At 43.4% G+C, this 277,500-nt stretch overlaps 3 protein-coding genes and 1 long non-coding RNA gene across 5 annotated transcripts; 2 read left to right on the top strand and 2 right to left on the bottom strand.

Annotated features, from left to right (window-relative positions):
- The first annotated feature begins 70,629 nt into the window (after nucleotides 1–70,629).
- Nucleotides 70,630–171,464, top strand: cttnbp2nlb (CTTNBP2 N-terminal like b). The gene is made up of 5 exons (XM_028796350.2): nucleotides 70,630–71,074; nucleotides 116,769–116,882; nucleotides 149,068–149,295; nucleotides 149,371–149,478; nucleotides 155,986–171,464. Exons 2-5 carry the CDS (start codon nucleotides 116,778–116,780, stop codon nucleotides 157,288–157,290), a joined length of 1,746 nt encoding a protein of 581 aa, XP_028652183.2. The 5' UTR covers nucleotides 70,630–71,074; nucleotides 116,769–116,777; the 3' UTR covers nucleotides 157,291–171,464.
- Nucleotides 84,951–225,571, bottom strand: LOC127527026 (uncharacterized). Its single transcript, XM_051924500.1, has 2 exons — nucleotides 225,030–225,571; nucleotides 84,951–85,289 (listed from the first exon to the last, which is right to left on the bottom strand). Exons 1-2 carry the CDS (start codon nucleotides 225,554–225,556, stop codon nucleotides 85,007–85,009), a joined length of 810 nt encoding a protein of 269 aa, XP_051780460.1. The 5' UTR covers nucleotides 225,557–225,571; the 3' UTR covers nucleotides 84,951–85,006.
- Nucleotides 178,573–231,653, bottom strand: LOC114647732 (CMRF35-like molecule 3). 2 transcript variants are annotated; one of them, XM_028796351.2, is made up of 6 exons: nucleotides 205,795–205,940; nucleotides 197,891–198,229; nucleotides 187,621–187,710; nucleotides 187,438–187,503; nucleotides 186,884–186,998; nucleotides 178,573–179,030 (listed from the first exon to the last, which is right to left on the bottom strand). In XM_028796351.2, the coding sequence occupies exons 1-6, from the start codon at nucleotides 205,832–205,834 to the stop codon at nucleotides 179,021–179,023; spliced, it is 660 nt and encodes a 219-aa protein (XP_028652184.1). In that variant the 5' UTR covers nucleotides 205,835–205,940; the 3' UTR covers nucleotides 178,573–179,020. The 2 variants fall into 2 exon arrangements, with proteins under 2 accessions (XP_028652184.1, XP_051780478.1); XM_051924518.1 differs by lacking the exon at nucleotides 205,795–205,940 and adding an exon at nucleotides 231,364–231,653 and having other exon boundaries at nucleotides 178,575–179,030.
- Nucleotides 215,559–218,014, top strand: LOC127527045 (uncharacterized). The gene is made up of 3 exons (XR_007934409.1): nucleotides 215,559–216,021; nucleotides 216,926–217,240; nucleotides 217,867–218,014. It is a non-coding gene; the product is annotated as an uncharacterized LOC127527045 (long non-coding RNA).
- Nucleotides 231,654–277,500: the final 45,847 nt, after the last annotated feature.

Below are 277,500 nucleotides of genomic sequence, written 5' to 3' on the forward strand. Positions count from 1 at the left end.
AGTACGCTGATTTTTCATTCTTATTTCAGACACTCACTATCATTAATTTTCCTCTCTTACCCATGACTGTGCTCTCATTTGGCACTACAGCTTACGTGCTGATGCCGTTTGTCCATAGAGGGCACAGTCTGACTGAACTCGTATATAGCAGTCAATGTGTCTTTTTGTAAAAACATCTGGATGGCTTTCTAGTTGATATATGACTTTAATTTAATAACATTAAATTGTCATTCATTTTGTTGTTTATTTTTTTTCTCTTTATATTTAGATGAATGTGGAAGCCAGAGAAGTCTTCAGTGAAGCTGACCAACTCTATCCATTATGATTAACTAAAATAAAGAAAGAAAGCATTCAAATCTGTCCTCTTTATTTCTTGAGTGATTGCATATCGGTTATGACGGAGTTGACTTTGTTTTCTGACTTTACCGGGCCGAGTTCTTCACACTGCTTATCCTCTCCTTACTTTTCTTCCCTGTTTAAGTGATGTCCAATTCTAAATGGCTCCCCTAACATTTCAACTTAGTATCTTGAAGCTCCACTCTGATTGATGTTTGGTCCATGTTGACCAGTGGAGTCACTCACATTTAATCCAATTACCTTCTGTCCTATAAGCTTGTGTGCCCCCTTTGAGGGGCCGACATTCCAAAATTGGGTTTCTTTCTTTTATCCAAAGCATCTGCGATAGGCTCAGGTTTCCATTGACCCTGTGAATTGAATAAGCAAGCTCAACAAATGGATGGAAGGATGGATGGATTGCATCGTCGAGATGTTTCACAGCACATACAAGGTCAAATGTGCTTGTGATGGTACGGGTCCGGATCCATATTCGGGAGCATCTTGAACCCAACAACGTCGATAATGTAACTGGATGAGTGTGGCACTCCAGGCAACAGGATGGTGCAAAGTGTTCAGGTGCTTTTATTAAATCAAACAAATCAAAAGTGTTCAAAAAGAAAGTGCAGTGCATCAAAAATTCATAAATAAATAATCCATTAAAACAGGTGATGAAAAACAAGGCTACAAATGACAATAAAAACCAACTAGCATGACTATCCATCCATTTTCCAACCCCACAGGGGTCTGCTGGAGCCAATCCCAGCCAACACAGGGCACAAACCAATCCCAGGCAGGGTGCCAACCCACTGTGGGACACACACAAACACACCCAGCACACACTAGGGCCAATTTAGAATCGCCAATCCACCTAACCTGCATGTCTTTGGACTGTGGGAGGAAACCCACGCAGACACAGGGAGAACATGCAAACTCCGCGCAGGGAGGACCCGGGAAGTGAACCCAGGTCCCCCAACTGCGAGGCACCAGCGCTACCCACTGTGCCACCGTGCCGCATAACTAGCATGACTAGTAGTTGTAAATCTTTTACTGCAATAAACATTTCTTTTTTAAAATGTTCACCATATTTTTTGATGACACCTTATAGATTGTGGCTTTTCTTCTCACTAGATATGCGTCTGATGAGCCTGGTCTCATCTGCAAAATTTTATTTGATAATGGAGCAGTGCTCATTGATCTGTCTCAGGTCACTTGTGAACAGAGTAACGGTGAGAAGACTCACCCTGTTTGAATGAATGACTTTTGAAAAAGCATCCTGTACCTTGACTGTCTGTGAACAATTTAAAAGAACGTCCTGAATCCATAATGTGATAAATGGGCTTACATTCACATTATTCAGTTTTCCAATCAGTATGTGAGGCTGGATGGTATTGAACACTGAAGAAAAATCCAAAAGTAGTGCTCTTATATATGTACCAGGCTGGTCAAGAAAAGTATAGATTTGATGTAAGATAACAAGCAGAGCATCTTCAACACTACTGGTGGCACAATAAGCTAATTGCTGGCTATCTTGAGAAGATTTTGACTCTGTCATTAAAATGTTTTTCACCAAATGTTCAAAGCATTTCATTGGAATAGATGTGAGTGCCACTGGTCTGTAGTCATTCAGACAGCTTGGCCTGGAAACCTTAGAAACTGGGGTCATGACTGATTGCTTCCACAGCTTAGGTACAATGCCACGGGTCAGAGACCGGTTACAAAGGCCAGAACCCTCATGGACCCCATGATCATCAGAGGTGACTGTGTGCAGATGGTGCAGACCTATAAATACCTGGGAGTGCAGCTGGATGATAAATTAGACTGGACTGCCAATACTGATGCTCTGTGCAAGAAAGAACAGAGCCGCTTATACTTCCTTAGAAGACTGGCGTCCTTCAACATCTGCAATAAGATGCTGCAGATGTTCTATCAGACGGTTGTGGCGAGTGCCCTCTTGTACGTGGTGGTGTGCTGGGGAGGCAGCATTAAGAAGAAAGACGCCTCACGCCTGGACAAACTGGTGAGGAAGGCAGGCTCTATTGTTGGCATGGAGCTGGACAGTTAGACATCTGTGGCAGAGAGACGGGCGCTGAGCAGACTTCTGTCAATCATGGAGAATCCACTGCATCCACTGAACAGGATCATCTCCAGACAGAGGAGCAGCTTCAGAGACAGACTGCTGTCACCGTCCTGCTCCACTGACAGACTGAGGAGATCGTTCCTCCACCAAACTATGCGATTCTTCAATTCCACCCAGGGGGGGTAAACGTTAACATTATACAAAGTTATTGTCTGTCTGTATACCTGCATTATCACTCTTTAATTTAATATTGTTTTTGTATCAGTATGCTGCTGCTGGAGAATGTGAATTTCCCCTTGGGATTAATAAAGTATCTATCTATCTATCTATCTATCTATCTATTATATAGTGCCTTTCATCTATCTATCTATCTATCTATCTATCTATCTATCTATCTATCTATCTATCTATCTATCTTATATAGTGCCTTTACTCTATCTATCTATCTATCTATCTATCTATCTCTCTCTCTCTCTCTCTCTCTCTCTCTCTCTCTCTCTCTCTCTCTCTCTCTTACTGTCTGTGTGTTGCTCGATTAGTGCTGCCTGGGGTGGGCGTGTTCGAGTCGTGGGAAGCCGACAGGCGTCGAGCTCTCTGTGTAAGTCTTTTACTTTTTCTCCTTTTTCTTTCTCTTAGTTGTTTTTTCTTAGAATTATTTTATTGATAGTTTTTACTGTTAAGACGCGGCTTTGGCGGGTATCGCCATGGCCGTGTCCAAAGGCAGGGCTCCTGGTTTGTTACCAAAGGCATTTGAAAATCTTTCACGCCGTCATGGCGCAAAGGTCCTGGTGGACCCCCAGGTTTCTGCCGAAGCATGTGTGGTGGGAGTAGGAAAAGTTGTCGGTTATAAAAATGTCCTATCCGCCTCCAGAATGAACAAGGCTGTGGTTGTTTTTTTAAACGACGAGTCTCTTGTAAATACACTCGTTGAAGAAGGGGTTGTTATCAATGGCGCATTAGTTCCTGTCCTGCCGTTATTAGCGCCTGCGAAGAAAGTTATTGTTTCTAATGTTCCACCTTTTTTTAAAAAATGATATTTTACTAAGGGAATTGAAACGTTATGGGCAGATAATGTCTGATATAGTATTGATCCCACTTGGCTGCAAGATGCAGGAATTAAAACATGTGGTCTCCTTTCGGAGACAAGTTTATATGATTTTAAATAACATGAATGAGGAAATAAACGTGGCGCTCAGGTTTAAGGTAGAGGGCGATGATTATGTAGTATTTGTCACTTCAGATACAATGAAATGCTTTAACTGTGGCAGAGCTGGACACAAGGCGGCACAGTGCAAACATGAACCTGGGGTGCTGCCGGGCGGCTCCGCTCCGATTAAGGAGAACAATGACGGGGTTAACGATGAAAACTGCGAGTCTGAGTATGAAAGTGAGGTGGACAATATGGAGGATGATGTGTCTGAGTGTAATGATCGGTTGGAGGGTGCGGGTGTTGTGTGTGATCGGCCTGCAAGTTTTCTGTCTGAAGACGCTCCAGAGAAGAGCGCGCTTCTTGTTGCCAATGAAATGCCGGCTGAAGCTAACAGTGCAGTGTGTAAAGTAAGCACAGAGCCTGAGACCAGTAGCAGTGAGGGGACGACATTGAACGCGCTTTCCGAGGGAGCTGCGCCAGTCGCCACTGCTGTGAACGAGTCTCAGGTAACCGATGAAGCTGCACAAGTTCAGGCCGCTGAGGACGCACTGCTGACGAAGCAGAGCTCGGCGCAAGTCGTGGAAAGGCAGCTGAGTGAGAGGCCGATGGACGAGGTGTGTGCCGTCGAGAGTGGGAGTGCAAGTGTGAGCGAGAGGGATGAGAGTTTCAAAGTGCCCCGTCATAAGCGAAAGAATAAATCGGAGAATACGAAGTCTGCAAAGAAAAGCCTCGTGTCCAGTGAGCCATCCAGTGAACGCAGCCACTTGTTTAAAAGTTACTGTGATGTGGGTGACAGGGAGGATGAGGGCAGTGACACTGACGCCTCCGTGAGAAGCGAGTCCTCATCAAGGTATACACTCGGAGGCGGATACAGCACCGCAAGTATTCGGTATTTCTTGGAATTTATTGAGGGCAAGAGAGGAGTTAAAGTGGAGGAGCACTTCCCAGATGTTCAGCTCTTCCTGGTGTCAGCACAGAGGGTGATGCGCAATGCCGTACAGCTTGGTATGGACCAGAAAGAGTCCGTGAGATTAAAGAATCTGATCAGTAGGGTTAGGAAATCACTGCTTTAATCATGATGGAGGTAGCTCTACGTTGCTTTTATTCGTTTGTGTTGTGTAATTTATTGGTCACTCCCTTGTGCTTTGTATTAATGGACTCTTTACATATTGGGAGTCTAAATGTAAATGGGTGTAGGGGAGATGCAAAAAGGGCTGCTGTTTTTGATTATTTAGGGCAAAAAGGCCTTCACATAGCACTACTTCAGGAAACACACACCGATATTAGGAATCAGTCGGACTGGCTACGTGAATGGGGGGGTCAGGCTGTGCTTAGTCACGGATCCCATGTCAGTGCTGGGGTAGCTGTGCTGATTTCCAAAACTGTAAATTTACAGATCACTAATATTAGTGAGGTGGTGGCTGGGCGCCTGCTGGTGGTGCAGATTAAAGATGGTGATCAGGACCTCGTGTTCATTAATTCCTATGCACCAACAAATGGGCGAGAGAGGATCTGTTTCTTTGATTCATTGAGAAAGGTGGTGGAATCGTTTATTAATGGGGAAATCCTTCTACTAGGAGGGGATTTTAATTGTACAGAAAATGCTCAACTGGATCGAAATGGTACTGAGCCTCATCCAGCTTCTGTCCGAGTATTACATACTTTATTACAGCAGTCAGATCTGGTGGATGTATGGCGGAATAATTTTCCTACAGATAGACAATACACCTGGGTAAAAGGGGGGGGAGGCCGCATTTCAATGGCACGATTAGACAGGTTTTACTGTTCACGGCATCTTTTGAATACAATCACCACCACTTATATCTGTCCTTTCGGTTTTTCTGATCACTCGCTAGTAGCATTAAAGCTCACCTTTTCTAAAAAACTTTTATTCAAGTCTTTCTGGCAATTCAATGTTTCCCTGTTGGATGATTCGAACTTCCTTCAGTGCTTTGAATTTTTCTGGCAGCAATGGACCCTCACTAAATCCAAATTCACTTCCCTCAAACAATGGTGGGATGTCTCAAAAGTACAGATCAAAGCTTTTTGCCAACAATACACCAAGCAAGTGACGAAGAGGAACGTGGACCATATGAAAAGCCTGGAGGAGGACATCACTGAACTACAGGCTACTCTTCAAAAAACTTTTGATAAGGATACCTTTGAAATTTTAACAGCAAAAAAACATTCACTGTCTCAGCTTCTGGAGTTGCAGGCTCAGGGGGCTTTAGTGAGGTCTCGCTTCCAGAATCTGAATCACCTGGACGCACCCACAAGGTTTTTTTTTAGTCTTGAAAAGAAGGAAGCACAGAGCAAGACAATCCATATGCTCCGTGACACCAACGGTCAAGAACTGTGTACTACAGAGGAGATAAGAGACTTTGCTGTATCGTTTTACAAGAATTTATTCAAGGAGGAAAGCATCGATGAGGCTGCAATGTCTGAGTTCTTGGAAGGTATGCCATCAATTTCGGAAAAGTTAAAATTACATCTGGACACCGAGATTAATCTGCAGGAACTGTCCGACTCGCTGTCTAATTTAAATGTTGGAAAGACTCCGGGGATTGACGGGATTCCAACAGAATTCTATAAGCAGTTTTGGCATCTGTTGGGACCAGACATGCTTACAGTGTTTCTGGAGAGTATTACGGTTGGTGAATTACCACTGAGCTGCAGAAGAGCCGTCATCGTTCTGCTACCAAAAACAGGGGACTTGTGTCAAATTAAAAAACTGGCGTCCCATGAGCCTATTGTGTACAGACTACAAGATCTTTTCAAGGGCCTTGGCCAGCCGCCTGAGGAATGTAATGGACTCCATAATTCACCCGTGTCAATCATACTGTGTGCCAGACCGGTCAATTCATGACAATATATTTGTATTGCGGGATGTTATCTCAGCCTGTAATCTGTGTGGGGTTGATTTGGGGATTCTGTCCCTAGACCAGGAAAAGGCTTTCGATCGAGTAGATCACCGATATTTGTTTAATACACTGAAAAGTTTTGGTTTTGGGGACAGTTTTATAAATATGATAAGGCTGTTATATACTAATATTTTTGGTGTTTTAAAAGTCAACGGTTCGTTGAGTGCCCCGTTCTCAGTAAAGAGAGGAATTCGACAGGGCTGTGCTTTATCTGGAATGCTATATGCTTTATCAATTGAACCATTTTTACGTCAGATAAGTCGCAGACTGCAGGGTGTGGGTTTTCCTATGTGCCCAACTGTTAATTTTAAATATTTGGCCTATGCTGATGATGTTGTCATCTTTGTCACATCAAACGATGACATTAAAATGTTAATTTCATGTCAACAAGTATTTGAGAAAATATCGTCAGCAAGAATCAACTGGGCCAAAAGTACAGCTTTTTTGATTGGCTCCTGGACAGCATGTTCACCACCAGATCTGCCCTTAGAAATGAGGTGGGACAGAAGGTGTTTTCGATATCTCGGGGTGGTGATGGGTGCTGAGGGGGTGGATAACAGTAATTGGGAAGGATTTTTAGATAAAGTAACTATGAGACTGAACAAATGGAAGTGGATTGTGTCTAAGCTGTCTTACAGGGGACGTGTGATTGTAATTAACAATTTGATAGCCTCTATGCTCTGGCACAAACTTGTGAGTGGGGACCCTCCTCCTGGGCTTTTACACAGAATCCAGAAACTTCTGGTTGATTTTTTTTGGGTGGGCCTACACTGTATTAAACAAAGTGTACTGTTTTTACCTTTGGAAGAGGGTGGTCAGGGGCTCATTGATGTTGTCTCTAAAGTTGCACAATTTCGACTTCAGGTTCTGCAGAAGGTTTTTTTTGTTTCTCACCCTCTGAGTTGGAGAGAGATGGCGATGGGTTTCTTCCGCCGAGTGGGAGGCTTTGGTTTTGATAGACAACTTCTAGTGCTGAACATTCACAAAATGGACCTGTCCAGCCTACCCCATTTTTACAAGGGAGTCTTATTAACGTGGCACTTTGTCTTTAAAAGAAACTTTGCTACATCTGGTTGGTTGGCTGATGAGCCTTTAGTTTTCAACTCTGTTTTTTCATGTCCTCTGTTGTTAAGTGATAGTTTTGTTAAAACACTCAGCACACATCAAATACTTACACTGTCCCAAATTTATGATGACAGCAAGAAGTCCTTTATTGACCCAGCAGTGCTATCTTCAATACTGGGGGTCAAGTCAGTCAGAATGCTTCAGAGTTTTTTATCATTCATGGCCAAAGATTATCATCGGCTGAACAACTCGATCAGAGCAGCGAACTCAGAGATGGAGGTCTGCCCTGCTGTTGATCTGTCCTCGCTCACCGATAATACGATCGTGTCATTCCATAAAGGGGAAGTCGTGAGTTTTAAGTCTCTGTCAAAGGGGGACCTTTATAAATATTGTGTTAAAACTGTACACTTTGCAGCACTAAAAACAGCATGTGACACACCATGGAGAGAATATCTGGGGGTGGAAGGTGGGAGTGCACCTGCTTGGAGGGAGATATATAAGCCCCCGAATAAGAAAAGAACAGCAGACTTACAATGGAGAATTCTGCATGGGATTGTTGCTACCAATTCCTTTTTAAAAATAATTGAGCAGAAAGAGGATGATACTTGTGTATTTTGTGGACAAAAAGAAACGATATTCCACTTATTCTTGCAATGTATGAGACTTAGTTTTTTTTTCATTTTTTTTAGTGAAATATGTAGTAGGTTAATGGGGAAATTTAACAATATCATGTTCATTTATGGAACAAAATATAATAAGGAAAATCGTCAAAATGTTCAGCTATTAAACTATTTATTGGGTGAAGCAAAATTAGCAATTTTAAAGAGTAGAAATAATAAACAATCTGGGACAGGGGCTACTGATGCTGTGATGATTTTCAAGATAAATGTACGCTCCAGAATAATAATGGAATATACGTATTATAAATTGATGAATACATTAGATTTATTTAAAAATGTGTGGGGGATTAAAGGGGTGCTTTGCTCCATTGATGATGGAGAACTAAAAATGATTGTATGAGACATTATTGAAGTTCACCTTTTTGTGTTTTCTTATAATGATGTAAAATAGATGAGCTAATCGAACGGTGTATCATCATAATATTTCTGTTGAAGTTATGATTTGGGACTTTTAAGTGCTTGTTTGCTACGGGCTCAGGGGGTTTAAATTGTAAATTAGAAGAATGGAAAAGTTTTTTTGGGTCATTTCAAATTAATATAAGAAATAGTATATCAAATACGGACTGCAAGGGAATTGTTTCTCAATTGATGCAGCAGCCTGTAAAATATTGGTTATATGTTACCTGTTATATATTTGATTTATTGCTATTTGATCAATAAAGGTCTTTTTAAAAAAAATATCTATCTATCTATCTATCTATCTATCTATCTATCTATCTATCTATCTATCTATCTATCTATCTATCTATCTATCTATCTATCTATCTATCTATCTATCTATCTATCTATCTATCTATCTATCTATCAAAGCAAATGAAGAACCGGATAGAGCTGCTTAAAGCAGGACTTTAAATATATGTAACAATTACTAATGACAAACTTTTGTAAAGTAAAGAGTTTTGGTGGTAGAATAACGGTTAATCTGAAATTTTTGTAAGGTTGATTTTGGCAGTAAGTCACAGCCCTGAATCAAATTAATAAATAATCAGTCTATGGGCTCACACACACCCTTGGCAGGCCAGTACCTGAAGCTTGTGATCACTGGGGCCAGAAAACTTTCAAATGGCCTCTTCGCTCAACTGAGCTAAAATGAAATGAAAAATAAAAGATGACCTCCGTCAAGGTGTGCAATTTCTGCTTCTAGAAATGGGAATGCCACTTAACTCGGTGTACAGATGCACAAGGGGAGTACTTTGAAGGCGACAGTAGCCACTAGTGTACAGTTCCATATGTATATTTTTTAAAGGTGAATTCTGGGAATTAAATTGTCACACCACGTATTTTCAGAACCACTCCATCTGGCATACAGACAACCACTAAACCTGCAGCAACTAATCAGCCGAAGCTCCCTGGGTGAACTAACAGATAAGATGCCTACAGAAAAGATATAAAACGTGTGGTGAAATTTATGATACAGATCGTGTAATTATAACACACTGCCGGCCAGAACATCCCATAAAGGGGTCATTTTCCTGCAGATCATCTAATGTGGTCTACCTAATTCTCTCTAATGCTGTGACACTGCCCTCTATGTGGGAGAAACTGGACAAACAACCCGACAAAGAAGGAACTTACACAAGTTCCACATTAAGCCTGGCAATAGGGATGTTCCTGTAGGAAGGTCACTTTAAGAGCCATGGACACTGTTAGAAGGACTTGCTTGTGGGCAACTTCAGAACACAGCAAGAGAGAAAAGAATGAAAAGTTAAACTCATTATCTCTATTCAAACCATGTTGTAATGTGTTAAGAGTTTTATAACAAGCTATGATGATTGCTTAAATCTCTCGGACTGACCCAGAAAACGTGAGTACAGATCCACATTGTATGGAAAAAAACTCATCAAAATCTTCAAAAGACTTTCAAAAGATCTTGACCAGACATTGTTCTCGTCTCTTGCTAAATGACTTTTAGCCTGGAGGGGTCTATTAATTGTTTACATCTCAGATGTCTCACTTTCCGGTTTTCCAATGCTGTACCTGTCCTAGTGTCTATATCAGGGGTTCCCAAGTCCAGTCCTGGAGGGCTAGAGTGGCTGCAGGTTTTCTTTCTAACACTTTTCTTAATTTGTGACCCATTTTTGCCCCTAATTAACTTCTTTTGACTTTGTTCCCCTGAATTGCTTCACAATTTGTCTGAATTGCTTCATTTCTTTCCTTAAATGGCACCTAAACAGAAATGAAATGTGAAGTGAGTGAGCCAAGAGAAGAACAACTAAGTCAGGGCCTCAAACTCCAACCAATTTCACTCCAACCAGTTGCTTAATGAGGCGCCGAGTCTTGTCGTTAATTAAACCCGTTCTATAATTCCATGGCTTGTTGCTGCTCTCACTGTAAAATAGCAGACATGTCCGATATTGTGGATTTTCTCTTTTCTAAGACCGCTGTTAAAATGTTTTGGGGACCTGAGCAGATCAACGTTTCTGTGACCTTCACCTTTCTTTATTTTCAGATACTGTGTGATGGACACCAGCTGTTTTGACTCATTTTGTATCTTTTCATTGTTTGGCAGCTAATTAAGGAAAAAGAAACAATTAAGGGGTCTGAGTGTTCAAGAGCAGATCAATTAAAATGAATTCAAAAGAAGTTAATTAGCAGCAAAAACAGGTCACTAATTAAGAAAAAGGTTAGAATGAAAACCTGCAGCCACTGCAGCCATCCATGACGGAACTGGGGACCCCTGATTTAGAGAATATCAAGCAGGTGATTTTTAATGGACAGCCCTGTTCAGATTTGCCTACTCACCACTTAAGCCTGTGCGCCAACATGTTGATAAATGAATGTGATAACTGAACATGGAATGTGACGACTGTAACGCGCAAAGTACGGTATAAGATGAGACAATAGAGTCGCAAAAAGGTTTGGGGCAGCCACCCGTATAATTTTCCTGCCTGCAAAAGAGTTAAATTGGGAGTACATTGTGTACAGATACGATTCCAAAACAGAAGTGATTTAACTCTTTCAGGGCGGATGTTGACTTTTGTCAGCTGGAGGGATGACGGCAATAATCAACCATAAACGGTGACAAACCTCGTTGTTCCATTTTTGTTCCAGTCTGTTTCGTAGAAGGAACGTTCACTGTGTTGCTTTGATCGAGATTCCCTGTGCTTGCGTGAGTAGCGAGGACTAAACAACGGAAAAAATGGCATCGACATCTGGCGAGAGATCGAAGCCAAGGTGTAAACAAAAATACTCCATGGACGATGTTTTGCATATTATCGCTGAATCTGACATGTTGGACCCCAATGTTGTTTCCAGTGATCGAAAGCAAATGTGAGGTAACGATATCGGCTGATTGATCTCCAGCTGACTTTGGTGCTGAACAGGTTTGTGTAGCTGATGTGTCTACGGCAATGTTCACCTGAGAGGACCGCCACTTCCAATGACAAGGGTTCAAACCAGACTGCATTGCACTGTGACTGGCGCTGCTAACGCCCCTACCACGTGAAGACAGCCTGGCAGCCAGCCTGCTACCTGTGAGTGGCTCAAGCCACATGTGCTGTTTTGGAAAATAATATTCAGCCCTCAAAGAGTTAAGGAGGCAAAGATGGCGGTTTTAAAGGAGAGCAGAGGAAGTGAGGTCATCAGCGCCGGAACCAGAAGTGACATCATTGGACCCAAGTGGAATTTCCCATAATCAGTCTGCAGTGGAAAGAGAGAAAGGGTCAGTACACTCCGCCACCCCCTGGTCTGTTGTGGAGTTACCCTCATTCAGGCCCTTTAGCTGCTTCCCATGCGCATGTGTGTGACAACAGTTATGAGTCGTTGTTGGCCGTTGGTGGTCATCAATGTCTGTGACTTTGATAAAGTGGCCCTTGGCCCAGAACAGCTTGAGAACCACTGACGTAGGTGAACCGAAATAACACACAGGGGAGCTTCCACTTCACCAGAGCTTCATCTTTAGAATGGGGAAGAAACTGGTGATTACTGACAAAACCAACACAGACGTGGAAAAAATTGCGCAAAACCTGGCAAAAGAGAACGTCATTGGTGTTAAAACAGAGAGACAACGCTGCAACACCGACGAAACAACAACCAGGATGGAGCTTAGAGGGAGAACCAAAGGGAGGTGGAACAATTAGAAAGTGAGGACCACAAAGGGAATGAAAGTGAGGAGAGGAGAAGGAGTTTGAAGAAATTGAAATCAAAGTCATGTCTTTCCAGATTGATCTGCCGACACCCCAACAAATTTAAAAAAGATAAGAGAACAGCCTTAGAAGATTTGATTTATTTTAGATAATCATTAAGGACAGAGTCTGTCAGCTTCATTGAAGGCTTCACTGTCTTTTCTGTCATCTAAATATGAAGACGGAGAGAAAAACAAACAATATGAACAATTTCTTCTAAATACAACAGACATCATTAAAATGAAGGTCATGTGTCAAATAGAAAAAAGGTGAAAAGAAGGCATTTTATAACAACAGTAATTCTCTTAACCCTTAAAATGCCACATACTTGGGGACTAATGCCAAATACTTTTTTACTGCACTTTTTAAGGAAACGTCACAATTCACCAAGAAAAAGTGAATTTTTAATGGAACACGTATTTTTTTCATGCAAAGAGCATCACAATTACTGCAACACTGATCAGTTTACCGGCACAGTGGCACAGTGGTAGCACTGCTACCTCGCAGTTAGGTGACCCGGATTTGCTTCCCGGGTCCACCCTGCGTGGAGTTTGCATGTTCTCCCCGTGTCTGTGTGGGTTTCCTCCGGGCGCTCCGTTTTCCGTCCAAAGACATGCAGGTTAGGTGGATTGGTGATTCTAAATTGGCCCTAGTGTGTGCTTGGTGTGTTTGTGTGTGTCCTGCAGTGGGTTGGCACCCTGCCCAGGATTGGTTCCTGCCTTGTGCCCAGTGATGGCTGGGATTGGCTCCAGCAGACCCCCGTGACCCTGTGTTCGGATTCAGCGGGTTGGAAAATGGTCGTTTATGAACTGTAAAAACTATAAAAAATCCCCTGCAACAATCTCTTATAATTATATTTACAAGGTGCAAGTGACTCCATTGATGAAATTTAGTAAATCACAGAGCCCACTGCACTTGAACTGGCTGCATGCAAGCACACACAGAGGCCAACGCTGATGCTGGCAGGCCAGTCTAGTGCAGCGGCTGAATGCCAGGGACAGTGGTGCTGATTTGCTAGGGGGGTGCCAGTGGTCACGAGCTGGCTGCTCAACGAACGTACGCCACGGACTGATCAGCTCCGACGTGCTGACAAATTGCACTGGGAACTGACTACAGAGGTTTAAGGGTTAATCAACTTATTTCATAGAGCTGCTCAAAATAAGATGGAGGTTCTCTAACTATTCCTCTTCTTTTTTCTTTGATCTTTAACTGAAATCAATCCTGATGACATGCCATGTGTCGCTTTCCTCTCCTCTTCCTTCTCGTCCACGTTGTGTCTTTGCTCGTTTTGTCTCATCACACAAAAACAAAGTTCCTGATGTATTTGTCACAATGCATACAAAGCTGAAGTGTCAGGACAGGCAAGGCAGGCAATTGCATGAGGTCCAAGTTTGGGAGGAAACTCCAAACACCAGACTCCTTCAGTTTATATAGGCCATGACTAATCTGAAGAAACCCCCTCTTCAAGGTAGGACATTGCATGGGGTCCCAGTTTGGGAAGAAACACCACCACCACCCCCCCCACCCAGTCCTTCAGTTTATATAGCGTGGAAAGAAAGCCTCTGGACACAGACAGACAGACACCAGAATGTCCAAAACACACACTTTTATTCTCTTCACAGTACCACAATGCCTTATCCCAACAACTATCTCTCTTCCTTTCTCTCTTTCTTTACCTTGGACCTCCACTCCCCTCCTCACAAGCTCTGTCTCCTTCCTCCCAATTCCAGCTCCTTTTATAATGACCCGGATGAGCTCCAGGTGCTCCGTCTGACAACACTTCCTGGTGTGCCGGAAGTGTCAGGAGAGCACTCCAGGTGCCCCTGGGATTTCTTCTGACAGCACTTCCAGGTGTGGCGGAGGTGCTGCCATCCAGGGTTCCATAACTGTCTGGGCGCCCCCTGGCAGTGGCCACATCCTCCCATAGGGATGAGCTTCCCAGACCCAGGTGGCTGCCCTGTTGTGGCCCAGGGGAGGTATCGTCCCTCTTGTGGACCGTTCAGGCATCCCGACTGGGTAGGGTCTCCAGCCATCTGCCACAATAGGCAATGACTAATCTGCAGAAAGCACCCCTTCAAGCTTAGTACCGACACACTACAACAACACTGTCTGGAAGGAAAAATTGGATTGACTCAGTTTGTTTAGATAATTCAGTCATTTCTGAGTGGGCTTCCATCTCTCCCCACTGCAAATCAGCAGCACCAATATAGCCAAAGGGTGGGTGGGCAACTGTGAGATGAGGAGCCCAAGAAGTCAAAATTTAGTCCCTCAGAAAGTGCTGTTACAATCACTGATTCAAGTTTCAACATATTGCAGCGTTCGGAGGTCTTTGGTACGGAAGCATAGAGAGGACGTGCAATATTGTTATTTTTTTAAATTGTCTCCTCGAGATAACAGAATAATTTTATTGAGATGTTGAGAAAACGATAATGGAATCATTTTATCGTGATCTCGAGAAAATGAAACTTAACCTTTGCTCCTGGCATCAGGCTCGCTTAGATTGCGATGCCTATACAGCTGAAGCCTTGCTAACCGTGTCCTTAAATGACGGACACTAACGTTATCCATCCTACTAACTGAAGGTTGTAAACCGGATATGGACGCAGGGCGCAGGGCGCTGGGCGCTAGGCACATCGAGGCGCACGCGCACTGCTGCACTGCACAGAAAACACAGAAACGAGAAGGTTGGAAACCGGATGTCACGCACGCGCGCCTACAACGCGCTTGCGAAAGGAGTCACGGATCAAACCAACTGTGACAAAGCGCGCGCCTACAACGCGCTTGCGAAAGGAGTCACGGATCAAACTAACTGTGACAACGCGCGCGCCTACAACGCGCTTGCGAAAGGAGTCGCGGCTCAAACCAAAGAAAACACAGAAATGAGACTATGACCTGTGAACTACACCTCAGGTAAAGCGTGCACGCCAGGTTGTACGGCCGCCAGGACGCGACCGCCCACACCACCGCATAATACCCTCCATGATATGTCTTCACGCAGCGGCTTCCCACCGAGGCGCATACTCCGCTGTGGCGCTCGCCCCACAGTCAGACGGCAGCGGCTTCCCAGAGTCAGTAGGTGGCCCCCAAACAACACAACCTGTTCAAGCGGTCGGTGTCAGCGAAGGCAACAGACTCACGTCTCCACAAAACGAAACCTCTTTAGTACAGATATGCCTATTGGATTAAATGACATTTCCCCAGACGCACCCGCCCTCCATGATATGTCATCCATCCACATATCGGACGGAACAGAAACTGATTGCCATTCTAAGATTTCCGATTCGCTAGCGAATCGCGGGGTTTACTTGTTATTTTCTAAACTAAGGCATAAACATATTTCAGCCTGCGTCAGCCCTTGATTGAACAAAAATGTGACGCGTTGATCAATACAGTTCTGCTCTTCTGCCATTTCAAACAGGACGTGGATTCAATAAGCTAAACCAGCGTTTCTTAACCTTTAATAATTCTTTGCATTTATATAGCGCTTTTCTCACTACTCAAAGCGCTCAGCAATTGCAGGTTAAGGGCCTTGCTGAAGGGCCCAACAGAGCAGAGTCTCCTTTGGCATTTATGGGATTCGAACCGGCAACCTTCCGATTGCCAGTGCATATCTCTAGCCTCAGAGCCACCGCTCCATCCTTTAAGTATTTGTGACCCGAGTTTTAATCGCGCCCCCCTGAGGTTTTTTTGAAAGGATCCCACTAATACCAATTTGTTCTTTTTTAATGAATGATATACCATAGATGCATATTTTATTATACCTACTTAACTTTTATCGACATTTATCTAACTCTATATTTATTTTTCTAGTATCAGAATGTAGTTTAAGTTCATTTGTTTTGGTTTCAGTAGATGTATTTTTCATATTTTCGATTTTTGTTTTCTTTTTTTCATATCTTCGCGCCCCCCCTTTTTGTTACTTCGCGCCCCCCTAGGGGGGCCCTCCCCACAGTTTGAGAACCACTGAACTAAACATTAAACGTTAGATACAATTATTTCCTAATTTCGAGAAAACAATTTTTCGTTTTCTCGACATCTCGATAAAATTAGTCCGTTATCTCGAGGAGACAATTTAAAAAAATAACAATATCGCACGTCCTCTCTTGTCTTCTGTACTTTGGACCAGAAATGGCTACATTTGCTGTAGCCGTAGCCCGCAGATTTCAATTTAGAAAGTTACAGTCATACCTTTTTGAGCCATTTTTTGCTCTTTTATTTTTTAATTTCTAATTTGTGCACTTTATAATTTTAATTTTTAAATATTATTAACTTTCTCATTTCTTTAGATTTTTAAAATTTAATTCTATTATTGGGGGCAGCACGGTGGCGCAGTGGTAGTGCTGCTGCCTCGCAGTTAGGTGACCTGGGTTCGCTTTCCGGGTCCTCCCTGCGTGGAGTTTGCATGTTCTCCCTGTGTATGTGTGGGTTTCTTCCGGGTGCTCCGGTTTCCTCCCAAAGACATGCAGGTTAGGCGGATTGGCGATTCTAAATTGGCCTGGGTGTGTTTGTGTGTGTCATGCAGTGGGTTGGCACCCTGCCTGGGATTGGTCCGTGTCCTGTATTGGCTGGGATTGGCTCCAGCAGACCCTGTGCTTGGATTCAGCAGGTTGGAAAATGGATGGAATTCTATTATTGGGTGGCCCAGAAGGGATCTCTTTACACAAAGATGGACTGTGGAACAAACTACTGAGCCATGGAGCAGCAGAAGCAGAAACCTTGAGAACCTTTTAGACAATCTGAATGAGATACAGAGACGGCTTAGCTATTAGATAAGCAAATGGGATTGATGGACTGAATGGCCTCCTCTTGTATGTCAAATTTCTTATGTTTTTATATTATTAATATACAGTATATCAGAATTCCAGTACTCTGGGAGTCGCGGTTTATGACTATCAATGTGCTGGGTAACAGAATATACCCATGGCTGAGACCACTGGGGCATTATAGTGGAAAACGAGGATTAAAAGCCACCATATGTATTGGAGCTGTCCCACTGTCACTCACTGTTGGCTTGTTGCTTCGGTAGGTTTAGCAGAATTTGTTAAGTAAGAAAGAGGACTTTGGAGGTCAGAGACATCAAACTCTGGAGTCCATCACACATTAGTAGTGCTGGTAGCCTTATATGGAGGTGAAAGCTGGACATTTAGCCAAGCAATTAACAGAAGAATGAATGTGTTTAGACGCTTGAGATGGATTATGGGAATGAGATGGCCAAGAACGATTAGTAACAAGAATTGTCAGATGGAACTCTCTAGCGCTAGAGAGTGAGGTAACTTCCTCGAGGCCACAAATTGGGATGTGAAGTGCGCCGGTGACCTCGTAGTTTGAAGTCTACTGTCTTAGCCGTTACACCGCAGTGCAATTACAGATGGTGTATTGTGAACTTGAAGGAACTGAAAAGCTTTATAGAGTGTAGAGGTCCAGATATTCCACACATGTTGAATGTCATTATTAACTCCTTAATTCTTGAGCACTTGTAGTATCAACGTTGGCACAGCTGCATGACTGAAGCACCACTGGAGCACCGGAGCATGTTACTGTCAGCCACTCATAGATACGGCAGATTCACAGGGTCTTCAGACCCCTTCACCTTTTCAGCATTTTGTCCTATTACAGCCATGTGCTAAAATTGTTTCAATTATTTTTTTCCAATGAAAAAATATCTATGGCATGGAAAATATATACTGCAACAGATAGTAGCATCGGCTGGTCCCTTTGCCATCCCTACAATGTGACCACTGCAATGGAATGACTTCAGAGCAATTTCTCCCCTGTTACGTTAAATGGCAGCATCCCTGGGCTTCAATACCCAATCAGATACCTGTGACGATGTGGGTTCGTGCATGCTCCCATCTTCTGTCCGAGAGCCCTTGAACCCGTCTCCATCGGTAATGCTACTGATGAGCTTAGATAGATAGATAGATAGATAGATAGATGTGAAAGGCACTATATAATAGATAGATATCTATCTATCTATCTATCTATCTATCTATCTATCTATCTATCTATCTATCTATTATATAGTGCCTTTCACTCTATCTATCTATCTATTATATAGTGCCTTTCATTCATTCATCTATCTATCTATCTATCTATCTATCTATCTATCTATCTATCTATCTATCTATCTATTATATAGTGCCTTTCATTCATTCATCTATCTATCTATCTATCTATCTATCTATCTATCTATCTATCTATCTATCTATCTATCTATCTATCTATGTAATAGATAGATAGATAGATATGAAAGGTGCTACATAATATAGATAGATAGATAGATAGATAGATGAATGAATGAAAGGCACTATATAATAGATAGATAGATAGAGTGAAAGGCACTATATAATAGATAGATAGATAGATAGATAGATAGATAGTGCCATTCATATCTATCTATCTATCTATCTATCTATCTATCTATCTATCTATCTATTTATCTATCTATCTATCTATTACATAGTGCCTTTCATTCATTCATCTATCTATCTATCTATCTATCTATCTATCTATCTATCTATCTATCTATCTATCTATCTATCTATCTATCTATCTATCTATCTATCTATTATGTAGCACCTTTCATATCTATCTATCTATCTGTCTATCTATCTATCTATCTATCTATCTATCTATCTATCTATCTATCTATCTATCTATCTATCTATTATATAGTGCCTTTCATTCATTCATCTATCTATCTATCTATCTATCTATCTATCTATCTATCTATCTATCTATCTATCTATCTATCTATCTATGTAATAGATAGATAGATAGATATGAAAGGTGCTACATAATAGATAGATGAATGAATGAAAGGCACTATATAATAGATAGATAGATAGAGTGAAAGGCACTATATGATAGATAGATAGATAGATAGATAGTGCCATTCATATCTATCTATCTATCTATCTATCTATCTATCTATCTATCTATCTATCTATCTATCTATCTATCTATCTATCTATCTATCTATCTATCTATTACATAGTGCCTTTCATTCATCTATCTATCTATCTATCTATCTATCTATCTATCTATCTATCTATCTATCTATCTATCTATCTATCTATCTATCTATTATATAGTGCCATTCATTCATTCATCTATCTATCTATCTATCTATCTATCTATCTATCTATCTATCTATCTATCTATCTATCTATCTATCTATCTATCTATCTATCTATCTATCTATCTATCTATTACATAGTGCCTTTCATTCATTCATCTATCTATCTATCTATCTATCTATCTATCTATCTATCTATCTATCTATCTATCTATCTATCTATCTATCTATCTATCTATCTATCTATCTATCTATCTATCTATCTATCTATCTATCTATCTATTATATAGTGCCATTCATTCATTCATCTATCTATCTATCTATCTATCTATCTATCTATCTATCTATCTATCTATCTATCTATCTATCTATCTATCTATCTATCTATCTATCTATCTATCTATCTATCTATCTATCTATCTATCTATCTATCTATCTATCTATCTATGTAATAGATAGATAGATAGATATATAGATAGATAGATAGATAGATATGAAAGGTGCTACATAATAGATAGATAGATAGATAGATAGATAGATAGATAGATAGATAGATGAATGAATGAAAGGCACTATATAATAGATAGATAGATGAATGAATGAAAGGCACTATATAATAGATAGATAGATAGATAGATATGAATGGCACTATGTAATAGATAGATAGATAGATAGATAGATAGATAGATAGATAGATAGATACTTTATTAATCCCAATGGGAAACTCACATTCTCCAGCAGCAGCATAATGATACAATAAATAATATTAAATTAAAGAATGATAATAATGCAGGTGAAAAACAGACAATAACTTTGTATAATGTTAAATGTTAACGTTTACACCCCCGGGTGGAATTGAAGAGGCACAGCAATAGAGCAAGTGGCTGGTGTATAAAAGTGCCAAGTGCCTTTATTAAAACAATAGAACAAAACAGTGTTCAATTTAAATAAAGTGCAGTGATTCAAAAAGAGTCATTAAATAAATAATCCATAAACAGTAGTGAAACGTGGAGGTTACAAACAATACAAAAAAGTCTTCTTAAAAACAACAAGGTTAAAATAACGCAGCAAGCATTCTTTTTAAAAAAACAACAACAACAAGCCCGGTGCCTTTTTACCTGGCGGCTCCCCTGCTTCTCAACAGGGGAGTCACCCCACTTGAAGCTGTCTTTCACTCAAGTCAAGTCAAGTCAAGTAGAGCTTTATTGTCATCCTAACAATATACTGTACTTACAGTACACAGTGGGACGAAATATCGTCCTCCAGAGTCAAAAGGTGCAGTACACAAGATATATATATATACATATACTGTATATATAACTAAAAAACACATACAGTATTAAGTAGTATTATGTAATCCAGAGAGTGTGTGGAGTAGAGAGTCCAGTGTGGAGGAGGGCAGCATGGTGTTCAGGAGCCGGACTGCTTGGGGAAAGAAACTATTGCACAATCTCGCAGACCTGCTCCTGATGCTGCAGAGTCATCTTCCAGATGGAAGAGGAGTAAACAGTTGGTGGGAGGGGTGGTGGGGGTCAGCCATGATGCTAGTGGCTTTATGAAGGCAGCGTGAGGTGTAGATCTCCTGCAGACTGTGTAGAGAGCTGCCAATGATGCACTCAGCAGTCCTCACAATCCTCTGAAGGGCTTTGCGGTCGGAGGCATGGCAGTTGCCATACCAGACTGTAATACAGCTGGTCAGGACGCTCTCTATGGTGCCTCTGTAGAAGGTGGTAAGTATGGGTTTAGGGTGGTGCACCTTCTTCAGTCGTCGCAGGAAGTGAAGATGCTGCTGGGCTCTTTTTGTAAGATAGTTGGTGTTTTTGGTCCAGGACAGGTCCTTTGTGATGTGAACACCGAGGAACTTGGTGCTCTTCACTCTCTCTACTGTGACGCCATCAATGTTGAGTGGGAGATGGACAGCCTTTGTCTTCCTGAAGTCAACAATCAACTCTTTTGTCTTTTCAACATTAAGAGACAAATTATTGTCTTTACACCAAAGTGCCAACCATTCCACCTCTTCTCTGTACGCCGCATCATCGTTGTTCTCAATGAGTCCCACTACTGTAGTGTCATCGGCGAACTTGATAATGTGGTTTGTATCAGAGTTGGAGGTGCAATCATGGGTCAACAGCGTGAAGAGTAGCGGGCTCAGCACACAACCCTGGGGGGCACCTGTGCTCAGTGTGATGGTGTTAGATCTTATATTCCCAATCTGTACTGTTTGAGGTCTTTCAGTGAAAAAGTCCAGAATCCAGTTGCAGGTGGAGGTGTTGAGTCTGAGCAGATCCAGCTTACTGATCAGCTGCCTGGGAATGATAGTATTGAATGCTGAGCTGAAATCAATGAACAGCATTCTTACATGTGCATTGCGGTGATCCAGATGTGACAGGATCAGGTGGAATACCGTTGAAATTGCATCGTCAGTTAATCGATTTGATTGATATGAAAACTGTAGAGGGTCCAGTTTGGGGGGCAGCTGATTCTTTATGTGACTCAAAACTAACCGCTCAAAGCACTTCATAATGATTGGAGTGAGTGCCACTGGGCGGTAGTCATTGAGTTCCGAGGCTGTAGCTGTCTTTGGGACAGGTCTGATGGTGGTGTTTTTAAAACATTGTGGCACATCAGCTTGGCTCAGGGAGATGTTGAAGATGTCCACTAGGACATCAGTCAGCTGGTCAGCACAAGCTCTGAGCACACGTCCAGGTATGTTATCTGGTCCAGCAGCTTGTGTGGGTTGACCCTGATGAGAGTCCTTCTCACACTAGCTGCAGACAGGGACAGAACTTGATTGTCTGACGAGGGGATGGTCTTCCATGCTGGTTTATTGTTCTGTGTCTCAAACCTGGCATAGAAGGTGTTAAGAGCATCTGGAACAGAGGTGTCGTTAACACACATATGCGGTGGGGCCTTATAATCCGTGATGGTTTGGATGCCCTGCCACATTCGACGAGAATCTCTTGAGCAGGCGAAGTGATCACTAATTTTCTTTGAGTACTCCCGCTTTGCTAACATAATGCCTCGAGACAGGTTGGTTCTAGTTGCTCTGAGTGCCACTTCGTCATTGGCTTTGTAGGCAGCATCCCTTGTTTTCAGCAGCTCGTGAACTTCTGCTGTGAACCATTGCTTCTGGTTAGCGCGTGTTGAGACAGATTTGATGACGGTGACATCTGTTCAGCTGTTCAGTTCGCCTCTCCGACCCCTGGCTCCGGTAGGCTCCTCCTGACAGCGACTTGGGTTCCACAGCGACCAGGGTGCCCACGCTGGGGAATACACACCCTAGGTCCCGACTCCTGCTGCCTTCTGCGGCCTTACGCAGAGAGCCATCCGCCTTCCGGTCACTCCCGCCCTTCATAATATCTATCTATCTATCTATCTATCTAATCAACTCTGTGGGAGCGACCACTACTGCTACTCCTTGGGTGTCAACCTAACACCCAAGCTACCTTTACAGCTGCTCTCCCAGCCGACTCACGCTTTTATATATCAAAAGGGCATGGCAGCTGTGGCAAATTAGCAGCCCCAGGAACAACTATGGATGCGGGCAGACTCTCACCTGTGCACGTAGGTGTGAAACACCCACATCGCGAATCGCCCGGAGAACTGCTTCAGCCACACAACCACCACACCCCTTTGTTAAGCCGCGAGCGTGGTGATTATTTATTTTAAAACGGGCCTTCTATGGGAGCTGTGGACCCGCTATACCACAATACCTTGCTGGGATTTGTGGGTAAGTCCAGGAGGAGCTGCAAGGATTGATCATTTCTATTTTAGGAGACCTCTGCATGACCCAGAAGTGCTTTCACTGGAACATGTCGTAGAACTGGAGTGATTCCTGGGTCTGAGATAAAAGGAGCCACACTGCCTCACCCAGTTTAGTTAGTGTCAGGAGTGGAGAGGTGAAGAGAGATGGAGAAAAGGAAGAAATGTTTTGTGCTTATGTTTAATAATATAAAACGGGCTTTTGTTTAAGCATTGATGTCTTTAATAAACCTTTTATTAAAACCGGGACTTATGTGGATGGTTACCTAGCAGGTAACACTTGTGTTTGGTCGGCCAGTTGGCCTCTAGTAGGACCTGTGCTCATACCTCATCACCGTGAAAATGATCAACGTACAGAGAGAGGGCTGAATTCAAAGACACCCCAAAAATCAAAGGGAACAAAATGATGCAGCAGCGGGCAGGAGACTCCACTAGGCTGAAATTTAATTGCAGCAACTCCAAATCGTACTAAATACTTAGTATGCCCAAACCCCCATGCTTCTATGAGTGCCTGACAATGTCCTAATGAGACGACAGATGGTGTCCTGTAGGATCTCCTCCCAGATCTGGACAAGGGCATCATTGAGCTCCTGGACATTCTGAGGTGCAACCTGGCGGCCTCGGATGGACCGAAACATAATGTCACACCCAGAAGGGTTCTATTGGATTTAGGTCAGGCAAGCAGAACACCTAATGGCAGTGAAGGTGCCATTGTCTAGCCTGTAGAGGTCTGTGCGTACCTCCATGGATATGCCTCCCCAGACCATCACTGACCCACCACCAAACCGGTCATGCTGAACGATGTTACAGGCAGCATAACGTTCTCCACGGCTTCTCCAGACCCTTTCACGTCTGTCACATGTGCTCAGGGTGAACCTGCTCTCATCTGTGAAAAGCACAGGGTGCCAGTGGTGGACCTGCCAATTCTGGTATGCTATGGCAAATGCCAATCGAGCTCCACGGTGTCCACTAGAGGATGTTGACCCTCATGAAGTCTGTTTCTGATTGTTTGGTCAGAGACATTCACACCAGTGGCTGGCCTGCCTGCTGGAGGTCATTTTGTAGGCTCTGGCAGTGCTCATCTTGTTACTCCTTGCCCAAAGGAATAGATACCGATGGGTCCTGCTGATGGGTTAAGGACCTTCTATGAGGGGCTCTGTCCAGCTTCCTAGAGGAACTGCCTGTCTGTCTCCTGGAATCTCCTCCATGCCCTTGAGACTGTGCTGGAAAACACAACAAACCTTCTAGCAATGATAGGCACATATTGATGTGCCATCCTGGAGAAGTTGGACTACCTGTGCCAGCTCTGTAGGATCCAGGTATGGCCTCATGCTACCAGTAGTGACACTGACCGTATGCTGCTGCTGCTGGAGTGTCTGTCTGTCTGTCTGTCTGTCTGTCTGTCTGTCTGTCTGTCTGTCAGACAGACAGACAGACAGACAGACAGACAGACAATCTATCTATCTATCTATCTATCTATCTATCTATCTATCTATCTATCTATCTATCTATCTATCTATCTATCTATCTATCTATCTATCTATCTATCTATCTATCTATCTATCTATCTATCTATCTATCTATCTATCTATCTATCTATCTATCTATCTATCTATCTGACCATAGCCAAAAAACAGAGGAGGAGGGAAAAATGTCACTGGCCTCCACCTGTTAAACCATTCATTCCTGTTTTGGGGGTCGTCTCATTGTTGCCCCTCTAGTGCACCAAAGCAGCTAACCCTAATCCCGTACCCCCGTACAGTCTGTTTGGCCCTCCAAACCCAGTGCTCCCTTCCTCATGTATTATTGGCCGGCCTTACACATTCGGCCATTCCACCCTTAACACTAGAATACCTGAAGCCTACAAAAAAACTTGTAATTCTGGCCCACCTTAAATTCCTTCACACTTCTCCATCAGCGTCTTTTGTTTTGTAAATGTATCGATCAGCACAAGCAGCAAGCAGACTGCTATCCAATCCCCTGCCTTGACGGAGCTCAACTCGGGTGAAAAGTGTTTATTTGATATTTGGTCTAAAGTCTTCACGCATTATACACTTAATGTCATTATTAGTATAACATGGAAATAGTTTCTGCTTTAGGTATGTCTTCAGCATTTCTTGCCTCGCAATTATTTCCTGTCATCCTACACTTACCCAGATCTTTGTAGACAGGGAACACAAATGACATGCATGTATTCCAAATAATGAAAATCTGTACTATTTACCCTGTACAACTCCAGGTACCTCACATGCAGATAATGAACCTTGGCTTGAGCCGGGAGAACATTTGGCCCGAGTTGAGATCTGTCAAGGGTGGGGGTCGGACAGCAGGCTGCTTGCTGCTTCTGCTGATCGATTCATTTAGAAAACAAAAGACGCTGATGGAGAAGTGCGAAGGAATTTAAGGTGGGCCGGGATTACGAGTTTTTTTATAGGCTTCACTGATTCTAATGTTAAGGGAGTGGAGCCAATTCCGGCAGGGAAGCCACCCCATGTGTGCTGTATATTCCAGAAGAAATTATTTTGTGGTGTCCCCTGTCATCTGTTCAGTCTGCCCCTCAGGATCCAGAAAGTGCTGCTGCAATGGAAAACATTCTGCATCGTTCCTGTTACAGTCAGGCGCCTCTTCACCTTATGACTACAGACCAGTGGCACTTACATTTCACATCACGAACAACAACATTTATTTCTATAGCACATTTTCATACAAATGATATAGCTCAAAGTGCTTTACAGGACAAAGAAAGAGAAAAAAGACAAAATATATAAAAATAAAATTAGGCAACACTGATTAACATAGAATAAAAGTAATGTCCAATGGCCGATGACACTGAGCAAGTCACTTCACCCGCCTGTGCTCCATTTGGAACAATCAAAGAAATGAAAAACATTATATCTCAAATGTTGTAAGTCACCATCCATAAAGGCATTGGCCAAATATTTCAGTATAATTTTAAACTGTGGAGCAGATGGACGAATGTATGGAATGTGTGGAAAATGTGTCTTTGTCCCAAACATTATGGAGAGCACTGCAGTTGCTGTTATTGCTTTTAATCAAAATAAATCTAATTAAAAAGTAAAAGATTAAAACTCAATGCCTTTGTCAAATTGTTATTCATGTCATTGTCCATACCTCTTCTACCTGAGGTCCCTTGGGGTCACTTGAGGATGCTCAGGTGAAAGACCCTTCACATTCCTTCATATCCCCCAATCAAAAAAGAACTTAAGAAGTCAGAGAGTCTCTCATGTTAGGTGGACTGAGAATACCGTTACACTGTCTGTTTGTTGAATTTCAAATCAAACTTTTTTAACAAAAACAAAAAAAGAACCTCATGTGTCAATCTGGATACGTATCAATTAAAAAACCAAAGAACAAAACAAAACTCCACAGTTTGAAATGAGCTTCACAGAAATGACAGAGAATGAGGAGTTTTGGTTAAAGTTTTCACTCAGCAGCAATTGTGGCGAGCAGAGCCAGGGTGGCCATGACCTGAACTGCAATGGCGGTGAATGTGCTGCTCAAGGAGGTGCACTGAGGTTTTAAAGATTATTCTTTTTTTATTCTGTAGATAGCAGCAAGATGCTGTGGCAGGTGGCCGGGTGTGGTCATCAGCCGTCTGCCTATTTAAGGGGCCGCCTCCCTTCAATCAAGGCTGGAGTCGGGTGAGGAGTTGGATGAGGTCGGAGAGGAGGCAGCAAGGAGGGGCCTGACGTGTGTGTGTGAAAGAGAGAAGAAGAAGAGGTGGCTTACTGAAGCCTGGACTTTGGGGAGACTGTGGGGGTTTGTTGGTGGTGGTGCACGTAAGACTTTTGTATATACTAGACAGTAAATAAACGTGTGGTGATGGCTGAAAACGTGTCCTCCTGTCTGTGTCCGGGCTGTACCCTTTCACAGTGGCGTAGCCGGCAGAATGCTCCACCTGGGTCAAGGTGGGGACCTGTTTTGTTAAAAATGTCTGTGGAAGGCCCGACTCAACCACGTGCTGCAGGAGCGGCGTGCACCCAACCCCACAGGGACAGTTTACTGCCCGGACCATTAGCGGTCCGCCCAAGGACTATGTTTTGCAGGGGTGGCTCAAGGACGCGGCTGCAGCAAGAGGAGCTGCCGAGAAGGAAGGGCTGCAGCTAGGACAGCCGCAGCAGCTGCGGAGTTGCCCAGGATCTCATCCCCGTGTGTGGAAGGAGGACGAGATGGCCGCTGACCGGAAGTCCCTCCTTGCGACAGGCACGGGGTTGGACAGCGTGTTCTGTGTGCCCACCAGTGATTGGATGGAGGCGGGACCAGGGAATGTCCATCCCGTGCCAGCCAGAAATCCGAATGGGCCAGAGGAAAGGGCCCATAGGAAGCAGTTGGCGAGTGGCGCTGATCGACAGGTAAGCACACCGTCGACTGACTTTCTCTCCGTGGCTGCGATCCTACAGCAGCTGGAGGAATGCCTTCTGCTGATCAGATTGCCGCCAGCCGAGTGATGTGCCCTCCGGGCGGAGACGCGAGGATCAGAGGGGACGGCGGGTACGCCAGCACAAGCGCCGCTGGCGAGAGAGGAACGGCGCAGCGCTGAAACTTCTGACTGGAGGAGCACAGCGGGGACGGTGAGTAGGACCGCCCCCGTAAAGTTACTAACGCTGGCGGGGCAGGGTCTGTCCTTTTCCTATAGGCAGAACCAAACCGCCACAGTGTCCCAGAGTAAGAGGAGGAGTCGGAGAAAGAAAGCTGGCTTCTCTGATATGGGAGGACGTGTTGCTGGGTGCACACGTCCCACGAAGGGCAGCCCTCTGCCGAGGCAGAGGGAAAACCCGCAGGCTGGGAGGCGAAACGAGAGTGTGCTCCAGTTGGCGGTCCCATGGTGGGGACCACGGAGATCTTGGATGGGGAGGCCGAGAATGAGAGCATCGGGGTGCCGGTCGGAGCGGAGAGCGTTAGACCACGCACAGAGAAAGCGCGCAGAGGCGCCGCATCAGGGCAACGTCTCCGCCCCTTGTTTTTCTTTTTATTATATAGGTCCGGGCCCTGGGATGAAATGTATCGACCTGCCGCCGAGGAAAATCTGTCCTTGCGGGATAGGCTGCTGGCCCCGTGGGGTCTCTGCGTGCGGAGGAGTATTGTGCCAGGTGGCCGGGTGTGGTCATCAGCCGCATGCCTATTTAAGGGGCTGCCTCCCTTCAATCAAGGCTGGAGTCGGGTGAGGAGGTGGACGAGGTTGGAGAGGAGGCAGCAAGGAGAGGCTTGACATGTGTGTGTGAAAGAGAGAAGAAGAAGAGGTGGCTTACTGAAGCCTGGACTTTGGGGAGACTGTGGGGGTTTGTTGGTGGTGGTGCACGTAAGACTTTTGTATATACTAGACAGTAAATAAATGTGTGGTGATGGCTGAAAACGTGTCCTCCTGTCTGTGTCCGGGCTGTACCCTTTCACAATGTGAAAAACGTCAAAAATGTGAGAGAAAGAATAAACTGCTGAATTTGCATTAGCTTTTGCTGTGGCCATTTCAGAGAACATTTATTTCAATATTGCTCATGTTCATTCTGTCATTAAAGACCTGAAGCGAGTTTTATGAAGCCGCACCTTTTTGTTTTTATTATTGTGCATTGGACTTGCAGCTTTATTCAGGATCAATGTCCTGGACTATTTACATCAATGTTTATAACTGCAGCTCTACAGAGTTAGCTGACCCCCTCGGGACCACAAACTGAAGTAAAGATGTGAAGTCGGTGGCCTTGTGGCTTAAAATGTTCTGTCTTAGCCACCACACCACAGAGCTCTTAAAGATGGAGTTTTGTAATCTGAAGGAATCAAAAACCTTCATACGGTGCAGACAACTGAATATTTTGTTTTTTATCTTCTTATTTGATATGCTTTATTAATCCCAGAGGGGAAATTGTGTTTTCGCATGACCTTTGGAGGTCAGAGCACAGGGTCAGCCTTTGTACAGCAGCCCTGGAGCAAACGGCAGGTGGCATTTTTAAAATGTTTGTGTTGATCTGCCATGGAAAGACCTGAGTGAAGAAGAGAACAGTGCTGACTCCGACCTCACTGCTGGTTGTGTAGAGACCCCCTCACAGTTCAAGCTTCAGGGCCCCAAAAATGTGGGTCTCCCACCAATCAAGTTTTCTTTTCCTTCATTTTTAAAATTTCTTCCTTTTCAGTAATTCTGGTGTGTGTTCAAACTACAGCGTGTGCATACTGTATATATACATATTGATTTATCTCTCTGTGTGTGTATTTATTAATTTAAATAACTTCTGTCAAACTGGGTACAAATCAAGTTCTATCTATCTATCTATCTATCTATCTATCTATCTATCTATCTATCTATCTATCTATCTATCTATCTATCTATCTATCTATCTATCTATCTATGTTATATAGTGCCTTTACTCTATCTATCTATCTATCTATCTATCTATCTATCTATCTATCTATCTATCTATCTATCTATCTATCTATCTATCTATCTATCTATCTATCTATCTATCTATGTTATATAGTGCCTTTACTCTATCTATCTATCTATCTATCTATCTATCTATCTATCTATCTATCTATCTATCTATCTATCTATCTATCTATCTATCTATCTATGTTATATAGTGCCTTTACTCTATCTATCTATCTATCTATCTATCTATCTATCTATCTATCTATCTATCTATCTATCTATCTATCTATCTATCTATCTATCTATCTATCTATCTATCTATCTATCTATCTATCTATGTTATATAGTGCCTTTACTCTATCTATCTATCTATCTATCTATCTATCTATCTATCTATCTATCTATCTATCTATCTATCTATCTATCTATCTATCTATCTATCTATCTATCTATCTATCTATCTATCTATCTATCTATCTATCTATCTATCTATCTGGCCATAGTCAAAAAACAGATGAGGAGGGAAAAATGTCAGTGGCCTCCACCTGTTAAACCATTCATTCCTGTTTTGGGGTCGTCTCATTGTTACCTCTCTAGTGCACCAAAGCAGCTGACATTGCCCCTCTGCTACTTCACTGACCAGATCAATAGCCCACAAGTTTCATTGACTTGATGCTGTACTCGTATTAAAAAGCGGTCCTTTCATTTTTTGAGCAGTATATATATATATACCCATTTTAAGAAACGGGGAGATTGATTTCACCTCAGCTATACCAACATGAAATCTCTAAATCAAAAACATATTTCACAAAAAAAAATCTGTAAGCAAACATTCACATTCATTTACCAGCTACACCACTTCATGCCAATATACAGAGGAGTTTTGAATAATTCTGTACAAGGTGCATCAGCGTGCTCTTATTTTTAAAGCGCTGTTGTCGCCTCCTTGTCCTATGATGGCCCTGTAAGTAAATGGAATTCCTCTGTTTGTCTCCCAAAATTGTAGATATTGTGACATCTGCTGGTCACCAATTGTCATTACAGTGCTACCATGGTAAAACATCAGGCAAAAAGGTAGAGGTGGTTCCTATTTTAAAAAAATAAAAAAGAGATGATAGACATGACATTTAGGCTGTTCAGCCATCATTGGGTGGGTCAGCATTCAAAATGTTGAAATTTTAAACCCTAGCCTTCACATTTTTTTTAGTGTAGAGATAACACTAGATAATTTTCACAGAGTTAGAAAAAGTTCAAACAAATACTATTCACTGCAGCACTCTACCAATCTAGGCTTGATGACATAGTGGTCAGATGCAGATGAAAGCCTATTTGTAAAATAAGCACCTAAAGGATTCTTCTCTAAATATATATATATATACAGTGTATATATATATATATATATATATATATATATATATATATATATTTTCATGGCATTCGTAGTCTGAATCACAATCTGATTGTATGGGTGGTTACCTACCAGGTAACGCTTGTTGTTGGTCAGCAAGTCGGCTGACATCCACCACAATGCCCTCAGTTGCGAGAAGCAGATCATAGAATGGTTGAAATAGTTTTACTGTCAAATAATGCAAAGAGTATGCAACATGTGTTTTGCCCTAATTCTGGGCTCATCAGGCGTACACACTCACTGCATCCTCTCTCGGATGTTAGCCAACTTGCTGGCCAACCATAAGCGTTACCTGATACGTAACCACCCATACAATCAGATTGTGATTCAGACTACGAATGCTGTGAATGTAATTACCCCGATCTACATGCTGTCAAATAAATGAACCACACGGCATAGCGCAGCGTTAGGGGCTTCGGTGCTGACGTTCAAGGTTCGATTCCCGAGAGGGGATGCAGTGAGTGTGTACGCCTGATGAGCCCAGAATTAGGGCGAAACACGTGTCGCGTACTCTTTGCATTATTTGACAGTAAAACTATTTCAACCATATATATATATATATATATATATATATATATATATATATATATATATATATATATACATATATATTTATATATATAAAATCCATCTGTCTGTCTGTATGTCTATTCTCTTTTCACAAGAGAACTGCTTAATGGATTTAAATCAGGTTTTTTACTATAATTTGCTGATCTTGCAACTTTTCTCATAGTTCAGTTGCGGCACCAATCTGAAAGATAGGCTGAGACAGGGGAAGGTGGAACCTCAGAAGTACGAAGCCTGATGTGGCCCTCTTCACTCACACGCCAGCCTCCATTCGAGTTAGTCTACCTCTCACCACGTGTTACCAGAGCATACCTTGTCACTGCTTAGCTAGCGATACCTATTTGTTCAGCAGACATTATCATCTAAAGATTGTTAAGGAGTAACGTTTGAGGTTTTTGAGAGAGAGATCACAGCTACGCGTGTTTTAGAGGGTAGCTGCTCATTGGCAGAGATATCACAGCCACATGGTTTTCTCCCCACACGGGGGACGCTGTCCCATCAGAGCTGAACACAATTAGATACAGTGGCAACATTTGATGTTGGAGTGTACCTACCTTCTACTTGTCCAGAGATACCTTGCCAACCTTTACATTTTTGACAAAGAGATCACAGCTACATTTTCACCCCTGATAGCAAAAGCAAAAATACTGTATATCAAGAGGCCTTCGGATACAAAAGCTATCAATTTAAATTCTTCTCAATACAAATAATTACATTTTTAAAAATTTATTATTAATTTTTAAAGTTTGTCCTGTTTCACTACTACACAGGCAGAGCCGCAGGGGACAGCTAGTAGGCTATAAGAAAGAAGATTCTCGGATCTTATACAATCAGGATTAAACTCTTTGGCCTCCATTCTTATAACTGGTGGACACCAAGGTTATTATAGTTTTGCCTTTTTTTATTAGTTTTTATTTCTATATTTTTTCTGACCTTACTTGGAAATTCAGTTTAGTTTTAGTTTTCCTTCATCGTGTATTTTTAGTTTTAGTTTAGTTTTTATTTCACAAAAACATTTCTATTTTATTTTTATATATATTAGTTTTAGTTTTAGTTTTAGTAATTATGGCATGGAGCGCCTAAGGAGTTAGTTTTGTGTCACAATCAGACAGAACTGTACACTTAACAGATTTGGATACGAGTTTAACGTTAGTGGAAGCTTACTGCACTGCCTGGTTTACTATCTGGTTTTGTTTTTGTCTGATAAAAACAAGCATAATCAAAAGTAGACACTGAATATGAACAATTTTACGCAATTTTATAATTTTTAAAATATTTTCTCATGAAAATCACAGGGGCTTAGGAAGAACAGGGCTCTTAGACTTGAATGAGTGTGCAGACCCCACCTAGCTGCACCTAGGAAACAAAGTACAACAAGCATGTAGTGTCAAGGTTAGGGGCAGTGAGTCTTGAATAGACCACCATAAAGGACAGTAAACCCATAATGAGCAGAGCAAGAGCAGGTAATAGGAGCACGGACAGGCATAAAACAACAGAGACAGCGTCTGAGATTAAGAACAACATATACATTATCTAAACCTGTTTATTCAGAGTAGGATCACAGGAAACCTGTAGCCTACCACAGCAGGTTTGGATGCAAAGCAGGAAAAATCCCCTGTATGCAATATGTATGATAAGGCTGATGAAAAGAATATGGTATTTCAACTATCTATTTAGAGAGAGAGAGAAAAACATTGAAAAAAGGCAGACAAATATTTTAAAATATAATTCTGCTAATGGATTACTTTCATAATATTAGGTATTTTGAGTTGTGAATATGAACTGAAAAAGATAAATTAATAAATATGGAATAAATACAAAAACCCATTAGTATGTTTAGTTTTTCATCACTTGTCAGACTCTCTACCTTTGTTTGTATCGCTTTGTTGTTAAACGATGTTTTCAAAGCAAAAGTGATTGGTCAACAACAATATGCTGATCTTGTATGATGACCTAGTCAGTCTCGATCAGTGCCGTTTTATTTTCAAAAACCGGGAGTGCTCTCCCCTCGACTTTCTTGTATACTCAGATATGGGGATGGATATTTGAGGAGTAAACCGCAAGACAATGATTATATTTTTAAATTATCAACATTAAGAAACCATCAACAACAAATCAAATGAATAACATATTGAGCAATTATTATAAAAATAAAGTTGAATAAATCGGACTTTGCAGCTGTATAAATAAAAAAAAAATCGAGTATGTGTTCAGGTGAAGTACCACTTCCGGGTGATCAATTTGGCCCAAAAGTTAATACAGATCTATAATTGTGGTGTAACAACCACATGCCGAATTTCATCCATCAATCTAGTTGTGTTTGAGTTATCGTGTTTACACAGAAACAGACACACACACGCGCGCGCACACACAATTCCAAAAAACAGTATTGTTGAACACTGGTTAGTCTATAACGTCAAGATTCATCAAAATATCGAGGTCGAATTTTTTCATGATTACTATACTTTAGTATATGAGAAAGTAAAAACGATTTCTCCTGTGCGAAGTGGCAGGTGAATTGCTGTCGACAAAAACCAGACACCTGAGAAATAAACTGAAACGTTACTCACTCGTGATTTTTCTGTCCATATGGTAAACGTTTTGATGACCAGCACAGTCTGATTTCAGCCATTTGAATTACATCTTGACAAGCACAAGGAAAGGTGGCACGCAAATCGCTTTCTATTTCCCACGCACTTATTTCTTTACGCACCTGCACTCAGCTTGCTCTGTCACCGCAAATGCTGTGTGAACAGTCGCCCTTCATCACCAGCCACCGTTCACTGGATGAAAATGTGCGGGCGGCTCGTGGTGGATGACTTTCTGTTTTAGAGTTAAAACTTACAAAGGCTAAAGACTAACGGCAAGAATATTCATTCAAAAACGAAAACTAAAAATATTTTAGTAAATTATTATTTTATTTCAGTTAGTCTTTCCAGCTACTTTAATAGTTTCGTTTAGTGTTAGTTTTTCATTTCAGTTTTGTTAATTATTTTATTTCAGTTTACGAAAATGTTTTTTTAATAATAGTTTCAGTTTTGATTTTAGTTTTCGTTAACTATAATAACCTTGGTGGACACCTCATCACATGTGCAGTACAATCCAGTAGTGAAACATGGGGGTGGCAGCATCATGTTGTGGGGCTGCGGTTCAGTGGCAGGGACTGTAGACTAGCTGGGACTGAGTACAGGCTGAGAGTACAGAGATGTCCTTCATAAAAACCTGCTGCAGATCGCTCTGGACTTAACAATGGGCAGAATATTCATCTTCTAGCAGGACAATGACTCTAAGCACAAAGCAATGTCGATACAGAAGTGGCTTAGGGACAGCTCTGTGAATATCCTTAAGTGGCCCAGCCCGAGCCCAGACTTAACTCAATCAAACATCTCTGGAGAGATCTGACCAAAGTTGTCCATCCAACCTGACAGAGCTTGAGAGGATCTGCTGAGAAGAATGGCAAAAAATACTCACATTCAGGTCTGCAAAGTTTTGTCACGTCCAACTTGACTTGAATTGACTTGATGAAACGGGCCTGTCAGAAATACTTTGTAAGGAGCTGCTTTTGATACTGGCAGCCATCTTTCAATTTTCTAAGGCGTTATTTCCCATTACTTTGTTAGGTTTAGCTTGTGGTGTTACCAGCAAGAGCCTTATAGGGGACAATATTCTGATATTTAACTACAGAGAAGAGTAGGAGGAAACAACCGCTGTATTAAATGTCCTGTGGCTGCAATTCCAATGTGATGCCCCGGTGTTTGTAGCCATGGCTACCTTCTCTTACCAATAGTCATGAACTGAGACCCCCAGTGTCCAAATCCCTTCACTGGGATCACACACACCTCATATGTCCCTCACCTTGCAGTTGTTATGAACTCAACAGCCCCATTGCACGAAAGTCCTAAAAAAATACTTGAAATGCTCAATAGAGGAGGAAATACAATCAAAAACCCCAGCTAATCACATAAAAGGCAACATGGAATCTCTAGAAATAAAAGTTTTATTTTGAGAAAAGTACGTGAAGCTCCAAAGAGCACAAAAGGCACAGCAGGTAATCCACGAAAAGGCAAAGGCAATCCAAGGCAAACAAATCCCAATCACAAATCCAAGGAATGGTCGAAAAACAGAGCCCAGAAGTCAAAACTTCAGTAAAAGCACAAGAATTAACACAAATCTAAGAAACTCACCACACCTTAAGTACATTTAATGAACCGCAAGGGACTGCGGGTTGTCCTTGCCTTTATAAGGCTAAAGGTAGTCCCGTAATGGTGATGGGCAGGTGGACCCCTTTCTTGGGAGATTACTTACAAAATACATTGGCAAAAAAGATAATCAGACATAGAGACTGTAAATGATCATCAATAAACAAACAAATGAACAAAATATACACAAAAGAGACATATGAACCCCAGCTAGGGTAGAATTCCTGGTTGAAATATACCTGCAGTTGTTCAGACACTAAATTGACCTCCTTTCTCTTCCCTGCGTTACCTTTTAAAGTCAAGTTTAGAGTATCGGACAACGGCTCCTCCTCACCCTCCAAAGAGACCCCCCACTTCACTCTAATCCAGCCACATTCAACTCCCACCGGCGCTACATACCTTAACAAGGAAACCATTTATGTCCAGCTGCCTGTAATTGATTTAATCACCATCATGCCATTCCTGTCTTGCTGTTCACCTGAATGCAGTGCTTCAATCGCCTGGATCACCACCCTGCCCGTGCCTGAGGCCCACAGTCTGTTCTCTCTAGCAGTTATCTCCTGCCACTCCTTACAATTCTTGCTGGAATACCACTCCCCTGTGCCCTCGCTCAGGCACCGGAAAGCTCCCTCACTCGTGTGTGTGCCTGCCTCAGTACCAACCTGTAGCACCCTCATCTCTCAATACTCACCAAGCTGGTTAAAATAAAGGATCCTGTAGCACCCCTTGCCACATCTGCCTTTTTAGATGCATTCGCATATAATGTACAAGGTAGCTACTGTAAAGGCCATGTCCATCTGTCTGTCCATATGAAACAACTTGTTGCCCAGTGGACCGATTTTGTTGAAATTTGACACACTTACTCTTTAAGGAAGCTTGTCAGAACATTAAAATTTTCCTTGAGAAATTCTGAATAGAGGGTGGCATGGTGGCGCTGCTGCCTCGCAGTTGGGAGACCTGGAGACCTGGGGACCTGGGTTCGCTTCCTGGGTCCTCCCTGCATGGAGTTTGCATGTTCTCCGCGTGGGTTTCCTCCAGGCACTCCAGTTTCCTCCCACAGTCCAAAGACATGCAGGTTAGGTGGATTGGCGATTCTAAATTGGCCTTAGTGTGTGCTTGGTGTGTGGGTGTGTTTGTGTGTGTCCTGTGGTGGGTTGGCACCCTGCCCGGGATTGGTTCCTGCCTTGTGCCCTGTGTTGGCTGGGATTGGCTCCAGCAGACCCCTGTGTTCAGATTCAGCGGGTTGGAAAATGGATGGATGGATATTCTGAATAGAGCACTATCCATATTTTTAAAGTTTCAGAATCTCCGATTGAGAAACATTGGCAGATTTGCAAACTCGTCTATCTTAAAGCAAGAAAACAATTCTGTGCTACAAATCATTTTATCGTTTCAGTTTAACCTTGGGAGTGATTCCTTCAATTTGTATGTTTTTGAATGTTTTTTTCTTTTACTTATTTGGCAGTCGCCCCTAATGACAAAACAGTGACACGCCTGCAGTTGTGCATGTTGAAGCAGGACACGGAATGGGGCGGGTTAAGGTGTAACGCCAGGTCAGATGTAGGTAATAATAATAATAATAATAAATAGGTTACATTTATTGAGCACCTTCCACAAACCCAAGGTCGCTTTACATACAGAGTAAAAAGAAAAAATTACACAGATGACAAAAGTTCGCAGAAGAGGAAAGTTTTCAGTTGCAATTTAAAAGTGCAGAAAGAGGAACAATCTTGGAGAGACTGAGGGAAAGAGTCCCAGAGTTGAGGTGCTATAGCACTGAAGGACCTGCCTGCCCTCCCAAGGTAGAGTCTGGTACATGGGACAGTAAGAAGATTACCGCTCGAGGACCTGAGGGAGCAACAAGGAGTGTAAGTAGCTAGTAACTGAATGAGGTAGAGGGGGGCAAAGGTTATGTAGGGCTTTGAAGGTGAGAAGCAGAATCTTGAATTTAATCCTTGATGGAACCGGTGACCAGTGAAGCTGGGAGAGAACAGGAGAGATGTGAGCAAAACGCTTTGTGTGGGTGAGGACTCTGGTTGCGGAGTTCTGAATATACTGTAGCTTCTGTTTAGATTTTGCAGGGAGGCCAATAAAGAGGGAATTACAGTAATCAATATGAGACATTATGAAACAATGAACCAGAGTTTGAGCATCAGACAAGGACAGAAATGGACGGAGGTGGGCAATGTTACGGAGATGATAGAATGAAATTTTGGAAAGAGACCTAATGTGTAACTCAAAGTTAAGTGATGAATCAAACAAAACACCAAGATATCTGACAACAGGAGCAGGTTTTGACAAGTGGACCATCAACAGAAATAGAGAAACTGAATGCCTTAGAAAGTTGGGATTTTGGACCTACCACTAACATTTCAGTTTTATTGGCATTAAGTTTGAGAAAGTGATTTTCCAACCATAGCTTAAGATCAGTGATGCATTCCATGAGTGTGCTGGGAGGTGAATCTGTAGGGGAGTCTATGCTAAGATATAACTGTATATCATCTGCATAACAGTGGAAGTTAAGGCCATGTCTGCGAACAATCTGATCCAAAGGAAGAATATAAAGTAGAAAAAGTAATGGCCCAAGGACTGAACCCTGAGGGACACCATGCGACACAGGTGAGGTGGAGGATTTCTATCGGCCGAGTGTGACAAACTGTTGCCTATTAGAAAGATAAGATGTGAGCCATTGAAGGGCTAAGCCAGAGATGCCTACAGCAGAGAGACGTGACAAGAGGATTTCATGGTTAACAGTGTCAAATGCTGCACTTAAGTCAAGAAAGAGGAGAATATTAAGGGAACCGCAATCTGCAGACTGGAGAAGATCATTGACTACACCGAGAAGAGCTGTCTCAGTGCTGTGCTGTGTACGAAAGCCAGACTGAAAAGGCTCATAGAGGGTATTATCTACCAGAAAAGCATGGACTTGTGTAGCAACCACGCGTTCCATCACCTTAGCCAAAAAACGCAGATGATAGACAGATAGATAGACAGACAGACAGACACAGACAGACAGACAGATACTTTATTAATCCCAAGGGGAAATTCACATACTCCAGCAGCACCTTACTGATACAAAAAACAATATTAAATTAAAGATTGATAATAATGCAGGTAAAAAACAGACAATAGCTTTATATAATGTTAACGTTTACCTCCCCGGGTGGAATTGAAGAGTTGCGTAGTTTGGGGGAGGAACGATCTCCTCAGTCTGTCAGTGGAGCAGGACGGTGACAGCAGTCTGTCGCTGAAGCTGCTCCTCTGTCTGGAGATGACACTGTTTAGTGGATGCAGTGGATTTTCCATAATTGATAGGAGCCTGCTGAGCGCCCGTCGCTCTGCCACAGATGTCAAACTGTCCAGCTCCATGCCTACAATAGAGCCTACCTTCCTCACCAGTTTGTCCAGGCGTGAGGCGTCTTTCTTCTTAATGCTGCCTCCCCTGCACACCACCGCGTAGAAGAGGATGCTCGCCACAACTGTCTGATAGAACATCTACAGCATCTTATTGCAGATGTTGAAGGACGCCAGCCTTCTAAGGAAGTATAACCGGCTCTGTCCTTTCTTACACAGAGCATCAGTATTGGCAGTCCAGTCTAATTTATCAACCATCTGCACTCCCAGGTATTTATAGGTCTGAACCATCTGCACACAGTCACCTCTGATGATCACGGGGTCCATGATGGGCCTGGGCCTACTAAAATCCACCACCAGCTCCTTGGTTTTGCTGGTGTTCAGGTGTAGGTGGTTTGATTCGCACCATAGGTTTGTACCTGGAGAGAGAAGGAGGATCCAGGTCAGGTTTTTTAAGAATTGGGGTAACTGCAGCAGTTTTAAGAGCAGTAGGGACAGAACCTGAACTGAAACATGAATTTACCAATGAGGCAATAGGAATACTAATTATGGATGAGCATGTCTTAAACAGAGAAGTGAGGCAGGATCAAGCTGACAGGAGGAGGCATTAGACTTATTAGTAAGTTCAGAGATGGCAAGAGAGTCAACAGGTGAGAAACAAGCGAGTCTTGATGATGGAGATGGCAGATCAGAATGAGTGAGTGACTATGGTGTGGAGGGGAAACTGTGATAGATTTGATCAATTTTGGTATTAAAGAAATGTAAGAAAGCCTGACACTGTTCAGCTGTATTGGGGCATCACGCTAGAGGAGGGGGTTGGAGGAATTTATTAACATGTCTAAAAAGAGTTCTAGGCCTAGACTTAGCACCATTTATGACAGAGGAATAATAGCTGGAGCGAGCCGTGTTAAGGACATCCCTATATTTAAGTTTGTGCTCAGTGTAAAGCTGTGAATGAACTATGAGGCCCGTTTTCTTATAAAGCCGTTCAAGATGCCGGCTTTCACAGTTCTGAGCTCACCGGTGTACCAGGAACAAGAGCGGGAGGATGGAACATGCCTAGTCCTTAAGCGAGCAAAGTTATCTAACAGTTGGGAAACACAGCTGTTATAAAGGGAAACCATGTTTTCAGGAGAGGGAAGACTATGCAATTCAGAAAGAGACACACACTGTATGAAAGGGGAACATATGAATATCCAAGGCCCCACCCGCACTAAAGTGTTTCAATTTAAAAATCCATACATTTGTCTGGTTTTCACCTTTAGTCCACACTTCTCCGACATTTTCCACCCTTGAAAGTTAAGACTTTTAAAAATACTCCTTAGAGCTGGACACTTTCGTATACACAGCATCGATTTTGTGGTGTGTACGTTGTCACGCACGCACGCATGGGGAGCCGCGGAAAGACCCGACGAGCAGTGTAACACATCGTGCCAGGGGATCAAGGCGGGGTACTAACCTTTCTTTCTCTTGTTCCCACAGAAAGATAGAAATAATGCCGCCATAACCCTCCCTGGACTCATTAAAACATGCGCTGCCACTTCCGCATTCCTACCCTTCCTCTGGTCCCACCTTGATGATGTCATGGCTCCCATACTACACCTCGGTTCCTCCCAGCATTCCTGTCACCAGTTTTCAGTCCCTCCTTATTTAAGTTCCCTCCATAACGTACGAGGGTATCTGTTGTAATGATTGACTGTCATAACATTGACCGTATTTTTTGTTTGAAAAATCTATTTTTTGTACAGTATACGGGGCCGGAAACCCCAAACCTTCATACATTTCTGACTCCTTATTACAACGTGTGAAAATACGGTTTTCCAAAACCTGTACTTTAATTTAACCCTGATTGTTCACCCTTATTTTGTAGCCCCTCCCTGATTGGATCCTACTAATTACAACATCTCATCTTCTGAATGGTCACCTTTCACAGCAGGAGAATATTATTCAATATAGCAGGCTTAAAGGAGTTGCTTTCCATGGTACTTCGGTGTGTTGCTTACCTGTAAGCATGTAAATTCATTTTGTAAAATCTTAATGCTGCATACTTGCATAAAAGGAAAATTACTTCAGGACTTCTACAGGACTTGAGAAGTGAGAGGATGCCTGAGGAGTGGAGAAGAAGTGTACTGGTGCCGATATTTAAGAATGAGGGGGATGTGCAGGACTGTAGTACCTACAGGGGGATAAAATTGATGAGCCACAGCATGAAGTTATGGGAATGAGTACTGAAATCTCAGTTAAGAAGTGAGGAGATGATTAGTGAGCAGCAGTATGGTTTCATGCCAAGAAAGAGCACCACAGATGTGATGTTTGCTCTGAGGATGTTGAAGGAGAAGTATAGAGAAGGCCAGAAGGAGTTGCATTGTGTCTTTGTGGACCTGGAGAAAGCATATGACAGGGTGCCTCAATAGGAGCTGTGGTATTGTATGAGGAAGTTGGGAGTGGCAGAGAAGTACGTAAGAGTTGTACAGGATATGTACGAGGGAAGTGTGACTGTGGTGAGGTCTGCGGTGGGAGTGACGGAGGTGGGATTACGTCAGGGATCGGCTCTGAGCCCTTTCTTATTTGCAAAGGTGATGGACAGGTTGACAGACGAGATTAGACAGGAGTCCCCGTGGACTGTGATGTTTGCTGATGACATTGTGAGGAGATCCAGGAGAGGTTGAGATATGCTCTGGAGAAGAGAGGAATGAAGGTCAGTAGGAACAAGACAGAATACGTGTGTGTGAATGAGAGGGAGGTCAGTGGAATGGTGAGGATGGAGGGAGTAGAGTTGGTGAAGGTGGATGAGTTTAAATACTTGGGATCAACAGTACAGAGTAACGGGGATTGTGGAAGAGAAGTGAAAAAGAGAGTGCAGGCAGGGTGGAATGGGTGGAGAAGATTGTCAGGAGTAATTTGTGACAGACGGGTATCAGCAAGAGTGAAAGGGAAGGTCTACAGGACAGTAGGGAGACCAGCTATGTTATATGGGTTGGAGACGGTGGCACATGAGACAGAGTTGGAGGTGGCAGAGTTAAAGATGCTAAGATTTGCACTGGGCATGATGAGGATGGACAGGATTAGAAATGAGGACATTAGAGGGTCAGCTCAAGTTGGAGGTTTGGGAGACATAGTCAGAAAGGCGAGATTGCATTGGTTTGGACATGTTCAGAGGAGAGATGAGGGGTATTTTGGGAGAAGGATGCTGAGGATAGATCTGTCAGGTAAGAGGAAAAGAGGAAGGCTATAGAGAAGGTTTATGGATGTGGTGAAAGAGGAGACATGCAGGTGATGGGTGTAACAGAACAAGATGCAGAGAACAGAAACATATGGAAAAAGATGATCCGTTGTTGCAACCCCTAACGGGAGCAGCCAAAAGAGGAAGAATTAATAAATAAAAGCAACTAAGTATTAAGAACTAGTTTAAAAAGGAGGGAAGTGTTCAGGGAAAAGATTTCAACAATAGTTACAGTTATTTGTGGCTTGATGTAATTATTATAAATACATACTGGGTCTCTAAAGACCCTAGGTATGTAATAGTGTTTGTTGAAACCCCCAGATATACAAGGGTGCCACACACGTGCGCATGGGAGGCAGCTAAAGGGCTTGAGTGACGGCAGTTCTGAGATATGCACTGACTCTTTTTCTCTCTTGCCTGCAAACCATTCCTGGGAGATTCCACCTGGCTCTCGCGACATAATTTCCGGGACCGAGCCAATGGAAGGAGTCCTTACTGGCTCCGGCCCCTCTGACGTCACGTCCGGGCCCGAACCAATGGAGAACGAACACGTCTCTGATCCTTATGACCTCACTTCCTGTCTCCCCCTTTAAAACCCTGCCCTTTGTCCTAATTCCTCAGTCTTGTTTTGGAGTCAGTTGTATGCACACCAGTGCTGTTTTTTTCTCATAAAACGACTTTTGCAGCCAGGTTTCCAGATTATATGGGTGGCTGCCCCAAACCTTTATTTGAGTATGTCTCGTCTTTGTGACAAGGGGTAACAAAGTGTGTGTGTGGGTGGGTGTAGAATGAAACCGATCTCACAATATTACTGGACAGAAACATGAAGCGCATTGCAGTAAAGCTAAGATATAGATGCACACACACATTTTTTATTTATTTTCTTTTCTGAGTTAGTTCTATCAATGTTGTTAAGGCAACTTGCACTTTGATTGCTGTGGATTGCTTATAATCAATCATCTCACAAATGAACATAGAGCTAAATACTTTTTTTAAGTGTTGTTTTAACATTTGGTTTTTTTTTTTTATTGAATGACAAGACGACCGTCACCAGTTCTGAACTTTGAATTGTAATCAGTGCATTGACGTGACACTACAGCACCTTAAACAATTTCTTATTCTATGCTGCAAACACAGGATTAGAGTCCTGCATGTGCTGATACTTTTAAAGGAATGTAATACACAAAGGAATCCAATTTTTCATGCAGCTGTGAATTTTTCATCACACAGACCCTTTCTCAGAGTCTGCCACTGATCTGTGCATGCCCAGTGGAGGTGAAGGTTTTCATCATATGTGGTTTTGGGTGTTTCAGTATTAATAGGCATCCTTTTGTAAATGATGTGAAAATTCCAGTGTGAAGATTGCTTTTGTTTAAATGGTTGTGTGGATGTAGTCCAATTGTTACCATATAAGAAAGGAACAATGTTAGATGTGAATTTATTTATCCATCCATCCATCCATTTTCCAACCCGCTGAATCCGAACACAGGGTCACGGGGGTCTGCTGGAGCCAATCCCAGCCAACACAGGGCACAAGGCAGGAAACCAATCCTGGGCAGGGTGCCAACCCAACCGCAGGACACACACAAACACACCCACACACCGAGCACACACTAGGGCCAATTTAGAATCGCCAATCCACCTAACCAGCATGTCTTGTGGACTGTGAGAGGAAACCGGAGTGCCCGGAGGAAACCCACGCAGACACGGGGAGAACATGCAAACTCCACACAGGGAAGGCCCGGGAAGTGAACCCGGGTCCCCAGATCTCCCAACTGCGAGGCAGCAGCGCTATCCACTGTGCCACCGTGCCGCCCAGAAATAACTTTGACTTGAAAAATACTGAACGTATCCTTTAATAAAAGGATAAGTGACTGTGTGTCTGTCTGGATGCTATGGCTCTGCCATTCCAATGGATGGCAGAAACATTTGTAGAAATAAAATGCATTGAATTTTTCATTCCAACAGGTGGTACATCACAAACATTACCAAAGCTTTTACTGTACGAATTCCATACCAAATGGCATATAACAGAGACATATGCATTGCATTTGTCATTCCAACACATGGCGCATCACAGATATTACCAATGCTTTTATGAATCCCGTACTAAATGGCATGTAGTAGAGACATATGCATTACATTTGTCAAGTCAATAGATGGCACATCACAAACATTTGTAGTAATGCATTTTATGACCACAAATGTTTCTGGTGCATCACCTGTTAGATTAACAAATGCAATACATTTTATTACAGCATGCATTACACAAATACATTCAAATAAATGGTGCATTGCAAATGTTAATGCTGAGGTCCTAGATTGATTATTATTGTTATTAGATTTCAACGGGTAGCACAGCTTGTTCCAATATAATAACATAATGATAATTTTCTATTATGAATTAATTAATAAGTAAGCTATGGATATAAACATTATTATAGTATTTCTCATCCCATTCATAACAACCAAAAATGTCTTTTCAGCAATTCTTAATACTTAAGTCATCTTTAAACAAGTCAGAAAATGAATGCCTGCCATAATGAATGCATTGTTCGCAAGGCAGGGTCTGAATTGTTTAATAAAAATGCTGCCCCAGGCAACTGTCTGGAGCTCCTAAGTGGTCGAGCCATCCCTGGGCGTAACATTCAGGTACATTCCAGGACTTAGTTAACTGCTTTTAAAGTAGGAGTGTTTTGTCAAAAATATACAATACCAACAATTGACGCTCTTCACTGAGTGTAGGCGCACAATATTGAGAACAAAATCTCAGGTAAAGTGCAAGTATGTATTATACTCATTACTAAATACAGAATTAATACACACAAAGGTAAAGATCTGTTAAAACACAAAGAAAACAAAGTAGAAACTAACACAAATGGAAACCAACAATATCTGTCTATTAATGATTTGATGAACTATGACCAGTTGACAATGGAGAAGATTAAAATTATTAAACACACAGTCGTACACAGTGACAGTGCTGGAGACCTCATCTTTAGTTAAGTTTAGTTGGCTGTCCAGTCGGTGACAGAATCTTTCCAACCGATGATTCCAATGCTTCCCGAATATTTGTGATAGTCCAGGTCACTTAAATCAGCGTTTCTCAACCTTTAAGTATTTGCGATCCGAGTTTTCATAACAGTTTTAATTGCGCCTCGCTAATGTTTTTTTGAAACCCTAATAAAATGTATTCCTATTTTTTTTGCTGCCGATACACCGCTACAAGTTTAAAATCTCCCTACGAATTGAGAAATGACGCTACGTATGCCAACATTCGAGCCCCCTTTTTTGTTACTTACACAGTTTACCCCACAGTTTGAGAACAGCTGACTTAAATGCTCACTGGTTGCTTCCAGGAGCCTCTTGAACACCAGAACCGTGGGATAGTCGTAAACTAAGCTGAGTCGGGCTGATGAGGACACAAACACAGTCAGCAAGGAGTTAGTGCAAAGTGCTTTTAAAAAAAAAAAAGAACAAAGAATAAAGAGCTCACAATTGGAGTACAAAGAAATCTTCCATAGATAAATTATCCAATAAAGTCGGCAAACAGTCAGTGAGTAAACAAAATCCATAAATAACCCAAGGACAAAACCAGCATAAAAATCCCCACTCATCTGAGTCCTTCATCTGTCCGCTCTCCTGTCTCCCCTGCTCACCCCATGGTTTGCTCAGCCAGCGAAGACACCGGCAGCAGCTGTGGTCCTCCATTTTGACCCCCTGTCTTGGCTGCCTCTGTGGCCATCTGCCAGGGGTGGACTGGCCATTAGGGCATTTGGGCAATGCTTGGTGGACCGTGGACTCTGGTCTGGTCACGGGCCGGCTGTTTCATGAAATAAATTTTATGTACTGGTTACTATTTGACATTAAAATTAATTTTCTAAACTACTAAACATTATCTGTCTGGTACTGTGATTTATATAGTCCAATATAATATACCGTATTATGTCATCAAGTTGTTTTAGTTGTCAGTACACAACGTTGCAGCGAATAATTTTGTCAAAACTGCCTTTTGCCGATTTCTGTTTCGATACCGCTACATTTCGGTTAGCATATACATTATTGCAATTTATTTTATCTCATATCTAGTAGTTAAATTCTTTGGTACTAATAATTAGTTTAGATTATGTATTATGCATTTTATTGTTGTCTGGTCGTCGGCGTGAGCGATAATTAGTGATTTTCAGCTGTGATTATTAGTATAATAAAATAAAGTTATAAAGCACAGGATAGGAATTTTTCATATTTGGACGGAACATTTACAGTTTATCGTTAAGTTAATGGAACATTTAAATAATGTGAATTTTTCAATATATACACTGAACAAATATCGAATTCAAGTGTACTACCAGGCAGCACGGTGGCACAGTGGTAGCGCTGCTGCCTCGCAGTTAGGAGACCCGGGTTCACTTCCCCAGTATGGAGTTTGCATGTTCTCCCCATGTCTGCGTGGGTTTCCTTCCAAAGACATGCAGGTTAGTTGGGTTGGTGATTATGTAATTAAGCTGTGTGTGTGTGTGCCCTAAGGTGAGCTGGTGCCCTGCCCGGGATTCGTTCCTGCCTTGCACCCTGTGTTCAGATTCAGCAGACTGGAAAATTGATGAATGGATGGAAGTGTACTACCAGAGAGTGGACACTATTGTGAGCAGTATTGAGTGATGATTTGACACATCAACAACATCTGCGTTGTATGCCGATCTGTCACTTTTTCACCCAAGGAACTTTGGTGAAGTTCCATTGGGAGCTATGGAAGAGATGCATAGACATTTGCTCACATTTTATCTTTCTAATAGGCAACAGTTTGTTACACTCGGCCGAAATAAATCCTCCACCTCACCTGTGTCGCATGGTGTCCATCAGGGTTCAGTCCTTGGGCCATTACTCTTTCTACTTTATATCCTTCCTTTGGGTCAGATTATTCGCAGACATGGCCTTAACTGCAACTGTTAAGCAGACAATAGATAGATAGATAGATAGATAGATAGTAGATAGATAGATAGATAGATAGATAGATAGATGATAGATAGATAGATAGATAGATAGATAGATAGATAGATAGATAGATAGATAGATAGATAGATAGATAGACACAAAAATGATTTAGTGAACACAAAATCAACATTTTGCCATAATCATCACAGTCCCATGACCTAAACCCCATTGAAAACCTGTGGGATGAGATAAAGAGGAGAGTCCATAAGCCTGGACCTTTAAATCAGAAGGATCCGGAGAGATTCTGAATGGAGGAATGGTCTCAGATCCCCAGCCAAGTGTTTCTCCAACTTCATTAAGCACTGCAGGAGAAGGCAAAGTGGGGGCTTGTGACGCATGTGTGCCCATGGATCACAGTTCAGGATCATCTGAGGGAGATACTACTTTGGGGGAGTTTTGGGGTTGTGTGGCACTTTATAAATATAGATAGATACAAGTTTTTCTCCTCTGAGGTCATTTTGATCAACTCTGTTCTAAATATGAAATTCATTCAACATATTTATGTTTTCTCTTTACAGCTTAGGAACTTCTTTATAAATAGAATTTCAAGGTGGCGCCAGAGAGTGGAGGGTCGCTTCTCTCTTTTGTGCGGATGATGTGGTCCTGCTGGCTTCACCGGGCGGTGACCTTAGACACACATTGGTTCAGATTGCAGCTGAGATGAGGGTCAATACTTTCAATTTCGAGGTCATGTGTTTTCTGCCAGAAAAGGGTGGAATGCCTGTGATGGTACGGGTTAGCTCCACACTCCCCACTGCTTGCAGGAGCCCCTTGATCCCACAACCATCAACAATATTACCAGGATGATCCCGGGCAAATGAGGTGTGAACATTCCAGCCCGGATTTACAGACAGACGCTAATGACACCAGTACCAAAGCATACATGACTTTTATTTTCAGTGTCCCCAACAGCCCAAACACACACTTTCTTTACTCTTTTTTATCTTCTTTGTCTTTCGCTCTCTTTTCTTTCTTTATCTCTCTGTCCTTCGTCCTCCTCCTCCTCCTGACTCTGGCTCTCAGAGTAGTGTCTGCTGGCCCCTTATACAGGGAACCCGAAAGTGCTCCTGGTGTCCGATGATGTGTTTCCAGCAGCACTTCGAGGGCTCAGCAGTAATTGTAGAACCCCATGGTGGCGCCTGTGGACCCCAACAGGGCTGTACCAAACTCCAACTCCCATGAAGCCCTGCGGGAGTCTGAGGCACAGCTGCAACCCATGGTGGGCTGCCATCTAACGTTCCAAGGGAGGTAATGCTCTGGCCACGTTTGCTCCCTCGGTGCTCCTAGCGTGGAGGCATCCTGGCCGGGCAAGGGTCCCACAGAGGATGTACATAGCAAGGAGTAGGTATAAAAGTGCCGCAATGCTTTTATTATACAACCAAAAAACAGAGTCCACAAGAGAAATATTCAAATGTTCAATAAAAAAATAAAAAAGTGAAATCCAGTTTTCAAACAAGAAACGAAAAACGGAACAACACAGCCACAATCCTTAGTAGACAGTCAGATAAGCCCGGCACAACTCCATCCCAGTCTCCCCAGCTCACCTATTTCTCGCTCTGCAGGTGAAGACATTAACAGCTGTGGTCTTCATCACCCAACCCTCATCTTAACTGCCTCACACGGCTCCGGCCAGACTGGCCAGGTTCAGTCATTCTCCCGTCATTCTTCACACTCCCGTAGTCATACCTCAGATCCCTGCTCACATCCACTCTACACAAATAATCAGTGGGGTGAACCTGTCCCTGGAACACCACTCCATCGTTCCTACGTGGGGCCCATGATCGCGCTGCCTTTTCCCCACTTGCTGTCTGGCCCGTGTCATCTCACCACCCGATGCTGCTCTCTCCACATACTGTTTCCGTTCTCTCTCCCCATTTTGTTTTCTTCATCTCCCTCTCTACTGTGCTGGCTCCTTTTAAATTGACACTCCCAATGGGGCCGTGGTGTGCACGGGCCGCTCCCTCCAAGGAAGTAACTAGGCACCTGACTGACACACGCACTCACATGTACCTTCTCAGTTCGGCAGGCAACCCCTATCAGTTCCTGGAGCAAAGCACATTCTTGCACCCACCCATGCCCGATTAGAACCAGCACTTTGTGTGGTGTGCTTATTTAAATTCAGCATATCACCACGGACTCCTCTTCACAGTGCCCTCTTCTGATTGGGCATGAGGTGTGTTGCCTCAAGCAGAGGAGGTTAAGTATGTTAGGGTCTTGTTCAGAGTGAAGAAGGGAATGGGAGATCCACAGACAGATTGGAGCAGCATCTGTAGTCATGCAGAACTCGTCCCACTTGGTCAAAGTGAAGAGAGCGCTAAACCAAAAGGCAAAGATCTTGAGTTACTGGCTGATCTACATTCTTACCCCCACCTATGGTCACAAGATGTGGGTATCGACTGAGAGAACTAGATCACAGATACAAGTGGCAGAAATGAATTTCCTTGATGGGGCATCTGGGTTCAGCCTTAAAGACAGAGTGCGGAGTTCAGACATTCAGGAAGAGCTCAAAGTGGAAATGTTGCTCCTCCACCTCTAATGGAGCCAGATGAGGTGTTCCATCCATAAGGTTAGGATGCCTCCTGCGTTGGTGGCTTGGGCATTTCCAACTGGTAGGAGACCTCAGGGGAGACCCAGGACAAGAAAGGGAGATTATATCCAGGTGGCTTGGGAATCCCTGCTTAGACAGCTGCCCCCGCAACCCAGACCTGGATAAGTGGCAGAAAATGGATGGATGGTTGAAGCTTAGTAATTTAGCAAAACAAGAATTTGCCTTTCATATTCCACCACCAATGTTCAGACTCTAAAGCATTTTAAGTAGCAGTAGAAGAACAGGTCAGGTCAGGTCAGGTTGGGGAGCATATTGCCACACCCACCACACGATGAAACAGCTTGGGATTCTGGTTGCCCCGAGGCAGACACACTGTCCAGTCCCACCCTCCAGAAATAACCATCTATCTGCCGTAGCCAGGTGTTATGTGGGCTTCCCCTTGGCCTTGTCCAGCTGCTTGGGCCCTTAACAATGAGGATCCTGTGAGTTGGATCACCCTTGGGGAATTACACCACATGGCCGTAGTGCTGTAGTGACGCACCCTAACAATGCAAGTAACGTGCCTCATTCGGGACTCCATGAGCAACACAAAGTCACCCCAGCGATACCCAAGGATTTTCCGGAGAGACACAGTACTGAAGGAGTCCAGTCCTTGTCTTACAACCATATAGCAAGATAGGACTCTAAAGACTTGGACCTTTGTCCTTTTGCACAGATATCAGGGGCGTCACACACCCCTTTCCAGCGACCTCATGACTCCCCGTACGCTCCCAGTCCGTCTACTGACTTCATAGCAAGAGTCACCAGAGACGTGAATGTTGCTGCCGAGGTAAGTAAACGTCTCAACAAGGTTGACGCTCTCTCCGCAGACAGATGGCTGTGCCCAAGAGGTCATTAAACGCCAGGAGACTCCTCACTCAGTCTCTCGAGAAGAGATCCCCAATCAGAACCTCCACTGACTCAGAGAAGATCACAGCATCATCAGTGACAGATGCCCCACACCTGCTGGACCCCACAACCCTACAACACCCAGTCCATGCAGACATTGAACAGAGCAGGAGCAAAATTGCTCCCCTGAAGAAGCACCAGGAGTCTAATGGGAAAAACGCAGAGGTGGCTCCTCCACTCTGCACAGCACTCACAGTACCAGTGTACAGGCCGGCCATTAAGCATGTATAACAAAGAATGTTCAATGTTTCTTAAAGGTTTTGAAGAATCAGTGTTCTAAGCTTACAGATCGTTTTTACATTTATTACAAATGCTTATTGTGTGGTGATTGGTTATGTGGAGAAAGCAAACGGAAGGACAGGAATTGGGGGTTAGTACATTTGACAGAGACAGTTCTTCTGCAATAAAGAAAGACCATTAGGAAGAACATCCATTAAATTCCAAACGACACCTTACCACAATATCTCTAAAAAGTGATTGCAAAAGCAGCTGTATGCTCAATGCCTTTTTACGTCGACTTTGATACGTGAACGCTTCATATTTATTTTTGGGCACTTTCTGAACTTGAACTTTTGAGTACCTTCTCCATGCTGTACCACTCCATCAATTTCCTTATATCGCTTATACCACAGCTTAAGCCTCCGAATGGTACGTTTTTCCTTGTCTCCACTTCACTGAGCAGGAAATCACATTCGCTGAAATTCTTATTTTTTACATGTAATTTGGCCGTTGCCTTTAAACAAAACACTGAAAAGAAGGGGCTATTTATATTGATTTGCATATTCAAATAGGCAAAATTCTGGGAGGAGTCGGGGTGGGGCTGTAGGCTTGTGCCTGTGCATCAAAATTCATGTTGGTTGGGATTTATAAGGGGAAAGTGCATTGAATTTTGCTTTACGCACAGTTTCATGCATCTGAATTTTTTTTGTGCACACGCACATTTCTAGTTTTATCTGTACATCTGTTTTAATGTGAACAACCAAGTGCATCCTAGGAGTTCAGGACATGTCCTACTGTGCAAGACTTCCATCCATCCATCCTCCAACCCGCTGAATCCAAACGCAGGGTCACGGGGGTCTGCCGGAGCCAATCCCAGCCAACACAGGGCACAAGGCAGGGAACCAATCCTGGGCAGGGTGCCAACCCACCGCAGGACACACACAAACACACCCACACACCAAGCACACACTAAGGCCAATTTAGAATCACCAATCCACCTAACCTGCATGTCTTTGGACTGTGGGAGGAAACCGGAGCGCACGGAGGAAACCCACGCAGACACGGGGAGAACATGCAAACTCCACGTAGGGAGGACCCGGGAAGGGAACCCGGGTCTCCTAACTGTGAGGCAGCAGCGCTACCACTGCGCCACCGTGCCGCCCACTGTGCAAGACTTTCAGACTTAAACCTGTTTAGCCTGAGAAGACTGCATGGGGACCTAATTCAGGTCTTCAAAATCCTCAAAGACATTGATGAAGTAGATCCAACAGAATTAATTCAGCTTAATGGTGAATCACATACTTGAAACAGTGGAAACTGAGGGGAAGTACATTTAGGATTGAACCCAGGAAGCACTTCTTTACACAGAGAGTTGTGGGACTCTGGAAGAAACTACCAAGACATGATGTTGAAGCAGAAACATGGACACCATCTAAGAAGGATCTGGAGAAGATACTGGGACAGCTTAGCTATTACCTAAACAAATGGACTTGACGTACTGGATGGTCTCATCTCATCTGCTATATTTCTTATATTTTTATGTATAAGGACACCCATCCAAATTATTGAGTTTATGTGTTTCATTTTTAACAGAGGAATCAAATAAAGAACTTAGCCATGCAACCTCCATTGACAATTGTTGGTAATAGAATGAGTCATAGCTCATTGACTTTAAAAGTGACACCATTATAAAATGCCACCTTTGTTACAAGTCATTAGGGGCAATTACTGCTCTTCTATTCCTGCCCAATTAAATATAAGTACTATTTGTGTGAGGTGCAGCGTGGAACTGACAATGTGGTAGACCACTCAGACTCACAGAGCATGGCTACAAATTGCTGAAGTGCATAAAAATAACCTACCCTTTGCTGCTTCACTCACAACAAAGTTCCCATCTTCCTCTGAAAGGAACAGCAGCACAAGAACTGTGCATTGGGTGCTTCATGAAATGGGTTTCCATGGCCAAACAGCTGCATACAAGCCCAAGATCACTATAGGCAATACAAAGCATCAGTTGGAGTGGTGAAAAGCATGGCACCATTGGACTCTGGAGCAAAGGACACGTGTTCAGTAGAGTGATGAATCAGGCTTCACTGTCTGAAGTGAATAGTCAGATGGACCAATCTGAGTTTAGCAAATGCCAGCAAAATGCTACCTTGCATAGTGCCAATTGTAAGGTTTGGTGTAAGAGTGATAATGGCAGGGTTTGGGCTTAGCTCCTTGGTTCCTGTGAAGGGTGCTGTTATTACTACAGCATACAAAAACATTTGAGGCACTTCTAACATTGGGGCAGCAATTTGGAGAAGGCCCTTTTCTACTTGGTCATGACTGTGCCTCTGTATACAAAGCCAGGTTCATAAAGACATAATTCTTCTTCTTCTTCTTCTTCTTACCTGTTAAGGGTTGCCACAGTGGATCATCTTCTTCCATATCCTCCTGTCTTCTGCATCTTGCTCTGGAGCATCAGGATTAAATTAAAATGAAGTTATGAGAAAGCCATGTTAAAGTAAAGTGTTTTCAGCAGTTTATTAAAGTGCTCCACCGTATTAGGCTGGTGAATTCCTACTGGCAAGCTATTCTAGATTTTAGGTGCATAACAGCAGAAGGCCGCCTCACCACTTCTTTTATGTTTAGCTCTTGGAATTCTAAGGAGACACTCATTTGAAGATCTAAAGTTACAATTTGGAATATAAGGTGTCAGACATTCCGATATATAAGATGGAGCAGATTATTTAAGGCTTTATAAACCATCAGCAGTATTTTAAAGTCAATTCTGAATGACACAGGTAACCAGTGTAGTGACATCAAAACTGGAGAAATGTGCTCGGATTTTCTTTTCCTAGTTAGGATTCTAGTAGCTGCATTCTGCACTAGTTGCAAACGATTTATGTCTTTTTTGGGTATTCCTGAGAGGAGTGCGTTACAGTAATCTAGTCGACTGAAAACAAAAGCATGAACTAATTTCTCAGCATCTTTCAATGTTATAAGAGGTCTAACTTTTGCTATATTTCTTAAGTGAAAAAATGCTGTCCTAGTCATCTGATTAATATGCAATTTAAAATTCAGGTTACAGTCAACAGTTACCCCTAAATTCTTTACCTCCGTCTTGACTTTTAATCCTAATGCATCAAGTTTATTTCTAATAGCCTCATTATATCCATTTTTGCCTATCACTAAAATTTCTGTATTCTCTTTATTTAGCTTGAGAAAATTATTACTCATCCACTCAGAAACACAACAAGTAAGACATTGTGTTAGTGAAACAACAGAGTCGGGGTCATCAGGTGCTATTGATAAATACAGCTGTGTGTCATCAGCATAGCTGTGGTAGCTCACGTTATGCCCCGAGATAATCTGACCTAACAGAAGCATGTAGATCGAAAAGAGCAGTGGACCCAGGATAGAGCCTCATAGAACACCATATAGGATATCATGTGTCTGAAGTACAATTACCACAACTAACAAAGAATTTTCTACCTGTCAGGTAGGATTCAAACCAATTTAAGACGCTGCCAGAGATGCCCACCCACTGACTAAGGCGATTTCTAAGAATATTATGATCAATGGTGTCAAATGCAGCACTCAGATCTAGGAGGATGAGAACAGATAAATGGCCTCTGTCTGCATTGACCCGCAAGTCATTGACTACTTTAACGAGTGCAGTTTCTGTACTGTGATTTGTTCTGAAACCCAACTGAAATTTATCAAGAATAGCAGGTTTATTGAGGTGATCATTTAGCTGCATAATGACTGCCTTCTCTAGACTTTTACTTAAGAAAGGCAGGTTAGAGATGGGTCTAAAATTTTCAAAAGCAGTGGAGTCGAGATTATTTTTCTTAAGTAGGGGTTTAACTACAGCAGTCTTAAGACAGTCTGGGAAGACCCCCATATCTAATGACGAGTTTACTATGTCAAAATATTATCAATTAGCACGCCGAACCTTCTTTGGAAAAACTTGTTGGTATTGAGTCAAGGACGCAGGTGGAGGGCCTCAGCTGAGAAATTATCTCTATATATAATCTTCATTTGGATCTTGATCTTTGTTTGTCCGCGAATGAATTAGAAGAAGAAGCACTAGATGGCTGTAGAGAGACAGCTAAAACATAGGCATTGCATTAAGAATCTCCTCCAGGCTTATGCTACTGAAGACTGTAGTACTCCAGTCACACCTCAAAACACAGACATTCAAACTAAACAAATTATTGTGCTTTAAATTAACTAATCTTTATATATAATCTTCATTTGGATCTTGATCTTTGTTTGTCTGCTAATTCCACGCATACGTAGACCACCTTCCAGTTTAGTACGTTGTTGTTACTCACGGATGTCAACAATGTGCCGGAATAACGAAAGGGGTGGTGGACAGTGTTACGCTGGTTAGCTCCTGAGGCCTGGTTAGAGAATTAGATTGCCGAAGATAAAAGGTACGCGCCTACGTAACATATGAATGAAAGAAAGACAGTGGGTCAAATGAATGACAACGTAACAGCACGTTCCGGAAATTATTATTGTTACGTTGTAGCCGGCGAGTGCTGCGCCTCTCACAGTTGTACCGTGGCTTGCTCACATGTCAGTGAAGTGATCCCTATTTATGCTTTAAAGAGCCTGGATACCTATTTGTCCCCCTTTTATAACCATTGCTCCGTGTATATTGCCTTACTCTTTGGATTGCCACAAAGCAACCTGCGAGATTGGAGAAAGGTTGAGAAGAGAACGTGAGAGGAAACAACAGCGTTGTGAAAACGAGACGGACTGTGAACGGAGAGAAGCAGAAATGCTCCTCCACCACCACATAATTACTATTCGGACAGTGATTCCAAGTAGGCTGTTCCTATCGAATTAATGTCCAAGGGTTTTGTTTTGTAATTTTGTTTCCCTTATAAAAAATCATAATGCTGTGCGACGAAGGGCCCAGTTCACGACTGGCAGCCGCGTTTAAACAGGGAGCCCTTCACAGACAACTTTAAAACGCGCAACATAGTTGGGCGCACATGGCTAGTTTTATATAATTCAGGTAAATCTATCCTGGTGAAAGAATTTAATTTGTTTATAACGGAGTACTGGGGCTTAAGAGGATGCACAGTGTTGGGGAGACATACTATATTATTTCTAATATCATTAATTTTTTGATTGAAAAATGCAGCAATAGCCTCACAAGTTTCACTGGAAGTATTCTGGAGGCATTCCATTAAGTTAGCCTGGTTTAGAAGACGATCAATCATAGAGAATAAGACTCTGGGATTACTAGCATTGTTATTTATAATTCTAGAGAAATATCAGCTCCTCTCAAGACATACTGTGTTATTGTATTCTGTTATTTAAACCTTCGATATCTCATAGTGGATAGTTAGTTTAGTTTTTCTCCATTTACGCTTAGCTCTTTATACAGGATGCCCAGGGTACATTTTTGACAACAGTGAGTCAGAACCTCAGTTTTACATCTCATCCGAAGGACGGCGCCAGTTTTTAAAGCACAGTGTCCCTGTCACTGCACTGGGGTATTGAGATCCACATGCAAACCACAGCTTGTCTCACCAACACCACTTCCATCAGCAACCCAAGCTTTTCCTAGATGGTCTCTCATCCCACTACTCACCAGGCCCAGACATGCTTAGCTTCAGGTAGATTCATTGTTCTGAAGTACATGTGGCATGACTGCTGGCAATGAAACACATGGGTGATCTCAAGTGGCCTGCACAGAGCCCAGAAATCCACCCTATTGGAAACCTTTGGGATGTATTGGAATGCCGATTGTTAGCCAAGTCTACTCCTGCAACATCAATATCTAACTTCACAAATGCTCTTCGGGCTGCATAAGGACAAATTCTCACAGAAAAAAAAAAAACAAAATCCACTGAAATGCCTTCCCAAAAGAGTGCTGTTATTTTGGGGCCAACTGCATATTAACATCCATGGTTTTGGAATGGGATGTCCAGTAAGCACATATAGATGTTACAGGCAGGTGTCCATAGAATTTTGGACATAAAGTGCACCTTTCATAGTGTGAGTGTCTTCAGGGATCGTCTGGCATCTCGACCAGATCAAGTATTGATCCCTTGCAAGGAAGGGAGGCCAGAAGTATGCAATGATCAGAGGAGTTGGCCTTTCTGGAGCCTATACTCCCCTGATACACTGGAGGGCAGCATTCTTGTCTCATTGACCCTACTTTTCAAGCCATAGGTATGATGAGAAATGTATTCCAATGCTACAGTCTGGTGGTATACTAGGCATATCCCTAAAGTGCAACTGCAGGGAGGAACCATCTCTGCCTTCTACAGACTTCTGCCTGATCCACAAGTGTTTCCATCGGGCTATGCCCTGGCACCGGAACTGGCTTTGAGATAAAAGGAATAATCCTGCGACACCCAGGCGAGTCAGAGCTGGGAGGAAGGAGGACAACACTCTCTGGAGGGAAGTGTTCAGAGAGCAACGGGAGACCGAATAGCAGGTATTTAGTCTGTATATTGGCTGTGTTAATTGTCCTCTTAATAAAGTATCTATCTTAAGTGCTATGTGGCGTGGGAAATACTTACTGGACGGGTTTCCCACAATAAAAATCATTTGATTGAACCAGAGTGGTTCAGTGTGTGTCTGGGGTTTTGGGGGCTAAACCTACCCCTAACCTCCTGCTGTCCACAACAGATGGTAGATTCCAAGGCTCAAGAGATGCCAGTATTGCACAGATTAATGTCCTATTGTTAGTTGTTGGTTCCACAGGGCCTGTGGCTAACCCTAGCTCATATTTCTTATACAATAAATCCTTTAAAGTTGTATCTCATGGTGAGATAAAATCTATATTGAAGTCTCAAGATTTAATTTGTTGGCTACAACAGACCTTGAAGGATAGCAGATTACTGTAGCAGTTTGAGTCTGAGAATTGTTGAATCATTGATGATCTGAAGATAAGTCAGCTGTGAGGCTGTTTTTAGTGCTTTGGAAACACTGACTACATTCTCTGAATGCACGAAGTGTCAGCAATCTATGGTTAGGAAGCTTGTTTCCTCCTCCACTAATTTCTCAATACTTTGGGTTGCATTCATTTTTAACTTGTACAGACATGTACTTGGCACAATTTTAAGCAGCAGGACAATTGAGCTGGTGAGACGGGGGTTCATCCAAACTGTTACTTCTACAGGTAGCATCGAGCTCAAGCTGTTACCACACACGTGACACTGAAGGCATCTCAGTAGCTTGTATTGGAAATTTGTGTTACTTCTTAAAGCAGTTATTGGACAAGTAAAGGCAGAACGTGAAACAGATATAAAAATTTGAAACAGTAATTGAAGTCGCACAGAATGTTTCCCTGCATTAACCGTCTTGGTTTTTACCCCAAGTGTCTCATGAGCTTGGAATTCTATGTAAAAATGGTTAAGCCCAAGTGTCTCTTGTATTAGGATATTATTCTCCAATGTAAAGTGCTGTAAGTGCCCGGAAGGAAGGACAGGAATCCTGGCAGGGATAATACCCATAAACATCCGGTAGGCCAAAATGGAAGTACAGGTAGTCCCCAGGTTACGGATACCCGACCTTCGACTTATGAACGAGGACGCAGCTGCGATGCATGCGCCTCAGTAACTGCCGCTCCGTCATCTTCGGCCTGGGGATGCTGCAAGCGGTGGCTGGAGGGGGGCGATTTCGCTGCTTGCACAGTGTACTGTCCCTCAGGTGGCTCCCGGCAGCAAGCGGTGACCCGTGGTCCATAGTCACTGGGGCCACAGCTAACGCTCATGTGCAGAACCAATGGTTCGCTGCCCACCCACTACGCCGCCGTAGCTACTACTCCTGACTGGACGCAGGCTGGATGGAGCGGAGGGGGGCATTTCAATGCCCACCCAGCACACACGGCTGGTAATGCTGCAAGCGGTGACCTGGGGCGGCGGGGGTAGCATTGTAGTGTACCTCGGATGGCTGCCTGTGGAATTGGGGTTAGGCGATTCACTACTCGCCTTTGGCTGCACCGTGTTCGTTCTACAGCATACTGTAGTGGAGGTGACTATGAGGTGGGCTGGTGATGAACCCCCCCTCGCCGCCCCCATTCATTCTAAATAGCAATCCTGCTTGTACTGTTACGCACATAGCAGGAAGTTGTCTCTTGTCTTTACATCAGACGTGTTGACGGGTGCCTTCCTGCTGTGATAGCGTGTACAGTGCTGTGCAGAAGAGCTCATCTTAACCTTATGTCTTCACCCTTCAAGAATGTCTCTGAAACACAAATCTGATGCAAGTGCTGGTGATACAGAAAAGAAGAGAAAGACCATCACCATTGAAGATAAAGTAGAAATAATAAAAAGGTCAGAGAGAGGTGAAACTCCATCATTCATTGGCAGAGCACTTGGTTACAGTCGTCCAAAAATAGCATTTATTAAAATAATATACCTGTTCTGACTTCAGCTTAAGTATAAACCTACAGTCCCTATCTTGTACGTAACCCGGGGACTGCCTGTATCGGGCAAAACATGCTCACTGGGAGCAGTTAATTCCCCCGAATGGAAGGTGGCAGTGTCCCTGAGAGATAAACCCAATCAGGACACCTGCAGGGTGGCATGGGAGCTGGAGTTTGGAGACGCAGCCCTGGTGAGGTTTTTTGGGCTGGCAGGAGGTGCTGCTGAGGGAGGACTGTCTTGGATTTCGTACTTCAAAGGACTTGGGCAGAAGACCGGAAGCAGATCCCAGATCTGGATTAAAAGAAAGTCTGCTGCCTCACTTAGATCGAGTCAGAGTAGGGAGTGTGAAGGACAGCCGGGTCCCATGCCCGGCAGGGACGCCCCTACTGCATCCATTCCGGGGAAGCCAGCATGGGCAGCTCAGTACCTCCCCCGGGACGCTTGGTGGCAGCCTCCCTGGTGGATGATTCCCCAACCTGGCGCAAGGCTCCATGGGACATGGAGTCCTCCAGAGCCTGGTTGGGGGCTTGGATGGCCGCCAGGGGGAGCTGCGTGGACTTACCAGCCCGGCAGGTCAATTCCTCAGCCCCACCCGGAAATGCAATTAGGCCCAGGTGACCAAGCACCTGGACTACATCCGGGTGGGGTATAAAAAGGCCAGCCACCACCACTCGAGAGAGCCAGAGTCGGGAAGAGGAGGACTAAGCCTGAGGAGGAGTGGTGGTGCTGAGGTGAAAAGAAGTGTGGTTTGTGTGCAATTTAAGTGCTTGTGGGACTGTGTTGGGCCAGTGGGACACGGGGAAGGCGTGCCCCACGGCTGAAGAGAAATAAAAAGTCTTTTTATTTAAGTACGTGCCTCAGCCTGAGTCTGTGCCGGGTCGGGCGCTATATAGCGCCTTTTACAGGAGTCAATGGGTAATGCTCTTTGGTGGGAGGAAGGAAGAACTGTGAATGGTCTACGTTGCTGTTAATTGTATGTGGAAGGCACTTTGTTGAATAAAAATCCTTTATTTGAACCTGGAATTGTATTGCTGGGTTACAGAGTTACAGTGCATCCGGAAAGTATTCACAGCACATCACTTTTTCCACATTTTGTTATGTTACAGCCTTACTCCAAAATGGATTAAATTCATTTTTTTCCTCACAATTCTACACACAACACCCCATAATGACAACATGAAAAAAGTTTACTTGAGATTTTTGCAAATTTATTAAAAATAAAAAAAATTGAGAAAGCACATGTACATAAGTATTCACAGCCTTTGCCATGAAGCTCAAAATTGAGCTGAGGTGCATCCTGTTTCCGCTGATCATCCTTGAGATGTTTCTGCAGCTTCATTGGAGTCCACCTGTGGTAAATTCAGTTGATTGGAGATGATTTGGAAAGGCACACAGCTGTCTATATAAGGTCCCACAGTTGACAGTTCATGTCAGAGCACAAACCAAGCATGAAGTCAAAGGAATTGTCTGTAGACCTCCGAGACAGGATTGTCTCGAGGCACATATCTGGGGAAGGTTACAGAAAAATTTCTGCTGCTTTGAAGGTCCCAATGAGCACAGTGGCCATCATCATCCGTAAGTGGAAGAAGTTTGAAACCACCAGGACTCTTCCTAGAGCTGGCCGGCCATCTAAACTGAGCGATCGGGGTACAAGGGCCTTAGTCAGGGAGGTGACCAAGAACCTGATGGTCACTCTGTCAGAGCTCCAGATGTCCTCTGTGGCGAGAGGAGAACCTTCCAGAAGGACAACCATCTCTACAGCAATCCACCAATCAGGCCTGTATGGTAGAGTGGCCAGACGGAAGCCATTCCTTAGTAAAAGGCACATGGCAGCCCACCTGGAGTTTGCCAAAAGGCACCTTAAGGACTCACAGACCACGAGAAAGAAAATTCTCTGGTCTGATGAGACAAAGATTGAACTCTTTGGTGTGAATGCCAGACATCACGTTTGGAGGAAACCAGGCACCACTCATCACCAGGCCACTACCATCCCTACAGTGAAGCATGGTGGTGGCAGCATCATGCTGTGGGGATGTTTTTCACCGGCAGGGACTGGGAGACTAGTCAGGATAAAGGGAAAGATGACTGCAGCAATGTACAGAGACATCCTGGATGAAAACCTGCTCCACAGCACTCTTGACCTCAGACTGGGGTGACAGTTCATCTTTTAGCAGGACAACGACCCTAAGCACACAGCCAAGATAACAAAGGAGTGGCTTCAGGACAACTCTGTGAATGTCCTTGAGTGGCCCAGCCAGAGCCCAGACTTGAATTCGATTGAACATCTCTGGAGAGATCTTAAAATGGCTGTGTACCGACGTTTCCCATCCAACCTGATGAAGCTTGAGAGGTGCTGCAAAGAGGAATGGGCGAAACTGGCCAAGGATAGGTGTGCCAAGCTTGTGGCATCATATTCAACAAGACTTGAGGCTGGAATTGCTGCCAAAGGTGCATCGACAAAGTATTGAGCAAAGGCTGTGAAAACTTATGGACATGGGATTTCTCAGTTTTTTTATTTTTAATAAATTTTCAAAAACCTCAAGTAAACTTTTTTCACGTTGTCATTATGGGGTGTTGTGTGTAGAATTCTGAGGAAAAAAATGAATTTAATCCATTTTGGAATAAGGCTGTAACATAACAAAATGTGGAAAAAGTGATGCACTGTGAATACTTTCCGGATGCACTGTAAGCTCGAATAACACTCAGCACAGTGTTCAGTTGCCATCTAGTCTGTAAAATAGTATCATGCTGCAAAAAATCATGAATATTTCTATGCGTTCTGCCACTTTGTGGTAACTCTTCAGTATTTGTGAGTGGAGCCTTCAACGAAAACACAATGGCATATAAACAAGAAGCAGCAAAGCCAGTTTTAGAACAAACCAAATCTGAACAATTAGTTGAATCAGGAGATAATGAGGACAGTGAGAGTTGGTGATTAGATGTTGACATGGTATAACGTGTGAGTCCCTGTCTTGCACCCCAAAACACGAGACTGGGTCTCAGTACTTTAGCAAAACCAGCTTTATTTAACTTGAAATAGGAACATCAGGGTTATTTATTGCAGCGGGAGCTACCACTCTCCTATACACAGACACAGCAAACAGGCAGAGTCGGGGGCCAAGTCATTGGCCAAGTTATACTGTTCCCTGCATTTATAATGTTTCTTGCATCACCCATTGGCTACAGGCCCTTATAGTGCGATCTCAATTGGCTCGTAGTTGTTTCCGCGGTGCTGTGCTGCTACGCTGTAAACCAGAAACCTCAAAATGGATACCGAAACTGATGCATACACCACTGTGCGACCGAATCGCCATAATATGTCTGGTGTCTTTAGTTAGTCGCGTAACACTGCAGCAGGGTGCAGTATCTACAAGGCACAAAGGCAAAATGATTGTGATCAAGTGGGAGGTCAAAATAGACGTTATCCCCTTAATCACTGTTCACAACGCATACAACATTCAATGTTCTTGTCAGGGAAAACATGGAAGTCAACAAGCCCTGTGCTGTTGTAGCCTACAATAACACAAGAGGCGCGTCGATCACGGAGTTCAGGTACTGACATTTTACCTTCTCAAGTGCAAGCAACTGAAAAAGTAGTTTGCCATCAAACGTACTTCTGCTGTCCGGCTTGCAACATCCAGCCATGCATTGGTGACTGTCTCAAAACATGTCACACGAAGGACCCGTACTAAATCTGCATCTGTTGACACCCTTTGGCCCACCTTTTGATGCTCATTGGACATTTGACTACTTTCAGGTTTGGCATGATTAATATGTGGTCATGATTCGAAATTCCACACACTCGGAGCAGCCGCTAAGCAAAATGGCAACATGTTTGCTTTGATTTTAATTATGACACCCTATCTACGGACATGAATTAAAATGCAGTACACTTTTTTATTACATTTTAAACGGACACGAAAATTGTGTGCCGTACTGAAAAACAATTAATCATTTGGTTGATGTGTTTTTTAATTAGGACACGATAAAACTGCCAAAATTAAATGCATAACGTTCAAATGTGTTGCATTGCTTCTTCTTCTTTCGGCTGCTCCCATTAGGGGTTGCCACAGTGGATCATCATCTTCCATATCTTTCTGTCCTCTCCATCTTGTTCCATTACACCCATCACCTGCATGTCCTCTCTTACCACATACATAAACCTTGTCTTAGGCCTTCCTCTTTTCCTCTTTCCTAGCAGCTCTATCCTTAGCATCCTTCTCCCAATTTACCTCTCCAGGGTCTCCTCAACCTGCTCCCTACTCTCGCTACAGATCACAATGTCATCAGCAAACATCATAGTCCATGGGGACTCCTGTCTAATCTCTTCTGTAAACCTGTCCATCACCATTGCTAATAAGAAAGGGCTCAGAGCCGATCCCTGATGTAATCCCACCTCCGTCACTCCTACCGCAGACCTCACCACGGTCGCACTTCCCTCGTACATATCCTGTACGACTCTTACGTACTTCTCTGCCACTCCCGACTTCCTCATTTTAACCTTACTACAGTACTCATTTTTAATGGTATCAATTCTACAGCCTACATTATGAATACACGTCCAGTTTGTCGTGGCTCGAGTTGCAGTCCTGTTTCCATCCACTCACAAGTGTTAATACGATGGCAGCTTCAGAAGCGTCAGAGTCTTCACCTGCACGTTAACACTGACAGAGGGGGGTGCCAGACTGACGTCTGGAAATACTTTGTTGCAAATGGGGACGTAAAACTCCCGTAAGATTTGCAAGTAAGTCTATTAAAAAACAATTATATACTGTATATAATTGTTAAATTAAATTCAAAAACAATTAAATATATAATATCTCTCTATTATAAAAAGAAATCCTGTCCTGGAAAGCAAAAGCAAGGCTATGATACGTGATCTTCTCGGAAGACATTTAACACTAGAATTACCAGAGCCTACGAAAAAACTCGTAAATCCGTCCCACCTTAAATCGCGTCTTAAATCCGTTTGCACCTCTCCGCCAGAGTCTTTTGTCATCTAAATGTGCTGATAAACACAAGCTACTAGCAGCCAGCTATTCCATCCCCCCACCGACTTAGAACAAACTTCTCCTAGCTCATGCCTTGCCTTGATTTGACTATCTGGGATTGAAGTGGAGTTTTATAGTGGAAATAATATAGTGTTATTTGGAATACACACATTTCATGTGTGTTCCGTTTCTATAGTAGTCTGTGCAAACACATTTTTAAAACAGAAACGTTTTTCATATTCTAATAGTAAATGACAAAATGTAGGCATAAACTATATAACGTATGAAGCCTGAAGTCCATATATGAAAGAAACACTTTCACAAAAGGTACAAATAAGAGAACACGTGCGCTTTTATTCAAAAATATAACTGCACAAAAAAAAAAGCCGCGTTAGCATGCCACATTGACACTCTTACTACAACCGCCGCGGTGGCATAATGGTATCAGCTCCTAACTGGGAATCAGAGGGTGGTGAGTTCGATCCCGCACGGCTCCACTTTGAGAAGTGAACTGCTCTTATTCTTACAATTTTAGAATAACAACATAAATTTGAGTTCAGTCTGTAACAGCTGCTGTAACTTATGATACTGGTAAAGGTTAGCTTTTTTTTTTTTTTTTTTTTAATTCTCTTTTCATTCTCGCAGTCGCATTCAGAATCAATCCATACAACCCCATCTGACATAAAGATGCGCTATAGCTCTGCAGTGTACCACGATGCATACTACCACCCCCTCCCCCCCAAAAGGGTTCTGACACAGAAACGCTGGCGAAGCTGCCTTCTTCGTATCTCACCGTCACTCTAAATCAGCAGTTCTTAGCATTGCAGCACGCAAGCTGTCGTATCAACCACCAACTGTAATTTGCTTTCTTTATTCTTCGGTTATAGTCTTGAATAAAAATGCACTTTTATTTATGTGAAAACAGCTGTGTCAGATGGGGTTGTATGGATTGATTCTGAATGCGACTGCGAGAATGAAAAGTGAATTAAAAAAAAAAAAAAAAAAAAGCTAACCTTTACCAGTATCATAAGTTACAGCAGCTGTTACAGACTGAAATGAAATTTATGTTGTTATTCTAAAATTGTAAGAATAAGAGCAGTTCACTTCTCAAAGTGGAGCCGTGCAGGATCGAACTCGCCACCCTCTGATTCCGAGTCAGGAGCTGATACCATTACGCCACCGCTGCGGTTGTAGTAAGAGTGTCAATGTGGCATGCTAACGCGGCTTTTTTTTTTTGTGCAGTTATATTTTTGAATAAAAGCGCACGTGTTCTCTTATTTGTACCTTTTGGAAAAGTGTTTCTGTCATATATGGACTTCAGGCTTCATACGTTATATAGTTTATGCCTACATTTTGTCATTTACTATTAGAATATGAAAAACATTTCTGTTTTAAAAATGTGTTTGTACAGACTACTATAGAAACGGAACACACATGAAATGCATGTATTCCAAATAACGCTATATTATTTCCACTCTAAAACTCCACTTCAATCCGAAATAATCAAATCAAGGCAAGGCATGAGCTAGGAGAAGTTCATTCTAAGTCGGTGGGGGGATGGAATAGCTGGCTGCTAGTAGCTTGTGTTTATCAGCACATTTAGATGACAAAAGACTCTGGCGGAGAGGTGCAAACGGATTTAAGATGCGATTTAAGGTGGGACGGATTTATGAGTTTTTTCGTAGGCTCTGGTAAATCTAGTGTTAAAAGACCCGCGAGACCAAAATGACTTGCTATTGTGCGTCTCGCGGGGACCGTAAACATGAGACACTGTGCCAAGAGATTGATCTAGGAGCGTCTCGCGATGACGTAGAACATGAGATTCTTGCAAGACACGCCCTAATTACAATCTAAATAGGACAATGGGGCAGCAGAACATTCAGCCTTGTGAAGGATTTGAGCACACACAGATGCAGGGTCTCAGCGCATATAAAATATATAAGGACATATGTTATAAATGAAATGTCGACGAATAATCGAAGAAGAAGTCAGCGCGGAGAAAAGAGACTCAAAAGCATTGGAGATCAATCACATTCTCGTGGGCAGACGCTGGAGGCTCTTGCAAAACTGCAGTGTCTACAGAAGTGCCCAGTTTGTGAATTCTTACCACAGACTTGTTGTTGCTACTCTAAGGATCCATCTTAGGTCCAGTAGGTTACCACCTACTAGGAAAATGAGCCTGTACTTGGCCAGACTCCAAGACCAGGCTGTTTCTAATAAGTTTGTACTCAGTTTGTGTGAGGAACTTGCAGATTTGGGTACGACTGCCGATCCTAATGTGATATGGGAGACCTTCCGTGACAAGACCCTGAAGGTTGCTGAGGGTTGTGTTGGTGTTACCGGTGTTCCCAGAAGGAGGTGTTTCATCTCGCAGGGCACCCAGGATATCATCAAGAAGGAGTCGCAGTGCACGGCTCAATGGCAACTCTGGTCTGTACCAGGAACTGAGAGGGACGGCTGTGAGGGCTCTGAGGACAGATAAAGAGGCGTTTGTTAGAGGAATCTGTGAGCAGGTGACACACCATCTGTGATCTAGCAACCCAAAGCCTGCTTATAGAGGAATTGAAGCATTACTTACATCTCAATCTGTTCCTCAGAGAGTCGCAGTCAGGGCAACTGATGGAACGGTCCTTATGGATGACACTGCAGTTGTGAACAGCTGGGCTGGCTACTTTGAGCAGTTGTTCAAAGCTGATCCTCCAGCTAAAACGTTGGATATCCCTGGGTCCGTGGTTCTTAAGGCTGATCCCCCACCACCCAATCTCACTGAGATGGCACAGGTGGTTAACCAGCTGAGCCCCCCCTCAGTAGGAAGGCTGCAGGGATCTGTGGTATCTGGGGTGAACTTCTCCAGGCTGGTGGTAAGATTGTCCTCCTGGCATTGCAAGCAATCTTTGCTTCCATTTGGGAGACGGGCATCATCCCAACTGACTGGAAAATGGGACTTTTTGTCCCTATCTGAAAAGGGAAGGGTGATCACCTGGATTGTAGCAACTACAGGGGGATAACACTGCTCTCGGTGCCGGGTAAGTTCCTTGCTAGGGTCGTCCTCAATAGGATCTGTGATCACTTGCTCACCTACCAGCGACCGGAACAGTCTGGTTTTACGCCTAAGAAGTCTACCATCGACCGCATCCTGGCACTGGGGGTTCTCATGGAGCGCAAACGAGAATATCGGCAGAGTTTCTTTGCAGCCTTTGTCGATTTTCGCAAAGCATTTGACTCAGTTGATCAAGCTGCCCTGTGGGACATCCTGAGGGTTCGCGGGATCCCCTCGAGGTTGCTGGGCATCATGGCTGGCCTGTACACTGGTACTGCGAGTGCTGTGCAGAGTGGAGACAGGACCTCTGCATTTTTCCCAGTTGATTCTGGGGTTCGTCAGGGGTGTGTTCTGCTCCTACTCTGTTCAATGCTTGTATGGACTGGGTGTTGGGCAAGGTCGTGGGGTCCAGTGGCTGTGGGGCATCTGTTGGTGAAGAAAGATTCACAGATCTTGACTTTGCTGACGATGCTGTGATCTTCGCGGAGTCAATGGAGGCTCTGATTGGGGCGCATGAGAGACTGAGTGAAGAGTCCGAGTGTCTGGGCTTGCGAGTGTCCTGGATAAAAACCAACATCCAGGCCTTTAATGACCTCTTGGGCACGGCCATTAGCAGTGTGCCTGTTTGCAGAGAGAGTGTTGACCTTGTTGAGAGGTTTACTCAACTTGGCAGTGACATTCATGTCTCTGGTGACTCTTCTTATGAAGTCAGTAGACGGATTGGGAGAGCATGGGGGGTCATGAGGTCGCTGGAAAGGGGTGTGTGGCGCTCCTGATATCTGTGCAAAAGGACGAAGGTCCAAGTCTTTAGAGTCCTGGTGCTTCCTGTCTTGCTATATGGTTGTGAGACATGGACGCTATCCAGTGACCTGAGACGAAGACTGGACTCCTTTGGTACTGTGTCTCTCCGGATAATCCTTGGGTACCGTTGGTTTGACTTTGTGTCGAATGAGCGGTTGCTTGTTCAACAGACATTGTCATCTGCAGATTGTTAAGGAGAAACGTTTGACATTTTTGAGAGAGTGATCAGAGCTCTGTGTGTTTTAGAGGGTACCTGCTCATTGGCAGAGATATCACGGCCATGTTGTTTTCTCCTCACATGGGGGACGCTCTCCTGTCATAGCTGAACAGAATTAGATACAGTGGCAACGTTTTACATTGGAGTGTACCTACCTTCCAACATGGCTAGAATTACATTTTTTTTTTATTTTTAAATTGGTTTTTAAAGTTTGTCCTGTTTCACTACTACGTGGGCAGAGCCACGAGGGCAGCTAGTTTATAATATACGGAGTTTTCCTTCAGGTGCCCCAGAACCTTTATGGGGGTCTCTGTGCTTTTTTATATCATCAAGCTCAGATATCCTAGAAATGCCTCGGTGACCTTTGTATTGTCACCAAATTGATGTCACAAATGAGCGCACCACAGGGAATTCTGGGCAAGTGGCACCTAAACGGGGAAAAAAAAATGCTGTTGCAACTAAATGGGATTAAATGATGATCTTTCTCAGAACAGGTTCTACACAAAATCAAATCCAATATTTGAATTTCTTGACTGTCAAAATCATATAATCCCTATACAGATTAATAGGAAGTGCACAGAAATTTATACAAAATATCATTAACGTTGGACATCATAACACATTTATCGTGCTATGCAGAAAGGTGCCAAGGGTTTTATAAGATAACCAGGAGATAAGACGTGTTCAAAGGACAGAAGCGGGTTGAATATCAAGACAAGAATCAGACTCAAAAATAACAGAACAAATGTCTTAGCCAGCAGATTGTTAACCAAAGGATCAAGAAGGATTTGCTTTTATTATTTTGAATCCGTAAACTCGGATGCGGATATGACCTTGCAGTAAATGTTCATCCCATCACGTCGTGACTGACAGTTCACAACCTTAAAGGACACACCCTCAGCAATGGGTGCTCAAAAATGGAGGTGGAAACATTTCAAAATATTTCACAACCTAAAAAACTAAGCTTTAAATTGAAATAAAATTGAATGTCATCATTGAACCTCCAGGGGTAGAAAGCCACCCAAATCACCCTAACTCTAATTTGTCCAAAGGGCCAGGGGAAGTTGGAAACTGTTGGAACTGCAACAAAATATTCAATACAAATAAACTTCTATTAAGAAATGAGTGAGGGATAGAAAGCCTGACAGAGATGTGAAGGGACAGGTGGTGGGGCGACTATGGAGGCTGGAAACGTCAGTGGTGGAGAAAGTTGTGTTTATGAGTAGTAGTTCTGTATTTAGTCATTTATAGAAGGTGTACTTGAATGTATACTTCCATTTTATGTGAGAACTTGTTACAGCCAGTGGCTGACCTACATTTATGGGGCCCTGAAACTTGAATGTTATGTGGGGTCCCCTTCACAACCATAAACGAGGTCTGGATAACCACTGTGAACTTCTTCATTGTGGTTATTCCACAACAGGTCACCACAACTTTTTTGTAAAAAATCTTATATTTTGATTACAATTGTTCTAAATTATAATAAATTATTATTAAAAAAAAAAAACTTGTACAGAAAATGAAATTTTGTAGCAATGTGATTAGGGGTACTGAAGCGTAAGCTTTATTAGTTTCATAGTTGGTCAGGCCCGATATGTACTAATTCTATATTTAGTACTTTATAAAATTTATAATTGCAATTTATATTAGAACATGTCACAATGCCATGCAGGGGATCACGGTGGCGCAGTGGTAGCGCTGCTGCCTCGCAGTAAGGAGACCCGGGTTTGCTTCCCAAGTCCTCTCTGTGTGGAGTTTGCGTGTTCTCCCAGTGTCTGCGTGGGTTTCCTCCCACAGTCCAAAAACATGCAGGTTAGGTGTATTGGCGATCCTAAATTGTCCCTAGTGTGTGCTTGGTGCGTGGGTGTGTGTGTGCCCTGCCCGGGATTTGTTCCTGCCTTGCACCCTGTATTGGCTGGGATTGGTTCCAGGAGACCCCCGTGACCCTGTGTTAGGATATAGCAGGTTGGAAAATGACTGACTGACAATGCCATGCACCTGAAATCTGTGAAGGGCGCTATATAAAAAAAATGCAAAAAAAAAAAAAGAGATGACAACTTTAACTTCCATAGATATTATACTAAAAAAATCTAACAAATTAAAGATCACAATAAAAAATAAACAAAAAAAAAACTTTGATCCTCAAAGTTTAAAAGGAAACTACGGTGAATAATTGTAATTGTAATACAGTACAGCACGATCTTGTAATATTACAAACCTCCAATTAATATCCTGAAACCACGAGACTCACTTCGGGCAGATTTTCCTAAAATCACTGCAACTGCAATGGTCTTCAACACAATTTTATTCCCACCTCAAAGAAGCATTGCACTCGAGAGGTACTGACAGGAAATGACATCATCATCGGAAAAGGCCAAACAAAAAAAAAATCCTTGAACAAAGAATGCAGAGCTGATGCCTGTGTCCCCGCCCCTCCGCTCGTTTATTGGCATTGCTGGACGGCGAGTCGAAAACGTTGCAGTCCTGATTGGCTACTGCTGATGTCACTCGAGCCACTCTAGAGTTTCCGTCGGGACCGATACACAGAGGGGACTCTGTGCGAGCTTCTTTTTTTCGGATTCGGATGGCTACAGATTAAAGTCGGAGCGGTCAGGTAAGTGGGATATATGGTTGGTGGTGGTCGGTGGGGGATTTGCCTGTGGTCCATCGATGTCCTCGCAAGGGGAGGGCGTGCGATTCCAAGTGTGGTGCCTGCTGGGGAAGCATTGCAGAACTTTGAAAAGTTTGAGGAGCATCGGCGCCAGCCGCGCGCGATACGAAACCATTGTCCGACGGATCGCTTCCCGGATGGCTGCTGAGGAAACGGAGTAGCTCGCTTGGTCGGGTGGGTGGTGAAGTAGTAGGGAACTGTGTCGGAGCCGACGAAATGAACACAAAGAAATTGAATCAAAACGACTGATAGAATGAGATGGAGTCGCGCACCGAGATTACAGCAACTGACTGTCCCGGGAACCTTAAATGCAAACGAGTGGGATTAGCGTTGACAGGCAGTTTTTTTTTTTTTGTTTCTTTTTTAACAAAAAGAAGAAGCAGCGAATCAAAACCGCGACGCTTTCCTGTTCCAACACTGCCGCGAATCGTGCAGGAACGAGGAAGACGGAGGGCAGACGAGATACCCAAGTCAGATGGGACGCCAAAGCAGGAAAACCGATCTGGTAATGTTCAGAATAAGCTGGCGAGTCGTGCAGATGAGGTGTGCAGCACCGTAACGCCTCGGGGCTCACAGCTGCTCTGTCACTGGTGGCTTCATTTGCGTGTAACTGATAGCAAGTGCCGCGGGCAGTGCCAGGGAGGCGGGCAGTTTCGATTACCTTACTAAGGTTACAGTTAATGACAGGTATGGCAGACGCGCAAATGAGTGTAAGGCAGGCAGCACGGCCGCCGCAAACGTACACAAGTGCTTGTTGTTGAAGGCACGCTTCTCAGTTTGCTTCAAAGTACGTGTTTGTACTCGGAGAGTATTTCAAAAATATATACAGTACTTACCTGAGAGGGGTCGTGCATTTTAATAATAAATCACATTTATATAATGCTTTTGTAAACTGCTCAAAGTGCTTTACATAGACAGTGGGGAGCCTCCATCAAAGTGTAGCATCCACCTGGATGATGTGATGGCAGCCACTGCTGAATGAGTAGGCTCACCACACATTAGGTGAAGACGGAGATGGCTAGTTAGCTAATTAGAGACAGTGGGTGATTAGTGGGCCAGAATGACCAGCTCATGCCAGAGCATTGTGCCAACACCCAACCCCTTTCAAAAGATGCGCAGGGATCTTTTATGACCACAGAGTGTTAGGACCTTTGTTTTACATCACCTCTGAGTGACAGCCATCAGTGCTCTGAGGCATTGAGATCCACACACAGACTTTGGGGTGAGTGCCCTCCTGTTCAGGGCCGACTCTTGTCATGTGGGCAAAGTAGGCGATCACTGAGGGCAGGGGTGGGCAATGTCAGTCCTGGAGGGCCGATGTGGCTGCAGGGTTTTGTTCCAACCCAGTTTCTTATTGACAAGTCAATTATTGCTGACTTCTTAAGTGACATTTTGATGTTTTATTTTAGTGGTCTTTATCGTTAAGGTTCCCATCCTTAATTTCTTATGTCAGTCTTAAACACCTACATTAACTGTTTTTAATGGCTCCTTATCTACATTACTAAACAAAGGTGTGTGTGTGTGTATATCTATCTAACTATCCATCTATCCATCCATTTTCCAACCCGCTGAATCCGAACACAGGGTCAAGGGGGTCTGCTGGAGCCAATCCCAGCCAACACAGGGCACAAGGCAGGAACTAATCCTGGGCAGGGTGCCAACCCACTGCAGGACACACACAAACACAGCCACACACCAAGCACACACTAGGGCCAATTTAGAATCGCCAATCCACCTAACCTGCATGTCTTTAGACCGTGGGAGGAAACCGGAGCGCCCGGAGGAAACTCACGCAGACACGGGGAGAACATGCAAACTCCACGCAGGGAGGACCCGGGAAGCGAACCCAGGTCTCCCAACTGCGAGGCAGCAGCGTTACTCACTCACTATATATATATATATATATATATATATATATATATATATTCACGGCATTCGAAGTCTGTGTCACAATCTGATAGTGTGGGTGGTTACCTACCAGGTAACGCTATATATATATTATTATTTGTTTCCAATTTACTTAATTTAAACCTTTGCACTCTGATATTTTTCTTACTTATGAGTGCAGCAACTCAAACATTTTGGACATAAATGACATAACCATTAAATTTCAATTTTAGTTTTAATAAATTGGTTAGTTAGTACAAATATATTTATTTAATTAAATGAAAACTTTCCCAGGACGCTCCCACCCTCTGATTTTTCATCCCTCCAAAGATCGGAGGGAACAGAAAGTGATTGCCATTCTTGGATTTGCGATTCTTTACAGAATCGGGGGTTTGCTGGTTAGCAATAAGATGCAAATGATAAAGGAGCCAGCAGTTCTCAATCTAAGTTGTTTCCATTTACACCTTGGTGGATTCATTATGCACTATTTGGAGTAATAAATCACTTACCGTGTATACTTGCGTTTAAGTTCTCCCATGGATAAGACAGGGCTTGGTTTTACAGTATAATTTCTTGTATTTTATAATGTCGGTCATATAACTCGAATGTGGGAAAATTCACCCTATTGGTACAAGGGATTACGATATGCTAACACCCACCTGAGAGAGTAACCTAACCTAACCTTAACGTTATCCCTAACCCTAATTTCCCCTTGGGATCAATAAAGTATCTATCTATCTATCTATCTATCTATCTATCTATCTATCTATCTATCTATCTATCTATCTATCTATCTATCTATCTATCTATCTACAGAGCACACAGCCTTTTTGTCCTATGTATTGTGCCTACGTCACCACACGGTAATACCCAAACTATTTGTAAGCGACGTTTGCACTGTTTTTTGTATCTCATATCCTCACACACCTTTATCGTAAGAGCATCCCTCATCTACGATGGAGCGTTCGAGCAGAAGAAAATATGAAGCTGGTTTGAAATTAAAAGTTATTGAAGTGGCGAAAGAAATTGGTAACTGCGCTGCTGCAGCAAAATTCGATGTGTCGTATTTTTGAACGGGCGTATCAGTCGGGGTCTGATTTTATAATCAATTTTGCAGTTTTCAAGACCCGACTTATACGCGAGTATATATGGTAATAAAAAAAATGTGACAGACTGAAAATGATCCGTTTTAGGCTTCAAAACATTTGGATGATTTCCTTGGAAAGGGAAAAAAAAATCTACTATACAAGAACCCAACATTGCAGACTAACATCGGGATTTCCCATCGGGATTAATAAAGTATCTATCTAATCTAATCTAATCTAACAAGCCATACGTTTAAATAAGGTTTGAGGTTGGCAAGGATTGGTGCCTAAGTAAGCAATTGGGTCAGAACGAAAACCTGTAACCACTGCAGCCCTCCGGGACCTACATTGCCCACTCCTCATCTAGGGCAACAAGTTCGTTTGGGAAGAGCGGCCCGTTAAATCTCCATAGGGGACCCCCACCTGCTTGATTAACTGCGTGCTGAAATCTCCAAGTGGGACCATCCTGATGAACAAATCAAGTGTCTGTGTGTCAGAATCACCAATAAGGACCCCCCACCCATCTTTTTAGAACATTAGCACAATCTGGACGAGAACAGGCAACTCAGCCCGACAAAGCTTGTCAGCCCGATCCACTTAATTCTTCTAAACAAAAACCTCAAGTCCAGTTTCAATGGTCCATAACGTCTTACTACTGTTTGTGAGAAATTTATCTTTAAGGAGTTTCCAACTGTGTCCCCGTGTTCTTCATGAACTCATTTTAAAGTCACTGTCTCGCTCCACTGCTCTAATTCCCTTCATAATTTTAAACACTTCAATTGGGTCTCCTCTTAATCTTCTTTTGCTTAAAGTGTAAAGGCTCGGCTCTTTTAATCTTTCCTCATAACTCATCCCCTGTAGCCCCTGAATCAGCCTAGTCGCTCTTCTCTGGACCTTTTCTTGTGCTGCTAAGACCAAAACTGCACACAGGACTCCAGATGAGGCCTCACCTCCTGTGACTTGTACTCCACACATCAAGGCGCTATATAACCTGACATTTTGTTTACCTTGTTAATGGCTTCTGAACACTGTCTGGCAGTTGATAGTGTAGAGTCCACTGCGACTCCTAAATCCTTGTCATAAGGTGGACTCTCGATTTTCAGACCTCCCATTGTGTATTCAGAAATCTTCATTATGTACTCGTGCAAAGCCTTAATATGGATTCCAAACCCCACCGATCTGCAATAACGTGTATAGTGGTTGCCTTCAAGATTCCTTGGCTTGGGTGTGACATTTTACTTTTGCATAATGAGACCCATGTTTGCGTGAGAGTTTCCCCGTGTCTGGTCTGTAGAGGTAAAAGGGAAAGGATTACTGCACCCCGCCACCCCCTGGCTTGGCGTGGAATTACCTTCTTTTGGTTCTTCTAGCGGCCACCCATGCGCTTGTGTGTGACAAGGGTTTTGAAAACACAGACTCTTAATTGCATTCTGGTTGGTTCGTGCTTAATACGTGTCCCTTCCCCGATGGCATCCCGTTTTTCTCACCCTCACCTTATACTCCTGCGTTACTCTCTATTATAATTCCACCCCATTGTCTGTCCAAACCAAACAAGTTTTTTTTTTTGTTTGTTTTTCGTGTTCTCCATTGCTATTCTCCGTGTGTAAACACAACCTGCAAATGAATGTCCAGCGTGGAGGACACTCCTCTTCCTGCTCCTGCCCATTGTGGAGGAATGATTAAGTTGTATGCGTTTTTGGCCATTTTAGTGCAGGCGAAATTACTTTTATAAATGATGCGAAAATGATAGTGTAGACAGAGATCATTTTCATTTAAAAATAAGTCATTTTTACATAAGAACATCATAGTGTTTGAACATACCCTTAGGCCAAAATTATATCAGAAGCAGTGACGCACGTGGTGCTGAATTTCGAGGAGAGGCTGGTTATGTGGGTGCCAGGATGAAGAACATTGGGCTAAATATGACGCAACAGGTCATCAAAGTGTACTGAATGCGTGCATAAATATTTGTAGTGCATCTGTTCATGTACAGTGCATCCAGAAAGTATTCACAGCGCATCACTTTTTCCACATTTTGTTATCCATCCATCCAGTTTCCAACCCGCTGAATCCGAACAGAGGGTCATGGGGATCTGCTGGAGCCAATCCCAGCCAACACAGGGAACAAGGCAGGAAACAAACCTGGGCAGGGTGCCAACCTACCGCAGGACACACACCCACACACCAAGCACACACTAGGGCCAATTTAGAATCACCAATCCACCTAACCTGCATGTCTTTGGACTGTGGGAGGAAACCGGAGCGCCCGGAGGAAACCCAGACAGACACGGGGAGAACATGCAAACTCCACGCAGGGAGGACCCAGGAAGCGAACCCAGGTCCCCAGATCTCCCAACTGCGAGGCAGCAGCACTACCCACTGCGCCACCGTGCCGCCCACATTTTGTTATGTTACAGCCTTATTCCAAAATGGATTACATTCATTTTTTTCCTCAGAATTCTACACACAACATCCCATAATGACAACGTGAAAAAAGTTTACTTGAAGTTTTTGCAAATTTATTAAAAATAAAAAAAATTGAGAAAGCACATGTACATAAGTATTCACAGCCTTTGTCATGAAGCTCAAAATTGAGCTCAGGTGCCTCCTGTTTCCCCTGATCATCCTTGAGATGTTTCTGCAGCTTCATTGGAGTCCACCTGTGGTAAATTCAGTTGACTGGACATGATTTGGAAAGGCACACACCTGTCTATATAAGGTCCCGCAGTTGACAGTTCATGTCAGAGCACAAACCAAGCATGAAGTCAAAGGAATTGTCTGTAGACCTCCGAGACAGGATTGTCTTGAGGCACAAATCTGGGGAAGGTTACAGAAAAATTTCTGCTGCTTTGAAGGTCCCAATGAACACAGTGGCCTCCATCATCCATAAGTGGAAGAAGTTCGAAACCACCAGAACTCTTCCTAGAGCTGGCCGGCCATCTAAACTGAGCGATCGGGGGAGAAGGGCCTAGTCAGGGAGGTGACCAAGAACCCGATGGTTACTCTGTCAGAGCTCAAGAGGTCCTCTGTGGAGAGTGGAGAACCTTCTAGAAGGACAACCATCTCTGCAGCAGTCCACCAATCAGGCCTGTATGGTAGAGTGGCCAGACAGAAGCCCCTCCTTAGTAAAAGGCACATGGCAGCCCACCTGGAGTTTGCCAAAATGCACCTGAAGGACTCTCAGACCATGAGAAAGAATATACTCTGGTCTGATGAGACAAAGATTGAACTCTTTGGTGTGAATGCCAGAGGTCACGTTTGGAGGAAACCAGGCCAATACCATCCCTACAGTGAAGCATGGTGGTGGCAGCATCATGCTATGGGGATGTTTTTCAGTGGCAGGAACTGGGAGACTAGTCAGGATAAAGGGAAAGACGACTGCAGCAATGTACAGAGACCTCCTGGATGAAAACCTGCTCCAGAGCGCTCTTGACCTCAGACTGGGGCAACGGTTCATCTTTCAGCAGGACAACGACCCTAAGCACACAGCCAAGATATCAAAGGAGTGGCTTCAGGACGACTCTGTGAATGTCCTTGAGTGGCCCAGCCAGAGCCCAGACTTGAATCCGATTGAACATCTCTGGAGAGATCTTAAAATGGCTGTGCACCGATGCTTCCCATCCCACCTGATGGAGCTTGAGAGGTGCTGCAAAGAGGAATGGGTGAAACTGGCAAAGGATAGGTGTGCCAAGCTTGTGGCATCATATTCAAAAAGACTTGAGGCTGGAATTGCTGCCAAAGGTGCATCGACAAAGTATTGAGCAAAGGCTGTGAATACTTATGGACATGGGATTTCTCAGTTTTTTTATTTTTAATAAATTTGTGAAAACCTCAAGTAAACTTTTTTCACGTTGTCATTATGGGGTGTTGTGTGTAGAATTCTGAGGAAAAAAGTGAATTGAATCCATTTTGGAATAAGGCTGTAACATAACAAAATGTGGAAAAAGTGATGCGCTGTGAATACTTTCCGGATGCCCTGTAGGTCACTTCTTTGATTCTTTTGGTTAAGGGATCTGACATGCCACCTTCATACCACCCCCCACCCAACCCAATTAAAGTAAATGGTAACTCTTCCATCAGAAGAGTCTCGCATGCAGTGAAGTTGTTAGGTATGCAACCCTGACCAGACACTGTCACCCAATGACTAGGAGAATGTCCATGTGCTGATGAAACCGGCTGGCACAAGTACAACTGCATTTTGGTTGCCGACATCACGCATGTGCCCAAACGTTGATAGAAATGTTTGTTTTGTATTTGTATGCAAAATTTGGTTGACCTTGGTGAAAGCGTACTCAAGTTATTGTGTTTATATACACACACACACACAGAAACGCACAGACATAATTCCAAAAATGGTATTCTCAGACTCGGGGAGGTCTAAAACTTATTCATCAAAATCTCAAAATGGAATATTTGGAGGATTCCAATACTTTCCCTATACTCTGACTCATCTGCAGTGCCCTAACACTTACCGTATGTTAGGATGCTATTTGTCGATTTTAGTTCAGCGGTTAACACCGTATTCCCGGACAAGCTGGTTCAAAAGCTTCATAATCTGAGTCTGTCCACATCGTCGTGTCTCTGGATCAGGGACTATTATTATATGTACAAGGTGCAGCTGACGCCATTGATGAAATTCAGTAAATCACAGAGCCAACTGCACTTGAACTGGCTGCCACCAAGCACAGAGAGGCCAACGCTGATGCTTGTAGACCAGTCTAGTGCAATGACTGAATCCCAGGTACAGTGATGCTGATTCGCTAGGGGGGCGCCAGTGGTCGTGAGCTGGCTGCTCTATGAATGTACGGCACAGACTGATCAGCTTTGGCGTGCTGGTAAATTGCACTGGGAACTCACTATAGCTGGTTGCGGTGTTTAACAAATAATACTTTGCTGAATATACTCGGCTCTGGCGTGCTGACAAATTGCATTGGTAACCGAATATAGCTGGTTACGGCGGTTTAAGGGTTAAAAAAATGACACCCACGTTAGGATGGTACTTGAGGAACCGGGTCTGTTGTTTTTATCAGTTTGTTTTTTTTATTAGCAAAAGTATGGCATGGACCAAAGATCAAACACCTGGTAATCTGTCAGGCTTTGTGAGTCTGTAGTTTGGATCCATTCATCCATTATCCAACCCGCTATATCCTAACTATAGGGTCACGGGGGTCGGCTGGAGCCAATCCCTGCCAACCCAGGGCAGGGCACACACACACACACACACACACACCAAGCACACACTAGGGACAATTTAGAATCGTCAATGCACCTAACCTGCATGTCTTTGAACTGTGGGAGGAAACCCACGTAGACACGGGGAGAACATGCAAACTCCACGCAGGGAGGACCCAGGAAGCAAACCCGGGTCTCCTACTGTAGTTTAGATGTTCATAATTAAAACCTGGTAGACCCGGGCGTCTGGACTACCAGTTTACCAATACACCCCTGATTGTACATGAATGAGCTCTGCCCATTTAGGGTTGGATCCAGTCTCATATTTGATGCTGCAGATATCGACTTGTGACCCCATAGTGCTTTAATCGCATTCGGTAATGAATTTGGGGCCTGCTTTGACACTGAGAAATAGAAAGTTAGAAATGCAAAGTCTCTGTAGTTAAAACTTCATCTGCCGACATGTTTAGGTTTCTGATTTTTTCCACCCTTCAGGACTGAATTCACTTTAATCTTTTTGCATACTGGCACAGCACATCGATTTAGTTCTCTGTGTGTACAGCATGTGTTTCTGTGATAATAACCTGCATGTGACTAGATATACCATGCTGTGGTGGGGGTGTTGCATAGTAAGGTGGGGCAGAGCAGAGGGCTTAGCTGGCATCACCAGGAGGCTCTCCACATGCAGTGTCTGTAAAGTAGTCTCTGTCCAGCCGAGGCTAGGAGTCTCCTGTAGCTAAAGCTGTAGAGAGGCTGCTCCTGAGGGCCATTGTAATTAGGATGATTTGGGTTCCTGGTTGACCACCGGTGGTTACTGCACCACAGATCAGTGAAGTAAAATGGCTTGTGGTGTGAGTTCACAGCAATACAGCTTGGTGCAGTTGGCAGGATTTGCACTGTAAGCAGGTGGATTTTGGTGGTAGTTACACAATAAGATGGGTACTGGGTAGATAGCTCACCTGATTTCACCGGGAAGCCCTCCATTTTGTGTTTAGAAAACAGTCTCTGTGCAGCTGAGCCTAGGAGTGTCCCTTAGCTAAAGTTACAGAAAGGTGGTTTCTGAGGGCCGATGTAATCCAGTTGATTTGGGTTTATGGTTGACCACAAGTGGTTACCGCAGTGCAAATTGGTGAACTGAGATAGCTCGTGGTGCGAGTCCACAGCAGTACGCTTGGCGTAGTCGGCAGGATGTGCACTCTGAACAGGTGGATTTTGGTGGTAGTTACATAATAAGATGGACACTGAGTAGATAGCTCAGCTGATTTCACCGGGAAGCCCTCCACGTACTGTATTTAGAAAACAGTCTCTGTGTAGCTGAGGTTAGAAGTTTCTCTCAGCTAAAGGCCAGCAGGATTACATGTGAAAGTGATAAATAAATCGGGCTTTCCGAATTTACGTACTATGGCCATGGCATCCTGATAGTTTTGTTGCATGTATCTTCGACTTCCTGGAAATGTGGATGGTAATTTGATCATTTTGCCTACACGTACGTTGTTATTTTCAGCGTTTGCTTGCAGTGCGTCTGATAGTCCTTTGTATTGTTTCACGCGCAGATCTTGTTGATGTAATCTGAGATAGTTGAGACACGCGCCCTCTGTTTTAACATACGCATCTACGACATACTGTTGGAATAGTTTGCCACTGGAGTGCAAAATACTAGATGTGTTGCTCATTGCTAATCTGTACGTGTAAAATTGGCATTGAGTAAGCCTTATTCGTTTGGCGGTTCTTTTATCAGGAACATGTTGTAAATCTTTGTGCCAGCCAATGTTTCCGTAAGGGAATAAAAGTGGGTAAACCATAAGATCGGAATTCATATTGAGCATGGAAATCTGTTTACAGGAGTTGCGTATGGGATAAATGCAAATGTCCCTTTCGGCAGGCGCTTCGCCATCTTCTCAGACGAAAATCGCTGCAATGTCGGGGCATTGTATCATCGTAAATCCTGCCCAGGGTTTTCCTTGAAAACCATTTGTACAGATGCTGTTGGATTGGACTGAGCGATTTCATGCATGTGTTTGTATGATTTAGCAAAGGGGTTGATGGTTCCGAGCATGGAATCTAGCTGGAGAAGTAAATTTTCGCTGCATGCAGAGTTTGTTTTATTTTGTTAGCATACTTAGCTTGCGCTGTGTCAAAAACATACAACTGTCCATATCCTTGTGAGGTAGAAGTGTATAGTAGAGAGATTTGGTGATAAATTTGCTCGTGTATTTTAAAACAGTATGGTCCGTGGCCAGGAGGTTGAGTTATCTGTGCACCCATGGAAGCAAACGCTAGAGAAGAGTTGTATTCTCGAATGTGTTCACGATAATTTTTAGCTTTTGATGTTTGCTGTGTAAGAAGCTGTTGTAAAGACACAGGTGGCTCCCGCAAAGGTGGTAAAGCTACTTTACCGTTGTGGCAGCACCTCGAGTACTTGTTGGATGTATTACGCAGGCAGCGTGGGGAAGGGTTTGGAAGAGGACGAATAGGAATCGAGAAATGCCATGTCGGCTGCGTGTGGACGGGACCGGTTTTGAAGTGGAAGTAGGACGAACCAGAAGAGAAATATATATGAGACTAGACAAAGAGCCCGTTTCGACAATGTAAGATGAAACGGGCACGAGTGGAATAGTACAATATATAATAAGTATAAGCACCACAAACCTGATATAGGTGTATTGAATGAATGCGTAATTAGGCCTTGAGCTGTAGTCGGAATCGCCTTTCAGGCCTCTAGAGCTTTAATCGAAGTCGCCTTTCTCTTTGAATTTTTTTGTGGCCGTAAATCCGCCGCCTCCCGCAATGTTGGGGTTGGATGTCGGTCGAAGTCGCCTTTCTAATTGAATTTTCGCGGCCGTAAATCCGCCTCCTGCCACAATGTTGGTCTCGTAAGGTTTTTCGGGCAGCTGCACAGAAGGCGACTGCGCATTCGGCTTCGGACGGACGTGAGTGAGAGAGGACACTGGCGAATTATGTATTAAGATTATGTACATTAAAGAACCATCAACAACCAATCAAATCAAATTAACAATATACATGGTATTCAACAATTATTATAAAAGTAAAGTTGAATAAATCGGACTAAGCAGCTGCATGAGGTAAAGGCAAAGTACCACTTCCGGTTAGTGGAAATAGCCCAAAAGTTGATAGAAATGTTAATTTTGTACATAATACTTGTATGCAAAATTTGGTTGACCTAAGTGAAAACTTACTCAAGTTATCCTGTTTATACAGACACACACACTCACAGAGACAGAGAGACACACAAACATAATTCCGAAAATGGTATTTTTGGACCCAAGGAGGTCTAAAACTTTGCGATTCATCAAAATCTCAAAATGGCATTTTTGGAGGATTCCAATATTTTCCCTATACTTTGTATACGAGAGAGTCAGGGAGGTCTAAAACATTGAGATTCATCAAAATCTCGACATCGAATCTTTGAACGATTACAATACTTTCCCTATACTCCGTATACGAAAAAGTAAAAAACGTATAATACTACAGATCTCGCTAAACGTTGCGATGCATGTCGCCATTTTGGATTGATGTCACGATCTGAAGTCTGACAAACTCGGACGTGACAGACTGGCCCTTAGTTTCCAAGTTGGAAGTCTGCCTTCAAACAGAACACAGCAAAAGAGACCACGTGTGGTACCCGGTAATCCGTATTTCCACTAAGCAAAGTTCTGCAGAATGTTCTGCTGTAGACCGCACAAGTAACAGGTGGCTCCAGTATTGCAAGACACAATTTCACCTGCGTAACTTGTGTTGCCCAAATGTTCGTACCTTGTCAGTGGCCAGATTATCACACTAACCAGAATTTCGTTTCCACTTGGCGTCATCTCTCATGCAGTGTTTGCTACTAAAACGTTACATGTGGGAATTGTAGAAAAGAATATTCTTAAAGGTGATGATTTGCATATATTCAAAGAGAATCATAAGCATATATGAAAATAAGTGTCATATCCTAATGCACGCTAGTATAGTAAGGGTTAAACTATAAAAATCCCTCGTCTGCACATTTTATTTTTCTCTTTGCAGCTGTAAACCACCAATATCTTGCTGCTAAGCTTAAAAACTTTAGTCAAGGACACTATGTTCTTTGAGAGAGCTAAACAGGCAATTGTTTTAAGAAATGCAGTTACTGAGGCCTTAATAATGAGAGAAAAACCAGATAGGCCATTTGGTTCCACTTGTAGTGGCTAGGTCTCAGCCTCCCTGCCTGCCTGGACAGGTGATGTCAAGTCGAGGAAAATGTAGTTTATAAAAAAACGGTGTTATTGTTTTAGTCTCCAAACCTCTAGTCTAGTATCTTATGTGTGGGTTTGCCTGTTTCCAACTTACTGGTGGGAATCAAATTGCTAAATAAGTTTCAGACACCTGCACAGGATAAGGAGCAGTGTTGGAAAGTTTCGATCAGATGATGGACAATGGGTAATAGTAAAGACCAGCCAAGTGGGCGTGATGAGCAGGACAAAGCACCATTCTTATTAAGCTGAAGGTATTGGTGGAACTAATTTAGAGGCAGGTCTAAAGCTACAAGATGATTGGGAGTCAAGATGAGGATGAGAATAAAAAATATGGGTTGCCCATTTTTGGGTGCTCATCTTCCTTGATTGGAGTCCGTGTATGCATCACACAATAAAGCTTGATTCTGCTGCCTTCCTGAGACTCCATGTGCCTTCTTTGAGCAGCCACAACAGAATACAAATGGCAGTTTTTATAGATTTATTCAGTGTTTGTGTATCAGTTACGGGGTTAAACTGCATTACTTCTGATATATTTCAGCCAGGGCCTGGGGTTCATATTCTTGTTTCATGTATTTTTTTGCTCACTTTTGGGTCATTGTTTAATGTTAATTTTACTTTCATATATTACTGTATATGCTTTGTGTTCTATGCCTTGGTGATGTTCCTTATCTTTTGTGGGTGGTCCCCCAGGAGGCGGGGCCACTCTCCAATCACCTCCAGGAACTGCTCTCCGCCCTATAAGTCCGGAGCGTCTCCCACAGTTCCTGGCGACTCATTGTGAGTCCACTCTGGGAGTTGTGGTGAATTCTTGTGCTTTTCCTGTATTTTGGTCTTTATTGGGACTTTTGACCTTCTTGCTTGTTAGTGCAACTTGGACTGCTTTCATTTTTAGGGAAATTGTTTTGCTTTTTGAAGAGTTTTTTTTTTTTTTTTTTTGAAGGATGAATCTTTTATTTTATAAAAATCTTTCCAGGCCTGTTTTGTGACTAGCCAGGGATTTTGACTGTGTTTTCCCCCCTCTACTGGTTATTATTGGAAGTGCTTTTTGGAACTTAATGTGTTGTTGAATTCTAGTTCACAGCAACTTCCCATTTTATTTTAATTTTTAGGTTATATGTTTTGTTTACCAGGTAAATTAAGCTTTCTAATTACCATAATGAATATTCCACATTTAGCTCATTTATTTTGCATTAATATTTATAAATAAGTTGGCCTGGTAATCTTCGAATCTGTTAAGATTTTTGGAGGAAGTCAAATAATACAAATATATTGCTTTGTGTATCAGGAAACAGGATTATAAAATGTCAGTTAATGAAGTAAAAATCTGAGTGGTTTTATAATACAAAATTTGTTAGGGAGATGTTACTTCACTCTTAATTGTAGGCTTGCCAAAAGTATCGAAATATTGATAATCGATTTGAACATTTTAACCTTACTACTTCCTCTTTTTTTGGCTGCTCCCGTTAGGAGTTGCCACAGTGGATCATCTTCTTTCATATCTTTCTGTCCTCTGCATCTTGTTCTGTTACACCCATCACCTGCATGTCCTCTCTCACCACATCCATAAACCTTCTCTTAGACCTTCCTCTTTTCTTCTTCCCTGGCAGCTCTATCCTTAGCATCCTTCTCCCAATATACTCAGCATTTCTCCTCTGCACATGTCCAAACCAATGCAATCTAACCACTCTGACTTTGTCTCCCAACCGCCCAACTTGAGCTGACCCTCTAATGTCCTCATTTCTAATCCTGTTCATCTTCGTCATGCCCAGTGCAAATCTTAGCATCTTTAAATCTGCCACCTCCAGCTCTGTCTCCTCCTTTCTGGTCAGTGCCACCGTCTCCAACCCATATAACATAGCTGGTCTCACTACCGTCCTGTAGACCTTCCCTTTCACTCTTGCTGATATCCGTCTGTCACATATCACTCCTGACACTCTTCTCCACCCATTCCACCCTGCGTACACTCTCTTTTTCACTTCTCTTCCATAATCCCCGTTGCTGTGTACTGTTGATCCCAAGTATTTAAACTCCTCCACCTTCGCCAACTCTACTCCCTGCATCCTCACCATTCCATTGACCTCCCTCTCATTCACACACATGTATTCTGTCTTGTTCTTACTGACTTTCATTCCTCTCCTCTCTAAATATCTCCACCTCTTCAGGGTCTTCTCAACCTGCTCCCCACTATCGCTACATATCACAATGTCCTCAGCAAACATCATAGTCCACGGGGACTCCTGTCTAATCTCGTCTGTCAACCTGTCCATCACCATTGCAAATAAGAAAGGGCTCAGAGTCGATCCCTGATATAATCCCACCTCCGTCACTCAGGACCTCACCACTGTCACACTTCCCTCGTACATATTCTGTACAACTCTTACGTACTTCTCTGCCACTCCCAACTTCCTCGTTTTAACCTTACTACAGTACTCATTTTTAATGGTACCAATTCTACAGCCTATGTTATGAATGCACGTCCAGTTTGTCATGGCTCGAGTTGCAGTCCTGTTTCCATCCACTCACAGGTGTTAATACGATGGCAGCTTCAGCAGTGTCGGAGTCTTCACCTGCATGATAACACTGAGAGAGGATGGTGCCGGACTGACGTCTGGAAATACTCTGGCTTCGTTGCAAATGGGGACGTAAAACTCCCGTAAGATTTGCAAGCGAGTCTATTAAAAACCAATTATATATATAATTGTTACATTGTTAAATTAAATTCAAAAACAATTAAATATATAAATATAAACTGTGGTGGGCTGGCGCCCTGCCCAGGGTTTATTTCCTGCCTTGTGCCCTGTGTTGGCCGGGATTTGGCTCCAGCAGACCCCCGTGACCCTGTAGTTAGGATATAGTGGGTTAGATAATGGATGGATGGATAAATATAAAGTTGATGCATTAAATTTTGAGGGGTATCTTTTTCCTAATTATGGAAACATTAATAAGTATAAACCTATGAAACTCTGCATTTTAAGCAGAGATGTGATGTTTATTTATTTTATTTTTTTTTTAAAGTTAAAATTGTATTTTGTAGCCACTTACGTGTTTAGTGCATTAAGATCGGGGGTCTGTAATTATTTTTACCTGCGGGTCCGTTTTATTTTGTGCAGTTCATTCACGGGCAGCAAGGGCCCTGTCGCTCCCAATTTTTAAACCCTCGCCACAAACTCTGCTGCCTTAGCGCATTACTTTCTTTTATTGAGTGTGTTTTTAAAATGGTATTTCGTCACATTTATTATATAGTGTAAGGCTCTAGAATTTTTCAGTACCCAATTGCTGCTTCTCCGTGTGCTCATAAACTTGGAGCTGTGCTTCAGCGCATGTATTTAGCACATCAGTAACTCATTTGTAGCCTAACAAAAACACACTGTGACTTCACAGAACAGCACAGTGACCTGCTGCAAGTTTTTCTTGCGAAAAAAAATTTGCTGTTAGAAAAATATCGTTGTTTCGTCTTCCTACAGTTTATCCCACATTGATGCAGGGTCTACTTTTCGGCATATTGTTCTCCACTTCTTCCTGCCCAAGGCATCTTCAGAGGGAGGTCGGCTTGTTTCATGTCCTCGTTCAATGGATCCAGCCATCGCTTCTTCGGTCTTCCATGTGGTCTTTTGCCACCAGGGTTGTTGAAGTGAAAGGCTCTGGTCGTCGCTCTGCATCACTTGACTGTACCACCGAAAGCGTGCTTCTCACATCTTCGCCATGATTGCCACCACTCCCATCACTCTTCGTATAATACAATACAATACAGTTTATTTTTGTGTAGCCAAAAATCACACAGGAAGTGCCACAATGGGCTTTAACACCCCCTGCCTCTTGACAGCCCCCCAGCCTTGACTCTCTAAGAAGACAAGGAAAAACTCCCAAAAAAACTTGTAGGGAAAAAATGGAAGAAACCTTGGGAAAGGCAGTTCAAAGAGAGACCCCTTTCCAGGTAGGTTGGGAGTGCAGTGGGTGTCAAAAGAAGGGGGTCAATACACGTACAAAGTACTGAAATTCGATTACCATTTTTCGATAGTCTATACCAGATATAATAGAACTCAATAAAAAACGTATTTAAATAAATTGCAATTCTGTGTGCATTAAAATCATAACATTGACGGAAACAATTAGAAATTTTAGCCATTATTGTACAGGTAGTCGTCCTGCTGTGGGTTGGCACCCTGCCCAGGATTGTTTCCTGCCTTGTGCCCTGTGTTGGCTGGGATTGGCTCCAGCAGACCCCCGTGACCCTGTGTTCGGATTCAGCGGGTTGGAAAATGGATGGATGGATGTACAGGTAGTCCCAAGGTTACGTACATCGACATACGAATGAGGCCGCAGCTGCGCCGCATGCGCCTCAGTAACTGCCTCTCCGTCATCTTCGGCCTGCGGACACTGCAAGCGGTGGCTGGAGGGGTCGATTTCACTGCTCGTGCATTGTAGTGTCCCTCGGGTGGCTCCCGGCAGCAAGCGGTTTCACTGCCTGCCCACCACACACGGCTGCCCCGTTCGTTCTACGTGCGTGGCTAGTAATGCTTCAAGCAGTGATCCAGTTGTGGCTGAATGGGGCGGCGGGGGGGTGTTGCATTGTAGTGTGCCTCGGATGGCTGCGTGTTGAATGGGGGCAGTGGTGTTGCGGACGCTGCAGGCAGCATACTGTAGTGGAGGTGACTGTGAGGTGGGCTGGTGATGAACCGCCCCTCGCTGCCCTCATTCATTCTCAATGCCAAGTCTGCTTATACTGTAACGCACATAGCAGGAAGTTGCCTCCTGTCAGTACAGGGTGGTCCAGATCTAATTATGCAGATCCAGATCGTCTGGATGACTTTGATTTATATGGGGATGATTCCAGTTCAGCGCGAAGAGGATTCTTCGTGTCGTCAGTTTGCACACTTCTCGATGGTCCGGGATTTTTTGGATGATTTTCTATGTTAAAAACTGAATAAGATATAGCGTAATGAAAATTGCATAATTAGATCTGGACCACCCTATACATCAGATGTGTTGACGACTGGTGCCTAATCTGCTGTGATAGCGTGTACAGTGCTGTGCAGAAGAGCTCATCTTAACCTTTTGTCTTCACCCTTCACGAATGTCTCTGAAACGCAAATCTGATGCAAGTGCTGGTGATACAGTAAAGAAGAGAAAAACCATCACCATTGAAAATAAAGTAGAAATAATAAAAAGGTCAGAGAGAGGTGAAACTCCGTCATTCATTGGCAGAGCACTTGGTTACAGTCGGTCAACGATAGATAGATAGATAGATAGATAGATAGATAGATAGATAGATAGATAGATACTTTACTAATCCCAAGGGGAAATTCACATACTCCAGCAGCACCTTACTGATACAAAAAACAATATTAAATTAAAGAGTGATAATAATGCAGGTAAAAAAAGACAATAACTTTATATAATGTTAACGTTTACCCCTCTGGTGGAATTGAGGAGTCGCATAGTTTGGGGGAGGAACGATCTTCTCAGTCTGTCAGTGGAGCAGGACAGTGACAGCAGTCTGTCGCTGAAGCTGCTCCTCTGTCTAGAGATGACACTGTTTAGTGGATGCAGTGGATTTTCCATAATTGACAGGAGCCTGCTGAGTGCCCGTCGCTCTGCCACAGATGTCTAACTGTCCAGCTCCATGCCAACAATAGAGCTTGCCTTCCTCACCAGTTTGTCCAGACATGAGGCGTCTTTCCTCTTAATGTTGCCTTCCCAGCACACCACCGCGTAGAAGAGGGCGCTCGCCACAACTGTCTGATAGAACATCTGCAGCATCTTATTGCAGATGTTGAAGGACGCCAGCCTTCTAAGGAAGTATAACCGGCTCTGTCCTTTCTTACACAGAGCATCAGTATTGGCAGTCCAGTCTAATTTATAATCCAGCTGCACTCCCAGGTATTTATAGGTCTGCACCATCTGCACACAGTCACCTCTGATGATCACGGTGTCCATGAGGGGCCTGGTCCTCCTAAAATCCACCACCAGCTCTTTGGTTTTGCTGGTGTTCAGGTGTAGGTGGTTTGAGTTGCACCATTTAACAAAGTCATTGATTAGGTCCCTATACTCCTCCTCCAGCCCATTCCTGATGCAGCCCACGATAGCAGTGTCATCAGAGAACTTTTGCATGTGGCAGGACTCCAAGTTGTATTGGAAGTCTGATGTATATAGGCTGAACAGGACCGGAGAAAGTACAGTCCCCTGTGGCGCTCCTGTGTTGCTGACCACAATGTCAGACCTGCAGTTCCCAAGACGCACATACTGAGGTCTGTCTTTAAGATAGTCCACGATCCATGCCGCCAGGTATGAATCTACTCCCATCTCTGTCAGCTTGTCCCTAAGGAGCAGAGGTTGGATTGTGTTGAAACAGCATTTGTTAAAATAATGTACCTGTTCCGACTTGCATACAAATTCAACTTAAGTATAATCCTACAGTCCCTATCTCGTATGTAACCCGGGGACTGCCTGCATTGTATCGAAGTTTGCAATTTTGGTATTTTAACAACCCTAGTTCATTGGGATTGAAATGAAAGTAACATTTTGCTGAGCCAAGGAAACGGCTTCATTACCATTGAGATATCACCTCCCTCCTCAGAATTTCAAGAGCCCTCTAACAGATTTTTCCCAGATGCTTTTTGTGTAAAGTACCTTTCAGTACTGTAGAAGAAGGAGGATTCAAGATGCAGTTAACAACACTGGATTTTAAAATCTGAGTTGTCTAACTGCAAATGAAGCAGTGGTGAATGTTATAAAATACATACCCGCATGTGTCACTCTGGTTACATACAGATCATTAAAATCATAAAATGCGTTCTGTATAATATACATTATGTTCAGTATGTGTGTTATAGTCTGTGGTTGCATTTGGCGTAGTTGGCACGATTTGCACTATGGATGGGTGGAATGTGATGTCAGTGTTATGCTGTAAGGTGGGGGCTGAGTAGGCAGCTCAGCTGACATCACCAGGAAGTACTGCAGTGCCTGCAGTGTTGAGAAAGAATTCTCTGCGTGGCTGAAGCACATTATCCCCTTTAGTGAACATTTTAGACTAGCTGCTTCCAAGAGCTGTTGTAATTCAATTGTATATTCAAATACATCATTTGGATTCATTAGCGTTCATCCATCCATCTTCTTCTGCTTATACATTACTGCGGGGGCAGCGGTCTAAGTAATGATGCCCATATATCCCTTTTATCAACCAGTTCCACCGGGGGGGGATACCAAGGTGTTCCCAGGCCAGCTGAGAGATTTAAACCTGTCCAGTGTTTCCTGGGCTTTCCCCGATGTCTCCTCCAGGTTGGATATGCTCAGAACTGCTCCCAAGAGAAGTATCCAGGAAGCATCCAAAACTGATGCCAGAACCACCTCAAATGGCTCCGAACAATTTGGAGGAGCAGTCATTCTTCTTTCAGCCCCTGACGAAATCTCTACATCTGAGCCCAGATGGCCTGTGAGAGATACTCATTTCTGCCGCTTATATCTGCAATCTCATTCTTTAAAGTACTACCCACAGCTTCGGATCATAGGTGAGGGTAGGAACATAGATAGACTGATAAATTGAGAGCTTCGTATTGCCGTTTGACTTAGCTCTGTCTTCACCGTGACTTGACGGTACAATGTCAGTATGACTGTGGATGCATCTGCACTCCACCTTGTCGATCTCCCGGTAACCCCTTCTTCCCACATGCAAGAACAAGATCCTGAGATACTTATGAGGCAACCCCTCATTCCCAACCCAGAAACTGAACTCCACCCTTTTCTGGAAGAGAACCATGACCTCGGACTTGAAGGTGCTAATCCTCATCCCGGCCACTTAACAGTCAGTTGCAGACCAGTCCAGTGCATTTCTGAGGTCATATTCCGATGATCCAGCAGGACCACATCATGCACAAAAATGAAAAGGTTGATGCTGATGATTATATAACTCATAAAACAATAGGGGTATAGTAAACCTATGCACATGTGTTGTGATATGTGATTAGCACAGTAATGAATCAAGAGCTTTGTACTTCCATATAGAAAAGCCAAACAGGGAGAGAGAGAGTAGCACATACTTAATGGCAGACAGAAATGCCAGCACGGAACTCCAGGATATATGTAAAAAAAATGGTTGGAAAAAACATGTTGAGCATATGGACTTCAGAAATCCTGGGGTTAATTTACACAACATGAGTGTGGACTTCTGAACATCAATGCTCATGTTGTATTCTCTGTTGTTAGAATTAATGGAAAGGCCGTTGGTCCAGATGACATACCTATGGAAGCATGGAGGTGTTTAGGAGAGATGGCAGTGGAGTTTTTAACCAGATTGTTTAATGGAATCTTGGAAAGTGAGAGGATGCCTGAGGAGTGGAGAAGAAGTGTACTGGTGCCGATATTTAAGAATAAGGGGGATGTGCAGGACTGTAGTAACTACAGGGGGATAAAATTGATGAGCCGCAGCATGAAATTTTGGGAAAGAGTAGTGGAAGCTCAGTTAAGAAGGGAGGTGATGATTAGTGAGCACCAGTATGGTTTCATGCCAAGAAAGAGCACCACAGATGTGATGTTTGCTCTGAGGATGTTGATGGAGAAGTATAGAGAAGGCCAGAAGGAGTTGCATTGCGTCTTTGAGGACCTGGAGAAAGCGTATGACAGGGTGCCTCGAGAGGAGCTGTGGTATTGTATGAGGAAGTCGGGAGTGGCAGAGAAGTACATAAGAGTTGCACAGGATATGTACGAGGGAAGTGTGACCAGCTATGTTATATGGGTTGGAGACGGTGGCGATTTGGTCATGACCCAAAGTAATTTCCCCCATAGGATTGTATGTAAATACAATTAATCCCTTCCAGACCGTATGAATTGTATGTAATTACAGTAATCCCTCGCTACTTCGCGGTTCACTTTTCGCGGATTCACGACTTTGCGGATTTTATATGTAAGCATATCTAAATATATAACGCGGATTTTTCGCTGCTTCGCGGGTTTCTGTGGACAATGGGTCTTTTTACTTCTGGTACTTGCTTCCTCAGTTGGTTTGCCCAGTTGATTTCATACAAGAGATGCTATTGGCGGATGGCTGAGAAGCTACCCAATCAGAGCACGCAGTTAAGTTCCTGTGTGCTGCTGATTGGCTCAGCGACGGAGTGCTGCATTAACCAGGAAGTCTCATCTCACTCATTCAGCATTAACGTGCTACTGCTTCAGGGGCCGTGTCCAAGCGCCAACAGAAGATGCAAATGATTGCAGAAAAGGTAAAAGTTTTGGATATGTCGAAGGAAGGGAACAGCTACACCACTGCAGGACACCATCACAGCATCAATCAGTCCACGATTCTTTTTATTTAAAAAGAAGGAAAAGCATATAAGATCTACGGCCGCAGTGTCCTTTAACCAGGGCGCAAAACGAGTTGCAAGTGGACGTGATAAGGCAGTAGTCTGGATGGAATCTGCTTTAGGAATCTTTGCAACAAGGTCGACGACGTCATGACCGCCTACAAGCTGCTACGTGTACTTCGCTATACAGTAAGTGAAAACTTATCTACCGATTTCATATTGCTTAGCAGTTGTCCCTGTTATTAATAGAGTAAAGGGTGGGTTGTAAACAATACAGGGAGGGTTTAAAAACGTCCAAATACACGTTAAATGATTAAATAAATATGGTGTCCCTACTTCGCGGAAATTCAGTTATCGCGGTCGGCCTTGGAACCTATATCCCACGATAAGTGAGGGATTACTGTATATTTTCTTTAAAGATTTTTAAATCTTCAAAAATAGTTAATTATACCATAGAATGCACAGTGTAATAGTAAACTAATGTAAAAACATTGAATAACTCCCTGCTCAGCTGCACACGTGCTCTCTCTCTCTCTCTCTCTCGCTCTCGCTCTCTCGCTCCTGCACCAGCTTTATTTATTTAGTTAATTATTAAAACTGGCCTTTTTGACGGAAGCTGTGGACCCGCTATACCACAGGAGGAAGCTGGGTTAAGAGGAGGTTACAGTTTTGAGGGAGAGTTCCTCTGCGTGATGCACCGAGAACAATGTACAGTACAGGGAGAGACTGTGCGGAAATCATCGGCGTGCACAAACCAAAAGGGAAACTGGTTTGTTCGTATACCGAGTGTGTGGTCGTGAACAGATGCAAAAGTTTGGCGAAAATTTTTGTCGTAACCCGATTTGTATGTGTTTTCCGAGACGTTCGTGAACCGAGGTTCCACTGTATAACACATTTTCATACAAATGATTTAGCTCAAAGTGCTTTACCGGATGAAGAGAAAAAAAAGGACAAAATATAAAAATAAAATTAGGCAATACTAATTAACATAGAGTAAAAGTGAGGTCCGGTGGCCAGGGAGGACAGAAAAAACAAAATCTGCAGGGGTTCAGAGGCCTTGAGACCACCCAGCACCCTCTATGCATTTTACTTAAAATCAATGATCTTGATCAGTCCTCATGGTTTTCAAGTTTCACATGGAAGAACTTGATGATGATGAAGATGATGGTCATGTGGATCTCCGGCCTTCAGTCCATCAATGTAGGGACATCACGGTGTTTTGATCAGGTAGTGGTGGTGCAGGTCGACACCACAGAAAAACGGAAAAAGAGCAGCAGAGAAAGTAGGAGTTAGTACGGATTTCGGAGCCACTATGAATGATAATGATACTTCAATGCATATACAGAATATCAGGATTGAAACTAAAATGAAGCTCTGAGAAAGCCGTGTTACACTAACATGTTTTTAGCAGTTTTTTTAAAGTGCTCTACCGTATCAGCCTGGTCAGCTATTCCAGATTTTAGGTGCATAACAGCAGAAGGCCACCTCACCACTTCTTTTAAGTTTAGCTCTTGGAATTCTAAGCAGACCCTCATTTGAAGATCTAAGGTTACGATTTGGAGTGTAAGGTGAAAGTCAAGTCAAGTTGGGGAGCGTACACTGGACTGGTACAGTGCATTGCCGCACCCAACTACACGACGAAACAACTCGGGATCCCGGTTTGCAACCCCCCAGGGCAGACCAGTCCAGGCATTCTGAAATATAGGATGGAGCAGATTGCGGAAGGCGTTGTAAACTATCAGCAGTATTTTAAAGTCAATTCTGACCAATGTAGTGACATCCGAACTGGTGTGATGTGCTTGGATTTTCTTTTCCTAGTTAAAATTCTAGCAGCTGCATTCTGCACTCGTTGCAACCGATTGATGTCTTGATGTTCAATGCTGTATAACAATGGAAGTTTTATTCATTTAAAGGATTATTAACTCTTTTAGGGCGGATGTCGACTTTTGTCGACAGGTGGGGTTGAAGGCGAATGTCGACAAAAGTCGACATCCAGGGATAGAGGGCGACAATCAGCTGTTAATGGCGACAAATCTCACTGTCACGTCACAGGCATTCCCTCTGTGCTTGGAGGAATGCTAGACTCGTTGACTCGGCAAATAATTCTTGCGTGTGCGTGAGTTGCGAAATGTAAACAATGGCAAGATGGCATCGACATGTGATAAGGGAGCGAAGCGAGAGCAGAAAAGAAAACACTCGGCAGACGATCAGTCGGACTCTTGATTTTTCAGAATCGGATTTTATTAGCAGTGATCAGGAGATCGAGCAAGAGAGTGAGAAGCCGGCATCAGCTGATAAGACACCAGCCGATGCCACGCTAGCGGATCTGCTGCCAGTTGAGTGCCTTCGTGCAGCCGATGCATCTACGGCAAGGTTCACATGGGATAAATACACAGACATTGATCCGTTGAGAGCCGATCTGGCTACCGGAGTTTACAAGACGGCATGGCTTGCTTTTGGACATGACAGATCACCAGCTGCTGTACTTCAGGCTGCTCTCTCCTGATGCTGCTTTTCAGCTACTGTCAGACGAGACAAACAGGTAGGCAGAGAATTTTTTTGAATCGCGGGCTGCGTTTGCATCGCATTCTCGTTTTTCAAAGTGGAAACCCACAACAAAAGACGAGCTGAAGCACGCTGTGGCATTACAAATAGAGATGGGACAGAACTGGTGATATAACTTCAGGGAGCATTGGTCCAAACGTGTTTTGTCCCCTGGTGGCTTAGGTACGTGCTGCTGCAAAGTTTTATTCACTTCTGTAATAAACAGAAGCAAATCCCATGGGGTGAGCCAGGCTATAATGCCATACATAAAGTTCATAAAGTTTCAGAAGATGAAAAGAGGTGACAATACGGTTTACATGCAGGCAGAAAACTTGGTGGCAGTGGCATGGCACGATGGCAAATGGGTGACTTGTCTCTCTACAGTACACACTAACAATATATGTGAGAAAGTGCAGCAACAGACAATTGAAAAATAGGAACCAAAGCAACACGTATAGTAAGGAGTGCAATGTGGCAATGACTGAAATTGGCTGCTTTGAGCGAGATCAGACTTTGCTGTGTAAAATGTATGTGATATGTATGTGAAATCATAGAGTATGCAGGCTCATACAACATGCAAGACAGTAACATTTGTCAAAAGTAAATATTTTTTGTTGATTTGATATGTTAAACAATTGCTTTGTGTTCTTTTTTAAAAAATGTTAGTTTTTGGAAAAATATTCAGCCCTGGGAGAAAAGAAACAAAAAAAAAATTAGCCCTAAAAGAGTTAAAGAGCAGTATATGTGTGTGTGGGGTGTGGGGTTTGGGGCGGGGGGGATAGGTTGTGAACAATGGATATTTATAGTTTTAATATGTGGTGGATTGCCGGCTTCCTATTCTGGCCCTCACCCCCAGGCCGCCAGGAGGAGCTCTCCCAACAGCATGGACGTGCCCCAAGTTCCAGCAGGGCCTCATGGACTATGTAGTTTTTATACACAGCCCTGCTGGATACCTTGGGGATCACTGGGAGTCGCTGTCGGGAAGCCCGTGGACTCATATGTGCCCTATAACCTGGAAGTACGTCCTGGTCACGTGAGCAGGAGAGATGACGTGCTTCCAGGTTGAAGATAAGGACTGTTTACCCTGACCCGGAAGGAATATGGAACTGTGGACTGTTGGACAGGAACCACTTCCGGGTCAGGGGATATAAAAGGACTCTGGGAAAGCCCAGACATTGAGCTGAGCTGGGAGGTAGGGTGGCTAAGTGTCTGGGAGAAGGAGGAGAGAGTTTGTCAGTAGTTTATTGTTTATGAGTAGTGTGGAGTGGAGGGTGCTTGGTGCACTGTACTGTAGTACAATAAAAGAGTCTTGTACTATTACCTGGTGTTTGGAGTGGTACCTGAGGGTTCAAGAGGTGGACAAAAGCCTTAACTGCTACAAATATTTGACATAAAACAAGGCATAGGGGCTAATAGTGATACCTGCCAGAAATGAAACAACGTCCAAGTCTCGGCGAACACACCCAGCTGAATGCAAATCTCTTTTAATAGATAGATAGATAGATAGATACTTTATTAATCCCAATGGGAAATTCACAATAAACAAGGAACAAAAGAACTCTGTGAAAACCCAAACAATGTCAACTTAAAGAATGACAAAGGGTTAAGAGCAGACATCAGCGAGGCCCTTCCTGTCTGCACATGCTGAAGCGGGAAGTCCTTCTTCTCTTTCGTTCTCTCGATGCTGCGGGACACAAACTGCTTATATCTGCAGCTGGACAGGAAGTGGGGGGGGGGGGGGGGTAGGTTTAGAGGTTGGATTGGGTGGTGAATGGGCAGCCAGCTCAGTCAGCAGTGGCCAGCGGGCAGTTTCCATGTACAAGACCCCTTTTTGTCTTTGCTCTCGGTGTTAACCTGGCCTTCCAGTTATGCAACTTGCTACAGTTATGGGAAACGCAAGCCGCCACCTCTCCCTTCATTCTTGCAAAGCTATTAATACAAAAACTAAAACGGGTAAACTGCAGCCTTTTTTAAGTAACGAAAATAATTTACTGTTTTAAAAAAAAAAAAAAATAAAAAAATAAAAAAAGCATCTTCCACCACATCCTACTTTCAGGCTTTCATGCCAGGATAGCTGCACCAGTCTGCCCTGTACATTCCACAGCTCAAAGTGGCGCCTGGGAAAAGCTTTTTTTTTTCTTTCTTTTTTTCTTCGAAAAGCCCAGCTGTCCTCCTTTCTTCTGCATGGATCCCACTGTCAGAAACAACTGAAGCTGGGTATGTGGGTGCGCTGGCTCCGATGAGTCACTCCTGTGAGAGCCGTGGAGAAATGAAGTAATCCAGCTTCCTGGAAAGCAATCACGCATGGAATAAAGCAACAGCACCCTTCCACCAAGAGCCTCCAGAGTGCACATTATACTGTACTTGTGGTGTCTAAACCCCCCTAAGCCCCTAAACCCCCCCCCCCCCCCCGACATGGCGAGGTGTCACATTTGGAGCTCCTCATAGAGTGGGACATGGTGGCTAACAGTAGCCGGAGGAGCAGCAGCAGCAGCAGGCCCCAGCTTAGCTATACGGGAGGCATCTTCACTCCTTCCACTAACACATCAACAAGCTGCAGTTTTATAATCTGAATTCAAAACAACAGCGAGATATGCAAAAAAAAGTTTTAATATGAAAGAAAAAAAAAAATGAAGAAGGGAACACTTCATCATCCCAAAATGACAGTCTTTAAATGGCCGTCCCTGGCAGGGCCCCATAGCAGGACCCAGTGCCGCTCACTGGAGCCATGACTCATAGTTCAGGACTCTAATTAGGACAGCAAAAATACAAAAGATTCACTGAAGGGGAAAAGAAGACCACTGTGTGCTGCACTGGTCTGAAAGTTTACGAAAAAGAAAGAAAAAAAAATAAAAAGACTTAACAGAATTAGGAATAAAAAGCCCCCTCAAAGGTTCAAGTCAACCGTCGGGCGTTTTTCGAAGCAGATAACATGCCTGACATTCCTGCCCTGAATAAACTCCAGTGACAAGTTGCTCAATCAAGTGACATTAACCCTTTGTACCCGCCTCAGCGTTTCGGCACTATAACCCCAGCCTACCCGGCAAATTTCAACAATTCTGAAAACCAAAACTTCAACCAAAAGTTCAATTTTATTATATGATGATAAGCTGTGATGTTATAGCAACAGATTAATACTATAGAACAGCTGTTCTCAATCTGTGGGGCGAAGTAACAAAAAAGGGGGCGCGAATGTTGTAGATAGATAGATAGATAGATACTTTATTAATCCCGATGGGAAATTCACATTCTTCAGCAGCAGCATACTGATACAATAAATAATATTAAATTAAAGAATGATAATAATACAGGTGAAAAAAACAGACAATAACTATGTATAATGTTAAATATTAACGTTTACCCCCCCTGGTGGAATTAAAGAGTCGCATAGTTTGGGGGAGGAACGATCTCCTCAATCTGTCTGTGGAGCAGGACAGTGACAGCAGTCTGTCGCTGAAGCTGCTCTTCTGTCTGGAGATGACATTATTTAGTGGATGCAGCGGATTCTCCATAATTGATAGGAGCCTGCTGAGCGCCCTTCGCTCTGCCACAGATGTTAAACTGTCCAGCTCCATGCCAACAATAGAGCCTGCCTTCCTCACCAGTTTGTCCAGGCGTGAGGCGTCTTTCCTCTTAATGCTGCCTCCCCAGCACACCACTGCGTAGAAGAGGGCGCTCGCCACAACTGTTTGATAGAACATCTGCAGCATCTTATTGCAGATGTTGAAGGAAGCCAGCCTTCTAAGGAAGTTGTCTCATGTGGCGTAATTTCGCTATTCGTAGGGAAATTTTAAACTTGTGGTGGTGTATCGGCAGCAAAAAATATAGGAATACATTTTATTAGGGTTTCAAAAAAACGTTAGTGGGGGGGGGGGCGCGATTAAAACTGTTATGAAAACTCGGGTTGCAAATACTTAAAGGTTGAGAAACGCTGCTATAGAACAGGCTGGATCACTTACGGTCTTACAGTTTCCATCATTTTCTACCGTCCATTATAAGGGGTGTCATATTAATCGGCAAAAGATATCAAAGAAAAGTTTGGGGCAGCTACCCGTATATTATGTCCTGGCTGCAAAAATTTCATATATTGCACAGATCTTTACAGTTCAGAGTCCACAATTGAAGTGCCGGTATGGAGGCAAGATGGCAGCTTTAAAGGCCAGTGTAGGAAGTGATGTCATCGGAGCTGGAAGTGATGTCATCTGAGGCATTGGAACCCTGCGGGATTTCCCAAGAATGGTCTGTAAGGGTCGGATGTGGAATTACCATTATTCAGGCCGTTTAGTTGTCTCCTACTCCGCATGTGTGGGATGGGCTAATGTCAAAACTGCACCGTTGAGTGATGCGCTGCAAAACAGCACAAGAACACTTCACGTGATTTTCATTGACTTCCGATCAACCGCCCTGTGTCTCCACTTCCCTACGCGGCTCTCTCTTCTGGCGTCAAGCATTCAGAAATCTCCCTGCTTCAGGCACAACCTGCTCCGGGGGTAGTGGCAGGTGGGGAGTTTGACCCGTCACAATGTAATGCAGGTGTCCTAAGGTGAGCTCAAGGAGGAAAGAAACCTGCCGTGGAACAAAAGGGCAAAATCTCTCTTTGCCTGCTTGAACTCCTCTGTGCAAACTACACATCGATTGTTTCGAGTTAATGCCGTGCTAACGTACAACTGAGGTCCTTTCCCTTTTCTTCTTAAAACAAGTCAAGTCAAGTTGGGGAGCATGCACCGGTACAGTGCGTTGCTGCACCCACTACACGACGAAACAACTCGGGATCCCGGTTGGCAACCCCCCAAGACAGACATGCAGTCCAGTCCCGCCCTGTGGAAATGACCCTCTATATGCCACAGCCAGGTGTTACGTGGGTGACCCCTTGGCCTGGTCCAGCCACTCGAGTCCCCAACAATGAGGATCATACGAGCTGGATCACCCTCGGGGAAATGCACCACAGCCGTAGTGCTGTAACTGACACTCCCTCACAATGCAGGTCATGTGCCTCATTTCGGGACTCTATGAGCAACACAAAGTCAAACCAACGGTACCCAAGGATTTTCCGGTGAGACACAGTACCAAAGGAGTCCAGTCTTCATCTCAGATCACTGGATAGCGTCCATGTCTCGCAACCATATAGCTGGACTTGTCAAAACCAATGAGAAAAAACAAAACTGACCTGCAGCTAAAGCGTAGTCTAATATGGCAAGGGCCAGTATTCAGGCCATCTGGGTTATGACAGCAGAGAGCTGTAGCGGCCTTTTGGTAATACAGTATGTCTCTTCGGTAGCAGACTCCAAGATTTAGAGAGTAGAGCGGTGTAACAGATATGCATAGGCCATTATTCAGGAAAACGCATTTATGACATTAGCTACGTGAGCTGTTACACCAGCCTTTTGAGTATTTTCTGGCTTTGCAGCTGGCCCAAAAATTGACCTGCCAGGCTCAAAGGATTAATGTCAAAGTGAAAACAGTCACCATATTTAGGACGTGTCTCGGAGTAGCTGCACTTGTCCAAAGTTTCCAAAATTCTGCATCTTCAGTTTACTTCATAAAACGATTCGGGCAATAGTGTGACGTGTTCAAAATAATTCCACAGTCCAATTATCTCCTTCTTTAAAAGTTTTAGGAAAATTCAAAGGCAAAACGGTTTGATATTGCAAAGAGAATGAAAGCTCTTATATAAGATGTTTATAGCTTTGGTATCTGGTTACATTTCTTTAAAAAGATCATTTTGGTATTTTTCCTCTCCGAATTCCTGCATATTAGTTTAACATGACCTCCCTTGTCTGAAGCCGTGCTGACTGTTCCCTAATGCTCCTGTTCTTGACATGTGCTGCCCAATCTTCTCCTTAGTAACTCTTTCCAGTAATTTTACCTGTGATGCATGTTAAGCTTCCTGGCTGTAGTTACTTAGATAGATAGATAGATAGATAGATACTTTATTAATCCCAAGGGGAAATTCACATACTCCAGAAGCAGCTTACTGATAAAGAACAATATTAAATTAAAGAGTGATAACAAGGCAGGTATAACAGACAATAACTCTGTATAATTTTAACTTTTACCCCCCCCAAACCCCCCCCCCGGGTGGAAATGAAGAGTCGCATAGTGTGGAGGAGGAGCGATCTCCTCAGTCTGTCAGTGGAGCAGGACGGTGACAGCAGTCTGTCGCTGAAGCTGCTCCTCTGTCTGGAGATGATCCTGTTCAGTGGATGCGGTGGATTCTCCATGATTGGCAGGAGTCTGCTCAGCGCCCGTCGCTCTGCCACAGATGTCAAACTGTCCAGCTCCGTGCCCACAATAGAGCCTGCCTTCCTCACCAGTTTGTCCAGTCATGAGACGTCCCTCTTCTTTATGCTGCTTCCCCAGCACACCACTGCGTAGAAGAGGGCGCTCGCCACAACCGTCTGATAGAACATCTGCAGCATCTTATTGCAGATGTTGAAGGACGCCAGCCTTCTAAGGAAGTATAGTCGGCTCTGTCCCTTCTTACACAGAGCATCAGTATTGGCAGTCTGGTCCAATTTATCATCCAGCTGTACTCCCAGGTATTTATAGGTCTGCATCCTCTGCACACAGTCACCTCTGATGATCACGACGTTCATGATGGGTCTGGGCCTCCTAAAATCCACCACTAGCTCCTTGGTTTTGCTGGTGTTCAGGTGTAGGTGGTTTGAGTCACACCATTTAACAAAGTCCTTGATTAGGTTCCTATTCTCCTCTTCCTGCCCATTCCTGATGCAGCCCACGATAGCAGTGTCATCAGCAAACTTTTGCACGTGGCAGTTGTATTGGAAGTCCGATGTATATAGGCTGAACAGGACCAGAGAAAGTACAGTCCCCTGTGGCGCTCCTGTGTTACTGACCACAATGTCAGACCTGCATTTCCCGAGACGCACATACTGAGGTCTGTCTGTAAGATAGTCCACGATCCATGCCACTAGGTATGAATCTACTCCCATCTCTGTCAGCTTGTCCCTAAGGAGCAGAGGTTGGATGGTGTTGAAGGTGCTAGAGAAGTCTAGAAACATGATTCTTGCAGCACCACTGCCTCTGTCCAAGTGGGAGAGGGATTGGTGTAGCATGTAGATGATGGCATCCTCCACTCCCACCTTCTCCTGGTATGCGAACTGCAGAGGGTCGAGGGCGTGGCGGACCTGTGGCCTTAGGTGGTGAAGCAGCAGATGTGACGTCAGAGCGACAGGCCGGAAGTCGTTCAGCTCACTAGGACGTGATATCTTTGGGACGGTGGTGATGCAAGATGTTTTCCAAAGTCTCAGGACTTTCCCCTGTTCCAGGCTCAGGTTGAAGATGCGCTGTAGAGGACTCCCCAGCTCCGATGCACAGACCTTCAGCAGTCGTGACGATACTCCATCTGGACCCGCTGCTTTGCTGGCACGAAGTCTCCTCAGCTAACTTTGCTCACCTGCACTGCTGTAATTGTGGGTTGGGGGAAACTCTCTCCTATGCTGGTATCAGCAGAAGGATGGTTGGAGGGTGCAGTACTCGGAGGTGAGAGTGAGTTAGAGTGGTCAAACCTGTTAAAAAAAAGTTGTACATTTGGTTTGCTCTCTCCACATCTCTCTTCGATGGTGGCACCCTGCTTCGAGCTTCAGCCAGTGATGATCTTCATCCCATCCCACACTTCCTTCATGCTGTTGTTCTGCAACTTCTGCTCCAGCTTTCTCCTGTACTGCTCCTTCGCTGCCCTGAGCTGGACTCGGAGTTCCTTCTGCACGCGCTTGAGCTCATGCTGATCACCGTCTTTAAAAGCCCTTTACTTCTGGTTCAATAGGCCCTTGATGTCACTTGTAATCCATGGCTTGTTGTTAGCATAGCAGCGTACTGTTCTTACTGGAACTACAATGTCCATACAGATGTTGATGTAGTCAGTAGTGCAGTCATCAACCTCCTCAATGTTCTCACTATGTGACCCCTGCAGGATATCCCAGTCCGTAGTTCCAGTCTCTCAGAGCCTGCTCTGCTTCAGGGGACCACTTCCTGAATGAGCGTGTAGTTGTAGGTAGCTCCCTCAACTCTTGGTTTGTAGTGAGGCTGAAGCAGAACCAGGTTATGATCTGCTTTCCCAAGCGCAGGCAGCGGGGTGGAGCAGCATGCGTCTTTAACGTTTGCATACAGTAGGTCAATAGTCCTATTTCCCCGGGTGTTAACAATCCACATACAGTGGAACCTCGGTTCACGAACGTCTCGGTACACGTACAACTCGGTTTACGACCAAAAAGTTTGCCAAACTTTTGCCTCGGTTCACGACCACACACTTGGTATACGAACAAGCCAGTTTCCCTTTCGCTTTATGCACGCTGATGATTTCCGCACGTGTTGCATTGTTCTCTATCAGACGTGCATGCGTGCTTTCGCTGTGAACTCTTTGTGCTCTATTTCATTTCCCTTCCGGTTCGTACGCACCGATTACTGTATTTAAGCACGTGTTCAGCCTCTCCCTGTTCATTGTTCTCAGTCAGACGTGCGTGCTTTACCTGTGAACTCTTTGCGCTCTACAGTATTTCGTGTGCTTTTGCAGTTAACCATGGCTTCTAAGCAAGTGAAGAGTGGTGAGAAGAAAGTTTTGCAGAAAATTGAAATCGAAGTAAAGAAAGAAATTATTGAAAAATATAAGCGTGGCGTTCTTGTTACTGATCTTGCCGCCGCGTACAAGAAGTCAAAACCTACGATTTCGACTATTCTAAAGCAGAAAGAATCTATTAAAGCAGCTGATGTTGCAAAAGGAGTTACAGCGTTAACCAGGCAGAGGCCTCAAGTGCTGGAAGGGGTGGAAAAACTGTTTACCAGTTTACTCATTTACTAATTTGAGAACCCTCGTGCTTTCAAACATCCATCCATCCATCCATCCATTGTCTCCCGCTTATCCGAGGTCGGTTCGCGGGGGCAGCAGCTTGAGCAGAGATGCCCAGACTTCCCTCTCCCTGGCCACTTCTTCTAGCTCTTCCGGGAGAATCCCAAGGCGTTCCCAGGCCAGTCGAGAGACATAGTCCCTCCAACGTGTCCTGGGTCTTCCCCGGGGCCTCCTCCCGGTTAGACGTGCCCGGAACACTTCACCAGGGAGGCGTCCAGGAGGCATCCTGATCAGATGCCCGAGCCACCTCATCTGACTCCTCTCGATGCGGAGGAGCAGCGGCTCTACTCTGAGCCCCTCCCGGATGACTGAGCTTCTCACCCTATCTTTAAGGGAAAGCCCAGACACCCTGCGGAGGAAACTCATTTCAGCCGCTTGTATTCGTGATCTCGTTCTTTCGGTCACTACCCATAGTTCATGACCATAGGTGAGGGTAGGAACATAGATCGACTGGTAAATTGAGAGCTTCACCTTGCGACCGATGCAGAGCCCGCATTACTGCGGATGCCGCACCGATCCACCTGTCGATCTCACGCTCCATTCTTCCCTCACTCGTGAACAAGACCCCAAGATACTTGAACTCCTCCACTTGGGGCAGGATCTCGCTACCAACCCTGAGAGGGCACTCCACCCTTTTCCGGCTGAGGACCATGGTCTCGGATTTGGAGGTGCTGATTCCCATCCCAGCCGCTTCACACTCGGCTGCGAACCGATCCAGAGAGAGCTGAAGATCACGGCCTGATGAAGCAAACAGGACAACATCATCTGCAAAAAGCAGTGACCCAATCCTGAGCCCACCAAACCGGACCCCCTCAACGCCCTGGCTGCGCCTAGAAATTCTGTCCATAAAAGTTATGAACAGAATCGGTGACAAAGGGCAGCCCTGGCGGAGTCCAACTCTCGCTGGAAACGGGTTCGACTTACTGCTGGCAATGCGGACCAAGCTCTGGCACCGATTGTACAGGGACCGAACAGCCCTTATCAGGGGGGGCCGGTACCCCATACTCTCGGAGTACCTCCCACAGGATTCCCCGAGGGACACGGTCGAATGCCTTTTCCAAGTCCACAAAACACATGTAGACTGGTTGGGCAAACTCCCATGCACCCTCCAGGACCCTGCTAAGGGTGTAGAGCTGGTCCACTGTTCCGCGACCAGGACGAAAACCACACTGTTCCTCCTACAGCACAATGTAAACCAAGCCAGACTGCCAGTGATGTGGAGGGCAAACACGAAGGGTTGGGTCACACGGACTTTGTTTTTGGAATGGCTGCATGGACTTTGTTTTTGGAATGGCTGCACGAGGCTTTCGCTCCCACCAGCTAAACAGCTAAAAACACCAGAAACCCAAGAAATCACAAGAGAGAAAACATTCCTCCATCTCCCTCAAAACTGTAACCTCCTGTCCACCCATTTTCTCCTCACTTCATGCCAGACCGCGACTCATGCAAGGTTAGTTTTCTTGGTGGTTTATGGTTAGTTTTTGTATTACAGATTTTTCAAATGTTCCTTTTTTCCCCCCTGTGCTTAAAACTCATTAAAAGAAAGTGTTTATACAGCGATCGGTTGCAAGGCTATAGCGCGGACTCCTGTAAATGTTACTTTCTTGGTTGCTTGTGGTTGGTTTTTAAATAAGGTTCAGATTTGTTAAAATGTTCCTTTTTTCCCCCTGTGCTTAAAACTCATTAAAAGAAAGTGTGTTTATACAGCGATCGGTTGCAAGGCTAGAGCGCAAACTGCTGCAATGTTAGAGAGAGAGAGAGAGAGAGAGAGAGCAGGCTCACGTGCTGCTGAGAGAGACAGAGCGAGCGAGAGAGACAGCGAGCGAGCGAGAGAGAGAGAGAGAGGGCACGTGCAGCTGAGCAGGGAGCCTGGGTGTTTGTGTCAGTTACTATTACACTGTGCATTCTATGGAGTAATTAACTATATTTGTGCTTAAAAATCTTTAAAAAAATATATTTACATACAGTTCGTACGGTTTGGAACGGATTAATTGTATTTACATACAATCCTATGGGGGAAATTGCTTCGGTTCACGACCAATTCGGTTTACGACCAGAGGTTTGGAACGAATTATGGTTGTGAACCGAGGTTCCACTGTACTGGGAGAAGGCATGTAATGTTTAGTCCAGCATCACATGGTTAAAGTCTCCAGCTATTAAAAACTAACTGACCCTTTAATTACGGGCACCTATGAACTATTTATATTGGTTACTGTCTGTTATTTTAAGTATGGCTGCTGTAGTTACTCATTTGAAAAACTTCTGCAGGACTACATATTTAACTCCTTTCAGTTTTTTTCTCCTTTCAAAAAAAGGATCAACTCATTCACCTTTTTTATATAATGACTGATGTTTGCTGGTTTCTACTTCTTAGAAATTTCCCCAGTGTGCAGTGACTTTTGAAAAACATGTCAAGGGTTTATATATGTGCTGCCTGCTCCCTAAGCACCGGAGGAGGAGATGACGTTCCATAATAAGTTCAGTGATCAGTGCTTTTCATTCAAGTCATCTTACAAGGCCATAAGTGCATAAATGTAGGCGCACACTGGGAAAAGCTTTAATCAACAACCCTGTCTACCTCTGAAAGATGGTAAAGCTAGTGAAGAGCCAACGTCAGGTTTCAGTGTCATTATGTTTTCCAGAAAATCTTCACACAGATGCTTAGGCATGGTATGAAAACAATTCAAAAGCTACTGCTCAGCAGACCACACCTGCTCATGTTTTGTCTTACCTGATCCACCTGTTTTAATGAAGGCCTTCCCCAGAAATCAGTAAACAGCTTTCCGTGTGTCTGCAGTGAGTTATTAGCGCTTTGTTAGTGATCCGGCATTTGCAGGTTTTTATGTTGGGTAAAGTCAAACACATGACGGCAAATTCTGCGAAAGGCCTCGTGCCTTAAACAGCTTTGTAAATTTGTCAGTTAGTGTAGCCTGTACACAGCGAAGGGCGATTTTAAAAAAGAATAAACTGAAAGGAGTTAAATATATAGTCCTGCAGAAGTTTTTCAAATGAGTAACTACAGCAGCCATACTTAAAACAACAGACAGTAACCAATATAAATAGTTCATAGGTGTCTGTAATTAAAGGGTCAGTTAGTTAAAATAAGTAAAAAAAAATAAGTCTGAACTGGCATAGTCCGCCCCAATGCAGGGTGTTCATAAGAAATGTTACGATTTACTTCATAAGGTAGAAGGACTATACTTGGCCTAGATGACTACTTTTCAGAAAATCATCTGTCTCCCTTTAGAATGAATACTTTTTCTGGGACCCTATACCATAAAACAGGCCAACAAATCTGGTTTACTGGTTGCAAATAGGATTTGCCAGTACAAAAAAAAAACGAAATTGGAATTTATTTTTAACAAAATATGAGACCAGGGTCTTAGGAAAAAGCACTTGATTAACAGTCAGCCAGTCAGTCATTGTCCAACCCGCTACATCCTAACACAGGGTCACGGGGTTCTGCTGGAGCTAATCCCAGCCAACACGTGGCGCAAGGCAGGAACAAAGCCTGGGCAGGGTGCCAGCCCACCGTAGGGCACACACACACACACACACACACCAAGCACAATTTAGGATCGCCAATCTACCTATCCTGCATGTCTTTGTACTGTGGGAGGAAACCCACACAGACACGGGGAGAACATGCAAATTCCACGCAGGGAGGACCCGGGAAGCGAACCCAGGTCTCCTTACTGCGAGGCAGCAGTGCTACCCACTGCGCTACTGTGCCACCCACTTGATTAACATTCAGAAGTCATTCCCATCCATCCATCCATCCATCCATTTTCTAACCCGCTGAATCCAAACACAGGGTCACGGGGGTCTGCTGGAGCCAATCCCAGCCAACACAGGGCACAAGGCAGGAAACAATCCCGGGCAAGGTGCCAACCCACCGCAGGACACACACAAACACACCCACACACCAAGCACACACTAGGGCCAATTTAGAATCACCAATCCACCTAACCTGCATGTCTTTGGACTGTGGGAGGAAACCGGAGTGCCCGGAGGAAACCCACACAGACACGGGGAGAACATGCCAAAAATACCTCTAAAAGCACTCAGAAATGGTTGAAGACAAAGCGTTGGAGAGTTCTGAAGTGGCCAGCAATGAGTCCGGATCTAAATCCGATTGAACACTTTTGGAGAGATCTCAAAATTGCTGTTGGGAGAAGGCGCCCTTCAAATCTGAGAGACCTTGAGCAGTTTGCAAAAGAAGAGTGGTCGGAAATTCCAGTTGAAAGGTGTAACAAGCTTGTTGATGGTTATAGGAAGTGCTTATTTTTTCCAAAGGGCGTGCAACCAAATATTAAGTAGAGGGTGCCAATAATTTTGTCCAGCCCGGTTTTTGGGTTTTGTGTGAAATGATGTCAGATTTGGCTTTTTTTCTGTTTTTCTTGTGTTGTTCCAATGCACATAAAGGAAATAAACGTGTGTATACAAAAACATTTGTAATTGCAACAATTTTCTGGGAGAAATGATGCATTTTCAAGGAAAATTCCAGGGGTGCCGATAATTTCGGCCATGACTGTATATCGCTTTTATTTAAAAAAGAAAACGACTCATAAATGGCAAATGGTTTTTAAACAACATCGATCAGAGTTGTATAGTCATTTTAGCTATAGATGTATAAAAGCAGTGGTCTTTCACTCTGTAGGCCTGCCACTACCTTCATGAAGCATGACGATTCTGTCCGCTTTATGTTGTGTGTTCTTGGCAAAGAAAAGTACATCAGCTTGTTAACATTTTCTACTTTCAGAAGAGGAAGTCATAATATCCCAGCATTGCTAAGTTCCCATTTAGATAAGAGGGTCCTTCTCTCCCTCTGGAGCGCACTCTGTCAGACAGACAGTAGCTCTTTGATACTTAAGAATACCGATCCTTAGATTAGCTTTGTTTTGCAGGTGTGCAGTTATCCGCATGTTAAGCTTTAAAGAATTCTCTGTTGGAAATGGCCTAGGTATTACATTCTTTTTAAATAATAATACAATCTTCCCACTTCCAAAAATGTATCTGACGATTCTGCACTAATGGGTATTGTATTGACTGACAAGGGGGATGAAATGGAGTGCAAGAATTGGGTGGAGAACTTTTGTTTCTCGATGTACAAAGAATTGTGTGCAACGTGACATCACCAAACCGAGGACCTAGTTATTGACTGTTGACACACCAAAGAGCCCTTAGAGACTATGGAGATGGTGCACTAGGGGGGTTTGGGGGTGGGGGTCTACATCAGTGATAGGCTGGATGGCTCTGAGAAGCTAAAGAAGAAAAGACCAAGCAAACTGTTTTTTGTTTATTAGGAGTCCACGTTCTTTTAATTTGGGTGGTGACATCCTTTACATGTTCTATTAGATTATACCAATAAAGGCGCACTGCACGTTATACACATGACTTGAGCATTCCTAGTATTCATCCTCTTTCTCTGTACGTTTAGCATTCATTTGCTCAGAGGTTGATGTGCTTGCTGCTTCCTGAGCAGCTCTTCTTTACTCCACCCTAGTGGCCCGCTGCTTCTCTTCTTTCGTCAGCATCTTTTCGTGTTAAAACTGATTAAGTTAGTTTTTGTGTTGCAATTACTTCGTATGTTTTCTTTAATTTTTCACTTAATCTGGCACTTAAGTCTTCAATCTGCCTCAAAAATGATTAGCAAAGGTGGTAGGGAATGAGAACGGTGCCCGTACGCATGCGCCGCACGGCCGCCCTGCTGCGCGCTGCTGAGAGTTGATTCTACAATAAAACAAAATAAAAATAAAAAGAGTAATAAAATCATCACCCCGAAAGCGGATAGTAGACGTCACGTAGTATATGTGTACCAAATTTCAAGTCAATAGGTGAAACGGTTTGCGAGCTACAGGTGATTTAAAATCCTCGACAGACAAACGAACAGCCACGGTAGCGTATTATAGAAGAAGATAACCTTTATTAATCCCATGGAGAAATTCAAATGCATAGCGCATCAGAAACATAAAAGCAAAGGTACAGATACAGACACCCAGAACAAATAATACAGCCAGTCAATCAAAAATAAACGTAACAAGTACATCTGGTCGAAACACTGAATTACCTGATAGCAGTAGGCAGAAGAGACCCCCAGAGGCGCTACTTAGCCCACCGTGGTGGACTGAGCCTGTGGCTAAAAGTGCTCTAAGAGAGAGTGCCTCCTGGAGGTGATTTTCATGTTGACATCCATGTCTGGGTTTAAAACTCACCACAGCACTGAGTCCTCTCTGTTAAGGGTTTTTAATGATATTCTTTTAACAGTGGACTCTGGTGACTGTGTACTACTTGTGCTTCTGGACTTAACAACTGCCTTTGACACTCTAGACCATGAGATCCTCATCTCCAGGCTAGAGCAGTGGGTGGGCATCACAGGTTCGGCTCTCCAATCATCTCTCAGATAGAAGTTTTTGTGTCAGCATTGAAGATTTTACTTCCACCTCTGTTGCCCTCCCCTGGGGGGTACAACAGATCCCCATCCTGGGACCTCTTCTGTTCTCCTTGTACTTGCTGCCACTCAGTGCTATTTTCCGGAAACACGGTGTCTCCTTTCATCTTTATGCAGACGACTCTCAGGTTTATTTCCCTCTGAAGCGCCCTGCCCCATGTTCTGTCCAGCCCCTGCTTGATTGCTTTATTGACATAAGGAGTTCGATGGCATTACATTTTCTAAAGTTTAATGAGAACAAGACAGAAGTCATGCTATTTAGACCCAATGGCACCAGCGGGACCCCCTGTATCGACCTTTCCACTCTGGCTCAATTTGAGAAATCCATGATCACAAATTTTAGGTGTGAAAATGGATTCCATTTTAAAACTTGATAGCCATGTGAACGCAGTGGTAAAATCTCGCTTTTTCCAGTTGAGGCGGCTGTCAAAAATCAAGTCTGTTTTGTCTAAACGCAACCTTGAAACAGTGATACGTGCTTTTATAACCTCTCATCTAGATTACTGCAATGCGCTTCTTTTTTGGAATTAGCCAGGCCTCCATTGCTAACCCACAGCTGGTGCAAAATGCCGCTGCCTCATTTTTAAGTGGTCCAAGCAAGCAAGAGCCCATTACCCCAATTTAGGCTTCCCTTCACTGGCTTCCAGTTCATTTTCAAATCCATTTTAAGATCCTTGTATTTGTTTTTAAATCCTTTTAATGGTTGTGCCCCATTTTATTTGTCGGAACTGCTGCACCCTTATGTACCGTCTCGCTCTCTCAGGTCAGCAGACCAGGTGCTTTTACGTGTTCCTAAGGCACGATGCAAACTCCGAGGTGATTGGGTTTTTTCAGTTGCAGCTCCAAAACTCTGGAATGATTTGCCGTTGCACGTTAGGCAGGCTTCTTCACTCACTGTCTTTAAATCTTATTTAAAAACACACTTTTACTCTCTGGCTTTTAACCCAGTATGATATGTTGACTATCTGTACTTTTTATTATGAATCTCTTCAGCTCTTATGTGTTTCTGTTTCATTTACCCTCGGTTATTGTGCGTCCAATATGTTGTTTTTTTTTTATTGTACAGCATGTTGGTCAGCCTTGATTTTTTTTTTAAAGTGCTTTATAAATAAATAAATCCAATTTTCCCATCATCCTCTTTTGCACAACAGATTCCAATGTGTCTAGAGTTTTCTTTGAGCTCAGGTTGCTTCCTCAGGAGACTGCAGCAAAGAACACCACACTGGCTACTACGGACTGGTAGGACATTTCCAGAAGCTTGTTGCACACATCCAAAGACCGGAGTCTCCTTAGCAAGTCCAGTTTGCTCTGGCCCTTCTTGTTTAGCTCTACTGTGTTGTCAGACCAGTCCGGTTTGCTGTTTATGTGAACCTCCATGTACTTGTAGCTCTGCACCACTTCCATGTCCTCCCCCTGAATGGTGACAGGGTCTCAGAAACTCCTTGGCACTTCAGAAGTCCACCATCAGTTCTTTTGTCTTGCTGATGTTTGAGTTGCAGGTTGTTGTCCCTGCAGCCTAAGACAAAAGTCCTCCATGGATTTCCTGTGCTCTGGTGCGATCAGACACTGATGAACCTTGACCTTGCAGTTCAGCTCGTATCTCTTTGGAAATGGACTTTTTTGGATTTTTGTCTACCATTCTCACTATCCTTCTGCCCATCTTGGGGTTGATTTTCTCCGAGTGGCTGCATCCAGGGAGGTTTGGCGACAGTTGGCCATTGTCAAAGGAACATCAAACTGCATGGAGATGCTCTTCTAGCCTTTGCCTTTAATATGATTGATCTCCTCGGACAACTCTCTCCTTTGGCTTTCTTTGGTCCATGTTCAGTGCAGGACACACGATGACACCAAACATCAGAGTGATGACTTTTCTTCATTTAAATCGGCTGTGTGACTGACTGCATGATTGGAAATGTGTGATATGAATTCAAGAAAATGACCAATTTGAAATATGAATCAAATCCAGTTATTTAGGGTCTTTTCTAGGGGTCTAACAAGTGTTTCTAGGCCATGTTATAATATCTTTATAAAATAAGCAACACTTGATGTCTTTTCATGGCTTGCTTTGCTTTACTCGATGACATATCGCAGACATACAAGTCTACAGGGGACAACACTTTTTCAATGAGCTGGAAGGGGACCACGTAAATTGTCCACGTCTGTGTGTATGTGTATATACACACTGCTGAAAAAAATAGTCAAGTCAAGTTGGAGAGCATGCACTGGTACAGCGCGTTGCTGCACCCACTACACGACGAAACAACTCGGGCTCCCAGTTGGCAACCCCCCAGGCAGACACGCGGTCCAGTCCCACCCTCTGGAAATAACCCTCTATCTGCCGCAGCCAGGTGTTACGTGGGCAACCCTTTGGCCTGGTCCAGCCACTTGGGTCCCAAACAATAAGGATCTTATGAGCTGGAAACCCTTGGGGAAATGCGCCTCATGGCCGTAGTGCCGTAACTGACGCTCCTTCACAATGCAGGTAATGTGCCTCATTCGGGACTCCATGAGCAATCCCTCATTCGACACAGTCAAACCAACGGTACCAAAGGATTTTCCGGAGAGACACAGTACCAAAGGATTCCAGTCTTCATCTCAGGTCACTGGATAGCGTCCATGTCTCACAACCATATAGCAAGACAGGAAGCACCAGGTCTCTAAAGATTTGGACCTCACCCTCTATCTTTGCAAACCGGGATCCCGAGTTGTTTTGTTGTGTAGTGGGTGTGGCAACGTGCTGTACCTGTGCATGCTGCACAACTTGAACTTGTTCTTGATCTTGATCCGAAGGGTGATTTTAAATGTTGCCTTAATTTTTCTGAACAGTATATAACAATGGTTCCCAATCTTAATCCTGGAGACCCACAGTGGCTGCCGGTTTTTGTTCCAACCAACTTCCGTTTTTCGTTGAACTCTTAGCCTAATTAAGTGAGTCGTTATTTCACAGGTTCTGTGTTTTGGAGTCAATGTAGAAATTACAAACTAAGTTTGGTAGAATTTTATTAAAACGTAATAAGCAGTTATATGGGGAAAATGTAGTTAAGTGTTTTCATCCTAATTTTCATTCTGCTTTTCCAGGTGTTCTGGTTATTTTATCGATTATTTACTAATTAGCAAGTCTGACACTGAAGTCGTTGCTTCTTTCATCATCCCGGGTGTCTGCTACGCTGGTTGCTAATTGTCACTATTAGGGTTAAATGAAGGGATCAAACTACACAGGAAAAGGGGAAAATAATAGGCAAAACAACAAAAGAGAATTAAGCGTTTATAGCTTTGGAAATATGTCTTTTAAATGTAAAAACCATACAGTGGAACCTTGGATAGCGCTCATAATTCGTTCCGGATTCGTGTTTGTAATCCAAAGCGCTCGTATATCAAAGCAAATTTCCCTATAAGAAACAATGGAAACTCGGATGATTCATTCCACAACCCAAAACTATTCATATATAAATAATTAATACAAAATATAAAGTAACAATACATAAAACAAATTAAACTGTACTTTACCTTTTGAAATGAATCGTGGCTGGTGTGACGGAGACAAGAGAGAGGAGGAGGAGGGTTATTATGTAGGACGACTTTCACTCTAACGGAATCCCTGCTATGTGTTGGCTCACTGGAATCTTTTTCTTTTTTTTGCGGCTTTAACAAGGAAACCTATCCAGTCGATGACAGTTGCTTTTGTCTGAAGATTCACTACACTTGGACACAAAATAAAAAAAAATTGCTTTATGCACTGTAAGGTTTCTAAACTCTTTTGGGGTTCACCCCCAACGGGACGACATACAGAAGAGCGTCCCGAAGCAACTGCAGGCTCCCAGCACTGTAGCAGTTCGCCGTAAAAGTGAATCCGAAAAGATCGTGGCCATGCTATAAGCGCCTGATGTTGATGGGTGATACAAGAAACATTACAAATGCAAGGCACAGTATTACTTGGCCACTAACCTGCTGTGTCTGTGTATAGGAGAACGTCAGATCCCGCTGCAATAAATAACCGCACTTTTCCTGTTTCAAGATGAATAAAGCTGGTGTTGCTCAGCTTCGTGTTTTGGGGTGCAAGACAGGGACTCGCACGTTACAGCACACACACGTGGTCACCATGCTATAGTAAACAGTAGACGCTCGCACGGATGTTGACTATATGAGTGAGGCACGCCGACTGAGACCAAGAATGGGAGACGATTACCCACAATCCCGCAGCGAGAGAGAACCACCATCAGCTCAGTTGTGATCACGTGACACTCAGCAGACAAATCGTATACATACTACTCGTAGTGCAAGACCTCGCTCGTTTATCAAGTTAAAATGTACTAAAAATTTTAAAGCTCATCTTGCAGCTCAAGTTACTTGCAAACTAAAGTTTTACTGTACTGTTTGTGTTTTTCTGAATGCAGAATAAGAGAAGAGTAAAAAAAAGACCAGCTAATTAAATGAGATCAGTTTGTTATTGATTATTATCACTGATTGTGAATCTGGTTGGAACAAAAACCTGCAGCCACAGTGGGTCCCCCGGAGTTTGGGAACCACTAGTATATAATATACAGTATATATAAATAAAATATATACAGCAGGGGTCTCCGACTCCAGTCCTGGAGAGCTACTGTGGCTGCAAGTTTTCTTTCTAACTCTTTTTCTTAATTAGTGACCAGTTTTTGCTGCTAATTAACTATTTCCTTTTATTTTAATTGACTTTTCTTGAGACTCTGATCGCTGAATTGATTCTTTTTTCCCTTAAATAGCAGCTAAACATAAATTTGATGTGAAGTGAGCCAACAGATGACCAACTAAGGGCCTCAAACTCCAACCTTTATTCAGTTTCTTAATTTGAAGCCAATTAAACCAGTTATTTAATTCCATGATGCTCATTCTGCCATGGCAGACATTTCCAATTTTTTTTTTTTAAGAGCGCGGTCAAAATGTTTTGTGGACCTGAGCAGATCAACATTACTGAGGCCTTCACCTTTCTTTGTTTTCAGTTATTGCGGGATGGATGCAGGTTGTTGGTTCATTTCAATCACAGTGGTACTTTGATATACGTCTGCTTTGGAATAAGTCCAACTTGGTATACGTCCTGTTTGGACGCGAAAAATTTTTCTTGGCATATGACCTTTGTTTGGAATACGACTTGCATGCTAGAACGCCGCGTGCTACCCTTGTTTACCTCTCTCGAGACAAAGCCACGAGCGTCAGTAGGCCAGTTGCTAGCATTCAGTGAACAACCTGCGCTATATCTTTATGTGAATTTTCACGTGATTTCGTGTTTTTCGCATAAATTTGAATTGATTGTTGAAAAATATGAAGTTGGCATGCATGTCCGGGACATGGCTGCCGCATACCGTATGCCGAGAATGACGGTATCTACGATTGTGAAAAACAAAGACGTTATTAAAAAGTAAAGTGAGGTTAAATTTTCATTTATTTCATCTAATTGCTTTTGTATTTATGTATTTTAGTATTAAGCAGTGTTTAAATTATTTTATACAACCCCATCAATGTATAATATGCCAATAATAATAGGATTTTTTTTCATGGGAATGGATTAATCATTTTCCCTTTATTTTTTATGGGAAACATTTGTTTGGTATACGTCCTGTTTGGTATAAGTCAAAGGATCTGGAACGGGTTAAGGATGTATACCGAGATACCACTGTGTTGTTGTTTTATCTGTGTTTTTATCTTGCTTTGCCTTTGTTTAAACGTTTTATGTAGCACTTTAAGATTTACTCCTAATGTAAAGTGCCCTATAAATAAAATGCATTATTATTATTATTATTGTGTCTTGATATTGTTTGGTTGCTAATTAAGGAAAAAAGAAATAATTAAGGGGCCTGAGTCTTAAGTTGTGTATCAATTAAAATGAAGTCAAAGAGTTAATTAGCAGCAGGGTTAGAATGAAGAATGAAACCTGCAGCCACAGTAGCTCTCCAGGACGGGAGTTGGAGACCCCTGACATGCAGTATAGCGTATGTTTATGTGTGTACATGCAAAATTTATTTATTTATTAGGTAAGCTGTCCCTTTTCTTTACATTTGTTGAGGGATTCCTCCTCAGTCAGTTCAGTCTCTCATTAACTGTCCTTTTTGTTTTTGTATCTCCAGCAATCCAGGATGAATGTAAATGTGGAAGACCTGACGAAGCCGCAGCTGCTGATGCTGTTTAGTGTCCTCGAGGGAGAGCTGGAGGCACGAGATCTTGTCATCGAAGCTCTGCGGGTTAGTTACCGGTCTCGTTCTTCATGAATTTCTGACACCAGCTGCTAACCCATGCACATTTTTCAAGTGCCGTCGACATGTCCCCCCTGACCCAAAGATGTGTGATCTAGGACAAGGGAGAGAGGTAGTCTTGAGTGACATGTCCCGTCTGGTGTGCGGAGGCACCTAGGCTTGGGTTTTATTATGCTGGCCTTTCAGTTTTTTTTTTTTTTTTCGTGGCATTAGCTAATCATTACTCATCTTGTAGAAGGAAGTTAGTTTTGCCTGCAGGCAGCAAGTTAATTTTTCTGTTACATGTTCTTCCTCTATTTTTTTTTTCTGACATAATAAATAGGAGTGTGGGGGTCTTTACAAATAATACCATCCCTCTGTGCCTTACTCTCCCTTTTAATTAAAACTTCCAGCTTCCAAATTAGTGTGTGTGCAGGATGCTCGGCCTTAAGGAGCTGCTTTGAAAGGACAAAGTTCATATAGAAAAAGTACACAAAAACAGCAGCCTCGCCCTGATAAAGCCGAAAGAAACAAAAATTTGTGGGTTTTACCGCAGCAAATTATTACTGGATTTTTTCCTTTGCACTGAATCATTTGGCAAAGAGCATTTACTGTACACATCACCATTAACAGTGTGCAGAGTAACAGGATGTTTTACAGGGAATACAACATCATAAACATTAGCTGGCCTGACAGTATGAATATCAAACAAATAAAAGGAAAAATACAGAATTAGCAGTATGAATATCAAACATGGAAAAATACAGAATTAGTATGAATATCAATGAAATAAAAGGAAAAATACGGAATTAGCAGTATAATAAAAGGAAAAATACAGAATTAGCAGTATGAATATCAATCAAATTAAAGGAAAAATACAGAATTAGTATAATAAAAGGAAAAATACAGAATTAGCAGTATGAATATCAAACAAATTAAAGGTAAAATATAGAATTAGCAGTTTAATAAAAGGAAAAAATACAGAATTAGCAGTATGAATATCAAACAAATAAAAGGAAACAATACAGAATTTAGCAGTATGAAAATCAAATAAATAAAAGGAAAAAATACAGAATTTAGCAGTATGAAAATTAAATAAAGGAAAAATACAGAATTAGTATGAATATCAATCAAATAAATGGGAAAAAAACAGAATTAGCAGTATGAATATCAAACAAATTAAAGGTAAAATATAGAATTAGCAGTATAATAAAAGGAAAAAAACAGAATTAGCAGTATGAATATCAAACAAATAAAAGGAAAAATACAGAATTAGCAGTTCGGCCCTTATTTATGACAGCCTGCAGTGGTGTTGTAGCATGTGGAGATGATCAAGCAGCATAGTGATTTAACTTCTGTGTACAGATGCACATTTATTTGAATTCATCATACATGGTGAAGGGGCGGGGGGGGAGACGCACCAATTGGTGAATTAATTAAAAAAACAAACTTTACTAATAAACTTTAAGAAATCCCCTTCAAAATACTCTTAATTTAGATACCATACACTTGTCCAGGCTCTTCTCCCATGCCTGAAAATGTTTCCTTTACTCATTTTTGTTAGCAAATCTAGAGTTCCTTACTTTTTTTAAATCCCTGGCTTTTTTCCACAGTAGCAAATCTTCTCGATTTTCATTCCGGGAACAAAAAGAAGGCACAGGGAGTGAATATGGGGGATGCGAAGTAACAACTACACTGTTTGTTTCACGCACATTGCAGTGGATGCAGGTGTGTGGTCACGGAGCAAAAATCCAGTTTTGGGTACGGCATTCCTCCTGAAAAAAGTTTTTTTTTTTTCCTTATGTTTTCCCATTGATACCACAACAATTTAATGTTAGGCCACTGTTGAACAGTCTATATACGGCAAACAAGCTCTTTAGGCGCTAGTCTGTTTGTGCCAAAAGCCAGGATCTTCATTGTCTCAACCCCTCCTGTCGACAAAAGTCGACACCCGCCCTAAAGTAGTTAAAATAGGACATAAGGCTTTTATGTGTCTGGTTATTCAGGAGGTTAGAGAAAAAAGTTTTTTTCCAGAGTCTGAGTTTGGCTGGTCAGGTAACATGAAATTGGTGATTGGTTCCTTCAAACACCTCATTGGAGCATCCCTAGTAATAAATCCACTAATGATGGTGTCCTCAGCAAACTTAACAATGATTTTTACTGAAGGGTCAAAGAACCAGTCATTGTTGTACAGGGAAGAGAGTAGGTAGGTTTCAAAGAAGGCAGGTGCTTCTTCATCTAATGACTACAGAAGAGTGGCACTGACATCTCACATCATGAAGACCTTTAAATGACTGATCCTGGACTTTATGTGCCCTCTAATGGAAGAACACTTGCACCCACTGAAGTTTGCCTATCAGAGATTGGAGTAGAGGATGCAATTATCTGTCTGCTCCACAAGGCTTATTCTCACCTGGACAATTAGGGCAGTACTGTGAGGATTATGTTTTTTTGGATTTCTCCTGTATCTTCAAAACCATTAAGTCATCCCTGTTAAAGGGTCGGCTCAGAAATATACAGGTGGAAGAGCTTATGGTGTCCTAGATAATGGACTATCTGTCGGGCAGACCACCGTGTGTGAGACTCAAGGACTGTGTGAGCAACACTGGAGCAGCACAAGGAACAGGCCTGCCTCTTCACTCTGTACACCTCCTACTATAAATATAACAGCAGGGTGTGTCACTTGCAGAAAATTCTCAGATGATTCTGCACTTATGGGGTGTATTGATAAGGGGGGTGAGATGGAGGAGAGGAGTTAGGTGGAAAAATTGATTTCTTCCTGCAAAGAGAATTGTCTACATCTTAACATCAGTAAAACCAAAGAACTGCTTATTTACTACCACACCAAAGAGTCTCTACGTCCGGTCACTATTCAAGGATGGGATGTACAGGTGGTCCACTCCTACAACTCCTTGGAGGTCCACATCATTGACTGGTCTTGTAGCATAGTGGAACTTTAGAAGAAAGGGCAAGGCAGACTATTCTTCCTTAGGAGACTGCTTTCCATTAATGTGGGTAGCAACATCCTTCACGCCTTCTACAACTCTGTGATGGTAAGGGTTCTCCTATCTCTCTCTCTCCTATCTTTCTGTCTTTTTTTTTGGGGTGCCTTGCATGTCTATCCACCCACCTACCTGCTATCTACCTCATAAATCCCCCACCCAGCTTTGAGGGGCACCAGTGCTAATACAGGGTCTCCTATACTTTCTTCTCTCTCCACATTTCTTGTCGTCTGCCTACTCTAAACCTATAAATACCATGTTCAGTCCTTTCTGTTTCTATGTGTACGTTTCTGTAATCTTATCTTGAGGAACAAATCACATCTGTTCTAATGTTTCTTGGTATAAATCCAAATTGCCGTTCTCCTCTCATCATCTTGCTTCTCAGCCTTTTATCAATTATTTTTTCCCATATTTGAATTGTCTGTGACATTGTCTGTTGCGTGTTTCCATTTTCATTAAAAGAAAATGCAACACAACATCATAGATACAGATCAAGATGCATATCCAAAATAGAATGTAATGTATACACATTCTGCATAAGTATATATAGTTTTGTTCCCACGCTACAAAAACTACGCTCTCCCATAACCATCAGTGTCCTTCTATAAACAATAGTTTGTGTTTAGATAAATGAAGTCTTGGTCAGCACTTTATATCCGTTAAGTGCTTATAATAGGAAGGAAGTCAGTTCTGTTCCATTCACGAGAAGCAATAAATAACTAAAAAATTCCATCCAACTTGGCAAGCTGGATTAAAAGGCAGCAATGCAGGGCGCTCCTCCTGGATAGTGAATTGCTACAGCTGGTTGTCTCACCACCTACTCTGTAACATCAAATGTTCAATAATTTTTGAGCTTTCACTGCTTCATTTTCTTTATAACCTTAGAAGGAAAGAGGTGGCCACAAAACAAATGCTGTCTGCTAACTTAAGCCCTTTTGATGCTCCAATCTTCCGCCTATTCACTCAAACAATCGCCATGTTTCAACTTGAACTGAAGCAGGAAGTTGCAAGGCCACCATAAATTTTACATACAGTGTATTCCAAGCCCTTTACTATTTTGCAGTTTATGTTGCAGCCTTGTGCTAAAAACAAGCAACACTCATTATCCCACAATGGCAAAGCGAAAAAACAAGATTTTAGAAATTTTCAGAAATGTATTAAAAATAAATCACTGAAATATCACATTGACACAATGTGGACTTGCAAGTGTCTGTTTGGTTTGAAGATACAGTGCATCCGGAAAGTATTCACAGCACATCACTTTTTCCACATTTTGTTATGTTACAGCCTTATTCCAAAATGGATTAAATTCATTTTTTCCCTCAGAATTCTACATACAACACCCCATAATGACAACGCGAAAAAAGTTTACTTGAGGTTTTTGCAAATTTATTAAAAATAAAAAAACTGAGAAAGCACATGTACATAAGTATTCACAGCCTTTGCCATGAAGCTCAAAATTGAGCTCAGGTGCATCCTGTTTCCCCTGATCATCCTTGAGATGTTTCTGCAGCTTCATTGAAGTCCACCTGTGGTAAATTCAGTTGACTGGACATGATTTGGAAAGACACACACCTGTCTATATAAGGTCCCACAGTTGACAGTTCATGTCAGAGCACAAACCAAGCATGAAGTCAAAGGAATTGTCTGTAGACCTCTGAGACAGGATTATCTCGAGGCACAAATCTGGGGAAGGTTACAGAAAATTTTCTGCTGCTTTGAAGGTCCCAATGAGCACAGTGGCCTCCATCATCCGTAAGTGGAAGAAGTTTGAAACCACCAGGACTCTTCCTAGAGCTGGCCGGCCATCTAAACTGAGCGATCGGGGGAGAAGGGCCTTAGTCAGAGAGGTGACCAAGAACCCGATGGTCACTCTGTCAGAGCTCCAGAAGTCCTCTGTGGAGAGAGGAGAACCTTCTAGAAGGACAACCATCTCTGCAGCAATCCACCAATCAGGCCTGTATGGTAGAGTGGCCAGACGGAAGCCACTCCTTAGTAAAAGGCACATGGCAGCCCGCCTGGAGTTTGCCAAAAGGCACCTGAAGGACTCTCAGACCATGAGAAAGAAAATTCTCTGGTCTGATGAGACAAAGATTGAACTCACATTTGGAGGAAACCAGGCACCGTTCATCACCAGGCCAATACCATCCCTACAGTGAAGCATGGTGGTGGCAGCATCATGCTGTGGGGATGTTTTTCAGCGGGAAGGACTGGGAGACTAGTCAGGATAAAGGAAAAGATGACTGCAGCAATGTACAGAGACATCCTGCATGAAAACCTGCTCCAGAGCGCTCTTGACCTCAGACTGGGGCGACAGTTCATCTTTCAGCAGGACAACGACCCTAAGCACACAGCCAAGATATCAAAGGAGTGGCTTTAGGACAACTCTGTGAATGTCCTTGAGTGGCCCAGCCAGAGCGCAGACTTGAATCCGATCGAACATCTCTGGAGAGATCTTAAAATGGCTGTGTACGGATGCTTCCCATCCAACCTGATGGAGCTTGAGAGGTTCTGCAAAGAGGAATGGGCGAAACTGCTCAATACTTTGTCGATGCACCTTTGGCAGCAGTTACAGCCTCAAGTCTTTTTGAATATGATGCCACAAGCTTGGCACGCCTATCCTTGGCAAAGGCTGTGAATACTTATGTACATGGGATATCTCAGTTTTTTTATTTTTAATAAATTTACAAAAACCTCAAGTAAACTTTTTTCACGTTGTCATTATGGAGTGTTGTGTGTAGAATTGAGGAAAAAATTGAATTTAATCCATTTTGGAATATGGCTGTAACATAACAAAATGTGGAAAAAGTGATGCGCTGTGAATACTTTGTGGTGATGCCGCCTGATCTCACTCTCTTTGTCAGCCTCCACCTTTTTTTCTGCACAGCGTGGCCACTACGCATACGTATCGAAACCCTTTACTCCGTGCTTCCTCAAAGTGACTTGCGATTCAAGTCTCGAGTCGTCTTGGGTGTGATGCCACAAGCTTCACATGACTAGATTTGAAGATTTTGTTTTGCCATTCTTCACTGCATATCCTCTCCACTGAGATATTGGCTGTCCAATGAGCCAATGAAATATCTGTTGTGGCGGATGGCTGGGGCCCATGCCCGGGACGCCCCTTCAATACTTGGTCCATGGGAACAGCCATGGGCAACACACTACTTCCCCCGGAATGCTTGGTGGCAGCCCCCCGGGTTGCATCGGGGCCACAGACATGGGACTTCGGAGCTCAGCCCTGTTGGGCTTGACGCATATTTTTAGGAAGTTACTGTGCCCTGGGGAAATTCCAAAGGACTGGAAAATGATAAATATTATCTTATTATATAAAGAGGCTGACTGGGCAGATCTAAGCAACTGTAGGCCAGTAAGCTTAACATGTGTCACAAGTACATCAATGGAAGAAATTATTAAGGAAAAGATTGAGGTAAGACACATGGTAAGAACAGGAATTTTACTGTAGAGTCCGAACAGGTTCAGAAGATGGAGGCCATGTTTTGCTAACATGCTAAAATTCTATGTGGAAGCAACAATAGGATACAATCAAAGTGGAGCATATATGATATTGTTTATCTGGACTTTCAGAAAGCATTTGAGAAGGTGCCACATGGGCATCAAACTAAAAGAAGTGGGAGTTCAGGGTGTGGTGTGTAGATGGGTCCAGAATTGGTTTAACTCTTTCAGGGCGAATGTTGACTTTTGTCGAAATTCAGGGGTAGAGGATGGTAATCAGCTGTTTCACTCTCATTGCTTCCATGATTTGACTTTGATTTCCTTCGCGTGAATGAGTAGCGAAGAGCAAACAACCTCTAAAATGGCATCGATGTCTGGTGAGAGACCAAAGCGAAATACTCAGCGAGTGACATTTTGTGTGTTATTGCTGAATCGGACTCTGACTTTGATGCAGGTGGTCTGGAGATGGAGATCTAAAAACGAAAGTGACGTACCAGCTTCAGCTGATCGTAGTACTGAACATGTTCATGTAGCTTATGTGCCTACAGCAACGTTCACCTAGGAGTATACCGGCACTTACGATGACAAGAGGTATAAATCAGATTGCATCACACTATGACTGCCACCACCACCACACCAAGATAGCCATGCAGCCGGACCACCACGGCATTCCTTCTGGCCGTTGAGCTGCCCCGAGCAGCTGCCAGAGATGACAGCATGCCTCAGCATGCAGCAACAGACATTTTAAGTTGATTTATGTGTGAAACCATTGCTTTGTTAGATTTTTTTTTTTTTTTATGAAAAGATATTCAGCCCTCAAAGAGTTAAACATGAGGTGCAGTGATGGTGTGAGGAACTTTATCTGAATTTGGTCACATTAGAGTGGTATCCAGCAGGGGTCAGTGCTGGGACTGCTGCTACTTTTAATATATATACTGTAAATGATTTGGATAGGAATATAAATAAAAAGCTTTATAGATGATACCAAGCCAGGAGAATTGGCAGATAATCTCTAATTCATTGAATCGTTACAGAGGAACAGCATGCAGTATTGGACAGATTTGTGGCAGACAGAATTTAATGTCAGTAATTGTAAAGTGTTACATGTGAGAAGGATTTAGGAGTTGTAAACGACTCAACACTATCAACAGCTAGACAGCGTTCAGAAGCCATGAAGAAGTCAAACAGAATGTCAGGTTATATAGCGCCTTCATGTGTGGAGTACAAGTCCAAGGAAGTTTTGCTCAAGCTTTATAACACACTGGTGGGGCCTCATCTGGAGTACTGTGTGCAGTTTTGGTCTCTGGGCTATGAATAGGACATAGAAATGTAGGAAATATTCCAGAGAAGAGTAACTTGGCGGACTACAGGAGATGAGTTATGAGGAAAAATTAAAAAAGAGCTGAGCATTTACAGTGTGAGCAAAAGGAGATTAAGAGATGACATGATTGACTTTATGAAGGGAATTAGTACAGTGGATCAAGACTGTGAATTTAAAATGAGTTCATCAAGAACACAGGGACACAGAAACTTAAAGGTAAATTTCCCACAAATATTAGGAAGTTTTTCTTCATACAGAGAACCACAGACACTTGGAATAAATGACCGAGTAGTGTGGTAGACTGTAGGAGACTAGCGACCTTCAAATCTCAGTCTGATGTTATTTTGGAAGATTTGAGTGGGTAGGACTGGGCTGAACGGCCTGTTCTCGTTTCAATTTTGCTGATAATCTAATATCATCATTTAACTTGCCAGTGAGTATGATTGCCTTCTCAATATCAGTGTATGGTAGTGATCCAGAAATTAAATACACCCTTGTATAATAGACACACTGAAACCCTACACTTATAAATTGGATGACTTTTGTTTTTGCCAACAAAGGGTTTTTCACACCCAGGTTGCAGTTTTTTTTGTTTTTTTTTGAGAACTCCCATTGAATTACACAATAGAAAAACAATGAGTGCTGGTGGTAAATTAAATCTATTGTGATCCGAACACAGTGCAATACAGTGTATTAGTAACCGTCTCCTTATAGATGACTTCTTATTTTACATGTCTAGGGTGAGTAGCAGTAGTTACTGTAGTATGTGGAGGCTTTTGTTTTTACTGCAGAAAAGGAAGATGTTGTCAGAGCAAAATGCTGCAGGTGTTTAACTTTTTGTGGGGCTTCTGCAAATTTTAGGGAAATGTTGGCAGAAATCTTTAGGGACAGGACCTCATCAGGCATATTCAAGAATATAAACTGCTCAAAAAAATTAAAGGAACACTTTGAAAACACATCAGATCTCAAGGGGGAAAAAAATCTTGCTGGCTATCTCTGCTGCTCTGGACTGATATGGTGATGTGTGAGGAACGAAAGGATGGAAATGAAAATAATCAATGTACTGAGAGAGGGCTGAATTCAAAGACATCCCAAAAATCAAAGGGAACAAAATGATGTGGCAGGCAGGTGAGTCCATTTAGACGAAATTTTATTGCAGCAACTCCAAATCGTACACAGTAGTTTGTATGCATGTCTGGCAACGTCCTAATGAGACGACGGATGGTGTCCTGGGGGATCTCCTCCCAGATCTGGACCAGGGCATCACTGCGCTTTTGGACAGTCTGAGGCGTCAGATGGACTGAAACATAATGTCCCACCCAGAGGTGTTCTATTGGATTGAGGTCAGGCGAGTGAGCGTGGGGGGTGCCAGTCAATGGTACCAGTTCCTTCATCCTCTCACCACAAGAGGCTGGGCATTGTTGTGCACCAGGAGGAGCCCAGGATCTACTGCAGCAGCATAGGGTCTGACAATTGGTCCAGTTTCATCCTGATACCTAATGGCAGTCAAGGTGCGGTTGTCTATCCCGTAGAGGACTGTGCATCCCTTCATTAATATGCATCCCCAGACCATCACTGACCCACCTCCAAACCGGTCATGCTGAATGATGTTACAGGCAGCAGAATGTTCTCCATGGCTTCTCCAGACCCTTTCACGTCTGTCACATGTGCTCAGGGTGAACCTGCTCTCATCTGTGAAAAACACAGGGCACCAATGGTGGACCAGCCAATTCTGGTATTCTATGGCAAATACTAGTCGTGCTCCACGGTGCTGGGCAGGCAGTGAGCACAGGGCCCACTAGAGGACATTAGGCCCCCAGGTCACCCTCATGAAGTCTACAGTTAGGTCCATAAATATTTGGACAGAGACAACTTTTTTCTAATTTTGGTTCTGTACATTACCACAATGAATTTTAAATGAAAGTGCAGTCTTTCAGCTTTAATTCAGTGGGGTGAACAAAACGATTGCATAAAAATGTGAGGCAACTAAAGCATTTTTTGAACACAATCCCTTCATTTCAGGGGCTCAAAAGTAATTGGACAATTGACTCAAAGGCTATTTCATGGGCAGGTGTGTGCAAGTCCGTCGTTATGTCATTATCAATTAAGCAGATAAAAGGCCTGGAGTTGATTTGAGGTGTGGTGTTTGCATGTGGAAGATTTTGAACAGACAACATGCGGTCAAAGGAGCTCTCCATGCAGGTGAAAGAAGCCATCCTTAAGCTGCGAAAAAAAATAGAGAAAACCCATCCAAGAAATTGCTACAATATTACAAGTGGCCAAATCTACAGTTTGGTACATCCTTAGAAAGAAAGCAAGCACTGGTGAACTCAGCAATGCAAAAAGACCTGGACGTCCACGGAAGACTACAGTGATGGATGATCGCAGAATCATTTCCATGGTGAAGAGAAACCCCTTCACAACAGCCAACCAAGTGAACAACACTCTCCAGGGGATAGGCGTATCGATATCCAAGTCTACCATAAAGAGAAGACTGCATGAAAGTAAATACAGAGGGTGCACTGCAAGGTGCAAGCCACTCATAAGCCTCAAGAATAGAAAGGCGAGATTGGACTTTGCTAAAGAACACCTAAAAAAGCCACCACAGTTCTGGAAAAACATTCTTTGGACAGATGAAACCAAGATCAACCTCTACCAGAATGATGGCAAGAAAAAAGTATGGAGAAGGCGTGGAGCAGCTCGTTATCCAAAACATACCACATCATCTATAAAACACGGTGGAGGCAGTGTGATGGCTTGGGCGTACATGGCTGCCAGTGGCACTAGGACACTAGTGTTTATTGATGATGTGACACAGGACAGAAGCAGCTGAATGAATTCTGAGGTGTTCAGAGACATACTGTCTGCTCAAATCCAGCTAAATACAGCAGTCAAATTGATTGTCCATCTGTATCATGAAACGCCGCCCAATGACCCAAAACATACAGCCAAAGCAACCCAGAAGTTTATTAAAGCAAAGAAGTGGAAAATTATTGAATGGCCAAGTCAGTCACCTGATCTTAACCCAACTGAGCAGGCATTTCACTTGTTGAAGACTAAACTTCAGACAGAAAGGCCCACAAACAAACAGCAACTGAAAGCCGCTGCAGTAAAGGCCTGGCAGAGCATCAAAAAGGAGGAAACCCAACATCTGGTGATGTCCAGGAGTTCAAGACATCAGGCTGTCATTGCCAGCAAAGGGTTTTCAACCAAGTATTAGAAATTAACATTTTGTTTCCAGTTATTTAATTTGTCCAATTACTTTTGAGCCCCTGAAATGAAGGGATTGTGTTAATAAAATGCTTTAGTTGCCTCACATTTTTATGCAATCGTTTTGTTCACCCCACTGAATTAAAGCTGAAAGTCTGCACTTCAACTGCATCTGAGTTGTTTAATTTAAAATTCACTGTGGTAATGTACAGAACCAAAATTAGAAAAAAGTTGTCTCTGTCCAAATATTTATGGACCTAACTGTTTTCTCATTGTTGCCTCCCCCCCACCCCACCCCAGTGCACCAAAGCAGCTGAAACTGATGGACAAGCCCCTCTGCTACTTCACTGTCCAGATCAATAGCCCACAAGTTTCATTGACTTAATGCTATACTCTGATTCAAACGTGTCCCTTTCATTTTTTTGAGCAGTATACAATGCCAGCTGTGTTACTCGTCTTCACCCAGGAACTTCCCCAAGACAATGGTGTTACACCTGTCTTAGTACTTTAAAAAGTGTCCTGAAATTGCCTTTGATTATTTTTTTTGTACCAAAAGATGTCAATTGAAACACACTATTAGGTTTTCCTTTAACACTGAGAAAATGTTCCCAGCCCGGGTGTAAACCAAATACTACATCTTTAATAGCTCATGCAAGTCTTCAAAAGGTCATGTCATTTTCCATCGGTTACAGCGGGTACTGGTGCCTACCTCAACTAGCATAGGGCACAAGGCAGGAACAAACCCAAGACAGGGTGCCAAGTCTTAGAAGATAATTATTTGATTTTTCCACTTTTGCAGCCTCATGTGTCTGCAGTTGTGATGCTACAGAACTCCATTAGCTGGTAGAGCAGGACCACCCGACGCACCAAGGCATTGAGTGGCATTCACATACACACATTCACAAGGGGATTGCGATTTGTAAATGGTAAATGTGCACAGTCCAGGTTTGATAAATCTGAAAAAAGTTTTTTTTTTTTGAACTTGCATATCTCTATGCGCAAATCCACTTAAAAGTTTTTATAAGTGAGGCCCGGGTTTGGGGACAACGACTTCCCTTATTGGAGGAGTTCAAGTATCTCAAGGTTATGTTCACGAGTGACAGAAAATAGAAGCGTGAGATCGACAAGCAGATTGGAGTTGATGGCAGCTGTTGCATGTGTGCTGGATCAGTCCAGGGTGGTGAAGTGGGTGCTTGGTATAAAGAGAAAACTCTCAGTTTACGTGTCAAGCTACATCCCTCTTCTCACTTATGGTCATGAACTGTGGGTGATGACTGAAAGAATGAGATCTCGAGTACAAGAGGCAGAAATGAGGTTTCTTCGAAGGGTGGCTCAGGCTGACACTCCATAATACAATACAGTTTATTTTTGTATGGCCCAAAATTAGAACAATAGAACAATCTAGATGAGAACAGGCCATTCAGCCCAACAACGCTTGCCAGTCCTATCCACTTATTTCTTCCAAAAAAACATCTTACTGTCTACCACACTACTTGGTAGCTTATTCCAAGTGTCTATCGTTCTTTGTGTACAGAAAAACTAATGTTTGTGCGACATTTACCCTTCACTGTGTCCCCGTGTTCTTGATGAACTCATTTAAAAGTCAACGTCTCGATCCACTGGACTAATTCTCTTCATAATTTTAAACACTTCAATCATGTCACCTCTTAATCTTCTTGTACTTAAACTGTAAAGGCTCAGCTCTTTTAATCTTTCCTCATAATTCATCCCCTGTAGCCCTGGAATCAGCCTAGTCACTCTTCTCTGGACGTTTCTAGTGCTGCTATGTCCTTTTTTGTAGTCTGGAGACCAAAACTGCACAAAGTACTCAAGATGAGGCCTCACCAGTGTGTTATAAAGACTTGAGCAGAACCTCCTGTGACTTGTACTCCACACATCAAGGCGCTATATAACCTAACATTCTGTTAGCCCTCTTTATGGCTTCTGAACACTGTCTGGAAGTCGATAGCTTAGAGTCCACTATGACTCCTAAATCCTTCTCATAAGGTGGACTCTCGATTTTCTGACCGCCCATTGTGTATTCAGATCTAACATTTTGACTTCCTATGTGTAATTCTTTACATTTACTGACATTAATTTTCATCTGCCACAAATCTGCCCAAGCCTGTCTGCTATCCAAGTCCTTCTGTAATGATATAACGGATTCCAAATTATCTGCTAATCCACCTATCTTGGTATCATCTGCAAACTTAGCCAGCTTGTTACTTATATTCCTATCTAAATCATTTATATATATTAAAAATAGCAGCGGCCCTAACACTGACCCCTTGTGGAACACCACTCTTAACATCGGCCAGTTCTGATGAGGTTCCTGGCACCATCACCCTCTGCTTCCTGTGTCTGAGCCAATTCTGCACCCATCTACAAACATCACCCTGAACTGCCACTTCTTTTAATTTGATGCCCACCCTGTCATGTGGCACATTATCAAATGCTTCCTGAAAGTCCAGATCAATCATATCATCTGCTCCACTTTGATCGTATCCTTTTGTTGCCTCCTCATAGAATTCCAGCATGTTAGTAAAACACGACCTCCCTCTTCTGACCCCATGCTGACTGTTCCTAATAACTCCTGTCCTTGCCAGGTGTTGCTCAATCTTCTTAATAATTCCTTCCATTAATTTTCCTGTGATGCACGTTAAGCTTACTGACCTATAGTTGCTTGAAAATCACACAAGAAGTGCCGCAATGGGCTTTAACAGGCCCTGCCTTTTGAGAGCTCCCCAGCTTTGACTCTCTAGATAGACAGATATACTTTATTAATCCCCAGGGGAAATTCACATACTCCAGCAGCAGCATACTCTAAGAAGACAAGGAAAAATTCCCACAAAACCCTTGTAGAGAAAAAAATGGAAGAAACCTTGGGAAAGGCAGTGGGTGTCAAAAAAAGGGCCAATACACAACAGAACACAAGTAATCCTCAATACAATACGATTTTCAATTGTAGGGGGAGAGTTACTGCTTAGATGAAACCGGCTGAAATCAAACAAATCACCAGTGCCAGATGATATTTACCCTCAAGTTCTTATGGAGGTTAGCAAGTACAGATATAAACCCTTGACACACATATTTAGGAAGTTACTGCGCAATGGGGAAATTCCAAAGGACTAGAAAATTGCAAATATTATCTTGTTATATAAAAAGGGTGACCGGGTATATCCAAGCAACTATAGGCCAGTAAGCTTAACATGCGTCACAAGTACATTAATGGAAGAAATTAGTATGGAAAAGATTGAGCAACACCTGGCAAGAACAGGAATTTTACTTAACGGTCAGCATGGGTTCAGAAGAGGGAGATCGTGTTTTACTAACATGCTGGAATTCTATGAGGAAGCAACAAAAGGATACGATCAAAGTGGAGCAGATGATATGATTTACCTGGACTTTCAGAAAGCATTTGAGAAAGTGCCACATGGGCATCAAACTAAAAGAAGTGGGAGTTCAGGGTGTGGTGTGTAGATGGTTTCAGAATTGGTTTAACTCTTTCAGGGCGAAAGTCAGCTGGTATCGAAATTCAGGGGTAGAGGATGGTAATCAGCTGTTTCACTCTCTTTGCTTCCTTGATTTGACTTTGATTTCCTTTGCGTGAATGAGTAGCGAAGAGCAAACAGCCTCTAAAATGGCATCGACTTTAATACAGGTGGTCTGGAGATGGAAATCGAAAAACGTAAGGAAGGTACCAGCGTCAGCTGATTGTAGTGCTGAACATGTTCATGTAGCTTATGTGCCTACGGCAACGTTTGCCTAGGAGGATACCGGCACTTATGATGACAAGGGGTATACATCAGATTGCATCACACTGGCCGTTGAGCTGCCCCCAAGCAGCTGCCAGAGACGACAGCAGCCACAGCACACAGCAATAGACATTTTAAGTTGATTTATGTGTGAAACCATTGCTTTGTTAGCAATTCTTTTTTGGAAAAAATATTCAGCCCTCATAGATTTAAACATGAAGCGCAGAGGGTGATAGTGTGAGGAACTTTATCTGAATTTGGTGACGTTAGAGTGGTGTCCAGCAGGGGTCAGTGCTGGGGCTGCTGCTACTTTTAATATACTTAAATGATTTGGATAGGAATATAAATAATAATTCTTTGCATTTATATAGCGCTTTTCTCACTACTCCAAGCACTCAGCAATTGCAGGTTAAGAGCCTTGCTCAAGGGCCCAACAGAGCAGAGTCCCTATTGGCATTTATGGGATTCGAACCGGCAACCTTCCAATTGCCAGTGCAGATCCCTAGCCTCAGAGCCACAACAAAAAATAACAAGCTTTGCAGATGATGCCAAGCTAGGAGGATTCACAGATTCATTCGATCATTACAGAGGAATTTGGATAGCATACAGGATTGGACAGATTTGTGGCAGATGAAATTTAATGTTCGTAAATGTAAAGTGTTACATATAGGAAGTAAAAATGTGCAAATAGTGCATTAGAAATACTACAAGTACAGAGCAGAAACAGTTGATGATATTACATAATACGATTTGGTTTTGTTCAGAGTCCTGGATAGGGGGAGAAGCTTATCGATTTGGGATTCAGCCTCAAGAGTTGAGTCAGTGCTCCTCAGTTGGTTGTATGGATATCTAAGGATGCTTCCCGGGTGACTTCCCCTAGAGCTGCTCTGGCTGAGTCCCACTGGGTGACCCTATGGCAGACCCAGGACAAGACTGAGGGATCATATCTCTCGGCTGGAATGTGAGCATCTGGGAATTCCTCAGGAAAGGCCGAAATCTGTAGGTGAGGACAGAAAAGTCTATGTTGACCTGCTTGGCCTACTGCCGCTGTGACCCACCTCTAGGAAAAGCAGTTGACTTGAGATATCACACACTGGCTAAGTCTTTAGCACATCTCCACTAAACAGCTGATTACCAAATTCCACAGCTTCGTGTTCCAGTCAAGAACAACTGCAACATGTAGGTGACATCCTATACCACCACCTAATCAATGCACCATGATGTTCCTACATTGATGGATTAAAAGCCAGAAGTCTACATGACCATCATCATCAAGTCCTTCCATGAGAACCCTAAAATACAAAGTGGACTGTTCATTTATGTTAGGTAGAATGCCCAGAGGGGGCTGGGCGGTCTCATGGTCTGGTACCCCTGCAGATTTTATTTTTCTCCAGCCATCTGGAGTTTTTGTGTTTTTTCTGTCCTCCCTGGCCATCGGACCTTACTCTTATTCTGTGTTAATTAGTGTTGTCTTATTTAAATTCTTACTTTGGCTTTTTTTCCTCATGTAAAGCACTTTGAGCTACATTATTTGTATGAAAATGTGCTATATAAATAAATGTTGTTGTTGTTATACGTGCGATCTGAACAAAACATAAGCATTCGTAAGGAACAGATTAGGAGCAATTATACAATTGTAATTTAAAAAAAAAAGATTAACTAAATATGTTTGCACATTAAGAGTTAGAATTTACAGGTATTGCTTAATTTGTGCGGGATACCCACAATCCTGCACCAGATTTCAAGCCATGATACTCCTCTGTGAATGAGCTTAATCACCGGGCTTATTCTCCATACCAGAAAGCTTACAAGGTCCTGGGTGGGTTCTCGGAACTTTATGCGTTTTCCTTCGTGGAATATCGTACAACAAAATTATTTGGAGTGGACACCCACCACCAACTCAACTTAAATAGCTGAGAGATACAGTGATCCCTCGCTATATCGCGCTTCGCCTTTCGCGGCTTCACTCTATCGCAGATTTTATATGTAAGCATATTTAAATATATATCGCAGATTTTTTGCTGGTTCGCGGATTTCTGAGGACAATGGGTCTTTTAATTTCTGGTACATGCTTCCTCAGTTGGTTTGCCCAGTTGATTTCATACAAGGGACGCTATTGGCAGATGGCTGAGAAGCTACCCAACTTACTTTTCTCTGTCTCTCTTGCTCTGACTTTCTCTGATCCTGACGTAGGAGGTGTGAGCAGGGGGGCTGTTTGCACACCTAGACGATACGGACGCTCGTCTAAAAATGCTGAAAGATTATCTTCACGTTGCTACCTTCTGTGCAGCTGCTTCGTGAAGCGACATGCTGCACGGTGCTTCGCATACTTAAAAGCTCGAAGGGCACGTATTGATTTTTGACTTTGTTTTTCTCTCTCTCTCTCTCTCTCTCTCTCTCTCTCTCTTTCTCTGCTCCTGACGGAGGGGGTGAGGCCTTCAACAGCTTTGTGCTGGTGCTTCGCATACTTAAAAGCCAAACCACCCTATTGATTTGTTTGCTTTTCTTTCTCTCTCTCTCTGACATGCTCTGCTCTTGATGCGCACTCCTTTGAAGAGGAAGATATGTTTGCATTCTTTTAATTGTGAGACAGAACTGTCATCTCTGTCTTGTCATGGAGCACAGTTTAAACTTTTGAAAAAGAGACAAATGTTTGTTTGCAGTGTTTGAATAACGTTCCTGTCTCTCTACAACCTCCTGTGTTTCTGCGCAAATCTGTGACCCAAGCATGACAATATAAAAATAACCATATAAACATATGGTTTCTACTTCACGGATTTTCTTATTTCGCGGGTGGCTCTGGAACGCAACCCCCGCGATGGAGGAGGGATTACTGTACATTGCTTTGACCCAAGCCAGTGGTCTTGTATGTTTCTGAGGTCAAACATGGGACCCCCTTAGTTCATTAGTCAGTTTCACTTACATAAACTGACTTCCAAAACGTTATCAGTCCTACTATTACACGTGTTTAGAGGGATTCACTCATTTGCACTTAGAGAGGCAGTGTGTGATATCTGCCCACTGATAGCATTCATGCCTAACTGTAATAAGGCTGGAAAGAAACAAAGCAGAAGGAGTCCAGAAGGCCGTTGAAAAGACTGCAACTACTTCAGTTTCATATCCACTAGTGTGGCCGCACGCAACATCCAGTGACATCCGAGAGCTTTCAGTCTCACTCTTATTATGCACATTGTGGCCTTTTATAACTGACCAATCACTACCTCCTTTTTGACTCCTCACAAAAGTTATGGCTTCCTCCTCTGCTGACAGAACACAAGCCCCCTTATTTTAGGCTTTGTGTGATTCCAGACATGTTTCAAATAGCTAACCTCAGAAAACAAACTTACTTAAGTTCTGCGTTTGTTTGTGAAAACTCTCAAAGTAATTGTAGATTTCTAAACATCATCCCTGGGGTCTCTAAAGCAGACTTAATTACAGTCAAATCGGTCATTTCTCATGCGTGGCTGCCATGGTGTTATAGTTTCTTGACCTGGTAATTTGAAAGCTTTGTTTCTTCATGGGCTGAGATGATGGATTCCCGTGAATCATAATAGGCCATGACTTGGGAGATTATTGGGTCCACCTGAAGCTTTAATGACCTCTTGGGCACTGCCATCAGCAGTGTGTCTGTCTGCAGAGAGAGTGTCGACCTCGTCATTGAGAGGTTTACTTACCTCGGCAGTGACATATTTGTCTCTGGTGACTTTTCCTACAAGGTCAGTAGATCAGTAGATGGATAGAGAGCGCGGGGGGGGGGGGGGTCATGAAGTCGCTGGAAAGGGGTGTGTGGCGCTCCCGATATCTGCAAAAGGACGAGGGTCCAAGTGTTTAGAGTCCTGGTGCCTCCTGTCTTGCTATATGGTTGCGAGATATGGACGCTATCCAGTGACCTGAGACGAAGACTAGACTCCTTCATGTGTGTCTTTTCAGAGAATCCTTGGGCACTGCTGGTTTGACTTTGTGTTGTTCATGGAGTCCCAAATGATGCACATTACCTGCATTGTGAGGGAGTGCCAATTACGGTTCTACAGCCATGTGGTACAATTCCCCAAGGGTGATCCTCATTGTTGAGGACCGGGCCAAGGGGATGCCCACGTAACACCAGGCTGTAGCAGATAGAGGGTCATTTCTAGAGAGTGGGACCAGACTGTGTGTCTGCCTGGGGGGTTGCCAACCACGATCCCGAGCTGTTTCGTCATATGGTGGGTGCGGCAACACGCTGTACCAGTGCATACTCCCCGACCTGACCTGACCTTACCCGACCTGAAGCTAAGCATTTTCAGCCCTGGCCAGTATTTGGATGGGAGACCAACCAGGAAAAGCTTGCATTGCTGCTGGAAGAGGTGTTGGTGTGGCCAACAGGGGGGTACGCACCCTGTGGTCTGTGTGTGGATCTCAATTTCTTAGTTCAGTGATGGGGACACTGTGCTATATAAAAATGGTGCCATCGGATGAGACTTAAAACCAAGATCCCCACTCTCTGTGCTCATCAAAGATCCCTGGGTATTAATTCGTAAAGAGTACGGTGTATCCTGATGTCTTGGCTAAATTGCCCATCGTGGCTTAGTCATTCTGGCCCCCTAATCATCCTCTGACTTTAAATGGCTAACTATCTCTCACCACTTCACCACCTAACACTTAAATGTGTGGTGAGCGCAAAAATGGCTGCCGTTGCATCATCCAGGTGGATACTGCACATTGGTGGTGGTTTAAGTGGCTCCCAATTGACTATATGAGTAGTGACAAAAGCGATATATAAATGTAAAGAATTGTTAATTTGCTGCTTGTTCCTTATATTCCCATCTAAATCATTTCTTTTAATTTGATGGCCAACCTCTCATGTAGATAGATAGATAGATACTTTATTAATCCCAAGGGGAAATTCACATACTCCAGCAGCAGCATACTGATAAAGAACAATATAAAGTTAAAGAGTGATAACAATGCTGATAACAATGCAGGTATACAGACAGACAATAACTTTGTATAATTTTAATGTTTACCCCCCCCCCCCCCCCCCAGGTGGAATTGAAGAGTAGCATAGTGTGGGGGAGGAACGATCTTCTCAGTGTATCAGTGGAGCAGGACGGTGACAGCAGTCTGTCGCTGAAGCTGCTCCTCTGTCTGGAGATGATCCTGTTCAGTGGATGCGGTGGATTCTCCATAATTGACAGGAGTCTGCTCAGCGCCCGTCGCTCTGCCACAGATGTCAAACTGTCCAGCTCCGTGCCTACAATAGAGTCTGCCTTCCTCACCAGTTTGTCCAGGCGTGAGGCGTCCCTCTTCTTTATGCTGCCTCCCCAGCACACCACCACGTAGAAGTGGGCGCTCGCCACAACTGTCTGATAGAACATCTGCAGCATCTTATTACAGATGTTGAAGGACGCCAGCCTTCTAAGGAAGTGTGTGGCACCTTATCAAATGCTTTCTGAAAGTCCAGATAAATAATATCATCTGCTCCACTTTGATCGTATCCTTTTGTTGTCATCTGACTCCTCTCCTCTGTCTTATCCCCCTTATCGATTCACCCCATAACTGCAGAATCATCTGTGAATTTCTCCAAAGATCTGACCAAGTATTTTATTCTTAGGTGTACGGACTGAAGAGAAAAGCAGACAAGCCAGTTCCTTGTGGTGCTCCAGTGTTGCTCACACAGTCCTTGAGTCTCACAGATGGTGGTGTGCCCAACAGATAGTCCATCATCCAGGACTCCACAGGCTCATCCACCTGCATATCTTAACAGGGATGGCCGGATGGTATTGAAGGTGCTGGAGAAATCAGACATAATGTGCAATTCAGAATGTTTTATTGCCGTTTATATGGAAATAATCGACTCTCTTGTCTGTATTAAATAGCACTTGGAAATATTTAAAGTGAAGATGCTATGCCAGTGTGTCACACTGAGGCATTCGGGCAGCTGAGAGCTTTGGCAGCAGAGTGAAGATCTGAATATCAGTGAGGAGCCGATACTCCATGGAGGAGATTTGCGATTAGAGTGTTGGTTTGGTGGGGTGGGCGTTTTTTTTTTTTTTTTGAGGCAGCCTTTTGTGCTATGCTTTTCTTTTTTTTAAAAAAAAACAAGAATGCCGTCTGGGCAAGTTGAGGAGCCCCTGTGGAATTTGGATGGGCGTGCACTTCCTTGTACGGTTTCTCTGTAGAGAGACCATTGTGTCTCTGAGACTGAGGAAGTCGTCTTGCTGGTATTTTTTTTCCCCAAAGTCTGGGGTTAATGTTTATAAAAAAGGGCCAAAAGAAATGATGTTGTGTTACAAAGTAGGATAAGTTAGTGTGTCCTGGCATACTTGGCCATAAGCACGCGGGCTGGAGGGAGAAAGTGGAAGATGGGAGGTGTTACCACTGCAGGGTGGCTGAGATTCTGAATAACCCGTTTTTTTCGTTCTTCACACCTTATTTTAAAAGCTGTACTCCCAAGTTTGTTTTTTTTGTGTTGGGTAAAGGCAAAGCTGAGACGCTGGAGTGATCTTGTAATACCACAGATGGCCAAGCTTTACTAACTTCTGCAATTTGACTACCTGAGGCTTTATTGTTAGGCCACATCAAACCGTGACTCCTCAGCCCCCAGTTTATTTACCTTGCTTTGGCTTAAGGGTGCATTGCAACTCGAGCTTCCTGTTTGGAAATGAAATGACACCCAAAGGGCAGCGGATAAGCTTCCTGTAGCCTGGTCTTAATAATAGGAAAGGGAGTCTTGGAAGAGGGAGTGAAGGCTACTGACGCTTCCAGTCAACGCACCCTGTAAATCTGCTGTTTTAACAGTAAAGGAAAATGTGTCAACCTCACAATAGTCTTGAAAGGCAGTCCAGAATATAGCGAAACAAAGGAAGAAAGGATGGGAGTCTAAGGCCATGTCACATTATGTGACTTTTCCAGCCATTTTCAGTCAAAGCCTTCATTTACATAATCTTAGACAGTCAGTGGTGCGCTGCAGAGAAACCTATCATCTAATGTGACGTTCCCATAGACTTGCTTGCAACGACTGCGACGACTTTGAGACAATCAAACAGGGTTGATTCTGTCTTTAGTTGGAGGGGTGGCTCTTTGTGCATGAGAGCTGACAGCCAATAAATGCTCATCCAGAAGACTCATGCATAGAGTGTGGCAACGAGAAATAAGTATGGAGTTAGATTACTGGCAAAAGTCCATGTTTGAATAAAACACATTTTGTAAGTGCAAGTTGCATTTTGTGCGTGAATGATGCGTTTGGCACGTGTTTTGCAGATTACATGATTGTTGGCAGTGTTCTTACTCGGCGTCACGGTCAAAATTATTTGAGAGCAAAAGCAGTGAGGTAAGGGCAGGACTTTGTTCTTCTAACCAAAGGATGTAGTCAGTGCTGACCAGCACACCTCCTTCCCCACCTTCAAACAGGAATGTGCAAATTTTACTCCCATGACTCACAATTTACTAAAAGTGTGGCTTTTTTTCGCCAATTTGGTGAGAGTGTTGTTGCCCCACCCCCGGCAAAAAATGTCAATCGGACCTTAAAATCAGTGATATTTCGTGATCAGGGCTTACATAGAAATCAATACTAGACTATGCCCTTCTATTATTTGCCTTGACAATCACTTTGCCCGCAGCATAGAACCCAGAAGAATGTTAGTTTCTGTGGCTCATTCACAAGTGACAATTGCGCCGGCAATTTGATGACCCATTTGGAGGTGTGGTTCATGATTAGCTGGTTACCATTGGCTAAGAAGAAAGAAGTCCCGCCCTTGCATAGCTGCTTTCACTCTCAAATCATTTTGACGGTGATACTGTGCAAGAACACTACCAAAAATCATGTGACCGCAAAACAGTTGCCACGTGCATCACTCACACACAGAATGTAACTCCCGCTTACAAAATGCGCTCAAAATCTAACTTGCACTTACGAAATGTGTAACACGGACAAAATGAGTAGTCCTTGGACTTTTTTCAGTAATCTTAACTCCATAAATAAGGAACATGCATGTTTTGATCCTTGCAAAAAGAAGAGAGGCTTGCCTTTTTTAATGTATTATGTTTTACATACCACAAGCTACTTCTGGGCACTGTGCCATGTGGCATCCCTTCTACAAAAGCTTTTTTTTTTTTTTTTTAACTTTGAAAAATTTTTTTGACCTGTAGCTTGTTACTAATGATATTAAATATAGGTTGTCTGAGTGTCTGTATGTATGGTTTCTATACCATCTTACACCCTTTGACCGGCCTGGACCATATTTTGCTTAGTAGCTGTTTCTTTGGAACCTAAAATTTTGACCCTGGGGGTTTCCAAGTGGCATTTTTTTCCTGTGTGCTACACTTTGCACATCAGTGCCACCTGCTGGCTCAGAGCAAGTGAAGCATCTGAACAGACTGAAACCAGAGTCACAGAGCCATATGTCACAGCAGGTCTAGACCAGCAGTTTGAAGGCAGAAGTCACGTTACCTCAACCTGAACAACACTTACGCCTAATCTTAACCACGGATACTACATGCTAACCAAATTATTGTCTAACCCTTAACAACAACACTAATCCCTAACCTTAACCTAACCCCCAATCTTAACCATATATACTACACACTTAACCACATTAGCTCCAAACCTTAACTTCTTTCCTAAAACTGCTGCTCTTTATTTTCTGTGACGTCTGCCAATAAACTACGGTCAGAAACTGCTCTATCATCTGTCTTTAGATATTATAGGCCAGACTAGCAGACAAAATGACCATCTTAACACTACTTGCCCAGGCAATGCCACATGATGATTATATCAACAGTTATATAAAAAAGAGCATCATATTCCTTTACTGAGGGATGTTGGGTGAGACTTGATCGAGGGTGGAAGTGCAGTGCAACATAAAGAAGAATCAAAGGGTCGTTATTTAATTAATGCTTTGTTGTTTAAGCACTATTAACTCTCCTCCTTGAACTATTTATAACAGTTGAACAATCCAGTCAAATCCAAAAAGGACAAATTCTCAAAACACTGTGTGCTGCTTCTACAGTATCTACCGTAATATGAAATGGAGTATCGTGAGCTTTAGCAGGGTGTTGGATGAGGCTTCATCAAGAGTACGAGGTGAGACACAAAAGTAACCGAACTGGGCTTGGGGCTTTCTTGGAAAACCGTGTGAAGGCCAGACGGACGTTAATCATAGAACGGTATCCCCTCCTACATGCCCTCTCAAACCGCTGACCAGCGGTATATCCTGTGAATAGCCCAGTCAGTATTTGTACAACAATCGCTACATGAGTTGCTGCTATAATGTCAGGTGAAAAAAATCGAACAGTGAATCAACATCAGATGTCTCGCGAAATTGAACAAAATGGCCACAGAAACTTATGAAATGATAAAAACAGTGTACGGTGATAACAGTTTGTCTCGCACACAAGTTTTTGAGTGGCGTACACGTTTCAAGGAAGGGCAAGAAAATGTGGAAGACATTCAACACCCAGGTTGCCCACACTCATTTTGGACGGATGAAAATATCAAAACGGTGAATCAGATTGTTCAAAATGATCGTACTGCTTTTTCCGTAAAGCAGTTTTTGACTGACAAAAACATTCCTGTCCTCGATCATCCTCCCTATTCGCCCGATTTAGCTCCCTGTGATTTTTACTTGTTCCCGAAAATCAAAGTGACCTGAAGGGAACACATTTTTCTTCAGTGGATGAAGTGAAGATAGAAATGGCAAGCCTGTTAAAGAGCCTCAAGCAAGAAGACTTCCAGCACTGTTTGAATCAATGGAAGATACATATGGAGCGGTGTAGAGATCGGGATGGGGAATATATGGAAAGTGAAATGTTTAGAATGCTGTAATTCATCAATAAATATTTTGTTTTTTTACCAATCTGGTTATTTTTGTGTCTCACCTCGTAGAAGTCCAGCACAACCCAAAGGAGAATCAGAAGGTTGTTGTTTAGCTCCTGCTTTATCAGCTTTTCTTTGTAATTTAAACACTCAGAACTGTCCACCTTGAATTAAGAGGACAAGTCCAACATGACAACATTCATGGTTATAAACCAGCAAGGACTTACTGCAGTTCTGGAATCCAATCAGACAATAGAAGAACAAATTTTTGACTCCCGAAAGAAGAGACCCTGGTAGGGAGGCAGTGTGGATGATGGATGAGACAGCTAGGAATAACAACAGTCACCATTTTAAAAACATGCAAACCTTTGCTGTCTTACGTTAACCCATTCTACAAATACAGCATTGAAGTTTGGCCGATGTGTGTATGTGTACAATATACTCTGTTTACATATTTATCATCATTTATCAAGGCAACTTGGGACATTTATGATATAATTGGTAACATTTCTTTTAGTTTTCCAATTGGTGCATAAGCAGGTCAAGTGACTTTTCCGGGTCACACAATGTCAGTGGCAGGATTTGAACCCACAACCTTAGGGTTTGTAATCCCAAGCCTTAACCACTACACCACACTGCCTGCTTATCCAAAGCCGGGTTGCAGGATCAACAGTCTTAGCAGTGAGGCCCATACATCCTTTTCCCCTGCCACACTTGGCAACTCATACTGTGGCCATCAGGGAGATATAATCCTCCCAGCAAGTCTTGGGTCTTCCCTGGGGTCTCCTCCCAGCTTCTTGTGCCTATAATACCTCCAAAGGGAGGCATCCAGGACTGATCCACCTCAATTGGCTCCTCTCAATACGGAGGGTCAGCGGTTCTACAGGGAGATCCCAGCCATCCTGTGGACAAAGCTCATGACCATAGGTGAGGGTAGGGACGTAAATTGACTGGTAAATTGAGAGCTTCGCCTTCTGATGTGGCTTCTTCTTCACCACTACAGATTGGTATAGTGACTACATAACCACGCTCTTCTCCCCCCTCCATCTGTTGATCTCATCATCCCTTTTCCCCTCATTACAGTAGATATAAAATTTATAGAATTTTTTTTTTCTTCTGTTGAAGTTTTGGAAAGTATTAATTTCCCTTTTGGGAAGAAATATCTAATCTCACGGACTAGAAAAAAGGGGGCCAAGATTGCTGCTGAACTCACCACAGCTGTTAACCCTTCATACAGCACTGGCTCCATCAGGCAGCACACTATTGGCAGTCAGACAACGGAGTGAGGACGACTGTGCTGGAGGGTCATCCTGCGATCACTGAAATGATTTGGTCCGGCGATGTGATCAGTCGACAAATCTGACATTCCCCACAATTAGAAGCTGCATGATGTGACATCGGCTTTATGTAAGCTATGGCTGTGATTTTTTTTTTTTTTTCTTAACTAGCTGTCCCCCACACCTCCGCCTGCGTAGTAGTGAAACAGGACAAACTTTAAAAATCAATAAACAAGCTAGCTAAGCGGAGGCAAGTTACACTCCAAAATGCAGAGGTTGACCGATCCAAACAGACTCTATACACAACACCCCATAATGACAACGTGAAAAAAGTTTACTTGAGATTTTTGCAAATTTATTAACAATAAAAAAAAAATTGAGAAAGCACATGTACATAAGTATTCACAGCCTTTGCCATGAAGCTCAGAATTGAGCTCAGGTGCATCCTGTTTCCCCTGATCATCCTTGAGATGTTTCTGCAGCTTCATTGGAGTCCACCTGTGGTAAATTCAGTTGACTGGACATGATTTGAAAAGGCACACACCTGTCTATGTAAGGTCCCACAGTTGACAGTTCATGTCAGAGCACAAACCAAGCATGAAGTCAAAGGAATTGTCTGTAGACCTCTGAGACAGGATTGTCTCGAGGCACAAATCTGGGGAAGGTTACAGAAAAATTTCTGCTGCTTTGAAGGTCCCAATGAGCACAGTGGCCTCCATCATCTGTAAGTGGAAGAAGTTCAAAACCACCAGGACTCTTCCTAGAGCTGGCCGGCCATCTAGATAGATACTTTATTAATCCCAAGGGGAAATTCACAAAATTCACAAATCTAAACTGAGCGATCGGGGGAGAAGGGCCTTAGTCAGGGAGGTGAGCAAGAACTCGATGATCACTCTGTCAGAGCTGCAGAGGTCCTCTGTGGAGAGAGGTGAACCTTCCAGAAGGACAACCATCTCTGCAGCAATCCACCAATCAGGCCTGTATGGTAGAGTGGCCAGACGGAAGCCACTCCTTAGTAAAAGGCACATGGCAGCCCGCCTGGAGTTTGCCAAAAGGCACCTGAAGGACTCTCAGACCACGAGAAAGAAAATTCTCTGGTCTGATGAGACAAAAATTGAACTCTTTGGTGTGAATGCCAGGCATCACGTTTGGAGGAAACCAGGCACCGCTCATCACCAGGCCAATACCATCCCTACAGTGAAGCATGGTGGTGGCAGCATCATGCTGTGGGGATGTTTTTCAGCGGCAGGGACTGGGAGACTAGTCAGGATAAAGGGAAAGATGACTGCAGCAATGTACAGAGACCTCCTGGATGAAAACCTGCTCCAGAGCGCTCTTGACCTCAGACTGGGGCGACGGTTCATCTTTCAGCAGGACAACGACCCTAAGCACACAGCCAAGATATCAAAGGAGTGGCTTCAGGACAACTCTGTGAATGTCCTTGAGTGGCCCAGCCAGAGCCCAGACTTGAATCTGATTGAACATCTCTGGAGAGATCTTAAAATGGCTGTGCACCGACGCTTCCCATCCAACCTGATGGAGCTTGAGAGGTGCTGCAAAGAGGAATGGGCGAAACTGGCCAAGGATAGGTGTGCCAAGCTTGTGGCATCATATTCAAAAAGACTTGAGGCTGTAATTGCTGCCAAAGGTGCATCGACAAAGTATTGAGCAAAGGCTGTGAATACTTATGGACATGGGATTTCTCAGTTTTTTTTATTTTTAAAAAATTTTCAAAAACCTCAAGTAAACTTTATTCACGTTATCATTATGGGGTGTTGTGTGTAGAATTCTGAGGAAAAAATGAATTTAATCCATTTTGGAATAAGGCTGTAACATAACAAAATGTGGAAAAAGTGATGCGCTGGGAATACTTTCCAGATGCACTGTAGATCGGAAGTGCTTCTGTCATTCGCTAGCTAAGTGGATGTAAGGTACGCCCTGAAGCCGCGTGTGAGTGAGGAGGGCACCGCCACCCTTCCCCTTGGTTCACTGTGTCTCTTTTGGATTCACGTAAATAAATCGGTACCGTAAGTGAACAATGGTACTTAGCACGATGAGAGAAGTTGCAAAATCAATGTGAATGTTCAAGCAAATTATAGAAAAAAGCCCGATCTAAATCCATTAGCTAAATCTCTCATGAAAACAGACAGATGGACATTGGATTTTATATATGTATGTATGTATGTATGTATGTATGTATGTATGTATATGTGTGTGTATGTGTGTGTATATATATATATATATAGATATATATATATATATATATATATATAGGTAGGTAGACAGAGAGAGAGAGAGAAGAGCACAGCAAGTTACAGAATCTTCCCAAACTGTCCGACCTGTCAAGACAGAAAATACAGGCTGAATTCTAAACGAAGCTCTCCGCTGCTAATTCCTTTCCTTCTTAAAAAACTACAATAGCAAAAGCCATTAGGTAAGATCATTTTCCTTTAATTGCCTCATTTCACTTTCCCTCTTAAAAATAGATGTGAACTTTGAGCATGATATGAATATTAATATGGCATTATGATTAAGGACATCATGCAGATAGATGCAGTTTAAAAAAAAATTAAAATAATAATAATTAGCTTTGTCTTTTGCTAATGGTTTTTGTCCCACGCAGTGATTAGTCTTTTTTGCAAGTCTGCTTTTATTTTGAGTTACATTATTGCAGCAAATGAAGCTTTCCAAAGCTGCAGTGCCGAGACAAAGCCTGAATTGTCTGGCATTATTGCATGTTTTCCATGGTGAATGATATCAGATCTTCAGCTGAAACATAGCATCAGATGAAAGGAATCTCAAATGAACACATAAATCAATATTTGGGTCCTTATATAATTGACAGCGCCTATAAAAAAAAAAAAAAAGTATTCACAAGTGTAATAAGTGTTATCATTATCCAGTCATGAATGACAGTTGATTGAATTTGCCCTTTTTGACATGGATCAAAAGAAATAGACTCTTTAATATCGAAGTGAAAACAGACCTCTGCAAAGTGGCATACTGTGAATTAAGGCTGTCAAATTAGCCTTTAAAATAAGGTACCAGTTTCGAAATAAGTAAATATTTGAGTATATAGGGTGTTAAGTTAACAATTCTGGCTGTTGCATGTATATTTGCACATGCTTTTTTTATACTTTATTTTAATGGTAAAGGCTACAGTGGTGGCTGTAACAAGAATGAAAAAACAAATAAATAAATAGATCCACGTGGTGCTCAAGCAACTGGTGTTTAACATATAGGAGCCATCAAAACTCTGAGCAGGTACACCCTGTAATGGAGCAGCATCAGCACTGCTTTCCTGTCTTCAGTCTAATTGGGTACGCGAGTCCTTGTCGCATGTTGACTGACACAAGGCTCTTTAAAGTGAGGATTTCAAAGCGTTGTAATGAAAGAAAAATCTATATTATGACCATTATTTTCCCTTTGCTGTAATAAGGAGGAGTGTTAAGCAATAATTAAGGATCTCAGGATTATTAGTGAATCAGAACAGGATCAGATGCAGAATGATACTTTCAGGGCACTGGAAGGACATTTGGAAAAACTGTCCTGAATACACTTGTAGATCAAAGTGCAGAGCAGTGGGACAGGAAAAAAAATAAGGAAAGAAACTGTGCCAATCTACTTTGTAAAGGGGTCTGTCTGTAAGTTTTGCTAATGAAGATAACAAGCCAACCATTCAAAATTTTAAAAAGGCTGATCGTGAAAAGGGGAAGTGGAAACACAGATCCGTCAAATACCGCAGCTTTGCATAAGCACATCTGGAGTAACTTGATACCAGGGTCAGTGAGGGTAAAACAAACAACTCTTCTTTTCCATTCAAATATTGCGTTTTGTCTTCGAGTAAGACCTTTTGTAATAAATCTGAATTATGTTCATATAGTGATATTTGATCTGAAAGTCCTACTGGGTACGAAGCGGAACCCAAAAATTCCTACAGCTTACAACAATTTCTATTTTAGCCACATTCAAAATAATGAATGAGATGCAATACTCTTGTCCAAGCACTTTTTCTATTGTTAGAAATATTTCTTATACTTTTTAGTGAGAAGTCAAGCAAAATGACACCTTTTAGTGGCTAACTAAAAAGATTACAATATGCAAGCTTTCGAGGCAACTCGGGCCTCTTCTTCATTACTTCTAGCCTGAAGAAGGAGCCTGAGTTGCCTTGAAAGGTTGCATATTGTAATCATTTTAGTTAGCCAATGAAAGGTGTCATTTTGCTTGACTTCTCACTATATTCATAATGGCTAACACAGTACAACACCCTAGTACTGCTTGTACTTTTTAGTACATTAGAACATTCTGGATTAGAATAACCCTTTCATCCCCACAAAGCTCACAAGTCCTATAAACTTAATTTTCCAAAATAACATCAGGTCCAACTTTTGAAGGTCCCTAAAGTCCTACTGTCTACCACACTGCGTGGTCACTTATTCCATGTGTCTGTGGTTCTCTTTGTGACATTTACCCTTAACAAGTTTCCATCTGTGTCCTTCTGTTCATGATGAACTCATTTTAAAGTCACAGTCTTGATCCACTGGACGAATTCCCTTCATAATTTTAAACACTTTGGTCAGGCTCAGCTCTTTTAATCTTTCCTCGTAACTCATCATTTTTAGTCCTGGAATCAGCCTAGATGCTCTTCTCTGGACTTCTTGTAGTGCTGTTATGTCCTTTTTATAGCCTGGAGACCAAAACTGCACCCAGGACTCCAGATGAGGCCTCACCAGTGTGTTATAAAGCTCGAGCAGAACCACCTGTGACTTGAACCGCACACATCAAGGTGCTATATAACCGGACATTCTCTCTGACACTTGATAGTGTCGAGTCCACTATGACTCCTAAATCCTTCTCTCAAGGCATACTTTCGATTTTCAGACCTCCCATTTTATATGCAAACCTCACATTTTCATTTTTACATATAATACTTTCCATTTGCTGATGTTAAATTTCATCTGCCACAAATCGGCCCAAGCCTGTATGCTGTCCAAGTCTAATTTTTTCTGTCGCTCCCGCATGATAGGGTAAGATTTCTGCGACTCCTCCACACGATTAATGTGCCCATGTCTGTTAATGCTGGCTTCCATAGTACAAGGCTTAGTATCTCCAACATTTCCCCTGACATGGACATTAACTGTTGCCGTATCACACATCAGTTTCACTTTCCATACCAACCTGTGATGATCAATTTACATCATTATTACTGTGGCTCGTTTCAAGCAGTGGTTCAGCTTCAGTTCATTCCAAAGCTCTCTTTACGGCTTTTTGTTTGCAATTGTATTTTTAGTTGAGGCTCCACCCCACTCATGAATATTAATGAATTACCTTAGAGTGGCAAAATGCATAGAAATATTTATCATTTTTGCAGCCTGATATTATTCCATCAACTTCTGGCTTAAAAATTTAAAGCAGTTCATTGCTCATCAGTCTCAAGTAATTGCATTGAATTGCACAGATGTCCAAGTCAAGCTCAGGGTTATTGTCAAAGTTAAAACCGGTCTTTGTAAAGTGATGCAAATGAATTACAAATATAAAACACAACATGATCGATCACTTAGATCAGGGGTGTCCAACTCCAGTCATGGTGGGCCGCAGTGGCAGCAGGTTTTCATTCTAACCATCTTCTTAATTAGTGATCCATTTTTGCTGTTGATTAACTTGTTTTGCCTTCATTTTAATTGACGTGACTCAGACTCCTTAGTCATTTCTTTTTCCTTATAATGAGCAGCCAAACAATAATGAGAGACAAAACAAGCTGCCACGTGACCAGCTAACCTGAAAATAAAGAAATGTGAAGGTCTCGATCATGTTGGTCTGCTCAGGTCATCAAAACGTCTTGTCGGTGGTCTTAAAAAAAAAAAAACAGAAAATCAACAGTCTGCTGTGGCAGGATCAGAGCAGCAACAAGTCCTGATATTCAATGATGGCTTTAATTAACAGCAAGAATTGGCTTCTCATTAAGAAACTGGCTGGAGTTTGATGTTCCAATTTAGCTGATCATCTGTTGGCTCGTTTCACATCTCATTTCTGTTTGGCTGCCATTTAATGAAGAATCGAATCAATTCAGAGGACGGAATCCTTAAAAACAAGGCTAATAAAATGAAGGGAAAAGGAGTTAATTAGCAGCGAAAACTGGTCGCTGATTAGGAAAGGGCCTAGGATGAAAACCTGTGGCCCACCAGGACCGAAGATGGACACCCCTGATATAGATCGTCATTCCTTTTAATATGACACCCCTAATCATCACTGGTTGCAACCCGATGGTTTTAGAAGTCGCATCATTATTTCAATGGAGTTCATCTTTCTGGGGAGCTGATGTGCCATTGAATTCCACAGTGACTTTCTCTCTCCTTTTATTTCCTTTCTCTCTACACTTACAGGCCCAGCAGAGAGAGAAGTTCATCCAGGAACGCTATGCCAAGTATAACCTCAGTGACCCCTTCATGGCTCTTCAGCGAGACTATGAAGCTCTGAAGGAGGAGCGTGATGCCACTGCCACCAACTGTCCTAGCCCTCTTTCGGTGCTTAAAGTTGTTATGTCACATTGTAAGAAGATGCATGAAAAAATGGTCGCCCAACTGGCAGCTGCTGAAAGTCGCCACAGAAAGGTAGGTGGAATTGTAAGAACAAGTTGGTGGTCCTGTTTTCAGCAATGGTAGCCTTACATGTTTCCTTGCAAATAGGTAATAATGGATCTGGAAGAGGAAAAGAGGCGTCACGCCCAGGATACCGCCGATGGAGATGACGTCACCTACATGCTGGAGAAGGAGCGGGAGCGGCTTGCTCAGCAGGTACACATGTGATCACATTTAACTGAGGTGCTTCATGGAGGAGAAGAACATTTTTTTGAATTGATATTTTAATATTGAATATCTCCTGGGTGAAGTGAATTTTAGTATTACTGTATTTGTTTATTTTGGTTCCAAGCAATATAATTTGCCCCCACAATGCACACTGGCTTCAGTGTGAGTCCATTTAAATCATTGCATGAGTCCTGTTATGTTATGTTATGTTATGTGAGCCTATATTCAGGGAAAAATGCTAATTAAAATTAACTTAATGGTTTTACCCTCAAGTGCTTAGGGAGGTTAGCAAGTACAGATATAAACCCTTGACACATTTTTCTTGAAAGTCACTGCACACTGGGAAAATTCCTTACGACTGGAAAATGGCAAACGTTATCCCATTACATAAGTGAAGATCAGGCAGATTTAAGCAACCATAGGCCAGTAAGCTTAATATGCATCACAGGTGGATTAGTAGAAGAAATTATCTATATTATTAAACGACAGTTGTATATATGCACGAACGCAGGACGACGGACGCAGGACGCATCGAAGCGCACGCGCACTACGACTCAGCGCCCCAGAGTCAAACCCAGCGGCTTCCCAGACTCAGTAGGTAGCGCCCAAACAACACAACACAACCTGTAAACTAAACTTCAGGTCACAATACAACCGCTGCCCGAACGCGCACACCACTGCATATAACACCTACATTCAATAATGTTTACGAAGGTTGTATATATGCACGGATGCCAGACGCAACCCGTGGCAAAAGTGCACGCGCACTCGCACAGCGCCCAACAGTCAAACCCAGCGGCTTCCCAAAGTCGGTAAGTGGCGCCCAAACAACACAACACAACCTGTAAACTAAACTTTACGTAAAGCGTGTACACCAACAAGTTGCCATGGTGACATATTTAAACATTGACATAGAATAACTAGATGCCTCATGACTAGCAGAATCGTACGTCAATGTCGTCACCATATTGTGAGTGGCACTGCTGTGGAGTGAAGTAATGAATAATGTGCTGCTTGGGATTGTACAAACCGCTGTACGCTCCAAACCAGATCCCGGGGGATTACTTTTCATATGTAAGGTTGAACAATTGTTTTGGTTATATTTGGCTGTTAGAAAATCCCGTTTCATAATCTTTACTTTAGCTAAGCCAGGCTAAGCTAGCAAAGCTATGCATTTATGTGCTCAAGTGAGCCTCCAAACAACGTTTTAGCTAAACGTATTTAGTCACTATGTAGATTGTTGTTAGCTGTTAACATGTCTCAAACTTAATGATGTTTTTTCTCAAGGAGCACATTGAGGAAACACAGTTTGAAATTGACAACCATCATTTTATGCTCATGTCTTTAGTTGTGTCTGTCTTCCACAAACTAAGGCTGCACCATATTGCCAGACTGAATACTCTCAAATTACAAGATCTGAGTGAGCGAGAGGAGTGTAAGTCTGGAGGAGATCAGTAAGGTTGTGGAGAGCTTTAAATGTTAAGAGCGATATTTAGTATTGTAATCGGTAGTTAACTGGGAGCCAGTGAAGCTGAGAGAGAATCGGTGTAATATGTTCAGTGGATTTACAACAGCAGGATATTATCCTGGCAGCGGAATTTTGAAGAAGTTCTAAGCGATTGATAAGTTTTTGTGGGATGCCAGATAGAATACCATTATAGTAATTAAACAATTAAACAATACTTCAGTACTGTGTTGCGTAAGAACAGGACAAAGTCTGGAAATGTTTTGAAGATAGAAGAAGGCAGTCCCCGAAATGTTACTTATATGGGAGGAATGGTTAATAATAATTATTATTATTTAATAATTGCCATTTTTAGTGTATAAATGGATATAAATAATTGCATTTAAATGATTCGCCAAAATCTGTTGTATGTAAACGATACTGTTTTAAACGTTATTGTTTTTTCCTCAGAAAACCCGGTTTCCACGTCTACCTGTATTAGTTTAAATGGCACTTTTGCCACTCGCAGTAAGGCTCACGTATCGTGTCTACTGGGAAACACAGTGAATGCGGCATCTATCTATATATGTGTATGTATTTAAACTTGAGGTAGTGGTGATTACTGACAGTGCCAGCAGTCAGTTACTCCACTGATAGATAGATAGATAGATAGATAGATAGATAGATAGATAGATAGATAGATAGATAGATAGATAGATAGATAGATAGATAGATAGATAGATAGATAGATAGATAGATAGATAGATAGATAGATAGATAGATAGATAGATAGATAGATAGATAGATAGATAGATACTTTATTAATCCCAATGGGAAATTCACATTCTTCAGCAGCAGCATAATGATACAATAAATAATATTAAATTAAAGAATGATAATAATGCAGGTGAAAAACAGACAATAACTATGTATAATGTTAAATATATACTGTGCCTGCGGTCAGAGGTTCAATTATGATTCCTAACAGCAAACAACTTCTAGCTAACAACACACCCATAGAAAACCAAACACGAGACTGCATGGATAAAAACAATGAACGAAGGCGCCTACAACGTGCTTCTGAAACACCAGAACCAAACGAGTCATGGCTCCAAAAAGAAACAGCTTTACTACAAATATATTTATTTCATTAAATGAAAACTTTCCCAGGACGCTCCCACCCTCCATGATCTTACATCCCTACAAAGACTGGAGGGAACAGAAAGTAATTGCCATTCTTGGATTTGCGATTCTTTAGAGAATCGGGGGTTTACTGGTTAAGGAGAAGATTGAGAAACACATGGCAAGTACAGGAGGAGTTTGTGAGGATCAGACGAAGGAGGTCATGTTTGTCTAACCTGCTGGAATTCTATGAGGAGGAAACAAATGTATGCGCCACTCTGGTCATATAATATCATTTATATGATATTCAGAAGGTGTTTAATAAGGCCCCACGTGAAAAGTTTGCCTTCAAAGTAGAAGAAGTGGCAGCTCAGGTTATAGCGTGTAGATGGGTAAAAAAATTGGCTAAAACACAGGAAGTAAACAGTTAGGGTGCAAAGAACTTTATCAGAATTGGGTGATGTTAAGAGTGGTGTCTCTTGGGGATCAGCGCTTGGCTGCTGCTATTTCTGATATACCTTACCAATCTCGACAGGAATGTAAAGAACAAGCTTGGTCAATTTGCAGACAGTGCCAGACTTGATGGTATGGCAGCTAATCTAGAATATGTCCAGTCATCGCAGAGTTTCTTGGACAGAAAACCGGCTTGGTTAACTTTGTGGAAGGAAATTTGTAGGTTATTACATGTAGGATGTATATATTACGGCCAAAACCCGAAATCGGCCAAAGCGGGAAGTGTCCGGCCAAATCGGGAAATGGCCAATATCACTGTAAATTGACCGGCCAATGACTGATCTTTTCCTTGATTTCGGGATTTGGCCAGCCAGTTTGCGAAATAGCATGGGGCGATCAGCCAAAGTTGGAAGAAAAAAGGCCTGAGCTGCGATTTGTTGCGCACTTAGTAGTGTAGCCTTGGCGGCTTCTTGTTCAGAAAGCGGACGCCACTTGGTTGTTTCACAATACTTAAGATTAGGTATATAAGTAGGTTTCACATTTCTGTTATCATTTTAGACTAAAATAATGACTTAACATCAGGGACCTATTTTATTTACCTTAAGGTTAGTGTTTGGGCGAGGGAAAGGCCGTCTCAAGTGGCGTCCGCTTTCTGAACAAGACCCGCCTTGAGCAGTTTCTCATGCAGAATGGAAAAATCACTTCTGAATCTGCATCTGAAATTTTTAAGCATCTTCGCACCTTGAGCGGACAGTCTTACATCAGCACATCAAATTTTGGCCAGGGAGTTCTCGCCACTTCACGAAGTGGCAGGCCAAAGTAGCATATACTCTGGTCATTCTTAGTAATTCAGACTTTGCCGCACCTCTCGGCCAATTTGGGAACTGACCGAACTTCGGGTTTTGACCGTAACATATACACTTATGGAGAGTATTGATAATAAGGGTGACACAGAGTGATAGTCCGGTGGAGAATTTTGTTCCTTGGTGCAAAGAGAATTGTCTGCGTCTTAACATCAGCAAAACCAAGAAACTGGTTATTTACAATCACCGCACCACAGTGCTTCAATGTCCAGACACTATGCAAAGAGTGGATGTAGAGGACTTGGACAGGTTGGACTGGTCATTTAACACAAAGGAACTAGAGAAAAGGCTGAGCAGGTTCTTTCTTTCTTAGGAGACTACTCTTCTTTAATAAGGGAAGTGACATCCTTCACATCTTCTAGAACTCTCTGATGGCTAGTGCAATTTATGCGCTGTGGTATGCTGGGCTGGTAAAATCACTTCAAGAGAGGCCGACCTCTACACAACACCTTCAAGTGTTTCCAAGGCCCGTCCTGTGATGGAGCAGACATTCCTAATAAAGTTTATTCAGACATTGTATATCTTTTGAGTTCAAGATGCTTCCCCAGGCAACTGCAGTGTAGAGCACCACACTGGCTACTATGGACTTGTAGAACATTTCCAGCAGCTTCTTAATAATAATAACTAAGGGACTTCACTTGCCAACCCCCTGGCCTGCGCTACATGCCAGCCACTTCGCGTCTCTGCTGCTCACATATGTGAATTTCACAAAACAACAAATCTTTTAATTCTCGCGGATAGACCTCTTCATTGGAAGAAACACTTCTTTTCCCTGATGGCAACACGAATTAGACGATCTACAAATCTCTGACTTAAACTTTAAAGCCAAACAATATCTACATACTGTACTTCTGTCATCTATCTGTCTGTCTGTCTGATCACCTATGTCCATATATTTGATCTCTTTTTGCTTTTCCATTATTTCACCGAGTAATAATTTCTGTTTGTTAGCACTAATCTCTTGGCACAAAGTCTCGTCTCGCGGGACCTGAAATTATCTCTCGCGGGAGTTTAAATTATCTCCGAGAAAGTCTCGTCCCAGGATTTAATTTTATAATAGAGAATTTATTTATAGGCGCCTTTCAAAGGACACCTTACAGAGCACATTAATAACAGTCACAACATAAAATTAATAAAGTAATACAGTACAATAATAAAATTGAATTCAAATTTAACAGCTAAAATGATCAAACATAATAAGCCAGCTTAAAAAAATGTGTTTTAAAATGAGATTTAAAGGTAGGAAGAGAGTTGATATTACATACTGTATGTCCTGTGGGAGAGAGTTCCAGAGGCAAGACTGAAAGCTCTAAACCCCCTGGTAGTCAAGTGAGCGGGTGGTATAATAAGAGTGACAGAGGAAAAAGATCTAAGGATACGAGAAGGAATGGAGATGTGAAGAAGATCAGAAAGTTACGGAGGCGCCAGATTATGGAGGATCTTGTAAGTTAAAAGCAGAATCTTAAAATCAATGTGATATTTAATAGGGAGTCAGTGAAGATGCTGAAGGACAGGAGTAATGTGTCCCATAGAAGGGGATTCTGGTAATAATACGACCTGCAGTATTCTGAACCAATTGAAGTTTGTAAAGGAGTTTGTAAGGAAGATCTGAAAGGATAGAATTACAATAATCAATATGAGATGTAATCAGAGCATTAACAAGAAGAGCAGTGCTGGTAAACTGAAAGAGATGGACGTAAACGACTGATATTACGTAGATGGAAATATGCAGACCGAGTAACATTATTAGTATGTGCCTCAAATTTTAAGGTACTATCGAGAATAACACCTACGCTCTCAACTTGTGAGGAATAAGAGATTAGAGAATTATGAATAGTCTATTAAATATTAGATAGATACTTTATTAATCCCCAAGGGGAAATTCACATATTATCACATTTATCCAAAACAGGCTTGGTTCCTACCAGAAGAACCCTCTTGTTTTATCACTATTTAATTAAAGAAAATTAGCAGACAGCCGTGAATTAACTTCCTGCAGACAGTGAAAGAGGGGAAGAAGGTGGAAGAGTGGAAGCAGGCTTAGTAGACAGACTGAGCTGGGTGTCATCAGCATAACAGTGGAAATGGAGATCAAATTTCCTAAAGATATGACCAAGGGGCAGAAGATGACACCGAGCCTAGATAGATAGATAGATAGATAGATAGATAGATAGATAGATAGATAGATAGATAGATACTTTATTAATCCCAAGGGATTAATGTGTCTTTTGTACACATCAAAAGACCTGAGTCTCCTTAGGAAGTCCAGCCTGCTCTAGATCTTTTTGTATTGTGCCACTGTCTTGTCAGGTCAGTCCAGTTTAAAACATTTAACCATTTTGCATTAACATCTATTAAAATGGATCCTTGGAAAAGTGCTAAATGGAGTTTTTACAGTACTGTGTGTAGGCAGAGTTCAGTACATGCAGCTCATATTTCTCTGCAGTGCTATTAATCAAGGATAATGATTGCATTTACAGTATCTAGGGCTTAATAGTAAATTATGGATCTTGTGGTAATCATGTGTCCCTATCCTAAGAGTCTCCTAAGGGTCCGTATTCATTAAGATGTATGCTATTCTCATCTTTGCTCTCTCCATCTCTTGTGTTTCAGCTGGATTTTGAAAAGTCCCAAATTAAGAAGCTTGAGAAAGACCAGAAGAAGCTGTCTGGGCAGCTAGAAGAGGAGCGTGCTCACCACAAGCAGCTGTCGTCCACCCTGGTCAAAGAGTGCAAAAAAGCCACAGCCAAGGCAGCTGAGGAAAGCCAGAGAACGGCTGACTTGAGTGCTAAGCTGGAGCTGGAAAAGAGCGTGGTGCAGAGACTACAGGCTGAACTTGAAGCGGAAAGGAAACGCTGTCTTCAGATGGAGGCCCAGGCTGAGAAGCAACTGTCCGAGTTCGATACGGTGTTGGAGCAGCTTCGGGCGAGACTGAAACGGGAGGAGATCCGTGCCAGGGGCTTGGAAGAAGAGGTGGAACGCTTAAAGAAATCCATTGTGTGCCCCCCAGGGGAGGTAAAACCACTTGGCCAGTATTGTTCCATGGCTGCAGCCTCCATGGAGTCCACAGCCTCCCAGACCAAAAGCTCCATCATGGAGTCTGAGAAATCCAGCAAGCTGTGCATAACCGTAACACAGCAAGCAAAGGTCAATGGCCACTGTGCCAGCCAGCCACCCAGGTTGAATGACAGCAGCACGCTGTGCAATGAAGCAGCACAACACGAGAATGGGTTTGATTTGGGCCTCCATTCACCAAGCCACCCGGCTGCCAGTGTGTCGCCGAGCAGCACCGCTTCCTCCTCACTGACTTCTTCACCGTGTTCCTCTCCGGTGTTGGCCAAGCGTCTGGTTGGGGTTTCAGCTAGCAGTCCAGGCTATCAGTCCTCCTATCAAGCTGGTATCAATCAGCGTTTCCATGCTGCACGCCACAAGTTTCAAGCACAAGCAGAGCAAGAGCAGCAGGCCAATAGTGCCCCCCACTCTCCAAGGGATCTGTCCCCGACCACAGTGGATGGCTGTGCCACTGCTTCTGTCGCCAAACAAATGGCACGCAACACAGTCACCCAAGTACTGTCTCGTTTCACCAAACCTACCTCCACCAACAGCTCGCCTTTTGGCACGGATTACAGAGCTCTGGCAGCTGTGACCTCCCCTACAGCAAGCCGAACATCTGGCCCTCTGTCACCGGGGATCAAATCGCCCACCATCCCTAGGGCGGAAAGAGGCATTCCTCCCCCTATCCCTCCCAAGAAACCAGGCCTCACACAGTCCCCAGTGTCTCCAAGCTCACCAAGCAAGTCTACCCAAATGGCCCCTGTGCTGGTCCCTGGCGGGGATCTTCCCGGTGGCTGTGGCCTTAGAGCAAGCCCAGTGGAACTGAACAAAGACCTTGACATGGTGATGCCAACAGGCAGCTGAGCACAGTGCTACTCGAGGGTCCCATGGGCCCGTTTTCAGGAAACACTATCCTAGTATTTATTCTACTTCTACTCCTGTCACTTTCTTCTAAACTCTTGTTTTATATCTCATTTCATATTGAAAATGGGCTCGATGTATATACGGAAGTAGAACTTTAGTTCCTTTTTTTTGCCTAAGGGATTTTCAGCACTCTCATTGGTGGAATTCAAGTCCTGAATTGCGGCATTCCCTTCAGGTTTTCCTGATCATTTTGAAACAAGTGCCTTCCCTCTGGAGAAATGTCTGGAAGGGAAGTTAGGGTTCAAATGGCAGAGGTCATGCCTCCAGCTAGCATTTTGGACCAATCGGTAGCCAGGGTAGCGGTGTTCGCATACGTAAGAATGATCGGGCAGTGTGACGGCAAGATAACTTCCATTGCCAACTCTACGGTTGTTTCATCAAGACATTCCAGGTCAGCTGCTGAACGTGGCCCACTTTGAGGCTCGAAGGTGCATGAGCTACAGGAGATGCGTTATCCCACTTACCGTACTGGCCATAATAACTTCCTTGGCATTAACCCCGAGCATCTCTCAGGCTTGGAATTCTGTATAAAAATGGTTAACCCCGAGTACCTGTACAGCGGTAAGCCCAAATAACGTGCAAGACAGTATTGTTCTGCTATCTTGTGGATGAAATAACATCATGCTGCAAAAAAGTACTTTTTATATGCATATTTTAACTCATCAATATTCATGAGTGGGGCGGAACCTTCAACCAAAAAAATACAATACTGCTTAAAGCCAGTTTTAGAACAAACTGAAACTGAACCATTAATTAAATCGAGCAATAGTGATGACAGTGTGAATTGTTCATCTGATATTGGCACGGATAATGAAACTGATGCATACAGCACTGTACGACCGAGCCACCATGATATGCCTGGTCACATGATCAAGTGGAAGAACACGAAACGTGCAAGCCCCCTAAACACCGTTCACAATGCAGCAACTGTCAATGTTCATGTCAGTGGAAACGTGGAAGTCACTAAGCCTACAAGAACAACGGTGTTGATCGTGCAGATCAGACTGACATTCTACCCTCTCCTGTGCAAGCAACAGGAAAGGATATAAAAGTGCACAATGAATTACGCCTCTACTGTTGCAATTACAACGTCAAGCTGTTTTTGAGGAACCTGGGACATCACGCTAAGGAGGTTAATAAGCGGTCAGTTGAGGGTGGACAGTAGCAAATGATGAATGCCCTGAGGTGATAGGATCTGGGGAGATGTTTACTGCCCTGCTTCCTCGCTATGGAGCATCCAGCACAAAACCGGGAACTGAGCAGGTCGCACAAAGTGAATACGATTATTAGCACACGTGAAGTCCGTCACCTCGTTCTGTTTTTATTTCACACTTGGTGTGCTTTTCACTTCTTGCTTTTATATGTTGTTGTTTCAGGAGGTGCCCTGCACTTGGTTGTTACCGTTGTAATAATGGAAGACAAAGGCAGCACCGTAGCAGCCCACCAGACATGGGCTGATTGCAGAGTAGGACCATAAGCCTCAGGCTTAATGTCAAAAGGATGTTTAGGTCAGGGTGGGTGTGAGTCTTCAATCATGCGGGGCGGAGGGCACAATTTGTCTGCCTTTTCTTTTTTTTAATCAAATTGATTCTGTCATTTGATGAATAGATACAGTACAAGCACTGAATATTTTTATTATTTTTATACGAGAGATTTTTTTTTTAATCGGTGATATTGGTCCAGCATAATCCAGAAAGTGTGACGTAGCATCCAGGGGTTGTAGGGTTGCCAGATGAAGTCCCACCTCCAAGAAAGTCACTTTCTGTGCTCCAAGTCTGATTCATTTTAGTATGACGGTTCTCAAGTTCAGGCTTAGTGGACCCCCGCTGCTACAGGTTTTTATTTTATCCATTGTCACAATTGGGGCATTTTATTTTTTAGCTGATCTCATTGTTATGTTTACTGTCCCTTTTTTTATTCTCTTATTCTAAAGGATGTTCTGAAAGATTTGCATTGATGCCATAGCTTTAAATGTTAAAGTGTTCTTAATTTCTAAAGAATGGACTTTGTGTGTTTTCCCCGTGTCCCCATGCTTCTCCTCCAGGTGCTCCGATTATCTCCCACAATGCAAAGGCACGCACTGTTAGGTGGTTTTGCCTTTGCTACGCTGGACTGTGTGTGTTTGTCCTGCAATGGACTGCCGTTCTTGTTTGGGGAGGCGCCGATGTTTGCTGTGTTAGGCTCCATTATCCTCACAACCCTGCACAAGACAGGGGTGTTCTTAGGCATACGCGAACTACGCATCCGCGTCGGGCCCGACTTACAATTTATTTATTTATTTATTTTTGTTGTCGTGCTGTGGGCCTGGGGCCCCTGTCCTGCCCCTGGCACTGCAGCCGTCTGTGCCAGTCCCAGGAAATTCAGTTCAGTGCATCTCTTAGTCTTATTAACAATGGTAATTTATTATCCAAATTGCAATGTTCACCTAAATCCCTAATAATATTGTCACGCCGTCGTAACCAAATGCACTACAGCAAACGTTAATTTTAGAGATTTGTTTCAGATTCATTCAGAGAGATCCCCATAAAATCATGAAATATCCCTATATTACCGGCCTTTACCAGATCCAGAAAAAAATCAATATTTTACCACTCTGCATACACACAAGCGTACATGTAGGCCTACTGGTCATCTAAGGCCTTTTCTGGACGTTTTATTAGAAGACCTTCCCCGGACACATACCCCCCCCCCCCCCCATTTCTGAACCAGCGTAGGGCCTCCAAACTGCTAAGAACGGCCCTGCTTAGGATAAGTGGATTTGGCAAATGGATGAATGGATGAAATGAGTTTTGTAGAATTTGTTCCCTTAAAGCTCTGTCACACTGCACAACTTTTTCGACAATTTTCAGTAACAGACTTCATTGACAATAAACTTAGTGAGTCGGAGGCATCTGCTGCATTTCTGTGACCACAGGTCATGTAGTTTGACGTCCCCTGCCACCCAGTCTACTTCTCGTCCCCAACTAAATCAATCACTTATGATTTTTGTCTTTAGCCGTAGGGTCAACAGGGTCTCCTCCGAGGAGACATATTGGCGCCATTTCTATTTATAATTGCGATTTGACTGTGTCATGCGTAACTCGGAAGAACAATGTGGCTTCGTTACACACCCTAGACAAAGTCTGCAAATGCCTGAGAAACAGCTCAACGACTGAGACTGTGCCAACGACATAGCATTTCTGGAGATGGACCACGAGAGATCACGACAATGGCTAGAGAAAACTTGTCGATTAGTCAATTACGTTAGTCTTTAAATAAATACAAAACAGAACAAATGATTAGAAGTCCTTATCATGGCCCTCAATTCCCATTAGAGCTCAAAGGAGAGCAAATTAATTACAGTAGAGTCTCGCTTATCCAACATTCTGTATTATCCGACATCCCACCGCAAAAAAAAAAAAAAAAAATATGCATCAATTGGCAACAAGGACTGCAAGCTGCGAGCATGAGCGTAGTCAATTTTTTGTTGCTAAGTTCATTTTTTCAGTTAAATTTTTCTCTCTCTCTTGTGCATGTGTGTGCGCCTGTGTCTGTCTCTCTCGCGTGTATGTGTGCATCTTTCACGCATGTGTCTCTTTCACGCGTGTGTGTCTCTTTCTCTCGCATGTATGTGCGCGCGAGTGTCTCTCCCTCTCTCTCTCTCTCTCTCTTGCGTGTGTGTCTGTCTCTCTTTTTCTTGAACGTGTCTCTGTCTGTGTCTCTCTCTCGCGCGCTCTCTCTCTCTTGCTGCACAGGGAGAGACTGAACACGTGCGGAAATCATCGGCACGCACAAACCAAAAAGGAAACTGGCTTGTTGGTATACCGAGTGTGTGGTCATGAACAGAGGCAAAAGTTTGGCGAACTTTTTGGTCATAACCCGATTTGTAAGTGTTCAGAGACGTTCGTGAACCAAGGTTCCACTGTATTAGGTTCATAATGTGTAAAATTATAACACAGTTTGACGTTTAATAGGCTTTTTCTTAACACCTCTCATTATCCGACGTTCTGCCGGTCCGTTTATGCTGGATAAGCGAGACTCTACTGTATTTAGAGTCAATGGTTGCGAATACAATCGCCAATATTAGCACTCGAAAGGCTTAAGGTCTGGGGAGCCTTCTGGAAGTTTAAAAAAAAAATAATAATAATCTACCAAACCAACCTACCAACTCAACTCAGGATCTGGATCTTTCATTTCTCATGCCTGAGCATTCTTCTGTATGGTAGCGAAACATGGAGCAAACAAATCAAGAGAACCTGAGATAGTTACGAAGCGAATTACTAAAGAAAATAAAGCATACGGGCCAAATCCCAAACACTGAAATCTATGGCCGTCTAAGCCTAAAACGCAGAGTCGAAAGGCATCTCGTATCGATAGGACACGAAACCCTGAAGAACCCATAAGAAAGTACGCCTTACACAAACCATCAGAGAGGCTCCGGAATGCCTGAAGTCGGTCACTGATTAACAACTTATGTGCAGTACATCGGTAATATCATCAAACTGTCACCCGCCGAAATCAAACAAGAAACGAAAGATTCAGGAATCATGAAGGAAACTTGTTCTTGCCTGCAGAATCTCCATCTATTGACAGTAGCAACGAGCAGCATGATGATGATGATGATGATAATTATGGTAGGGCCTGGCTATGTGTGCATGAGAGCTGACAGCTAATGAGTACTTATGCATGTAATATAGTGATGAGGAATAAGGAACCTTGGGCAAAACAAATGAGGGGCTCATCTGTCCAGTGGTTTGTGTTTTATGTACCACAAGAAGCGAATAAATGGGCCACGATTGTGGCTGAACTCTCCGTAGCTGTTAACACTTCTAACAGCACTGGCTCTGTCAGGCAGCACGTCATTTGCGGTGACAGGTGGGGGTGAGCACGACTGTCCCCCAATCTGACATGCCCATCGATTTTCAGTCATGTAAATTGCTGCTGTCCAGCGATGACATCAGCAACTGTTTTCGGAGAGTTTGACATACCTTACAACTCGAAGTTGCATAATGTGACATCGACTTTAGGTGAATTGACCCATAGGAGTGTATTCACTCGGTAATGGAATGCTGCCTTGTTTATTGGATTGTTCTTACTTTGTGCTAAATGGGATAGGCTTTAGCTTCAACCACAATCCTGCCTGGGATAAGCGGATTTGGAAAATGGATGGGTGGATGGAATGAATTCTGTACGGCAGCGATTCTCAACCTTTTTCATCTTGTGAACCCCTTTAAAAAAACGGAATAAATTGGCCAACCCCCTGTGTAGTCATTACGATATACTACAGGTTTATTCTTGTACGTTGGATGTTTTGTTTCAATTTGTCTACGAAGAAGTGATGGTTTTAAACTGCTGTTGGCCAGGACTTCATTACAAATTACACAAAGCGGTATGGGTTCTGACTCATCCCCAGTAAAATAAAAACCCATTCGTAAATAGTCACCGTCATATTTTTGTTTCATCTCTTTTGTCTTACTATGTTGGCCAATTTTTTGCTTGCTTTCTGTCTGAAGAGACGGTAGCTCACTACAACTTTCAGTATCGTCACCCTGTGTTGGTACCAAATCAGGGACTGAAGTAGAAAAACCACCGATCCATAATAAAATTACGGAGTAATAATTATTCACTTTCGACGTGCGCACGGTTGAGTAAAAAGTCTTTATCGTAATTTATTTACACACACCATGCACTACCAATTTATCTTAATAAAATCACTCGTGGTTCTTAAGCGCGTCGTACGATTAAATTCGACTCTACTCCCCCGTGTCTGATCGCGGCGTTTTTATATCAGCAGACGTTATTCTCGTTCTTTTGAGCGCATTCGGGGTTCTCGGTTCGCTGAATTGGAAGTTTCTGGATCATACAAGAATGTACACGCATCGGCAGCGGCGTAGCATCTCATCGCGTTACAGATTGTTACCTGTTGCGACTCGACAATTTTACGGAATCTTCCGTCGCAATGTGTAAGTGACTGAGGTAATATTCATGAATTTGACATTTAATTGATTTGTTGACCCATTTTTATTGTTGTATTATTAATAGTACTGTGAATATATTTGCCTACATTTAATATTTCGTTGTATTTTTTACATTTGGGATTTAAAATTCCGCCATTACAATATTTTTCCTCCCGGTTGTTCGCGAACCCCGTGCTTTATAAAAGGAGTTCGCGAACCACCGGTTGGGAATCACTGCTGTACGGTTTGCTCCTTTAAAGCTGTGTCACATTGCACATCTTTTTCAGTCACAGACTTCATTGATGATAAACTTAGTGAGTCGGAGGCTGCGCTTCACTGACCGTCAGTCATGTAGTGTGACATCCCCAGCCACCCAGTTTAACCAGTCTGCAACTCGCCCCCAACTAAATCAAACAGATTTGCCTGTGTGTGCCTGAGAACTGACAGCCAATGAATGCTCATCTAGTAGTACGGTGCGTAAGATTCAGCAATGAGGAATAGGGGACATGGGAGTTTTGGACCTCACAAACAGATGAGCGGCTCATCTGTCTGATATTTTGTTTTGTGAAAAAGGCTCTATGTAGGCGCCCGACCTGACACAGATTCACACGTGTAAAGTTATTTTTTCTTCACCTGTGGGTGTACGTCTTCCCCGTGTCCCACGGGCAGTACACAGTCCTCAAACACCAGCACCACGTAAAACACACAATAAGTCGCTCTCTCTTCCTCCACCACTCCTCCCTGGCAACCTCGTCCTCCTCCTCCCAATTCTGGCTCCTGAGTGGTGGTTGCTGGCCCCTGTTATTGAGCACCCGGAAGTGCTCCAGATTTGATTGCCAACATCCGGCTGCTCTTCTGGGTGTGGCGAAACTAATGCCCAGAAGGGTCCTGCAGCACCCCCTGGCGGCACCTACAGAACCCAACAGGGCTGTGGAGAACTCCATCTCCCATGGTAGCCCTGCGGGATTTTGAGGCACCGCTCCAACCCAGGGGGAGGTATTGCACTGTCCAGGGCTGCTCCCCCTGAATATATATATATGGGTATGGACCCCGGCCGCCTGCTACAGTGTTTTACATACCACAACAAAAATAAGGAGTCAAGATTGTGGTTAAACTCACCATAGCTGTTAACCCTTCGTACAGCACTGACTCCGTCAGGCAGCACGTCAGATCTGATGCTGGAAGGTCGGCACACAGTCACTAAATCTGCTATTTTTAGTCGCACAGATTCTTGTGGTCCGACGACAAGATCAACAAACTCGAGTCAGCAAGTCTGACGTACCCTAAAACTAGAAGTTGTGTAATGTGACATTAGCTTTTGGAGAATTGGCCCATGTGACTGGCTCCCTGTTTATGAGGCTCGTCTGTGTGATGTTTTGTGTTTTATAATCCAAAATAAAAATGGGGCAGAGGTTGTGGCAGAACTCACCATAGCTGTTAACACTTCATACAGTGCTGGCTCTGTTGCTGTCTTGGGAGAGGCATGAGCACAACTAGTCGACACACAGTCGTAAAAATTGGCATGCCCAGTCATTTTTTTCATCACGAACCCAGAAAACAGTGGCTTGATCAAATTAAAGAAGACCGGCGACTCGCCAACGTCGCCCCACACGATGCCCTCCATCGAAATGAAGTGGAGATCAACGTGCAGAAAAGCAGACCCTGTGCCAATGCGGAATAAACGCTAGGAGAGAAGAAAATTGCTGTGGTAAAGCAATGAGATCAGCAACCGCAGTCAGTGTGTCTGACATTCCCTAAATCGAGAAGTCTGGAAAGCCGCTGGGCAGTCAACTAATTTGACCCTCCCTATATTGTCAGGTTCTGCGGTGGGCTGGCGCCCTGCCTGGGATTTATTTCCTGCCTTTTGCCCTGTGTTGGCTGGGATTGGCTCCAGCAGACCCCCGTGACCCTGTAGTTAGGATATAGTGGGTTGGATAATGGATGGATGTTGTCAGGTTTGACATCCCCTCGAACGAGAAATCGTGCAATCAGCTTTGTGTCGAAATTCTCCAAAAAAGTTGGAAATGGCAGCTTGGGGAATGGAAATTGACTTTAGCAATGGTCCGCACGCCCTTCTTCGGTGTAAGTCGGTGTCTTATTGAGTCATGTTGCACGACCGCTGTCTATAGAGTATGTCAGACTTGATGACTGTGGTTGAAGGAAATTCACTGGGTATGTTCTGGGATTGTATGCCGACTTCCCAGCACAGCTGTGCCCACCCCTTATTCTGACCACCAATAGCGTGCTGCCTGACGGAGCCGGTGCTGTACGAAGGGTTAACAGGTAGGGCGAGTTCAGCTGCAGTCTTACTGTCACCTGCTGTGCTGGTCATTCATTAATTGTCAATATTTGAATATAATTGGACAAACAACCTACACAGAAAAAAAAGAACATTAAAAATATCCATCCCTCCATTATCCAATCTGCAATATCCTAACTACAGGGTGACGGGGGTCTGCTGGAGCCAATCCCGGCCAACACAGGGCGCAAGGCAGGAAACAAACCCCGGGCTGGGCGCCAGCCCACCGCAGGGCGCGCGCGCACACACACTAGGGACAACTTAGAATCGCCAGTTCACCTAACTTGCATGTCTTTGGACTGTGAGAGGAAACCCACACAGACATGGGGAGAACATGCAAACTCCACGCAGGGAGGACTCAGGAAGCGCACCCACCTTACTGCGAGGCAGCAGCGCCACCCACTGCGCCACCGTGCCGCACATTAAAAAATAATGATAATTTATTTACTCTATATAGCGCCTTTCCCATTTTCAAATGTTCTTCCAGAAAATTTCAAAACAGAGTTCAGCATTTAAAGTTGTGGCAAGAAAAAAAAAAAATTATTAATGTACAGTATATCTCCCACTACTGCACTTTTAGGAAATAAGAAAATAAAGGTCAGCTAATTGAACAATGAGATCAATTAAAGGTAAAAATGGCTTACCAATTATGAAACTGGTTGAGATGGAAACCTGCAGCTGGAGGGGTCTCAGGGCTGAACTTGAAAACCCCTAAGTTAATGGTTCAGTGGTGGTGATGATTCTTGCAGTTCATTGTCTTTGCCACTAGGGGGCCTACTGCATGGACCTCACAAAGACCTTCCTTACATTGTGATCCTGTTGCTGTTGGATTGCGCTTGTACACATGGCGTTTGGCACTAGGGGGGGCAAATTTTTTTTTTGTTGTTTTTTGAATATATAGTACCTTTATATTGAACATGATCCCAAAGTTCCTTTACAGGAAGAGTTCAATGGTCACTATAGAGTCTGGATTTGAGAATGACGGGCTACTCACATAAAGTTATGCACAAAGTGGGCTGGTGATTAGGGGTGTACTTTTAATTTCATGATTTTTTTTCTCTGTAACTCTTTTTATACTAAACCGAATTTGAAGATGGCATTCAACGTTCTAAGCCCTATTTCGGGTGGGATTCAGACGGACCAACTTGTTAACATAAAATACATTTTTGTCGTCTCTGTCTCAGCCCGACAGAGTGGTCTGGTGGTTACGATGTTCAGTTCCTCCCACCACATTGTTCTATAGCCCATTTTGGATGGAGGTGGGGGTGAAGTAATTATTACCAGAGAGGACCTCGGTGATTTTAGTCCTATTCCCGAATTGGTCATGTTAGTAAGCTTTTATGGACTGTGCATTCAGGTCTCGGTAAAGATTCCTGGAGCCTTTTACCATCCATAAAAATGAACCCCTTGTTAAACTATCCCACCGTGCGAATCAACGTGTCAGTAAAATTTCGGCGCTTCCTAGGAAAACGGTATTTTCCTCCCGAGATTGCAGAAAAAAAAAAAAATGGAGGTAGATGAAGAACTTGTCCACACAGTCTGTCCGACTTGACTTCGTGCCATTTTTCATGGATTCATACCGCGTTGGACAAGTGGATGAATCTCTGGACCCCTGAGTGATTCAGATGGGACTAAAATTACAGAGTCCCTCCGGTAATGATGGCTTTACCCCATCTCAATAGGTCTCTAGTGGAAAGTGGTGGGAGAAACTCAACATCTTCACCACCGAGTAGCTCTGCCTGATCAAGTCAGATGGGATTAGTTTTAGGGCAGGAGGTAAGGATAGAAATTTGCAATTTCCGTCCCATCTGAATCACTTATGTCAGTAACTTTTTAAGGACTGAACGTTCATATCTCGGTTAAGGTTATGGAGCCTTTTACAAAAAGTCTGTAAAAATAACCCTGGGTTCAACTAGTCCTGTGTTGAATGTATTGAAACTCTCAGGGGAAGGATGGTGAGTTTTCTCCCCCCTTGTAGATGGCGAACAGCCATATTGTTTTGTAGTCCAAACTGACTGTACACCCCGGTACACATACATTAACTACCGGTACTCCTAAGGCAAAATTAGGGAAATTCTTATGTTGAGTACAGTGGAACCTCAGGTCACAAACATCTCGCACCACATACAAATCGGGTTACGACCAAAAAGTTTGCCAAACTTTTGCATCTGTTCACGACCACACACTCGGGTGACGAACAAGCCAGTTTCCCTTCCGGTTCGTACGCGCCTATGATTTCCGCACGAGCAAGCGAGCGTATATATATTTACATACAGCTCGTACAGTCCAGAACGGATTAATTCTATTTACATACAGTCCTATGGAGGAAATTACTTCGGGTTACAACCAGAGTTTTAGAACAAATTACGGTCATGACCCGAGGTTCCACAAGTAGCAGCCCACTTCAAGCCCTGACTTTACCCCACTTCCTGGAATAAAACTAAACACATCCGAGGAAGGCGGTGGAAGAAATGAAACATCTTAACTTCAGGGCTGCTCTGCTTGGCCGAGTCCTAAACTCTGTTCAGATGGGATTAGTTCTACGGCAGAGGGATAATAAGGAAAGTCATTTTTACTGGAGGACCTCTGTAATTTTACTCCCGTCCTAATCGCTGATGTCCGTAACTTTTGACGGACTGCACATTCAAGTCTCTGTAAAGTTTACGGAGAATTTTACCATTTTATAAATATGAATTTAAAAAAAATAACTGCAGGATGAACTCGTCTAGTGAGAATTGATGTGTTGGTAAAATTCTGGCATTTGAGCAATTTGTATTGGGCTGAAATTACACAAGTCTTCCGGTAAAAAATATCCAGTGCCCGGGGGGGGGGGGGGGGGGGGAATAAAAGAAATACCGATACTCCTCATTGTGTGTGCCGAATAATTAGGGTGGTGGGATATCCCTCCATAATATATGGTGGCCGGCTGGAGGTGGGTGTCCCCTAGAGCAGGGGTGTCAAACTCCGGTCCTGGAGGGCTGCAGTGGCTGCAGGTTTTCATTCTAACCACCTTCTTATTTAGTGACCTGTTTTTGCTGCTAATTAACTTTTTCCTTAGTTTTAATTAACTCGACTCACGCCCCTTAGTTCTTTTTATTTCCTTAATTAGCAGCCAAACAATAGTGAGACACAGAATGAGCCAACTAACCACATTATCTGAAAGGTGAGGGTCTCGATAAGGTTGATCTCTCCGGTCAATAATCATCCATCCATTATCCAATATATCCTAACTACAGGGTCACGGGGGTCTGCTGGAGCCAATCCCAGCCAACGCAGGGCGCGAGGCAGGAAACAAACCCTGGGCAGGGCACACACACACACTAGAATCGCCAATGCACTTAACCTGCATGTCTTTGGACTGTGGGTGGAAACCCACACAGACACAGAGAGAACATGCAAACTCCATGGACCCGGGAAGCAAACCCAGGTCTCATAACTGTGAGGCAGCAGTGCTACCCACTGCGCCACCGTGCCGCCCGGTCAATAATCAGAAACAGAAAATCAACAGTTTGGTTAATGTCTGCTGTGGCAGAATGAGAGCAGCAGCAAGCCATGGAATTAAGTAACGCGTTTAATTAACAGCAAGAATTGGCTTCTCATTAAGAAATTGGTTGGAGTTTGAAACCCCCGTTTAGCTGGTCAATCTATTGGCTCGTTTCACGTCTCATTTCTGTTTGGCTGCCATTTAATGAAGAAAAGAATCAATTGAAAGATCTGAATCCTTAAAATCCGGGCCATTCAAATGAAGGGAAAAGGAGTTAATTAGCAGTGAAAACTGGTCACTGATTAGGAAAAGGGTGAGAATGAAAACCTGCGGCCCACCAGTCCTGGAATTCGACACCCGTGCCCTAGAGGTGCAAACAACCATATTAATATTATGAATAAGGATAGTTAATGTCATCCAAAGTGATGGTACCCACCGGTATACGTACATTTACTATCAGCACTCCCAAGGCAAATATCGGGGAGAATGCCAGTACAGAGTACCTGTGCATACCAACCCACTTCAAACAGCAACTCTACCCCACCTCCTGTTTTGAAAGTTATCGGCATTTGAGCAATTTTCATGGGGCTGAAATTACAGAAGTCCTCTGGTCTGAAGAACTACTGGTACTCCTTATTGTGTGCACTGAATAATGGGGGTGGTGGGATATTCCTCCATAATACATGGGGATGCTGGAGGTGGGTGTCCCCTAGAGGTGCAAACAAACATATTGTTACTACGAATAAGGTTAGTTAATGTGGTCCAAAGTGATGGTACCCACCACCGGTATGCAGACATTTACCATCAGTACTCCCAAGGCGAGATCAGGGGGAATGGCGGTACAGAGTACCGGTGCGTACCGACCCACTTCAAATACTGACCTACTGTTTGAAACTAATCCTGTCCGAGTAGGGCTTAAGAGTTAACAGACATCCTTTGGTAAGAACTACTTTACCCTACCAATCCCATCTGAAGAGGCCTTTAACCATCAGGTCACTCTGCTTGGCCGAATCTTAATCCCAATTTGATGAGAATTCCTTGTACCCCACTATTTCTGCCCAGTGGACCACTGTAATTTTGGTCCTGTCTGAATTGATCAAATGGAGATCTAGTTTAGCCTGGGGTTGTTTTTTTATGGACTTTATGTAGCAGGTGAAGAGGTTCATGATCTTCATTGAGATGTGAAAAGTTACTCACATGAGAGATTCAGATGGAACTAAAATTACAGAATTTACTTTATCCGACATTCTGGTTTGAAACTAACCCAATCCAAATAGGGCTGAAAAGTTATGGTAGTTCCTCCAGTAAGAATCACTTCACCCCACCTCTTGTTACAAAACTAATCCCGTCCGAGTAGGACTGTAGATGATAGAAATTTGTTTAAAAATGAAGTTAGCTGGATTAGCAGTTGGAAAGTCCCGAGACTGAGATGAACTTTAAATATCGCTGGGGTTTGAAAATCAGTAGCACTGAGTCCATAGCAGGCCCTTGGATTTCAACGTGGACCTCATCGGTGTATATCGTCCCGCCAAAGAGTGGTGGAATGGGGGGCTTGGGCTTAGGGTGATATGGACAGTATTCGTATAAATGAAGCCTCAGGTTTTTGTGTCATTGGAGAAACTTGAGCTGAAGATCCAACAAAGTTACTGATCTTGTCACTCGGCCAGTTCTATGGACCCTAAACAGGGCTATAAGCTCTCCTTGAAGGGTGCAGGCCACATGAACTTTTCATTCCCATCGACTGGTAGGGTGTGTGGGTGAGCCACTGAATTCTCGTCCAGTTTGTGCTCATTAAGGAGCCTCTTTGATTGCACATCTTTTTCCAAAAAAAAACAAAAAGGACACTGTGTGCCAAGCAGGATAGCCGCATTACCCACCTGCCCCGAGCTTTTCAGTATGCCATGGGTACGGGTGCGGTGATGCATCTCAGATCTAGTGCTCAGTCCTGCAGATTTCTACTGTAAAGTTGATTATGTATGTGCATATATTATTATATATTTACACTTATTTTTTATTAGGAACTCTTGGTGTCTTTCCGACCAGGAAGTATTTCTTTACTGTGTAAGCATTAACACTCTTTCTTGATCCTCCCATCAGACATTTTGGGCATTGTGGTGAAAGGCCCCTCAGAGGGGATGGTCGGTCAGTCCCATGTCTGCCTTTGTTTTGCCATTTTTAACTCTTAGCACATCTGCCATGACGCGGTCGACACTAACATTTTGGGATGGGAAATGTTTGCCTTTTCATAAAAGAAACGGGAAAGTCACTTTCTGTGTACTAAGCAATAATAAATAAAGTAAAACTCAACAAGCCAGTCTCGTCTTTGTGCCTCGCAGTAAGGACATCGTGGGTTTGCGTCCTGGGTCGTCTCTGTGTGGTAGCACTTTGAGTAGTGCTATTTAAAAGTATTGAATTATTATTATTACTAGCCGACGGCCCGCCGTAGCATACGGTGGTGTAAGAATAGGAACAGAAAATGGTGAGAGAGGAATTCAGAAATCAAGAAGAAATAAATACTTCTTGAAAGACGCAGTTGTGAATAGGTGTTTTGGTGGAGACGACAGATAATGAGTCGAAAGATCTAACCCTAGAAAACAGTAACAACCCCAAAAAGATGTTGTTGTAGAATGTCTCTACGTACTTCCTTAAGCTTAATCCAAAAGACTCGTACAACAACAATATCAGGTCTGTGCTCCAGTCTTTGGGTATCCGACAGTGCATGTAGAATTTCCGGCCAAGCAGGATTACACGTGAAAGTGATAAATAGTGATAGATCTCACCAGCGCGTCCAGATGGCAGTCTTACAGCCGTGGGTAACGGACGATGCAGACTCCCAAAAATGACAGCAGCGTTTGAGATGTTCAGTCTCGGTCTTTACTGGTGTCTCAATTTCTGTCATCCACTTCCTTGAATTGCACAGTCCTTTCATTAAAGATAACAACAGGAAATGTTTTGGTTTAAACATAGATTTTAATATTTGAAAAAAAATAATACAGTCATGGAATTTATCATTACAGATTTTTGGGTTTTCTAACACACTAATACTGTTTCACCAGACAAGTCCTCTAAAGCCTCATTTCAGCTCCCAGTCGATAAAACACTTTTCCTAATAATATAAATACACTTCACTTGATTTTCCATGTTTGCCAAATTGTGACACTCTATCTATCAATGAGAAAAGCGCTATATAAATGTAATGAATTATTATTATTATTATCTATCTATCTATCTACAGTCATATGAAAAAGTTTGTGAAGCCCTCTCAGCCTGCATAATAATTGACTCTCCTTTAAACAGAAAAGATAACAGTGGTATGTCTTTCATTTCCTAGGAACATCTGAGTACTGCCGTGTTTTCTGAACAAAGATTTTTAGTGACGCAGTATTTAGTTGTATGAGATTAAATCAAATGTGAAAAACTGGCTGTGCACAAATGTGGGTCCCCTTGTCATTGTGCTGATTTGAATTCCTGTCACTGCTCAATGCTGATTACTTGGTGTGATGAGCTCATTAAGTCTTGAACTTCATAGACAGGTGTGTCCAATCATGAGATATAAAGATATTTAAGGTGGTGAATTACAAGTTGTGCTTCCTTCCCTTTGACTCTCCTCTGAAGAGTGACAGCATGGGATCCTCAAAGCAACTCTCCAAAGATCTGAGAACAAAGATTGTTCAGTCTCCTGGTTTAGGGGAAGGCAACAAAAAGCCATCTCAGAGGTTTAAACTGTCAGTTCCAACTGTAAGGAATGGAATCAGGAAATGGAAGGCCACAGGCACAGTTGCTGTTAAACCCAGCAGGTCTGGCAGGCCAAGAAAAATACAGGAGCGGCATATGAGCAGGATTGTGAGAATGGTGACAGACAACCCACAGATCACCTCCAAAGACCTGCAAGAACATCATGCTGCAGATGGTGTATCTGTACATCGTTCTACAATTCACCACATATGTATGGCAGGGTGATGAGAAAGAAGCCCTTTCTGCACTCACGTCACAAACAGAGTCGCTTGTTGTATGTCAATGCTCATTTAGACAAGCCAGATTCGTTATGGAACAAAGTGCTTTGGACTGATGAGACAAAAATTGAGCTATCTGGTCAACAAAAAGCGCTTTGCATGGCGGAAGAAGAACACCGCATTCCAAGAAAAACACCTGCTACCTACTGTCAAATTTGGTGGAGGTCCCATCATGCTGTGTGGCTAGTTCAGGGACTGGGGCCCTTGTTAAAGTTGAGGGTCAGGATGAATTCAACCCAATATCAACAAATTCTTCAGGATAATGTTCAAGCATCAGTCACAAAGTTGAAGTTACGCAGGGGCTGGATATTCCAACAAGACAATGACCCAAAACACAGTTGGAAATCAAAGGCATTCATGCAGCGGGAGAAGTACAATGTTCTGGAATGGCCTGACTTGAATATCGTCGAAAACCTATGGGAAAATTTGAAGCAGGCTGTCCATCAAATTGAACTGAACTGGAGAGATTTGGTATGAAGAATGGTCAACAATACCTCCATCCAGAATCAGACACTCATCACAGGCTATAGGAGGACAGCGTCTAGAGACCAAAAGGAGGCTCAACTAAGTATTGATGTCATATCTCTGTTGGGGTGCCCACATTTATGCACCTGTCTAATTTTGTTGTGATGCATATTGCATATTTTCTGTTAATCCAACAAACTTAATGTCACTGCTGAAATCCTACTGTCTCCATAAGGCATGTCAGATATGGTAGGTTGGCACTCTGCCCTGGATTGGTTCCTGCCTTGTGCCCTGTGTTGGCTGGGATTGGCTCCAGCAGACCCCCGTGACCCTGTGTTCGGATTCAGCGGGTTGGAAAATGGATGGATGGATGTCAGATATTAAAAGGAAGTTGCTACTTTGAAAGCTCAGCCAATGAGAAACAAAAATCCAAAGAATTAAGATGGGCTCCCAAACCTTTTCATATGACTGTAACTATTATATAGTGCCTTTCACTATCTATCAATCTATTTATTTACATAGTGCCTTTTTTATCTATGTACGTGTCTATTATACCCTGCCTTTCATATCTATTATAGTGCCTTTTCATATCTATTTATCTAAGTTACACAGTACTATGGTGTTGTAGCGTGTTAGCCATTATGAACGTCAAGCAAACTGACCCCTTTTAATGGCTAACTAAAAAGATTACAATATGCAAGCTTTTGAGGCAACTCAGGCCTCTTCTTCAGGAAAGATGTAATTAGATAGATAGATAGGAAAGGCACCTCCCAAAGACAGAGCCGCCTGCCAGTCATCACCAGGAATTGCCCTCCACCCTGTACATCTTGGGGGTCTCCTACAGTTCCTGACAGTTCATTTCAAACACACTATGGAGTTGGTGAGTTTATTTATGCTTTATTGATTTGCTGGATTTTTGAACCTTGATGTTCTGTTTTGACTGTATTTCTGAATTTCTGTACTGAGATTTGTTTGCTGTGGTGGGCTGGCGCGCTGCCCGGGGTTTGTTTCCTGCCTTGAACCCTGTGTTGGCTGTCATTGGTCTCCAGCAGACCCCCGTGTACCTTGTAGTTAGGATTCAGCGGGTTGGAAAACAGATGGATGGATTTGTTTGCACTCGATGGCCTTTTCATTTTTGGCCAATTTCTTTTGCTTCTTGTGCTCCCCATCACTTCTTTGCTATTGAAGAGCATTTTGCAAATAACCTTTTTCTTTTATAAGATTCGGTGTCTGCCTTTATTACTAGCTGGGTTTTATGGTGCCATCCCCCTCTAGTGGGTATTTTTGGAAGTGCTTTTTTTTAACTTCTTGGGATTTATGTGCTTTGGGACTCCTAATCCATCCATCCATTATCCAACCCGCTATATCCTAACTACAGGGGTCTGCTGGAGCCAATCCCAGCCAACACAGGGTGCAAGGCAGGAAACAAACCCTGGGCAGGGCACCAGCCCACCACAGGACTCCTAATACCTGACATCATATTAACAAGTGACCTCAAGTTTCTCTGATTTCAGAAAACACTAGCAAAGACAACCTGAGCTCATCAGAAGTGTTCACTCATCGGTCAAAACCTGAGAATGTTAACAAAGCCAAAGGTGTGTCAATGTTTTTAGAGCAATGTATTCAAAGAGTCATTTCTTTACATGTGTGTTAATAACCTTGTTATTCCGAGAAAGCCAGTTTCTAAAATGCCATGTAAGCCGTTATTCTGGTTCAAGGAACTGGATATTGGTCTCTGAGAAACCAGGTTAATACACCTCAATTTCTCCACAAGTAACCCAATTATTTGGCCTTAACCCTTAACCACGTTACAGTTAGGATTTCTCTTTGGTATTTGCTATGGTTTCTTTAGGATCTGCTGGGCTTTCGTTAACCAATGAGTTGAATCTTCTTCTCTTCAGTTTCACTTGTTTTCTTTTCTTTATTCATGTTTGCCTATAAGGCCATGTCTATTCTGTTCTCTAGATCAGTGGTTCTCAATCATCTTGGTGTTGTGATACAGTGCATCCAGAAAGTATTCACAGCGCCTCACTTTTTCCACATTTTGTTATCTTACAGCCTTATTCCAAAATGGATTCAATTCATTTTTTTCCTCAGAATTCTACACACAACACCCCATAATGACAACGTGAAAAAAGTTTACTTGAGGTTTTTGCAAATTTGTTAAAAACAAAAAAACTGAGAAATCCCATGTCCATAAGTATTCACAGCCTTTGCTCAATACTTTGTCGATCACCTTTGGCAGCAATTCCAGCCTCAAGTCTTGTTGAATATGATGCCACAAGCTTGGCACACCTATCCTTGGCCAGTTTGGCCCATTCCTCTTTGCAGCACCTCTCAAGCTCCATCAGGTTGGATGGGAAGTGTCGGTGCACAGCCATTTTAAGATCTCTCCAGAGATGTTCAATCGGATTCAAGTCTGGGCTCTGGCTGGGCCACTGAAGGACATTCACAGAGTTGTCCTGAAGCCACTCCTTTGATATCTTGGCTGTGTGCTTAGGGTCGTTGTCCTGCTGAAAGATGAACCGTCGCCCCAGTCTGAGGTCAAGAGTGCTCTGGAGCAGGTTTTCATCCAAGATGTCTCTGTACATTGCTGCAGTCATCTTTCCCTTTATCCTGACTAGTCTCCCAGTCCCTGCTGCTGAAAAACATCCCCACAGCATGATACTGCCACCGCCATGCTTCACTGTAGGGATGGTATTGGCCTGGTGATGAGCGGTGCCTGGTTTCCTCCAAACGTGACGCCTGGCATTTACACCAAAGAGTTCAATCTTTGTCTCATCAGACCAGAGAATTTTCTTTCTCATGGTCTGAGAGTCCTTCAGGTGCCTTTTGGCAAACTCCAGGCGGGCTGCCATGTGCCTTTTACTAAGGAGTGGCTTCCGTCTGGCCACTCTACCATACAGGCCTAATTGGTGGATTGCTGCAGAGATGGTTGTCCTTCTGGAAGGTTCTCCTCTCTCCACAGAGAACCTCTGGAGCTCTGACAGAGTGACCATCGGGTTCTTGGTCACCTCCCTGACTAAGGCCCTTCTCCCCCGATCACTCAGTTTAGATGGCCGGCCAGCTCTAGGAAGAGTCCTGGTGGTTTCAAACTTCTTCCACTTACGGATGATGGAGGCCACTGTGCTCATTGGGACCTTCAAAGCAGCAGAAATTTTTCTGTAACCTTCCCCAGATTTGTGCCTTGAGACAATCCTGTCTCGGAGGTCTACAGACAATTCCTTTAACTTCATGCTTGGTTTGTGCTCTGACATGAACTGTCAACTGTGGGACCTTATATAGACAGGTGTGTGCCTTTCCAAATCAGGTCCAGTCAACTGAATTTACCATAGGTGGACTCCAATGAAGCTGGAGAAACATCTCAAGGATGATCAGGGGAAACAGGATGCTCCTGAGCTCAATTTTGAGCTTCACGGCAAAGGCTGTGAATACTTATGTACATGTGCTTTCTCAATTTTTTTATTATTAATAAATTTGCAACAGTCTCAAGTAAACGTTTTTCACGTTGTCATTATGGGGTGTTGTGTGTAGAATTCTGAGGAAAAAAATGAATTTAATCCAATTTGGAATAATGCTGTAACATAACAAAATGTGGACAAAGTGATGTGCTGTGAATACTTTCCAGATGCACTGTATACTGCTTTCCATATAAGTGTCTTCACGGCCTAAAAATGTGGGGATTAAGGTTGAATCAAGCACGATCTTTAGAGTGGTCGTCCCCCTCAGTGAATCGAGTGGGTTCATTAAAGTTACAGGTTTCTTTTGGTGAATCAACTGGGATCGTTACATTTGTGGGTTCCTCCTTGGTGAATCTAGCACGATCTTTAGAGTGGTTGACCCCTTGGTGAATCGAGTGGAATCGTCAGAGTGGTACAGCCATAAGGAATTGAGAAGGATCGTTAAATTATTAAACTGGACTTGTCGTTCCTATCTGGGAAGGGAAGGGTGGTCGCTTAGATTGCGGCAACTACAGGGTCATAACACTGCTCTCAGTGCCAGGTAAGGTCCTCCTCAATATAATCCATGGCCGCTTGCTCACCTACCAGCGACCAGAGCAGTCTGGTTTTACGCCTAAGAAGTCTACCATCGACCGCATCCTGGCACTAAGTGTTCTCATGGAGCGCGAACACGAATATCTTTCTTTGCAGGATTTATCAATTTTTGTAAAGCATTGGACTCAGTTGATCGAGCTGCCTTGTGGGATTATCCTGGCGGTTTGCGGGATCCCCTCGAGGTTGCTGGATATCATGGCCGACCTGTACACTGGTACTGTGAGTGCTGTGCTGAATGGAGACAGGACCTCTGTGTTTTTCCCAGTTGATTCTGGGGTTTGTCAGGGATGTGTTCTGCTCCTACTCTGTTCAGTACCTGCATGGACTGGGTGTTGGGCAAAGTCGTGGGGTCCAGCAGCTGTGGAGCATCTGTTGGCAAAGAAAGATTAACTGATCTTGACTTTGCTGATGATGCTGTGATCTTCACAGAGTCATTGGAGGCTCTGATCCCTGGCTTGTCCCTGTCTTACTATATGGCTGCGAGACATGGACGCTATCCAGTGACCTGAGACGAAGACTGGACTCCTTTGGTACTGTGTCTTTCTGGACAAACCTTGTGTACCGCTGATTTGACTTTGTGCTAAATGAGGCACATTGCCTGCATTGCAAGATAGCATCATTTACAACACTCCGGCCATGTGGCACGATTCCCAGAGGGTGATCCGGCTCATAGGATCCTCATTGTTGAGGACTCGAGTGGCTGGAACAGACCAAGGAGATGCCCACGCCTTAGAAACACCTGGTTGCGGAAGATAGATTGTCATTTGTGGAGGGTGGGATTGGACCGCGTGTCTGCCTGGAGGATTGCCAACCAGGATCCCGAGTCATTTTGTCATGTTGTGGCTGCGGCAACGCGCTGTACCAGTGTATGCACCCCAACCTGTCCTAACCTGACTAAATTTGTGGGTTCCGCCTTGGTGAATCTAGCACAATGTTTAGAGTGGTTGTTCCCCTCGGAATAATCGAGTGGGATTGTCAGAGTGGTAATCATTCATAATAAATTGAGAAGGATCATTCAAGTTACAGGTTCCCCTTGGTGAATCACACGGGATCATTAAAGTGGTGGGTTCCTCTTAGTGAATCTAGTGAAATCGTTGTAGATCGAGGACGAGAAACTGCTCGTCCCACTACCAATATAAACAATAGCAACTTGTGACCCAAATGGCAGAAGTCCATGACCGCTCCACTGGTTGAGGAACACTGCTCTAGTCAGTATTAAGAAAGAATTTAAATACAAATAAGCCCAAAGTTCATTTATACTGTCAAAGATGACTTTGCTTCAAGCTTCCATTCATGGCGTCCATATGAGATAAAAACGCCTTCCTCATTCTACTTTAATGCAGGAAAAAAAGGACAATTGGAGAGTCCATCTACCGGGGGTGTAGTGTTGCTGGAGACCACCTTCTTGTTGTACTTATTCAGGTAAGTCTGTGGAAATAAAAAAGAGAGTCGAGTTGTTCCAAAATTCAAAAGCATAAAATTGACATTAAAGCAATGTTATCTTCTTCTTCTATCGGCTGCTCCCGTTAGGGGTTGCCACAGCGGATCATCTTTTTCCATATCTTTCTGTCCTCTGCATCTTGGTCTGTTACACCCATCAACTGCATGTCCTCTCTCACCACATCCATAAACCTTCTCTTAGACCTTCCTCTTTTCCTCTTCCCTTGCAGCTCTATCCTTAGCACCCTTCTCCCAATATACCCAGCATCTCTCCTCTGCACATGTCCAAACCAACACAATCTCACCTCTCTGACTTTGTCTCCCAACCATCCAACTTGAGCTGACCCTCTAATGTCCTCATTTCTAATCCTGTCCATCCTCGTCACACCCACTGCAAATCTCTGCCACCTCCAGCTCTGTCTCCTGCTTTCTGGTCAGTGCCACCGTCTCCAACCCATATAACATAGCTGGTCTCACTACCGTCCTGTAGACCTTCCCTTTCACTCTTGCTGATATCCGTCTGTCACAAATCACTCCTGACACTCTTCTCCACCCATTCCACCCTGCCTGCACTCTCTTCTTCACTTCTCTTTCACAATCCCCATTACTTTGTACTGTTGATCCCAAGTATTTAAACTCATCCACCTTCGCCAGCTCTACTCCTTGAATCCTCACCATTCCACTGACCTCCCTCTCATTTACACACATGTATTCTGTCTTGTTCATACTGACCTCATTCCTCTCCTCTCTAGAGCATATCTCCACCTCTCCAGGGTCTCCTCAACCTGCTCCCTACTCTCACTACAGATCACAATGTCATCAGTAAACATCACAGTCCATGGGGACTCCTGTCTGATCTCGTCTGTCAACCTGTCCATCACCATTGCAAATAAGAAAGAGCTCAGAGCCGATCCCTGATGTAATCCCACCTCCGTCACTCCAACTCAGACCTCACCACTGTCACACTTCCCTCGTACATATCCTGTACAACTCTTACATACTTCTCTGCCACTCCCGACTTCCTCATACAATACCACAACTCCTCTCGAATCACCCTGTCATATGCTTTCTCCAGGTCCACAAAGACGCAATGCAACTCCTTCTGGCCTTCTCTAAACTTCTCCATCAACATCCTCATAGCAAACATTGCATCTGTGGTGCTCTTTCTTGGTATGAAACCATCCTGCTGCTCACTAATCATCACCTCACTTCTTAACTGAGCTTCCATTACTCTTTCCCATAACTTCATGCTGTGGCTCATCAATTTTATCTCCCTGTAGTTACTGCAGTCCTGCACATCCCCCTTATTCTTAAATATCGGCCCACCACTACACTTCTGCTCCACTCCTCAGGCATCCTCTCACTTTCCAAGATTCGATTAAACAATCTGGTTAAAAATTCCACTGCCATCTCTCCTAAACACCTCAATGCTTCCACAGGTATGTCATCTGGACCAACTGCTTTTCCATTTTTCATCCTCTCCATAGCTGTCCTTACTTCCTCCTTGGTAATTAATTGCACTTCCTGATTCACTATCTCCACATCATCCAACGTAGTATGCAATCATATATACGAGAAGTATGTCCTCGGCCCTCTGCTTTTCTGTATTTAGATGCTTCCCCTTGGCCATATTATCCGTAGCTATGGACTGGGTTATCATTTTTATGCAGATGATACTCAACTCTACTTCAGTGTTAAAAGTGGAACTTCATCAGAGCTTTCTCAGCTCACAACCTGCCTTAGTGAAATTAAAACCTGGATGGAGCAGAACTGTTTAAAATTAAATTGCAATAAAACTGAACTCCTGCAAATTGGGACTAAAATGCAACTTAATAAAATGAGCTCCTTCCCAGTCTATCTTGGCAGTGATCTCATCAGACCTGCCTCTACTGTAAAGAATCTTGGTGTTATTTTTGATTCCTCCCTCTCTTATTCCGCCCACGTAAATCACATTAACAAACTTTCTTACTTTCACCTCCATAACATATCCCGTGTTCGCTCCTTCCTCTCTTTCTCTAATGCTGAGAAACTTGTCCATGCTTTTATCACATCCCGCATCGATTATTGTAATTCCCTACTGGCAGGTGTCCCTTCTAATCTTCTATCACAGCTCCAGCTTATTCAAAACTCAGCTGTAAGAGTCCTTACACGGACCAGCAGCAGCGAGCACATCACACCCATCCTGCTCCGTCTTCACCGGCTCCCTGTGTCTTACAGAATCGAATATAAAATCCTACTAATAACCTATAAAGCCTTAAATGACATCACGCCAAACTACATCAGTGAGCTCCTCCATCACTATGTGCCTGTCCGCCCACTAAGGTCCTCTGATTCTGGTAATCTTGTTGTGCCCCTCACTAATCTACACTCCATGGGTGACAGCAGGGCCTTCAGCTGTATAGCGCCCAGACTCTGGAATGACCTACCAAAATTAATCAGGTCAGCTGACTCCATGAATTCTTTTAAAAAACAACTCAAAACTCATCTGTTCAGGATGGCTTTTAGCTCTACTTGACTTTATTACCCTTCTCTCAGTTTACTTCTCTGTCACGATGCTAATGTAACCTGTGTGTGTGTGCGAGACAATCAATTATGTTGTCTGTTTTTTTTTTCAGAATTCACTGCCTTAATCTTCTTTATTTATCTGGTTTGTACAATGCTATATACTGTATACACTGCTGTTCTTTATTATACTCTGTAAGTGCCTTGAGCATGGGAAAGGCGCTATATAAATAAAATGTATTATTATTATTATTTATGATATGATTTACCTTGAGCATCAGAAAGCATTTGAGAAAGTGTCATACGGGCATCAGACTAAAAGATGTGGGAGTTCAGGATGTGGAGTGTAGAGGGGTGCAGAATTGGCTCAGGCACAGGAAGCAGAAGGTGATGGCATAAAGAACCTCATCAGAATTGGGTGATGTTATGAGTGGTGTCCAGCAGGGGTCAGTGCTGCGTCCAATGCTGTTTTTAATTTATATAAATGATTTGGATATATTAAGAAGTCAAACAAAATGACACCTTTTATTGGCTAACTAAAAAGATTACAATATGCAAGCATTCAAGGTAACTCAGGCCCCTTCTTCACAGTACAACACCCTAGTACTAATGCCTTGGATAGGAATACAAGTAACAAGCTGGTAAAGTGTGCGAATGATACCAAGAGAGGTGGATTGGCAGATAATCGAGAACCTGTTGACTTGTCACAGAGAGACTTGGATAGCAGACAGGCTTGGGCAGATTTGTGGCGGTTGGGATTTAATGCCAGAAAATATAAAGTATTACATATAGAAAGTAAAAATGTTACATTTGAATAAGCAATGGGAGGTCTGAAAATTGTAAGTATACCTTATGAGAAGGATTTAGGAGTCATGGTCGACTCTACACCATCACAAGTCATTAAGAAGGCTAACAGAATGTCAGGTTATATAGCGCCTTGATGTGTGGAGTACAAGTCACAGGAAGTTCTGCTTAACCTTTATAACATAACCTTTATAACCTTTATAGACGACTATACTTCTTTAGAAGTCTGGCGTCCTTCAACATCTGCAATAAGATGCTGCAGATGTTCTATCAGACGGTTGTGGTGAGTGCCCTCTTCTACGTAGTGGTGTGCTGGTGAGGCAGCATTAAGAAGAAAGACGCCTCACGCCTGGACAAACTGGTGAGGAAGGCAGGCTCTATTGTGGTCATGGAGCTGGACAGTTTAACATCTGTGGCAGAGCGACGGACGCTGAGCAGACTCCTGTCAATCATGGAGAATCCACTGCATCCACTAAACAGGATCATCTCCAGACAGAGGAGCAGCTTCAGCGACAGACTGCTGTCACCGTCCTGCTCCACTGACAGACTGAGGAGATCGCTCCTCCGCCACACTATGTTCCACCCGGGGGGGTAAACGTTAACATTATACAATGTTATTGTCTGTCTGTATACCTGCATTTTTATCGGCATTGTTATCACTATTTAATTTAATATTGTTCTTTATCAGTATGCTGCTGCTGGAGTATGTGAATTTCCCCTTGGGATTAATAAAGTATCTATCTATCTATCTATCTATCTATCTATCTATCTATCTATCTATCCATTGTCTCCCGCTTATCTGAGGTCGGGTCGCGGGGGCAGCAGCTTGAGCAGAGATGCCCAGACTTCCCTCTCCCCGGCCACTTCTTCTAGCTCTTCCGGGAGAATCCCAAGGCGTTCCCAGGCCAGTCGAGAGACATAGTCCCTCCAGCGTGTCCTGGGTCTCCCCCGGGGCCTCCTCCCGGTTAGACGTGCCCGGAACACCTCACCAGGGAGGCATCCAGGAGGCATCCTGATCAGATGCCGAGCCACCTCATCTGACTCCTCTCGATGCGGAGGAGCAGCGGCTCTACTCTGAGCCCATCCCGGATGACTGAGCTTCTCACCCTATCTTTAAGGGAAAGCCCAGACACCCTGCGGAGGAAACTCATTTCAGCCGCTTGTATTCGCGATCTCGTTCTTTCGGTCACTACCCATAGCTCATGACCATAGGTGAGGGTAGGAACATAGATCGACTGGTAAATTGAGAGCTTCGCCTTGCGGCTCAGCTCCTTTTTCACCATGACAGACCGATGCAGCGCCCGCATTACTGCGGATGCCGCACCGATCCGCCTGTCGATCTCACGCTCCATTCTTCCCTCACTCGTGAACAAGACCCCGAGATACTTGAACTCCTCCACTTGAGGCAGGATCTCGCTACCAACCCTGAGAGGGCACTCCACCCTTTTCCGGCTGAGGACCATGGTCTCGGATTTGGAGGTGCTGATTCTCATCCCAGCCGCTTCACACTCGGCTGCGAACTGATCCAGAGAGAGCTGCAGATCACAGCCTGATGAAGCAAACAGGACAACATCATCTGCAAAAAGCAGTGATCCAATCCTGAGTCCACCAAACCGGACCCCCTCAACGCCCTGGCTGCGCCTAGAAATTCTGTCCCTAAAAGTTATGAACAGAATCGGTGACAAAGGGCAGCCCTGGCGGAGTCCAACTCTCACTGGAAACGGGTTCGACTTACTGCCGGCAATGCGGACCAAGCTCTGGCACCGATCGTACAGGGACTGAACAGCTCTTATCAGGGGGCCGGTACCCCATACTCTCGGAGTACCCCCCACAGGATTCCCCGAGGGACACGGTCGAATGCCTTTTCCAAGTCCACAAAACACATGTAGACTGGTTGGGCAAACTCCCATGCACCCTCCAGGACCCTGCTAAGGGTATAGAGCTGGTCCACTGTTCCGCGACCAGGACGAAAACCACACTGTTCCTCCTGAATCCGAGGCTCGACTATCCGACGGACCCTCCTCTCCAGGACCCCTGAATAGACTTTTCCAGGGAGGCTGAGGAGTGTGATCCCTCTGTAGTTGGAACACACCCTCCGATCCCCTTTCTTAAAGAGGGGGACCACCACCACGGTCTGCCATTCTAGAGGCACTGTCCCTGATGTCCATGCGATGTTGCAGAGGCGTATCAACCAAGACAGTCCTACAACATCCAGAGCCTTGAGGAACTCCGGGCGTATCTCATCCACTCCCGGGGCCCTGCCACCAAGGAGTTTTTTGACCACCTCGGTGACCTCAGTCCCAGAGATGGGGGAGCCCACCTCTGAGTCCCCAGGCTCTGCTTCCTCATTGGAAGGCATGTTAGTGGGATTGAGGAGGTCTTCGAAGTACTCCCCACACCGACCCACAACGTCTCGAGTCGAGGTCAGCAGCGCACCATCCCCACCATATACAGTGTTGACACTGCACTGCTTCCCCTTCCTGAGACGCCGGATGGTGGACCAGAATCTCCTCGAAGCCGTCCGAAAGTCGTTCTCCATGGCCTCCCCGAACTCCTCCCACGCCCGAGTTTTTGCCTCAGCAACCACCAAAGCCGCATTCTGCTTGGCCTGCCGGTACCTATCGGCTGCCTCCAGGGTCCCACAGGACAAAAGGGACCGGTAGGACTCCTTCTTCAGCTTAATGGCATCCTTCACCGCCGGTGTCCACCAACGGGTTCGGGGATTGCCACCACGACAGGCACCGACCACCTTACCGAGGATCGGACCGCCAAGGTCCCCGCCTTCGGCCACCACCCAACTCACACTGCACCTGACCTCCTTGGCCCCTCCCATAGGTGGTGAGCCCATGGGAAGTCTATCATAATTAATTTCATGTTTATGTTCAGGAAAAAAAAGAGAAGGAATTCCACAGAGTGGCACTATATTGAATTTGATTTCTTGCAATTCCAAGTCTGTTTCTTGTAGTTATTTTTACATTTTTCCTGCTCCACTTCCTTGGTTGGAGTTCATTCGTGAGCCCACCCCAACTCTGGGCTTGATGGATTACATGAGCTCCTTCCATTCTGTTGGTGAAGCTTTCTGTGTTTCTTCTGTTTCAGCAAATTACATTTCAGAACATTCATCTACTGATCCCACCAAATATGAATTTTGTATTCTAGTGCAGCTCTACTCAATAATTATGGTGCCTGAGCCTGGTGACGTGTTCTGTGTCGATAAGACCTTTTAGTAAGTGCTTCCATTAGGTAGGATTATCTCTGGGCATAGCGTGAGTTACCACAGTTATGCTGATGACACACAACTGTATTTATCAATAGCGCCTGATGACCCCGACTCTCTTGATTCACTGACCCCAATGTCTTACTTGTGTTTCTGAATGAATGAGGACTCTGCTCTGTTGGGCCCTTGAGCAAGGCCCTTAACATGCAATTGCTGAGCGCTTTGAGTAGTGAGAAAAGTGCTATATAAATATAAATAATTATTATTATTATTTTCTCAAATTAAATAAGGAGAAAACAGAAATTTTAGTGATTGGCAAAAATGGATATAATGAGGTTATTAGAAATAAACTTGATGCATTAGGATTGAAAGTCAAGATGGAGGTAAAGAATTTAGGGATAACTATTGACTGTGACCAGAATTTTAAATCACATATTAATCAGATTACTAGGACAGAATTTTGTCACTTAAGAAATATAACAAAAGTTAGACCTCTTATAACATTGTATGATGCTGAGAAATGAGTTCACGCTTTTGTTTTCAGTTGGCTAGATTACTGCAATGCACTCCTCTCAGGACCACCCAAAAAAGACATCAATCGATTGCAACGAGTGCAGAAAGGAGCTGCCAGAATGTTAACTAGGACTTGATCAAAGCACCGTGATGTCCCTCCATTGATGGACTGAAGGCCGGAGGTCCACATGACCGTCATCATCAAGTTCTTCCATGAGAACCCTGAATACTATGAGGTCTGATTGAGGCCATTTATGTTAGGTAGGTGCTTAGAGATGGCTGGGTGGTCTCGTGGCCTCGGAGCCCCTGCAGATTTTATTTTTTTTCTCCAGCTCGCTGGAGTGTTTTTTTGTTTGTTTTTTCTGTCTTCCCTGGCCATCGGACCTTACTTTTATTCTATGTTAATTAGTGTTCCCTAATTTTATTTTCTTATCTATTTTGTCTTTTTTCTTTTCTTCATCATGTAAAGCACTTTGAGCTCATCATTTGTATGAAAAGGTGCTCTAGAAATAAATATTGTTGTTGTTGTCTGCACACCTAAACTCAAAACAATTCAGTTTAGGTTCATGAGAGCAAACCTTTGCAGGTAGAATCTGGTGTGAATGTGGTGCCAGTCCAAATATGGGCACACTCTTTACAGTTACTAGGAAGGGAAACTGCAGTAGTAAGAGAAGAACATACAAGAACTTCTGATGGAGACCACTCAGCTGAAAATCTGAACACACCACTTTTTAACAATCAACAACTCAGAGCGTCTTTTTGCTCTGTAATGGAAGAATCTTTGATGATAATAAAAACTTCTCACCTTCTGCACCTTGCAATTACTTCAGATACAAGCACAGTGACAGCAAGAAAAAATACGCAGAGCAGTCCAACGGCCGTCCTGATGACTGCAGTGGTGAACTCCACACCCTCTGCCTCTGAGAATTAAATAAAAGAGAAGATAAATCTGTGAGTGTCACATAAACCAAAGGAATCAGATAGGAGCTGTTTATGTGAGAGAGGCCGTTATTCAACTAGTCACACTCGCACCAAAGCTCTCTGTGACCTCACACACTTTACAGCAAACAAGTACGCGTTGTCAGAAAAAACAAATACGCAAATAAAACATCAGAACATCAGAAAGAATTAGACTAGAACTGGCCATCCAGTCCAAAGAAGCTCACCAGTCCAATCCATTTAACTGCTTCAAAATAAAATAACATAAGTCCTACTGACCACCACACTATTTATTCCATGTGTCCATGGTTCTCTGTTCTCTGTCTACTATCTGTAAAATAGTGCCTTTCACATCCATCTATCTACAGTATCTATCTATCTATCACCTGTGAATTATCCAGGGTACCCAGCATGACTCACCTGACTGCCATGTCGTCACACTCAGGTCTTCCTCTGTTGCTCTCCCGTTCTCTTGCACTGTGCTCCCTGATCGAAGACAAATGAGATTCAACTGCTGTGTTTTCTGCAGTGTAACCCAAGTGACATGAATCACGGTGACACTTGAAGGCTGCAGAAGGACTGCGCCATTTTTCACTCAGTTACCTGCCTGCATGCTTGTCAGCTCTGCCGGTGCTGATGTCACTCTGGTGCTCATCTCTTCATGGAGTAATTGGCTGACTGTGATAGCGGGAACTAACATCAAAGAAGAAATGTATTAGCTACAGTCCATCATCCAGAAGTTGTATCTCCTTTTATTTTAAAAAATAACGGAAACATCTGGCACTGCCTTACTATTATTGACCTAATAAGAAGTAAGGCCACCATTTGGTGTCAAGGCAGCTTTAATCCTTACATGCATTTTGTCACTACCAGTCTGGAGCTGTGGGCTTTTTACCATTCCATCACTCATCAAGAAGAAAAGCGTCCAGTTCTGTGACAGTCGAAGGTGTTGTCATGAATGTTTGTTGTGGTTTCCTTTGTTTATTGTCACATACACATGGTAACATGAAATTCTTTCTTCCATGCAAACTCAAAATATTAAAGAAAATATAATACCAATAAAAAGACACCCATACACAAGCATACATACCCAGAATGAAACATACTGTACACACAATTACAGAATAATATGTACCTATATACAAGAAAATGTGTCACACTGTTGATACGGCTGATCCTTGCATGGAAGAACAAGCACCATATTTGTTCTTGTGACGAATGCGTTATGTGGGCCTCTACCCACAGTACTCAATACTGGCACTTTTACGTTTTGCTGTACTGGTTGCTTTTCCATGTATACTGGAAATGTTTGATGTCAGGTGGTACTCACCAATAAGCAGTACCTGCACTTCTCCCAACCTCCCGATACTGTCTACGAGGGGGGACCCTCAGATCTGGTCAATCCATTAGGTGAACTAGGCGCTATCATCTGAGGGGCTCCATTTATGAAATTTCAGGGGTGCCCACAGAGGGGAACCCCAACCCTCACCTCCATCATTGAACTCTGATGATAGTGAGTGGGCACTGTTACCCGCTGGGTGCCATTTATGAAAGTAAAAGTGGATACGCTCTGTACACCAAAGTGTGCAAGCTCCTTAAAGTCCATGATATGTACACAAAGGGGTGCACTCTAGACACTAAGGAGGAGCCCACCGTCCCAACATGTAATCTTCTTTTTCTTTCAGCTGCTCCCGTTAGGGGTTGCCACAGCGGATCATCTTCTTTCATATCTTTCTGTCCTCTGCATCTTTTTCCGTTACATCCATCACCTGCATGTCCTCTCTCACCACATCCAAAAACCTTCTCTTAGGCCTTCCTCTTCTCCTCTTCCCTGGCAGCTCTATCCTTAGTACCCTTCTCTCAGTATACCCAGCATTTCTCCTCTGCACATGTCCAAACCAACACAATCTCATCTCTCTGACTTTGTATCCAAACCATCCAACCTGAGCTGACCCTCTAATGTCCTCATTTCTAATCATGTCCATCCTTGTCACACCCAGTACAAATCTTAACATCTTTAACTCTGCCACCTCCAGCTCTGTCTCCTGCTTTCTGGTCAGTCCCACCGTCTCCAACCCATATAACATAGCTGGTCTCACTACCGTCCTGTAGACCTTCCCTTTCACTCTTGCTGATACCCGTCTCTCACAAATTACTCCTGACACTCTTTTCCACCCACTCCACCCTGCCTGCACTCTCTTTTTCACCTCTCTTCAGCACTCTCCATTACTCTGTACTATTGATCCCAAGTATTTAAACTCATCCACCTTCACCAACTCTACTCCCTGCATCCTCACCATTCCACTGACCTCCCTCTCATTCACACAAATGTATTCTGTTTTGTTCCTACTGACCTTCATTCCCCTCCTCTCCAGAGCATATCTCCACCTCTCCAGGGTCTCCTCAACCTGCTCCCTACTATCGCTACAGATCACAATGTCATCAGCAAACATCACAGTCCACAGAGACTCCTGTCTAATCTCGTCTGTCAACCTGTCCATCACCACTGCAAATAAGAAAGGGCTCAGAGCCGATCCCTGATCTAATTCCACCTCCACGTTGAATGCATCCATCACTCCTAACGCAGACCTCACCACTGTCACACTTCCCTCGTACATATCCTTTACAACTCTTACGTACTTCTCTGCCACTCCCGACTTCCTCATACAATACCACAGCTCCTATTGAGGCACCCTGTCATATGCTTTCTCCAGGTCCACAAAGACACAATGCAACTCCTTCTGGCCTTCTCTATACTTCTCCATCAACATCCTCAGAGCAAACATCTCATCTGTGGTGCTCTTTCTTGGCATGAAACCATCCTGCTGCTCACTAATCAGCACCTCCCTTCTTAACTGAGCTTCCACTACTCTTTCCCATAACTTCATGCTGTGGCTCATCATTTTTATCCCCCTGTAATTACTGCAGTCCTGCACATCCCCCTTATTCTTAAATATCGGTACCAGTACACTTCTTCTCCACTCCTCAGGCATCCTCTCACTTTCCAAGATTCCATTAAACAATCTGGTTAAAAACTCCTCTGCCATCTCTCCTAAACACCTCCATGCTTCCACAGGTATGTCATCTGGACCAACAGCCTTTCCATTTTTCATCCTCTTCATCACTGTCCTTACTTCCTCCTTGCTAATCCGTTGCACTTCCTGATTCACTATCTCCACATCATCCAACCTTTTCTCTCTCTTGTTCTCTTCATTCATCAGTACTCCTTCCATCTTCTCAACACGCTCTCCTCGCTTGTGAGTATATTTCCATCTTTATCCTTTATCACCCTAACCTGCTGCACATCTTTCCCAGCTCGGTCCCTCACTGTAGCCCACTGGTCCTTTTCTCCCTCCTTAGTGTCCAACCTCTCATACAACTCATCATACGCCTTTTCTTTAGCCTTCGTCACCTCTCTGTTCACCTTGTGCCTTATCTCCTTGTATTCTTGTCTACTGCATCTCTCTGATTATCCCACTTCTTCTTTGCCATCCTCTTCCTCTGTATACTCTCCTGTACTTCCCCATTCCACCACCAGGTTTCCTTTTCCTCCTCCCTCTGTCCAGATGTCACGCCAAGCACCCTGCTTGCTGTCACTCTTACCACATCTGTAGTTTCCCAGCTGTCTGGTGACTCTTCACTACCACCCAGTGCCTGTTTCACATCCTCCCTAAACTCATCCTTGCAGTCTTCCTTTTTCAACTTCCACCATTTGATCCTTGGCTCTGCCCTCACTCTCTTCCTCTTCTTGATCTCCAACTTCATACTACAGACCACCATTCTATGTTGCCTAACTACACTTTCCCCTGCCACCACTTTGTAGTCTCCAGTCTCCTTCAGATTGACTTCTGCACAGGATGTAATCTACCTGTGTGCATCTTCCTCCACTCTTGTACGTAATCCTATGTTCCTCCCTTTACTTAAAATACGTATTCACCACAGCCATGTCCATCCTTTTGGTAAAATCCACTATCTTCTGACCTTCTTCATTCCTGTCCTTGACACCATACCTACCCATCACCTCTTCGTCTCCTCTGTTCCCTTCACCAACATGTCCATTGAAATCCACTCCAATCACCACTTTCTGTCCCTTGGGTACACTGTTCATCACTTCATCCAACTCACTCCAAAAATCTTCTTTCTCCTCCATCGCACACCCAACTTGCGGTGCATATGCACTAACAACATTCATCATCACTCCTCCAATTTCCAACTTCATAATCATCGCTCTGCCTGACACTCTTTTAACCTCCAAAACACTCTTGACCTGCGGTGGGCTGGCACCCTGCCCAGGATTGTTTCCTGCCTTGTGCCCTGTGTTGGCAGGGATTGGCTCCAGCAGACCCCTGTGACCCTGTGTTTGGATTCAGTGGGTTGGAAAATGGATGGATGGATGGAAACACTCTTGACATGCTGTTCCTTCAGAATAACCCCTAGTCCATTTCTCATCCCATCCACACCATGATAGAATAATTTGAATCCCCCTCTGATCCACCAGGCCTTACTCCCCTTCCATTTAGTCTCTTGCACGCACAATATATCAACTTTCCTTCACTAAATCATATCTGCTAACTCTCTTCTCTTACCAGTCATACTGCCAACAATCAAAGTTCCTACCCTCAGTTCTACTCGCTGTGCCTTCCTCCTCTCGTCCTGCCTCCAGACACGTCTCTCCCTCTTTTTCTTCTTTGGCCAACAGTAACCCAATTTCCGCCAGTACCCTGTTGGCTAACAGTACTGGTGGCAGTCGTTGTTAACCCGGAGATATCAACTGATCGGTTATGGAAATTTGTATTGCTGTCCGCATATTGATTTGGCAAAATTTTTCACCGGATGCCCTTCCTGACGTAACCCTCCCCATTTATCTGGGCTTGGGACCGGCACGAAGAAACACACTGGCTTGTGCATCCCCTGTGGCTGGGTTCCCTGTCCCACATGTCATCAAAGTCTAATAATAATGACTTCCCATCATGGATAACAAGAGGCAACATCTGTTCAACTCACCTAGCGCTCCGGCACTAGGGACCCCATCCCCAGGTTAACAAGAACAAGCCGAAGCACCTTCAGCACCACCTTTCTTTATTTTCAACCAGTGATCATGATTGGCTGTTTCGTGACCTTGTGACCTGGGCAGAGAAACTGCCCACAAATCTCTTTTTGTGATGGTGTACGGCCCACAAGGTGGGAGTGAGAAAAAGCCACTGTACAGGATGGCTGAGGTCTTTTGTTAGTACTGTTTGACTTTCTATGGCAGTGTGTGTTATACAGTGGATAAAGAAAGTATGGAGACCCCTTCACTTTCTGCACATGGTGGAGTACATTTAATTGTCTATGAATAAATTTGCCATTTTTGCCCATGAATCTACACTCAAGTCACCTATAATGACAAAGTGACAACATGTTTTCAGAATGGCATTGAAAGTTGTTAAAAATTTCAAACTGAAAATCATTTTCACTATTCATATCCACAATTCAGGGGCGGCACGGTGGCGCAGTGGGTAGCACTGCTGCCTCGCAGTTGGGAGACCTGGGGACCTGGGTTCGCTTCCCGGGTCCTCCCTGCGTGGAGTTTGCATGTTCTCCCCGTGTCTGCGTGGGTTTCCTCCGGGCGCTCTGGTTTCCTCCCACAGTCCAAAGATGTGCAGGTTAGGTGGATTGGCGATTCTAAATTGGCCCTAGTGTGTGCTTGGTGTGTGGGTGTGTTTGTGTGTGTCCTGCGGTGGGTTGGCACCCTGCCCGGGATTGGTTCCTGCCTTGTGCCCTGTGTTGGCTGGGATTGGCCCCAGCAGACCCCCGTGACCCTGTGTTCGGATTCAGCGGGTTGGACAATGGATGGATGGATGGATATCCACAATTCTGTACCTTGTAGAAGCCCCTTTGGCAGCAATTGCAGCTTTGCGTCTGTCTGGTAAGTCTCCACAAACCTTCTACAATTGGATTTGGGCAGTTTATCCCCTTCTTCCTCTGTTAGACTGGAGGAGAAGCATCTATAAAATGCCATGTACACGTTCTCAGGGGCTTTGTTTGGGCCTGTTAGAGAATTGTCCTGAAGTTACTCCAGCCTTGACTTGTCTATATGCTTCAGGTCACTGTCACCCAACCTGACGTCACATGCACTCTTCAAGAACCTCTTTGTATTTGGCCTCATTCATCCTTGCCTCAATTCTGACTAGTCTTCCTTTCTCCATCGCATGATCACCACCATGCTTCATTGTACAGATTGTATTAGGTAGGTGAGGAGCAGTGCCTGGTCTTCAACAGACATTGTGCTAGGAGCTCACTCCAAAGAGTTCAGTTTTTCTTGCATCAAACCAGCGAATCGTTTTCCTCACAGTCTCAGTGTCCTTTGCAAGCCATTATACAGAATGCAAGTGGAACTTTGCCACTGTACCATAACTGCCTGACTGATGGAGTGCTGCTGAGATGTTCGTCCTTCTAATACGTGTCCCTTCTCAGCAGAGTTGAGCTGGGTTCTTGGTGACCTTGGTGACCAAGGTCCTTCTTGCCAAGTTATTCAGTTTGGCAAGATGTCCATCTGTAGTAAGAGTCCTGCTGGTTCCAAACTTCTTCCACTGCAAAAGTATTTAGGCCACTGTGCTCCTAAGAACATTCAAAGCTTTACATGTGGTTTTGTCCCCTTGCCCTGATCTACACCTCCCCACAACTGGATTATGGGGGTCTACAGAGAGTTCCTTGGTTTTGTTTTTGTCCCGATGTGCGTTGTGATTTGCTGGACCTTCTATACACATGTGCCTTTCTAAACAATGTCCGATCAAGTCAGTGTCCATTATATTTTTTCCACCCCGTAAGGTTCTTACAACTCTATAGTGCCTGTCATAAGCCACATTGTCACCATTCAAGACCCTCTTGATGTTTAAATCAAGGATCAGTATGCCTTGTTATTAGTTTTAGGACTTTTGACTATGAAAATGGAGTTGCTTGACATCTTTTTAAGTGGCTTAGACAGGCACTCTTATTTTACAGGCCGCTGCTTTTATTTTTAATGTGGCCTGCTTGCTTTTCACTTGGTCTTGTTCTCTATGAACCAAGGACGCTGTGTTTTTAGTTAGTAAAGATGTTTTGAGACACGGTGACTGTGCTGGGCCTTCTGGCTGATTAAAGACCTCAAACTTAGGCCCTTAAACTTAAAGAAAACTAAGTAAACTTGCATGCTAGCACATAAACACTTTAAACATACAAACCTTTTTGAAATGGCTTTGAGTTTTATATTTTAAGGCTTATGAATATTCTAGATCAGTGCTCCGCAACCGGTGTGCCGCGGCACACTGGTGTGCCGTGAGCCGATACAGGTGTGACGCGGTCAAATAAGACAATTTTCTAACTAAATAATATTTCAACGGTCCTCCTTAGAAACACAATAACGAGAATACGTGCAATGAAATATTCGCGTAAATAGCCTTTTAAAGGTTTCATAATTTTATGTGTCATTTCTCTGAAATAATAAATCCCATCGCCTGTCGCCTACGACGTAGGCCCTACGTAGTCGCCAGACAACTCCGTAGTATGCTTTGATAGGCAGATCGCTCCGTGCCCTCACCTAGATTCAATTCAAGCTGACGTATTAGTCGTGCTACGTCGCATTCACTCGTCTTGCGACAGTAGTTATCATTCATTACTATTAGTTGTGTTGCTGAATTGTGTATGGTTAACGTTCTTCGTGTGATTCATATTTAGTTTTATACCCCTTTAAATATGGATAAATTTTTACGTGGAAAAGATTCGTCTTCACGTACAGATGATGAAGAACCCAGCACAAGTGTTGCAAAAAAAACCCAAAGAAGATTGTGAAAAGGAAGTACAACGAAGACTACATTCGATATGGATTCTCGTGGTGTGGTGACGAAACGGCTCCAAAGCCACAATGCATCATTTGCGGCGATCAGCTATCAAACGAGGCAATGGCACCCAGTAAACTAAATCGCCAGCTAAATTCAAACCATCCCAGTTACGCCAAAAAAGACAAACAACTCTTGTGTTAATTAAAAATGATAAGCGGTCATGCTTAAAAGATCTTGACCAAGAACTTCGGGTTGCGCTGTCAAATATTGAGCCGAATATAAAACTTTTGTGTTCATTGAAACAAGCGCAGGTATCACATTAATCAGTCATTATGTTATAATAATTATTAAGATTGCATAAAAGTTAATATAGTATAGTTTTTATGTATGTATACTTATAATAAATGTATACTTATAATAAAAAATGAAAATTTATTGTAATATTTGTGTATTAAATTCATATCTATATATCAGTGGCGTAGCTGGAGATCATGTTGCCCGGGGCGGTGAAAAATTTGACGCCCCAAAGCTGAAAGAAATTTTTTTTTTTTGCGCCTCCTCAAGGAACAAAAAAAAAAATAAAGTACCGTAGTTTGGACGCCCCTAAATAGCTGGCGCTCGGAGCGGAGCCGAACCCCCAAGCCCCCCCCCCCCGCTATAGCGACGCCACTGCTATATATTATAGCTTTTGATGTGCCGCGGAATTCTAGGAAGAACTTTGGTGTGTCGTAGGTTTGAAAAGGTTGCGGAGCACTGTTCTAGATGATCCAGTTGAAAGCAAGCTGCATTGTGTTAGCTAAGACTGAGCTATACAGGAGTTTAAGAGTTGACTATGAAACCAGACGCCTGCTTCCAGCTCCAGCAGCTTAGCCTTTATCAGTGAAGCTGCATGCTGCTTACTGGATGCTGGTGCAACAAGTAATTATTAATTGAACAGTTCAGTTTCTCATACGTGGGTCACCCTGGTTCCAACGTAATGATAAGGACTGGTCAATTAAAAGGCCTCCAATTTTTATTAGATCAAGATTAGGAAAATGAAAATGGGAGAAATGTAAAACAGGATCGCATTATGGTCATCTTTGGGCCGGGCAACAAGCACGATCTTTGAGTCCTAATTATTGTTATCAATAGATTGATGATTATTAGAGGGAAGGAGTTTACAAGGCAAGGGAATTGTTATGAAAACAGGTACAGCATCAGGTCATCATTACAAAGCTGTATAGTGGATGATGAGAAATACAGGTGCTGGTCATAAAATTAGAATATCATGACAAAGTTGATTTATTTCAGTAATTCCATTCAAAAAATGAAACATGTATATTAGATTCATTCATTACACACAGACTGATGTATTTCAGATGTTTATTTCTTTTAATGTTGATGATTATAACTGACAACTAATGAAAGTCCCAAATTCAGTATCTCGGAAAATTAGAATATTGTGAAAAGGTTCAATATTGAAGACACCTGGTGCCGCACTCTAATCAGCTAATTAACTCAAAAGCCTTTAAATGGTCTCTCAGTCGAGTTCTGTAGGCTACACAATCACGGGGAAGACTGCTGACTTGACAGTTGTCCAAAAGACGACCATTGACACCTTGCACAATGAGGGCAAGACACAAAAGGTCATTGCTAAAGAGGCTGGCTGTTCACAGAGCTCTGTGTCCAAGCACATTAATAGAGAGGCGAAGGGAAGGACAAGATGTGGTAGAAAAAAGTGGACAAGCAATGGGGATAACCGCACCCTGGAGAGGATTGTGAAACAAAACCCATTGAAAAATGTGGGGGAGATTCACAAAGAGTGGACTGCAGCTGGAGTCAGTTCTTCAAGAACCACCAGGCACAGACGTATGCAAGACATGGGTTTCAGCTGTCGCATTCCTTGTGTCAAGCCACTCTTGAACAAGAGACAGCGTCAGAAGCGTCTCGCCTCTGGACTGCTGCTGAGTGGTCCAAAGTTATGTTCTCTGATGAAAGTAAACTTTGCATTTCCTTTGGAAATCAAGGTCCCAGAGTCTGGAGGAAGAGAGGAGAGGCACAGAATCCACGTTGCGTGATGTCCAGTGTAAAGTTTCCACAGTCAGTGATGGTTTGGGGTGCCATGTCATCTGCTGGTGTTGGTCCATTGTGTTTTCTGAGGTCCAAGGTCAACGCAGCCGTCTACCAGGAAGTTTTAGAGCACTTCATGCTTCCTGCTGCTGACAAACTTTATGGAGATTCAGATTTCATTTTCCAACAGGACCTGGCACCTGCACACAGTGCCAAAGCTACCAGTACCTGGTTTAAGGACCATGGTATCCCTGTTCTTGATTGGCCAGCAAACTCGCCTGACCTTAACCCCATAGAAAATCTATGGGGTATTGTGAAGAGGAAGATGCAATACGCCTGACCCAACAATTCAGAAGAGCTGAAGGCCACTATCAGAGCAACATGGGCTCTCATAACGCCTGAGCAGTACCACAGACTGATCGACTCCATGCCACGCCGCATTGTTGCAGTAATCCAGGCCAAAGGAGCACCAACTAAATATTGAGTGCTGTACATGCTCATACTGTTCATGTTCATACCTTTCAGTTGGCCAACATTTCTAAAAATCCATTTTTTGCATTGGTCTTAATTGATATTCTAATTTTCTGAGATACTGAATTTGGGACTTTCATTAGTTGTCAGTTATAATCATCAACATTAAAAGAAATAAACATTTGAAATACATCAGTCTGTGTGTAATGAATGAATCTAATATACAAGTTTCACTTTTTGAGTGGAATTACTGAAATAAATCAACTTTGTCATGATATTCTAATTTTATGACCAGCACCTGTATATATGATGTATGGGATGTTTTGTGATTAGAATTGAAATAAAATCAAACTGCGCCCAAACCACTGGGCTCACTTCATGAACTGAGACTGGTTTCATGTGCTCTGCAATTGTTTTCTATGCTGTGCAGTGAAATCTAAATTCTGACTGCCTTTCGGAAGACTCTGATCATTTTTTCTGAAGATTTTTCCCCGACAGCACCAGTCAGCATTATGAGGAGTCATCCCTTAAACTCAGGTGAAGTGTTGACCTACCTTTGTTGACAGTTAGCTGCACCTCGATGAAGAAGTCTGTACTCCAAAGCAGGCTTATCCCACAATAGTATGTGCCTGAATCGCTCAGCTGCAGGTCAGCGATGGTCACAAACAGGACTCTGTAGGAGGTGTAGTCAAAGACAGAGAACCTTCCCCTAGAGGCCAGGCTCTCCTGAGAAGTGGTTTTGATCAGGACGTCATCCTCACTGGTGCAGGGATCTTGACAGAAGTACTTCTCCCGGTTTCTATAGTATGCCTGGTAGGAGCAGGAAATCGTGACGGATCCACCTTGTGGGCCGTTGGCTGACACTTGCTGTGCCATCGTGGTGCAGCACAGAGCTGAAACACAAGAGGCTCGTGTTAGCATTCAGATGCAGCTTAGCTGAATGTGAAGTTTATTGCAGTTGCTTTGCTCCAATTTGTATACTCATGCTAAACTGAAGAGGTCCTGGAATGAAAATGAATCCCCAAAACTGCACACAGGACTCCAGATGATGCCTCACCAGTGTGTTATAAAGCTTCAGCAGAACCTCCTGTGATTTGTACTCCATACATCAAGGCACTATATAACCTGACATTCTGTTAGCCTTCTTAATGGCTTCTGAACAATTCTGGGAAGTTGACAGCTTAGAGTCCGCTACAACTCTTAAATCCTTCTCATAAGGTGAACTCTTTATTTTCCGACCGCCTATTGTGTATTCAAAACTTACATTTTTACTTCCTATGTTTAATTCTTTACATTTACTGACATTAATTTTCATCTGCCACAAATCTGCCCAAGCCTGTCTGCTGTCCAAGTCCTTCTGTGATGATATAACGGATTCCAAAATTACCTGCTAATCCACCTAACTTGGTATCATCTGCAAACATAACCATCTTGTTATTTTTATTCCTATCTAAATCAATTATAGTTATTATGCCCCCTGCTGGTCACCAATCTTAACAATTCTGATGAGGTTCCTCACACCCTCTGCTTCCTGTGTCTGAGCCAATTCTGCACCCATCTACACCCCACACCCTGAACTGCCACTTCTTTTAGTTTGATGCCCAACCTCTTATGTGGCACCTTATCAAATATCAGTCAGTCATTCTCCAACGCAGTATTTCCTAACACACGGTCATGGGGGTCTGCTGGAGCCAATCCCAGCTAGCACAGGGCACACACACATACAGTGCATCCAGAAAGTATTCCCAGCGCATTACTTTTTCCACCTTTTGTTATGTTACAGCCTTATTCCAAAATGGATTAAATTCATTTTTTTCCTTAGAATTCTACACACAACACCCCATAATGACAACGTGAAAAAAGTTTACTTGAGGTTTTTGCAAATTTATTAAAAATAAAAAAACTGAGAAATCCCATGTCCATAAGTATTCACAGCCTTTGCTCAATACTTTGTCGATGCCCCTTTGGCAGCAATTCCAGCCTCAAGTCTTGTTGAATATGATGCCACAAGCTTGGCACACCTATCCTTGGCCAGTTTCGCCCATTCCTCTTTGCAGCACCTCTCAAGCTCCATCAGGTTGGATGGGAAGCGTCGGTGCACAGCCATTTTAAGATCTCACCAGAGATGTTCAATCGGATTCAAGTCTGGGCTCTGGCTGGGCCACTCAAGGACATTGGCTGTGTGCTTAGGGTCGTTGTCCTGCTGAAAGATGAACCGTCGCCCCAGTCTGAGGTCAAGAGCGCTCTGGAGCAGGTTTTCATCCAGGATGTTTCTGTACATTGCTGCAGTCATCTTTCCCTTTATCCTGACTAGTCTCCCAGTTCCTGCTGCTGAAAAACATCCCCACAGCATGATGCTGTCATCATCATGCTTCACTGTAGGGATGGTGCCACGGTTTCCTCCAAACGTTACGCCTGGCATTCACACCAAAGAGTTCAATCTTTGTCTCATCAGACCAGAGAATTTTCTTTCTCATGGTCTGAGAGTCCTTCAGGTGCCTTTTGGCAAACTCCAGACGGGCTGCCATGTGCCTTTTACTAAGGAGTGGCTTCCGTCTGGCCACTCTACCATACAGGCCTGATTGGTGAATTGCTGCAGAGATGGTTGTCCTTCTGGAAGGTTCTCCTCTCTCCACAGAGGACCTCTGGAGCTCTGACAGAGTGACCATCGGGTTCTTGGTCACCTCCCTGACTAAGGCCCTTCTCCCCCAATCGCTCAGTTTAGATGGCCGGCCAGCTATAGGAAGAGTCCTGGTGGTTTCGAACTTCTTCCACTTACAGATGATGGAGGCCACTGTGCTCATTGGGACCTTCAAAGCAGCAGAAATTTTTCTGTAACCTTCCCCAGATTTGTGCCTCGAGACAATCCTGTCTCGGAGGTCTACAGACAATTCCTTTGACTTCATGCTTGGTTTGTGCTCTGACATGAACTGTCAACTGTGGGACCTTATATAGACAGGTGTGTGCCTTTCCAAATCAGGTCCAGTCAACTGAATTTACCACAGGTGGACTCCAATGAAGCTGCAGAAACATCTCAAGGATGATCAGAGGGAACAGGAGGCACCTGAGCTCAATTCTGAGCTTCATGGCAAAGGCTGTGAATACTTATGTACATGTGCTTTCTCAATTTTTTTATTTTTAATAAATTGGCAAAAACCTCCAGTAAACTTTTTTCATATTGTCATTATGGGGTGTTGTGTGTAGAATTCTGAGGAAAAAAATGAATTTAATCCATTTTGGAATAAGGCTGTGACATAACAAAATGTGGACAAAGTGATGATGCGCTGTGAATACTTTACGGATGCACTGTACATGTGTGTATGTGTGTGTGAAAAGATTATGAATATTGTGCAGCTGCCATGACGGACACAGGTAGACATGAAGTCTGAATGGTACTTTTGGAAGCAGTATTCCTTTTGTTCCATCCCAAAGAACCTTTAAGTCCTCCCATAATTCTTTGTAGTGAGCTTCGCTCTTTGCAATTGCGAATTGACCTGCAAAACTTATTTTATTGCCAGTCTGGCGAAAATGTATGTGAATCAAAAGTTGCCTGTTTTGCTCATCACTGTCCTTAATTAAATTTCAGCACCTTTGCCTTTGTTATTTTCAATCTGCTGTAACAACATATACATTGAAATGCTTCCGACTCAATTGAATATTATTCTGTTCTTTAAGACATGTTATAAGGAGTAGTGTTGACCAGCAAAATTTGCCAAAGAGTTCTTTGTGGGGAATATGCTGTGTTTGCTGATGACCTGGGGCCTCATGTATAAACAGTGTGTACCCACAAAAATGTTGTGTATACCCGTTTCCACGCTCACATTGCAATGTATAAAAACTAAATTTGGCATAAAGCCACACACATTTTCACGCCAGCTAAATCCTTGGCGCACACAAGTTCCCCACTTGGTTTTGCAAACTGGTGGCACCCAGCGTCAAAGCTGTGCTTTTGTTCCAGTGTGGTTTCCCTTTATTTTTTAGATTCACATCCCTGACATGGCTTTTTCATATATACTGAAATTAACCGCATATCGTTTATTAGTTTAAGGCATCTGATTGTAATCAACCCGTAACCATATAATGGTCCACGGAAAGGCCAAACTATTCCAAATACTATAGCTGCTTTAGCATTGTCACTCTCAGTGCACCACTGAATATTTAACCCACTGTTTCTGAGTGTGGAATCACAGCTTTATAGCAGCTGATCAAAAAGAGAATTATATACAGCATCAAACACACGCTGCCTCAGCCATGCTGTCTATTTGAACTTCTTCCATACGTCAAACGCTTCAGAGCCTTTCCTGTACGGACCTCACGGTTCAGAAACAGTTTCATACCAAGAACTCTAAACGCACTCAATCAGTCCATCAAGTGCTACTTGTAGAACTGTTAGTACTTATAAGTACAATCACCTCACTGTAAACTTGCGATACAGTTATAATATTGCACAACCTGAGCCACTTTATAAAGCGCGTATTTACATATGATGACAATATAATTTTTAAGATGAAATGCAGGAAAATATTTTTATTACATTATACAGATAAAATGTTAACATCATTTAAATAATCTATATTGTTAATTAAACATGTGAGGACACGGGGTCGCAGCACTAGCTAGTGCACGGATTGTTCCTGCCTCGCGTTGTATTCTTGATGTGGGCTGGCACAACACTGGAAGGACAGATGGATAGAATAATTAAATATGTACTATGAAGATATTTCAATGTTCCTTAAAAGTTTTGAAGAATCAGTGTTCTAAGCTTACAGATGGCATAATTCACTCCATAAATCTTTCTCCTCCATTGCACACCCAACTTGCGGTGCATATGCACTAGCAACATTCATCATCACACCTCCAATTTCCAGCTTCATAATCATCACTCTGCCTGACACTCTTTTCACCTCCAAAACACTCTTGACATATTGTTCCTTCAGAATAACTCCTACGCCATTTTTCCTCCCATCCACACCATGATAGAACAATTTGAATCCACCTCCGATTCCCTGGCCTTACTCCCCTTCCATTTAGTCTCTTGCACGCACAATATATCATCCTTCCTTCTCTCCATCACATCTGCTAACTCTCTCCCCTTACTAGTCATACTGCCAACATTCAAAGTTCCTACCCTCAGTTCCACTCTCTTTACCTTCCTCCTCTCCTCCTGCCTGCGGACACGTCTCCCCCCTCTTCTTCTCCTTCTTATTCTTCTTCTTCGACCAACAGTAGCCCAATTTCTACCAGTACCCTGTTGACTAACAGTACTAGAGGCAGCCATTGTTAACCCGTGCCTTGACCAATCCAGTATGGAAATCTGTATTGTTGTCTACATATTCAGTCAGTCAGTCAGTCATTGTCCAACCTGCTATATCCCAACACAGGATAAAGGGGTTCTGCTGGAGCCAATCCCAGCCAGCACAGGGCGCAAGGCAGGAACAAATCCCTGGCAGGGCGCCAGCCCACCGCAGTGTCTACATATTGACTTGGCAAAATTTTACACCGGATGCCCTTCCTGATGTAAACCTCCCCATTTATCTGGGCTTGGGTCCGGCACGAAAAAACACACTGGTTTGTGCATCTCCTGTGGCTGGGACAAAACATTGGACTATTCTAACGCGGCCTTCTATGAGCCCTGATTTGAATGAAACATGCAGACTGGAGAAGGAAGACCCCCATCAAACCTGACATGGCTGGAGCAGTTTGCCCAGGGCAAGTGGGCCAAACGACCTGTGGACAGGAGTAGGTCTCATGGAGAGCTCCAGAAATCGCTTGTGTGCAGTGACTGCAAACTCGAAAGGTTGTGCAACAAAATATTAGGTGATGGGTCCCATCATTTTTGTCCATGCTATTGTCATTTGTGTTATTATTTGAAATATTCTGTGGAATCAAAACAGAAAAGCAAAGTCTGACTTTTTTGAGCACAGAATAGACCATGATGACTTTTGTCAATTTCAAGTTATTTCAGAGACAATTGTGGGTCCTTCTTTGTTTCTGGATGGTGTCACACACGTGCGCATGGGAGGAAGCTAAAGAGCTTGAGTAAGGGCACTTCCGAGTCATACCGGGATGTGGCAGAGTGCACTGACTCTTTTTCTCCCTTTCCTGCAGACCAGTCATGGGAGATCCCACCTGGCCCTCTTGATGTCACTTCTGGGACCGAGCCTATGGAAGGAGACCTTACTGGCTCTGGCCCCTGTGATGCCACATCCGGGCTCGAACCTATGGCTGAAGACCTTCATGAGCCCGACCCCTTTGACCTCACTTCCTGTCTTCCCCTTTAAAAGCCTCTTTTCCCTTTTCCCTATTCCCTCAGTTCTGTTTTGGACTCGGTTGTGTGCACATCAGTGCTGTATTCACTTGAAATGACTTTTGCAGCCAGTAAACCAATTATACGGGTGGCTGCCCCAAACCTTTCTATGACTCTGAGTCGAGTTTGTGACAAGGGGTACCAACAAATGTGTCCACATCTGTAAGTATAACGTTTTTGCACGATTTGTTTAATTGGGTTACCTCTATCAAGTTTTCAGACTTACAGTGCATCCAGAAAGTATTCCCAGCACATCACTTTTTCCACATTTTGTTATGTTACAGCCTTATTCCAAAATGGATTAAATTCATTTTTTTCCTCAGAATTCTACACACAACACCCCATAATGACAACATGAAAAAAGTTTACTTGAGGTTTTTGCAAATTTATTAAAAATAAAAAAACTGAGAAATCCTATGTCCATAAGTATTCACAGCCTGTGCTCAATACTTTGTCGATGCCCCTTTGGCAGCAATTCCAGCCTCAAGTCTTTTTGAATATGATGCCACAAGCTTGGCACACCTATCCTTGGCCAGTTTCGCCCATTCCTCTTTGCACCACCTCTCAAGGTCCATCAGGTTGGATGGGAAGCGTCGGTGCACAGCCATTTTAAGATCTCTCCAGAGATGTTCAATCAGATTCAAGTCTGGGCTCTGGCTGGGCCACTCAAGGACATTCACAGAGTTATCCTGAAGCCACTCCTTTGATATCTTGGCTGTGTGCTTAGGGTCGTTGTCCTGCTGAAAGATGAACCGTCGCCCCAGTCTGAGGTCAAGAGCGCTCTGGAGCAGGTTTCCATCCAGGATGTCTCTGTACATTGCTGCAGTCATCTTTCCCTTTATCCTGACTAGTCTCCCAGTCCCTGACGCTGAAAAACATCCCCACAGCATGATGCTGCCACCACCATGCTTCACTTTAGGGATGGAATTTGCCTGGTGATGAGCGGTGCCTGGTTTCTACCAAACGTGACGCCTGGCATTCACACCAAAGAGTTCAATCTTTGTCTCATCAGACCAGAGAATTTTCTTTCTCATGGTCTGAGAGTCCTTCAGGTGCCTTTTGGCAAACTCCAGGCGGGCTGCCATGTGCCTTTTACTAGGAGTGGCTTCCGTCTGGCCACTCTACCATACAGGCCTGATTGGTGGATTGCTGCAGAGATGGTTGTCCTTCTGGAAGGTTCTCCTCTCTCCACAGAGGACCTCTGGAGCTCTGACAGAGTGACCATCGGGTTCTTGGTCACCTCCCTGACTAAGGCCCTTCTCCCCCGATCGCTCAGTTTAGATGGCCGGCCAGCTCTAAGAAGAGTCCTGGTGGTTTCAAACTTCTTCCACTTACGGATGATGGAGGCCACTGTGCTCATTGGGACCTTCAAAGCAGCAGAAATTTTTCTGTAACCTTCCCCAGATTTGTGCCTTGTGACAATCCTGTCTCGGAGGTCTACAGACAATTCCTTTGACTTCATGCTTGGTTTGTGCTCTGACATGAACTGTCAGCTGTGGGATCTTATATAGACAGGTGTGTGCCTTTCCAAATCATGTCCAGTCAACTGAATTTACCACAGGTGGACTCCAATGAAGCTGCAGAAACATCTCAAGGATGATCAGGGGAAACAGGATGCACCTGAGCTCAATGATGAGCTTCATGGCAAAGGCTGTGAATACTTGTGTACATGTGCTTTCTCAATTTTTTTATTTTTAATAAATTTGCAAAAATCTCAAACTTTTTTTCACGTTGTCATTATGGGGTGTTGTGTGTAGAATTCTGAGGAAAAAAATGAATTTAATCCATTTTGGAATAAGGCTGTAACATAAGAAAATATGGAAAAAGTGATGCGCTGTGAATACTTTCCGGATGCACTGTATGTAAACATCTAATGACGTTTTTGGTTGTATTTAAGCAGAAATAAAGAAATTTCCAAAGGGTTCATTAACTTTCCAGCACCAAAGTTCAGTTTGCACACTTACAGATTTTTCCTTAATTGCTGTCGTGTGTTACTGTAAGTGAGCCGAGTGACAATCACAGCCCACAACATGGACACAGCATGACTAACAACGGTCCACTCAGCACCCTCACAACAGGCAAGGTGTCAGTCATCCATCTCAGCCCTGTTGCCAACCTGCTTCCATACAAATAATAAGAAACACGGCTTACCTGAGAAGAGGAAAACAAGAGCCAACTCACAAGGTGCCATGTTGAAAGGCTGTGACAGATCTGGGTGGTGGAAGGACAAGGGGGGCCTTCATCTCTGTGAGGCTGGCAGGAAACGCATGACTGTGGTTTGTCTTCTCTGGCCAACGCATGACCTCCAAGTTTCCAGTAAAGTCAGAAATAAAGTAAGATAAGCAAGACGAAAAAAGCTGACGGTTCGTCATGTTACTCGACCAGCAGAGGCTTCACTGTCACAAAATAATCAGTTACAGTGTCCTCTTTGTATGGGCCAGGCTCAGGGCATGGGCAAAAAAATAAAAAACAAAAAAACACGGGAGGTGTCATGTGACACACGGAAACTCAGACGTTCATGTGGTTAAAACTTGTCATGTGCAGCAAAAGTATCACTGCTTCTAAAAAAAATGGAGAATCATGCAGACAATCTTCATATAATTTATATCATTCAAATTTGCTGTAATTACCTGTCACAGAGAGTCAGTCGTAAAATGATGTGAAATAAGAAAACTCATCAAGATGCTATTTAATTAGCAGGAAATGATGAAGTCAATATGTCTATGTATGTACGGTGCCTTCTATAATGTTTGGGGCAAAGACACATTTTGCTTTGATTTCCTCCCTCTGCTCCACAGTTTAAAATTAAAATCAAAACCATCCAGACATCGGGATTAAAGTGCACATTGTAGACTTTCATTTATGGGGATTTGCAGACATTTCTGTCACAACACGTAGAAATGACAACACTTTTTATACATGATCCCTCCATTTCAGGGCACCTTAATATTTGAGACATTTGGGAAGTAAACTGTGGAGTCAAGTCAAGTCAAGTTGTCATACCCACCACATGACGAAACAGCTCGGGATCCCGGTTGGCAACCCCCCAGGCACTCCCAACCCTCCGGAAATGACCTTCTATCTGCCACAGCCAGGTGTTACGTGTGTGACCCCTTGGCCTGGTCCAGCCACTCGGGTCCTCAACAATGACGATCCTACAAGCTGGTGTCGCCCTCAGAGAATCGCTCCACATGGCCGTAGTGCTGTAACTGATGGTCCTTCACAATGCAGGTCATGTGCCTCATTTGGGACTCCATGAGCAACACAAAGTCAAACCAGTGGCACCCAAGGAAGAGACACACATGAAGGAGTCCAGTCTTCATCTTAGGTCACTGGATAGCGTCCATGTCTCTCAACCATATAGCAAGACAGGATGCACCAGGACTCTAAAGACTTGGACCTTCGTCCTTTTGCATAGATATCGGGAGTGCCACACACTCCTTTCCAGTGATCTCATGAACCCCCATGCTCTCCCAATCCGTCTACTGATTTCATAGGAAGAGTCACCAGAGATATGAATGTCACTGCTAGGTAAGTAAACCTCTCGATGAGGTCGACACTCTCTCCACAGACAAACACACTACTGATGGCCGTGACCAAGAGGTTATTAAAGGCCTGGATGTTGGTTTTTATCAGGACACTCACAAGCCCACACACTCAGACTTCTCGCTCAGTCTCTCGAGCGCCCCGATCAGAGCCTGCATTGACACCATGAAGATCACAGCATCGTCAGCAAAGTCAAGATCTGTGAATCTTTCTTCACCAACTGATGCCCCACAGCCGCTGGACCCCACGACCTTGTCCAACACCCAGTCCATACAAGCATTGAACAGAGTAGGAGCAGAACACACCCCTGTGGAGCAGAGGGGTAAATAAAGGAAAAAATGGGTCTTTGTCCCAAACATTATGGAGGGCGCTGTACATTAAGAAAAGTACCTCATGCCCACTGTGAAGTATGGCGGTAGACCTTTGATGATGTGAGGCTATTCTTCAGCCAAAGGCCCTGGACAACTTGTTAGGATACGTGGTACTATGACCAGGGCCGTCTTAACATGTGGGCACAATGGGCACTGGCCGGGGGCCCCAAGAGCATATGAGTCCATGATGTTTCTGATGCCTATGTATGTTTCTGATTTCTTATCAAAACAGGGGCCATGGAGCACACTACTTTGAATGGGGGTCTACGATGCTATGAAGACGTCCCTGACCTTAATGACGTATCAGCAGATCAAAACTGAAAACCACACTGCCTCTGCCAGAAAGCTAACATTGTAGTCAAATGATTAGATAGATAGATAGATAGATAGATAGATAGATAGATAGATAGATAGATAGATAGATAGATAGATAGATAGATAGATAGATAGATAGATAGATAGATAGATAGATAGATAGATAGATAGATAGATAGATAGATAGATGTGAAAGGTGCTATATAATAGATAGATAGATAGATAGATAGATAGATAGATAGATAGATAGATAGATAGATAGATAGATAGATAGATAGATAGATAGATAGATAGATAGATAGATAGATAGATAGATAGATAGATAGATAGATAGATAGATAGATAGACACAAAAATGATTTAGTGAACACAAAATCAACATTTTGCCATGATCATCACAGTCCCATGACCTAAACCCCATTGAAAACCTGTGGGATGAGATAAAGAGGAGAGTCCATAAGCCTGGACCTTTAAATCAGAAGGATCCGGAGAGATTCTGAATGGAGGAATGGTCTCAGATCCCTAGCCAAGTGTTTCTCCAACTTCATTAAGCACTGCAGGAGAAGGCAAAGTGGGGGCTTGTGACGCATGTGTGCCCATGGATCACAGTTCAGGATCATCTGAGGGAGATACTACTTTGGGAGAGTTTTGGGGTTGTGTGGCACTTTGTAAATATGGAGTTTGTGAATAAATGTGTGTTGGATGAACCATCTGTGTCCGCCTGTCTGTGTCCGGCCAGGTTCCACACAGCGCAGGTAATAATAAAAGCTAATGTAGTGTGTGAGAAGAAGAAAAGAGTCTCGGAGTATCAGTGTAGGACCAATTGGATCAGTATTTAGTGGAAGTCCAGCACTGGTCTGGCACCATGACTGGACTTCAGAACAGGAACGTGGGATCGGGGGAGGCATGAAAAGAAAAAAAAACACTAATAATGATAACAGAAAATACATTTTTCCACTGGTCTGTGCTATAAATTTGTTTTTATGTATGATTCCAATAATATTGATCATTTTTATAATCAAAATCGCTGGATTTGCGCATTTCCTGATCAAATATGGGGGAGAAATGTGAGGTGCAGTAGCAACGAGCCGCACCTCACCTCGCACTGCGCTCTCCCTCACGCACGGGGCTGATGCCTGCCATTGGCACATGCCTGTCGCTGTTTCTATGCATGTTGCCAATATAAAGTTTGCAAACACGTTTATTAAACACCCTGACTTTCCACAGTCTGGCTAATGTCTTTAATGAATGTGTGACATATTCAGTCTTGCTGATCAGACATAAAACCACAGTGAAAAGACACAAGGTGAGGCAGACAGTACCGTGCCGCACTGAACATGTTGCGCATGTTGCTGCTGTTCTTTTACGCAGAGGTTCTAGTCGCCAATAAGTTATCGATATCAGAAAGTCAAGTGCACTGCAGCGGTCCGTTTATTTTTATTTTTTCTTCCAACTGACTGCTAAAATGGAAGATTAAGACTTTTAAAACTAAAGGAAAATAAGGAGGACTTTTGCAAGAAAGTGACGGAGATTTTCATAGCGAAGGATAGGCGCATGGACTTCATTTACAAATAAAGGTAAGGCCATAAACGATTTTCAGCTTTATAAAAAATGCGATCAGACTAAGAAAAAATCCAATATGTAAAGACTGAATTTTGACCTTAAATAAAATATTCTTTTGTTTTATCCTTTTGTTGGACAGTCTGTATTAAAATTGATTAAAGCATCAGAATTAAAAGCTTTTAAAAACAACTAAATATTTCAATTAAGGTCAAAATTGAAATCCGTTTTTTGTACCCCACTCTATACTTTCATTTGTATTGAATGAGTATGAATTGTGAAATTGCAACAGGAAATTTAGAACACATGGAGGGTGAGGAACAAATATGCTCTCGCCGCTATAAATGTGACGTTCATTCTTAGCCAAATATGTGTGTAAAGAATGCTGATGAGATATGAAACATAACCAGCAGTCAATGTGCATGCTGCCAACTGAATAGTCAATAAGCGACTCTATTGGGTTCATATATTTGTAAATCTGATTTGGAAGGAGTCCGTGCCTCACCAGTCATGAACCTCACTGCACGTCACATCTTCAGTACTGTCAGCAGAAGTCATCAACATACAGTCTGTTGGTGCCCCTCATAGTGCCGACAACCTCGTCTGTGCACCTACATAACAGACGTTCGTCAAGCGAATATTTTCACCGTGTGGCTATCTGTTCATCAGACATTATTATAACATGAACAAATCTCTCAAAATGCATGCTTGTTTAAAGCTTAACAGCAACGTGCTTATACAGACTGGTTTCTTGGGTTGAAATTAGGGTTAAGGTTAGGGTTAGGGTTTCTGCCACGTGCAAAACTTCGCTGACAACACTGCTATCGTGGGCTGCATCAGGTGTGGGCAGGAGGAGGAGTATAGGAACCTAATCAAGGACTTTGTTAAATGGTGCGACTCAAACCACCTACACCTGAACACCAGCAAAACCAAGGAGCTGGTGGTGGATTTTAGGAGGACCAGGCCCTTCATGGACCTCGTGATCATCAGAGGTGACTGTGCAGAGGGTGCAGACCTATAAATACCTGGGAGTGCAGCTGGATGATAAATTAGACTGGACTGCCAATACTGATGCTCTGTGCAAGAGAGGACAGAGCCGACTATACTTACTTAGAAGGCTGGCATCCTTCAACATCTGCAATAAGATGCTGCAGATGTTCAATCAGACGGTTGTGGCGAGTGCCCTCTTCTACGCAGTGGTGTGCTGGGGAGGCAACATAAAGAAGAAGGACACCTCACGCCTGGACAAACTGGTGAGGAAGGCAGGCTCTATTGTAGGCACGGAGCTGGACAGTTTGACATCCGTGACAGAGCGACAGGCGCTGAGCAGACTCCTGTAAATCATGGAGAATCCACCGTATCCACTGAACAGGATCATCTCAAGACAGGGGAGCAGCTTCAGTGACAGACTGCTGTCACCGTCCTGCTCCACTGCCAGACTGAGGAGATCGTTCCTCCCCCACACTATGTGACGCTTCAGTTCCACCTGGGGGGGGGGGGTAAACGTTAACATTCTATTATATAGTGCCTTTCATATCTATCTATCTATCTATCTATCTATCTATCTATCTATCTATCTATCTATCTATCTATCTATCTATCTATCTATCTATCTATCTATCTATCTATCTATCTATCTATCTATTATATAGTGCTTTTCATATCTATCTATCTATCTATCTATCTATCTATCTATCTATCTATCTATCTATCTATCTATCTATCTATCTATCTATCTATCTATCTATCTATCTATCTATCTATCTATCTATCTATCTATCTATCTATCTATCTATCATTTAGCTTTTTTGACTGTATTCATTAGGCCACTTCATCTGTTTGATCATTGATAGTCAAGTTGTGTTTTACGACATTATGAAGTGTGAGTGTATTTTGTTGACTGAAACAGAAAAAAAAAAACTAAAATTGTACTAATATTATGTAAAAAGGCCAGAACTAAATCAAATAAAAACTAAAATTTTAAAACACAGAACGAAATAAAAATTAATTTTATAAAATAAAATAAAAACTAAAACTACAATTAGTATCATAACTGAAATATCACTGAACCAGGCACCACTCATCACTTGCGTAATACCATTCCAACGGTGAAATATGGTAGTGGTAGCATCAGGCTCTGGATTTGTTTTTTGCTGGGTGGTAGGGACTGGTAGACTAGACAGAGTTTAGAAAAAGCTGAATGGAACAAAGTACAGAGACATCCTTAACTCTTTTAGAGCGGATGTCGACTTTTGTCGACAGGAGGGGTTGAAGGCGCATGTCGACAAAAGTCGACATCCAGGGATAGAGGGCGACAATCAAGATGGTGCAGACCTATAAATATCTGGGAGTGCAGCTGGATGGTAAATTAGACTGGACTGCCAATACTGATGCGCTGTGCAAGAAAGGACAGAGCCGGTTATACTACCTTAGAAGGCTGGTGTCCTTCAACATCTGCAATAAGATGCTGCAGATGTTCTATCAGACAGTTGTGGCGAGCGCACTCTTCTACGCAGTGGTGTGCTGGGGAGGCAACATTAAGAGGAAAGACGCCTCATGTCTGGACAAACTGGTGAGGAAGGCAAGCTCTATTGTTGGCATGGAGCTGGACAGTCTGACATCTGTGGCAGAGCGAAGGGCGCTCAGCAGGCTCCTATCAATTATGGAGAATCCACTGCATCCACTGAATAGTATCATCTCCAGACAGAAGAGCAGCTTCAGCGACAGACTGCTGTCACTGTCCTGCTCCACAGACAGATTGAGGAGATCGTTCCTCCCCCAAACTATGCGACTCTTTAATTCCACCCGGGGGGTAAACGTTAACATTTAACATTATACATAGTTATTGTCTGTTTTTTCACATGCATTATTATCATTCTTTAATTTAATATTATTTATTGTATCAGTATGCTGCTGCTGAAGAATGTGAATTTCCCATTGGGATTAATAAAGTATCTATCTATCTATCTATCTATCTATCTATCTATCTATCTATCTATCTATCTATCTATCTATCTATCTATCTATCTATCTATCTATCTATCTATCTATCTATCTATCTATCTATCTATCTATCTATCTAATTGTGTCCTTCACTTCTATCTATCTATCTATCTATCTATCTATCTATCTATCTATCTATCTATCTATCTATCTATCTATCTATCTATCTATCTATCTATCTATCTATCTATCTATCTATCTATCTATCTATCTATCTATCTATCTATCAGCTGTTAGTGGCGACAAAACTCACTGTCACGTCACAGGCATTCCCTCTCTGCTCGGAGGAATGTTAGACTTATTGACTCGGCATCTAATCCTTGCGTGTGCGTGAGTTATGAAATGTAAACAAATGTAAACAAAGGCAAGATGGCATCGACATCTCACGAAGGAGCGAAGTGAGTACAGAAAAGAAAATACTCGGCAGACGATGTTTTGCACATTATCGCTGAGTCGGACTCTGATTTTTCAGAATCTGATTTTGTTGACAGTGATCAGGTGATTGGGCAGGTGAGTGAGGAACTGGCATCAGCTGATCGGACACCAGCCGATGCCACCCCAGCTTAGTGCATTCGTGCAGTCGACGCACCTACGACAAGGTTCGTGTGGGAGGAATACCCAGACATTGATCCGTGGGAGCCAAAGAGGTTACCGAACTTCACAAGACAGCACGGCTTGCTGTTGAACATGACAGATCACCAGCTGCTAGACTACTTCAGGCTGCTCTCTCCTGATGCTGCTTTCCAGGTACTGTCAGACGAGACAAACAGGTATGCAGAGCAATTTTTCGAATTGCGGGCTGCGCTTGTACCGCATTCTCATTTTTCAAAGTGGAAACCCACAACAAAAGACGAGATGAAGGGCGCTGTGGCATTACAAAGAGAGATGGGACTAGACTGATGATACAACTTCAGGGAGCTTTGGTCCAAATGTGCTTTCTCCCCTGGTGGCTTTGGACAGGTTATACCGTGTGATGATAGGTACGTGATGCTGCAAAGTTTTATTCACTTCTGTGATAACCAGAAGCAAATCCCAAGGCGTGAGTCAGGCTATAACCCTGTGTATAAAATTCAGCCCCTGCTTGACATTGTGGAACCGACATATAAACAATTTTATCAGCCTGGCTGTGATTTGTCTGTGCATTAATCTATGATAAAATACAAGGGACGCCTTTTTTCTGCCAATCTATGCCAGACAAGCCCACAAAGTATGGCATAAAGGATTTTGTACTGGAAGAACCAAACACTGGTTTCTGTCTGAATGTAATTACATATACAGGAAAGTATTTCTTTCAAAGAGAGAACAAGTCAGGTTGTGCTGGAGCTGCTTCAGGGCTATGAACATTTGGGTCATGTTGTGTACATTGGGACAATTTTTATACATGACCAGAGTGTTCATGGAGCTACAGAGCAGAGGAATTGGAGCTTGTGGCACTGTGAGGGTGAACAGGAGACACAGACCTTCACAGGCTGAAGATGAAAAGAGGTGGCAATCTGGTTTTCGTGCGGGTGGAAAACTTGGTGGCTTTGGCATGGCACGATGTCAAACGGGTGACTTGTCTCTCTACAGTACACACTAACAATATATGTGAGAAAGTGCAGCAACAGACAATTGAAAAGGAAACACCAGTGCAGCACACATTGTAAGCAGTGCAACGTGGCGATGACTGAAATTGGTTGCTTTGAGCGAGATCAGACTGTGCAGGACTTTGCTGTGTGATATGTATGTGAAATCATAGAGTATGCAGGCTCATACAACATGCAAGACAGTAACATTTGTCAAAAGTAAATATTTTTTCCTGATTTGATATGTTAAACAATTGATTTGTATTCTTTTTTAAAAAAAGTTAGTTTTTGGAAAAATATCCAGCCCTGGGAGAAAAGAAACAAAAAAAAAAAAGAGCCCTAAAAGAGTTAATGTAAAACTGCTCCGGAACCCAATGGTCACTCTAGCTGAGCTCCGGAGAACCTCTAGTGGACAACCATCGCTGGGACATTCCTCTAAACCAGGCTTTACGTACCCAAAAAGAAAAAGTAGCCAAAAGAAGCCTTTCGTCATTTAAAAGGCACACAGAAGCCCATTTGGAGTTTACAAAATGGTTCCTAGAGGACCCTCAGACTGTGTGAAACAAGGTTCTCTGGTCTGTTGAAACCAAGGTTAGCATCGTGTTGTGACGGTGCAGGTCGGCTCCTTGCTCCCTCTTTGTTTTTGGGAGCCTCCTGAACCCGACACTCTCAGTACCGTAACTGAGACGAGTGTGGCAGATGAGGACAAAACACACCAAGCAATGGGATGGTGCAAAGTGCGAGTGCTTTTATTATAAAAAAAAAAAATCCACAAAATAAGTGTCCCAAAGTGCAGTGCTCAAAACTGTCCACAAATAAATAATGCATAAAAAAGTGAACGGTGGGGTTTAAAAATAAAATAAAGTAAACAGAACAATCTGTTATAAATGAGGTTAAAACAACGCAGTGCAGGAAACTCATTATAAAATCCATAAGAGCTGATACCTTCCCTTAAAACTGATGCCACTCGGTCTTATCTGGTCCAGACATCACAACTCAGAGAGACATCGACCAGACAGGTCCAGGCCAGTGTCCTCCACTGCCAATCCCACGGACAACCACCAAGCTCTGCTGCACCCGAACTGCTGCCGATCCAGGGTCCACCCGGCGTGGGCGCTCTGTACTCCCACCACTGCCATCTCAAAGAGCCACCTTCAGAGCATATTGGTGCCTCCTGCTCCCAAAGACGCTCAACAGGAGAGACCCACAGTCCCCTGATGAGCGATGGCCACTCGCTTCTCCTTGATGCTCTACTCTCGTCCACCTGCTTCCACTCTGCTTGTTTCGTTTTCCTTTCTCCTGCCTGCTATTTCCATTCTTTAACCTCCGCTCTTTTTTCTTCACTCTCTCCATTTTTTTTTTGCGCTCCCCTTTATAGGCTGTAGCAGGTGCCATCACCTGATTGCCTGCACGTGCCAACAACGCAACGCACAGACAGCTGACTGTCTAACCCAAACCTGGAAATGGGGCGTTCTTCACGACAGATCCCTCACACCTTCTCCACTCCCCGGCACAAGTGAATTCATCTTTTATTGATTAAATCGGCCAGTTTTTTTTTTGCTGCAGACCCACTATACCACACATATCTAGAGGAAACCAGGCACAGGCCCATCACTTGAGCAATACCATACCAACAGTGAAACCTCAGACTCTGGACCTCAGTCTGGGCTGAAAGTTCATCCTCCAATCAGGACAAAGCAAAGACAACACAGGAGGTGCTTAGAGTTGACTCTGGGAATGTTCTTGAGTGGCCCAGTCAGAGATCAAACTTGAAATCGGTCAAACATCTCTGGAGAGACCAGAAGATAGCCGTCCACCGATGGTCTCTGATCATCCTGACGGAGCTAGAAGGGAAGAATGGCAGTAGAAATTCCCAAAATCAGCAGAAATCAAGAAGACTCCAAAGGTGCTTGGGCAAGGGGTTTGAATATGTGGAATAAGGAGACATTTTGTTTTCTATTTTTAACAAGTTAGCAACAAAACATTTCTAAACTCTGGTTTTCTCTTTGTCGTTCTGGGGTACTGAGTGTTGCTCAATGAAAGGCTAGATATTTGTTTATATTTAAAATAAAAGATCAAGAGGGTAAACCACAAAGCCTTCTATTCACATCTCATTTTTTTTCTCAGAACGTGGACTCAAAGCCTTGTGGTTGCTGATGTAGCTGGCCCCCCTGACCCACTTTATGGCCATGCCTGCCTGCCTGGCCTCTATGTTAGTAGTTGATGGAAGTTTCCTACCATCAGAAAAGACGTCATGTAACATAAAGTCTGGAGGACCGTTAACTGCAGTGGGTTCATCAAACAATGGAGCATCAATGTCACACGACCAGGTAGCCCTCTGATTGTTTTAGTAAGGCCCATGGTGGTTAAACACCACTTGTGGCTTGTGCAGGTGCCCTAAACTGATGGCCCCAGCATGAGGGAGTTCATTATTTTTTGATAAAAACGGCCAGTTTTTCATTGTCGTGGACCTGCAATGCCACACATATCTGGAGGAAACCAGGCACAGGCCCATAACTTGAGCAATACCATACCAACAGTGAATCCTCAGACTCTGGACCTCAGACTGGGCTGAAGGTTCATCCTCCAATCAGGACAAAGCAAAGACAACACAGCAGGAGCTTAGAGTCGACTCCGGGAATGGTCTTGAGTGGCCGAGTCAGAGATCAGACTTGAAATCGGTCAAACATCTCTGGAGAGATCAGAAGATAGCCATCCACCGATGGTCTCTGATCATCCTGATGGAGCGTGAAGGAAAGAACGGCAGAAGAAATTCCCAAAATCAGCAGAAATCAAGAAGACTCCAAAGGTCCTTGGGCAAGGGGTTTGAATATGTGGAATAAGGAGACATTTTGTTTTTTATTTTTTAACAAATTAGCAACAAAACATTTGTAAAGTCCGGTTTTCTCTTTGTCGTTCTGAGGTACTGAGTGTTGCTCGATGAAAGGCTAGATGTTTGTTTATATTTAAAATGAAATATCAAGAGGGTAAACCACAAAGCCTTCTATTCACATTCTCATTTTTTTTTTTCTCAGGACGTGGACTCAAAACCTTGTGGTTGCTGATGTAGTTGGCCCCCCTGACCCACTTTACGGCCATGCCTGCCTGCCTGGCCTCTATGTTAGTAATTGATGGAAGCGTCCTACCATCAGAAAAGACGTCATGTAACATAAAGTCTGGAGGACCGTTAACTACAGTGGGTTCATCAAACAATGGAGCATAAATGTCACTCGACCAGGTAGCCCTCTGTTTGTTTTAGTAAGGCTCATGGTGGTTAAACACCACTTGTGGATTGTGCAGCTGCCCTAAACTGATGGACCCAGCATGAGGGAGTTCATTATTTATTGATTAAAACAGCCAGTTTTTCATTGTTGTGGACCTGCAATACCACACATGTCTGGAGGAAACCAGGCACAGGCCCATCACTTGAGCAATACCATACCAACAGTGAAACCTCAGACGCTGGACCTCAGACTGGGCTGAAAGTTCATCCTCCAATCAGCACAAAACAAAGACAACACAGGAGGGCCTTAGAGTCGACTCTGGGAATGTTCTTGAGTGGCCCAGTCAGAGATCAGACTTGAAATCGGTCAAACATCTCTGGAGAGACCAGAAAGCCTTCTATTCACATCTCATTTTTCTTTTATGTGTTTCAGTACGTGGGCTCAAAACCTTGTGGTTGCTGACGTAGCTGGCCCCTCTGACACACTTTATGGCTGTGCCTGCCTGTCTGCCTGGCCTCCATGTTAGTAGTTGATGGATGCATTCTACCATCAGAAAAGACTGCATGTAACATAAAGTCTGGAGGACCGTTAACTGCAGTGGGGTTTATCAAACAATGGAGCATAAATGTCACTCGACCAGGTAGCCCTCTGATTGTTTTAGTAAGGCCCATGGTGGTTAAACACCATTTGTGGTTTGTGCAGCTGCCCTAAACTGATGGAAACATCTGCAGTGCTGCCTTTGTGTTGAAGTCACCTGAGTTTGAGCTCTGGGGGTCTGCAATTTAGAAGATTAAAGGTGCTGCAGCACTTGGCCCTCTGTCTACAATGTGGTAAAATGACTCAGTGGGTCATGTGGCCAAAAACGAAAGTCAAATTGGACTCTGAAGATGAAGATGAAGAGCCATGGTTCATGTAAGTAGAACAGCCAATGGTGGGACAGAAGCGAGGTCAAAGCTGAAACATCAGAGTCATAAAGTAGTAGAAACGAATGTTGGACTGTCCTACCTGGATTGCCATTTAGTTAAAAATTTTTCCAGGCAGAACCTCCAATAATTGTGGCACCAGCTGTTCAGATGCAGGGTGTCTGTGGTTACAATGTCCAGTAACAAAAATTACAAGGTCTGGAGTCAAGTTGGATATCCTTCATCCTTCATCCTTCCATTAGTTAATTCAATTTGTGTGTGTGTGTGTGTGGGGGGGGGTGGGGGGTGGGGGGGTGTCTGGGGTGTCCTGACTTCTTTGGGTCTTAAAGGTTGAGGACTATGAGTTAAAAACTAATGGTTCATTTCTTTTGTCAGTCGCACAGTGGTCTTCAAGGCCATACTCTATACGTATAGGTGTAGTGGATGTCCTGATTTACATGCTCCACAGAGTCTACTCCCACTTGGACAAGGACGGCACCCCAGTCGCGATGATGTTATTTGACTTTTCCAGTGTTTTTAATGCCATTGTGCCTCAGTGACTGGAGAAGAAGCTCAAGACTTTGAATCTACAGTAGATGCCCCCACAATCTCCTGGATCATGGACTACCTGAGCGACAAACAGCAGTTTGTGAAGCTGAGGGTCTCTGTGTTAGAAATGGTGGGGTGTAATACTGGAGCACCTCAGAGGAACTGTTCTGTCCCCCTTCCTGTTCACCCCTCCACACAATGGACCTCCAGTACAACACCAGCTCTTGCCATCTACAGATGACTCCTCCATGATAGGCTGCATTAATAATGGAGATGAGTCAGAGTATACAAAAGTCGTGGAGGACTTGTGCTTCAAAGACAACAACTTGCAAGTTAACATCAGCAACATAAAAGAGCTGTTGGTGGTCTTCCTACATTCCAAGAAGTCTCTGAGACCAGTCACCATTCAGGGCGGAGGACATGGAAATGGTGCAGAGCTTACAAGTACCAGCAATCCAGACTGGTCTGACAACACAGTGGTGCTGGACGAGAAGGGTCAGAGCAGACTAGACCTCTTGAGGAGACTCTCAGGTCTTCTGATGTGTACAGCAAGCTGCTAGAAATGTTCTACCAGTCCATAGTAGCCAGTGTGGTGTTCTATGCTGTAGCCTCCTGGAGAAGCAACTTGAGCACAAAAGAAGAACAATGCCTGAGCAAACATCTCAAGAAAGCCTGATCCGACACACTGGAAGGGTGTTGTGGAAAAGAGGATGATGGCAAAATTGGATGCCATGAGGAAAGATCCCTTCCAGGGGGCACTCTCTTTAAGCACTTTTAGTCACCAGTTCATTCCACCACCCAGTGGTGCTGGACAAGAAGGGTCAGAGCAGACTGGACCTCCTGAGGAGACTCTCAGGTCTTCTGATGTGTACAGCAAGCTGCTGGAAATGTTCTACCAGTCCATAGTAGCCAGTGTGGTGTTCTATGCTGTAGCCTCCTGGAGAAGCAACTTGAGCACAAAAGAAGAACAATGCCTGAGCAAACATCTCAAGAAAGCCTGATCCGACACACTGGAAGGGTGTTGTGGAAAAGAGGATGATGGCAAAATTGGATGCCATGAGGAAAGATCCCCTCCAGGGGGCACTCTCTTTAAGCACTTTTAGTCACCAGTTCATTCCACCACCCAGTGGTGCTGGACAAGAAGGGTCAGAGCAGACTGGACCTCCTGAGGAGACTCTCAGGTCTTCTGATGTGTACAGCAAGCTGCTGGAAATGTTCTACCAGTCCATAGTAGCCAGTGTGGTGTTCTATGCTGTGGCCTCCTGGAGAAGCAACCTGAGCACAAAAGAAGAACAATGCCTGAGCAAACATCTCAAGAAAGCCTGATCCGACACACTGGAAGGGTGTTGTGGAAAAGAGGATGATGGCAAAATTGAATGCCATGAGGAAAGATCCCCTCCAGGGGGCACTCTCTTTAAGCACTTTTAGTCACCAGCTCATTCCACCACCCAGTGCTAAGAAGCGCCTCTGGGGGGTCTTTTCTGACTTCTGTTATCAGGCAATTCAGTGCTTCCACCAGATGTACTCGTTAAGTTGATTTTTATTGATTGATTGATTAATTGATTGATGGATTGCCTGTATTACTTGTCCTATGAAACTGTATTCTTGTTTGTTGTGTTTCTTCTGCTGTATGAATTTGAATTTCCCCATGGGATTAATAAAGTTTTATCTAGTAGTCTAATCTTTCTAATCCTTACCTAAGGAGTTTATACACAGCCTAATCCACCTTTATTCGGCTCATATTTATTTGGTTTGTCTTTCTCCTGCTTTACATCTGACTTGTGATAATTAGTGCAGTGGGATGTAACAATAACACATGGCGTTGCTTTTAGGAGTGTTAAGGTGTCACATCACTCCGCTTAATCAAAGGTCCAGTACAACATTAAAGAGGTCTGAGGTTACTAAGTGTGTCAATACGGGACAGCGCAGAACAGTCGGGGGGCGCGCATCTCGAGGGTCTGCCTGAGCATGCGCATGTCGGTCCATCACCGAACGTTACTGCAGACGGACCAATGACTAAAGGATTTGATTTATTTTTCGCTAGTTATGTCATAAGCCTCCCCAAACTTCAGTAGCACAAAACAAAGAGACAGGAAACAACATTAGACGGGACGTCCGTCCTTTCACTGGGTACGCTCGCTCCTATTATTCGGATCAAACTCACGTGCATATGTTAAGGATGTAAAAAACAAAAAAGAAAAAAAAAACTGAACTCCGTTAAAAAAATAAAGATAAATACATAAATAATAAGCGCACATATATAGGGAGAACACAGGCGGTAACCGGGCTATGAGTCAGACCACTCCACCCGGGACAAAGCCTGATCAGTCACTTGAGTTAACCGGTGAAGTATAAAGTTCTTATTCATTGAAACGAGTAAACTATCCATCCATCCATTTTCCAACCCGCTGAATCCGAACACAGGGTCACGGGGGTCTGCTGGAGCCAATCCCAGCCAAGCCAACACAGGGCACAAGGCAGGGAACCAATCCTGGGCAGGGTGCCAACCCACCGCAGGACACACACAAACACACCCACACACCAAGCACACACTAGGGCCAATTTAGAATCGCCAATCCACCTAACCTGCATGTCTTTGGACTGTGGGAGGAAACCGGAGCGCCCGGAGGAAACCCACGCAGACACGGGGAGAACATGCAAACTCCACGCAGGGAGGACCCGGGAAGCGAACCCAGGTCCCCCAACTGCGAGGCAGCAGCGCTACCCACTGCCCCACCGTGCCGCCCGAGTAAACTATGTTTTAAACATAATAACTGTTCATTATTGCATATTGATAATTGCTGTCATCATTACAAGTAGCGTTTACTAAATCTTTCCAATTGTCTTCCTCTGTTCATTGTCCTGTCATCGCGATAATTTTTACTGATCATTTTATTTCGATTGTTTTATCCGAATGCGTATGTTTAATGTGATATGCATTATCATATCAGCGTGCCGTGCTTGTAAATGGGAAGTTCAGTCGTTAATACTTGAAGAAGTAGGGTCACAAAAATGAAGTCCCATTATGGGACTGACTGGTCGAAAACAACGCCATGTGAAATGTAAACGAGACGCACTAAAATAAAATGAGACGCAAGGGGGAGCCACCGGACTGCTTCATCAATTGGACCGCCGAGAGAGACTCGCGCTGCAGATCGTAACGTGAGCACAGAATAAACAAACCCACCGAAAATAGAAGGCTTCTAGGAAACGATTTGTATTTTCAGCCGCCTAGAAAACTTTCCATAGCCACCCACGTCCACCCATAAACTCCTGTCAAAGCGCGCAATGACAACCTGCAGGGAAAACGGCGGCATGCGGCCAAACGGCACCGGACTTGTGTCTTTATTAATAAGACAGCTGGGCTGGTTAGGATCACGCTCTTTCTTTCTTTCTTTCTTTCTTTCTTTCTTTCTTTCTTTCTTTCTTTCTTTCTTTCGAATATTGAAGGCTTTATTTACTTCGAGCATTGATTATCATGAAAGGCACTATATAACAATTTCTTTTTTTCTTTCTAAAGTTGAATGTTTTCTAATTTACTTTGAGTATTGCTTATCATGAAAGGCTCTATACAACAATTCCTTACTATCTTTTTTGTTTCATTTAAAACCTGAATATTTTATTATTTGGTGGCATGGTGGTGCAGTGGGTAGCGGTGCTGCCTTGCAGTTAGGAGACCCGTTTGGGTTCGCTTCCCGGGTCCTCCCTGCGTGGAGTTTGCATGTTCTCCCCGTGTCTGCATGGGTTTCCTCCCACAGTCCAAAGACATGCAGGTTAGGTGGATTGGTGATTCTAAATTGGCCCTAGTGTGTGCTGGGTGTGTTTGTGTGTGTCCTGCGGTGGGTTGGCACCCTGCCCGGGATTGGTTCCCTGCCTTGTGCCCTGTGTTGGCTGGGATTGGCTCCAGCAGACCCCCGTGTGTTCGGATTCAGCGGGTTGGAAAATGGATGGATGGATGTTTTATTATTTACTTTGAGTATTGCTTATTATGAAAGACATTACAGTATATTACAACTTTCTTTCTTTTTTCAGGTCTTCCTGGGTAAGACTCTACAAGCTGTGCACATTTGGATTTGGACAGTTGATCCCATTCATCCAAGCAGATCCTCTCAAGCTCTGTTAGATTTGATTGAAAGCGTCAGTAAACTGCCATCTTCAGGTCTCTCTCCACTCGTGGGCTTTGTCTGGACCACTCAAAGATGCTTCGAGACTTCTCCCGAAGCCCCTCCAGCACTGTGTTAGCTGTTTGCTTTGGGTTATTGAACCGTGCTGTGCGTCTGACGTGCTGTGCACTCTATTTTCTTTATTATTTGTTTGCATCCATCCTTCTCTCAATCATAGGCCCCGGGGCAAAGTAATGTGCTGGGCCCGTTTTAATAGCAAAGCATCGTGGGCCCTCCCAATGCTCCCCCTGGCCAGTGCCCATACAATAAGATGACTCTACACTAATAAATGCGAGTGGACATGGGTATTGCATTTTAATGCAAGGCCCTAATCAGGGGTTAGATTTTAGGGTGGGCCTGTGTAGCAATGGGTGTTGTAGTTTTTAGTAGGATACCCTGTCGGGTCCTTGAGTGAGGCCCTTAACCTGCAGTTGCTCCATCCTGGGTATGACGTTAACCTGTGTCCTGCCCTGCAAGCAGCTCCTCCAACTTACAGGGAGCACTTGAGGGTTGGTGGTAGGACTGGCACTCCAGCCACTGTAGCAATGCGGTGCTGAGGTCGGGTACTAATTTGGGATCCTGAGGTGGTTTGTCATGTGGTGGCTGCAGCAATGCGCCATATCGGTGCCTACTCCCAACCTCTTCTTCTTCTTCTATAAGGACACTTTTGAAAAATGACTGGTACATTCACATAACTTAACTATTAGGAGCATACATAAGTTGAGCAAAAATGATCAAGGCAATCAAACGTTCTGGTGCCATGGCGGACACACAAACACAAAATCAGTCCCTACTCGTCCTGTAAAGAGTTGTGCCAGATGGAGGCATTGGGGCTTTAGATGGAACTGGTCGATGATTACGTCTTGATCTGGATTTTCAGCAAGACTGTGTTCAAATGATAAGATAGTCAAGCTGATCTGATTTATGGATGAGAAATTCTACTTGGAAGTGTGACCTTTTACTCACAACAAAGCATTAACATTGGAGAAAATGTCCACAGGGGAAATGTCAAGCACCTCCAAAAGAGATCACCATTTTTGCTGTCCTTGTTTCCACTTTTTCTGTTAATTTGTGTTCTGCATCCCGGATATTTATTCTAGTTAGCTAAATGAGGCTTTTTGAAAGACCCTGATATTTCTGTTTGTTTTGCCATATCAGAAATAATCTCTCAAAATAAGAAACTATGGCTTGGTGTTTGTTGAAAACACTCAAATTCACAATTTAAGGTTCTCTTAACTCTCTAATAGGGCAGAGTAGTGGCTCTGAGGCTGGGGATCTGCGCCACTTGCCACTTTGAATCACGTAAATGTCAGAAGGGACTCTTTGTGAATTTCCCATTGGGATTAATAAAGTATCTATCTATCTATCTATCTATCTATCTATCTATCTATCTATCTATCTATCTATCTATCTATCTATCTATCTATCTATCTATCTATCTATCTATCTATCTATCTATCTATCTATCTATCTATCTATCTATCTATCTATCTATCTATCCTACTGATTATCCACTATAAAATACTGAATGTTAAAATAACAGAATACAACACTAGTCAGTCTTAAGAAAGAATTTAAATACAAATAAGCCCAAAGTTCATTTATACTGTCAAAGATGACTTTGCTTCAAGCTTCCATTCATGGCGTCCATATGAGATAAAAATGCCTTCCTCATTCTACTTTAATGCAGGAAAAAAAGGACAATTGGAGAGTCCATCTACCGGGGGTGTAGTGTTGCTGGAGACCACCTTCTTGTTGTACTTATTCAGGTAAGTCTGTGGAAATAAAAAAGAGAGTCGAGTTGTTCCAAAATTCAAAAGCATAAAATTGACATTAAAGCAATGTTATCTTCTTCTTCTTCTATCGGCTGCTCCTGTTAGGGGTTGCCACAGCGGATCATCTTCTTCCATATCTTTCTGTCCTCTGCATCTTGGTCTGTTACACCCATCACCTGCATGTCCTCTCTCACCACATCCATAAACCTTCTCTTAGGCCTTCCTCTTTTCCTCTTCCCTTGCAGCTCTATCCTTAGCACCCTTCTCCCAATATACCCAGCATCTCTCCTCTGCACATGTCCAAACCAACACAATCTCGCCTCTCTGACTTTGTCTCCCAATCGTCCAACTTGAGCTGACCCTCTAATGTCCTCATTTCTAATCCTGTCCATCCTCGTCACACCCAATGCAAACCTTAGCATCTTTAACTGTGCCACCTCCAGCTCTGTCTCCTGTGCCACCGTCTTCAGCCCATATAACATAGCTGGTCTCATTACCGTCCTGTAGACCTTCCCTTTCACTCTTGCTGATACCCATCTGTCACAAATCACTCCTGACACTCTTCTCCACCCATTCCACCCTGCCTGCACTCTCTTCTTCACTTCTCTTCCACAATCCCCATTACTCTGTTCTGTTGATCCCAAGTATTTAAACTCATCCACCTTCGCCAGCTCTACTCGGTGCATCCTCACCATTCCACTGACCTCCCTCTCATTCACACACATGTATTCTGTCTTGTTCCAACTGATCTTCATTCCTCTCCTCTCATATCTCCACCTCTCCAGGGTCTCCTCAACCTGCTCCCTACTATCGGTACAGATCTCATTGTCATCAGCAAACATCATAGTCCATGGGGACTCCTGTCTAATCTCGTCTGTCAACCTGTCCATCACCACTGCAAAAAAGAAAGGGCTCAGAGCCGATCCCTGATGTAATCCCATTTCTGTCACTCCTACCACAGACCTCACCACAGTCACACTTCCCTCGTACATATCCTGTACACTCTGCCACTCCCGACTTCCTCATACAATACCACAGCTCCTCTCGAGGCACCCTGTCATATGCTGGTCTCCCTAATAAATCTCTTTATAAGCTTCAGTTAGTCCAGAATTCTGCAGCACGCATCATTACTAGAACCTCATCTATTCACCATATTACTCCGGTCTTGCAGCAGCTTCATTGGCTTCCGATTAAGTTTCGAACTGATTTTAAGATTCTGCTATCAACATTTAAGGCCATTCATAACCTTGCCCCTCCATATCTGTCTGACCTTCTTCATGTTACCTTTCCCTCCCGTAACCTTAGATCCTCTTCCTCCATCTATCTGACCACCCCTCTCGCCCATGGGGAGCGGAGCATTCAGCCGTTCTGCTCCCAAGCTCTGGAATTCATTACCTACCGAGCTCAGAAACATCAAATCATATCTATCCATCCATCCATCCATTTTCCAACCCGCTGAATCCGAACACAGGGTCACGGGGGTCTGCTGGAGCCAATCCCAGCCAACACAGGGCACAAGGCAGGAACCAATCCCGGGCAGGGTGCCAACCCACCACAGGGCACACACAAACACACCAAGCATACACTAGGGCCAATTTAGAATCACCAATCCACCTAACCTGCATGTCTTTGGACTGTGGGAGGAAACCGGAGCGCCCGGAGGAAACCCACGCAGACACGGGGAGAACATGCAAACTCCACGCAGGGAGGACCCGGGAAGCGAACCCAAGTCCCCAGGTCCCCCAATTGCGAGGCAGCAGCGCTACCCACTGCGCCACCGTGTCGCCCTCAAATCATATTCATTCTTCAAATGTAAACTTAAAATGCATCTGTTCAAAGTGGCTTTTTCTTTTTCTTTATGATTACAGTCGTTTTGTTTGGTTTTAATTTTTAGATTTTCTGACGTTTTAAGTTGATTTTTAAGTCTTTTATTTATTTATTTGTTGTTTGTTCGGTGTCCTTGAGTTCTCTGAAAGGCGCATTGTATAAATAAAATGTATTAGATAGATAGATAGATAGATAGATAGATAGATAGATAGATAGATAGATAGATACTTTATTAATCCCAATGGGAAATTCACAAATTTTGTTATTATTATTATTATTATTATTTCACACTGTTGCAGTGTGGCGCGGATGTGTCACCATCTGCACTCAGGTCCCAATACGGGTGGCTCGTCGTGTGGTTGGTGCACAATTGCGCATGCTCCCAACCTATCCGAACTCGTCATCCACGCTCAACTACCTGTCAAGGGTAAATCTGACCCCAATTTTCCCCTCCTATAGACACAGTACAGAGACCTTTAACCAATAAACACATATTTAATAAGTATAGCATACTAAATAAATCAAACTATATGAACATTAAACAAACATTCAACAAAATCGAACCTTCCTGAAGCTTTTACTACCCCCATACAGTCAAAATAAACTCGTCAATCAGCCGTCAGCTTTTAAACTCCGCAGTTCGTGCGCACGCGTATATAAAAAGCTGCGCAAGCCGACCAAAGGCTGAGAAACACTCACCTGTTTCGCTGTAACTTAAATGTCGCTATTAAAATAAAAAATGGGTACTTGTGTACTAAACGGATGGCACAGATGGCTAGTACCCTTTTCTATTATCGTGGCGCAAATGGTATTTTCGTTTTTTTTATCATTAGGTACTCAAAGGAGACATTAACATTAGACACCTATAGGCAACTATGCTCCACCCCCACTAACTTTAAGGTCAGTATTTGTGGTTGGGTTAGGTCAGTGTAATAATTTAAACTCCAAAAATTAAGCAACCGGGGCGCCTCCCTCACGGAGCCCAACACTAAAGTGGGTAGGAACTGCCGTCCGTTTAGTACACAAGTACCAAAAAACATATAAGCAGGAACAATCACGGGCATAGCGGCAAGCGCTACACTGCGGTTTAATAGACAAAAGCCGTCAAGTCGGCAACCACAATTGTGTCACAGCCGTGACCGAAGGCAGTACATCTGAATGCAGAGAAGACATCCCTGTAAATGGCCGTCTAGTCGGCAGAAAAAAAAAAAGAAATCTGGACGGCACTGCAGTGTGACTAATCACAGCGAGGAAATACATTTGTTTGGCCTTTTTCTCCGTGTTCATGCCATTTGCACATTTTCCTCATACCTTGAGCATGAGAAAGGCGCTATATAAATATTATTACGTTAAAAACATTGCAGTTGAGTGACAATCCAATGTCCCGGCTCAGGGAACTGTTTCTGTGAATGTGTGTTCTGCATCCTAGATATTACTTCCATTTAGCTAAACGAGGTTTTTTGAAAAACCTTGATATTTTGTTTTGTATTGCCATGTCATAAATCTTCTCTCGAAACAGGAAAGGATGTCTTGATGCAGTGACGTGCGGTGAGATTCATGGCTGGTGACTCCTTTAGAGTGCATTGGGGGGGGGGGCGAGGGTTAGAGAAAGAAATTGTAGCATAAAATGAGGGTCTTGCAAAATTTATTCAACCTATTCAATCTATTCAACTTTTTCTCTAGCAAGTCAAATTTGCACCTGCTGATATAGCCTTAACACAAAATAAATTGGTAAATAGACATTAAAATTGTTTAAGTTTTACAAAAATATTAAAGAAAAGTAACATAATGTTTTACATAGAGAGCTAACTACAACCAATATATACTATCAGACTATATGAACAAACAGCAATACCTGAGAGAGCAAAAGGAAATAAAAGAAAGGAACTGTAACATAAAACAAGGCTCTTACAAGATTTTCTGGGGGGCTTCTATTGAACTTTTTCTAAAAGAGAGGGGAAACAATAAAAACAAAGAATAAAAATAAAATAATAATCCGACCATCCATTTTCCAACCTGCTGAATCCGAATATAGGGTCACGGGAGCCAACACAGGAATCAATCCCGGGCAGGGCGCCAACCCACCGCAGGACACACACACACAGCACCATTGAGAGTCCTCAATGCACCTAACCTGCATGTCTTTGGACTGTGGGAGAAAACCGGAGCACTCGGAAGAAACCCATGCAGACACGGGGAGAACATGCAAACTCCACACAGGGAGGACCCGGGAAGTGAACCCGGGTCTCCTAACTGCGAGGAAGCAGCGCTACCACTGCACCACCGCGCCGCCCATATCCAACTCATTTATATAAATTAAAAACAGCATTGGACACAGCACTGATCCCTGCTGGACACCACTCTTAACATCACCCAATTCTGATGAGGTTTTTTAGATAGATAGATAGATAGATAGATAGATAGATAGATAGATAGATAGATAGATAGATAGATAGATAGATAGATAGATAGATAGATAGATAGATGAAAGGCACTATATAATAGATAGATAGATAGATAGATAGATAGATAGATAGATAGATAGATAGATAGATAGATAGATAGATAGATAGATAGATAGATAGATGAAAGGCACTATATAATAGATAGATAGATAGATAGATAGATAGATAGATAGATAGATAGATAGATAGATAGATAGATAGATAGATAGATAGACAGATGAAAGGCACTATATAATAGATAGATAGATAGATAGATAGATAGATAGATAGATAGATAGATAGATAGATAGATAGATAGATAGATGTGAAAGGCATTATACAGTTAGATAGATAGATAGATAGATAGATAGATAGATAGATAGATAGATAGATAGATAGATAGATAGATAGATAGATAGATAGATACTTTATTAATCAAAAAGGGAAAATTCACATACTCCAGCAGCAGCATATTGATAAAACACAATATTAAATTATAGAGTGATAAAAGTGCAGAGATAACAGACAATATCTTTGTATAATGTTAACGTTTAACCCCCTGGGTGGAATTGAAGAGTCGCATAGTGTGGGGGGTGAATGATCTCCTCAGTCTGTCGCTGAAGCTGCTCCTCTGTCTGGAGATGATCCTGTTCAGTGGATGCGGTGGATTCTCCATGATTGACAGGACATGAGTACACTGAAAAAAGTATAACATTGATGTTGTTCATTCAACGTAAATTTTCTCTTTCAAACAACTTAAGATTAGTCATTTAGTGTTGTAGTGTGAAATATTTGGTTTCAGATCTCAATCAAAGTAAATAAAAAATGTTTCTACCAACGTAAGTTATGTTGGAAGGAATAAACATAAAAATCCTATTTCAGTTAACCTAATATTTTAGGGTGTCCGTGTGCTGTGTGCGAGGGGCCCTTTGTATATTCTTCCGGTTGAACTTGCCAGCGTGCTGGCTTTCCAGCTGCCAAAAAAGAAGACCACTTTCCTGAGTGGAGTGGACGTGACTATACAGGTCTGGTCATTTTCAGCAGCAGACTTTTATAACCGAGGATTTTTGGTAAGTAACCCTGTTTCTCAACTGCATAAGAACTCGTAATAAAGCATACTTTCAAGAAAACTGTAGAAACATTTAATAATTTTTTGTTGTATATCTCAGATTTACACTGCAAAATGCTTATGTATTTGCACTAGCGTTTTAAATAAATATAAACAGTACAGCACTGGAATGTGTTATGTTCATAATATCTCCAATAGCATAAAACAGGTTACGACCAATAAACTATTTTAAATTGTAACAACTTAAAAAATAGATTCACTTCGGTATAAAACAAGTGAATTGCACCCAATCAACTCTAAATGATTTGCCTCAACTTGAAAATTGTGGGTTCAATAAGATAAAAAGAATTATATTGGTTCAGATTGAAAATATTAAGTGTGAATCACTGCCTTAATTATTTTAAGTTGAATGGAGGTTATACTTTTTTCAGTGTACCCATAAATGCACCCCAATCAAGAGCCTGCAACACATGCTCTCCCAATGATTGGTTCCTACCTAACATTATGTATATATTACATAAAAGTAGTATAACAATTTTGGGGACATGCAAAAAAAAAAAAACACCAATTTGCAAATATAACACGGAATACCAGATTAACCCTGTTGCACTAACTCTGTAATGACCATTACCAATCAGGTTGCACATACAAAGTGATAGATAGATAGATAGATAGATAGATAGATAGATAGATAGATAGATAGATAGATAGATAGATAGATAGATAGATAGATAGATAGATAGATAGATAGATAGATAGATAGATAGATAGATAGATAGATACTTTATTAATCCCAGGGGGAAATTCACATACTCCAGCAGCAAAAAATATTAAATTAAAGAAAATTCAGTAAACCAATGGGATTTGACATACCACTTTGAAACCGAAGGAAAGATAAAATAATAATAAATACCCAATCAGTTACAAAATGTAATGGAAAATTTCAAATACAATGAACCGATTGGCTGGGCCTACGGCCAATCAGGGTGTGTGTTGGCCCAGCCAGGCCCCATCCTTCCCTGTGCAACTGGTCCAAATGTAATCGTGCTAAGTTAAAGTGTATGTGGATATAATTTACAGTACATACACATACTCCTCTCACCTCCGGTATCACTTCACGACACACCTCGCATGATCTTCTCAATTAGTGTATTGTGCACTTCTCCCAGTCACACGACAAAAAAAAGAAAAAGTGGCCCAGGTAGTGAGAGTGTCATGTCAGTAGACGTCACCTCACCTCACTGGCCTCGAGAGCGGCACTTCAGAATGCACTCTGTGGGACTTTCATTCTCTGTCTATAAATCAGGGTCGGTTTCACAATCCCCCCGACTGCAGTCCCGCCCCCGTGCCCACGATAGCGAGTCTGTCTTCATACCGCGGCACCTTCTCGCCCGCGCGGGATTAGCACCTTGTCAGAAGAAGTCAAACATCGTCTGATTCATAAGCGGCGCTCCGCTCGAATGTCAACATCTGCAGCCGTAGCGCGGCGTCTCGCTCACTGAGACGTCCTGGACAAGTGGGGATCGAGACGAATAAACACTCGGCGAGGTGTAAACAGGACGAGGAAAGCTGAGAGAAAAAAGAAAGAAACGAGCGAGGAGTGGGCGGCATGCAGCGGGCACTGGGGAAATGGCGGAGGCGGCTGTCAGCAAACGGAACGCTCACAGTCGGGACGGGACGAACTGACGGAGCATCACTATAACGAGGACGTGATATGGCAGTCAAACTGTATCAGTACTGCTACACGTGGAGAGCACTTTGAGTAGTAAGAAAAGCGCTATATAAATGTAAAGAATTATTATTATTAATTATTATTATAAAGCGCCTCATCCAGCTGACCGCGTACGTCACGCGTCGTGCTCTTTGCGTAACTTTAGTTTGGATCCTCCTGACCTGACCCTGAAGTAAAGAACTGCCATGTAACTCCCTCGAGATCGGAGTGACCGCTGATATGTGGTGTTCAGATTGCACATTGCTTGTGTACTGGTGGGCGTTAGGATTACCCTGAGTGATTGCTTCTGTGATGTTTTATCATCTGATCCATTTTATTAGCTGTTTTTCCGAAACTGGCAACAGGAGAAGCCAAGCAGCATCAGGCGCCAGGCAGGAGAAAAAAAAAAAACCTGGACTGGATGACTGTTGTGCGATTTTTAAATGATTGCTACAATTGTTTTCATCATCATCATCATCATCATCATCATCATCATCATCATCATCATTTTAGGGGTGGTGCAGTGGTAGTGCTGCTACCTCGCAGTAAGGAGACCTGGGTTCACTTCCCGGGTCCTCCCTGCATGAAGTTTGCATGTTCTCCCCGTGTCTGCGTGGGTTTCCTCCCACAGTCCAAAGACATGCAGGTTAAGTGCATTGGCAGTCCTAAATTGTCCCTAGTGTGTGCGGGCTGGTGCCCTGTCCCAGGATTGGTTCCTGCCCTGTGCTGGCTGGCATTGGCTCCAGTAGACCATGATATAGTGGGTTGGGTAATGACTGACTGACTAATAATTTTACTTATGTATAGCACCTTTCTCATGCCCAAAACGCTTAAATATTTTCCAATATATTGGTCCACCAAATTACAGGTTATCTCATATGTCCGAAGTCACAGGTAAAAAAAAATGAACAATCACAACCAACAACAAACAATAACTATAAAAATATTAATAACAACAATAATGCCAAAATGAATGTATGTTAGTTATACAGCCTGTGGTGGGCTGGCACCCTGCCCGGGGTTTATTTCCTGCCTTGCGCCCGGTGTTGGCTGGGATTGGCTCCAGCAGACCCCCGTGACCCTCTAGTTAGGATATAGCGGGTTGGATAATGGATGGATGGATGGATAGTTATACAGCACCATTGGCACAGTTTGCATTCTTAAATGTTTCCAACATGCAGGTGCATCTAAGGCCTGGAATGATAATGAAAACTAAATAACTAACAAGCAATTTATTTCTTGAATAGCCCAGAATCGCACAAGGAATGTCCAAATGGGGCGGAGTGGTGGCTCTGAGGCTCAGGATCTGTGTTGGTATCCAGATGGTTGCCGGTTCGAATCCCTGTCACTGCCAAAAGAGATCCTACTCTGCTGGGCCCTTGAGCAAGGCCCTTAACCTGTAATTGCTCCAGGGGTGCTGCACAATGGCTGACCCTGTGCTCTGACCCCAAGGGGTATGCAAAAACTAACAAATTCCTAATACAAGAAATTGTATAAAGTGAAATAAAGAACAAATAAATAAATAGTGTAGAAGATTAGCCCAGCTACAGGCAGACACACAGACCAACAATATCCAGAACAGACACATTTATTTTGTTCTTGCACCAGTCACCAGTAAAGACTCAGTGTCCTCTCTTTCTCTCCTTCTGCCGCCTCTACTCCTCTCTCGCAAGCTCCGTCCTCTTCTACCCGACTCCAGCTCGCTTGTTGGACTGACGTGGCCTCTATTATCCTGCACCCGGAAGTGCTCCAGGTGCTCCTCCATCAAGTTCCGGCGGTTCTATTCAATAAGGGCGCGCACAAAAAGGCGAGCTTCAAAAGTGCGACCTCAATTGGGAGCAGCGAATAAAGGCAAACGCAACAAAATTATTACAGAAAATGTATTAGATAAAGGCAATAACTGAACGTATAAAAAGGCAAAAGCCAGAATATTAAAACATTCGCTCAATTGAGGTCGCCCTTTTGAAGCTCGCCTTTATTTACGTGCGCCTTTATTCACTGCGCCCAATTGAGGCGTTCCCAGGCCAGTCGAGAGATATAGTCCCTCCAGCGTGTCCTGGGTCTTCCCCGGGGCCTCCTCCCGGTTAGACGTGCCTGGAACACCTCACCAGGGAGGCGTCCAGGAGGAATCCTGATCAGATGCCCGAGCCACCTCATCTGACTCCTCTCGATGCGGAGGAGCAGCGGCTCTACTCTGAGCCCCTCCCGGATGACTGAGCTTCTCACCCTATCTTTAAGGGAAAGCCCAGACACCCTGCGGAGGAAAATCATTTCAGCCGCTTGTATTCGCGATCTCGTTCTTTCGGTCACTACCCATAGCTCATGACCATAGGTGAGGGTAGGAACATAGATCGACTGGTAAATTGAGAGCTTCGCCTTGCGGCTCAGCTCCTTTGTCACCACGACAGACCGATGCAGAGCCCGCATTACTGCGGATGCCGCACCGATCCGCCTGTCGATCTCATGCTCCATTCTTCCCTCACTCGTGAACAAGACCCCGAGATACTTGAACTCCTCCACTTGGGGCAGGATCTCGCTACCAACCCTGAGAGGGCACTCCACCCTCTTCCGGCTGAGGACCATGGTCTCGGATTTGGAGGTGCTGATTCTCATCCCAGCCGCTTCACACTCGGCTGCAAACCGATCCAGAGAGAGCTGAAGATCACGGCCTGATGAAGCAAACAGGACAACATCATCTGGAAAAAGCAGTGACCCAATCCTGAGCCCACCAAACCGGACCCCCTCAATGCCCTGGCTGCGCCTAGAAATTCTGTCCATAAAAGTTATGAACAGAATCGGTGACAAAGGGCAGCCCTGGCGGAGTCCAACTCTCACTGGAAACGGGTTCGACTTACTGCCGGCAATGCGGTCCAAGCTCTGGCACCGATCGTACAGGGACCGAACAGCCCTTATCAGGGGGGCCGGTACCCCATACTCTCGGAGTACCCCCCACAGGATTCCCCGAGGGACACGGTCGAATGCCTTTTCCAAGTCCACAAAACACATGTAGACTGGTTGGGCAAACTCCCATGCACCCTCCAGGACCCTGCTAAGGGTATAGAGCTGGTCCACTGTTCCACGACCAGGACGAAAACCACACTGTTCCTCCTGAATCCGAGGCTCGACTATCCGACGGACCCTCCTCTCCAGGACCCCTGAATAGACTTTTCCAGGGAGGCTGAGGAGTGTGATCCCTCTGTAGTTGGAACACACCCTCCGATCCCCCTTCTTAAAGAGGGGGACCACCACCCCGGTTTGCCAATCCAGAGGCACTGTCCCTGATGTTCATGCGATGTTGCAGAGACATGTCAATCAAGACAGTCCTACAACATCCAGAGCCTTGAGGAACTCCGGGCGTATCTCATCCACCCCCGGGGCCCTGCCACCAAGGAGTTTTTTGACCACCTTGGTGACCTCAGTCTCAGAGATGGGGGAGTCCACCTCTGAGTCCCCAGGCTCTGCTTCCTCATTGGAAGGCATGTTAATGGGATTGAGGAGGTCTTCGAAGTAGTACTCCCCCCACTGACCCACAACGTCCCGAGTCGAGGTCAGCAGCGCACCATCCCCACCATAAACAGTGTTGACACTGCACTGCTTCCCCCTCCTGAGACGCCGGACGGTGGACCAGAATCTCCTCGAAGCCGTCCGAAAGTCGTTCTCCATGGCCTCCCCAAACTCCTCCCACGCCCGAGTTTTTGCCTCAGCAACCACCAAAGCCGCATTGGTCTGCCGGTACCTATCAGCTGCCTCCAGAGTCCCACAGGACAAAAGGGACCGGTAGGACTCCTTCTTCAGCTTGACGGCATCCCTCACCGCCGGTGTCCACCAGCGGGTTCGGGGATTGCCGCCACGACAGGCACCGACCACCTTGTGCAATAATTAATACCAGACATTTTCCTTTTGAACTGGCATTGACCAGCTGCCCCCAACCCTGAAATGACCATAATCCTGAAGTACCTGAGTCCTTCAGCTTTACTTTCTCTCAAGAGCAATCTTGAATGTGCATAGTTTAAATACCAGCCGAAAAAGAGCTGCAATATCCAATTAATTGGTAATAATAATAATAATAATAATCTCTGTAGCGGTGGACTGGCGCCCTGCCCAGGGTTTGTTTCCTGCCTTGTGCCCTGTGTTCGCTGGGATTGGCTCCAGCAGATCCCCGTGGCCCTGTAGTTAGGATATAGGGGGTTGGATAATGGATGGATGGATAACCTCTCTATTATAAAAAAAATCTTGGAAGGAGACGAGATGTGATTTTCTCAAAGAGACACTTTCATGTCCCGCGAGACGAGTCTTTGTGCCAAGAGATTTAGCCACAGCCTGGGGCCGGAAATAAAAGACAAAGAGTAGATGACAAAGTAAAACGTCATAAAGAATTCAAGAATGTTGGCGCGATACACATACAGAGCAGGTTAGAGATAATGGAAGTACGAAAATTTGAAAGTCTCAAAAAAATGATAGTAAAGATCGTATTAGCGCAAACAAACGGAAATTATTACTCGGTGAAATAATGGAAAAGCGAAAAAAGATCGAATATATTGTTCAGATTTAAACTTTAAGTCAGAGACTTGTAGATCGTCTAATTCATGTTGACAGCGAGAATTAAAAGATTCCTAAAACGTTGGCGCGGTATGAAGTCCCTTGAGACGTAGAATTTTAACATGAGATTCTTTCAGATAGAGATAGATAGATAGATAGATAGATAGATAGATAGATAGATAGATAGATAGATAGATAGATAGATAGATAGATAGATAGATAGATAGATAGATAGATAGATAGATAGATAGATAGATAGATACTTTATTAATCCCAATGGGAAATTCACATTCAGGGTGGCACGGTGGCGCAGTGGTAGTGCTGCTGCCTCGCAGTTAGGAGACCTGGGTTCGCTTCCCGGGTCCTCTCTGCATGGAGTTTGCATGTTCTCCCCGTGTCTGCATGGGTGTCCTCCGGGCACTCCGGTTTCCTCCCACAGTCCAAAGACATGCTGGTTAGGTGGATTGGCGATTCTAAATTGGCCCTAGTGTGTGCTTGGTGTTTGTGTGTGTCCTGCGGTGGGTTGGCACCCTGCCCGGGATTGGTTCCTGCCCTGTGTTGGCTGGGATTGGCTCCAGCAGACCCCCGTGACCCTGTGTTTGGATTCAGCGGGTTGGACAATGGATGGATGGATGGATGGATTCTTTCAAGTCACGCTACACTTACAACTATTTTCAAACAAGGCCACGGTCATCTGACCTCTCAGTCATGTGAATGCTTTTATCAAACACACTTCCTGCGCTCTCAGCTCTCCTAAATTTTATAATTGTATACATTCAAGATGACACGTCAATGACTAAGCGAAGAAGAAAGAGCATGGACAAACATTTGAAAAAGTCGTTTTATTTATTAGAGAGAAAGAAATGATAGTCACTCACAGGCAGTTATACGTTGCATTGTCACGATGTAAGTCCAAACACGGAATGAAAATTCAATGCAATCTTGAAGAAAAGTTAATTCCAAATATTGCTTTTACTAAAGTTTAAAAGTAAAAGTGAAAATAATGTATACAGTGCATCCGGAAAGTATTCCCAGTGCATCACTTTTTCCACATTTTGTTATGTTACAGCCTTATTCCAACATGGATTAAATTTCATTTTTTTCCTTGAGATTTTTGCAAATTTATTAAAAATAAGAAAATTGAGAAAGCACATGTCCATAAGTATTCACAGCCTTTGCCGTGAAGCTCAAAATTGAGCTCAGGTGCATCCTGTTTCCTCTGATCATCCTTGAGATGTTTCTGCAGCTTCATTGGAGTCCACCTGTGGTAAATTCAGTTGACTGGACCTGATTTGGAAAGGCACACACCTGTCTATAGAAGGTCCCACAGTTGACAGTTCATGTCAGAGCACAAACCAAGCATGAAGTCAAAGGAATTGTCTGTAGACCTCCGAGACAGGATTGTCTCGAGGCACAAATCTGGGGAAGGTTACAGAAAAATTTCTGCTGCTTTGAAGGTCCCAATGAGCACAGTGGCCTCCATCATCCGTAAGTGGAAGAAGTTTGAAACCACCAGGACTCTTCCTACAACTGGTCGGCCATCTAAACTGAGCAATCGGGGGAGCAGGGCCTTAGTCAGGGAGGTGACCAAGAACCCGATGGTCACTCTGTCAGAGCTCCAGAGGTCCTCTGTGGAGAGAGGAGAACCTTCTAGATGGACAACCATCTCTGCAGCAATCCACCAATCAGGCCTGTATGGTAGAGTGGCCAGACGGAAGCCACTCCTTAGTAAAAGGCACATGGCAGGCCGCCTGGAGTTTGCCAAAAGGCACCTGAAGGACTCTCAGACCATGAGAAAGAAAATTCTCTGGTCTGATGAGACAAAGATTGAGCAAAGGATGTGAATACTTATGTGCATGTGATTTCTCAGTTTTTTTATTTTTAATAAATTTGCACAAAACCTCAAGTAAGCTTTTTTCACGTTGTCATTATGGGGTGTTGTGTGTAGAATTCTGAGAAAAAAAAATGAATTGAATCCATTTTGGAATAAGGCTGTAACATAACAAAATGTGGAAAAAGTGATGCGCTGTGAATACTTTCCGGACGCACTGTATGTAATAATTCCCATGAAAATAACAATCTCATTAAATTGTATATCTAGGTAACCAAACCCGGGGGTAGGCGAGCGAAGCAAGCAGGGGGCAGAGCCCCCTAGTAATAATAAATAATAATAATAATACATTTTACCTTTATTGCACATTTACCATGCCAACATACTGACATGTTCATCCAATTTGAAGTTCCTTCAAAAAAACAGGGTGTCCCATAGATCAGGAATCATAAGGCAGCATAACTACTACTACTACTAATTTTAATAATAATAATAATGCATTTTACTTATATAGCATATTTGCTGTGGCAAAAAGTTTCAATCTCTTCCAACATGTAGGTCCATCAAATGGAAGCAGTGACCCATAAGTCTAGGAGCAAAAGGAAAGATAACTAATGCTAATTACAATACGTTTTATTTATATAGCGCCTTTCCCATACCCAAACACTTTAAATATTGCCTATCATGTAGGTCAATTTAAATGCATGATGTCCCACATGTCTGTATTCATAGTTTTACCTTTTAAATGATGCTTATAATTTTTCTTCTTCTTCCTATTATTACTAATATTATTATTATACTCTGACATACCCTATGACATACCCTAGTAATGTCAAGTAATGCGACTTTGGCTGGAGTGTGTGATGACATTATTCTCTTGTGTTTTAGATGAGCCCCCAAACACACTTCTCATTGAGGCCTGTAATGCTCTCTATACACCTGACCTAATGTTGAGGAGCCCAATGTTTAAAAGAATCCATTCCTTCATCCTTCTGTCCATCCATTTTCCACCAGCTGTCTGGGTCTGGGTTATTACAGCAGACTAAGCAAAGATGACCAGATGTCCACCTCCTCTAACTCCTCTGGAGGTTCCTAGACCGGCTAGGACATATGATCTCTACAGTATGTCTCAGGTCTTCCCTGAGGTCTTCCCCTGGTTAGACATGCCAAAAACATCTCACCAGGGAATCAGGTGCCAGAATGACCTCCACTGACTCCTTTCGATGTGGAGCGGCTGCAGCTCCTCCTGAATGTCTGTGCTTCTCCACCCCGTCCCTTCACACTCCCTGTGAAGGAAGGATCTGCAATTGAGTTCTTTCACTCACTATCGAAAGCCCGTGGCTATAGGTGAGAGTAGGAATATAGATTGACCAGTATATCAAGAGCTTTGCCTTTTTGGACAAAGTCTCTCTTCACCACAGCTGACCCGTTCAATGTCCACATCAATGCCGACGTCATTCCGATCGGCCTGTTGAGCTGTCAGCCCCTTCTTACTTCACTTGTGGACAAGATCAGAAGGTACTCATCCGCTTGAGGTGACACCTCATCCTCCTCAACCTGGAGAGGGCACTCCACCCTTTGCTGGCTAAGAACTATGACCTCAGACTTGGAGGTGCTGACCCTCATCCCGACTGCTTCACACTTTGTCCACAAACTGCCACACTGTGCAACCTGAGGAAGTCAACAGGACCGCATCATCAGCAAACCCGAGGTCCACCCTTTAGCTGTCCCTAGGAAGTTCTGTCCATAAAAAATTATGAACAGGCTTGGTAACAAAGGGCAACCCCACCGGAAACAAAGCAAACCACACTCTCACTCTGGTGGTACAGGAGCTGATTTTAGAGAATTATTATGGAAACCACATGTGGGAGGGTCAATGAAAGGGAAGCAAAGCCAAGCCACACTGGTGTTGAACCTCATCTACACAGGCCTCCTCAGAACAATCAGGAGGCTTTCTGGTTTAAAGGGACAACAAAAGACTCATCACTCAAAGAGCCTGCTTTCACTTTCTCGGAAAACATGCGTTTCCTGAAATCTTGTCATGAAGTACGAGGACATCGATCTCCAGTGATTAAATTCGAGGAAATACCTCATCCTGGCTGCAGGTTGACAGTTGTACGACTGCCCCCACCCACCGACCCGACCACCTATATTTCAAAGCATTGCTTAATGCGGATTCTTCAACATAAAAATGCTTTCCAGTAAAGAGGCATCAAATACGCAGTCCCACTCCTCTCACATCAACTGGCCTCATGCAAACACTCCGACATCCTCACTCCCTGTCCTTTGAACTCCTGCAATCTGGCGTCTTGGCTGAAATACGACTATTTACTTTCGCCTTTCAGTTTCTAAATTTCAAATATTTTTTTCCCTCCAGCTTGTTTATTATTATTATTATAAATGTACTAATAATTATTATTTTTAAGTGCTGTTTATACAGGGCAAGGCACGCAATTGTCTCGGTTTACCTAAAGCGCCCACTTTCAGAAACAAATCGGCTAAAGAATGTAGGCCATAAAACTTTGGGAAAACACATCGCTGACATTTGGAGGAGTGAGTGTGGTGTGTTTGTGTGGCTGAGGCTGCTCTGTCTTCTGGAAAGTGGAGTGGCCAAGGGGCACACACACCCCCCTCATCCACCCCATCCAATGCCTACGGTGGCCAGGCTGTGTCAAGGAGGTGGAGCTTATCTCGTGATGGGCAGATCTTCCTCAGTCCCATCCAGCTTACAGTGCATCCAGAAAGTATTCACAGCGCATCACATTTTCCACATTTTGTTATGTTACAGCCTTATTCCAAAATGGATTCAATTCATTTTTTTCCTCAGAATTCTACACACAACACCCCATAATGACAACGTGAAAAAAGTTTATGTGAGGTTTTTGCAAATTTATTAAAAATAAAAAAACTGAGAAAGCACATGTACATAAGTATTCACAGCCTTTGCCATGAAGCTCAGAATTGAGCTCAGGTGCATCCTGTTTCCCCTGATCATCCTTGAGATGTTTCTGCAGCTTCATTGGAGTCCACCTGTGGTAAATTCAGTTGACTGGACATGATTTGGAAAGGCACACACCTGTCTATATAAGGTCCCACAGTTGACAGTTCATGTCAGAGCACAAACCAAGCATGAAGTTAAAGGAATTGTCTGTAGACCTCCGAGACAGGATTGTCTGAAGGCACAAATCTGGGGAAGGTTACAGAAAAATTTCTGCTGCTTTGAAGGTCCCAATGACCACAGTGGCCTCCATCATCCGTAAGTGGAAGAAGTTGGAAACCACCAGGACTCTTCCTAGAGCTGGCCGGCCATCTAAACTGACTGAATGGGGGAGAAGGGCTTTAGTCAGGGAGGTGACCAAGAACCTGATGGTCACTCTGTCAGAGCTGCAGAGGTCCTCTGTGGAGAGAGGATAACCTTCCAGAAGGACAACCATCTCTGCAGCAATCCACCAATCAGGCCTGTATGGTAGAGTGGCCAGACGGAAGCCACTCCTTAGTAAAAGGCACATGGCAGCCCACCTGGAGTTTGCCAAAAGGCACCTGAAGGACTCTCAGACCATGAGAAAGAAAATTCTCTGGTCTGATGAGACAAAGATTGAACTCTTTGGTGTGAATGCCAGGAGTCACATTTGGGGGAAACTTGGCACCATCCCTACAGTGAAGCATGGTGGTGGCAGCATCATGCTGTGGGGATGTTTTTCAGCGGCAGGAACTGGGAGACTAGTCAGGATAAAGGGAAAGATGACTGCAGCAATGTACAGAGACATCCTGGATGAAAACCTGCTCCAGAGTGCTCTTGACCTCAGACTGGGGCGACGGTTCATCTTTCAGCAGGACAACGACCCTAAGCACACAGCCAAGATATCAAAGGAGTGGCTTAAGGTCAACTCTGTGAATGTCCTTGAGTGGCCCAGCCAGAGCCCAGACTTGAATCCGATTGAACATCTCTGGGGAGATCTTAAAATGGCTGTGCACCGACGCTTCCCATCCAACCTGATGGAGCTTGAGAGGTGCTGCAAAGAGGAATGGGCGAAACTGGCCAAGGATAGGTGTGCCAAGCTTGTGGCATCATATTCAACAAGACTTGAGGCTGGAATTGCTGCCAAAGGAGCATCGACAAAGTATTGAGCAAAGGCTGTGAATACTTATGGACATGGGATTTCTCAGTTTTTTTATTTTTAATAAATTTGCAAAAACCTCAAGTAAACTTTTTTCCTGTTGTCATTATGGGGTGTTGTGTGCAGAATTTTGAGGAAAAAAATTAATTTAATCCATTTTGGAATAAGGCTGTAACATAACAAAATGTGGAAAAAGTGATGCGCTGTGAATACTTTCTGGATGCACTGTATATGGCCCCTCCCCTTTGAGTCTCATTTGCATTACTTTGTCTCATACTGAATCTTTTAAAAAAGTGACCATCCTCCCTGTCTTTGTCACATTTTCAACGGGGGCTCAGCTGGGTTGAATAACTGGCTCAGGCTCAATGCTCTCCGTTTCCAGCTTCCAGCTTAGCAGATGCTTTTGTCCAAAGCGACTTTGAGCAAACACAAGTGGAGGGAATGTTTGGGAGCAAATATAACAAGACAAGGGTACAAAATAGACCCTCAGAAGTGAAGAGCTCAGGGCAAAATGCAAGCTCATTACACTTTCTTAGTTACAGGAAGCCATCATCTATTAGACATAAGTTCACCAAATTATGGAGAGTCATCAAAGGTTTCTTAAATGGGTTGAGAGAATCAGAATTCCTAATGGAGGTGGGTGGCTCATTCCACCATCTTCTAGCTACACATGGAAGGAGTCTGGGCTGAGATTTGATACCACGCCTAGGTGGGGATCACGAGATGTGGTTCATCAGCAGACTTGAGTAGAACGGAGCAGAGGACCACTCCAGTGTCTCCATATACTGCATGTCGAGGAACACACTGCACACCCTGTTCAGATCAGCTACACACTAAGACAAATGACACCAAGCGTTTGCATTTGCCGCTGTTACCAACACTAGATAACATGTCAGTCAACTGTGATATGCATAGCTCAAGAACATCAGAATGTGACCGTCACTTCACTGAAAGGCGCAATGAAATGAGATTTTTTTGTTCACTTCATGATACTGCAGCATGGAGTCACTGATATGCCAACACCAAAAATCTCTGCGTAAGATTTATGAATGGTTGAAATTTTGCCAATTTGTTTGCCAAGTTCATGTTTTATAAATCCTAACTTTTGCGTAAGAAATGACTTATGCACATTTTATACATGACGCCCCAGGTACGCCCATGCATGAGGTAACACAGGACATTTGTAGAGGTTGGCATTTCAATTGACTTTACACATTCAGTTCTTTGGCACTGTTAAAGTGATATGGTTGTCCCAGGGGATAACAGGTTTAAAAGAGAGAGAATTTTTGGGGGTCCAACCAGGCTATCCCCGTTTACTTCTCATTCCAAATGGCACAATGGCATAAAAGGAAATGAAACAATCACCATGAAAATAAGATGGATGCTATTAATCAGGCTTTCTGTTCAGCCTTTTAAAAATTTTGGAGCTCTGGTCGTTCCGGGTTGGTCATGTTTTTATAGCCCAGTGACCAGAAGAGGTGGAGTCAGTTGCTCTGACTGGATGTTTTCTCTGGACTTTTGGAGGAAAAGCATCTCCTCTTGGCCCAGGTGGTGATATCACATACCTGGGAAGAACTTGGAGGGTGACACACATGTGTGACAGTGAATCGATTGTTTTGATTCATCAATAAAATTCAAGGTTGGGAAGTCCGGTTTGGAGTGGGTCCTCATTAATTGATTCCATTAAATATCCATGCATCCATCCATTTTCCAACCCGCTAAATCCGAACACAGGATCACGGGGGTCTGCTGGAGCCAATCCCAGCCAACACAGGGCACAAGGCAGGAACCAGTCCCGGGCAGGGTGCCAACCCACCGCAGGACACACACAAACACACCCACACACCAAGTACACACTAGGGCCAATTTAGAATCGCCAATCCACCTAACCTGCATGTCTTTGGACTGTGGGAGAAAACCGGAGCGCCCGGAGGAAACCCACGCAGACACGGGGAGAACATGCAAGGTGGCACAGTGGTAGTGCTGCTGCTTTGCAGTAAGGAGACTGTGGGTTCGCTTCCTGGGTCCTCCCTGTGTGGAGAGCAGTTTGAGTAGTGAGAAAAGTGCTATATAAATGTAAAGAATTATTATTATTATTATTATTATTATAAATAGAAATCATCATATGCACAACAAAGGAGAAATGCAATGAACAGCATAAATGGGATCCCTCAGGAGAAAATATTATTGTTTTTATGGAACAGCCGAAAGAAGAAGAAGAAGAATTATTATTGATAATCCGAGTCCACCAAGTGACTTGGAATCATAATGTTAGGTATTTCTCATTTATGTCCAACCCAATGACCTAGAAATCTCAAAGGTATTTACACAGGGCTGTGTGCTGCTCTAAGTGGTGTTGTCTTCTGTATTTAATTTGTGGAGATCTTTCCTAGCCCAAACTTCCTCAACATAAAAACATAATAAGCTAAAACATAACATATTTGTGGGGCTCGGCCGGGCACAGCCCGAAGAGGCAACGTGGGTCCCCCTTCCCATGGGCTCACCACCTATGGGAGGGGCCAAGGAGGTCGGGTGCAGTGTGAGTTGGGTGGTGGCCGAAGGCGGGGACCTTGGCGGTCTGATCCTCGGCTACAGAAGCTGGCTCTTGGGACGTGGAATGTCACCTCTCTGAAGGGGAAGGAGCCTGAGCTAGTGCGTGAGGTCGAGAGGTTCCGGCTAGATATAGTCGGACTCACCTCGACGCACAGCTTGGACTCTGGAACCAATCTCCTTGAGAGGGGCTGGACTCTGTACCACTCTGGAGTTGCCCCCGGTGAGAGGCGCCGAGCGGGTGTGGGTATACTTATTGCCCCCTGACTTGGAGCCTGTACATTGGGGTTTACCCTGGTAGACGAGAGGGTAGCCTCCCTTCGCCTTTGGGTGGGGTGACGGGTCCTAACTGTTGTTTGTGCGTATGCACCGAACAGCAGTTCGGAGTACCCACCCTTTTTGGAGTCCCTGGAGGGGGTGCTAGAGGGCATACCTTCTGGGGACTCCCTCGTTCTGCTGGGAGACTTCAATGCTCACGTGGGTAATGACAGTGAGACCTGGAAGGGCGTGATTGGGAGGAATGGTCCCCCCGATCTGAACCCGAGTGGTGTTTTCTTATTGGACTTCTGTGCTCGTCACGGATTGTCCATAACGAACACCATGTTCAAGCATAGGGCTGTTCATATGTGCACTTGGCACCAGGACACCCTAGGCCTCAGTTCGATGATCGACTTTGTGGTTGTGTCGTCGGACTTGCGGCCACATGTCTTGGACACTCGGGTGAAGAGAGGGGCGGAGCTGTCAACTGATCACCACCTGGTGGTGAGTTGGCTCTGATGGTGGGGGAGGATGCCGGTCAGGCGTGGTAGGCCCAAACGTGTTGTGAGGGTCTGCTGGGAACGTCTGGCAGAGCCCCCTGTCTGAAGTAGCTTCAACTCCCACCTCCGGCAGAACTTCGACCATGTCCCGAGGGAGGTGGGGGACATTGAGTCCGAATGGGCCATGTTCCGTGCCTCTATTGTTGAGGCAGCTGACCGGAGCTGTGGCCGTAATGTGGTCAGTGCCTGTCGTGGCGGCAATCCTCGAACCCATTGGTGGACACCGGCGGTGAGGGATGCCGTCAAGCTGAAGAAGGCGTCCTACAGGACCCTTTTGTCCTGTGGGACCCTGGAGGCAGCTGATAGGTACCGGCAGGCCAAGCGGAATGCGGCTTCGGTGGTTGCTGAGGCAAAAACTTGGGCGTGGGAGGAGTTCGGGGAGGCCATGGAGAACGACTTTCGGATGGCTTCGAGGAGATTCTGGTCCACCATCCGGCGTCTCAGGAAGGGGAAGCAGTGCAGTGTCAACACTGTATATGGTGGGGATGGTGCGCTGCTGACCTCGACTCGGGACGTTGTGGGTCGGTGGGGGGAGTACTTCGAAGACCTCCTCAATCCCATTAATATGCCTTCCAATGAGGAAGCAGAGCCTGGGGACTCGGAGGTGGGCTCCCCCATCTCTGGGACTGAGGTCACCGAGGTGGTCAAAAAACTCCTTGGTGGCAGGGCCCCGGGGGTGGATGAGATACGCCCGGAATTCCTCAAAGGCTCTGGATGTTGTAGGGCTGTCTTGGTTGACACGCCTCTGCAACATCGCATGGACATCAGGGACAGTGCCTCTGGATTGGCAGACCGGGGTGGTGGTCCCCCTCTTTAAGAAGGGGGATCGGAGGGTGTGTTCCAACTACAGAGGGATCACACTCCTCAGCCTCCCTGGAAAAGTCTATTTAGGGGTCCTGGAGAGGAGGGTCCGTCGGATAGTCGAGCCTCAGATTCAGGAGGAACAGTGTGGTTTTCGTCCTGGTCGCGGAACAGTGGACCAACTCTACACCCTTAGCAGGGACCTGGAGGGTGCATGGGAGTTTGCTCAACCAGTCTACATGTGTTTTGTGGACTTGGAAAAGGCATTCGACCGTGTCCCTCGGGGAATCCTGTGGGGGGTGCTCTGAGAGTATGGGATACCGGCCCCCCTGATAAGAGCTGTTCAGTCCCTGTACGATCGGTGCCAGAGCTTGGTCCGCATTGCCGGCAGTAAGTCGAACCCGTTTCCAGTGAGAGTTGGACTCCGCCAGGGCTGCCCTTTGTCACCGATTCTGTTCATAACTTTTATGGACAGAATTTCTAGGCGCAGCCAGCATGTTGAGGAGGTCCGGTTTGGTGGGCTCAGGATTGGGTCACTGCTTTTTGCAGATGATGTTGTCCTGTTTGCTTCATCAGGCCGTGATCTTCAGCTCTCTCTGGATCAGTTCGCAGCCTAGTGTGAAGCGGCTGGGATGAGAATCAGCACCTCCAAATCCGAGAACATGGTCCTCAGCCGGAAAAGGGTGGAGTGCCCTCTCAGGGTTGGTAGCGAGATCCTGCCCCAAGTGGAGGAGTTCAAGTATCTCGGGGTCTTGTTCACGAGTGAGGGAAGAATGGAGCGTGAGATCGACAGGCGGATCGGTGCGGCATCCGCAGTAATGCGGGCGCTGCATCGGTCTGTCGTGGTGAAAAAGGAGCTGAGCCGCAAGGCGAAGCTCTCAATTTACCAGTCGATCTATGTTCCTACCCTCACCTATGGTCATGAACTATTGGTAGTGACCGAAAGAACGAGATCGCGAATACAAGCGGCTGAAATGAGTTTCCTCCGCAGGGTGTCTGGGCTTTCCCTTAAAGATAGGGTGAGAAGCTCAATCATCAGGGAGGGGCTCAGAGTAGAGCCGCTGCTCCTCCGCATCGAGAGGTGTCAGATGAGGTGGCTTGGGCATCTGATCAGGATGCCTCTTGGACGCCTCCCTGGTGAGGTGTCCCAGGCACGTCCAACCGGGAGGAGGCCCCGGGGAAGACCCAGGACACGCTGGAGGGACTATGTCTCTCGACTGGCCTGGGAACGCCTTGGGATTCTCCCGGAAGAGCTAGAAGAAGTGGCCGGGGAGAGGGAAGTCTGGGCATCTCTGCTCAAGCTGCTGCCCCCGCGACCTGACCTCGGATAAGCAGGAGACAGTGGATGGATGGATGGATGGATAACATATTTGGCAAAACAGGAGGAGACCATTCCACCCATCAGTCTCATTTGTTTAGCTAATAGCTAAGCTGTCCGACTACATCTCATCCATGTGCTTCTTCAAGGTTGTCAATGTTTCTGATTCATCTCCATGTCTTCTTCCATATTCCTACAGCTCTTTGCATAAAGAAGTGCTTCCTGATTTCAGTTCTAAATGTACTTCCCTTTCATTTCCACTGGTGGTCTTGTGTATGTAATTCTAAATGTAGTCGAAAGAATTTAAGTAGATCTTTTTTTATCAATGCCTTTGAGGATTATGAAATAAATAAATGCTGTTGTTGCTATGACTATCAAGTGTTTGTGCTGGTCTCTGGAAATTATTATTATTATTATTATTATTATTATTATTATTATTATTATCTCTCTATTATAAAAAACAATCCTGGAATGAAACAGTAGGGCGTAGAGACATGATCTTCACGTTAAGATCACGCAAGACACTTAAAAGACCCACAAGGACCTTAAACATAAGACATTGTGCCGAGAGATTGACCCAGGACCGTCTCGTGATGACGTAGAACAGGGGTCCTCAATCACAGTCCTGGAGGGCCGCAGTGACTGCAGGTTTTTGTTCAAACCCGGTTGCTTAATTAGAAAGCAATTCTTGCCAATAATTTAATTTCATAGCTTGTTAGTGCTTTAACACTGCTATGTCAGGTAATTCTCATATCTTAGATTTTCTTCCCCTTTCTAAGGATATCATCCAAATGATTTGAAGGCTCAAATGGATGAGTAATTCACAGTCCTTCACTTTCCTGCTAACTATTTAATTAAATCAATAATGCATGATAAATACACACAGGTGTAAATGGTAACTAGTTAAATGGAGAAATGCTGGTCTCTTTTGTCATTTGCATGTTATTGCTAATTAGGAGCAATTAAAAGCCAAGAATACAGCTTTTTAAGACTAAAATAAGCAATAAGGGTTCAAAATCTTAATGAGCAAGACCACTAAAGTGAAGCAGAACTGTTACTTGAACAATAAGTGGTTCTGTTTAAGCAATTGGGTTTGAGCAAAAACCTGCAGCCACTGCGGCCCTCCAGGACTGTGATTGAGGACCCCTGATGTAGAACATGAGATTCTTGCAAGACACTCCCTACTTACAATCAATATCAAATAAGACAATGGGGCAGCAAAACATTCAGTCGTGTAAAGGCTTTGAGCACACACAGATCCAGGGTCTCAGTGCATATAAAGCGTATAAGGACAATACGTTATAAATGAAACGTCGACAACTAAGCAAAGAAGAAAGCAGCGTGGAGAAAAGAGACTCAAAAGCGTTGGAGAGAAAAGAGCAAAAAAGAAAAAAAGAATAATTGAGGTGCAAATTCAGAAAATAAGGAAAGTAATAATCAGCCCGTAACAAGTGGAATTGAAACAAAGCACATCCAATCGGCCTCAGAATTAAAAGACAGAGTAAAAGACAAAGCAGAACTTCATAAAGACGTTCACAAACATTGGCACTATACACATGCAGAGCAGATTATGTAAGCAGTGGAATTCAAAAGGCTCAAAAAAAAAAATCTTATGTGCGATACAAATGTGGAGAAAGTTAAAGAATATGAAAGTAGGAAAATTAGAAAGTATAAAAAAAAGAAAGTAAAGATCGCAGGAGCGCAAACAGACGGAAATTATTACTCAAAAAAAGGGAAAATATTCACCACAGAGCAGGTGTCATTGAAAAAAAAAGCAGAACAAAGTGAGGTCAGAAATAAAAGACAATGTAGAAAACAAAGTAAAACGTCATAAAGAGGTTAAAAAACAATGGGGCCAAACACATGCAGAGCAGGTTAGAGAAAATGAAAACTGGAATTCAAAAGACTCAAAAAAAACGTAGGCGTGAAACACATGCAGAGCGAGATACAGAATATGAAAGCAGAAAAAAACGACAGTGTCAAGAAAAAGTAAACATCGCATTAGCGCAAAAAAAGAAATTATTATTATTAATAATAATAATAATAATAATAATTCATTACATTTATATATTACTCAGAGAAATAACGAAAAGGTGAATAGAGATTGAATATATGGACACAGGTGATTTGTCAGAAGTATGTAAATATTGTAAGGCTTTGAAGTTTAAGTCAGAGAATTTCAAAAACGTGGTTTACCTCACATGCATTTATTGGTTACTTTGCAAAAAAAATTATTAAGTGCTGATGATGTCGATTGTATTGTCTGTGCTGAAATTCCAAGCAGAGAAGCTTATCCTGAATTAGGGTACAAAGTCATTAAACACACGTCTCACTGACCTCATTTAAAAGATTCAGCACGTTGGGACTCGAAAGATTCCAAATATTGTTTTTAACAAAGTTCTGAAATAAAAGTGAAACTAATGAAATAGCAACAATTCAAAGAAAAAAAAAATTTTAAAAGTGTGTATCCGGAAAACCAAACACGGGGGTTGGCGAGCGAAGTGAGCAGGGGGTGAAGCCCCCTAGTTATTATTATTATACAATTACTGTAAGTGTAACAGCTATTGTGGATACAGAAAATCTTTCAGACCCCTTCATTTTTTAAACTTTTTGTTATGTCTATTAATCCCAATGGGAAATTCACAATTTAACTGATAAAGTATCTATCTATCTATCTATCTATCTATCTATCTATCTATCTATCTATCTATCTATCTATCTATCTATCTATCTATCTATCTATCTATCTATCTATCTATCTATCTATCTATCTATCTATCTATCTATCTATCTATCTATCTGAATGAATTGCCTGCAGAGCTTAGAGGCAGAATTGTGTTGAGGCACACATCTAGGAAAGGCTGTAAATAAAATCCTTCAGGTATAGGAGGTTTCTAATAACACAGTGGCCCCCATAATTCTTAAATGGAAACAGAAATTAGCTAAACTGAGCAATCATGGGAGAAGCACCATGGTAAGTGAGGCGATCAAGAACCTGATGGTCACTCCGGCTGAGCTCCAGAGAGCATCTGTGAAGATGGACAACCATCACTGCAAAACTCTACCAATTTGGTCTTTTTGACCGAGTGGTCAGACAAAATCCTCTTTTCAGTGAAAGATTCACAGAAGCCCACTTTGGAGTTTGCAAAAAAGGGCACCTAAAGAGCTTTCAGATTCTCTGGTCTGATGAAACCAAGTTTAGTGTAATGGCTGGAGGAAACTGGGCCCTGATCATCACCTCCTGCTGTTCCAATAGATAAGTATGGTGTTAGAAGCGTCATGCTTCAAGGCTGTTTTTTTAGATCAGGGGTCCCAAACTCCGGTCCTGGAGGACCACCGTGGCTGCAGGTTTTCATTCTAACCCTTTTCTGAATTAGTGACCTGTTTTTGCTGCTAATTAACTTCTTTGACTTGTTTTTTTTCTTTGTCATTCTTCTGAATTGCTTCATTTCCCTCCTTAAATGTTTTAGAATTGGGAGACTAGATAGGGTTGAGGAAAAGCTTAAAACAGCAAAGTCCAGAGATACTCTTAATGAAAAGCTGCTCCGGAGCACTTGGGACATCAGACTAGTCATCTTCCAACAGGACAAGGTATCGTCCCAGGATCTACTCTGGGGATATCATTGAGTGATCAAGCCGGAGTCTCTGGAATCTCTGGAGAGACCTGAAAACACTTGTGTACCGATGTTCTCCATCCAACCTGGAGAGAATCTTCATAGAAGAATGGCAAGAAGTCCCCAAATTGAGGTGTTTGCAAATGCAAGGACCTCAAACACAGGTCCCGCACACACACAGTGCTCCAGCACCAAGCACCATTCTATTCCTGGGCCTTTCAATGGTCCTCCTGGGGCCGCCTTTCCTCCTCTCTCCCGAGCGTTGCCTTCTTCCACCCGAATCCAGCTCTCTGATTGTAGGAAGGTGGTCCCCTTTTATCCCCACCCAGACGTGATCCAGGTGCCTCCGATGAACTTCAGGCGGCACTTCCTGGTGTGGCGGAAGTGCCACACGAGCACCCAGAAGCACTCCGGATGATCCTGGAATTCCTGGTGTGGCGGAAGTGCTGGTATCCAGGGCTCTAGGATTCTCCAGGTGCCCCCTGGCGGGGGCCACGGGACCCGATAGGGTTGAGATTCCAAGCTCGGTTCCCGTGGCCCCCATACTAACCAGGGTGGCTGCCCTCTTGTAGTCCGGGGAAGGTATAGTTCTTCCAGGTGTCCAGCCGCCTGCCACAGGGGTCTGAACATTTGAGATGATGTCATACAGTATTTCAGTTTCTTATTATTAAGATTTCAACAATTCTGTTTCCGCTTCATCTTTCTAGGGTATGGAGTGTTGCTTGATGTGAAAAAACATGCATTTAAATGATTGTAGCAACATTACAAAATGTGTGACAATTGAAGGGGTCTGAATATTTTCTAAACCCATTGTAGGAGAAATGACTTAATCAGGGACAATGGGAGGCAGAAGTGGGATTTGAATGATCTGCCCTGGAGTTTAAACTGCATTGCATTAAGTACTCCCCTTTGGGTGACCCCTGTCTGTTGTACCCTACAGTGGACTGGCATCATCAGATTCATTAGATGCCTGTTGGCCCATAGAGAGGCTCTGCCCTCCCACATGACCCTAAACTGGATTAAGCAGGTTTAAAAATGAATGGCTTGTGGTCCTGTTTATTGGTCCATATTTGACTCTTGACAGTTCTGCTTAGTCCCATCTGATGCAGGGCTGGTTCCTGTCATTTCGACTTAGGGTCCTCCACTCTGTGACATTCTGATGGAAAATGTCGACTCAGATGAATGTATGGAGGAAATCTGGTGACAGGAGGAGGCCCAATCTGTGAATAAAGATGAGACTCCGTTAACTGTGTCTTGCCAGTCACATCAGGCCATTCCAAACCGAGGAGGAATTGAAATGACAGGTGCGGCCATTCTGTTTTATAGGCACCTGGTGCTTGATGCGTTCATGTTATTTAATTCTGAGTTATGGTGGGGTCAGGATTACATACAAGGCAGGAAATAACCCTGAACAGAGGCTCCATCTCTTACTGGGTCCACTCACACACTGACACTCATCAGGCCCAGCAACCCAACATGCATGTCTTTATGATGTGAGTAGCTACAGAAAAGGCCCAAAATTAGTCCAAAAGTCTAAGACTCTGCCTTTGAGGTCTGCAACTCACTCAGCTGCTTTTATCTTAACGCCTGTCAAAGAGGCTCCAGCCAGGCAACTGTACTCTGTGAGTTCGAATACATTAGGTACTGGTCTGCTCATTATGAAAGGCGCTATATGAAACATAGGTGGATGGATGGATGGATGGATGGATGGATGGAATGAAAGATGGATTGAAGAATGAAGAATTAAATTAAGGAATACTGTTTAATGAACTGAATGAAGGAGTGGTAGATGGCTGGATGGATAAATGGATAGATGCTTTGATGAAAGATGGATGATGGATGGAAAGATAGTGGGATGGATTGAAGAGTGAAGAATAAAATGAAAGAGATGCAGTTTAATTAACAAAATGAAGGCATGGCAGACAGATGGATGGATGGATGGATGGATGGATGAATTGAAGTGTGAAGAATGAAATGAAGGAGATACAGTTTAATGAACAGAATGAAGGAGTGGTAGACAAATGGATGGATGGATGGATGGATGGATGGATGGATGGATGGATGGATGGATGAAGGATGGATTGAAGAGTGAAAAAAATGAAGGAGATACAGTTTAATGAACAGAATGAAGGAGTGGTAGATGGATGGATGGATGGATGGATGGATGGATGGATGGATGGATGGAAAGATAGTAGGATGGATGGAATGAAAGATGGATTGAAGAATGAAGAATTAAATGAAGGAAATACTGTTTAATGATCTGAATGAAGGAGTGGTAGATGGCTGGATGGATAAATGGATAGATGCTTTGATGGAAAGATGGATGGACGGATGGAAAGATAGTGGGATGGATTGAAGAGTGAAGAATAAAATAAAAGAAATGCAGTTTAATTAACAAAATGAAGGCATGGCAAACAGATGGATGGATGGATGGATGGATGGATGGATGGATGGATGGATGGATGGATGGATGGAATGAAGGATGAATTGAAGTGTGAAGAATGAAATGAAGGAGATACAGTTTAATGAACAGAATGAAGGAGTGGTAGAAAGATGGATGGATGGATGGATGGAATGAAGGATGGATTGAAGAGTGAAAAAAATGAAGGAGATACAGTTTAATGAACAGAATGAAGGAGTGGTAGATGGATGGATGGATGGATGGATGGATGGATGGATGGATGGTAAAAATTATTGATTAATAAACCGATGGATGGAGTAATTAGTGGATAGAAAAAATGGCAAATGGATGGAATGAAGGACTGTTGGGTGGGCAGAGTGAGGAATGGAGAGATTGGTAAATGGATCAGATGAAGGGTGGAAGGATAGATGAATAGATGGAATGAAGAGCTGATGGACAGATGCAATTAAGGATAAATGGATGGAGTGAAAGAAGGAAAGATGGGTGGAAAATGGAATGAAGAGTGAATTGTTTGAGTGAAATAGAGGACTGACAAGTGGATGAAGAATAGAATGAAGAAGTGATGGATGAATGGATGGTTAGATGGGTGTTTGAAAGAATAGATGGATGGAATGAAAGAAAATAAATTGAATGAAGTAATGACTAGTTGGTGGATGGATGGATGGATGAAGTAATTAGTGGCTAAATAGAAAAAAAGACAAATAGATGGAATGAAGAACTGATGAAGAGGTATAGTGAAACATGGAGGGATGGATGCATGTATCAAACAAAGGATGGATGAGTGGCAGAATGGAATGAAGGATGAATTGTTTGAGTGAAAAAGAGTGGAATAGTTGAGCACATAGAATGAAGGAGTGAATGATGGAAGAATTGATGGATGAAAAAAGAATGGATGGAAAAATGGAAGGATGAAACAAAAGATCAATGAGTTAATGAAGTAAAGGGGATGAGTGAAAGAAGAGAATGAAGGACTGATGGATTTGGAAGGTGGATAGATAGATGGAATGAAGGATGAGAGGACTGAGGGAAGAAAGGATGGATGGATGGATGAATATGGGAGAAAAGAGGGACGGATGGATGGATAGATGGATGGAATAATAAAGTAAAGATGGAATGAAGGAAGAACACATAGATAGATAGATAGATAGATAGATAGATAGATAGATAGATAGATAGATAGATAGATAGATAGATATGAAAGGCACTATATAATAGATAGATAGATAGATAGATAGATAGATAGATAGATAGATAGATAGATAGATAGATAGATAGATAGATAGATAGATAGATAGATAGATGTGAAAGCCACTATATGATAGATAGATAGATAGATAGATAGATAGATAGATAGATAGATAGATAGATAGATAGATAGATAGATAGATAGATAGATAGATAGATAGATAGATAGATAGATAGATAGATACTCCTATTTGGGGAATGCTGTTTTCAGAATGATGTGTGTCATTAAGTTCCTGGTGACACTGATGTAAAGCCACTTGGAGGAAGGCCCACTGTGTGACTCGGAGTTTTACAAATTAACTTTCTGAGAGCTTCTAGGGACAAAATCCCCAATGTGTGTGAATGGAGCCATGACAGCAGTGCATAACTATTATATGAAGTGTAATTTTAAAGGGGCAAACAGGGTCACTGTTACATGATCATCACAGTAAGATGGGGAGGTGGGCATGGTGAGTTGTTAAGACTGGTGGCTGCCCTGCTCTTTCAGGTACTTTAAATTCTATGATATGAAAACCAAAGAAGAAAAATCGGCTGTGGATGTAAATGTTCGTAAAGGGAAATTGAATTCCCTCAAATCCAAGTTGGTGCCATTCTTCTTCTTCTTTGTCTTTCGGCTACTCTCATTAGGGGTTGCCACTGCATAGTGAAAACAGACAGAGAAGTGTATTTGTGTATCTGAAGATCTGCTATAAATTAAACCAGTAGGGGGCACTGAAAGAGCAGTTTGTTTGGAAAAAAAAGTGAGGAAAACGAAAGAAGGAGCCCCTGAGTACACAGTGCTGAGTCTGTTAAAGCACACACTTTCTTTTGTTTAAAGGTGTTCTATAGGTGCCCCCCCCACCCCCACCCTTGCTTTACACACACCGACCTAAGTGTCCCCACATACTCAGGCTCCCAGTGAGCTCCCCAGTATGGCTGCACTGCACTGTCTAGATATTTTCCTTTGTGTGTCTGTTAGTTGCGATGCTCTGGCTGCTTTGATATAATTATAGCATGGATGTTATTTTAAATCACGTCTCAGTAAGAGGCAGCGTGACGCAGCGGCAGATGGAGGGTCTGATTAGGGAGCCGCGGGTCAGGTTTATTTGACAAGAGACAGTGGCAGCTCACCACCATTGTTTTCCTTGCCCCTGGTGTAGAAATCTAAAGAAGAGCCGGGAAAGCTGGTTGTCACTTATGGTGGGCCTGGGAAATAAGGGAGTGGTAGAGACCAGGTAGGGGGTGGGGGTTGGCATCTTATCAGGAAAAGAATAGGAGGGCCAAGGTGCCCCTGACATGAGGGTCTAAGAGACAGATGCTGCGTTCAATGAAGAGAAACAGAAAATGAGAAATACTCGAGCCGAGAATCAGAGAAAAGGAGCACCACAAATGTCACCATCTGGGTGACAAGCAACGAGACTGGTGCCATCCTGTACTGCAAAAAGAGGGACAAACTGACTGAGATCATTCAGAACCATGTGAATCATGCATGTGAACTGAACTTGAGTCAAAATGGTATGATATGGCAACACAGTCCTAGGGATGTGTAATACAGGGGGTCTGTGGGGTCAGCTTTATACGCTCTCTCTCTCTCTCTATATATATATATATATACAGTATATATGTGTGTATACAGGTGCTGGTCATAAAATTAGAATATCATGACACAGTTGATTTATTTCAGTAATTCCATTCAAAAAGTGAAACTTGTATATTAGATTCATTCATTACACACAGACTGACGTATTTCAAATGTTTATTTCTTTTAATGTTGATGATTATAACTGACAACTAATGAAAGTCCCAAATTCAGTATCTTGGAAAATTAGAATATTGTGAGAAGGTTCAATATTGAAGACACCTGGTGCCACACTCTAATCAGCTAATTAACTCAAAAGCCTTTAAATGGTCTCTCAGTCGAGTTCTGTAGGCTACACAATCATGAGGAAGACTGCTGACTTGACAGTTGTCCAAAAGACGACCATTGACACCTCGCACAAGTAGGGCAAGACACAAAAGGTCATTGCTAAAGAGGCTGGCTGTTCACAGAGCTCTGTGTCCAAGCACATTAATAGAGAGGCGAAGGGAAGGACAAGATGTGGTAGAAAAAAGTGGACAAGCAATAGGGATAACCGCACCCTGGAGAGGATTGTGAAACAAAACCCATTGAAAAATGTGGGGGAGATTCACAAAGAGTGGACTGCAGCTGGAGTCAGTGCTTCAAGAACCACCACGCACAGACGTATGCAAGACATGGGTGTCAGCTGTCGTATTCCTTGTGTCAAGCCACTCTTGAACAAGAGACAGCGTCAGAAGCGTCTCGCCTTTGGACTGCTGCTGAGTGGTCCAAAGTTATGTTCTCTGATGAAAGTAAATTTTGCATTTCCTTTGGAAATCAAGGTCCCAGAGTCTGGAGGAAGAGAGAAGAGGCACAGAATCCACGTTGCGTGAGGTCCAGTGTAAAGTTTCCACAGTCAGTGATGGTTTGGGGTGCCATGTCATCTGCTGGTGTTGGTCCATTGTGTTTTCTGAGGTCCAAGGTCAACGCAGCCGTCTACCAGGAAGTTTTAGAGCACTTCATGCTTCCTGCTGCTGACGAACTTTCTGGAGATGCAGATTTCATTTTCCAACAGGACCTGGCACCTGCACACAGTGCCAAAGCTACCAGTACCTGGTTTAAGGACCATGGTATCCCTGTTCTTGATTGGCCAGCAAACTCGCCTGACCTTAACCCCATAGAAAATCTATGGGGTATTGTGAAGAGGAAGATGCAATACGCCAGACCCAACAATTCAGAAGAGCTGAAGGCCACTATCAGAGCAACATGGGCTCTCATAACACCTGAGCAGTACCACAGACTGATCGACTCCATGCCACGCCGCATTGCTGCAGTAATCCAGGCCAAAGGAGCCTCAACTAAATATTGAGTGCTGTACATGCTCATACTGTTCATGTTCATACCTTTCAGTTGGCCAACATTTCTAAAAATCCTTTTTTTGCATTGGTCTTAATTGATATTCTAATTTTCCGAGATACTGAATTTGGGACTTTCATTAGTTGTCAGTTATAATCATCAACATGAAAAGAAATAAACATTTGAAATACATCAGTCTGTGTGTAATGAATGAATCTAATATACGAGTTTCACTTTTTGAATGGAATTACTGAAATAAATCAACTTTGTCATGATATTCTAATTTTATGACCAGCACCTGTATATATATATATATACCGATCTACATGCTGTCAAATAAACGAACCACACGCCGTGGCGCAACGTTAGGGGCATCGCCGCTGACGTCCGAGGTTCGATTCCCGAGAGGGAGTGCAGTGGAGTGTGTACACCTGATGAGCCCAGAATGAGGGCGAAACACGTGTCGTGTACTCTTTGCATTTATTTGACAGTAAACTATTTCAACCATATATATATATAATGCACATATATGACAGATACTGTGGTGGGTTGGCACCCTGCCTGGGATTGGTTCCTGCCTTGTGCCCTGTGTTGGCTGGCATTGGCTCCAGCAGACCCCCGTGACCCTGTGTTCAGATTCAGCGGGTTGGACAATGGATAGATAGATAGATAGATAGATAGATAGATAGATAGATAGATAGATAGATAGATAGATAGATAGATAGATGAAAGGCACTATACCAAGGGTGTGAATAGCACTATACGATAAATGAGTGTATAAATATGGACTTCTGTATCACTTTGAGACACACATCCAGTATACTCTCTATTTACAGTATGTATCAGATGAGAGTCCTATGTGACAGACCACTAGATTTACTGTTACTCCAGAACTGATTCTATTGCAGTTCCTCCCATTGCTCTTTCTAAGCACAATCATCATCCTGTCCCAACTGACCCACAGCCTTGCCCATCCCCTGTCCACCAACTCCCTAATTACTTAATAAGCTCTCTACTTCTAATGTGTGCTTTTTCTTTGTTTTTTTAACAGGATAAGCAGTTTATGACGATGGGCTAGAGAGGCACGTTTGGTGGGGGTGTATTAGGGTCATGTGTCACAGAGCCTAAGGCACCTTAAAGATTAAATCTTTTAGTGTCACACAAGTTCCCTGTTTCAGGTTTTCGACGGTGAATTTGTTCAATTGGGCGGCGATGCAGAAACTTAAATGCATGCAGCTGCTGGTAGGATTAATTGACGTAATGGGCAGCATAATGGGCCCGAAAGCACGCTAATGATTGGCTCTTTGGAATGCTTTGATCTTATCAAAACAGCAAAATAACATTCTAATGGCTTTGTGAGACTTTTAAAAAGTAATTAAGAAGCTCATAGGCAGAACCTTTCATGTGCTTGGTAATTACCAGGGACAAAATGTTTTGGTTTTATTACCCTCATTCTCATTTTTTTTCACTTGGCTTTTATGACAGCATAAAAGGGGCAGAAATAAATGATTGAATCAAGATAATGAATATTCAGATCTATCTATCTATCTATCTGAGGACTTCCATGTTAATATTTAATAAAGTGATGTCAAGCTCACTATGGTGTATAGACACAGTTAAAGGGAAAGAAAAGAACCTGACATCAGATTATTGATCTAAAGAGTTTCTGGAAGATTAAACTGGAACAAAAAAAAAAGTAATTTTTAGTGCCTGCAGGTCAGGTAGCCATCAGTCTGGCGAAGGGTCAGAAGTCACAACTAAAGGGGAGGCAACCAATTTGCGCCAATGTAATTAATTTATTAATTACATAATTTATTAATTATTTATCAATACTACTTCTCTCAGAGGGGGTGTCATCCCTGCTGAGGCAACAGGTATGAATATTCCCATACTTGGCTAGAAGGCGATGAAGAAGGAAGAGTGTAAGGATCAGACGTACATCCCATGATGAGAGGTTCAACATTCTTCCTTAGAGTCAAGAGCCTTGTATGGAAGATCAAAATGTTAGGTGGACGGGCATGCCAGTCAGACTTCAGGATGTCCATAATGGTCTGGTGGCCATATCAGTAGATATATAGAATTTTCTTGGTTGTCAGAGAGCAGAGAATAATGCTGAGCTTGTGGATAGATAGATAGATAGATAGATAGATAGATAGATAGATAGATAGATAGATAGATAGATAGATAGATAGATAGATAGATAGATAGATAGATAGATAGATAGATAGATAGATGTGAAAGCCACTATATGATAGATAGATAGATAGATAGATAGATAGATAGATAGATAGATAGATAGATAGATAGATAGATAGATAGATAGATAGATAGATGTGAAAGGCGCTATATAACATAGATAGATAGATAGATAGATAGATAGATAGATAGATAGATAGATAGATAGATAGATAGATAGATAGAAAGATAGATAGATGTGAAAGGCGCTATATAACATAGATAGATAGATAGATAGATAGATAGATAGATAGATAGATAGATAGATAGATAGATAGATAGATAGATAGATAGATAGATAGATAGATAGATAGATAGATAGATGTGAAAGCCACTATATGATAGATAGATAGATAGATAGATAGATAGATAGATAGATAGATAGATAGATAGATAGATAGATAGATAGATAGATGAAAGGAAAGGCACTATATAACATAGATAGATAGATAGATAGATAGATAGATAGATAGATAGATAGATAGATAGATAGATAGATAGATAGATAGATAGATAGATAGAAAGATAGATGTGAAAGACACTATATGATAGATAGATAGATAGATAGATAGATAGATAGATAGATAGATAGATAGATAGATAGATAAATAGATAGATAGATAGATAGATAGATGTGAAAGGCACTATATAACATAGATAGATAGATAGATAGATAGATAGATAGATAGATAGATAGATAGATAGATAGATAGATAGATGTGAAAGCCACTATATGATAGATAGATAGATAGATAGATAGATAGATAGATAGATAGATAGATAGATAGATAGACAGATGTGAAAGGCGCTATATAACATTGAGGTTAACCCTTTATATTCCTCCTGAAGGCTTTGGTTTCCTGGTAAGTGTGTGGATGTGAGGAGTTGCTTTCTGAAATGTCCTGACCTTTGGAAGGTGAATGGGGTCAGGAGCAGGATGATCGAATTCTCCAGTGCCATTTGAACAGGCTCATGCTGCTAGGCTATCATTGAGGCTGAGTCCTCACAAATGTCAGCACATTTCTCCTGAATTCTGACTGGAGGGTCACAAGGTGGGGTGCAGCAGCCTGAGGGTCATTTGGTTGCGAACGTAATTTGTCCAAGTTGCCCCTGATGAGCTTGAACTTTCCCTTCCCCAGACACAATCATGTCTGCCCACACATGAACCCCCTGAGCTGTCTCATAGGTGCACTTTCTAAATCTTTAAACCTCTTAGCCCTTCAGGATTTAAGATCTGGGTAAAGCTAATCAAGTGGATTAAAGGGAATTTCCAAAGGCCCCTCATGTGCGACTTGTAGACTTGACCTCGGCTCTGCGCAGCACTTCCTTGCTGGTGTGTAATTAGAATCTGTTAGGGGAGGCCTGATGAAATCAGAGAAGCGGAAAGTGGACATGGCAGCAGTCGTCGGTATTTAATATCTCACAGGTGCTCAACCTGACATATGAAGTCTGATGCTTCATTAGAGACGCTTAGATTCAGACCTAGAGATTGTTGAATGCTGAGCCACAGCCACAATAGGGTGGTATCGTGCTTGTTGTAGAGTCACCTGCACTTCTCAGAGGCCAAAGCAACAGACTGTCCAACCTTTACATACTGTACCTGCTGAAATGCTGCAGAGTGAAAAGCAAAAGACATTTGTTTCAGTTTATAAGAAAACACGCTCTCTGGGATTCACACCTCTCACTCCGTTATGACTCGTGCTACTTCAGAATCTCACCACATGGAGACAGCCTTCTGTTCAGTTTTTTGCAGTAGTGGTGCTTGGCATTTGTCAGAGGTGCTATTGTTTGGCAATGTTAGGCCATTGTTTTATATCCAGGTTGCACATTTTTCACTGTGGAGACAGCAGGTGGCTCTCCATGAACCTGTGATGTCTGAAATACAAGGGCCTGCAGTAGCAGAACCTGCTAACTCTGTCTATGCACATGTGCAACTTGGAATGGATCGTGGTGTGATTCCACAGCAAAACACTCGGTGTAGTCGGTAGGATTTGCACTGCAGTAAATACTGGTGGTCAACCAGGAACCCATGACATCTGGAGCACAAGAGACCACAGACGTAGCCATTTCTACACTGTGAGCAATAAGAGAAGTCATTTTTTGGCCAGGGTTCCCTACCTCTAATTTAAGCTTAAATATTTTTTTGTTATTTATGTTCATTTTCTGTCCCTTGGTTTTGATTTTTTTTATTGACATTGTGTCTATGTGCTGTGGTGGGTTGGCACCCTGCCCGGGATTGGCTCCTACCTTGTGCCCTGTGTTGGCTGGGATTGGCTCCAGCAGACCCCCGTGACCCTGTGTTCGGATTCAGTGGGTTGGAAAATGGATGGTTGGATGGATGTGTCCATGTGGTATTTATATAATGACATGTTTTCTATTAATTTTAATAATTTTTATCTATTATTTGTTTGTATGTGTGTTCTCTCGTGGTCCTTGTGTTTTGTGCACGACTACACAAGAGGCAAGGCCACCATTATCTTACCACCATCTAGCTGATCAAGACAAGCTGGTGAGATGAGTTCCTTGCAGTTCTCTGAACAAACTTTGGTGAATCTTATTGTATTGCCCTTGGATAATACATTTATGCTTCTGTCTCTGGTTGTTGAGTTTTGGATTTGTCTATTTGGACTTTGTTGCAGTGGTTTGCCTTTTATTCTTTTTCATCATTCTCTTAAATTATCTGATCTTATGAATAAATCCTCCTTTTATGGAGATTCTTTATTGCTCTTCTTTATACAGGCCAGGGGTTTACAGTAATCCCTTCCCTTGTGAGGCATTTTCCTTTTTTTTTTTTTAGGACATTCCTTATATGTAAGGCCAAAGTCAACCAGTGGAGTAGGTACTCAAGTAGCCTGAGAGTGAACCTTTCCTGGCTAGGGCTACTGGGAATGTTGACCTGCTTTTTTGACTCAGTTTTGGAGACCTCACAACTTTTGGCATTCTTGTGTGTTGTGAAGCACAAACAAAAATAAATCTCATTCTCTGGTGCATAGGAACTGCCTGTAGGCACCGCAAGTGGAGAGCTTTCTGACAATGTTCACTCAGTGCCCACCTTCAGGGCAGTACCACTAATATCCTCCACCTGTCTACATTGCAAATCCTGCCGACTATGCCAAGTGTTTCGCCTTGGAATCACACGATGATCCATCTCAGGTTGCAAACTCTCTACTGTGTAGAGGTAGAGTTATTTTATTGCTCGTGGCATAGAATGAGTAAGTAATCTTAAAATCACACTAGCAGCACTAGCACATCTATGAATTTCATCTTCTTTCTGGTTTATTCTGCACATGGTTGATTCGTTCTTACACCCCAATTCTACAAGCGACATGGCACTTTTCAAAAGATCTAAGGATGTTTATCTTCTCATCAAATGATAGCACTTTACGGTTCCTCTCAAGGCCCTTTTATACTCAGCCACAGGCAGCTGCAGACGTGGTCGCGCACAGAGGATGTGCACCCTGGTCTGTTTATACCAGTGGTGTCCAACTCCAGTCCTGGAGGGCCACAGTGACTACAGGTTTTGATTCTAACCATCTTCGTAATTGGTGACCAGTTTTTGCTGTGGATTGTCTTAGTTTTAATTAACTTGACTCAGACCCCTTAGCTGTTTCATTTTCCGTAATTAGCAGCCAAACAATAATGAGACACAAAATGAGCTGCCACATGACCACCTAACCACAGTATCTGAAAATAAAGAATGGTGAAGGTCTCACTAAGGTTGGTCAGCTGAGGTCACCAAAATGTTTTGATGGTATTGTTAGACAAAAAATTGTCTGCTGTGGCAGAATGAGAGCAGCAGTAAGCCATGGAATTAAATAACGAGTTTAATTAACAGCAAGAACTGGATTCTCATTAAGAAAGTGGTTGGAGTTTGAAGCCCTGATTTAGCTAGTCACCTGTTGACTCGTTTCGCATCTCGTTTACTTTTGGCTGCCATTTAATGAAGAAAAAAATCAATTCAGAGAGCTGAATCCTTAAAAATGGTGCTATTAAAATGAAGGGAAAAGGAGTTAATTAGAAGTGAAAACTAGTCAGTGATTAGGAAAATGGTTAGAATGAAAACCTGCAGCCACTGTGGCCCACCAGGACTGGAGTTGGACACCCTTGGTCTGATACTGTAGTTCAAACACTCTCTGGGAAGCATTGCACACAGCTACACAGTTGCAGAATCCCCCGACTTTCCCCCAAAGGGGGGTGTTTTTCTTTATCTTTACTTCAATATCACACATAACTCTGTTTCTGCAGAAACTTTCATTTTTGCCGAATTTGATGATGATTCAACAGATTCTTGATTATCTGCCAATCCACCCAGCTTGGTAACATCTGCAAACTTAACCAGCTTGCTACTTATATTCTTATCTAAGTCATTTATATATATTAAAAATAGTAGCAGCCCCAACACTGACCCCTGCTGGACACCACTCTTAATGTCACCCAGTTTTGATGATGTTCCTCACACTCTCATTACCCTCTGCTTCCTGTGTCCGAGCCAATTCTGCATCCATCCACACACCACACCCTGAACTCCCACTTCTATTAATTTGATGTCTAACCTCTCATGTGGCACCTTCTCAAATGCTTTCTGAAAAGTCAAGATAAATAATATCATCTGCTCTACTTTAATTGTATCCTTTTGTTGATTCCTCATAGAATTGCAGCATGTTAGTAAAATACGACCTCCCTTGTCTTGTTATTGCTGTGTGTTTCTCAATCTTTTCCTTAATTCCTTACATTGATTTACCTGTGATGCACATTAAGCTTATTGTTACTTGGATCTGCCCAATCACTTTTTATTTAATGGGATAATATTTGCCATTTTCCAGTCCTTCGGAATTTTCCCAGTGCGCAATGACTTTCTAAAAATATACGTCAAGGGTATATATATGTATAATCACTACACACTAAGATTAATTGTTATCTGGTCCTGGTGATTTGTTTGATTTCAGCTAATTTAATCTGAGCAACTCTTCATTTCCAAATCACTCAGTACCACCTTAGTAGTCCCTGTTACTGCTGGAAAGTCATCCACTTCCTCATTTTTGAAGACCTCAGGAAAATGCAAGTTGTCACTATTTCACTGTCTCATTTCCCAACACTCTGACTTGAATGTTATCGGTAGTACTTTTACTTTTCTCATTTTCCATTAAGGTTAAAAAGGCCCAGTTTACTGGAATATTCCTGGAAGAAGTTTCACTTAATTTGTCCCATTGTATTTCATTTGGTTAATCTGTCTGAAAAGTTAGTGATAAATATTTTGTCACAATTAAATTTTTCAAACTTCCCCTGGCCTGTTTGGTGCATGTTTGCAGTTTATTTGGGATTTTTATACCCCTGGGAATTCAATGATGAACTTTAGATGTTTGCTTTTTTGTCACAAACTATTTGGAAATTTGCCATTTTTGAGCACCATTACTAGCTGCATGTCCTTTGAGGTTATGAACTGTCAATCACAATGTGATGGGATGAAAGTTCACCATAGGATCATATCCGTGTCCGAGTTTGGAATCTAAATAATAAAAACAAACCCTTACTTTTCTTTTGGTTAACGATCTGCTGGCTAAGACCTTTGCTTTGATATGTTCAACTCTGATCCTCATCTTGTGTTTGTAGTTTTTGATCTCCGGGCAGAGCTGGCCTTAGGGCGAAGCGAACGAAGCGACCGCTTCAGGCCCACAGCTAGAGGGGGTCCACTGCGCCCAAGGTTTTTTTTTTCCTGTGATGCGACGCTGCTGCGGAGGGTCCAATGGAGCAACAGACTCCTTCACTCCAACCTCTATTACTAATTTTTTTATATATGTAATTCACGGCAACATATTCCATCACTTAATTACTCCACGTGGACATCTCCACTCGGCACTCCAATCTTCATTACGCTTCACTCAGTCCCGCGCCGTGTTGCCGCCTCCACGGCTCATCTGTGCCTCTGTCCTCAGTAGGTGGCCACTTACGCTTCAGTCAGGGCCGCTCCGCCGCACTGCATTCTCGACAGAGCATAAAAGGGGTCCCTTCTCTTCGTAAAGCCATCACTTTCCTTCATATCACTACACACTAAGATTAATTGTTATCTGGCCCTGGTGATTTGTTTGATTTCAGCTAATTTAATCTGAGCAACTCTTCATTTCCAAATCACTCAGTACCTCCTTAGTAGTCCCTGTTACTGCTAGAAAGTCATCCACTTCCTCATTTTTGAAGGCCTCAGGAAAATGCAAGTTGTCGCTATTTAAGGCACGTTTTAAAGCTCGTGGTGAAAGGGCTTTTTCTGTCTGTGCACCCAAGCTCTGGAACTCCTTACCTTTAGTGGTTAGGCAAGCCGCTTCAGTCATCACATTCAAATCACACCTAAAAACGCACTTCTTCACATTGGCTTTTAATTCTTAACCTGTCTTATTCCCACTTGCTTTTTGCTATTTCTCTGTTTTATTGGGTCCCCTGACCTGTTTTTTAATGTCTCTGTTTTAATTCTCTCTTAATGTTTGTTTTTAATATTTTGCTTTTAGTCTTGCGTGTTTTAACTGTACAGCGCTTCGGTCAGTTGTAATGCTGTGTTTTTAAGCACTTAACAAATAAAAATGGTATGGGTATGGTATGGTATTTCACTGTCTCATTTCCCAACACTCTGACTTGAATGTTACCGGTAGTACTTTTACTTTTCTCATTTTCCATTAAGGTTAAAAAGGCCCAGTTTCCTGGAATATTCCTGGAAGAAGTTTCGCTTAATTTGTCCCATTGTATTTCATTTGGTTAATCTGTCTGAAAAGTTAGTGATAAATATTTTGTCACAGTTAAATTTTTCAAATTTTTTTTGCTCTCCTGAGGCTCTTCATAAAGCCATCACTTTCCTTCATATCAATATATTTCCATTTTGTTAGAAAGAACGTCTTGTAGATAGTAGTTAGGCCTTGCCGAATTTCCACAGTTTGAAATTATTGTATTCCAAATGTCTTCAGTTCCACAGCCAAAGAAATATAAATCAGGTGCTCAAAAACGTAAAGAAAAAGCAGCGAAACATGAATTCTTCGCTACCCAAAAAGGCGCTTTGCAACGCTTCCTAACAAAAACAGTTAGCTCTAGCAGCAGCAGCAGCACTAGCACCAGGACTGAACTTCCATTAGTCGAAGATACCGCAACGCCGTCCAAGCCCCACAAACCTGTATCCGACTCCAAGGAGTCTTAAGCCGATGACGTTAAGAATGACATGGACATGGGTGTTTCGTCAGGATCAGCAACGTTGCCAGCCGTTTCGGTTTCTAACCAGAAAGATGAAGATCACGACGAGGCTGATAATGATTTTTGATTCCTTTAGTTGGGGAGATCCAGATTTCAATATCTGCTGGTAAGTTATTTTATACGGAAATCTGAATATCTCGAAAGTATGAAAACAAGCTTTAAAACCGAATAAAAATGTAAAAACAAAGTAATGTGGATCTCATCTTCATAAAATAAAAAAAATATATAAAAAATATAAAAAGCAAAAAAAAAAGTGCTTGGCCTAGCTATTTACCTCCACATGCTGCCTGGTGGAAACAGCAAAAGCTGGCTAAAATGTAGCTTTATCTGTTAATGTATCGTCACTAAAGACATTTATGCGGGCCCACTCTGACCTCCATCACTCATACCCTTCACTCAGGGCCTTGTACGACAGCCTGCAAATTTGGCTCCTGTCAGTGTGTTACGGTTGTCAGTGTCAAACGGAAATCATCAAAAAGTGATGGTTGTAGATGCCGGGAAAACGCATTTCTGCAGCTCAGAATGCTGGAGCTCTGCCCCTGACCCGGGGACCTCGGTATCGGTTTGCTTCGGGCCCGAAATTGTCTAGGGCCGGCTCTGCTCCGGGTGTATCTGCGAGGAATATTGTTTTCTCATTTACCATAGTTCAATTACCCAATCTGAGCTAAAAGAGGAGTGGAATTTAATCTTCTAGTGTCCCATTGTACTCAACGTGGCAGATGTGGCTAAAATGTTTCATGTAGAAATTGTTGTTTTATCGTTTCCTGTTATAAGTGAGGAGGCTTTTCTGCTGGAATATTCCTGGGCAGAATTTTGTTTTCTCATTTTGGTTTATAGTTGAGTTGGCCAGTCAAGTGGGATTATTTCTAGAAAGATTTTCTTTCCCATTATACTCTATTTTAGTGATCCAGTCTAGAGAGAAAACTATTGGAAGAAAAGTTTGTGTTCTTGTTGTCTGTTATGGCTAAGATTTCTAGGAATTACTTGGTTTTGCTTTTTTCCCCTTATAGTTCCATTGGCCAGTCTAGCTGGAATGTTTCTGTGAAAATGCTCTTGTTTCTCATTTACTCTAATTCAGTTATTTAATCTAATTTAGCCATCCAATCTGGCTAAAATGTTCTTGAGAGAAATTTCATATTCTTGCTTTCCATTATATTTAATGTGACTGATCAGACTGGAAGTCATTTTTGTTTTCTTGTTTCCTGCTATGACTGGAATATGGCTAGGAGGAGTTTTGTTTTGTCATTTTCATTTATAGTCCTGTTGCCAATCAACCTGGAATGTTTTTAGGAAGATTTTTTTTTCTCATTTCCCATTATACTCTATTTTAGTTATCCAATCTGAGTAGAATGCTATTGGAAAACATGTTTTCTTGTTTTCTGTTACGACTGAGATGGTCATTTGGGACGAAACATCGTTAGGAATATTTTTATTTTCATTTTGCTTTATAGTTACATTGACCAGTCTAGCTGGAATGTTTCTGTAAAGACTTCTTTTTCTTGTTTCCCATTATACTCTAGTTTAGCTATCCAATCCGGCTGGAATGTTCCTGGGAGGAATTTCATTTTTTCGTTTTTCATTATATTTAATATAGCTGATCTGGCTGGAATGATACTGGAAGTAATTTGTGTTCCCTTGTTTCCTGTTATGGCTGATATGGTCAGTTAGGCCAGAGTATTCAAAGGACTTTCCATTATAGTTGTAGTGGCCAGTCTTGCAGGAATGTTTCCTGTTCTTCCTTGTTTCTCTTCATACTTAGCTCAGTTGTCCAGTCCACTAGAGTCCAGCTGCAGGCGAGACAATCTGACGCCTCGGACGGATTCAGTGACCTGAGACATTCTGAGGCCCATTAGCTGACACCCCTGTCAGCGGCATCTCTTTTGTTTCCAGCCACTTTCCAGGAACCACTCCCCTGTTTCTGGAAAGATTTAATATTTCTCTCGTTTCCATTGTACTCTGCTTTAGTTATCCAAGCTAGCTAAAATGTTCCAGGAAGGAATTTCTTTATTCTCATTTCTCATTATATTTAATGTGGCCTATCCGGCTGGAATGATACTGGAGTTCATTTATGTTTCCTTGTTTCCTGTTATGGTTGAAATGGTCACTCTGGCTGAAATATTGCTCTTCTTCTTCTTTCAGATGCTCCCATTAGGGGTTGCCACAGCAGATCATCTTCTTCCATATCTTCCTGTCCTCGTCATCTTGCTCTGTCACACCCATCACCTGCATGTTCTCTCTCACCACATCCATAAACTTTCTCTTAGGACTTCCTCTTCTCTGGCAGCTCTATCCTTAGCATCCTTCTCCCAATATACATCTCATCTCTCCTCTGCACATGTCCAAACCAACACAATCTCACCTCTCTGACTTTGTCTCTCAACCGTCCAACTTGAGCTGACCCTCTAATGTCCTCATTTCTAATCCTATCCATCCTCGTCACGCCCAGTGCAAATATTTTTTTGTCATTTTTGTTTGTTGTTGTTGCCTTGTCTACCTGGAATATTTCTGTAAAGATTTACTTGTTTCCCATTATACTCTTGTTTGGTTCTTCAGTCATGTTTAGCTATCCAGTCTGGCTAGAATGTTCTTGGGAGGAATTTTATTTTCTCGTTTTCCATTATATTTAATGTAGCCGATCTGACTGTAACACATCTGAAAGTAATTTTTTGCTTGCTACTTTCTTTCATACTCAGGTAGATAAATTATTGAACATCTCATTTATGTATATATTGTGGGAAATGGCCGGCTGTGTATCCGGGCCAATACCCCCAGGCCGCCAGATGGAGCCCCCCCTGTAGCATGGAAGTGCCCCTAAGACCAGAAGGGAATCCTGGACAATGGTGTTTTTACTCCCAACCCTGCTGGATACTGTGGGGCCCACCAGAGGACGCTGCAGGGAGGCTCAAGGACTTGCGTATGCCCTATAACCCGGAAGTACGTCTTAGTCGCAGCGACAGAGGAAATGACGTGCTTCTGGGATGAAGAAGGAGAGTTTTTATCCGACCCGGAAGTGCTAAGAAGTCACGTGGACAGGGGTTCGGGAGCACTTCCGGATCATGGACTATAAAAGACTGTGAGAAACCCCAGACGAGTGAGCTGAGCTGGCAGGAAGGGTGGCAACGTGTCTGGGAGTGCAGGACTGAGTATTGTTGAGAAGTATTGTTTATTATATGAGTAGTGCGGAGTGGAGGGTGCTTGGTGCACGTTATTATTACAATAAAAATAATAATTATTGGACTTCTACCTGGTGTTTGGTGTGGTACCTGAGGGTTCAAGGGAGCGATAGTACCCCCTACTGTTACAATATATATATATATATATATATAAATATATATATATATATATATATATATATATAAATATATATATATATATATATATATATATATATATATATATATATCCATCCATCCATCCATCCATTTTCCAACCCGCTGAATCCGAACACAGGGTCACGGGGGTCTGCTGGAGCCAATCCCAGCCAACACAGGGCACAAGGCAGGAACCAATCCCGGGCAGGGTGCCAACCCACCGCAGATATATATATATATATATATATATATATATATATATATATATATATATATATATATATATATACAGTATATATATATATATATATATATATATATATACTAGGGGGCTCTGCCCCCTGCTCACTTTGCTAGCCAACCCCCGGGTTTAGTTACCCGGATATACAATTTAATGAGATTGTTATTTTCATGGATATCGTTACATATGCATTATTTTCACTTTTTACTTTAAAACAATATTTGGAATTAACTTTACTTCAAGATCACTTTGAATTTTGATTCCGTGTTTGGAATTACATCGTGACAACACAACTTATAACTGCCTGTGACTGAATATCATTTCTTTCTCTCTAATAAATAAACTGACTTTTTCGAATGTTCGCCCCTGTGATTTGTTAATTGTCATTGTCAAGCTATTGTATCGCACCAATGTTTTTGAACATCTTTTATGAAGTTCTACTTTGTCTTTTACTCTTTGTCTTTTATTTTCTGACCCCGATTGGACCTGCAAGGTTTTAAATTCCACTTGGTCCGGGCTAATTATTACTTTCCTTATTTTCTGAATTTGCACATAGATTATTATTGTTATTTTTTGCATTCTTTTCTCTATAACACTTTTGGGTCTCTTTTTGACACGCTGCTCTGTCTTCTTCGCTTAGTTATTGACGTGTCATCTAGAACGTATAAAATTATGGCAAAACCATTCACACGACTGAGAGGTTAGATGACTGGGACTTGCTTCGAAAAGTTGTGAGTATGACTTGACTTGAAAGAATCTCATGGTAAAAGTCTCCGTCTCTGGGACTTCATTCCAAAAAGTCACATCTTGCCTGAAGATTTTTTTATTATAATTATATATATATATATATATATATATATATATATATATATATATATATATATATATTTGTAGCTGGAGATGCACAAAGGGAGAAGAAATGAATCACGTATCATAAAGTAGTTTTTATTCCTGATCTTTCAACCCCTACCAGGGGTCTTCATCAGAGGATAAAGCTTAGACTTACAAGAATCAAAGGCAATATATAGCAACACATTAGGTGGGGGGGTGGGGGGAGGTGACTAAGTCAGTATGATCTCTTCCATATTTATATATATATATATATATATATATATAGATATATATATATATATATAATATTGTGATAGAAGTAGGGCCATCAGCAAACCCCAAACTGCAAGACAAACATACACAAAGTCCCGGGTTCAAATAATGAATGGTTTTAATATCACAAGCACAAACACAGGTCTTCTCTCTATACAACTATCCTCTCAATCACCTCCCCTTTCACCACCGCACTGCCCTCCTCTACTCAAGTGTTGCTCCATGGCCTCCCAGCTCCGACTCGCCTGGATAAGGACACGGCAGTACTTCCAGTGCCAGGGTTACTTCTGGGTCATATGGAAGTCCCCCTTATTAAGGAGCGCATCTCCCTGCAACGTGCCCGTGTGGCACCCATGGACCCCAGCAGGGCTGTGTTGCCTGACTATACTTCCCAGCATGCCCTACTAGTTCTGTACTGGGCACTGATATCCAGGGCCACTACCTTTTAGTTTCCTGGGGGAAAGAGATATCTTCTTCCGGTGGGCTGTCCGTCCATCCATTCCGGCCTTCACTTCCAGGTCTGGAGCCTTTCTTTCTCCTGTCTGGGATGCCTGTCTGCCTGCTCAGAGCCTCCTGTTCGTATAAGGAACCATCCACTTTTCTGGTTGGGGTGCCCAGCTAACCCCTATGCTATATACAATTTGTATATATACTGTATACACTCGCGGATAAGTTCTCCTGCGGATAAGTCGAGACTTGATTTTACTGTATCATTTCTGGTATTTTATAATGTCGGTCATATAAGTCAAATGTGGAAAACTCTATTGGTACAAAGGATTATGATATGCTAATACCCACCTGAGAGAGCACACGGCCTTTTTCTTCCATGTGGGTGCAGCAATGCACTGTATCAGCGTGTGTTCCTAACCTCTCTCTGTGTCTCCATTGTGCCTATGTGACAACATGGTGATACCCGAATTATTCCAAAGCAACATTTGCACTGTCTTGTGTTTTTTGTATCTCACACTCTCATACACCTTTATCGTAAGAGCATCCCTTATCCACGATTTAGCGTTCGATAAGAAGAAAATATGAAGCTGGTTTTAAATTAAAAGTCGTTGAAGTGGCGAAAGAAATAATTGGTAATTGCGCTGGTGCAACAAAATTCGATGTGTCTGAGAAACTGATGCGAGATTGGAGGAAGCAAGAAGACGTAAAAAAAAAATAATAATAAGTGTTGCAATTTTGAACGAGCGTATGTCAGGGTCTGATTTTATGATCGATTTTTTTTCAAGACCTGACTTATACATAAGCATATACAGTATATATATATATATATATATATATATATATATATATATACACATAATATATATGTTTTCAGAAGTCAACGTAAGTTTTTTGCGTAAAAAAAATAAAATGAATCCGTTTTCTAGGTAATACAAGAGGTAATAAACATTGTCATGTTTCTCACATGCATGCAAAGAGGTTCTGGGCCTCATAGTATCTGACATGCTTAGATCTGTCGGAGGCGTAAAGCTGTCCTCACTGAAGCTGGGTACTTCTCATCCAATCTGGATAAAATGTCCCATTGAGAAATTTCATTTTCTCATTCCCATTTTACTTAATGTGGCTGGATGGAATGATACAAGAAGAAATTTTTATTTTCTTGTTTGCCGTCATGGCTCAGATAGTCAGTCCGGCTAGAATACCTGCCAGGAGGAATTTTGTTTTCTCACTTTCTGTCAATCTTCCTGGAATGTTTCTGAAAGCATTTTGTTTCTCATTTGCCATTATGGTCAAGTTTAGTTTTCAAATCTGGCTCAGATGTTCCTGTTGAGAATTAAATTTTCTCATTTTTCCATTATCTGGCTGAAATGCTACTGGAAGGCATTTTTTTTTGTTTCCGTCCATGGCTGAGATGGGCCATCAGCCAAGCCTGAGAATTGCTAAGAGGAATTTGATTTTCTCACTCTCCATTATAGTTGAAGTGGATGGTCTTGTTGGAATGTCCGTAACTGAAATGATATTTTCTTGTTTCTCATTAAATTTCTCTTTAGATTTCTCATTAGATCAACAGGTGGATGAGAACAGTGCATGTCATACTGCTCCGTCATGGTGAAGAGAGAGCTGAGCTGAAAGCTGAAGCTTTCAGTCTTATCGGTCAGTCTATGTCCCTGTCCTCACCCATGGCCATGAGCTGTGAGCACTGACCGAAAGAATTAGATCATGGATTGTGAATTGGGTGGCCCGGACACAGACAGGCAGACACATTTAAAGCCATCACCACACATTTATTTACTCAATTATATACAGTTCCTAAGTGTACCGCCACCAAACCCCCACAGTCTCCCAAAGTCCCGGCTTCACCAACAGTCGTCTCTCACAGTCCTGGCTTCTTCCACAGCCGTCTCTCTCTTCTCACACACTCCAGGCCTCTCCTCGCCGCCTCCTCTCCGACCTCGTCCACCTCCTCACCCGACTCCAGCCTTGATTGAAGGGAGGCGGCCCCTTAAATAGGCAGGTGGCTGATGACCACACCCGGCCACCTGCCACAATACTCCCCCACACACTGAGACCCCACGGGGCCAGCAGCCCGTCCCGCGAGGACAGATTTTCCTTGGTGGCAGGTCGATACATTTCATCCCAGCCTAGGGCCCGGACCTACAGAATAAAAAGAAAAACAAGGGGCGGAGACGTTGCCCTGATGCGGCACCTCGGCGTGCTTCCTCCGTGCTTGGGCCAATGCTCTCTGCTCCGACCGGCACCCCGATGCTCTCTTTCTTGGCCTCCCTATCCAAGATTTCCGTGATCCCCGTCACGGGACCGCCAACTGGAGCACACTTACGTTTCGCCTCCCAGCCTGGCCTGCGGGTTTTCGTGGGACGTGTGCACCCAGCAACATGTCCTCCCATATCGGAGGAGTCAGCTTTCTTCCTCCGACTCCTCCTCTTACTTTGGGATGCCGCGACGGTTCGGATCTGCCTATAGGAAAAGGACAGACCCTGCCCTGCCGGCGTCCGCAGCTTTACGGGGGCGGTCCTACTCACCGTCCCCACTGTGCTCCTCCGGTCAGAAGTTCCAGTGCCGCGCCGTTCCTCTTTCACCAGTGGCGCTTGTTCTGGCACGGCGGCCGTCCCCTCTGATCCCTGTGTCTCCGCCCGGAGGGCACATCGCTCAGGTGGCGGCAATCCGACAAGCAGAAGGCATCTCTGCAACTGCTGCAGAATCACTGCCAGGGAGAGAAAGTCAGTCAACAGTGTGCTTACCTCACAAGCAGCGCCACTCGCCGACTACTTTTTATGGGCCCTTTCCTCCGGCCCATTCGGGTTTCTAGCTGGCACGGGATGGACATTCCCCGATCCCACCTCCATCCAATCGTTGGCGGGCACACAGGACACGCTATCCATCCCCATGCCTGTCGCAAGGAGGGACTTCCGGTTGGCGGCCATCTCGTCTTCCCTCCACACATGAAGACGAGACTCCGGGCAGCTCCGCGGCTGCTGCGGCTGTTGTACTTGCAGCTTCTCCTTTGCTGCTGCCGCGTCCTTGAGCCGCCCCTGAAACACATAGTCCAACGGCGGACCGCTAGTGGTCCGCGACACACTCTGTACCTGCGGGGTTGGGTGCACGCCGCCCCTGCGGCACATGGGTGAGCTCCCCTGTTGTGCCGAGCCATTCACAGACATTTTTAACAATACAGGTCCCCACCTTGACCCAGGTGGAGCATCCTGCGCGACTACGCCACTGTGAATTGGGTGGCCCAGACAGACAGGCAGACACATTTAAAGCCATCACCACACATTTATTTACTCAATTATATACAGTTCCTAAGTGTACCACCACCAAACCCCCACAGTCTCCCAAAGTCCCGGCTTCTTCCACAGCCGTCTCTCTCTCTCTCTCTCTTCTCACACACTCCAGGCCTCTCCTCGCCGCCTCCTCTCCGACCTTGTCCACCTCCTCACCCAACTCCAGCCTTGATTGAAGGGAGGCGGTCCCTTAAATAGGCAGGGCAGCTGATGACCACACCCGGCCACCTGCCACAGGATACAAGCAGCAGAAATGAGTTTCCTTCACCCGGTGTCTGGGCTCAGATTTTAGAGATTGGATGAGGAGCACAAACATTCAATAGAAGCTCAGAATAGAGTTGATTCTCCTTGAGGTGGTTCGGGCATCTGCCTCATGGACACCACCTCCCTGGGGAGATGTTTCAGACATGTGCAACCTTGGGGGAGGCCTCAGGGCAGGCCCAGGAGACATTGGAGAGATTATATCTCTTGTTTGGCCTTGGAACATCTCAGTTATCACCTGGAGGAGGAGGTGGTGAGAAAAAAGGGATGTCTGGGCATCTTTACTTAGACTGCTGCCTCCTCAACCCAGACCCAGATACTGTAAGCACCAGAAAACAGATGAATAGAAGGATAATTTCTCATGAATTGTTTAGGTTGTTGGTCTATTTGGAATGTTTTTTGAAGTTTTATCACTTCCCATAACTAAGGTGGCTAATCTGGCTGGAATGTCCTCGTTTTCTCACTTTCTGTTATAGTTTAACGTTGTTAGTCTGGCCAAAAAATGGCAGGATGGGCTTCAACTCCCTGTGACCATAAACTGGATAACAGTGCTAATTAACATGGATAGCTTGGTGGATTAAGCATTACTGGAGTTTCCTCTTTTACTGGTTTCACTGGGTTATTACTGCTAGAAGGTTTTGATTTTTTTTATTTCCCATTGTAGTTGAGTTGGTCAGGCAGACTTGGGTGCAAGTTCTTCCTCCTCATTATAAGCCGAGCTGATCACAGTGTTAACAGCAGAGGTTTCTCCTTCTTGTTTCCCATTGCAGCTGGGTTGGCTCCTCTAATATGTAATTTCTAATATTCTCATTTCAGCGGGCACTAACAGAAAAGTGTCCAAATAACAAATTGCTTAAGCCACCTTTTCAGCTGCAGCGGAAACCTCCAAGCCTGTTTTTCTCGGGATGTTGCTCTGCCGTGTGCCGCTTGTCTGTTCTGCCGGGAGGGCTGGGTGTCCAGTCCATTAGGCTCTAATGAAAAGAGTCTGGCTGATAAAGAAGAATTCGAGCAGCAGAATGCAACATCAGGGCTGCAGATGTTATGTTTTGAAAGGGTTCTGAAAAGTACAAAAGGTTAGTCGAAATAAGGTACAGATGAAAATCAAAAAAATGAGCTAGAGCCATCCATTTGCAAAGCATTTCATCCGGGGGGATCGTGAAACATAAATTAGAGATGTGAAGTTAATGCCGTCTTCTGTTTCAGATTTAGGAGACGAGGGGTTTTGATCTGTTGCAATTTGTCTTTCACCTTAAGGCACTGAGAGCTGAAAGCTGGACTCGAGAAAGAGCGAGCAGGCCATCCTGGAATCGCCGCTCAGTGGGATGTGTGCTATTACTCACCGGGGTCAGTCCTGACACAAGGCTGTGAAAGCAGTGCTAATTTGGAGTTTTGCCTTTTCATTTACGCTTTAAATGCACATTACTTAGCCTTCTAATATGTTATACATCTTAACCATCATGTTAAATTAAAGCTGAGCGAGGCGACTCCCACACTCCCCCACCGGCCCTCCGATCCGACCAGCCTGCAACTGTAATGCGCAGAGCAGCTTGACAG

The sequence above is a fragment of the Erpetoichthys calabaricus genome, chromosome 3 (assembly GCF_900747795.2).
Source record: "Erpetoichthys calabaricus chromosome 3, fErpCal1.3, whole genome shotgun sequence".
Lineage (NCBI taxonomy): Eukaryota > Metazoa > Chordata > Cladistia > Polypteriformes > Polypteridae > Erpetoichthys > Erpetoichthys calabaricus.

Coding starts and splice junctions, on each gene's coding strand:
- LOC127527026 (XM_051924500.1), bottom strand. CDS start 225,556: ATGGGATTACATCAGGGATCGGCTCTGAGCCCTTTCTTTTTTGCAGTG. Junction 85,290..225,029: donor GCACAGTTAAAGATGCTAAG/GTTTGCATTGGG, acceptor AAAGATGCTAAG/ATTTGCACTGGGCATGACGA.
- LOC114647732 (XM_028796351.2), bottom strand. CDS start 205,834: ATGGCACCTTGTGAGTTGGCTCTTGTTTTCCTCTTCTCAG. Junction 198,230..205,794: donor TCTTGTTTTCCTCTTCTCAG/GTAAGCCGTGTT, acceptor CTTGTGTTTCAG/CTCTGTGCTGCACCACGATG. Junction 187,711..197,890: donor GCAGCTAACTGTCAACAAAG/GTAGGTCAACAC, acceptor CTTTGATGTTAG/TTCCCGCTATCACAGTCAGC.
- cttnbp2nlb (XM_028796350.2), top strand. CDS start 116,778: ATGAATGTAAATGTGGAAGACCTGACGAAGCCGCAGCTGCTGATGCTG. Junction 149,296..149,370: donor CTGAAAGTCGCCACAGAAAG/GTAGGTGGAATT, acceptor CCTTGCAAATAG/GTAATAATGGATCTGGAAGA. Junction 149,479..155,985: donor GGGAGCGGCTTGCTCAGCAG/GTACACATGTGA, acceptor CTTGTGTTTCAG/CTGGATTTTGAAAAGTCCCA.